The 288,358-nt window shown below is 36.8% G+C and overlaps 4 protein-coding genes across 11 annotated transcripts in view; 2 read left to right on the top strand and 2 right to left on the bottom strand.

The window, feature by feature from the left end:
* Window positions 1-8,894: 8,894 nt before the first annotated feature.
* Window positions 8,895-201,971, top strand: LOC131436968 (uncharacterized). 5 transcript variants are annotated; one of them, XM_058605979.1, is made up of 9 exons: window positions 9,297-9,784; window positions 22,108-22,257; window positions 56,243-57,723; window positions 169,107-169,330; window positions 183,568-183,712; window positions 183,778-184,071; window positions 184,716-184,829; window positions 184,893-185,680; window positions 194,352-201,971. In XM_058605979.1, exons 3-8 carry the CDS (start codon window positions 57,555-57,557, stop codon window positions 184,955-184,957), a joined length of 1,011 nt encoding a protein of 336 aa, XP_058461962.1. In that variant the 5' UTR covers window positions 9,297-9,784; window positions 22,108-22,257; window positions 56,243-57,554; the 3' UTR covers window positions 184,958-185,680; window positions 194,352-201,971. The 5 variants fall into 5 exon arrangements, with proteins under 5 accessions (XP_058461961.1, XP_058461964.1, XP_058461962.1 ...); XM_058605980.1 differs by lacking the exon at window positions 22,108-22,257 and adding an exon at window positions 31,770-31,858; XM_058605982.1 differs by lacking the exon at window positions 22,108-22,257 and having other exon boundaries at window positions 56,243-57,017; window positions 57,322-57,723.
* A 23,186-nt stretch (window positions 201,972-225,157) lies between these two features.
* LOC131437870 (thioredoxin domain-containing protein 15) lies at window positions 225,158-226,732 on the bottom strand. The gene is made up of 2 exons (XM_058607503.1): window positions 226,569-226,732; window positions 225,158-226,512 (listed from the first exon to the last, which is right to left on the bottom strand). Exons 1-2 carry the CDS (start codon window positions 226,603-226,605, stop codon window positions 225,626-225,628), a joined length of 924 nt encoding a protein of 307 aa, XP_058463486.1. The 5' UTR covers window positions 226,606-226,732; the 3' UTR covers window positions 225,158-225,625.
* Window positions 226,733-240,915: 14,183 nt separating this feature from the next.
* On the top strand, window positions 240,916-257,500 carry LOC131436876 (zinc finger protein with KRAB and SCAN domains 1). Of its 3 annotated transcripts, XM_058605839.1 has the most exons (7): window positions 240,916-240,974; window positions 241,038-241,410; window positions 241,639-241,789; window positions 255,339-256,106; window positions 256,166-256,524; window positions 256,583-256,667; window positions 256,723-257,500. In XM_058605839.1, exons 4-7 carry the CDS (start codon window positions 255,347-255,349, stop codon window positions 257,007-257,009), a joined length of 1,491 nt encoding a protein of 496 aa, XP_058461822.1. In that variant the 5' UTR covers window positions 240,916-240,974; window positions 241,038-241,410; window positions 241,639-241,789; window positions 255,339-255,346; the 3' UTR covers window positions 257,010-257,500. The 3 variants fall into 3 exon arrangements, with proteins under 3 accessions (XP_058461822.1, XP_058461823.1, XP_058461824.1); XM_058605840.1 differs by lacking the exons at window positions 240,916-240,974; window positions 241,038-241,410 and adding an exon at window positions 241,425-241,500; XM_058605841.1 differs by lacking the exons at window positions 240,916-240,974; window positions 241,038-241,410 and having other exon boundaries at window positions 241,445-241,789; window positions 255,339-256,100.
* A 22,431-nt stretch (window positions 257,501-279,931) lies between these two features.
* Window positions 279,932-288,358, bottom strand: part of LOC131435481 (uncharacterized) — a 13,784-nt gene continuing 5,357 nt past the window's right edge. For both annotated transcript variants that reach the window (XM_058603408.1, XM_058603409.1), the window contains exons 4-8: window positions 281,322-281,564; window positions 280,711-281,250; window positions 280,503-280,654; window positions 280,289-280,444; window positions 279,932-280,230 (exon numbers count right to left, since the gene is read on the bottom strand). In XM_058603408.1, the coding sequence (XP_058459391.1) occupies window positions 279,948-280,230; window positions 280,289-280,444; window positions 280,503-280,654; window positions 280,711-281,250; window positions 281,322-281,564 (1,374 nt within the window). In that variant the 3' untranslated portion in view covers window positions 279,932-279,947. The remainder of the gene's footprint in view (window positions 280,231-280,288; window positions 280,445-280,502; window positions 280,655-280,710; window positions 281,251-281,321; window positions 281,565-288,358) is intronic.

The raw sequence follows: 288,358 nt of genomic DNA on the forward strand, positions 1-288,358 counted from the left end.
ATCAAATTTAACATTTTAATGAAGTGCCTCATATCTTATTAGCAGTTGCGATGAAACCTCCCAAAAACGATCTTTCAATGGAAGTACTCCCGTCAGAACTTCAAGACTCATTGTATGTGTCGAATGCATGCAGCCTAAAGCAATTCGCAAAAACGATACTGAATTCGCTCCAGTTTGATAATATGATAGTTTGCAGCGAAACGAAAGCAAACGTATCAATATTCCATCACTGAAAGTATCGTTGTCTGATACAATTTTATTAGATCTTCCGGATGAGCACCCCACCAAGATCCTGTTATTGTTTGAAGAAAATTGACTCTTTGTTGACATTTTGTTATCAGATACCTAATGTGTCCTCCCCACGTGCATTTGGAATCAAACCACACCCCGAGGTATTTGAAAGTCAAAACCTGTTGGATCATTCTTTCCATCATATGAAGCTGAAGCTGCGCGGGATCATGCTTTCTTGAAAAGACGACTAGCTCTGTTTTCTCCATAGAGAATTTGATACCCTGATGAACAGCCCAAACAGACAAGTTAACTACGGTCACTCCACCATTTGCCAATTGTCTTAGTGTGCATGGGGTTACTAGACAGCTGTCAATGTCATTCACGTAAAAATTATAGAGGAGCGGACTGAGGCATGAGCCTTGCGGGAGACCCATGTAGCTAATTCTGAATGTTGTCAAATCGCCATGTGAAAAATACATGCAAAAGGTTGTGCAAATAATTATTTATAATCGCTGGAAGTCCATGTTGATGAAGCTTGTCTGAAAGAAAATCAATGGAAACTGAATCAAATGCTCCTTTAATGTCCAAAAATAGAGATGCTATTTGTTGTTTTTGAGCAATTTGGATGTCAGACGAAAGTAATGCAAGGCAATCATTCGTCCCTTTATTTATACGGAAGCCAAACTGAGTATCTGACAACAAACCGTTCGTCTCGACCCAAGTGTCGAGACATCGAAGAATAATTTTTTCGAACAATTTTCTGTTGCAGGACAATATTGCAATGGGTCTATATGAGTTGTGATTGGAAGCTGGTTTCCCCGGCATTTGAATGGCGATAACTTTCACTTGCCTCCAGTCAGGTGGGACAAGATTTTGCTCAAGAAACTTGTTGAACAATTCCAACAAATGTCTTTTTGCAAGGTCGGGCAGATTCTTCACCAAGTCGAATTTAATTCTGTCCAACCCAGGAGCGTTATTGTTACAAGACATGAGTGCTATGGAAAATTCCATCATTGAAAAGGGGCTATCAATGGAACCATTATTTGGAGAAGACTCCCTAATAACGCTATACGTAGGAACAGAATCTGGACAAACTTTCATCGCAAAATCAAATATCCATCGATTCGAGTATTCCCTTCCTTCGTCTGGCCGTATTCCAAAGAGTGCTCATTGGTGTTTCTCTTGACAAACCTTCGACAAATGTCTCCAATAGCTACATTTCTTGGCCCGAAGTATGCTCTTGAACTTGGTTTCTAAAGTCAAATTTTTTTCAAAATTCTGAGGAGTTTTGTTTGGGCTTGTTCTGCGGCCTTCGGAATCGAACAAACGAGAATGTCATATTCTTCAAGTGGGGGGAGCTTTTCCATTGAGTAAGGTAATTGAGATACTACTTTGGTATTTATTCCAGTCAATATGTTTTGTCAAATCATATGGAATCTTACCTGAATTAGCAATGCATTTGTTACTGCTAATTGAGATGATGATTGGTAAATGATCACTACCGTGTAAATAAGGAAATACTTTTCAGGTGCAATCTAGTCGAATTGAAGTGGAGCAAAGAGAGGTAAATCTAATGCACTTGGACGTGCAGGAGGTTTTGGGATCCGTGTCACGCTACCCATATTTAAGACCGTCATGCTAAAATTGTCGCAAATATTATATATTAAAGATGATCTGCTATCCTTGTAAACGGAACCCCACATAATTCTGTGCGAATTGAAATCTCCCAGAATCAATCGTGGAGCAGGGAGGGCTTCGACCATTTCATTGGGCTGTCGCTGTCCAACTTGTGCTCTTGGAGGAATATATACCGAAGCAATGCAGGAAGGAGGAATATATACCGAAGCAATTCCTTTAATGTTTATTTGACAAGCAACAACTTCTATACTAGAAGTCGAAGGAATGTTTAATCTATAAAAGGAATAACATTTCTAAATTCCTAAAAGCACTCCACCATACGAAGAGTCTCTATCGAGACGTATAATGTTGAAGTCTTTAAAATTTAAGGCTATGTTTGATGTTTCATGTTTCACACAAAGCAAATACATCACATTTTTGAGTATTCAACAAAACTTTAAATGAAGTAAGTTTTGGCATGATGCATCGACAATTCCACTGCAGGACAGTGATTGAATCATTTGCGGCGGATGATAAATTATCCATCAAATGATACAAAACCTGAGAGAACTGGCCATTGAGCTGATAACTGTTTCAAAAAAGTTCTAGCTATTGGAGGGAATGACGTTATGATGGTCTTTAGAGGTTCAGAAATATTGAATGCTGCGAAAATCCATTATACAATTACCGAAAACTTCAGTAATCCTGATGGTGGCTGTGAAACGGAGCCCTCTGGATTATTGTGTTTTCTTGTGCTAGTTTCTGGATTGGTTTGTGAATTTGACAAACCAGGAGGCACAGTTTTTGGTTTTGAATTTGGCTTTTTAGATTGAATTCGGGGATCTCTTTTTGAAGGTGTAATTTTTGGTGCCTTTTTGGTAATTTGTTGTTTGGTAATCTTCTCTTAGCAGACCCTTGAGGAGTGACAAACGAGGTTTCTTCACTGTTTCCGTCAGAGTCAGATTCTTCTGGCTCCGCTAGATTTTAAAAACCGTTTTCGGTTTCCAAAGGTGCGACATCAATGATCGTTTTAAGCATCTCTGCATATGTGCGCTTAGACCGTGCTTTTAAAGAAAGCTTCATTTTGTCTTTACGCAACTTAAATGCAGCGCATACTGAAAGATCATCATAAGGACTCTAATTCTGAAAATGATTTTGAAGCGTCTTCCCTGGTTTAGTACAAATGAGTTACACAGACTCACAAATATGAACCCATTAGATGTAATGTCACATAATATTATAAGCAAATTCCGACAAAAAATCGATGCAATCTTCAATTGAATCGATTCGCTCTCTGTATTAGTTAGTAAGTTAGTATATAAGTTCCTTTTCCCCATTACACAATACAAGTAGGTTTAGAATTTTTCCTACACAAAAATCTCAGAATTGCGGAAGCAAATGATGTCCTCATGGTAACAACCAAATCATATATATAATAGGGCTGAAAAGTCACCACTTGTGGCTGATCACCCAATTTAAATATTAATAATTTAATTTTAACTCATATTCCAATAAATAGTTATTAAAAAAATCATAAGGACTCTCCCCACAATAAACACATTTTTCAACATCTTTATCGCAAAGATTATCCTTATGAGGCCCTTGACATTCGATACATTTGGACTTATTACTACAGTAAGTAGCTGTATGTCCGAATTTTTTTACAGTTCGTGCAATTCATAACATGCGATGCGAAAAGCCGAACATGAAGACGAATTTTATCGATATAGACATGGCTAGGTAACGCAGATCCGGCAAATGTTACTCGAAACAAATCTGAGGGACGATAAGACTTAATTCCATCGACAATAGATGCTGAGAACAATTGTTTGCTCTCGAGTATCTTAACTCCCTCAAGCATGGAGTTTTTAAAACGAACAACTCCATTTTTAAGTAAATCATCGGCTTTCAGACTTGCTTCAGTGACAACACCGTCAATTTCCACCTCCTTCGATGGAATGTAAACTCTATATTCTACACCAAATAATTTACAGGTTACAATATCGTTTGCCTGTTTCAAATCGTTAACAACAACTCGAATTTTATCTCTATTAACTTTAGAGGTTTCTTCAACTTTTGAAAAATGTGATGTCAATTCCTTTGTAATTTGCATCATATTTAAGACCTTTTCTTTTTTTCAAAAATAGACTATCCATGACCCAGTGGTACCTTCTGGATAATGTTTAGCCCTTGGAGTATTTAAGATCTTACTAGTATCCGGAATCGGATTTAGATGATCTTCAATAACATCATTCATTACATTACCTGTTTTTTTTTGTAAAATAATGATATCAAAATGAAAACTTATGTGTAGTAAAAATGTCAGTTATAAGAGAAATAAGAAGTTGATTAAATTAAATCTACCTTGTTGCTGTTGTCTCTGTTCATCCAACGATTTCCAATTGGCAGGCTTTTGGTATCGTTTTCTGCTATCTCAGTTGCTCTGCCGTCGTTGTATTCACCACTGAGCTTGGTGTGCTGCCTGTACCTGACCACAGGTACAGTGCTGTTGCTCTTGGTGGCGATCAAATGTGATCCTTGCAGTGCAGCAAAAAGCAAAGCCTTGGTATTACATTCCTGTAGTGGAATTTGACCTTCTGTTCCAACAGACTTCGCAGCCGATTCGGAGTGTACAGAACCATGGCTAGGTAACTACGATTCTACTGATACTACGAATCCTTCCAGGTCGGGGCTCCAACATACGACAACTGAACGGAATATTGCCTTGGCTATTAGCACCAGCAGTTTTAACTACCTGCAGCCATTAACTCACGAGCAGTATAATCGAAACACAACCTCTTCGCTTGAATGGTTTTACTGAGTGAATATAATATTTCTTTTTACCTTTTTTTATATATATAAAAAATAGGTATAGAATTCGCTCAAACTTTAGAAAATTTTTCCGAGGCCGAGGGCCGAATGACATATACCAATCGATTCAGCTCGACGAACTGAGCAAATGTCCGTGTGTGAGTATGTGTGTTGTCAACTAAGAGGTCGAGATCTCAGAGATGGCTGGACCGATTTTGATCAAACTAGTCGCAAATGGAAGGTCTCCCTATCACCCAGAACGCTATTGAATGGTTTTGAGATCGGATGTTTACTTTTTGAGTTATATGAAGTTTTATGTCAAAATCTATCTGTATCTGTCACAATTGACCTTGAAAACAGAATGTGTTTTCAGACTTAGATTCCGCACGGTAGTACCTATCCAACAAGCCAAAGATTGTTAAAATCCGTCCATTTTTAACGGAGATATCGAAATTTTTGTGTAAACGACTTTTCCCTTATTCCAGCAGTAGAAGTTTTGAGCGCTGTATGACAAAGAAATGCTTGGGAGCAACGGAAAACACGATTTTTTACACTGTGACATACAATTGTTTCTAAGTACCAAAAAGACTGTGTACAGCATCCTTTTTCATGACAATTTGCCTTGGACCGATTTTAGCACGGTTCGGTTTTGGCAACATAATCGTTCTAATATGCCATATGTAAACCAGATGATATCAGCATTTTCGAGTTGAAAGCAATTCCATAATTATATTGATTTAAACTACTTACAGCAATAAAAGCTGGAAGAACATAACTTCCATATACCATAGGACTCAGTTCGTCGAGATCAGCAAAGGCGTGTGTGACAAATAATTTCACTCAATATTTCTCGGAGATGGCTAAATCGTTTTCTACAAACTCAGAACTACATATGAAAAGTAGTATACTCCCAAAAAAGGTTCCTGAATTACGTTTGGATCCGACTTCTGATTGCGGAACCACAGGATGATATATGAAACGAAATTAAAATAATGCAATTCATTTTTTTCGTAGATGGTTGAACCGATCTAAGATTCAAATGCAATCTAAGAATCATCTATGATTAAAATGAGAGGTCTTAAAATTCTATAAAATTTAGTCAGATCCGATTTCTGGTTTAGGAGATACAGAGTGATTAGTATAAAAATGTCCATTTCACATAAATTAATCAGGTTTATCGGGTTTGCTGATTTGGATAGTCGATTACGAAATAAAATTATTTCAGTTTAAGCGGTATTCAGTTTTCAATTCGGAAGGTACCCAAAAATTTTAATTCGCACTACAATTTCCTAAAGATACACACTCCTCAGGTGAATTTAACTGATTTCGGCTACACCGATTTTAGAACTCCGGTTCCAGTATCGAATCGTTTATCAAAGCTTAATCATTTTATCTAAAAAGGCCAAATCGAACTTCAAAAACAAAAATTTAAATTAAACGACTTAAGGTCTCATATAAAATTTGTGAATTTAATCCGATTCTGGAATTACAAGATGATGAGTTTTTAAAATTCATACCGATATAGAAAATGTAAATTGTTTGGCGTATTAATTTATGGCCATTCGAATCATTTTGGGTTATGCTAGATCCTGAATACCGGCTCTGGAAGTACCATAAATAATGACGAAAAACTCTAAAGTGGAACTTACTTCGACATCTCATGGAATGTTCAAACGATCGTCACACGTTAAGATTTGCAGTTTCGAAATTACAGGGTAAAGAGTGATTAAAATCTCAATTGGCGTTTAAAACGACGATAATTGAAATAATGTCATGAGAACTAAAACACCTAAGAATATCCATGCAAAAAAAAGGTCTCACTGCTAGGTGGATTAATCACGTTTTTATAACTATAATTATAATTATAATAATAGTAATAATAGTAATAATAATAATAATAATAATAATAATAATAATAATAATAATAATAATAATAATAATAATAATAATAATAATAATAATAATAATAATAATAATAATAATAATAATAATAATAATAATAATAATAATAATAATAATAATAATAATAATAATAATAATAATAATAATAATAATAATAATAATAATAATAATAATAATAATATTAATAATAATAATAATAATAATAAAAATAATAATAATAATAATAATAATATATAATACAATGTAATATAATTCAATTCAATATATAACAAATAATGCAACAAACAACAGAACCACATGTTGCAATATACTATGATAAATATTGAACTTTAGCATGGGCTTCAACCCACAAGTCATTTCGCACCCTCTCATTCTGCTACTAACGCAGAATGCGATAGCACCCAGTCGACGCCGTTCTATTGACCGAATGTCATCATAGACGCATGGGAAAGAGATAGGAACTTGTGAGGACTTGGTTATCTCACCATTTGACGACCTACTTTGTGCAGGTTTGTATTGCTCACAAAGTCCATCATATGAGAGACTCCCGGATTGATATTTGTAATACAATAATACAATAGACATATTTCCTGTCTATGCTGAGTAATTCCAGAAATGCTTAGTAGATCATCAGAATGAAACTTTGCACATGGCTTTAGTATGGAAAACCATAAGTTTTGTACCTATAGGTCAATCCGACTCACGACTGATTTTTTAGAAGGGTGGATGTATTTTTGCATATCACGAAAATTGCCTTTTTGAAATCGTTGTTACTCGGAAACCGTTAATTGTACAAAAATGGCGTTCAGGAAGAAGTTGTAGGGAATCGATAGGGAACTCTAAAAAAATATACACTGAAAATTATTTAAAATAAAAATTATCAAAAAAACAATTAGAACCATGATTTTTTTTATTTACCTTTTTCGGATTATTTTGTAATTTATTGAGAAAAAAAATCAAAAAATTTTTTCAGTGGACAATTTTCAGAGGGCCCAATCGATTCCCTACAACTACTTCCTGAACGCCATTTTTGTACAATTAACTGTTTCCGAGTTACAACGATTTGAAAAAGGTAATTTTTGTGATATGCAAAAATACATACATACAATACATACAAAATCAGTCGTGAGTCGGATTGACCTCTCCATCGGTTCAAAACTTATGGTTTGCCATACTGAAGCCATGTGCAAAGTTTCATCCAAATCGGAGAAGATCGATTCTGATTTTGTCACTTTTTCGTCTACTCATTCCTGGAATTGCTCTGCTACCAATAGTCAGACCAACTGTGACAGCACCAATATACATCGAGATTTGCAAGTATGCATGCTCGAAGCGTTTCACGTGGATTAGTCATACCTCTCTTGTTGAAGGTAACAAAGATTGGGTTTAATAACTTTTCAACACAGAAGTTTCCTGTTCGGATATATGGTTCTTGAACCAAAGCTAAAGAAGCTTTCTCTTCTTGTAGAAGTCTGGATAGATTCATAGTTGCTGTACGTTTATACTGGAGATTGATTTGTGCTACTCTATGATCAATTAAAGTAATGTACACTCCATCTTCAGCACTTATCATAAAGACTTACCAAATAGACAATTTCATCTGTTGGGTAGACAAATCCTAAAACCATATTTGGAACACATTTGCAGTCGGAAGATTTCTACCACGGCCACCCTAGCGACTTTGTTTTTATATTGATATTGCCCACTAGAGGTCCTCTTCGAGTGACATTTTCCATGGGCGACCCAATAAGTTCTCGTTTTCTTCATTTTCTCTCGCTCCGGTATCTCGCAGGATAACGTGTGAAGCGGCGAAAGTTAAAGAGAATAACTTTCCCGAAAAATAAAATATGGCCGCCAGTGATTTACGGTTCGTAATAAACCCACTTTTACAGTCGACAACCATCTCTGGTGCTCACGTGCACTGATTTTCCACCACACCGAAACACTCACTGAGCGCGCGGGAAAAGTTTTTGTTTTCTCTAAACTCTAGACACTCTTTCTCCCTTTCCATCGCTATTAACAGGACGCTTGGATCGCACGAACACTATCGAAACTGTTTCTTGTGAGATATCGTATCGACCAGGACGATAGGGGAGTGTTGTGCTTGTAATATTGAATGCATTGTGTAGGTATGCTCGAGGGTGAGGCATTTTGTATGCATCTGGGAGAGCGTTGGAAAATAAATTATGCATTTGCTCTTAATATGAACGGGTTCGCTTCGAAAACGTCCTGCCAAAGAGTATGTGCAGTCTATATGATTTGGGTGGGTTGTTTCCACAGGAAAGATACTAGCTTCACTGGTAGTGGGAGGCAGGAGAGATAGCACTGTATACAACTCAGACTGACAGTCCTACGATTTTTCGAGGTTACTATTAGTCACATATTATACTTTCAGTAGGTGTGTTTCACGTGCAGTAACAAGCTGGCTCAGTTCGTGAAATACTTTAAATAGTACATATGTAAGCATTTCGGTTGCCTCAGCAGTAAGTACAAATGTATACCATTTAATTTAAAACGTAATCTGCAAACATTTGGTACGTTAATATCAATGAGCGGCTGTAATTTCGGTACTTGTGGTCTAGCGTAATAAATTTTACATTTTCATTCAAACACCTATACTTTGGTAGGAAAAGTGAGAGCAGAAAAAAATCTCGCAAACGTGTATATTTTGTTTTCCAGTGCAGGGTATCTATGAGTTACAGTGAGTGTAGCTAATCGCACCTCAATCGGTTCACTCGCAGGAGAACTTTTCTCAGTTGTACGCTGGACGGAGCTGTTTCATAACCTTTTCCCGAGTCAAGTCGTTGTGAAGTAACTATCCTAATCATCCCTTCTGACCTCAAAAATCACAAAAAAGGAAAATGTTTTTGCCACCCTGACCTGAGTGACAGAAGCGGATCATTTAAAGGACTTTTTCGATGCATGTAGTAGAAAAATGTGACAGTTTTTTTTAACAAAGTGTTGACCAACAGCGGCGGCTATAGTTCTTGAGTATCCAGTGATGTGAAAATTTCAATTTAAATTCGAGAAAGTAGATACGAGGCGAAAATATTTGTGTTCTAGCATATCGATTTTCTCTCGAATGTTATCCGTGTCCGCACCGAAATTCTGAAAACGGAAAAAATGTCAGTGCCGAGAAATCATTACATTTTTCGTATTGAAAAATTATTTGTTCAGTGAGTAAATAGAAAAAAAAACTGCTTCGTACTACGGCAACTACTAGGTGAGAAAACGTTCCTCTTCTAAGTGATCCGTTGCTGCTGGACAGCCCTATGTAATTAGATTATTATAGTTTTTCTTTCCTCTAGGAAGAAACGTCGAATTTTGTTCAATGAAAACCGTTTCACTAGTCGCTCTTGAAGGATTAGGTATATGGGAGTAACTCCCTCTCCCGTTTGTAGATTCAACTCATCATCCTTGGATTTTCGTTCCGTTGTTGGCTTTTCGTGAGCCATAAGAAAACTCACCTCACGGGTTACTCATTTATTGATACACATGCAAATTTAGTGGAAAGGTTTTCTTATTTGGTTATCCTTCTCTGATAGTATGTATAAATGAAACCGTGTTTCACATCTGTGATATCAGAAACATTTCTAGTCGCACACATTTTCCACCCTAATAACCTAAAGCGCTGAATATTTTCGCTCATTTGCTACTATCAATCGTAATGGAGGCGAGCCATTAACGTACAACCATTTCCTCGCCGTTTTTCCTCGTCATCAAACGAAGCGAATCATTAGTGGAATATTTGTATGTTTTGCTTGTTTGGTCTCTGTTCGGTTGCCGTCGTTTCCCCCCATTTACAGCCTGAATGAAAAAAAGAAACGAAAAAGTGGGCGAAAATGGTTGTCTACGGACAGTAGGAAAAATAATCTCACATCAGTTTGAGACGTAGCAGCCAAAGTCCGTGCAACGGGAACGCATAACTCCGAGAGCACACGACGACCAAAACTTATTTAAATTATTGGGGGAAATTATTCGCCCGTGTTCTTGTATTTCGATTTTTCCGGCAAGAGTTTGAATTCACTGATGCGGAACTATGTTTGTGTGCGTGTGGAAGGTAGTAAACTGGAAGTGAAATGGATTAAGGCGATTTTTCAATTCAAATTTTGCTAAGTGAATTTATAAGATCATTGCATTTAAGCATTTAAAACAATCATGTTTTGTCCAGCGTCGTCTATAGTTGTATTAGAAATGCGGCTTTGAAATGAAGAAACTCAGATACAAATTCGCAGCTAAAAATAACGAAAACTCTAATGTGTTTGGTTGGCGGTTCAATGCATAGGACGCTGGTCTTACAAGCCAATTGTCGTATGTTCGAGCCCCGACCTGGAAGGATTCTTAGTGTAAGTAGGATCCATAGTACTAGCCATGCAATGATTCTGTACACTAAGAATCGGCTGCGAAGTCTGTTGAAACAGAAAGGCCAAATTCCACCAAAGGAATGTAATGCCAAGACTTTGCTTTTTTCTAATGTGGAATTGATAAAAAATAAGGCCATTCTTTCAAAATAAAACAGGGTACGGGGATTGAAATAAGAGTTTACATCAATTTTTCATAGCAAAGAAGGTTTTAAAATAATAGTTTACATTAAAGTCAGTACCGACATGGATTGCAAAATTACTTATACAGGGTGATTTTTTAAGAGCTTGAGAACTTTTTTAAACAATAAAACGCATAAAATTTGCAAAATCTCATCGGTTCTTTATTTTAAACGTTAGATTGGTACATGACATTTACTTTTTGAAGATAATTTCATTTAAATGTTGACCGCGGCTGCGTCTTAGGTGGTCCATTCGGAAAATCCGCTTTTTTATCGACAAATTTTGTTCAGCGATGAGGCTCATTTCTGGTTGAATGGCTACGTAAATAAGCAAAATTGCCGCATTTGGAGTGAAGAGCAACCAGAAGCCGTTCAAGAACTGCCCATGCATCCCGAAAAATGCACTGTTTGGTGTGGTTTGTACGCTGGTGGAATCATTGGACCGTATTTTTTCAAAGATGCTGTTGGACGCAACGTTACAGTGAATGGCGATCGCTATCGTTCGATGCTAACAAACTTTTTGTTGCCAAAAATGGAAGAACTGAACTTGGTTGACATGTGGTTTCAACAAGATGGCGCTACATGCCACACAGCTCGCGATTCTATGGCCATTTTGAGGGAAAACTTCGGAGAACAATTCATCTCAAGAAATGGACCGGTAAGTTGGCCACCAAGATCATGCGATTTGACGCCTTTAGACTATTTTTTGTGGGGCTACGTCAAGTCTAAAGTCTACAGAAATAAGCCAGTAACTATTCCAGCTTTGGAAGACAACATTTCCGAAGAAATTCGGGCTATTCCGGCCGAAATGCTCGAAAAAGTTGCCCAAAATTGGACTTTCCGAATGGACCACCTAAGACGCAGCCGCGGTCAACATTTAAATGAAATTATCTTCAAAAAGTAAATGTCATGTACCAATCTAACGTTTAAAATAAAGAACCGATGAGATTTTGCAAATTTTATGCGTTTCATTGTTTAAAAAAGTTCTCAAGCTCTTAAAAAATCACCCTGTATTTAAAGATGTAGGCTTCAAATGCCCTAAAAAAACACACACCTCCTCCACACTTCCCGCACGATGGAAAAAACATAAACCTTGATGTATGGATCTCATGGTTAAATGAATTAATTCATGTAAAAAAAAAATTTAATTTACTGTTTCTACCAAAAGTTAATCAAACACAACATATGAATTTTACACAAATTTTCAAAATACCACGTTTTTTATTCCAAGAAGACGGTCCAAATCAGGTACTACATTCCGATGCGTAAATTAACCAAGCATTTCATAGAAACTATTCAACCAATCACCATTCAATAACTGTATGACAATTTGCTTTACACCGCGTTCACGACGGTCGATAACGGCAAACGAGTTAACCAAATGAAAAAAACTGACCGCCGCCTGTACGAAAACATGCCATCCTTAATGACTTTGAACGGGGTCGTTTTCTGTGCTAGGTATAAAACTAATAGCGTTATCTGCGTTTAATGTTGGGAGGACATGAAATCACCAATGGTTTGTAGATGTCGAAAAGTGCGAAATTGTAAACTAGATGAACATGTAGAAGTATTTTTTTCTGTTTTATTAAACATAAACAGAAAATTTTTTTTAATCCACCTAGTGGTGTAATGATATATATTTAATACTGTGGTATTCTATTGAAAATGTTTCTCTTCGATTTTTGAAAGAAAATAAGGGATTTTTTGTGCATTAACTAGTATAATAATAATGAAAAAGTGCTTTGCTCGCGTAGGTCATCCTTAAGAAAACGAAGTGGGCTCACTATCATATATACTTCCAGCACCGAAATCCGAGAACCGGTATAATCGAAATCGTTTCGTGCGGTCACCAACTAACATGACGTACAAACTTTACTAGTTTTTTTTTTATTTCAAAGTTTTTATACGATTTTGCCATCGTACTCTAAACGACGGTTTAAATTTGAATAAAAAAAATAAATATATGCTGTAATTTTTGGTAGGACCATAAGATTGGGAATATCGGGATGGCCGAAATCAGTTTGTTTAATTGCCTACTGATAATGGCTACCGATTGGTGTAGTTTAGAAAAAGTTTTGCGTGTTTTTTGTCACCGGTTTATGTGACGGAGTACAATTTTTAACACACTTTACCCTATAACTCCGGAACGGGAAGTCGGATCCGGATGAAATTCAGGAACTTCGTATGAGACCGTGAGACCTTTCATTTGAATCTAAGTTTCTGGAAATCGGTCAAACCGTCGCTGAGCAAAGTGAGTGAGATCCATTTTGGAATATATGGCATTTTAAAAGTCTCATGATAACACTATTTTTTGCTAGTTTTTAACTTAGTTTGTCGGTTATATCACTTAATCGATTATATTTTCGGAATCGGAAGTTTTTACCATAAGCCTTTTGAATTTGAGTAACAGCCCAACAGTAGTTTTCATACAAGTCAAAGATTGTCGATATTTCTAGAGGCTTCTAATTCAAATTTCACTAATGCTCCGTTCATTATTTTTTGTTAGAAGAATAGACAGACTTAGAAAAAAATCCTGAATCATGTTAAATGGCACAGCTGTTTTACATGAATTTGATATCGAAACTGATGCAGAATTTGGGCTTCACAGAACGATTTATTGAAATAGTGATAAATAGCAAATCTAGTTCGATATTGAAGTCATTGTTGTTTGAAACTACAAAAAAAGATAATAAATGACGTAACTATCAGACCGATCGGACGTAAATTCGCGTTTCTTCAATCGTGTATTGAATTGATTTATTCCGTTATCAAGGTCATTCCATATTCAACTGTGTCTGCATTAGTGCGGTCGAGTGATAATTCGAATTAATCCGTTCTCAAGGCAGACTATATATATAGTGCTTTTTCCTCAAGGAGGTTTTTTGCACTCTACTGGAAGGAATATTTACCGATGTTGTTTAATACCACTTTATTTGCACACCGATTTTGACCGCACGGACACAAGTTCGTGACATGACAAGCGGTATAAAATTGCCTGGCCCTCCCCCCAGATGATCAAATGGATGCTTCTGATGGCAATAAATCTCGCATTAGAAGCTATCCCGATGGGCTTGCACTCCCGACCGTATGCGGTTTACATCCGGACCAAAGCCAATGAAAAAAATTTAAACATCCTTAGACTATCAAAGGACCTGACCTCGCGATATAATACAGTACAAAAAATTGAAAAAGTACGCTCGGACAAGCTTAGGATCTTGTTAGCCAGTGCAAAACAGACTAATGAGATCGTTCAAATTGACTACTCAAAATGTTAAGATACTGGACTCCAAGCAATTGCGCTCAGTATCGACCACTGAGGATGGGACTAAGTCCTATATCCCATCAGACTAGTATCGGGCGACTTTCGCTGGCTCGGCTTTGCCTAATTACGTCCTCCTGGACCGAGTTCGTTTACCCGTTCGCATTTTTGTACCGCGGGTCATGAACTGCACCAATTGCAAACAATTCAATAAATGCCGGTGTATTAAGTGTGGAGGGAGTCATGCGGATAACTCCTGCAGTGGAGACATTGAAAAGTGTCTCTACTGTGAGGAGGGGCCGCATGACCTCTCGGCATGCCCCGCGTACCAACTGCGCAAAGACAAGATGAGACGTTCACTCAAGTAACATTCCAAGCATTCTTTTGCTGTGCTACGTGATACGCCTCCAGTAAATCTTTTCGCTTGTTTGTCAACTGACGAGAGCGATGCTGATGATCTTCTTGAAGGAACATCTTCGGCGGTCCCTCATAGCTTCAGAAAGAGAAGAAATAAATCCTCTAGTATGCTCCCTAGTAAGGGTTCAAACAACTGGAAGTGATGGCAAAAAACCGGAGAAAAAAGCTCCATATCTTGGAAAATTATGTTCCGTGCAAGGAAATTACTAATTACGTCCTCCTGGACCGAGTTCGTTTACCCGTTCGCATTTTTGTACCGCGGGTCATGAACTGCACCAATTGCAAACAATTCAATAAATGCCGGTGTATTAAGTGTGGAGGGAGTCATGCGGATAACTCCTGCAGTGGAGACATTGAAAAGTGTCTCTACTGTGAGGAGGGGCCGCATGACCTCTCGGCATGCCCCGCGTACCAACTGCGCAAAGACAAGATGAGACGTTCACTCAAGTAACATTCCAAGCATTCTTTTGCTGTGCTACGTGATACGCCTCCAGTAAATCTTTTCGCTTGTTTGTCAACTGACGAGAGCGATGCTGATGATCTTCTTGAAGGAACATCTTCGGCGGTCCCTCATAGCTTCAGAAAGAGAAGAAATAAATCCTCTAGTATGCTCCCTAGTAAGGGTTCAAACAACTGGAAGTGATGGCAAAAAACCGGAGAAAAAAGCTCCATATCTTGGAAAATTATGTTCCGTGCAAGAATTTCCACCACTTCCTGGGACTTCAAAACCCCCGAAAGTCCCTAAAGATCAATCAGAAAATTTACCAAACACTGGGTTTGTTAAATCCTCTGATATCGTGAACTGGATGATGACTGCCTTCAATATTTCAGAACCTCTTAAAAGTCTAATAATGGCTTTTATTCCTACAGTTAAAACATTTTTGAAGCAGTTGACTGCAAAATGGCCCCTTCTTTTAGCGATCGTATCCTTCGATGGCTAAGTCAGCCACCGAGGTCACGGATACAATCGTTGTTATTCAGTGGCATTGCAGAAATATCACCCCTTCATACTATTAGTAAGCAATCTAAAATGTGAGGCATTTGCATTGTGCGAAACTTGGCTATCTTCTGAAATACCCTTAAACTTCCACGATTTTAACATTATTCGCCTGGATCGAGATGATCGCTATGGAGGAGTACTCTTGAGGATCAAAAAGTGCTATCATTTCTATAGAATTAACCTCTCATCGATACCAGGTATTGAAGTTGTCGCATGTCATGTTACAATCAAAGGCAAGGATCTTTGCATTACTTCCATATTTCCCCAAGAGCTTCGGTTGGGCATTGGTGGCTCAGTGATATCACAGAGCTCCTTCCCGCACAGACATTGGTTTTAGGAGATTTTAACTCACACGGTGCAGATGAGGCTGTCTTCACGACGATAACAGATCGGCTATGATCCATGATATTTGCGACAACTTCAATATGACAATCTTGAATATGAGAGAAATGACATGAATTCCTGCACCACCAGACCAGATGCGCTGGATTTATCCCTTTGCTCGAAATCGCTACGGTTGGGTTGCAAGTGGAAGGTCATCCCTGATCCCCACGGTAGCGATCATCTACCTATCGTAATTTCAATCGCCTGCGAATTAGGACCATCGGAGACAATCAATGTTTCGTATGACCTCACACGAAATATTGATTGGAAATATTACGCAAATTCGATATCTGAGAAACTAGAAACAAAACAAGAACTTCATCCGGAGGAAGAGTACACATTTTTGTTTGGCTTGAATCTCGACTCTGCGATTTAAGCTCAGACGAAACGTGTACCCGGCGCGAGAACTAACATCCGTCCTCCCCTTTGGAACAAAGCCAGACAAATGCGTAACAAAAACACCACGAACGAGGAATATTCTGACCGCTGGATATTCGATTCCGCTAAAAAAGTATGCCCAGACTCTGCTCCAGACCAAAGGATCTCCCGCGTCGCGACGTCAAATACAAACGAAACACCGTTTTCGATGGTAGAGTTCTCACTAGCGCTCTTATCGTGTAACAATAAAGCTCCGGGATTAGACAAAATCAAATTCAACTTGTTGAAAAATTTGCCTGACTCTGCCAAAAGACGTTTATTGAATTTATTTAAAAAGCTTCTTGAGGATAATATTGTCCCACATGACTGGAGACAAGTAAGAAATATTGCCATTCTAAAACCATGGAAACCAGCCCCCGATTACAATTCGTATCGGCCGATTGCTATGCTTTCCTGTATCCGGAAATTATTCGAAAAAAATGATTTTGTTTCGTCTAGACAATTGGGTCGAGACTAATGGCTTACTTTCAGATACACAATTCGGCTTTCGCAGAGACAAAGGAACGAACGATTGTCTTGCGTTGCTCTCAACCGAAATTCAAATGGCATTTGTTCGTAAAGAACAAATGGCGTCAGTTTTCCTAGACATCAAGGGGGCTTTTGACTCAGTTTCCATAAACATCCTATCTGAGAAATTGCATCTGCATGGTCTTTCACCAATTCTGAATAACTTTTTGTATAATCTATTGTCCGAGAAATGCATGTATTTCGCGCATGGTGATTTGTCGACAATACGATTCAGTTACATGGGTCTTCCTCAGGGCTCATGCTTAAGCCCCCTTTTATACAACTTTTACGTAAACAACATTGATGAATGTATCAACACATCTTGCACGCTAAGACAACTTGCCGACGACAGCGTTATGTCTATTATAGGACCCAAAGCAGCAGATCTCTAAGGACATTGGAAGATACCCTCGACAACTTGTCGACATGGTCTCTTCAAATGGGTATCGAGTTCTCTACGAAGAAAACTGAGCTGGTTGTATTTTCAAGGAAGCGAGAACCAGCACAATTACAGCTTCAACCAGTGGGTGGAACCATAGCTCAGGTCTTCACATTTAAATATCTCGGGATCTGGTTCGACTCCAAAGGCACCTGGGGATGTCACATTAGGTATGCCAGCAGAGGATCAATTTTCTTCCACAATAACCGGAACTTGGTGGGGTGCCCACCCAGGAGACCTGATTAGGCTGTACCAAACAACGACATTGTCCGTAATGGAATATGAATGCTTCTGCTTCCGATCCGCCGCGAACACCCATTTCATTAAACTGGAAAGAGTTCTGTATCGTTGTTTGCGTATTGCCTTAGGTTGCATGCAGTCGACACATACGATGAGTCTCATAGTGCTCGCGGTCGTCTTGCCGTTGAAAAATCGATTGTGGGATCTCTCATATCGATTGCGTATCAATAGTTTGATAAGCATAGCAAATATTTCACTTTTGCGTTCCTGTCAAATTCTTGATAAACAATTTCACAGTAAACTAATTTGAAAAATCAGTTTTAAATGAACGAATTTTCGATGAATTTAATATTTTATGCGCATTGAATTTACAACCATTTAAGTTGATTAGCTTTAAATGTTCAATTATTTCAACCTACACTTTTGTTTGTTAAAACCATACATTTTAAAAAATGAAATGATTTTTTCAAACTAATTGACTTTAATTTGAAATACTTTGATTTCGATCTATATCCATTTTCAGAATCTCAAACGCCTTCAAGGTCGTCAAATGGTGAGATAACTAAGTCCTCACAAGTTCCCATCTGATGCCTCACCGAGCGTCTATGATGACAGTTGGTCAATAGAACGGCATCGACTGCGTGCTATCGCCTTCTGCGTTAGTAGCAGAATGAGAGGGTGCGAAATGGCTTATAGGTTGAAGCCCATCCTAAAGTGCAATATTTATCATAGTATATCGCAACATGTGGTTCTGTTATTATTGTTATATTATTATTATTATTATTATTATTATTATTATTATTATTATTATTATTATTATTATTATTATTATTATTATTATTATTATTATTATTATTAAAAAAGAAACATATTTTTTGCAGTACTGCGACGAAAGAAGAGCATAACTTACACTGCGACATCAACTGTTATATATTGTATCGTAGCATATTATTTCATATATTATCGTCTTATATTATAGTATATTGTTAGAATATATTGTATTATATTATATTGTGTTAAAATATATAATAAGTTATTGTTTTATATCATGTTATATCACAGAGAACAGATATACAACAGACATTATTGCGTGCAAAGATGTGTGCAACGGTGATTTTTCACGAATTTTCACCTGTATGCTTTACAAAGCATTTTAAAAAAGTTTGTACAAGATTGGATGCCTGTTCTCTTTAGTTATATTATATTATATCATGTTATATTGAATTATATTATATTATATTGTAGTATACTGTATTGTATTATATTATGTTCTATTATATTGCATTATGTTTATTGAATTATATCATATTATATTGTTTTGTATTTTATTATATCATATAATATAATATAATATTATATTATATTATATTATATTATATAATATTCTATTATATTATATTGTATTATGCTCAATTATATCAACAATATCGACAACGGGGAGGGGCAGGTAGTGTATCAGGGTACCTTACAAGTGAATTACTGGATGAATGAGTGGATTACCAACCTGAGTCACGTGGGGGAAGCTTTGTGTTTCTCCCTGAAGGTCTGAAATGAGTAAGACGCACTCTTCTAACAAACAAACCATCAGGCGGGTTTAAGCTGGTATAGTGAAATTCTTTATTATATGGGTGTTCTTGTTGGAAGGCGCCGGGTCCACAAAACCCATTTAGACCTTCTTAACAGCAGTTATATGATAGCTATCTGATAATAAAATTCGGATCTACTGTAAGTCTTCCCGCATACACTGGTAATGCCTTGAACTGATTGTGGCTTCACACATACATACATACATACATACATTCATACATACATACATACATACATACATACATACATACATACATACATACATACATACATACATACATATAATTTCAGAATCTCAGACGCCTTCAACATACCATTTTATTTTATTTTATTTATTTTTTTATTACTGACTGATGAGTCGAAGACGAAACGTAAACTAAAGAAAATGGTTATGTGCACCTAGCATAAATTTGGGGGTAAAAACAAGCTTTTTCCCCTTCAAATTAACACAATCTGTACGGCCAGTAAGCCGAAACTTGTTTCGTTCGCGACGTCAGTTTAGACTTTACACTCCTTTGTGTAATAAAAAAGTGTCTTGCAAATAGCATTAACTTTACGTCTGCTCAGCGGATTATGTTGATCCGGGGGTTTGCGTCAGCATAATCTGCTGACGCACTGATGAGTCGAAGACGAAACGTAAACTTAAGAAAATGGTTATGTGCACCTAGCATAAATTTGGGGGTAAAAACAAGTTTTTTCCCCTTCAAATTACCATACCATTTTAGTTGTTTAAGTTAAAGGGTTTTTAAATGGTAATGCCTTGAACTGATGGTGGCTTTACACATACATACATACATACATACATACATACATACATACATACATACATACATACATACATACATACATACATACATACATACATACATACATACATACATACATACATACATACATTTTCAGAATCTCAAACGCCTTCAACATACCATTTTAGTTTTTTTAAATTCCCAAATATTTCGATCGTCCCACGATGAAAGGGCCTAAGCTTTCGATTGATATTAGAAACTTTGAAGAAATTTCTATTACAGCTCCGTAATCAGCGAAACAGGAAGTAAACAAGGAGAGGCTCTCATTTGCAGCTAGGCCCTGGTATCGTGGGACTATCGAATTATTCACATACCATAATCAAGCCCTTGTAAAATTTCTATTATAATATTCAATGATTCGGTGCTCCATTAGTCCTGTCAATATAAATTTCCTGCATGAAATTTGTTTTGTAAAAAACGTTTAATCTAATGTTATGCAGCTTTTAGTAATATTATTCATTACACATACTTACACTTGAATTGTTAAAAAAAACAAGCAAACGAAAGAAGCAGATAAAAATTCTCTTTTAAAACGTGTGCAAATTTTTTTGATTATCCATGGGAGAGAAAAACTCTTTGGTTTATAAGAAATAAAATTGAAACGCTTAATTCAAATTCAAAATTTTGTAAAAAACGTTTAATCTAATGTTATGCAGCTTTTAGTAATATTATTCATTACACATACTTACACTTGAATTGTTAAAAAAACAAGCAAACGAAAGAAGCAGATAAATATTCTCTTTTAAAACGTGTGCAAATTTTTTTGATTATCCATGGGAGAGAAAAACTCTTTGGTTTATAAGAAATAAAATTGAAACGCTTAATTCAAATATTTTTCTCTCCCATGGATATTTAATTAAAAAAATACACTAAATTAAATTACACAAATAAGATCATAGATAAAATCAATAAAATTTTTCTTGATATAAACACTACTTAATCAACAAACACATTGCTAATTATATCAACTTTTGTTGACATATACATAATAGGTAGTCAATTTGTTTCATATATAGAATCAACCGGAATAATTTACTTTTTGTTAGCCTAGATCAGATATCATTGTTGATGTTCAGGGGAAAAATTGGTTCAAAAAAATTATATTCTACTTTGAAGTTAACGTAAATCAAGTTTAATAATTTACTGACTGTTTTGTTATTATAAACAAGGTTCATTTATCCGCGTGTAGTCAGATGCACCGCATGCTTGCATTCACGTCATGTGTAACTTTCGTTTCTTTCGAAGAGCATATTCAGTAGCTGGAAGTTTTATATGGGAGACCTATAATAGAACTGATACTGGAACATGCCATTTCAGTTATTTATTTATTCGAATAGTTCTATTGTCAAATAAATTATGCATCTAAAACTACACGTAGAAAAATCCCGATTGTTTGAAACAACAAAACGGTTTGTTGCCCTTCAAATCAAACATATAGTTGTTTCAATCCGAGATATCACAGATTTAAACAACATATGCTTGTTTTAAACTTGAGTATGGTTATTCCAAACCAAATTAAATTGTTGAAAAAACATTGCTTGAATCAAACTAGAACTGTTATTGTCACTATATCAACCAAAAATTATCAGTGATTTATTTATTTTGAAAATATTTTTTTCACTCCGAAATATGCCCTAAGGCTGTGGGCTACATTGCGTATATTTTAAATTTTAGTTTAAATTCGACAGCCGAGCAGTTTTTTTTATCGAATAGTTGAATTTAACTAAAACTGCGGCTTAAAGCTTGACGGGAGGAAAGTTATTTGAGTTTATTTTACACTGAAAATAAAATGATATAAAGTGGTTTAATAAATGCAATACAGAGTACATAAGAAAAACTTCGGGGAATTTTCTTTGACTGATTGTATAAAAAGAAATTACACAGAGACATTTTTATTAAAGATCTGAAATTAGAATTTTTTTCAAGATTTTTTTCCAGTATCGGAAAATAAGTAATGAACTGTCAAAAACAGTCCTGTCCTGTTCGGAAGCATGGAAATAATTGCTCGACTGTCAAATTTTAACTGAAAGCAACAATAATTCGCAGGATGGCCCACAGTCCAAAAGTGTAGAAGAGGTGAGGTCTTCTTTATTCTTTATTATTTCCAAAATGACAGTATTTTTACAAATAGACGTCTTCATACACTATGGCTACGGTGAAGGTTTCTTCGTTATAGAGTTTTTAAGGAAAGATTAAACGGAATTTTGGTTCTGCAATGAACAGAAAATACAAAATTTTAGTGCTAACTAAGTTATGTAATATAAATTGCACTAGATGTAAAATTGCAAGTTTCAAATCGGGAAATATTTTCCCGGTCAATAAGTTTGCACTATTATTTTCATAAATGACTAGCTGTATAAATTGCTCACCCTAGTTCAGTGCGACAAAGAATTACATTGTTTAGTTGGTAGTTCACATTTGCAGTCACCTTCGACCAATTTCTCATTGCTGTATTCCCAAATTGATTCTGACAGGTTTTGTAGCTTTTTAGGATAAAAATAAATTATTGATTTCGGACGATGATAAATGAGATTTGCCATCGACCTTTTTGCGATGACGCGGTGACCAATGCCTTTCGATGATGAAGCGATTGTGGTTTCGACTTTGAATACCTACCTTTAATTTTTTCGGGAGAGTTTTAGAACGCTTTTCATTGATGCTGATTTGTTTTGATTATTCATCGCAATTTTTCATGTATGATTGAAATACATTTTATAGAAGCTATTAAGAAGTAAGTTTTATTTTTTAAAGTATTAAATAATGGAAAACTTCTGTAGAATCATTAAACAGTTTACGCTTTACATAAAAGCTTAAAATGCCAGTATCTGAAGCCTCGCAAAAACAGAGGCTAACTACGTGGTGACAGCCAGATTCAATATGGGATCTGTATGGGTGCGGTGTCAAGTGAAAAATTGACGTACCAATCGCCTCTCGTATGAAGTCATGTCATCTGCCTAGCAGATATGCAAAAAAAACTAAAACGCAACTGAAAGTTGGTGATTTATTATTCCATTCGATCGACAGATATGATGGAAGTGACATACCTTTATTTATGGATAGATCGTTGAAAATATAAACCGCACTGTGGTCCAATCATGTCATGTTCGTTTAGATCTTCAATGTGATTTACATGTCCTGCGGATGGAACTTCATCAGGCAACTTATTTTCGACGCTTTTCGTTGCATATCTTTGTTGAAACAATTCAATGTTTTGGCAAACTGAAATGCGTGTAATTCAATTTCTGTATAACTTTTGCAGTTTTCCACTTTTACTTAGTCGAAAAAGTTTTAAATTATCAAACCCATGTTAAGTTTCACAGTGTGTAAGGTAACTTTTGAATACATTGCTGGAAAATCATATTGGAACGGTGGGGTTTGCGAATAGAAGGGGTGAGTTTTCGACATATTTCCTCCCATCCGTCAAAGTATTTTCTCGCACAAACTATTTTCGCGTCAACAAGTTCAATCTAGGTTTCGTTACTTTTTCACTCGTATTTGATTTGAGTATGGGATTCGTTAGGTTATGAGAGGAATTGGGATGGGGTGAGGTGTAAAAGCACTTACATTGGAATATAGCGAGAACTAAACAAGACACACATAGCTACATAAATACACTCAGATGCATAGTAAATCACCGCCGTCGATGCCTTCGGCGTTAGTGCTTTGGAAAAACGGAAATGACCATCCGGTGGAGCGCTTCCGGTACTTTATGATCTTGATGGGACCGCGCCTGTCGGTAGTCAACTCGAGGAGCATTTGGTGTAAGGCGGTATATAGACAGATAGGCGCGGAAATATGTATGTACTTTATTGCAGTATTGAGCAATCAAATTCAACAGGATGAATGAATGAGGATGTGCTTAGTATAAACGCATTAGACTGACGGCTTCTAGCTTCTATCCAATTGTGAAAGTCAGTCAGCAAGTAACATAGGAACATCTTATAAAAATCAAATCATAAACTACAGCTTAGAATCTCGTATCGGAGCTGAGTAGGGACCAACTACAATAACCTTTGTATAACGCCTGAGTAGAAATGGTTACTGGTCGGGTTCGGGTTCAGAAAAAAAAATGTTTGTCGGGTACGAGTGACGAGTTTTTCGAGTCACGCTCGGCTATCCCACGCAGATTTGATTTACGGGTTTGATGGACTTTTTTCCCGGTTTCCTGTGTAATTACCACATTTTCAGTGTCAGTACGAGCACGTTTAAACTCAGCACCGACAAATCATTGTTTGAAGCAGAGTCTCCGTAGCAATTTTTCGAGTAACCTTAATCACTGCAACTCATGCAACTAAATGTCTAAAACTAAAACAACTAACAAGTTGAATTCTCTATTTCCTCCTCAAATCAATAATCAACTGGTTTGATATAACTAATGTAGATGAATTTACATGAGTTGAATGCTATAAGAATATTGTCTTTCAAACGCAGAACTCAAAACAACACAGTGCTGCCTATATTTTACTTGTTTTATTGAATACAGGAACATATGAATCGAGTATCAATTGCGGAAATAGCTAGTAACATCCTTGAACAAACCTACGAAATTAGTAAAACTTCAGAACTGTATGAAAAGTTGACCTTTTATCAAATTCTGAACTTTATTTAGATATTTACGATAAGTTATGTAATCAATGTTTGTAAATAAAATTAAAAGTTTTCAGATTTCAGTGCAGTGTCAACAAGTAAAATTAACATTATCAATTTGTAGGTCTTTTCGAAAGCAAACAGGTTAGATTTTTTTTCATGTGGAATATTTAAATTAATTTGTTTAAATTATAAATGAAATAATTTTCTGAGATTTGATCTGTCAAGCAAATAGCTTCCTGTTTAGTATTTTGCTGTCTTAAATTTGATATAATCGAAGACAAACATTCAGTAAAGTCCTATTGGACATCAAAATTAAAAGGATGAATTTTATTTTGGAAAATCGACGGAAGAAATTAAGTGGTAGTTAAAATTGTGCTACGATGACATATTTAAAACACAGCTTTTCATCATTAAGGTCATTTGATGTTCGTTTGCATAATCCATTTTGAATCAGCCTGTTGCTTAGAACCTTTTGCATTTCAATTATTAATCAAGAACTATCAAATGGAACACGATAAAAAATATCAATGCGCCATAGAACCGTGCTGAAATTTATTGAAATGTGTGTTTATCATATAATTGTTATGCAATATTCATGATAGTTGTTGAAATTAATATCAGGCGTTTGTCCATCGTTATCCACCACTTTTTCCTAACTTTCTGGTAGAGCTCTGTGTTTTTTTTTTAGATTCGATGAATGAATCGAACAAATTTGTTGTCATTTCGTAGCTTTGTTTACTTTCTGTTCTGCATATAAAAATTGCCCCCAAACAAAAATTAAATTAATATTAGATGTTCGAAAGGGTTTGTATTGCAGATGATTTTTCCAAAATTTTAACCCTTTTACTGCCATATTTGCGAAGTTAGGGTGGTTCTTCTGATTTTCATTTTATTCAAATTTTTCAAAAACCTCTTTAGCAAAAAAATTGAAAAAAATCAGGAATATTCTAGGAGTTATGGAAAACATTTCTGATTTTTTCAAAATGTATTTCAGGTGAAAAAAAATGTTCAAAATTTTCGAAATTTTTTTATTTGCGCTTACAATTTTGGTACCACTCTAAATTTTACATCGAAAATAAATTGTTTATGAATATATTACGCTGTATTTTTTCCAGATTGTGGACGGATATAATATCAGACTTTAAACAAAATATACCATTTGTAAATTATCATCTGATGGAGACGCATGGTATTTAGTTCCAAAATCGTACACCAGTCACTTTCAGAACTAAATAACATGCGTTTTCATCTACAACTTGAGTTCAGGGCTTAAGTATAGATGTAATTAATAATGATAAAAGAATTTCATTCCTTATGTTTTTTACACACGCCCGCACGCCCCCGATTCACCAAGCAATGATGTAGGTAATGCATTATTGAATATGTGAGCCAGCGGATGGTTGTAATTCATAAGGATCGAGGGAAACATGAATTAGAACTAATGAATTGACAAATATTTGGTTTTTTATATAGTGAACTAATAAGTAATTTTTCTAACATTTTTTGTATTCACATCAATATAAACACACAGTAGTTAACTTTAATCACTTATATTTTATATATTTAGTGAAAGCTCTAAGGAATATTGAAACTATCGTTCGTTTGCAGACAAAGGTATTCACAAGCAGAGATGCCATTTATACAGATTTATCTGTATTATACAGATTTTTACATACGCATACAGAATACAGATTTGATACAGATTTTCTAAATTAAATACGAATTAAAGAAGAAGTAAAAAAAACTTTTTCGTATGAGCAATCTATTAGTATTATATTGCAGTGACGAGAAGCAAAGTCTTGGTCCGGCTGCTCGGCCATCCATGGAAGTTGACCATCAATGTTAACTTCCCTCTCTGAGCAGCCTAGATAGCCGTGTAGTGTCGGTAGCGGTTTCCCAACTGCTAAGAATAACGCTACGGTCCACCTGTACCGGTGGTATAAGTCCACCAAACAGGTAAGCCGTGTGGCATCCGGCGGAATTATTTTTTACCAAGAATTGATCCACTGGTTTCCTATTCCATGTCGTAAAAGGCCACAAAAATAGGAACTCCTAAGTCAAGGTGTATTTCCGTGCCGATGGCTGAATGGCTGCAGGAGGTTAAACATTGCAGTCGTGAACGGAATATCTTGGGCTTTTCCCTTACTGGATACACGCAATGCTTAGCAATCAACTTCTTTGATCATCGCTTCGGCAGGCCAGAGATTAGAAAGCTGAGTGTCTGTGGGTGTCCTCAAGGTGGTGTACTATCCCCACTTTTATGGAACCTAGTCGCTGATAGTTTGTTAAGGAAACTTAATAACCTTGGATTTCCGACTTATGGTTTTGCCGACGATTATCATATATTGATGACCGGTATAAGCATTAACACTCTCTTTGATTTAATGCAGCAAGCCCTGCGATCTGTTGAACAATGGTGTTGTCAGGTTTGGATTATCTGTAAATCCGGGCAAAACATCAATGGTGCTTTTCACTCATCGTAGGATAATTACAGGAGCTCGTCCGTTGCAGTTCTTTGGTTCAGGGGTCACTGTGGTCGATCAAGTTAAATACGTCGGGGTTATTCTTGACTCAAAACTGAATTGGTCTGCTCACATTGATTTCAGGATTAAAAGAGCTTGCATGGCTTTCGGCCAATGCAGACGAGCTTTTGGAAAATCATGGGGACTCAAACCCAGATATATTCATTGGATCTACACAACTATCGTTAGACCAATTTTAGCATATGGATGTCTTGTATGGTGGCAGAAAGGAGAAGTCGCGACAGTTCAGTCAAAGCTAAATCATCTCCAAAGGATGGTCCTAATGGCGATGACAGGAGCATTCACGACAACTCCTACTGCTGCTCTAGAGGCGCTACTGTGCATTAAACCACTACATGTGTTCCTAAAACAAGAAGCATTATCTTGTGCATACCGTCTTAGGGTTACAGGGCTTTGGAACAGTAACCCATTAGAATATGCTACCAGTCACACTCGCTTGTGGTCTCAAATGGTTCCGTGGGATGAGTATTTACTCGCTCCTAGTGACCTAACTCTCACATGCAGTTTTCCTTTTAAAACATTCAATGTGAGCTATCCTCTTCGTTAGGAATGATTGTCTGGTTGTCTGGAACGACAACTTGATGAACACATAGTTTGTTTTACGGACGGTTCTCTGTTGAATGGTCGTGCTGGTGCTGGTATCTACTGTCGTGAAATAGGCTGGAGCAGTCTCATTCACTTGGTAGATACTGTACTGTGTTTCAAGCAGAAATCTACGCAATTCTGTGTGGAGTACAATCGGCACTTCAGCAGAGGATCTGTGGTAAACGTATTTATTTTTGTTCCGACAGTCAGGCAGCCTTAAAAGCACTCAGTTCGAATGACTCACGGTCGAATCTAGTGATCGCATGTCGAACTCAAATTGAAGACCTCAGCATTTCAAATGCTGTTTACTTCATATGGGGACCCGGCCATTCTGGTATTACTGGAAATGAATGGGCTGATGAGTTGGCTAGAGCTGGTGCAACGAATGATTTCGTTGGTCCTGAACCAGCTTTACCACTTTCAACTAGTTGGATAAAGCACAAGATACGTTCTTGGGCTGCATCCAAACATGCCGGCTACTGGCGCAGCTTGCAAACTTGCGCTCAGACAAAAGCATTTCTACCAGATTTAAATCTGAAAATGTCAAAGTGTCTACTGCATTTCTCCAAGTATCACTGAAGTATTCTGGTCAGAGCTCTGACTGGACATTGCAAACTCAATTATCACATGGCTACTATTCAACGTGCTGAGTATTATTCGTGTGATTTGTGTGAATGAGATTATGGTACTTCATATCATCTGATATGTAACTGTCCCGCATTGACGCAGCTACGTATCCGGGTTTTTGGTTCTCCATACATGGTTGAGTCTGTGTATGCGGAGCTAAAATTGAAAGATATTCTCTCGTTTCTCACCCAATGTGGTAAGGAGCTATAGTCAGAAGGGTTCATCGTTCTTCCTGGAGTGAATGAATCCCTTCTGTATTCACCTTAAATAGGGTTTGGCAGATTGTTTGGCATCCTCTGGGGGGTACCGCATTTACTTCTGCTCGTACATACTGCGAGTCGTTCTGCATTCTTCCGGGAGTGCAGAATGGTGTCGCTTTTGTAAGATCTCTAAATCCTCTCGGGGGTTGGAGGTTTTATTAACAGCAGACTGTTCGGGACCTCGTAGAGGTTCAGAATTTCCTTCTGCTTCCACTAAATGTGATCCTCAGCAGATTGTTCAGCATCCCTTAGGGGTGCAGAATTTACTTCTGCTTTTATGTGTTTTTGTGTCGTCAATTTTTCCCATCCTCCTAGTCCAACCCTTACCATTTCCTTTCAATCCTTCCCTCTTATATATCGGGAAAATGATGCTAAAAACAAATTGATGGCAAGGCACAAATCTCCAAATATCAAGGGGAACGTGCCATTTGAGCCAATTTGTTCTGATTCCTGATTCCTGAAATTATCATCTGATGGAGACGCATGGTATTTAGTTCCAAAATCGTACACCAGTCACTTTCAGAACTAAATAACATGCGTTTTCATCTACAACTTGAGTTCAGGGCTTAAGTATAGATGTAATTAATAATGATAAAAGAATTTCATTCCTTATGTTTTTTACACACGCCCGCACGCCCCCGATTCACCAAGCAATGATGTAGGTAATGCATTATTGAATATGTGAGCCAGCGGATGGTTGTAATTCATAAGGATCGAGGGAAACATGAATTAGAACTAATGAATTGACAAATATTTGGTTTTTTATATAGTGAACTAATAAGTAATTTTTCTAACATTTTTTGTATTCACATCAATATAAACACACAGTAGTTAACTTTAATCACTTATATTTTATATATTTAGTGAAAGCTCTAAGGAATATTGAAACTATCGTTCGTTTGCAGACAAAGGTATTCACAAGCAGAGATGCCATTTATACAGATTTATCTGTATTATACAGATTTTTACATACGCATACAGAATACAGATTTGATACAGATTTTCTAAATTAAATACGAATTAAAGAAGAAGTAAAAAAAACTTTTTCGTATGAGCAATCTATTAGTATTATATTGCAGTGACGAGAAGCAAAGTCTTGGTCTCATTGAATTTACCGTTCTACAGCCATAATGTGTTGGAATAACATCTTTCAACATCATTTTATTGTTGAAATTTATTTTATTAGTGAATACAGATAAATACAGATTTTTTTATAGAGAGTAATACAGATTTCCTATGAAAATATCTGGCATCTCTGTTCACAAGACACCATTATCCTGTGCGAAGTCAGCAAGAATCTAAAACCAAGCGAAATAAAAAAAACTATTCAGCTATTAGTTTTAGGGCAAACTATCGGCGACGTTCTTTATCACATGGTATGAATAGCCAAATTGTCTGAAATTGCTCTTTAACACAATTTAAATCAAACGGCTTAATCCACAGATGCACAGTGAAATATGAGGGAGGTAATTATATGGTCAGATGCAGTTTTTCATGAGGTGGTGTAGGAAGCCTCGTGAAAATCGAGTAGAAAATTATGACAGTTTTAATTTCAATGTCTTGCGGGATAGTATAGAGGTTTCAAGGTTGGCTGTTAGCAGTCCTAAGAAATACAATAAAACTCGATAGAAATTATGTCGAAGAGCCTGCAGCAAGTCCCGAAGACCCAAAAAGATCGTATTCATTCGCATCGTCGATTTTCTATACAAACAACATTTTCTCCTGAACTCAATATTTTCATTTTTTTGTTATTTCCTGAAGAGGACCCCTTCATTAAACAGTTTCGGAAAATCTTATTGTTTTATTTCTATAATCGAAATATAAATGAATGCGAAACTAAGTTATGTATAAAAATCGAACTTCAAACACTTTCGCAAATATAGTTCATCGAATTTACTTGCACTTAGTGGTCTTTTTCTGTTGTTTCATGGAGTATTTCTCTCACATCCAATTTCACCTGTACGTATGATGGGTAGATCTTCAAGCAGCTGTTGAAAACTGTGGTTTATACACCGTTGGTGAATTTCTCGTGGTCACGTATTACTTTTCTTGTGACATGAGTGAATGAATACACGAATCAATCAACCACCACTATATCGTCGCCACGCCCCATTACTCAAGTGGATGGAAACGCATGGTATTTAATTCTAAGGGTATGTGATATATGATTTTAGAACTAAATACTATGCGTCTCCATCGGACGATAATTTAATGGAGAAGCATGGTTTTTCGAATGATTTTTTAAGTCTGTTATTACACCACATCTGAAGAAAAAAACATAAATAATTTATTTTTGATGTAAAATAAAGAGTGGTGCCAAAATTGTAAGCGCGAATAAAAAAATTTCGAAAATTTTGAAATTTTTTTTTCATATAAAATACATTTTGAAAAATTCTGAAAAAAAATCAGAAAGGTTTCTTTCCATAACTCCTCCTCATAACTCCTACAATATTCCTGATTTTTTTCAATTTTTTTGCTAAAGAGACTTTTGAAAAATTTTAATAAAAGTAAAATCAGAAGAACCACCCAAACTTTACAAATATCGCAGTTAAAGGGTTAAAATTTTGGGAGAATCATCTCCAATACAAACCCTTCCAAACATCTTATAAAAATTTTATTTCTGTTTGGGGGCAGTGAGTTAGGTGCCGAAGTGAAAAACGAAAATGCCTCGTCTCCGTTCATTTGTTTCGAATGCGATCATTTACGAATGAGATAATTTTCGTCTTTGATCTTAGCAAATGGCATCGCATCTGGTGGATTATTCTATCATGGCCCGTACCCAGGATTCCGTTTCGGGAGGGGCCCAAAACAAACTATCTTACTGATGATCTTGCTTATGTATCGAATTCTCGGAACGCTGTCAATAACTTTGTAGATTCAAAAGTATTAGTTTATTATTTAATTGTTATGGGTTGCCTGAAATTCAAGTTTTCAGCTGTTAACAATTATTTTTTATTGGAAATTGATTCAGTGTAAATTTTAGGTAAAATTATCAAATTGTTCCTGACATATGGTTACTCAAAGTCGATGGTACTGTGAGGAATTGAAGCAAAAATCTCTTAGTGTTAAAGGGTAAGTGACAAATTAGTGAAAGGGTAAGACATTATAACAAAATTGTGCAGATTCGTCTTCTCGTTTTGGAATACCATAGTGATAAGTGTTAAAACCATCAATTCAAAAAGAAAAAAATACCTTAAAACAATTCAGAAAACCGATCTAGTTTGCAAATTTTTTATGGTTATTTGGTGAACAAATTTACTTCCACTATACCTTCCTAGGCTAGTCTAGCAAAAGTATACCATGACAATGTTAGAAAACATATGTCATGACATTTTCGACCCATGGGTTCTTCTTAGGCCGCTTCGGAGCACTCGTAACGATTTCAGTTCATTATTTGGTAATCGGGCGTATAATAATGGGTCTAGGTTTCATGAACAGTTACTCATCGACACCAAAAAATCAACAAAATAGCCATAAGCCATGTTTCCGAAATTGAAAATATTACCAGCTCGCGTTCGCCCGAAAAAGCTTGTTTTTTGGCACCCAGTAACAGGATATATTTCCAATTTGCAGGATTGTCCCCAAACAATGACGTGTGCGTTTAGTAGTAATCCTTGTAGCATCTGTCATTTCGCGCACAGTCATTTTAGAATCATCCAGCTCCATTTCAAGTAGTTTCGATACTATCTAATGAAACCGCATCGTAGGGTCTTTCACTGCGAGCTTGATCAGTAGTGGGGTTTACGAAACCACTATTTCACAGTGTAATCTGAAGGAGCATTTTATAGGTGTTTTGGCCGTTTGGCCCCAATAAATTCAATAAAAATCTATATTTATAAAAAATTTATGAGTAGATAAGATGTGAAAGAATAATCAATAAAATTGGCTGATTTCGGGTTCCCACGCCCCCCCCCCCCCCCCCCTTTTTGGTGAGTGCCTGATACTATCCGATTTTTGTTATTTCGTAGGTCAACAAAAAAGTTACTGTCACAGCAATTAAAAGTTTTCTCGTGTCTAAAAACAGAATCTTTGAAAAGTTTGGTTTTCTCCAAAGTCGTTTCGGAGGATGAAACTACCGTATTTATCATTTTGTAGCAACTTTACCTAATAGTAATTTTTTAGCTATGAAAAAATGAAATGAAAAAAATCAACAGAACTGTAAGTTGTAATTTTCTTGATGAAACAGCCAAGCTAAGAATCAGCAGCTGCAATAGCGGAATTTTATGAGTGATAGGGTTCTCGTGCAGAAATTTTCGAATCGTCTATGAAGTCTGTAGGGACCGAGGATCAAGATCCACGAAAGCAATATATTTAATACATTGACTTTCTTTTGCTTTTAAATAATTTTCCGATTTGAATTGTTTTTTTTTTCAATCAGCATGCATTACGATGTTATAAAAAAGTAATAATACAGCTTTAAAACACCATTAAATAGAGAAATATTATCTTGAAGCTAGTACTCTACCAATTCACCCATCCAGCTGAAGTATATTAGTTCCATACAATCAAGCCCTGATGTTCATGTGACGCAAGCCACAGTATACCGTAGTACATTAGCAGTACGAGTCCGTGGTCCACAGTCCGCATATCAACCGAACCTCTGAAACTTGCATCCCGCATCTCACAGAATTTCCACATACACAGCCTGTAACAGTTGCACTTTATTCACGAGTGCGATTTTAATTGCATTTAAATTAAATTTTCTCTCAGCCACATGTGGGAACGTGTGTATTTTCAGAACTTTGGTTACCCATTTTACCACTCCACCTATAGCTCAGCCCAGAGTCCGCATACTGCACACCTACTGGTTCTTGTTACAGAGGCTAAATAGTTGGTACTTCCGTCGTCGGTTGCAGTGGATGAAAAAGCATTTTACAGCGTGCGCCGGTTTTTGTCGGTACTATTCTTGTGTAACAACATTTCCGAAGCAAATGAGAATCAGAATCAGAAGAGGGCCCATGTAGCGTGGAGTGCACTTCACCCGTTTTGTCTCAGCACACTGTCATTACCCTGCATTCGTCACCCAGCTGACATATATAGAGACAACTAGCTGCTATTCCTGCTACACTATGTAAACGTTACAGAAATATAATAACAAGGACATCAGCGCATCACAATCTATGCAGTTCTCTCAAACAAACCACCCCGTCGTTCACTTCCTGCAACTTAACGGAAGTGAAATTTTGCGGGCATGAAAATGCTTCCAGCATAGTGTGAAGTGCAATATCTTGACGTTGTTGTATAGTAATATTCTATTGAACATATTACCAGCCAAAACAGCGTGTCATCAATCGATCACGTCGGACCAAAGCGAATATTTTTTTGAACAAAGAACTGAAACGGTCAAATGGGGTCAATCAGCAGACTATGGATCTTTAAGACCTGTCATTTGAATCAAAGATTTAGAAATGCGGTTCAACCAACTCCGAGAAAATATACAATAATACGAATACATTTTTTTCATTTTATCTCGATATTTCGGAACAGGGAGTCGGTTCCTGATAAAATTAGGTAGTATTATTGGATTTTTCAAATGAATCTACGTTTATTAATATCGAACAATTCGAATGCATTATGGTTCTGCTCTTAATTTATAAGAGTTTTGTAATTGATTCTACAATCACTACACGTTCTATGACAACTATAATTAGTGTCTCTTGGGACAAGTAATATAATAGTTTTTAAAGCTCCTATAAAACTCTTAACCTAGACAAACAACTGAACTAAAAATAAAACAACTTGTTCTAGAAGAAAACTATGCATACACCCTTGATATTGCTTTCAAGCATTCTCCCTAAATCATTATAGTCAGTTCAATTCTTTTATAAATTTAGTTTTGTGTGTGCGTGTTCATTGAATGACAGTTTCACTCAGGACGAATTCGTTATTTCGAAAGTAAATTTATAACATATTTGTTGTGGGCTATTTGATTTGTTACTTCCTAGGTTAAGTGTAATTTGCATTAAGGAAAATTTCATGGCCGTCATTTTGATGTTATATATTGTAGCAAATATTGACATCAAATGAACTTCGAAATACAAAACGAGGAAATATGATGGACTTTTATGATCAATTTTCAGAACGTATGCACAAGGTTTGCCACAAAGAAGAAGGTTTATACAAAAATGACGATGAATTACGAAAATAAATTTTCATAAATCACGGAGACTTTCGCAAAAGCGTATTTGTTTCAAGGCGATTAGTTATAATCCCTAATTTTATCCATACATTCACGATGAAAATAAAAGTTCGTAAAGTTTTTACATTCAGAAAAAGCGTCAATTAATATCTAAGATATTCTTACTGATTTCATTCAAAACCGACATGACACACACATATTCAAAAAAATGTTATCAAAATGACAGTTCATCGATTACGAAATTCATTCCATCCGAATAAATTTAATGTTGATGGTAAAGCAGGTTAAACATTTTTGTTGAATTTTGAATTATTCCGAAAAGGTTTAACGCAGATTTATGCTGATTCCTCGCTTTGCTTTTCTTATAGTGGCATTCGAAGAGTTTAAGAGTGCAAGATTTATGATGTAGCATTGAAGACAGCTACAAGTAGTTATTAATATTAAAAATGTTACTTGGGTAATGTAAGAGGCATAACCGGATTGAAGGGAAAACGAATAACATTGGCGCATTGGGACTGAAACTGTGCCCTTATAAAGGTCGATATCAACTCCGACGAACGACAAATACCGGTTAAAATTGAGGCTAAATGAAAGACACATAGTAAAAATTAGTCCGGTATCAAATATGATAAAACTAAACGAACGTATAGGAAATAATATAAATAACTATTTATAACAATGGTGGTAATTCAAAGATCAAAGACATTACATTAATGGTGGAGGTTACGATTCCAGGTTCTAGATACAAGGAAAAGAGTGAAAAGTGTTTCACATAATTTTTACCTGATTTGTTAAACTACTATAGTTCGATCATAAAATTGCGATATCGCAGTTTATCAGCATAAATCTGCGATAGTTGATTTAAGTAATTTCTTTTTGATTCAACCAATATGGTTTTTGTTTTGCATATATTCAAGTAGTTGAAATATATGTTGTTTTGAATGCTGTGCCGGAGACAGTTGAAAGCAAAACAATAATCGCAATGTAAAATCAACAACTTTTTTAGTTGAAATCTGTTAGCGTCGCTTCAAAATGTCAATGAAAACAACATCGATGATTAAAGCGTTTGGTGAAATTGTGTCCATTCGATTTGAGAAATTTATGATTCCATAACAAGTGTTTATCTAACAGCGGTGTTGTGATAAAGTTAGCCTTGTTTAAGATGAAAAAGATTTGGTGACAAATTAGAAAATGTTTATGAATGATCATCTCGTAATATTTCAGGTATACCGAAAAATTTTATGCTTCAAATTCGATCATTGATTTACTTCCAGCAGACTGCTTTACTTCCAGCTGTTTGATACCGATGATGATGTTCATGCATTAGCAATAAAACGCTTTTCGACATGAATTTAATTTATAAAGGTAATAGAAGGGAAGGGTTTCAAACACACATAACGCGCTGCGATTGAATGGCGCGTTTGAATTAATTGACGCCGAACAAAAACTAATCGTACGATATGCGTCAAAATTTGACAGAATATGTATAAAAGTGTTGTCAACGTTGAGAGAATAAAAGTTTACCGATTGGACAAGCGCGGGAATTTTAAAATAAAGATTCAGGTTATTTTTTTATCATAAGGTAAATTGACTAAAATTATCAGTGCATAACTTTAGTTCAATCGTTTGAAGGCATCATCTTTCAATACTCATTTTAGGTAAATTTAATGATTTCGCTAGTTTACTCGCCCCTCCGGGTACTTTTGCTGAAAAAAAACTTTTTTCTACATCAATCATTTCCGATCGAATCAGAAGTATTTTTTTAGAATTTAGATCTTTACTGATCTCGACTTGACATGATCATGATCATACAAAAATCAAAATCACTTAGAGATCAGATCAGTTCTGATTTCGCAATGATAATTTATTCCTTGGTTAAGATCACTTGAAATCAGCAGTGATTGGTGGTTCTCCCAGCCCTAATGATATTACATGTCAATATAAAATACTGTTTATATTTTAACAACGATATTTATTTCATGGATCTCAACATACCGAACTTATTTCAAATAGATCATGACATGTATCAGTAAGTATATTTTGATTATATTCGCAAATCAATAACATTGTTCGAGTTGATTCAACTATTTGCAATGTCTAAAACAAATTAAACCGATTCATTTTTCAACTAACAGAATTTCGTTTAAATAACAACACCAGTTATTTCAACTAAAATATTTGTTGAAATTGAAAGGTATGTGTCCTAACTAATTGACAGATTTTTTTTCAAACAGTTAAATTAGTTGTTTCAACCATCGTTTCTGCTAATCGAAAAACAAAAATGACAGTTTAGTTGAAACAACAATCGATTAGTTGTACCAAATTTTAACCAATCGAATTCAGAAAATCAACTAATATTCTGGTTAAAATGGGACCGCGAGTGGTTCCGTGTAGTACATGCAGAAAATAAAAATTAACTCTTTGGTATTAATTCACCACTCTCAAAATGATCATACATTTTTGAGAAGGTTTAAGCCAGGTCAATTTGTTTGAAAAATGAATCTTTAAATACCATTATTCGATTATTGCATTGGTCGGGCAGTTTGTTTGGGAACTTGCATTTTTTTTTTTTTTTTATTAAAATAACTATTTATTGGAATATGAGTTAAAATTAAATTATTAAGATTTAAATTGGGTGTTCAGCCACAAGTGGTGACTTTTCAGCCCTGTTATATATATATATATATATATATATATATATATATATATATATATATATATATATATATATATATATATATATATATATATATATATATATATATATATATATATATATATATATATATATATATATATATATATATATATATATATATATATGATTTGGTTATTACCATGAAGACATCATTTGCTTCCGCAATTCTGAGATTTTTGTGTAGGGAAAATTCTAAACCTACTTGTATTGTGTAATGGGGAAAAGGAACTTATATGCTAACTTACTAACTAATACAGAGAGCGAATCGATTCAATTGAAGATTGCATCGATTTTTGTCGGAATTTGCTTATAATATTATGTGACATTACATCTAATGGTTCTATATTTGTGAGTCTGTGTAACTCATTTGTACTAAACCAGGGAGGACGCTTCAGAATCATTTTCAGAATTTTATTCTGAATCCTTTGAAGCGTTTTCTTCCTGGTGGAACAACAGCTTGACCAAATTGGTACCGCATAAAGCATGGCTGGTCTGAAAATTTGTTTATAAATTAACAATTTGTTTTTTAGACAGAGCTTAGAATTTCTGTTTATAAGAGGATATAAACATTTAATATATTTATTACACTTTGCCTGGATTCCTTCAATGTGATCCTTGAAAGTGAGTTTTTTGTCATACGTTAAACCTAAGTATTTAGCTTGATCAGACCATGTCAATTCCAAGCCATTCAATTTGAGAATGTGATTATTGTTTGGTTTTAGAAAAGAAGCTCTTGGCTTGTGAGGAAAGATAATTAATTGCGTTTTTGCTGCATTTGGTTTAATTTTCCATTTTGACAGATAATCACTGAAAATATTTAAACTTCTTTGTAGGCGACTGCAGATCACTCTTAGATTTCTACCTGTGGCTAACAGACTTGTGTCGTCACAGAATAGCGATTTCTGACAACCAACGGGTAGATTTGGAAGATCAGAAGTGAAAATATTATACAAGATTGGAGCTACACTCGAACCCTGCGGAACACCGGCTCGTACGGGTAGCAATTCAGATTTACAATTCTGATAGCTAACCTGAAGAGTACGATCAGTTAAATAATTTTGAATCATTTTGATCAAATAAATAGGAAACTGGAAATCAGACATTTTTGCTATTAAACCTTTGTGCCAAACACTGTCGAATGCTTTTTCTATGTCTAGAAGAGCAACTCCAGTGGATAACCCAGAAGATTTATTTGCTTTTATCATGTTCGTTACTCTGACAAGTTGATGAGTAGTTGAATGTTCATGACGAAATCCAAACTGCTCTGGTAAAAAAATTGAATTCTCATTTATATGAGTCATCATTCTTAACAAGATAATTTTTTCAAAAAGTTTACTGATAGAAGAAAGTAAGCTAATTGGGCGATAACTTGATGTTTCTGCTGGGTTTTTATCAGGTTTTAGGATAGGAATTACTTTAGCGTTTTTCCATCTTTTTGGGAAGTAAGCTAATGAAAAACACTTGTTGAAAATTTTAACCAGGAGTCTCAAGGCAACATCGGGAAGATTTTTAATAAGAATATTAAAAATTCCATCATTACCAGGAGCCTTCATGTTTTTGAGTTTCCTAATAATTGATTTAATTTCATCAAAATTCGTCTCAATAATGTCATCGTGTGATAACACTTGGGTTGAAATATGATCATACTTCAGTGAGACTTCATTTTCAATAGGACTCACAACGTTTAAATTAAAATTGTGGACACTCTCGAACTGCTGAGCTAGCTTTTGAGCTTTTTCACCATTTGTAAGAAGTATTTGATTTCCTTCCTTGAGAGCAGGAATTGGTTTCTGAGGTTTCTTAAGAACCTTAGAAAGTTTCCAGAAAGGTTTAGAATATGGTTTAATTTGTTCAACTTCTTTAGCGAAATTTTCATTTCGCAAAAGAGTAAATCTATGTTTAATTTCTTTTTGTAAATCCTTAACTATGTTTTTCATAGCAGGATCACGAGAACGTTGATATTGTCGTCGACGAACATTCTTCAACCGAATGAGCAGTTGAAGATTGTCATCGATGATAGGAGAATTTAATTTAGTTTGAGCTTTGGGAACTGAAAGATTTCTAGCTTCGATAATATAATGATTCAAATTATCAATTGCTGTGTCGATGTCCGCAGAATTTTCTAAAATAGTTTCATGATCCACATGATTTTCAATGTGAGATCTGTAATCCAACCAATTAGCTCTATGATAGTTGAAAATAGAACTAATTGGATTAATTATAGCTTCGTTGGAAAGTCTGAATGTTACAGGAAGATGATCTGAGTCAAAATCAGCATGAGTAATCGGTTCACTACAAATGTGACTTTGATCTGTTAGAACCAGATCAATTGTAGACGGGTTTTTCACGGAAGAGAAACAAGTAGGATTACTGGGATGAAGAACTGTAAAGTAACCAGCTGAGAGTTGATTATGAAGTATTTTACCATTACTGTTATTTTGCCTACAATTCCACTGGACATGCTTAGCATTTAAGTCCCCTATTACGAAAAATTTCGATCGATATCTTGTAAGTTTTTGCAAATCGCCTTTAAAGAAATTTAAACTTGCATTTTTAAGAATCCAATGCATTTGGCGTTTAATCGCGGCAAAATCGTTTGATATTTGAGTCGGAATTCATTGTGATTTCCAAATGGATTCCGAATCAGATGAAACGGTAACGGTAGGTGCATTTGATTCGGAATTCGTTTAGTACTTCATCTTCTGCACACTGTAAACGCAAACGATTGCGCGACGGTTCCTATGCACAATTCTGCTGATTGTTTCGTTCACGTTCCGCCGACTCATGTCGATTGGTGCAAAGAAATGCCGAAAAAATTCAATCGTGGTGCTTCAAATTTCAAGTATAACATTAACACAGGTGACGAAACATGGATTTACTCATATGAGCCCGAAACTAAAAAGCAGTCGACTGTATGGGTGTTCCAAGAAAAATCAAATCCAACAAAAGTTGTTTGCGCTCGAAGTACTTCAAAGGAAAGGGTGGCTTATTTTTTAAGTATAAACGGACATATCGCTACCGTTGCTTTAGAGAATCGTGAGACCATCAATTGGTATACCATGGTTTGCCAGAAGTTTTTCGTGAAATGAGGAAAATAAACGCAAGACACAAAATCATTTTTGTCACGATAATGCAAGCTCTCACACATCGGCTCAAACAACCGAATAACAGAGCCCCTAAAACATCGAATTGATGGGCCACCCACCGTATAGTCCTGACTTGGCATCTAACGACTTCTATTTGTTCCCTTTTGTGTAGAACAAACTGCGTGGAGAGTAATTCAATACTCCTGACGAAGCTGTTGAAGCGTTCAAAAACCATGTTTTGGGGGTACCTCAAGAAGAGTGGAAAAAATGTTATGGAAATTGGTTCAAGCGTAGGCAAAAGTGTTTTGATAATCTAGAGGAATATTTTGAAAAACAATAAAACCATTTCCAATGAAATATAATACTGTTTTCATTTTTAGTTCAGTACAATCATTGAATTTTTTTTCTCCAGTCGTTGCTCATATTAGTTTTTACAGCTTTGGAAAAAGCTTATATTTTCATCGTGGATTGATTCATAGACAAAACTTGGAAAGAAACAAAATATGCTGTTTCTGGTTGATCCAGCGTAATGCATTTTTATTGCAATTTTTTCGTTTAAATTTGATAGCAGGTAATTTATAGATAGACGTAAACAAAAATATTGTAAAAATTAACAAATTCCAGGTAATTCTAACGAATCAGCCATATTTTAGCATATTTTGTTTGAATATGCGCTATCTAGGTTTAAAGAAACTATTTTTTTTGGCAACAGATCGTTTTGTTATTTAAACAACCAAGGTTTTTCTGCGTGTAATAATAAGATCTATATTTATGTAAAATCAAAATTTAAATTGCTGGACTTTGAAGCATTCGTAGGAACGGAGTTTCGCTCTTCTTTAAAAAAGGACAATTAATAGTTGTTTTGTTAATTTTTGAATTTCCTTTTTTTTTCATTATGAAGGTGTACACATTTTTTTCTGTTTGAAGAGTTGCAAATTTTCAGGAGTTGCAAAAGATATAGAAATCCAAGTGACCTCACACCTTGCTACACTTTATTACCTTCTAACCTCATAACATAACCTTCTTTCGATTTTTCTGGATTATTATGCTAATTGTTCTTGATTCATCTGAAAGAAAAATGAAATTTTTTGGTATTGTTCTACAGAAATAATTAGAAAGTCAACGTTAACCTTTTTGGGTTATCAATAGAACAGAATATAAACAAAGAAAATATATCATTTGCTTTTGGACCCATTTGAAAGGTTTATGTCGATTTAACAATGTTTTGCTCTGACTGTAAATCTCACAATTTCATCATTATGACTCAGGTATAGAATTATAATAGTACTACTCTACTATTCATTATATACGCCAGCAACCCCTTGATACCTCTTGAAAGTAAAAACAAAAACGCAGCATTAATATAATATATTGTGGAACGGTTTGTTGTTTTGACTCGCATTCAATTTTGTAGGAAAAAAACAACACAGTTGATTATGAAAATACACACCTCTTGGGTTACGGTTCGGCGTACATATTTCTGGATGTAATTAAAACGAAGAAAATCGTGTCGCAGAATTTTAAAGATTATTTTATTTTTTAATATATTATGTAGCTTCTGCGGACGGATTCGTTACCTGGTGTTGAAGGATCTGGCTTATCGTCAGCATTTCAAAATGCCAGGTCATTACATTCCACCGAATATTGAATACATCACATTTTGACTATAAAATTGACGGACAAAGGCTTCAACAAGTTGATCGTGTTAATGACCTTGGTGTTTTGTTGCATTCTAAACTCACTTTTAATATGCATCGTTCTTCATTAATTACAAAAGAGGCTCGACAATTAGGTTTTATTGTTAAAATCGAACGTGACTTTAAAGATCCACATTGTTTGAAGGCGTTATATTGCTCGCTAGTTCGGCCTATACTTGAAAATGTTAGAATAGTTTCGAGTCGGTATCAGCTGGCTTGGAGAAGCTTTTATCTAGTCTTGACTTCCGTGCGTCACAACGGTCGCCATGTTTTACTGGGTTTCACCGAACGAATATGAATATGTATTTCATTTTGATTACAACCAAAAATATGAGCGCCGGACCAAAATATATTAGAGTAGGTAAAATACCCCCGTTACCATATTTGGACATCTTGCTGAGTGATTTTTGACATTTCAATTTACGGTGCACGTTAAATGCAATTTAGCCAACATTTTCTATTTAATAACCTTGTTTGTCACTTTTGATTTTTTAAATTTATTTTTATGACACTTTACCATTTTTGTGGCATTCGGTGGTAAATATTCTCAAACGATTATGCAAATTTTCCCTCTACTGACTATGTAAATCCACAAAAACTACTACAAAAATGTTTGTTGGATTTTTTGTTTACTATTATTAGTTTCGTATTATTCAATTGTAAGGTAGAATATGTTTTTCGTACTTTAGTACAAATGAACCATTACAATTCTGGAAAAGAAGCAGTAAAGGTTGCAAAGGTCACACAATCAACTAATACGGGCAATTATCTATATTCGGAAGAGTGAAAGAAGCGTGTCAGTTATATTCGTATTCACGTTCTTCAGTAATGTTCGTGACATTACCCATCCGCCTTTTACCCTGCTGGATTTAAAAACGAAACGTTGAAATGAAATGGACGAAATAAAAAAAAAATGTTGTGTACATCACGTTCATTACGCAAAAATTGCCTAAATAATGAAAAAATAGGTTTGGGCACCAGATAAGTGCTTAAAAAGGGGTGTGTTTTTTTATGAAACTACCCTAGGTCAGGTTTTCCCTAGCGAAAACAACGCGTTTTACCGGTTACGTCATTTATACCATCATATCTTCGGATATAGAAGTCACAGCCATTTGATCCTCGAACTTGATCAATGACTCAACAGTAGCGTACACATGAGCTAAAGGTTATTGAAATCGGATCAGCCATCTCTGAAAAAATTGAGCGGGAAATAAACAGCGCACTTATACCATCATATCTTCGGAACCAGAAGTCCCAAGCATTTGATCTTCGAACTTGATCAATGGCCTAACAGCAGCTTTTAAACGAGCCTAAGCTTGTAGAACAAAACAAAAATAACACGTTTTCTCGGTTAAGTCACTTATACCATCATATCTCCGAAACCAGAAGTCACGGCCATTTGATTTCCGAACTTGATCCACGGACTGGCCGTGAATGGCGAAATTTATAGTACAAAACGCCTGCCGGAAGTTACCTCGTTCGTCAAGAAGTACCATTAGGACGAAGACGCGGTGTTCTGGCCGGATCTGGCGTCGGCCCACTACTCGAAGCGATCGTTAGAGAAGATCGAGCTGCTGAATATCGATGTGGTACCCAAGTTGGTCAACCCTACCAACGTCCTCCAGCTGTGTCTCATCGAGAATTTCTGGACTAACCTGAAGTGTAAAATCTATTTCAAAAATTTTGTTGCGAAAACTGAGGCGGAATTGATAAATAAAAAAAGAACTCAAAAACATGCCTACAGGCATGTTTTCGTCCGTAATGGCGAATGTTCCGGTTAATTGCTGGAAGGCCACTCGCAAGGACGTAGAATTTGTTTGCAAGTAAGCTTAAATAATTACCTTCCATGAAAAAATCATGAAAAGCAATTATCTGCCTAAGTTTTTTTTCGTCACCATCCGAAAAAAATTCATATTTTTTACATTTGAAAATATCGCAAAACTTTTAAGTGGATTTTCAATGAATGTAACAGCACAAAGGAAAGTACAGTAGAGCTTTTGGGCGTTCGCTACTTTCCTGCCTCGGAGAACAAGATGGCTGAGTCAAAGGTTAGCTCGAAAGCATTAAGGCCTAACCTGCCTCAATGTTATTTCTTTGCACTTCATCATGACCGAATTCGTTTTCGGGCGGACAAACGAAAGAAAATGAGTGAAACTAAGTGTGGCATGAGGTTGCCAGGAGACTGACATGGAATTATCGTTTTCGAAAGCATTTTGGTTCCAGTTGGTTGATACAAGACTTTTCCAGGAAGCTCATTGACCGGGAAAGGTTTGCCGTTCACAAAGAAAAAAAATACCGTGAGGGTGCTTGGACTGTTCGCTGCTGTATCTTCTCTTTCATCGTTGATGAATTTTCTTCTGCTATCGCTTTCTTTTCTGTATGAGCATAATGGAATTAGGATTTTTATTTTGTCCGAGTCTGACCTTCTCAAGTTATGTTTTCCAACATAACCAAGCTGAAACTATATTTATAAGTGAAAGCTTTTGTTCTTCGAAAATGAAGAGGCTTGAAAAGAATGCAGCTCGACCGAGAAGATTGCAGTTGTAATTCTTGGTATGAAATCAATCCTATAGTTTATTGATAACCTGTTTACGGTTTAGTGTTAAAGTCTATAAACCTTGAGTTAATTTTATTCCAAGTTGAAATATAAATAATCTCCCTTACATTTTACTCTAAAATGTTCCTATTTGGTTCGGTACCAAAACATTCACCTAAGTTCGAAAACGAACTTCAAAAGTGGCCTAGGTTCATTTGAAATCTGAAACAGCATCACATTAGTTGCTATTTTGAGCTATGTTCATTATTTGTTTTGCTGAAAATTGTTTACAAACAATTATGGTATGAAATTTTTGGTAATATGCATGTGAGAAGAAGAGAATAGCTTTTGTTGCAAGAGGAGACGTTGTCGGCGGAATTTACATTCTGCATCAAATTTAGTATGTATGCATGTTGTACTAGTGTTTCTTCCATGGAAAAGCGGCAATTGAAATGCAAATATTAGTCTAAAAGTTAGGCGATTATTTGCATGTATATATGTCTGTTCAAAATGTATTTGCATGTATGCCTCATCGTCTGCATGAGATTCTCATCACACTATTCAGCAGCCATTTCAGTTAGCATCCGTTCATTAAATTGAACATGCTGCTGCTTGGTTACGGCTACCAATGTTAGAGTGGTTCGATGCAGCCGGTTCTCAGAATTTAGCACTCGTTTCAATTCGACAGAAAATGAATTGATTCAATCTCACTGGCTTGTTTCAGTCAGTTGCATTAATAGAAATACCTCAGGTAAACCATTTAGTTATCCTTACATTATTTACTCAAACAATGTAAACACATATGAGTTAACGTTCACATTTGTCCGAAAATCAGGAAAGCCTTTCTCTACCTAAATTAACAGAACAATTAACTGAGGGGCTCACCATAATAACACAAAAATGGCTCGAATGAAAAGATCTGTGAAGGCTACTCTCCACTGGCAAAGAGAATAAGTCCTCCGTAAGCATTTTCCCATTTATAATAATAATGTTCCTGCAAATAAATTATGCAACTGGTGTTCCGGGGTTCTTAGTTTCGTTCTATTACATGAGCTTGTATTTGAACCGCTACATATGCCTACTCGTATTACCAATCAAGGTTTTTCGTGATGAAAATATAGGCTTACTGAGTATCAGTATCTTCGTGATAGTTAGGCACACGAGTGATGAATAACTTTCCAGCTATGTGTAGTGGTGTAATTATTTATCTAGTTAGTTATTCGTACACATTGGCAAGGGTAGTTCGGATTTATTACCGAAATTGTTTTCTATAAATTGCTGTTGATGTACACATTTTTCGATTAATCTAAAACATTTGAATGTGATTTTATTTCAATGAATTACAAAGCATTAAATGGAACATGGTTTTTATGCTTGTGCAATTTTTTATGTATAATTGTAGTTTGTGCGGTCTTTGCCCCGAAACGCCCTTTTGTTATCATTTGCGAAGACAACTATATCACAAAAAAACACAATTATTTCATTATAGTGTTGTTTCTGATCGCTGTAGCTAATGCGTGAACGAGTATTTTGCTTGAGTTGATTGTTTTTTTTTTTGATTAATTGAAGTATTAAATTATTGATATTGATTTAAGTAATTTTATTAGAAAACATGCTAATTGCTGCTTATAATCGGATAAGATTTTTAATATCATGCAGTCATTTAACTCTTATAAAAAATGAAACTTATACATGATGTAAATTCAAGCAAGCCGTAATTTTTGGACAGTAATGTCATGACAGAATATTACAACTATTAGTGTGTAAACATTGATTTTGTGACATTAAACATTGTGGCAACAAAGAAAGGGTTTTTTGCATCGAATCGATGAAAAATGAATATTCTATTATAACCCCAAGAAGAAAAAATACTACGCTATGCCCGGTCAATTGTTGCCGTTGACTACAACATCAACACCAAAGTCGAATATTCATGGTTCGAAGGTCATGTTGTGCATCTGGTGGGACCAAAAGGGTGTTATGTATTATGAGCTGCTACAACCAGGCGATACTATCACCCCTATTCTGCACATCGATCGATTCGAAATATTCCGATCGAATGTGAAATTTTCATTCTGCATTCCGTTCGAGTTGGGTTGGGTTGGGTCGGTTTAGAATCGTTCTAATTTGTTTATACAAGTGGGACGGTTTCGTTTACTAAGAAATTAATAATATAAATAATATAGAACGTGTAAGTAGTGTTCACAGCTTTGATGGCTAGTGTTCGAAATTTCAAGTGTTCCCAAACGAGAGTCGATCGAATCAAACAAGTCGAACGGAATAAAGAATGCAAAATTCGAACTCGAACGAAAGTGTAGATTCGTTCGTATCACAAATCCGTCGGATTACAGAATCGGGATGTATAACGGACGATCGGTATAGGCAATTGATATGTTTGAGCTGTACATTACGAGAACAACGGTCCGAATACAAGCAAGAACATGACAAGGTATTCTCCTGCATGACAACACTCGGCCTCATGTCGCAAAAAATATATGGAAACGCTCAAGTGAGAAATTTTGCCGCACACGCCGTATTCTCCTGACATTACTGCTTCTGATTACTGGTTGTACCGACGGATGCAGTACGATCTGGCAGATCATTGGTTTACTATTTTCGCAGAAATCGAAAATTGGCTTAAAACTTGGATTTCCTCAAAATACGAGACATAGGAAAAAGTAGTAACTAGCGATACTTTGATTAATCTTTAAATTCTCTTTACATTGTTGACCCTAAAAACAACGGACCGAATTAATTTGTTTTCCCAATAATATGATTTTATTATATGTACATGTTTTAAATTGTCAATTTAGATGAATTGTGGCGCTCCTTCCATGTGCATCGATATCGTGTAAATTTACACGATTTTTTTCTAAGTCTGCAGGTCCAAGGTATCGTTTACACTAAACGAGAAGAAAGATTTTCAAAAGTGCGAAAAGAAATTGGGAAGAGCGTGAAATCAAAATACTTCACGAGAAAGGGAGGAAACGTCAAGAAGCGCCAGACATTGTTACATATCGAAGAAGTTTGATTAATTGGTACATTTTAGAATCAACAAATCGGTTCCATTGAATTGATAACGATATTTGATCCTACTGAAAAAAAAAACTGTTTCAGTGTATAACTACACAATTACTGAAATCATTCAGATTGTTGTGTAAAGATCACGATGAACTTTGGAAAGCTTTAAAGTACATAATAAATTCCGCGTCAACTTTCTCGCTGCTTAAGGAAACACGTGGTTATTTTTGACAGATGGAAAGTACAGAACAAGTTTCGCGTAAATTATCCTGCTGCATAGAAGCTGAACAATGCATTCTAGAAGCTGATTAGAAGTTCGTTTGATAGCGTCACGCGTACTTTCGAGTGGGATAATTACTTCAAAAACGAGCTGCTTAGAATGCTATTCGTGAGCTTCGTTGAATCACATCGCAGCACTGTGCTCTACCAAAATCAAGCACCGGTAACAAACATTTGTACCTGCTCCGCACTGCCTTGCATATTAGTCTCATATGAAAAATCGGCATGTCGAGAAAAGACGATCAAAATTTTATTTCCGATTTTTTTATTTATCGTGCTAAATGCTAAATCATCGTAGTTTTACATGAAATATCGATAATACACCTTTGCTGTTACAATATTGTAACAAATGAAATGAGGCATGAGTTGATATTTTTTTCACATTTTACTGAACAAACCCTCAACTTTTATTGCAATTTCTGAGAGTATATTGAGGATAGATTTCATTCCTCATGCAAACTTTGAATTGGCGAAAATCGATATGGGACTGATATGCGAGTATGGGCAGCGCAGTTCTGGTATCTTCAATACCGTGGAAATATTTGAATATGTAAAATCATTTATTAATCATTTTCTACCTCTGTTATTTTTGCAGTAAAGATTCTGTTTCAAACAATGAAAATTTCAGTTTCAACATGTGCGAAAACGTTTTGTTGATCATTTTTGAGTGCTTTTATTTGTTGCATACATGATGAAATGCCACTTAATAGACCGTACGGATGTGTAATCTCAATTCAATCTATTATAAGAAGTAGCTTTCTGCTGCCTTTTAATTTATTCCTCTAGCGTTCAAAATAACCTCAATCGAACCGAAACAAATTCCGGACCTCAATATTGGTCAACATACCATCTTATAAAACCGAATATGATTTCTCGAAAGGTTTTAAGGCTGGAATAATAAAATTCGCGTGTTTAATTTATTTAATAATGGTTGTGTGTGCATGCAACAAAAATATGCACTCACTTTTGACGGAGATGGCCGTACCGACGGGCCTTAGGCTGTTTGGAACGTAAATTTTTGAATTGCTTATGAAGGTGATGTCGTTTCCGTTCGGACTAGCACTCTTCTGTAAATTTTACTTTACTCAGCAAAGTTGAAAAACCATTAGGGTATTTTTTAGATAATTTTAAATGAAGTAACATTCTAAAGTTTTCACGTTCAGAATGCTATATAGTTTCTGAATTTTCTCTTTCAAAATTTCATTTATAATTTGGTTTCGAATAGTTTTAAAAAGAGAATTTGCCATTTTTACTTTGCAGCAAGTAGGGATTAATTGAAATCTACTAAATTTTTGCTTAGATATTCCAGCAATTCTCCTCCTCACTCTTATAAACTTACTAAAATCGTCGAAAGATCATACAGAATATTTGAGAAAATTCGGAATATATCAAATCTCGTATTCTCATTGCGAGAAAAAATATATTGGACAGACAAAGAGGACCTTGGAAATTCGATTCAAAGAGCACGTCGTAGAAATAGTGAAACTCTCTAATGAATTTGAAAAGGGTTTGCCATACCATTTCAAATTAAAGGTAGCAGAACATGTATTTATCGATGATCTTGAACTTTCTACAAATGACATAAACATTTTAAAACAGATTTCCAAGCCATAGAAATTAGACGTGACTGAAAGCTTAGAAATATATTAAAATAATTTAATTTCTTCATTGAATCATGACCCAGGCAACAAATATTCCTGGCTTTTCAAGTTGCATGAAACTACACATGAAAAACAAATAAGCATAGAATATACGTAAACAGTTATTACCTATCAATAACTAAGTTACCTGAATTAATCTACTTGCATTACTATAAAACGAAACAGAACAGCAAGTCTTCTTCAAACAGACTTCTAAACTGATACACTGACGATGAATTCAAATAGCATTTCAAATCTATCTGCATTATTTTTTTAGTAATATAACGAAGTAGCTAAAAAATTGATGCACGTTGATATTTTCTGTGGTCTGACAGAAACGTATCTAATGTTTGTTTCATCCATACATATTGAAAAGACGTAAGAAAGTGATAATCAAGTGAAAAGGAAAAGGTAGATTACAATTGTAAACTTGTTTTCAAAGAACTGTTAAAAAGTTTCCGAAATTTTAGGAAAACAATGTTTTAATATTTGATTTTATTAGGATACTGTTTCAAATTCTGGAAATTGTAGCGATATATTATAATTCACGCAATCAAATATTTATGTTATCAATATTCGGAGCTGTGAAGGAAGCGCACCTGTTTTATTCGTATTCACATTAGTTATGTCATGTCTCTGACATTACCCACTCTTTTTATATACCTTTCCAAAGCACAGAAGCGTTTGTATTTGTTATTAATCAGATCAGTTTCCAGCATTCCGTGAATGATTATGAAAAAGGCCAAGAATTATAAAAAAATAGAAACGTCTCGTTTTTGCCATCTTTTCCATTCGTGCATCCAAAGGAATAATGACATTGCTCTTAATGGTTCATTTGCAGTTCCACTTTCATGGGATCCACTAGCACGATGGAAGTGTCATATTCCTCTGCGACTAACAATGTTATGCTTTCGTTTCATTTGTCCTATGTCGTCGGATATCCTTTGTCATCACGGTAAAACTTTCCAAAATGCAATCTCCAGCATCTTTCCATGCCTCTTTTACTTCTATTTCCTATTCGATTTCGCCGAGAAGTCATTGCTATTCGGCACCATGATGACCCATCACGGCAAACATTGGCTCCTTTGTCATTCCGCGGTCGTCTTCACCATTCATCTTGTAGCCGTTTCTATATTCATTCTGTTGCTGCCACGACACAGCCTTCGCGGTCTGTTGGGGATGGGTTATGTAAAAAAAGAGCGAATTCTTCTTGTTCAATATGGAGGCCATATTTATTTTTATTAAACTATTTTTTTCTCATTAAAAGCGGCCTTATTAGATTCCTACCAGCATCATTCCTCAAATTTGATTGCTCGTATAACCGAACGGACTTGGAACGAGAAAAAAACACGCCTTTGTCAACAGCGGTTTCGCGAGGAAATGATGTAATCATTACTCATCATGTGCCGTTTTGTGTACTGAAATTGGACATTCAAAGTCACAAGGCGCATAGAAAATTGTCCACCCGGCTGAATCGGGTCGAGTCGCACCACCGCGCACCGATCGAATAATGTACAATGCAATGGTCAGGTGGATCGAATTTCCAGTTATGTGCCTAGCAGGTAGCCTGGTTTCTTGGAATACCTTCTGCTTGTGCTGACAGGAGTACCCGATAACGTGTAAAGTGATTAAAGAAAGCATACGGCAAAGTACGATAAAAGCTTTCAGGTTTTCACGTTCTGTATCGGACATGGACAGTGCTGTTTTTGTATTTGTTTTTTGTTCTTCTTTTGGTTCGTCTATTGTTGTTACATACCGCAGTTGGCCGATTATCCCTTTACAAAATTTTAAGCATGAGATAACGATTTCCCGGTAAAAACAATTAGTACTGAAGCTTGTCGCAGCAACCGGAGAAAAATCGACTAGTAAAAATAGACTCAATTCGTTGAGCTGAGCAATGTTTGTGTGTGTATATATGCATGTGTCAAATAATCTCAATTTTGACAAATTAGGATTTAAATGAAAGGTCTTGTGGTCCCATACGGAATTCCCGAATTTCATCCGGATCCGACTTCTGGTTCCGGAGTTATAGGGTAGAGTGTGTTAAATATTGTACACCGTCACTTAAATATTGTTCTCAAGTTTTTTGTTTCGCCGCTTTAAGTGAGGGTACAAAACGAGAATCATTACTCATTGAATATACTTTACCCTAGAACTCCGGAATCGGAAGTCGCATCCGGATGAATATTGGAAATTTTGTATTGGACTATAATTCCTCTTATTTGAACTTAAGTTTGTTAAAATCGGTTGCGCCAGTCGAATGGCCATTCGATTCGGCCCTCCGTACCAATTTTCACTAGTCGATTTTTCAAGTAAGTGCATAACCTTTCTATATGAGAAAAGCGAAAAACGTGCGATCACACAATTTTATGAATCTTCGAAACGGAGCATACAACATTTTTTCATATATGACCGAATCGATTTTTGGTAACTTACACTCAAACGATTTCGGTGCAAGAATCGATTTTCACAGTAATTGCATAACCATTCTATATGAGAAAGGCAAAACAAGTCCTTGAAAATAAAATTTTTATATCTGTCAGTCTATATTTCCGGAATCGGAAGTCGTATCTGGATGAAATTTGATAGGCTTTCCAATATTCACATTTTCACCTTCATCTCTACTAATCTTGTGAAAATTGGATGAGAGCGGTCTCTGAAAACAATCGTGTTCACTTTTGATGTGCAACACATCTTTTATTTCTATATAGGGGTGCAAATTCTATATAGGGGTGCAAACTCCAGGAAAAATACACGTAGAAATGTGGTCAGGTTTTAAACACTTACAGCTCAGTCTATTTTGTATCAATTATTATTATTATTTCATCATTTGATTGGAAATATTCCTAAGTTTCGATTTGAATGTATGAAGCCGCGTATTTTCAATTATATATGATTGAAATTTTGATTAGTAACGAGCAGTGTCCCATTTTGTCTGCTAAAAATCTCCAAAATACCGGATTTCCCTGCCATAGACGACGGTTTTGAAGGAGTAAGCGATATATCAAAGGTAAAGCATCGCTCTGATTGGTCAATCTATGCAAAAGCGAAGCTGTGGGAAGCACGCGAATCTATAAATGGAAGTGAAATTTAGCTAACGTTTCAGTCCTACGCGTAGCATGCTAGAGGTAGGTTGTTGATAGACAGCAAGGCAAAAAGTGCCATAAAACGATTTGAAGCTTCAATTGGTATGCTCTGATCTTGTGTCATGCAAGCTCGGATGAAATTCCATGTTATGTCGTTTCGCCTGAGAAGTTGACAACTACCCCAGAGTAAATTTTGAATACTTAAGATTAATTTCTAATTTATATAAGATGAACTCCATTGATAATGAGAAAAAGTTTATCGCTTCAACCGAAATCGCAGAATGGTAATAATGGTAGAGAAACTTAACGCTATAAAAAAAATCTGCTTGCATACAAAACTTGAACACAAGCTTGGCGAAGGAAAGCTTAAATAACGAAATCCGTATCGCAAGTATGTACAAAGATATAATTGCATACATTTGAGATATTGGTGTAATTTCGTCGGCTTTAATGTCGTTTTCGTTTTTAAATTGCACTACGCCGGTGTAGCGAAGGCTGAACTGAAACCGTTCATTTTAACCTATAGCACTGCACCAGTGCTACACTTTTTCTGCACCGATACCACTGGTGTAGCACTTATCCAAAGTTTGGTGTTGCTCTGTACAATGGAATTGTTTATTGTAGTCAAGGGTTACTGTTTATGTTTTCATCATTTTTGTTCTTTTATTTATGCCATGGTGTAGCACTGCACCGGTGTAATGCAGTTTTAAAACGACATAAAACAAATACAAATCAAACAATGTTCCTAATAAAGATCAATCTAAGCAGACTCTCGTACAATTGCGGATTCAAAAGTGTGACGATTGATTGAACTGTTTGATTGTAGATCATTAGAAATTTTGGTTGCATTGTTTCACACCAATGGCTCGAACAACCCGATGGGGCTGATCCTTGTAGTTTTTTAGTTCATTTTGAACTTTTTACACCGTAGCTCCCGAACCGCCAAATTTAAACCGTCGTTTAGAGTACGATGGCAAAATCGTATGAAAAATTTAAAATTTGAATAGAAACTAGTAGAGTTTGTACGTCATGTTAGTTGGTGACCGTACGAAACGACTTCGATTATACCGGCTCTCGAGTTCTGGTGTTGGAAGTACATATAATAGTGAACCCACTTCGTTTTCTTAAGGATGAACTACGCGAGCAAAGCAATGTTTCATTTCGTAGATTTATACTAGATAATGCTCTAACAATCTCTTTGGTTTCTTTCAAAAATCGAAGAGAAACATTTTAAATAGAATACCACAGTATTATATATGAGAATATGATTGATATGAGAAAGGCATCATTGCACTACTGGATGGATTAAAACAGGTTTTTTGCGGTAGTTGACTCAACTAATGTTGTTTTGTTTAAACCAATATTACTGAAAATGGATATACTCTGAATTTTGTGGAACAAAATTTAGTTGGCAACCCGATTGAACAATAGTGTACCATCATCGATATTTGTTTATTTGTTAAAATACAGGGTCCGGCACTCGAAGTGTAACCAACTTCAGACCTTCGAGCCTGGCGTCAAGGTAAATGCGACATATTATCGGGAAAGTTATTGTCCGCGAGTGGGCCAAAATACGCCTGCAAGTCACATTCGGGCAGCTTGCGGTTCGTTTTTTGACCGTCTCAAGGCCATAGTCAAGGCAAAAGGTGGTCATATCGAGCAAAAGTGAATTGATTCTGAATTTTGTATTATTTGTACACATTTTGTACTTTGAATTAAGTAAAAGTAATTTTCCAAACTGAATTTATGGCCTTTTTAACTGGTTACACTTCGAGTGCCGGACCCTGTAGTTCATCTGACAAATAAATGTCTTCATGAATAAAGGATAAACTTGATAATTTCTGTGAGAGCTTGTGCGTTGGTTCACCAAATTCAAAGGGTCCGCCATCTGACAATTTATTTTTAACTAGCGGTTATTTCGACATTGGTAACCTTAATGTCACTTCTGATTTCACAGAAACTTAGTTTTATCCTTCCGCTGAACGAAAATGATTGTGTATACGCTTGAGGAACGCGTGAAAATAGTGCAGTGTTACTTTGAAAATCAGCTTGAAGAAGACGCCGATTTTTGCCAAAAAATCATCTTCTCGCACGTTATCATGTAGAAGCCGATGCATCCTCAGAGAGTGATGGTTTGGTGCGGATTTTGGTCCGACGGCTTGATTTGGCCATTTTTCTTCGGCAGGAGCCACCGACACGATCATGGCGAGCGCTACCGCGCCATGATTAGCGGTTGGTTCTTCCCGTTACTTGAAGAGGAGGACTTGGACCCCATTTGGTTCCAAGAAGACGTCGCTCCAAGCCACACAGCCAACGCTACGATCGATCTTCTGCGCACAGTCTTCGAAGATCGAATTATCAGTCGAAATTCGGATATCGTTTGGCCGCCTCGGAGCTGTGATTTGACGCCGTTAGACTATTATCTTAGGATGGCTGTCAAAGATAAGTGTTATGTGGACAAGCCAGAGACAATTCAAGCCTTGAAGGACAACATTCGTACAGCCATAGCTGAAGTAAAGCTGCATACAATCGGAAATGTACTAGAAAACCGACAGTATGGCGTACTGCAAGGCCAGCCGAGGCAGCCATTTGAATGAAATTATATTCCACAATTAACCAGAAGGATTGTATTGATAATGAAAAAAAAAATTTTTTGAAATCGGATGAACCGTTTGTGTTTTATTCCACGTTTAAAAAAAAGTTTCATGGCGGACACGATTAATCGCGATCGGTAAAGTGAAATGGTGTTATTTTTTTTACATAGAGGACAGTAATGTCCTTCATGCAATGTGAGAATAAATCAGCTGACTATTGTTTACGATTCGATCTCAGCATTTTTCCAAAATGAGCACCGCGTACGCTTCGCGCTTCGAAGCATTTTTTTGTACTCGCACTCGAAAGGTACCAAAATCATCCCTCTGTATCAGTTCCGGAAGCAGTATAACGGTCCCTGAAGCTTAGGAAAGTCGATTCAATTAGCTCTGAGAATATTGAGTGAACATATTAAGTACGTGCACACAGAGCCTTTTTATGATTAAAACGAACTGAGTCGAATTATTAGGACACTAAGTCAGTTAGAAAACTGAACCATTTCGTCTGTGTTTGCATCAGATATTGTAAGTGCAAATGTAAATGATTTAACTGTCTATTACTTGAATAAATGCTAAAAATCTGTACACGTACTAACCTGTTACATGTATACAAGTACTCAAAATACGTCTGGAAGTCATGAAGCTGTTATTAATCATTAACCTCTTCTTACCGTTCGTTTCAGGGGAACCAGTAGCAATCATCCTTCAAATACAACATGTCAACATAAACAAGTCTTACGAATGCATATGTTACCCTCATGTCGCTAAGTACCGATAAAACAGTTTCAAAGCGTCTGTAGCGATTTCCGGGAAGCCTGGAACTTCTACTGTAAAACCCTGACCCGCCAAAATAAAAATTAATGAACGTAATTTAATTTGCTGGCGGGAATGGTGGCGAGGCGACAGCACAAAAACAGTACTTCAAAAGAAAAGAATTGGCTATTCAGGACCGAGAGTCACCGAAATATCATGCCGCAACAAATTACGGCAATTGATTGAAAAGATACGCACGAGCGAGCGGGTCGTACTTTACCATCCTCCCTTTGAATAGCTTGCAGTTTTAATGGAAAAACAATAGCCACTTTCTAGCAGGAGTGAAGTAGTTAAAAAAAAGCCGGTCAACATAAAAAAAACATAACCAGTACGGGAGTCGCAGACGTGAGTGGACGATGTGTATGAATAGCCCCAATTCAATGAACGAGACAGTTGGAGTGGTCGGAAGAGTGTCGATGCTCTAGTGAAGTTGGGCACAACGAGTGTTAGTTATATAATAAACATCCGTAGTAACCAGTGCTCGAACGAATCGTAAGTTTACCGGTGGTCCACCGAACGCCAACCAACCCCGATGTAGTGTTACGGCTAGGTGGCGAATGAATGAAAATGTATTAATTTGTTTGTGGAATGCGATGTATCAGGATGTGAACAAGTGTGTGTAAGCTGGATAAAAGCACAGATCAAGTATGTTGAAAATTTTTCCATAGGTTTGAATTTTAGACTGCAGATCAATACGTGAAGAACTAATTAAAAAGAAGTTAGTACTTTTGAAATCAAAATAGTACGACCACGGAACTGTGAATTGGATAAAGTAAGAATCGGTTTGTCGTACATTTGTATGTAGATAACGGAAAACCATTAGAGTAGAAATGGTTGAATATTGGCAAAAATAACTGATCCAATTCACTATTTAATGCACATGGAAATGAAAACGATGTATAGAATTTATTGTAACTCCCATATTGATTCAAATTGAAATTATTGCCAGATGCTCGTAGGCTGAAGAAAACGACCAATATTTGCCACCGTTACAATGTTTGTGGGTGTGCTTTTTGCTCAGTTGGACGAAACAATCTATTCACATCAAATCGGATTGGAATGAAACAAATCGAACACGTGTGTCTATAAACTCTGTCATTAAAATATCGGACAAGTCACGTTTCGAAACGATTGTTGTGAATTTGATCTGCAAAATAGGCACGGTGCTGTTGAGTTGCAACTATGGCACCGACATCGTGTGGCCCCGGGAGGCCACCACCCCCGATCGGACGGTTGAAGATCCGATCGATAGGACCGTTGCGAACGACACTGGTTAATTGGCTCTTACTGACAATGATGACGTTGCTGATGGTGAATCTTCGGGTCATCAATGCCGAGAAAACGAAAGCTTGTAAGTACAGTATTCTATGTATGTACTCATTTGTTTGTATATTTTTCGCCAATCAAGAGTAAACCACAGCATTTATTACAATAATAACTTGAAATTGGCGACCCTGAAACTAGAGATCAGTGGCAAAGATGTCAGGTAATTTTTTTTCAAAAATTTGTGATCGAAAAAAATTAGTCTGTGTAAAATCTGTGTCCACTTATTATAACATCATTGCAGCTCGGGACCATTTTCGCGAGCAAAAAAAAAACAAAGGTCTCAATACTCTCATATAATTCATGTTTTCATAACTTTTTTTAATGAATTTTTAATAAGAACATAAATGTTTGTTTGAGCATACACTAACATAACCTTTTCAATTTATAAAAAGTTTTGAGTTAAGTTTACAGGAATTCATCGTTTTCTTTTGCATTTTTCCTTGATTGTCAGATAGTTACTCTATTTAATGCCAAAATTTGAGCCAAATTGATCAACGGGATCATTTACTCTTGAAGTTGACTGATGTGAAAGTGATGTTTTTGCGTGTGCGCGTATATGTCAAACTAAAAATAATTTTTTTTTGTACAGTAACTGCTACATGCAATCAAAGCCCGATTCGATGATGGATATTCAAGGATGAAGTAATTAAGGTACCAGTGTATTGAGGGAAGTCTCTAGAAACAGTTTTATGATAATTTAGCAGCCAGATTTTGCCTATAAGCGCGCAAGGTTTATAGTTTGTTAACCTTGAATCGTCGACGACACATCAGTATTTGGTAGTTAGAGAGTTGATCAACATAAGGACTTGCACTGATATATTGCCGTCGTACCACAGTGTTATTCGTGCTAAAAACAAATGTTATCCTGGACACCAACGAATAGATGAAGCAAGAGCTGTTGTGGAACATCAGAGTTTATTAGATCACACTGTCAGCCGAGTAATTGAGGCTGATCAGGAAGATGTTGAGAAGCAAGTGTTACCAAATGTTTCTTCAGAAATTGGTTTCGACGATAGCTCGAGATATAGCGAGTAGAAGCAAAGTTTTAACTGGATATGAAAGTGTACAAATGAACATATTGTACAGTCAGTTAATAAAACCGATCTGGAACATAATACTGTCAGGTTTTTAAGTTGGTTTTACAAGCAGTAATATGAATGATTTTCACATTTGTTACAAAAATACATGAAATTACTTGTCTAACATATCCAACAAAAATAACCGTTCTGTAGCAATTGTGAATCATGCCAATTTTAACATTTTAGCAAATGTGTGTGACTAAAAGTTTCACTCAATTTTATCGGAGATGGCATAACCGATTTTCTCCATATAAGATTCAAATGAGATGTCTTAGGATTTCTTAAATACTTCTTGTTCTTAATCAGATCCTACTGGTGATTAGTGTAAAAATCTTAATTTCACATAAATTAATCGAGTTTATCGGATTTGCAGATTTTAATAGTCGAAGATCAAATGAATTTATTTTACCAGTATTCGGTTTTCGATCCCGGAAACATCACATCAAATGAAATGATTTACAACAGCTTATGTGAATTTAACTGACTTCGGCTACACATAAACAAAAAAAATTGTTTTCAGGGTTTATGTTGAACTGCTTGGTCACATAACAGTTCAACATAAACTGTTATGTACTGACGAGTCGAGGCGAAACATAAAGTATGTAAAAATGGTTATGTGCCCTATGCACAAAAACAGGTTAACCCCTAAAATGACCTTTATTTGTCGATTTTTCTCTCTTTGAAATTGTTTTATTGCTTACTGCACTTCATTGACTTAGATCCTGTACTCTCGATCGTAGTTTTTCTACTGCTTGGGATAAGCTACAATTCGAATGTAAATTGGTCGAGACTATTATTCATGGTATATTTTCATAGGACATTTTGGGTAAGCAGATAAATCACATTGATTGAAATGATGATGATTGAACATTCTGGCTGCACGGAATGTAATGTGTTCCCAATAGTAAAAAATGATCCTTCTATTTTCAATCTGGAATGCGTTGGTTTTTCGTTGGTGACATGCGCAATTTTAACTGAAATGGGTTTGAACATAAACAAGGTTATTTTGGTTAAAAGGATGCAATTAATTACTACTACTGGTAGTTTATGATGAAGAGTCTGAATGCTTATTTTAAAGAAAACGGTGGCTAGGATTTAGACTAGTGGTCGATATATGCTTACCAACCCAGTTTTGCGGTAGAACTGTGTCTACTACAATTCATTGTAGCAGAAATGGTAAAGGCGTATGCACGGATTGCATAAGAACGCAGGTAACTAAAAATCAATGAATATTATTTTCGTTAGGATAATTTCTGACATGAGTATATGAATTCATTCAGATTGTTCGGTTAGTTCAGAAAAGCTTGACTCAACGCTAACGTCGCATCTTCAACAACAATGCATTTGAACTTGATCATCAAAAGTATGGATAGAAAAAAGCGTGTTTTGTCGGTTGTGTCACGTATGCCAATATATCTCAGGAAACGGCAGTGACAGCCATTTGATCTTCGAACTTGATTCACAACCCAATAATAAGTTTCAAACGACCCTAAGTTTGTTACAATCGGTAAAGCCATCTTCAAAAAAATTAAGCTGAGAGAAAAATCTGAAATCGTACTCATATACACATACACACAGGCAGGGATGTCAGTTTCACAGATTAATCTGTGTTTCACAGATTTCCAATTTTCTGCACAGATTTTAAAAATGACACAGATTTTCACAGATTTCTGAAAATGATCACAGATTTTCACAGATTCTTGAATAAATAATAGATTTTGGAAATCGAGCACAGTTTAGCACCAAAAAATACAGAACGGTTGAGGAAAAAGGTACAGAGCGTGATGGTAGTGAGACCTTTTTTTTTGTTCACTAAATTGAATTCGATCTGCTATAATGGTACGGAAAATGGGTAGTGAAACCTTTTTTTTTTGCTCACCAAATTGATTTTTAACTGAATGCTATTGTGATACGGAAAACGGACACAGATTTTCACAGACAGGTTTGGGGTTTGATCACAGATTTTTGAAAAAATGACCTGGCATCCCTGCACACAGGCATTTTCTGATCCCGTCGAGCTGAGTCGAATAGAAGTGGAGAAAGTAGGTTGATGTCTCTTTGTTATGTAATTATCACTCACAAATGAACGGATTCTGTCGGACAATTTAATTCCTACAAGATGAAGACAAACTTGTCAAATTCTTAAAATCTTGTTCCTTCTGCAAAATGACACAATGTTTACACTTGCCTAGTGAAGAATCAGTAACTTTTCACTTCCTTCTTGTTAATTACTGTCAACTTTTCGCCTGCGAATTGTGCGCTGAGCAGTTATTTCATTATAACTTTCCTGTCTGTGGTGACGACCCTTTTCGCTGTAACTTTGCGAGTGAGATGACTACAGCACTCAGAATATACGATGACTACGTTCAAAACAAACGGCCCCGTTTTCGACTTTGTTTTGTTTCATCAATCTTTAATGAATCCATTTTCCGAGCGTCAAATAGAAAAGCTCTGATTGTTGACGTGAGCAGAACGGTTGTGGCTGCCTAATTACTTTTGCAATTAGTTTTATTATTCCTATGCAAAAAAAGATCACATCATAAAATTTTTTATTAGATTTTCTTCTTAAATTCAAAGATTCATTGCTTTGTTACGAGTTCTATTTTATCATATTTGTTTGTTAGATCTATATTTTTTATTTATTTAAATTTATTACCAATTTTCAGCGGCACAGAAACAAAAAACGATATAGTGATGTGAACGATTAAATAATATTGTAAAGAGCAAAACTAACAAATGAAAGACGAAAGGCAAAAATAGCTATCGCTGTTGACATTAAGCAGTATAAAGTTCGACCTTCGTTATAAGAACTTGAAACGATGTTGAAGGAGAAAATGCATTTTGATCTATAACACATGCATTTGCTTCCACTCAATAAAAAATAATATTGTATGCATTCAATTGCATGATAAGTTGAAAGCAAATGAATTCGCTGTAAACATGTCAGTGTCAGAATGGTATCATAGAAGTGCGTGTGCATGATTTGCCATCCTCCGCTTGCGATGATTTTATTCGAAGAACCATGTGGCAGCATAGATACACTCTTTCCATCTGAAAGGTAATGTGCCTGTGACTTTCGGACAGGAACCAAGGCTTCCATATAAATTGCCGGTCACCAATGACAATCAGCTGCCTTCATGTAAACATTCCCAAATATCTTTTATCCGGAAAGCCACGAGAAAAACTGAACATGGAGATGTTTATATCAAAAACCAATGCAGCTATTTTCTTATCAGTTTCAAATAATCCAAGTACTTCTGAGACAGAGCTTATAAGGTGTACAACTTTGCTTCCGCCGTTTTCCGATAGGTGGCTGTACCGTCTGAGGCTGGTTAAAATACATAGATGATAATGCCTTTAAAGTGAGTGTGTACAGTGCCTAACGAATTGTCATCGCCGTTTCAGTGACAGTTGTTCTTGTTTTCGTATTATTCACGCTTGAAAATGTCTGTTTATGTGCCCAATTTTCGCCATTTGCGGGAAGTTTTACTTTTCCGTTACAATTCGAAAAAAAAATGCAACTGAAGCGCATCGAATGCTTTCAGAAACTTACGGTGATGCTGCTCTGAGTGAAAGAACGTTTCTACGTTTTAAAAATGGCGATTTCGATGTCGAAGACAAACATGATGGTGGAAGAGAAAAAACCTTCGAAGATGAATAACAATTTACTACGAACTCTTAAAACCGGGTAAAATCATCACAGGATATCGCTACCGAACGCAACTGATGCACCTTAGTCGCGCGCTAAAAGAAAAGCGGCCACAGTATCAAGAGTGACATGGCAAAGTCATCCTCCAACACGACAATGCTCGGCCTCAAGTCGCAAAAGTGTCCAAAGGTACCTGGAAACGCTGAAATGGGAAGTCTTGCCCCACCCGCCGTATTCCCCAGATGTCGCCCCTTCTGACTTCCACCTATTCCGTTCGATGGCACACGGCCTGGCAGATCAACATTTTCAATCCTTCGAAGAGTTGGAAAAATGGATTGCTTCATGGATAGCGTTAAAAAAGGACTCCTTTTTTCGAGCCGGGATCCGAAAATTTCCGGAAAGATGGGAGAAAGTTGTCGCTACCGACGGACAATACTTTGAATAATACATCTGTAAGCACTTTTTCGCAATAAAGCTTAAAATTTTGGAAATGAACGGTGGAAGCAAAGTTGTACCCCTAATAGCAATAGTAATACACTCTCATCAACGAAACCATCACTTACATTCAATGTACAAGCTAACAACAAACGCAACGCCTGAAAAATAACCGTAACGTTTGGCCATAGTCCAACAAGATTGGAATAGTTTTCAGTGCAGTTTCGCAGCTTTTCTGTGCTCTGCATCGTCAACTTAATGACAGATAGAAATTTTCAACATTCTTCACCTTATATTTTCGGAAATGGAGGTCGAATCTGTCATAGTGATCTGTGGGAATATAAAATCTTCTATTTGAATGTAAGTTTGTTAAAATCGGTCGAACCGTCTTCGACAAATTGAAGTTAATATCATTTTGGAACCTTTTATCTCAATTTCCGATACTCCCGGAGCCGGAAACTGGGAACCGGTATTGCTGAAATGAGTTTATTATTCTTTCTACTAACAAGATCTACAAATTAGAATATTTTGATAGTCTATTTGGAAAAAAATCTCTCATTTTTGCGACGCCACTTTTAAAAATCGAATAAGAATTTTTGCACTCATCATTCTGTAATTCCGGAACCGGAAATTCAATTTAAAATGAAATTCAGGAATTTTCTATGAGATCTTAAGTTCTTTAATTTAACACTAAGTTTGTGAAAATCGGTCCAGCCATCACCGAGAAAAGATTTTCTAATCACCCTATAATTCTGGAACTCGGATTTGAATTTATGTTCGATGCAATAGGCCTAATCCTGTTCGAGAAAAGAAAGTACACATAAATGTTTTTCACATCTGCGGAAATAAACACACAGATATTTTGCGAGCCCGACGAACTGAGTGGAATGGTATATGAAAAACCCTTTTTAATCCACCTAGTTGTGTGATAATGTTTTTCTCCAGTCATTTCAACAGTTTCATTAACGTTTGAATTAAAAAAAAGATTTTTTTGGATGGCGATAGTTGCTTTTGATGAATTTCCCATGGAAGGTAACTATTTAAGCTTACTTGCAAAAAAAATCGGCGTCTTTGCGAGCGACCTTCCGGAAGTTAACCGGAATATTCGCCATGGCGGACGAAAACATGCATGTTCTTTCTTCGTTTTATTTATCAATTCCTCCTCAGTTTAATTGAATTTAATCTGATCAAGCAAAATACTTTAATGTATGACAAAAAACTCACAGTGTAATAAATATATTAAATGTTTATATCTTCTTATAAACAGAAATTCTAAGCTCTGTCTAAAGAACAAATCATTAATTTATAAACAAATTTTCAGACCAGGGATGCTTTATTCCAATTTGGTTGAGCGAATCAGATGTAATATCACATAATATTATAAGAAAATTCCGACAAAAATCAATTCGCTCTCTTATTAGTTAGAAAGTTAGTATATAAGTTCCTTTTTCCCATTTACAATTTTTGCTACACAAAAATCACAAAATTGAGGAAGCAAATGATGTCTTCATGGTAATAACCAAATCATGTATATAATAGGGCTGAAAAGTCACCACTTGTGGATGAACACCCAATTTACATCTTAATAATTTATTTTAACTCATATTCCAATTAATATTAATAAAAACTACAAGGATCAGCCCCTGGGGTTGTTCGAGCCATTGATGTGGAACAAGGCAACCAAAATTTCTAATGATCGATATTTTCAAATAATCGTCACACTTTTTAATCCGCAAATGCACGAGAGTCTGCTTAGATTGATCTTTATTAGGAACCAACACCGAACACGTGAACCCAGAATATAGACTATAAGGCTATTCGCAACGCGGTGATGGATATCTGTTCTAAAATGACATACTGTTGTATAATTTAAAACTGTCAAAAATAAAACTCGAGCTTGACGATCTCAACGGAAAGATTTAAAATCTAATTATATATTTCTGTTTCAAATCAGGAACAAACAAACTAAATTAATAATTTCGAAAAGGATATGAATATTTTTACAGATCATAGTGTGCTGGAGTGCTTCTAAATGAAACTGTATTATTCAGTGCAAAACATTTAACGCTTATATTGATAATTTCTGAAATGTCATTCGATACTTTGACATCTCGTCTCTCGGATTTCGTAACAGACGATTACGCAAAAAAAAATTAAAACAGTGTTCTATTCGTGTTTCAAATATTCATTAATTTAAAACAATTTCGTCGAGCAGTTTTATATCTGTTTTAAATTTGTACTCGAAAAAATAGAACTAAATCTCAGCGTCGTGATTGACATGTTTCAGTTGTAGATCAGTCCATATGAAATAAAACAGCGTTGCGAACAACCTAATAGTCGTGATTTGTATTTGTTTTGTAGCCGACGAAATTACACCAATAGCCCAAGTGTATGCAATTATATGTTTGTACATGCTTGCGATACGGATATCGATATTTAAGCTTCTCTTCGCCAAGCTTGTGTTCAAGTTTTGTACGCAAGCAGTTATTTTTATAGCGTTTCTCTACCATTACTATCCTTCTGCGATTTTGGTTGAAGCGATAAACTTTATCTCATCATCAATCGAGTTCATCTCATATAAATTAGAAATTAATCTTATGCACTCAAAATTTACCCTGGGGTAGTTTTCATTTTCTCAGGCGAAACGACATAACATGGAATTTCATCCGATCTTGCATGGCACCAGCATCGCAGTTAAAGCTTCAAATCGCACTTTTGTCTTGCTGTCTAGCAACAACCTACATCTAGCATACTACGCGTAGGACTGAAACGTTAGCTATAATTTTGCTTCTATTTATAGATTCGCGTGCTTCCAACAGCTTCGCTTTTGATTCGATTGACCAATCAGAGCGATGCTTTCCCTTTGATATATCGCTTACTCCTTCAAAATCGTCGACTATGGCAGGGAAATCCAGTATGCCGGCGATTTTTTGCAGACAAAATAGGACACTGCTAGCTATTCATCAACATTTCAATGATATACAATTAAAAATACATGGCTATGTACGTACGTTGAAATATTTCCATTCAAATGGTGACATAATATTAATAATTGTTACAAAATTGACTGAGCTGTAATTGTTCAAAACCTGACCACATTTCTACGTGTATTTTTCTTGAGTTTCTAGTTTGCACCCGTATATAGAAAACAAAAATGTGTTCCACATTAAAAAATTCCTCCTAAGTTTTCGCGACAAAATTGTTGAAGTAGATATTACGCTTCTGGTGGGGTAGATATTACGCAGTTCCCCCGTTGGGCGAGTTCAATATTCACCCGTTCCACCTCCTCGAACGATCGCTTCGAGTAGTGGACCGACGCCAGATCCGGCCAGAACACCTCGTGTCGAATTTGCTAAGGGATCCTAAGCTCATCACTTAATTTTTGAAAATCGATCCAACCGTCTCGAAGAATCTGCACATGTTTAAATTTTGCACATATCATCCTGAAATTCTGGAACCGGAAGTCGAATTGGGATAAAATTCAGGCATTTTGAATGGAACTACTTGCATTTGAATCTCAATTCGTTGAAATCGGCTCAGTCATCGTCGAGAAAAGTTAGTGAGCAAAAATGTTAAATAAACACATACACACAGATATAATGTGATATATATGAACAAAATCAATTGGTGTGAGACACTCGGCCCACCGGGCCTCGGTGGTTTGGACAGTGGTTACAAAGCCTTTCTGTACAGGAAGGCAACACATAAGGCTACACAGCAGGCTTGTCGGAATATATGTTACCTTTACATAATATTGTTTGCCAGTTTTACGGCTATACAACAACAGTGAAACAATAAGAATTACAGAACCAATGAAAGATGTATCACACAAAACATTACCGAGATGTACTTCTATTGATAAAGCAAAATGGCAGCTTCGAACGTACGCAGAGAAGCAAAATCCCAAGACGGTTTCAAAACAAAATTTTCCATTCCGGTGTGTAGGACGTCAATGATTTTGAGAAAAAGAAGAAAATTATGCGGGCAGCGAACGCAAACAGACACGGTGTCTTTTGAAATAGCGTTGGACCAGAGCTCGTTTGCATGGAAGCGTCAAAATGCTTCCATCCAGTCGTCACATGGCGAATGAGAAGATGGTCATGAAGAAATCAAAAGAAAACTCAAAATTAATTTTGCTTCGGATGCATTTTAATCTAATTTCCATTCGAAACCAATACTCTTTCCCTTGTTTGTCAGTCGCCATCGAAAACTTGGTCATCTTTGACCTTGTTGAATTTGATAAAAGTTGTAAAGAAATGCTTAATTGGAATATATTTGTAGCTTCGGTTGAAGAGTGCTCTATTAAATTTTTCAATTTGATGTAACAAAATTCGTAACCAATGTACTATTAATATTTAGTGTACACCAAATTCAACATTTTTAAGCTCTCAATTGAAAATGATCGAGCTCTATCGAAGTACAGATTCAGGAGTACGAAGAAGTATATACAGAGAAAGTGTAGATCTTTAAATCGCAATTAAGTCGCAAATGATTTTTTTCTATTCACCAGTTCGACAGTAATATAAAATTGTTCGTTCCGTGCAAGCGAATGTTCCAGTTCATGTGTTAGTTTGGCGGTACTGACTGGAACGGTTTTCGAGCATTACTTTCGTTCCAACTTGTTCAGCGAAAGAAAAATAAAACAGAGGAAACGCAATTCTCTGGGGTGTACGTAGGTTATATAGCTACAATATCTACCCATAGGGTGAATCTACATTACCATCATCGCTGGTGCTCGAAAAAAGTGGCATCCCGCAGCCAGCATCGAAGTTCGTGGTATTCTTTGCTGGTTGAAGAACACTCGGAATTACGAAAATTGAAGCGGCAGTATAGATGGAAAGCGAACAGAAAACTTCAAAAGGTACTGTTCTCTGCAAATGCAGGGAGCCGGCGGTGAAAATCTTGGATGGCTTTCCCTTAACTTCTGTTTCATTACTGGAGCGCTCGGAGAAATTCAAAAATAGAATGAAAGAAATAGCTGTTATAAAACGAAAAAGGTTTCCATGAGCGATTTAGAGTGGTATTCCACTGCGAGAAGGAATAATTTGCATCAGCGAATACACCACAGAACATTTCGCAGTTCGTTGGAGTAGGTTATTACGAGACAGAGAGGAATCTAAGGACTTGTTTGAATCGTGAGCTTAAATGTCTGATTGCGTGAATAGACATACCCATATGTTCCTTAATAGTTCAATGATTCAAAGATTATCTCACACTAGTCGTTGTTATTATAAAGTGATCATCTTTGGGAACGAATGGTGCTACGAGCTTCTACATTACGCCCCATTATAACTAGTGCATTGTGTCTGTATTCTATTTGCATTTACATATACAATCCTAAACGATATTTTTTCTAAATGCTCCTAAATAACTTACCAACGATTACGTCCGGATTTATTTCCTTTCCTTCTAGTGTCTTCATTTCCTACAACAAAAATATCGGAAGTGAATATGCAGTACCAATATTGGTATAGTGGAAAGTGCTTTTTCTCTTCTCACTACTCGGCTGTACTTCTTCGATCAATGGATCAATTTTCATACACATATTGCCTCATAAGCTTTCGTTATGTGTGCTACCATTTTCCATTTCCGTGCCTAGGTCTCTGCATTTGTCACTCTCTATTCGCTCTATCTTCCACATTCTCACTCCACACGTACGCCAGCAAGCTTTTCCGATTCACCGTCATTTTCGGATAATAAATTTGATTGATTATTCACAACTCGAGCCTCTCGAGCATCGCACCGAATTCACACACTATCGCGATCCAGAACGGATTCCAGTATCGTACGGCAGAGGTGTGGGTAAAACAGAAAATTTGTTCAGCTTGGCCCAACTTGTCTGCTATTTAAGTGTCGCGATAGTGTTTTTTTTCAATCGCCTGGAGGGATGTTCATCGCGTAATAATATTAACTTATCATTAAGAAACGAAATCATAATTATATCCTCAATATTCGTTTGTATATTAGCATTATTAGCATTTGAGATATATCCTCAATATTCGTTTGTATATACATTAAATTTCATTTTTTGTTGATTCCGAACGAATTGCTATATTACGAATCCACGTGAAATAGCTAATGCCAGTGTTACATATATTAAAGTAAAAATATTGGTATTCTTACTAGCCACATGAAGAACGTGCTATTAGAGCCATTACACTCTACTTCTTGCAAAATGAAAATCGATCCCAAGTAGCAAATGCAACTCGTTGAAACTTTCTAATGTTGTACAATTGTTAGTTATGTTAGTTATGCTAAGAAAAATTTTTCGAACATATTGAAATTGATGGTCCAACTTAACTCTAATACTAATTATATTAAAACCGTCATCCAGTACCACACCATCAAGTAGGAGTTAAACAGGTTTGATTCATATTGTATAGCTCTTCCAAACGCCACATCATCCTAAAAATGTTTTGAACGCGATATTCTGGACCCAGTTAGAAGTCCAGAGTAAATAAATCTGACAAAGCAAAGCAAAGCCTTGGTATTACATTCCTGTAGTGGAATTTGACCTTCTTTTTCAACAGATTTCGCAGCCGATTCAGAGTGTGAAGAACCAGGCTGGTGCACTACGAATCCTTCCAGGTTGGGGCTCGAACATAGTACAACTGGTTTGTTAGACCAGTGCCCTATGCACTGAACCGCCAACCCGGGGTGACCCCATGTAATTTTTACTAAAAATCATCAATGGTAGTCTGAAACTTTTTTGAGCGGTAATTTATCCATTGTTAATTTTCAACGAATGGTTTTCGGATGATCGGATGACTTGTAAAAGTTTCATAAGTTGTTTTTTGCATGATTTTGTTGAGTGCATTTATCTGCTTATCAAATGAATCGGAATAATAAAGAGAAGTTTTCTTTGGCGAAACATTTTTTTCTTGTATATCCTTACCGCAAGAATTATTAACGAACACCATAAAAGAAATTTGGTGTGTAGGTCCATAGTCAGCAAATTTTACTTCAAACAAAATGCTAGCTACATTATGTAATCAGTAGTCTAGCACGTATCCAGTGTCTTGTACTACATCACAATTATTGTATGCTTTGATGTATACAGGATCCCAAATAAAATTGTTACCGGGAGAGAGATGGATCTGAACTGGAAACCCTATGCTTCCAAGAATTGTTTCTATTTAAAAACTTTAGTGATACAAGAGAAGCCATAAATTCAATCTCAATTTTCTTTTAATAAGCTGTGTCAATTTTACATGCACACATTCGAGTAATGCTTTATGTTTCATTATTACATATTTATTTAGATTTATGTTTCGTAGTGTACATGTCGGTTTGCATTTGTTTACTGTGGCATATCTCGATCGCAAAGTGCATTCATTTTTTTCATATCTATCTACACTGCATAATTCAAACCACAGAGATGCTTATGTTATCGTCAAGGCATTCGTATACAGCTATATACAGTTGGGTTTCTTCGGTAACCTAGCAAGACTGAAAATGACAGCACAGCGAGTCATTCGTATAGATTGTATTTCGGATCTGAGATGCTACGACGATTCCATTTTGCTGTTTTTCATATTTTTTTTCTAAAATGTGACGTATCACAATGAATTGTCTGCATGGTTCAGAACTGGATGGTAGATCTGTAGAATAATTTAGTGAAACATATCGTATGTCGTTGAATAAGATATCCATATAGGATTATGGCACTAAAAAGAAAGGTAGTTGTTTTCGTGGAAATGTGAGCTATAACTTTTGGATAATCTAAAAAATACTAACTTTGCTTGCAAATAGAATGATACGAGCAATTTTGAAAACTCGTGTAAATACTAGAAATTTTGTCATGAAACGAGTTACTTTACTATTGGGTTTCTTTTTCAAAATTAGCCATATGGAAGAATGGGCAGCACTTAATCGTGAATATCTCGACTTGTATTAATGGCAGCAACATAATTCTTTCACTATTTCACAAAAAATATGATCAGGAATTTAGGATAATATTTTGAACAGTGTGAGATAACGACAAACAACTCAAAAATAAAGATTTCTCAAAATTTGACAACTACGCGGAAGACTCTTTACTTTCGCTTGTGTTTTTCGCGCAAGGATGACGATTTTGGGGTTGTCAGGCAAATATCTTCAACTAAACGTTATAAAAGAGGATCCATGGTCGAAAAACGATAATTTCTTGTTGTGCGTTGGATGGAAGCAGACGTCGGGGCAAGAAGACGCATCCAAACAGCGGCATCGGAGAGCGCACCTTCTGCGTGGTTAAAAACATAAAACGCTCAGGTCGTAGTTCTCATTTGCCTTCCAGTCGTCAAGGCGAGAAGACGCATTAAACTAGTTTGGCATCATTTGGCACTGCGAGCGGATGTCTTGCGCTTTGTACGCAAAGCTAGTTTCAACTCAAACAAGAGCGATTGCATCATGGAAGCTTCTGGTCATTTGCATTGGAGAGAAAGAAAACGAAAAGTGGACAACACTATATAGTTCAGCCGTTCTAAAGGCTCGAAATGTTATCTAAAGAACTATTTAGATTACTTCTTTGCAAATCGAAGGTAAAAATCATCAGTTTAGTGAAAATCCTAAATAATTTGATTTGCTTCGTGCACTTTTCTCTGTGCGAAAATCGTTCGAGAAAAATGTTCCGAACTGTGCTAAATATCGCAGAGAATTGCACAATTTGGTCCTTCTAAAAGGCAGAAATGTATCCTGTACAGCATCTTGATAGTTTCTTTTAATGAAATATGCAAATCCGAAATGAGACAATCGACGTCATAAAAATTCTAGTAGTGAAAAGGGGGAAAGTTTCGCAATTCACACAATCGATCAACTATCAATTCGAATTCGAAAGTATAAAGAAATCCTGTCAGTTTTATTCGTATTCACGACATTCAGTTATGTCTCTGACATTAACATCCGTACTTTTTTATGTGATTTATGTTTGCGATTTAAGCCCCAAATTCATGTGAATCAGTTCAGAGGGTTTCGCTTTTTCTTTCGCAACCAAAATTTAATAATTGATGAAGAATCGGTTGAGTAAAATTTTACAAAACGCGTTAAAATACCTCATAGAACAGAAGAACAACATTTTGTAGTTATCATGTATTGTCTTCTATTAGTCGAATCAGCATTACAGTAAATATCATGTAAGGAGAACAAGAAATTATGCAATGCAGTTAATTTACTATAAATACTTTCAATTAATAATAACCAAATTTGAGAGATGGTTTTATACATGTATTGAACTCATGTCATGACAGCTTCGTTTCACACTCCATACTACCTTGATCAAAGAGTTCCCGGAATCGTCGCTCTCAATCACCCGATTAGATTTTTTATTTTTTTTTAGGTTGCCACATCGGTGAAGAAATCAAACTTTAACAAATCGTCGAATCAGTCATTCAATATCCTTTGCTGAAGTGCTTGAAAGTATATTTGGTACTCTGACCAGACGATTCTGCCTTTTGTTCTACAGAGTTATTCTATCCGGACGTTTAGAAACTAGAAACTGCGCTAAAATATGTTCATAGTGCGAAGAAGGGTGCAAAAAAGTGTCATGATTATATTCACTATAATTTCAATAGTGTTGAGTTCGAACTTACAATACATCAGTGCCGCTTTCACGTATTAATGGGCCCGGGGGCAAGATTTTTTTGTTTGTCCCAAGCTAACTGAATGTCGTTTTTTGCTCGGTTGGTCCTGCTCGGCCCCCCTAAGACCGTGGGCCCAAGGCACTTGCCCGCACTGCCCCTATGTAAAATCGGCCCTGCAATACATAGTTTGCTCGAAGATAATTACATAACACATTATTAATTTATTCACTAACTGTTCAGAGTGCAAAATAAACTAAAAACCAAAATGACGTGCAACATGGTTTCTTTTTGCAATTTAATTCGGTACTCTTTACTAAACAGTTTGCTAACGTTCGATAAATTGCTCATCGTTCGACATTCGTTTTTTTTCCAATTCACCTAATATTTTCAGAGTGGTGACTGTTCGGTAGACAATTACCAAACTTTCGGAATGTGTGTTTCAAACAAATGAGTTTGGGTAATGAAACATGCTTGAGATGTTTAATCGGTTCTTTTGGTCGAAATGATGAACTTTTCAGTAAAAATTTTATCGAACTGAAAATCCAAAATTAAGTGTGTAAGCGGAACAGTAGTTTCAAAATTGTGTTCTTTCTTCCGTTTACCCTTTCAGTCATTTTCAGTTCTATCGCATACTGTGCAGTGTCGATATTCAACCGCAGCTTTGAGAATCGATAATAACAGAAAACGATTCACAATGATTTTTACCTGTTGGTACTCGAATCCGTAGTGGTTTAGGTTTCCAAAGAGGTTCTGGAATGCAATTACTGATATTTATCATATTTAAGACACCCTTTATAGCCAAGCGTAACATATTTTCAATACAACGATGAAATAATGAGAATTGAAATTCGGCTGATTCTCCCTGCAGACGTTAGTTTAGGTTTGTCTTGTCTTAGAGGAAAGAATTACGTTGGCAATTATACTCACTCTTTTTTTCAATGAGAAACGAAAATACTTCGTCTCTCCTCGTTTATTCTGGCGTCGGTCATTTACGAATGAGACAGTAAAATAACAAATATGTAGACAAACACGAGAAAAGGTCCTAAGTGCAAATGAGAGTTTCTCTTTGTTTACTTTCTCTTCCGATTATTACGGTCCTATCGCTAATCCCTCTCTCTAACTGTTTACATAAAATAACGACTGAATCCATCGACTTTCGGTCTGTAGTTAGGAAATTGTTGGAAAATACAGGAATATACCGTAATAATTGAAAGAGTAAGTAAACAAAGAGAATCTCTCATTTGCACTTGAGATCTGTTCTAATGTTCATCGAGATGTGAGGATGTTGGATCGGATTCTTTTATTTAGAATGAGTGCCAATTTTAAACTTTGTTATCTACTACTTTTTGTCACCTTCCCGGGAAAGCTCGAATATCGCGTTGAAAAAATTCTATTCTTTAGATTCGACGATCCAATTTACGGGTCATTTCGTAGTTTTCGAAGCGCTGCTCTGACAAACCATGCGTCATGAATGGTTTGGTGAATATGACGTGTCGGGCAGAACTTCTAATTTCGGCGTTTCCAAATAATTTCTCACGACTTTCTAAACGTTGGGTTTTGCATTGTCATGATGCGAAATTATTTTGTTTGGACGATCTTTATATTGCGGATGCTTTTTTTGAATTGCTCAATTCGAACGCATCGACTGTCGTCTGTACACGTCGTCATTGAATGTTTCACCCGGTTAGATCAGTTTATAATAATGAATAACTTCCAGTAAATTCCACGAAATGCTTTCGGCTGTCCGGAACGTTCCTTGTTTTCCAAGTTAAAATTTTCAATTTTGAACCGCGCAAACCACTTTGTATGCTCAGTGCGAGCAGGTTTACATGTACTTCATAGTAATAAAGTAAATTTACAAATTGAGAATCACATTGGAGGACGGGGCAGTGGAGGTTAAGCTCTTCGATCTCTCTGAAGATGTGACGAACGAAGAAATAATAAAATTGCTGCAAGCATACGGCGATGTCTTTTCGATCAACGATATTCTATGGCATGAAAAGCATAATTTTGGAGGCATTCCAACCGGTGTTAGAGTGGCAAAAATGATTGTCAAAACAAACATTCCGTCATATGTCGCTATTCACGGCGAAATCACGGCCCTATCATATTACGGTCAACACCAAACGTGCCGACATTGTAACGAATCAGTCCATAGCGGGATTTCCTGCATACAAAACAAAAAACTCTTGGTTCAAAAACTAGAGGCCGATCAGAGTAACACATCATAAGCGAACGCCGTCAAAGAGTTGGTTTGACCAAAAACGACCCACCGCAAACCCACACAAGTGAACATTTCCAGCAAGCCTCCCGTCTCCCGGCTTTCACCGATGGTAACTCCAACACAGTTACAACAGCATCAACCACAGACCAGGAGGAACAATGACAAATCAGCACCGCAAAATACTGAAATCGAGTCGCTTGCAGACCGAAATCTTAGCACCACAGCCTTTAGAATACCTCACAAACCATTATCGAGCAGCGGAGACGAGGCCCATAAACCGGCACCAACCGAACGGAAAAATGTTGTTGACGAATCCAACAGATCCACAACTTCCACAAGCAGCCGACGATCACTCCGTCGGCCACCGGGGAAAAACCAAAACAAGACAGTGACGAGTCGATGGAAGAAAACTGCGTACTTTTATGGAGCACACCAGTTACCCGACCAAGAACAACGCACTTCAAACGTTTGTAAGAATGATGCAACTCGATATCGTCTTTTTGCAAGAAGTGGAGAGCGAGCAATTTGACTTACAAGGATACATCGTGATCTGCAATGTGGACCAAGCGAGACGCGGAACGGCAATAGCTCTTAAAGAATACATACGATTTTCTCACGTTGAAAAAAGCCTCGATGGTCGCCTTGTAGCTTTGCGCATAGCCAACACCACGTTGTGCAACGTTTAACGTTTTTCAACAACACTCTAGCTCACTATCTCCGCCATAACACCGATCATGTGATTCTCGCCGGTGACTTCAATTGTGTTCTGCGATCCTGCGACGCAACGGGGCACAACATAAGCTCGTCCCTCCGAGCAACCATTCAACAATTGCAGCTTCACGGCGTGTGGATTAAACTAAACATCCAAACCCCAGGCCATACGTACCCACAACTCCACTTCCAGACTAGATCTACGTAAGCTCAAGTCTGTGTGATCAGCTCCGAAATGCAAATTTTCACGTATGTTCATTCACAAACCACAAAGTGGTGACCACCCGGATCTGCTTACCCCATCTCGGTAGAGAACCTGAACGAGGATTTTGGTCCCTTCGCCCTCATCTTCTCACTCCCGAAAATATTGAAGAATTCCGATGTAGCTGGCAGTACTGGACCCGACAACGTCGCAATTTCTCATCGTGGATGAATTGGTGGATAGCATTCGCTAAATCGAAAATCAAATCCTTCTTTCGATGGAAATCCAAATTAGCCTTCGAGAATTTCCACCGAGAAAACCAGCGACTCTATTCGCAATTACGTCTAGCGTACGACAACTACTACCAGAACCATGGAATGCTAACAACCATAAATCATATTAAAGCTGAAATGTTGACCCACCAACGACAGTTCATGCACATCTTCGTGCGTATTAATGAAACGCATATTGCAGGCGAACCGATATCTACATTTCAACTGGGTAAAAGGAAACGAAAAAGAACCATCAAAACGCAACTTTGGAGTGAGAGCGATGAAATCATCAATCGTCTCGAACTCGTCAAGCAACACCTACCAAAATATTATGCATAATTATATGCAATTGAAGAGACGACTGTAGTAATATACGAATACTTCGTCTGCGAAAGAGTAATACCGGAGAACGACGAAACAAACGAGACAAGTATGAGCGAAATCTCAACAGCTGAGATAACAGCGGCGAATAAAACAAGCGCATCAAGGAAATCTCCTGGTTCCAATGGAATTCCTAAGGAGTTTTACCTATACAAACTTGATACCATCCACCGTGAGTTAAATCTCGTGTTAAACGGGGCACTGACTTCTATCTTCCCGACCGAACTGGTATATAGGCGTTATAGTGTTAGTTAAAAAGAAAGGGACAACCGATACAGCTACCTCATACAGACCAACCACACTACTGAACTATGACTACAAGCTATTGACGCATATCCTGAAGGCACGAATAACTGATACCATAGCTGCCAAATGTCACTATCAACCAGGGATGTCAGGTAATTTTTTCAAAAATCTGTGATCAAGCCAAAAATCTGTGATCAAGCCAAAAACCTGTCTGTGAAAATCTGTGCCCGTTTCCCGTACCATAATAGCATTTTCAAAATCTGTGCAGAATATTGAAAATCTGTGAAACACAGATTAATCAGTGAACCTGGCTTCCCTGCTTTCAACTAGCAACTTTGCACGACGAGGATTGGAAAGCTAATGTCACTGGCAGCGATGCCAGATAGTAGTAGTGTCATTTCCGTAGATTGGCATATTTTTCGAAAGCTCTCGCGGTGAGAAGCTTTTATTTTTTTTGCTCGCCTGACAAAACTAGTTTCCGTAGTTCTTCGTTGATAAATTTTAATTTCCATAGATTTCCGTAGAAAAAATCCAATTTCCGTACATTTTGTCTACGGATATGTAGATCCATAGAAAATTTTCGAATCCGTAGTTTTCCGTAGATCTGACATCGCTGGTCACTGGACTGCTGCCAACAGAGATGCCAGATATTTTCATAGAAAATCTGTATTGCTTAGTCCAAAAAATCTGTATTAATCTGTATTCACTAATAAAATGAAATTCTTACAACAAAATCATGCTAAAAGATGTTATTCCAATAGATTGTGGTTGTAGGATAGTAGATTTTCATAGTTTTTTTTTATATTTTTTATCCACAACAATTGAATTGTAATTCCATATATTCATCTAGTTTGAAATTGTTGACTTCATAATTTGACATGGAATTTTAACACCTAATATGCAACGTCAAGTCGGGTCATACAACTCTCAGTTTGACAGTAAAGTTTCATGATACCATCACTTCCTTGAATATCAGTTCAAGTTGGTTTCAAATTATAAAATAAATGGATTTCACAACAGATTTACATATTAATTTGTGATTTGTCCGTTGATTGATAGACTTTTATCTCGTCACGGGAATCAAATACTTTTTTTTCTTTCTTACACTCACCAGGACGCTCATTGATTGCCACTCATCCACAGCGGTTCCCATACAACGCTCGGTTCCACAAAGTAGCCCTATTTTCGGCTATACAGTTTTACAACGCATCAAATGCATGAAGATTAATAAAATTTTATATGCGATCGAATTGTTTTGAATTGAACATGAATTTGAAAATTTTTTCCCACATCGAGAAGGTAGCTTCAAAACATGCGTTAGCCACGCAATTTATATTTGACGTTTGACGCAATGTGTCAGAGTTTGTATTGTCGTGCGATGAAAAATAACTCTTTTTTGACGGTTCGTTTACCTCATTTTCCTGATAAGTTGGCGATATTTCAAGGTTATTAGAAGAATCATGCGATCATTCGATATGAAGTTCTCCGTGTGCGAACGGTTTTCGGGATTCGGCTTGTCTTGAAAATCGGTCGACTGCTGTTTAGTTCCGGGCTCATATGTATAGCTCCATGATTCGTCGCCTGTAATGAGTTGTGCTCAAAATAATAGTAGTGATTATTGCTAAACGGAAATTCGCCAGTGTTCAAAACCTAATGTTTAATTCGGATTTACTTGAAAGTGATTATTTCAGGTATCTTTCAACAAAGTTTAGTAAGTGTTTTGTTTTTGAAAGTTCATTTATTTGTCAATAAAATATCCATAAGTATCAAAAAGTCACTGATAAAAAAATAGCAGTATTCGAGTTCATATCAAGAAAACAAAATATAAAACAAATTTAGTTACTATTGTTCCAGTAAAATGTATGCACACCTTAGTATTTTGTAGCTTATCTCCCGTTTTTGATAACAGCTATGTATCACCTCGGTATTGAGTCCACAAGGACTTGGTATCGGGAAACAGGAATTGTCGCAAAGGAAACGCGTATAGTTCATAAGAAAACAGTCTATAGTTCATCCGCATTTTTCGGCTTTGTTTCAATAACAGTGTATGTGACATCTCCCACAGATTCTCAATAGGATTAAGGTTGGGAGCCTGCACTGATTACTACATAACCTCATTTTTTTTGTCTTGGAACCATGTTTAGACTCCTTTACTGGTATGTTTTGGATTGTTATCCTGCTAAAACAACCATTTCAGGGGTATTTCGTGCACTGTATAAGAAAACATTACTTCATTGAGTATAGCAATGCACCTATGTTGGTCCATGATTCCTGGTATGCGATAGACTGACCCAACACCATTGTACGAGAAGCATCCCAATACCATTATGTTAGCTGTGCCTCACGATCTTTGCCGTATATTTTGGTTTGTATTCTGTACATGTAGGACGTCGCAGATATTATTGCAAACATATTGTGTATAATTTTGTAGATTGGGCTTATATCTACGAGACTATATCGAGTATTGTGCAAATGAGAGTCGCAAAGGCCTATCGTATGATATGCCCTAATCACATGTTAGTACCGAACTATACGATGTTGATGTCAGATTTGACGTACACTGGGGTCTTTTTTTTTGTTCTTATTATAGAGGTTTTAACCTTAAGGTCATTCGCCTCTTCGGACCAGAAAAACTTTCTGACCCTATGTGCGGGGTTGGGAATCGAACCCAGGCGGGCTGCGTGAAAAGGTATCGACTTACCCATCACGCTATGCCCTTCCCCTACACTGGGGTCTTTTTTTACGCGTTTTTTTAATGCGGTTATATTTTACCCGGATTTCCGAAGTTGCGCGGATTTCCAAAGTTACGCGATTTTTTACGCGGATTTCCAAAGTTACGCGGTTTTTTTTTCGATTTTTGTAGTCTCAAAATTTTTTTATGTCCCAAAGTCGAATTTCACACAAAATTTTTTTTTGAGATTGCACCAGATCTGGACGTTTCATGCAGCTCTTAGATATTTGGCATCAACAATTTTTTTTCTTTAGTTGGAGATATTTTACACGGATTTCTGAAGTTACGCGGTTTTTTTACGCGAATTTCCAAATTTACGCGGATTTGCAAAATTACGCGGTTATTTTGTGCGATTATTTTTACGCTGTACGTATCCCCCGCTTAAAAAGAGACCTAAGTGTATTGAAATAAGTGTTGCCCTATTTCAAAACTTATCAAGCAACCATCGTACTTCAATTCTCATCATTGAAGCTGTAGCGATCAAATTATTTTTCCTTCAGTGCATCAAGCGTCCAATCAAACTTTACGAAGAGAATCAAGAATGTTGGTCGACATACGTTATAAAAAATCAAAGTGTCGTTGAAAGTTGATGGAAATTGATGAACCTGATGGCTTCAAAAAGTTCATCCCATATAAAAGTGTGAACAATGATAAGCGGAGTTAAAGTTCGTCACATTAAACCGTCATACGTGGTGAATAGGACATGGGAAACAGACACGATTGATTGAAATGCCAATAAATATACATCAGTTTAGACTCACTCACTCATCTCCATACAGAAGAACGTAAAAAGGTAGGTACGAAAAATTCTTCACCGTAACTCTGCTCCACACTTCCTGCATAAAATTTTAAAACGTATCAGTTTTTCATGAGCAGCAAAAGAAAAAGTATCTTCATAGTCGGTGCCAGAAAAGTTAGCTCATGGAATTAAAAGTCGATCAAAATCAGTGGGACAATGTACGCGCACCATCGTGGAGCAAAGCTGTTCACACTCGACCGTGTAAGGGAAACTTTCACGAAGTTCCTGTTTAGCTGCCCTAACCGTTTCGCGAGAACTTATCAGTCTTCTCGGGTTGTTTTCTAACTTTTTTTTTGTTCCTGATACCTCTTACTTCTAACGGGCGCATTTTTTACGACACACAATTTATTTACGATACCATATTTCAGACAGAAGGTGTGAGCCCACCAAATTACTCATCGTCAACCGTCACATTTACGACATTAATCTGTTTTATGGTCGGATGCTTAGAAAGGTATCAAGGCGGACCTTACTGGAATCCCTCAGGGCCCAAGGTAGACCGCCTGAGGTGCCGGTTCGGGATGTGTTGGCGAGTCGGGATAGTTCATATATGCTTCTCATATACCAGTACCTTAAACACATTGATATACAAGTGTAATGTGTTATTCCTTGCTCAGAAAATATAATCTCCACCTACAGGTTCGACACTAACATCCGCCCGATTCTCTCGATCCCCGTCCCTGTTCACCATCTTCATTGGAATTAACAAGATCTTTTTTTTTTGTCACTAACTTTTTCGTTCCCCTTTCCCTGTTTTTTCACCATCTCGATGGCAACTAATTAGATCTCTGTCGTTTTCAAACATTTTGTTCCCACACCCCTTTTTTACCCCGTTTCCCACAATATTTACTTCTTTTTTTCATTCTCTTCCGTAACATCACCATCACCGGAAGACCGCTCCAGTCAATGACCAGCATGCGGGCCACCCGCCGGGCCTTCGTAGCCTGGGGGTGTTTCCCGCGGACCCTCACGGACCGAAGAATGCGGCCAACATAGAAAATTACCATCGCCATCTGGAATCATCTCATCCTAAATTCAATTCACCGGCCACTACCGATCGCCAGATACTATATTACATAATGATACTACTCTAGTTTTAAGTTAGACGATAATTAAGATTAGTAAATACCCTTGGCATCTTAGAGCTTAAGCAGTGTGCCTTAATATTATATTATATTATTGAATAAAAAAATGGCGGACCTTCCTAGAGAATTGAGAATTTGAACAATATTATGTAATTTGTTGACAAATTTGTTTTTTATTCATTTAGTGTTGGTTTTACTCATATCGTTCATCCGAAACAATACAATTTTGTAGAAAACATTGTTAGGGAAATAACAAGCAAGGCACTGAGTTATACAAACCGTTAATATAATTGAGTAATCTTAGTGACATTTGGGTTTTTATCGTGACGTCAAAAATGAACAAGCGTTTATCCTTGACAGTTCAACAGTACTGCCTCTATGGATTTTGCGTCTTACGTTAAACCAATCTGCTCTGCGAGCATGTAAACAATACGGCTGAATTGTTAAATAAATCGACGTTAGCAGTGAAGAAAAAAATATCTAATAAAAGAGGCTTATCTTTTTCACATTTTCACTTTGATTCTTTGCTACGTCACAATGGATAGGGTAACAGAGGTATTTTGGCCACTCTTTTATACCTTGGCCTAGCGCTCATATTTTTTATTGTAATCAAAATAAAGTATTGGGAATTATAACAAAAGAAACTGGCAACCCCAGAAGCCTTCAACTCGTGATCCAAATCTCCTGAGACAAGACCTGACAACTGGCTTCTTATTCTTCCTTCTGAGTCACCCTTCTCGTCTTCTCCGCCCTGTTGAATGAATACCAACTGCCTGTTTACGTATCGGTTACAGTTTACATATTTTTTCATAACTTTTTATGCTGTGAAAAATATATTAATCGCATATAAATTTTTAGGCTCGGTCTTTGGTTTGAATCAATCAATCATCCGTCTGCTGCTGAGCGTGTTCTCATGGGCTAATTAGAATATGATGGCGGAAAAAGTGAAGGAAAACAAAGGTGAATTCAGAGTATGAACCCAAAAGATAATCCTGTTTGTCCATGTTATTTATTCAATATATATTATAATGATGAGATAAGAAATATGATGCTTCCAGAACTTACAGATCTAGAGTAATCAGAAGTAAATAAGTATAATATTTTATTCTGATTCAATGAAAAACTCGTGCGATTTGTGTAAACTAACGTTTCGTACACCCAACCGATCGTTTCATTTTTTTAACATGAAAACATTCATAAATGGAATATTTACATTTGAGTGAATACTTACGTGCGGTACACACAGTTTTTACCGCTTTCATTTTGCTGTTATTCAATCAATCGGAAAAACAGGATCAATTGCATTGCGGTTCGAACGGATATATGTGTGTAAACGAGCAGTGGAAATTTGTTAAATCAGAAATGTTTGTGCCTCACACATCTGGAGGCTAAACATTTATGCCACTGACCAATTTAAATTCGACATATCCAGGGATCGACTCATACCAATGTTCCAATGCACGAGTTCACCTTCAATGAATTATATCTCTTATTTTTGTTTTGTTTTTTGAATAAATTTTATATTCAGAAGGAAAACAACTATTGTTTAAGTACATATAACAGTGGATTTTGAAGAAAATTATTTTCACATTAGAATTGCGTCTCCCAAACTATAAACAATTTAACTAGAAAGATTTTACATTAGTTAGTTGGTTTTTATGACAGTTTATTTTATTTGAATCATTCTATTTGCTTCAAAAATGGATATTAAATAAATAATATGGAATTACTCGCTGAGATGTTTCAATATCATTAGATTACGCTAGAAATTCGAAAACAATTGTTATAATTCTATCTTCCCCAATTTCTCCCAAATTGATGGTATTAGTGAGTATAACTTACATGCACAAAATTAAAAAAAAAATGAAATACAACTCAGAGTTCGTAGAATGTTCGTAGTATGTATGGATGTATGTATGTAATATGTTCCAGAAACGCTGGTTCTAATAATGGTTTTCTTTTAAGTTCTTAAAACACGTCTAACACAGTTGGTTGCAAATAACAGAAGTGAGCCTCTAGCTCATTTATTCAGTTTGCTGATAATGACAGCAGTGTTGCGCGCTGCGCTGAAGTGTTGCTGAATACACTCTAAAGTGTAAGTAATAAGAATTCAATATACAATAGCTCTTCCTCCTTTAAAAAGATTGAACAATAATTTAAGTAACAACAAAACTCAAAAATATTCGAATTCATTTTCGATTCTAGGTTTTCTAGCTATTTTCGAACGCCTAGGTAGGCCAGTTAGCGCTACCGGATCTGGTGGAAATTTTCGTTTCCTGCTTAATCTAAAAATTTGTGCATCAGGATCATTCGACGGTTGGATAGCATTTCGATCTGGTATTTGCCGGACATCGCTTCCATCTTGTGTTGCCACTACGGGTTCCTCGACAGTCAGGATTGGCCGACCAGTCTTGACCACTCGCATCGATGGTCTTGGCTGATATGGTGAACCTTGTTTATTCGTAACGATTCTTATTTGGCTTCGATGAACCGTAGTAGTTGCCTCGTTTCCAACCATGATCTGCAATAAATTTTTAGAGAATCGTTTTAAAACTGATGCCTTAATCCATTTTCCACGTATATGAGACATATTGTGTTTATACCACACACTATCTCCTGGTGTCAGAGTATCTATTAGATCAGGCAGATCCGCCTTATTGTCATGATCAGATTTTGTATCATCATCTTTTAGAGTATGAGTCGCTAACATTTTTTTATAGTGTTTCTTAGGGTTAACCAAAGAGTATAAGAAAATACTTTTTCAGAAGGAAAACTGCCCTCCATCGTCATATTATGGTTTCTATAATTTATTAGGAATAGATCTATCCGATCTTCCAAATTCAATTCTAGCATTCCCGGTTCAAATAAGAACTTTTTAAGAACATATTTTACCGTTCTTATCAGTCTCTCTGCCTGGCCATTACTAGCAGGATTATATGAAGGACTATTTAATACTTTTATACCCTGTCTATCCAGAAAACTTTTAAAGGAATGCGAGTTGAACGGAGGACCATTGTCAGATACTAAAACGTCTGGCAGTCCAAAACGAGCAAAGAATTCAAACAGTTCCATCAAAACTTCTGGAATACTGGTTCCTTTTCTTATAATCTCTTCCTCCACCCATTTAGAGAAATATGGTGTCCATTTTGAAATAATTTGTTGTTTTGTAACACTTGCCATACTTGCACAAACATAACAAGCAGCAAAAAACCTTTTAATAGTAGTGCTTAACCCATTCCAGTAAACTATGCGTCTTTTCATTTTCGCGTCACCAGTGTTACTTCTTTTTGACAATTTTATTATATCGGTTTGACTATTTTGTGAAATAATCACCCCAGCTTGAAATCTAGTTGCAAATACTGAATAAATGTCCTCTTTATCGAAAATCACCATTAACTTATCAAAATACTTCAAAACTTTTTGTTTCAAAAGAAAACGAACGTCATATGCTGATTCAATTTTTGGAATGATACCTTTTCCAATCGAATCAGTTCCAAAATTGTTGACCTGTTTAGATAGTTTCTTGACACGTATATCAGAAAATGGAAATTTTAAATCAGTAATCAATGTTTCATTGTATATCTTTGTAATATTGTTCACTGGCATCCAATCGTCCAGGAAATAATATCTCCAGTTGGGAAAGAAATCATCAAACCGTGGTCGGCCCAATAATGGAATAAACTGATAACTACAATCAAGGACCAATAATCGCAATTTAGCTTTTCTTCCTTTATATTCAACCTTAACCTTAACTTCCCCAGATATCTTCAACCTGGAACCATTTATCACTATCAGTTGTTTAGAGCATTCAAATAAAGGAAGGCTGAATTTAGAAACAAACAATTCTTTTCCAATTACTGAAACAGAAGAACCACTGTCAACTTCCATCTGTACAGGAATATTTTCAATATTAACATCCAATAAACATGGATTGCTTATCTTGTTTATGTAAGAAACGTTCATACACTGTAAATCACCTGAGATATTACCATCTGAGTCCGAATCTTGGATCCTCAAACTATCTAATGGTTCTGCTAAATGGTTTGCACTGGTAATAGCATCCTGTGTGTCAACACGATTAACCGTCTTGCCGCTCTCGTTCTTCCACTTGTAGCATTTCCTTCGCACATGTCCTCTACGTCCGCAATGATAGCAGATACGCTGATCAATCGGCCATTGTTGGTCGTCCATTTTGTATTGACCACGAGCTGAACTAGCCGACGAATCACGATGTTCAAAACGCTGTAAGTGAAACTGTACTCTCTGACTATCTTCCGCCGGTCGTATTTCAGGTCGAACACCAAGCCGACTTTTTACCAAACCGTGAAAATTTTGCTGAGCTTCCCTCATCCGTTGAATAACTGCACCTCTACCTTGAGTCAAAGGGTACCTAGTGCCCAGTGAAGCTACCAAATCGACATCGCTGTTCGTTAAAGCTTTTGAATGAGTAGCCGCCATTTCCCACGTAGCGATAATATTCTCCGCCTGTTCAAGCGTCAACTTGGAGCTATCCTCCGTAAAAAGACGATGCTTAAGCGAGCCATCAGACAACCCAACCAAAATACGATCAAGAATAAGACGATTCTTTTGCTCCCCAAATTCGCAATGCTCCGCTTGGAGTTTTAACGAAAATATAAAATCGCTTGCCGATTCTCCCGGTTGTTGCACCTTTGTGCCGAAATTATATCTTCGGAGCAAGACTGAATCAGTTTTGTCAAGTCTCTCCTTAAGCTTTTGCACTAAAATTTCATACGACACTTCTTCCATCATTGCTTCTGTGGGGTAGAGTTTTTCTGCCATACTGAACAAAAAATCTCTTCCCAAGATGAACATCTGATCCTTCTTTTCATTATCTTTAACTTTGTTCACCCGGAAATGAACCGCCAAACGCTTTATCCAAGTGGCAAAAGATTGGCCCTTGCGGTATGGTTCAATATTAGGGGCCACCATGTAGGACATTTTTGTCAAAATTCTGAACAAAATCAAATATAAGGCAAAAATCTATCAATTTCAAATCACCACAAATTACAAGTTATATAAAGTCAAAATTTTTAAAACAATAAACTGTAAATATTTCTGTTACTCACCGGAATAAACCGTCACTCACACAAACGCAATGCCAAAGTCACGAAATTTTTCCGAAGAACCAAAGCAGCAATCAAATTGTTTCCGCAGCCTGATTTCTCCTGCTGTGCTAAATTGTACCTAACTTAAGCGTCGACAGCAAATTTATCCACAGCTTTTGAAAATTGTCCAGAAATCGATTCCGCCGTTCCGCTGCTATTCCGAAAATTATCCGCCACCTGGAATTACTCCAACAGCATCCTCACGCCGAAATTTTCCTTGCGCCTTAGAAATGTGTCCGAAATCAGCTTCCTTTTCCTCGTCGCCACTAATATGTTCCAGAAACGCTGGTTCTAATAATGGTTTTCTTTTAAGTTCTTAAAACACGTCTAACACAGTTGGTTGCAAATAACAGAAGTGAGCCTCTAGCTCATTTATTCAGTTTGCTGATAATGACAGCAGTGTTGCGCGCTGCGCTGAAGTGTTGCTGAATACACTCTAAAGTGTAAGTAATAAGAATTCAATATACAATAGTATGTATGTGTAAAGCCACCATCAGTTCAAGGTATTACCAGTGTTTGCGGGTAGACTTACAGTAGATCCGAATTTAATTATCAGATAGCTATTATATAACTGCTGTTAAGTAGGCCAAAATGGGTTTTGAGGACCCGGCGCCTTCCAGCAAGAACATCCGGCCATTCATTTAAAATTCAATGCAATTCAATTTATTTTTACATCGATGATGGGTTTCAATGAAATATTTGATTCAACCCATGTCTATTCCATGTCAATACTGATTTGCATGTCGTGTAAGTTTCATTATTTTTTTTCTGTGTAACAAAATATTATATAAGACGACAATATATGATATAATATGCTATGATACAATATATAACAGTTGATGTCGCAGTGTAAGTTATGCTCTTTTTTCGTCGTAGTAATACAAATAATAATAATAATAATAATAATAATAATAATAATAATAATAATAATAATAATAATAATAATAATAATAATAATAATAATAATAATAATAATAATAATAATAATAATAATAATAATAATAATAATAATAATAATAATAATAATAATAATAATAATAATAATAATAATAATAATAATAATAATAATAATAATAATAATAATAATAAAGTGCCCCTCAACCCTCGCAGGAGGGAAATGGATGCTCTTCTCCTCCTAGAAAAAGAGTGACAACGAGATCTACTTCAAAAAATTTATTATTTATAAAATCGGCTAATTCGGCCACGTAAAGCTTGTACGCAAAGAGCCTAAATAAAAATATCTTAAATAAAAAAAGAATAATAATAATAATAATATTAATAATAATAATAATAATCATAATAATAATAATAACAATATATAGTACAATGTAATATATAACGAATAATGCAACAAACAACAGAACCATATGTTGCGATGTACACTAAGGTCTTTTTTTGCGGTTTTTTATGCGACTTTTTTATGCGAATTTTCAGAGTTATGTGGTACGTAAACTCGCATAAAAAAAGACTTCAGTGTACTATGATAAATATTGCACTTTAGGATGGGCTTCAACCTACAAACCATTTCGCACCCTCTCATTCAGCTACTAACGCAGAAGGCGATAGCACCCAATAGACGTCGTTATATTGACCAACTGTCATCATAGACGGGAGGCATGAGATAGGAACTTATGAGGACTTAGTTATCTCACCATTTGACGACCAGTTCGTAGAATGTTCATAGTCTGTGAAATACTAATTCCATCAAAATAGAGGTATGAAGAAATTTTTGCTGTAGGTTCCCGAATGGAGGACATGTGAATGAATGTGATGAATTTCGAAGCAATTCGGTGGCAGCACCTTCTCAGATTTTGTTCCAACATAGATAATTACGTTCCCTGTCAACCTTCCGTATGTAGCAAGATGGGCATTTTTGTTTTTTATAACAAAAACTTTGTCTCATCCAGCTCTGATACATTTTGCTATACCGGGAAACTAGCAATGCACTATTCGGAGTAATTTTCTTAGTTATGGAGATTCTTTGGAGTCTTAGATGATAATGACTTGCAGTTTAGTTAAGGATAAATAGACACTTGATAAAAAAATCAGCTTTGCAGCCCACTTGGGTTCGATTCCCATCTCCGCACATAGGGTCAGAAATTTTTTCTGGCCCGAAGAGGCGAATGACCTTAAGGTTAAAACCTCTATAATCGAAACAAAAAAAAATCAGCTAGGACAAGAAATAGTTTTCTTAGAATTTTTTTTATTCAAAATGCTCATCCTGCAATGTATAAACTGTTGTTGCATGGTTGCTAGGGAATATAAAAAGCTATCTTCGGACAAAATTTTATCAAATATTTGAAGTCAATTTTTTTAGTGTAGAACTCGACAAGTATTTTTTCAATATTTTCACTCATAACTTTGACTGATTTTGTGAAAATCACTAGTACAACACTTTTTTGTAGGATTTGTCGTTTTTCCACTATATGAATATAAGTATAGCTAAAAAAGTTTGACCCTTTTCAAAAGACAGTCTAGATTAATTTTGGAAAAACATAATATGCAAAGTGGTTTTTCGTGACAAAGTCTTATGTCCAGAAAGTTTCATTCAAATCTAAGAGGGTGCTGAGAGCTGCGAATACGATTTAACGCGAAATTGGTCATGTTCTTATTCAAGCCTAATTTTTCATGCGTATTGCTGCACACTTAAAATATATTACAGCTTCCGGTACTTTTCTTACCAAAATTTCGGTTGCAATGCAACAGGAATCTGAATTTTGCATTTCTCTATAGAAAGGTAATATAATTGTTTGAAACCCCGACTTTCGAACAGAGCCTAGACGATCGATAGTGTTATATACCATTCGACTCAGTTCGACAACATCGGAAAATGTATATGTTATGTGTACATCTTTCTACTAATTTGTTTGTCGTTTATTTTTTCGAAGGCTGCTATAAAGCCATTAATCAAGTTCGAGGATCAAATAGTTGTTGCTTCTTATTCCGGAGATATAATGGTATAAGTGCCGTAACCGACAAAACGCACTTTTTTTCTACTACTCGGAAATGGCTGAGCCGATTTCAACAAACTCGTTTTAAAGGTACTATTAGACTACCGATGAAGTTTGAAGATCTAATGTGATGATTTGTGATTTCTGGTTCCGGAGATATAATATTATATATAAGTAACGTAACCAACAAAACGCGTTGTTTTTTCACCACTAAGTTTTCTCTGAGATGACTGAACCGTTTTTATTAAACTTAACCTCGTTTGAAAGCATTTACTGATTTTTTTTTTATCAAGATTTGGTTGCTCTTTTTTGACCCTTTTTTTGTTTCTACGATTACCAAACCTATTTTAACAAGCTCGTTTAAAAGATTCTATTGAGTCGTGGATCATATTCGAAGATCAATTTTTTCGTAGATGGCTGATCGATTTCAACAAAGGCTAGGTTGGAAACTACTTTTGGTTCATTAAACAGGTTTGTTACTCAAATGACTGTTAAAGTCGTATCTGGAGATATAATGGAATAAGTGACGTAAACGACCAAACTAATTACCGCTCACTTTTCTCGGATACGGATGAACCGATTTCAATACTTTTAGGCGCGCTTGAGACTAAGAATGGGTTGTGGATCCAGTTCGAAGATCATATGGCTGCCATTTTAAGTTTCAGAGATATGACATGTGACGTAAACGATAATTCTTTTTTTTCTATCTGCATAATTATTTCATAGAGTGGCCGATGATCACGTTCAAATGTATTATTGCTGATACACTTGGTTTGAGAAATGTGCTCGAATACGTGAAGTAAGCCCTGAAATATGCTTTAACTAGCGGAATCAATTTAAATAAATTGGTATAAAAAATGAACCCAAATTACTTTCAGAAGTTATCCTAATATAAAAGAAAGTAAATGTTTTAATGAGACTGTTTTGATAACAAGAAAAAATCATTATCACACCACTGGGAGGATTTAGAATAGGTTTTTATTCAAATTTCATCTCTAAATATTTGCGAAAACGGTTACTTCTAGGAGAAACGTAGTACGGTTAAATTAATTGCTTTAGATTTTTTTGTGGTTATTGGCAATTTTTCATCAAGAACTGGAATTTTTCAAAATAAATAAAAATCGTTTTAGCTGTACCTGTTTCATTTGTTTAAAGACACGAATCGCATTAACTTCAATGTGAATTATAGAAAATCAGATATTCCGGATGTGTAATACATGATTCTACGTAATGCCAAATTTATCAAGAGAACTACTGCTTATACGTGATGATTTCGCTTTTCTTGAAGAATACAAATTGGTAGTATGGTCCTGAAAACGGTTACTTTTATTGATTATTATTGATTTTTATCTCTCACAATAATTTCCGCAGGCCGTCTGAATTCCATAACTTCACCGTACTGTAGGACAGAAGTCAGTTGAGTCTATTGCACTAAAATACTACATTATTCAGCAATTCTCGAACGGTGTCTCCAATTAAACCATCGGAAATCCTTACACAACGAGATAATAAAAGCTCTACTGCGGGCTCCGGGTTGCTCTGCACGGTGCCAGTGTAATCATGTGCGCTCAATGTCCTCGCCGTTCCCACATCACTTCTGCCCAATCAGCAAAAGTGCTCCCAATGTTTGTCTGTTGTATACAGGGAAGTAGATTGGTGCTGATGTTACACCCGGACTACGCAAGGAACGAGAGATAGCAAAGCTACACATTCACACAACACTTAGCCAGGCTTTCTTTCACTAGTCTGCCACATGGTGAATGTATCGGAAATAGCACGCACTGCAAATCGATCCGATCCGATATCAATTAGGGTTAGCTTCTCCGTTTTACTGTCTGCTGGAAATGTTAACGTTATAGATGGGATAATTTCCGGATCTGAGTGCTGAGGTATAAGATTGAACGTCATGCGGTTTCTCCAGAACGATTTACCACTGTCACCTCTACCAATTCCTAGACTATTTGTTGGTCAGTGTTTCGATAATCACAGTTCTACTTGTTAGTAGATTACAATTAAACCGCCATCACGCAGTTCGTTATGGGAAAATTTTCAGACAGTTATACAATTATTTAGCATTTTATTCGAAGAAAAGGACGAGTCAATTGTAATTTGGCTGTGAGATACTCATAAAAAATTTAGATTGATTTATCATATAGACAAAGGCAACATGTTGCAACTCATAATTCTAAATGATGAAACATTATTTTCAAAATCATGTTGCTTCACCCAGGTATTCTAATAACGCGTCGATTAAAACATTCTCGGTCTGATGAAGAAAACAACACTTTTTCCAAATTTTCCTTTTATTCATTCATGCAGGAGAATGAAGAGAAAAACAATTGTTCCAATATTTAATCTTAAAAAACACAATATTTAACATCAAAAAACGCTCAATCATCGGATAAGTTGTTTTTGATGATCTGCGATAAAACGCGGCACCCACTTTGTTATTTTTTTTTTAGATTCATAAGTGCTCATCTAAAATTGTTAACATACTTCCTTTTGATGTCTTCAACATATTAGCAATCTCCAATAATTTCACTTTTCGACTTTCCATTACGAAGAAATTTACTTCTGAGACGATTTTCGGAATAACAGCCACGATCAGAGCGTGGTACATCATAGGTGTTTGCACAACCATGTACAAATTCAGCATACCAACTTATTTAAAAGTACGCTGAAACTATATATGAATTCGAAGAAAGTTGATTATATTTTGTAGGTTTAACGACCAGATTTTGTGTTATTTATGCATATCCTGCTTTTCTGTTTTGTCGTGAATATAACTTACTTTACGCTTGACAATAATTGGTAGAACTCGATCATGAAAATCTCTTGTTATACTTAACCCAACAATATATTTTTTTACACAAGCTATTGGAAATATGGTCAGGCATTTGTGATTAAATTTTTACCAGTGTGAAATAAACATAAATAACTCAAAAACAAAGTTTTCTAAAATTTTTGAAAATAATTATGTCTGTGACATTACCTACCCGCCTTGTTCACTTTCGTCAGACATATATTCTTTTGTCCTTATATTGTGCTATTGTTTCTAATTGTATAACCTATTTCTCTTGCTACATAAAATTTGTTATTATTCATTAAATAATTAATTTATTCATTCAATCACTCATGCTTTCATTATTTTATTCATTCACTTTTTTTTTTGTTTCGATTATAGAGATTTTAACCTTAAGGTCATTCGCCTCTTCGGGCTAGAAAAATTTTCTGACCCTATGTGCGGGGTTGGGAATCGAACCCAGGTGGGCTGCGTGAAAGGGCATCGACTTACCCATCACGCTATACCCGTCCCCTATTCATTCACTCATTTCACCTATTCATTAAACATGATACGGAAAGTTGTCGATTACGTCACTTGTTCGATTATATCTCGAAAACTTGAAGTGTCTTTGAACTCGATCCACAATCTAATTTCAGTATCGAGTATGCCTAAAATTATTGAATTCGGTACATTCGAAAAAATTGAACGATAATAAATTTGATCGTTCACGTCACTTATACCATTGTATCACCGGAACCGTAAGTGACAGCCATTTAATCATCAAACCAGTTTAATGAACCAATAGTAGTTTCAACAAGAGCCTAACCTTGTTGAAATCGGTTCAACCAACAACGAAAAAATTAAGCGGAGAGAAAAAGTGCGTTTTATCGGTTAAGTCACTTATACCATTACATATTCGGATCCAGAAGTGACCGCAGTTTGGTGCAATAACTCACACACACAATGAATTACTATTAATACTATACTGTCACGATATTTAGCAGATAGATAAATAAAAAATTGATGTTTTACCTTTCTCATATAGAAAGGTTATGCAATCACTTGAAAAACCGACTAGTCAAAATTAGCCCGAAGGTCCAAGTGTAATATATCATTCGATCTTAGGGTCAAATGAAAGGTCTTATGGTTCCATGAAAAATTACTGCATATTGCATAGAATTCAAATCGTCGTTTAGAGTACGATGGTAAAAACGTATAAAATCTTCAAAATTTGAATAAAAACTCATGCCACGTTAGTTGGTGGCTGTACGAACCGACTTCGATTATACCGGTTCTCAGGTTCCGGTGCTGGAAGAACATATAATAGTGAACCCACTTCGTTTTCTAATGAATGGCCTAACCGATCAGAGAACTGTTTCATTCTTTATGTTATACTAGTTAATGAACAAACCATTTCTTGGTTTCTTTCATAAAATCGAAAAGAAAATTTTTTAATAGAATACCACAGTATTATATATGAGAAAGGCATCATTACACCGCTAGGTGGATTAAAACAGGTTCTTAATCTATGATGACTATGAGTTAAAACATACTCCTCAAAAACATTAGAATTTAATTTCTTCAGATGAACGTATTGGTGGAAAACTTACTGATGCAAATATCTAAAAAATCCTTTCGCTCATTTCTGGATAGATACGTATGTCGTCTACTACCTTTAGAGCTTTTCAATTTTAATTTCTAATATAGACATTAGACTTCATTTGCATTCATATGTGAATTTGATTTGTAATTGGTCGAGTCTTGAATACAACCTTTCTTTCTATCGATATGGCGTATAGATGCAAGCCTTTCATCAGCATCCAACGAGAGACAGTTTGTAAAAGGACCGAAGAAGGAAGATAGCGAAAATGAAAATGTGCCAAAGTATTACCCCAGAGACAAAACTCAGTAACCATCAACTTGATCACGATTTCCCCTTGCTGATTTGAATACTAGATCTCGATCCAACAGATATTTTACAAATTACTCTTCGTACTTCGAAAATGAATTTATTTGGCACGGCTCTTTACCCTGAAACTAAACGAAGTTGTTGAAATAAAACTTAGATGTCATTGTTATTTTTTTCTCTTGGATGAGAGCTATCGTTATTATCCAGCGAAAGAAGCGAAGACAATGGTTGATTTTTGTATATTGTTTATGTATACCCCTAGTTGCGGTCGTTCACCGGGACAATGGTTGATCATTCACGCCTTCGCCCATTTGTTTCGGTGTTAACGTAGTTGTTAACGGAGAAATCGTCAAAGGGGTTTTCTGTTCGATTGCTGCTGTTTTTCTAGACGCTGGGTTCGTTGTTAGTTGAAGCAGGTGTAGCTTGTTGTATATTGATTGCAGTTGATAGCTTCGTTGATGAGTGTTTTGGTGTTGCTAAGTTATGTCACAGAAGAACTGGGATTGTTTGACACCGGTAGAGAAGTAGTGAAGTTATCACAGCTTTGTGGAAATATTGGCATGCGATCAGCTGAACGGTCCTCACTTAACAGAACATTCAGAGAGCATTGTTATCATTACTACTTTAAGGTAGCTGTTTGGATTCTACGGAACAAAATAGAAAGTCACCGAATTGGGTGGCATAATGAAATCCTTGGAATCCTAATAAGCATTTAATACCATAAAAGTATATATTGATTGCAAATTTGTCACATCAAATCTGATAACATGGAATACTTTATATATTAGATATTAATAAACTTATTTTGTTCTATTATTATCCCTCATAATTTTGTTGAATTGAAAAAAACAATGTGAGTTTATGTATTTTGTGAAATCCAACCACACACACGTATTTTGATTTGTGGTCTAGCGGATTTTCATCAGTTTCAGCTTGTTCGGCTCTCCTTTTATCACGAAGTCCAACATTTGTTTGAACGATGATCTGTTGCATAGAGTATACCGACTGAGACGGCCGCAAGACTAAACCATTACCGAATGAGTACATATTTTGTGCGAAAACAGGAACTGACAACAATTCGTTTGCCAACCGATTTAGTTGAGGAGACTGAAAATAAACTGTAATTCACGCATTGCATATATTCATGTTTATTCAACACTCAAAACGAAGCAACTACGGAAAGCTTTCCGTTTCGGTAGAATATAAACCATTTTTGTGTGCTTCGTTTAAAACAACTTAAAGTGAGTTTAAATCAATTTGAAATAGAAAATTCGTGTTTAATGGTATTCCTTAAAAACTTCAAATGTATTTGAATGTATACGATGCATACCTATATGTTATGAAGTATGTATACTATTCTTTATACATACGATTGCCTCAGTCAATAGCTTTTGCCGCAAATGGAATTCGATTTTCCGTTAGTCGTGACTGCTGTAATATTATCTTTTCGGTGTGAGATTTTCCGATATTGGAAAAACTTATCTCTCATTCTCGATGCTGTTTGACAAACAATCACCAGTGTAAGAAATATAGTACATCGAACAGTTGACAGAGGATAGTCCGCCATGTCACATATAAACCATCTCAATTCAAAATATTCCAATAAGCTGAAATTCCAACAATAAGAAGTAGAGCCATAGAAGTCACAAATTCTGTACGTTAAAATGCACACGTACTGTTGGTTCGCTCATCCCCGCAGGATATTTCTGTTCTCAACTCTACCTCTTTACTGTGTGCTGCCATCAGTCCGCAGAAAGCTGCCCAAGTCAGCAAAAGTTCCTCGAAAAAAATAACACAAAAAATCAAATACATATTTTCGCTCCGCAAACGTCGAGTCGAGCATAATCCGGGCACTCGCGGAACAGCAGCAACAAAATGCCACATACCAACCACCATGCATACCATTCATGGAATTCATTCTGGACGGAAAATTTAAACCACTTCGCATAACCGTCAAACTCGGATAGTAGGTGGGAGAGATGGTAAAGGGATAGCTATAAAACTGATGTAGCCGTTGCTTGTTTGCAAGCAGCATGAACACTTCTGTTAGACAGTGTTTTATTATACGAAACCACGGTGTGTTGTCCTAAAAACGGTAGATCCAGCGAGTAGAATGAGACTTTTGGGACAAATAAACTCATGGGACTCGTGTGTAACGAACGATTGATTTTCATAATTAAAACTAAATAAATGAAATACTTTTATGATGTACAACATTGAAAATCAATTTCAGTTCATTCAAATGGGTATAGGTTCAGTGTATCCCAGAGAAGTTTGTAGAAATATTGAACAGTAGAAATTTTTGAAGGTAATTATCACCGAGTTTCTTTGCGAATAACCTTCCATAAAATATAATATTAATTTCCGTATAACGTTTGCATTGAAAAAAATAACAAAAATTACAGATTTTTATGGGTTTACCTTCACCCGCACTGACGGAATTACAGCATCAATCATAGTAATCCATGAATCAGTATAGACAAAATTTGACAGTTCTATCGGTCGAACTCTAACCGAGATGCCAGAAACAGTGAAGCAACTTCATTCGTGCGCGTTTAAAGAACAGCACTGCATCCGATACGCCCGTTCCGGCATCTACAACATCTTGGTGCTATTAGACAACAATCATAGCATCGAAAAAAAGCTCGGCTACAGGCAGCCGACGATCCAGAGCGACAAGAAGCCTCTAAGGAAGATTGATGGAAACGTGACTACCTCGCTGCGTGCGCTTGGCCGGGAGGTCGGTGCAAACGGTCAAACAGTGAAATAGTGGGTAACAGAGGTATTTTGGACACTTCATATATTTTGGCCCGCCTAACAAACTTTATCGATTTCATCGGATTTTATCGATGTTGAGTAACTCATTTTGCATCAATTTGAAGCTAATCACATTAAATTACCTATTGCGGAAGGGGTTTTTAAAGATATTACAATATTTGGTGAAAATTTTTATAAAGTGGGCCAAAATAAAATCAATCCTAAAGTGGGCCAAAATACCTCTGTTACCCTACCTGGCGTACAGGAACATGCATGTCAGGAAGCGGAAGTCGCGTTCACTGGCTTTGGAACTGCAGGCAATGACTACTTCCACCATGAAGGAAGTGAGATCCTAGTTCCTAATTGATAAAAAACATGCGTCCGCCATAGCGAATGTTCCGGTTATCTGCCGGAAGGCTGCTCCCAAGGGCGTAGACTTTTTTGCAAGCAAGCCTCAATAATCACCTTCCATGAGAACTTTATCAAAAGCAATTATCTGTCTTAGCTTTATTTTTATTACCATCCAAAAAACTTAATTTTTTTCAATGCAAACGTTACTTTTTCACTTCTTTTTACAATACTATATTATTTCAATATAGCTAATATATTGTCATAGTTGATAGTTTTGAAAGAGTAAGCGATATATCAAAGGGAAAGCATCGCTCTGATTGGCCAATTGATGCAAAACCGAAGCTGTTGGAAGAACGCAAAGCTATGAATGTAAGCAAAATTATAGCTAACGTTTCAGTCCTACATGTAGCATGCTCTGATCTTGTGTCATGCAAGATCGGATGAAATTCCATGTTATGTCGTTTCGCCTGAGAAATTGACAACCACCCCTGGGTAAATTTTGAGTGTTTAAGATTAATTTCTAATTTATATGCGATGAACTCGATTGATAATGAGAAAATGTTTATCACTTCAACCGAAATCGCAGAATGGTAGTAATGGTAGAGAAACGCTATAAAAATAACATCATTAGAAATTTTGGTTGCATTGTTCCACATCAATGGCTCGAACTACCCCATGGGGCTGATCCTTGTAGTTTTTTCCTCATCGACGATGACTGAGCTGCCGGCGTGTGTATGTATTGGAATCCCGGATCCGGGATAAAATCCATTTGGTTGCCACCGATATTCCTTGCCGAGATTTTTCCAGCGCCGACGGTGCGAAAAACTCGGCGAGGAATATCGGCTGCAACCAAATAGATTTAAGTTATTCAATTTTTTTCTGCACGGTTTTTTTCCGCCGGACCGTACTCGTGACCTATCGTTGACGCTTGCCCTGTTGACTAAATATTAATTGTTGGAGATTTAACTTGTCGCTGAGGAGTGGTATGAAAAATCAATGGCCGATATATGACGGATGTCACTTTAAGTCAGTGACACTTTCAACAGACTTCACAAGTAAGCGTGTACAACACAAGTCGACGCTTGGAACATAAATGCCAGGTTCAAAAATTAATTTGTGTTGCACAGATTCTCAATATGCTGCACATATTTTTAAAAAGTCACAGATTTTCAAAAAATCTCTAAAAGTCTTCAATTTGCTAGGGAAAACAGATCAAAAATATATTCCTGATAGTGCGCTTAAAAGTGCCGAGACTTTTTTGTCACAAAAACGAACCCGTCCTGCAGTCATCGATTTTGTTTCAATAATAATTGATGAGACTGTTAAAATTCAAGACTTTAACGATGTGCATTGAACGGTTCCACCGAAAATCACGATTTTATTTTTCTTAAATTTCATTTCCGTATTTCCTTATTTGGTTTTAATTTTGCATAACTATTCTTTATAATGAAAAAGGACAATCCTCAACGTTTTGTGTAACTATTGGTGTTTTAATTTTGTTCAGAAAATAAAACCTAGAATTGATGTTTTCTTAAAACGGTATTTTTTTTTCTTTTTCTTTTTTGATATATTGTAGCTGATACTGGTGAACTTTATTTGCACTATAGCTCAAGATGGAGAAATAATTGACCAAAAAGTTATAGTCTTAGAAATACCACTTCTTCTTGTTTCGATTATAGAGGTTTTTAACTTAAGGTCATCCGCCTACTTTTTTTTATAACATATTTAATAAGACAAACTGCCTTAGCTCTAAGATGTTGCGGTCAGACCCTACTTTTCATGTAGGTTTTAATGGATGTTTTTAAAGCTGTGGACAATCCAGTAAAAATTATTTGATTCATATATAAAATGTAGTGTAGTACTCATATCACATTCAGATACCAGAAAACCGTTATTTTAAATATTGGTTGGAGATTTTCTCAATTTTTCATATAAATCATTAGGATTCTAACCATAAAAACATGAACATTTATTTCAGAAAATCTACATAGAAGTTCTTTTTATTATTCATCTCTGGGTGGTGTCACCTCACTTGATATGACACCGATTGATGGCACAGCAAGTTAGGCTATATTGCCAGTTAATTTTCGTTTCTTTTCACTGGACTACAAATGAAAATCTCGATGCGTGACAACGTGGAGTCGCAAAAGTACGGGTGAAAATCTTTTCTCGCGAAATACTCAAATTTTCACCGTGTTCACTCGTTGATGGTTCCACCGGAGGTGGCACAAAAGTTAAATGGCTGTAAAAACCACCAGCTACCGTTAACATCGTGGGTGTGGGCTTGAGAGGCTTACAAAACGGGCATAGTTGACAGATTAATTTAAATCAAAAATTTTGCTTTGTAGTAAAAAATTGAAACCAAAAAAAAATCCTCACGAATGTTCAAACTACTTACACTTGAAGGACTCACTATTCACCATTTTCAAAATTGAATTTTTCACACCGGGAATACACGTACATTGTTTGATGTTCGGTCAATTCACGTAAACGAACTGATGGTACTCTATTCATTTTAGGGGATGTACGCATAACATTCATTTTCGTCACGTATAATATTCAATTTGACATTTGGAACCGTTTCACGTGATTTTCCAAGTGATTCGAATGTGAATTTTTATTTGTGTGTCAAGATAATGAGCACGCTTACTTGTGGATCTAAAGAATTGGATCAAAAGTCGAACTGTTTCGTAATACAGCGGGTATTACGACATTTTGGGTAAATATGCTTCTCGAAAAATTTGAGTTGATATTTCTCCCTTTCGGTGACATTTGTAAATGAGAATAAAGTACCAAAGACATTGGAAATCTATTCATGCTTCACAGTGTATTTATATGTTTAAATGTAAAGAAGCATTTTAATGTATTTTACTTACCATCTAGAGCCTGATATGGCTCGCTATCTAAAAAACATTTTCTCAATCCTGAATTTCGGTAAAATTTTTACTACTCATTCGGGTCGGGTACGGGTACAGGTAATTTTTAAACGGGTACGGGTAATTTTTTTTTATTTTTTATCGGGTGAGTAGATATTACTCCCTTTTGTTGACATTTGTAAATGAGAATAAAGTACCAAAGACATTGGAAATCTATTCATGCTTCACAGTGTATTTATATGTTTAAATGTAAAGAAGCATTTTAATGTATTTTACTTACCAACTAGAGCCTGATATGGCTCGCTATCTAAAAAACATTTTCTCCATCCTGAATTTCGGTAAAATTTTTACTACTCATTCGGGTCGGGTAGGGGTACAGGTAATTTTTGAACGGATACGGGTAAATTTTTTTATTTTTTATCGGGTACGGGCAATATTTTTCATTGTTGATCGGGTACGGGTAATTTTTGAAATTTTTAATCGGGTACGGGTAAATTTTTTTGCTGATCACTCGGGTACGGGTCGGGTTCGGGTATAAGAATTTCTATACCCGACCATCTCTCGTGCAAACAAGATTTCGCTAATTGCTATCGTTCACAAGATACAACGATTTTAAATTTACGATTAATGTAAATCTATCACTTTACCAACTTTTTTTAGAATGAGTAGATAATTTTTTTCTTCTAACCTTATAGCAATTCAGTAATATAGTATTTTTTATTGTATTCGATCGTGAAAAATAAATTAAATTGAAACATCAGTCTTTTCAGACAATCCGGGTTGGCGGTTTAAAAAAGGAATGTAATACCAAAACTTTGCTTTGTTTTTTGTCTATCCAGTTAATGTTTCATCGAAAACGAAGTCGATTTTTAGTTTTTTTTTAGTGGGTCAAAAACAGAACCCCTAAATGACGGTTCTAAGTGTTTGATCATTGTTTCTGGTGCCTCCGAAACAGGTTCAGTCGAAATAAATCTGTTCAACAAACAAATACCAAAAAGAAGAGTTTAATTAGTTGTTTTAAGGTATTGGTTCCTCACACTCTTGAAATTGATTTAATATTTGCAGCCAGATGTAAGTGTTACAATAATGTTGGGTTCACCCTTTGGTATTTTTCTTCAGACATGTGGATTTATTTTATTGCTTTCAATTGACAAGAACTGCCAACAGAGAACATTTATTAGTATGCTTATATGGAAGTTATTTAATACAAACCTCATATAAATGCCTCAGGGGCGTGAAAATGCTATCCTCATGGTGTTTGACAAAGTATAAAAATATTTATTCAAACGAATATACTATTCGTATGCGACCGTCCGCATTTCCTCTTTTTCTACATCATCCAGTGTCGCTAGCCTGTTTGCAATATTCTCCCTCTCTCTCTCTCTCTCTCTCTCTCTCTCTCTCTCTCTCTCTCGATACTCTTTTGCTGGTCATATTTTGCATGGAATTTGAATCGATCTGACTTTTATCTACGGAATTAAACGTTTGTTTGGCATTCTCATCAATGTCTCAATAAAACAGCACGTGGTGGCAACACTATCAATTGGGAAGAAGAACACAGTCCATGTACAATATTGCGAGTTAGTTCAACATTCCCCGTCACACACTTACTCGGATGTTTATGCCAAATATCCAAAAAAGGAATAGAAGACTGCTTAGACATTCAAGAATAGGCAAATTGAACATCGACATTTTTTCCTTTTCTTGTGTCTGATTCTATTTCATGAGGAGTTTCTTCGTCTGCCAGAATATTACTAGCGTTGATTCATTGTATAGAAGGTACCATCGCTATGGTCATCAAATCATTACATATTTTCCTTCTGTTCGGGACAATGCTAGTCGAATATAGTGTGACAAATACTAGTGATAATACGCCTGGATAGTAGCATCTTTTTTGTTTCATCTCTTGTGATTGTCATCAGAACAATAGTCGAAGAAGCATATTTCAACAAAAGGCTATTCTGAATGATATAAAATGTCAAAACTGTTTTATAAGAGTTTTTGCATTCAATTCTGATTCTGATAAACTGAATTCGCGTGAATGGAACTTATTCATTTTTAAAAAGGTGACAATTAAAATAAAGTCGAGTACAAAAAATGCAAGATGCGTTTGTTTCGACTAATAATTCCTTTTTGTTTTGAATAAAATAATTATGTCATATATCATTCGACTGAGTTCATTGAGCTGAGCAATGTCTGTGTGTGTATGCAATAGAACGGGTCCCCATTCACGAGGAAGATTAGAATAAATAAATTTTGAAACATGCCAAATGTGTTTATATTTTTTTAAATTTTTATTATGAAAAATAAAAACACAATTTTCAATCTTAGTTTTTCCGGCCCCCTTGTATTAGTCCGGATCCAGAGTTATCCCCATTTTTCCATTCCTCTCAGCGGCCATATATGTGTCAAATAATCTCCCTCTTTGTTTTCAGAGATGGCTTTATTCAATAATATATATTAAGGCACACTGTGTTAAGCTATAAGATGCCGAGGGCATTAATTTTACTACTTAAAATTAGAGTAATTTCTTCTATTTCGTGATGTGATTTCGAGGAGATCAGATTTCAAGGATGTAGTCTCCAACTAGTCATCGGCAGCGTCTGGTCGGTTGGAACTTGTACGCTGAATTATCCTGGTGACGTTGGTACGCATCGATGGTTTTCGTATTCTTTCGTGTGGGTCCGCGGGAAACACCCTTGGGCAGCGAGAACCCGGCGGGTGGCCCGCGCGTTGATCATCGACTGAAAGGAGTGAAACAGGGAGAAATAAATGTTGTTGGAAAAAGGGATAAGAAAGTGAAATTACTTAGCTCAGCGAAAAGATCTAATTAGTTCACGTCGAGATAGGGAAGAGACGAAAGAAGGGGGAGCATTCAGAGATGGTTGAATTAGTTTTATCATACTTTCATACTTACATGTTTCCGGATCTACAGGGCAAAATATGTTAATTTAGAGCGACTATGCAAATTACGGAAAAAATGTTTTAAATTTGGTTCAAAACTGTTTACAAATTGGAAAGGTTATGTTAGTTTATGCTAACATAAACTTCCTTTGTTTTATTCAAGATTCAATAAAATTGTTTTAGCGAGAATACGGCTTACATTACTATGGGGCGCCTTTTCAAAATTTTCCCTCATAGTGAGTAATAAGTTTTTTATTGTGAATATCGCTTGTTGTATCTAACGTATCAATATTTTTTTTCTACAAGCATATAATATGCGCAAATATGATCATAACATTGTCAGTTGTATGGCCCTTATTATCGTTCTAACTTCCACTTTCACTATCACCTCACTTACACATCACTTCACATGATTTGACCTATTACCAGTACCACGCACAGTGTAGCGATCACCATAATGAAAAAAAAAATCAATAATGTAATTATTTTTACATTCATGTAATTATTTTCACTCTGAAGCGACTTTCGTAATAAGGACCAATATTCACTTTATTTGCTTTTCATCGTGGAATGATAACTATAATAAGGGTCGTTCGCACCGCACGCGAATAGCTCTTGGATCAGGAAATTTTTTTCTGGCCACCTAGAGTTTCATTGATTCAAGGGTTCACTCTTTTTCAAGGCTACCTGAATCACTAACAGTCTAATATAATCAGTCTTTTTCAAGACTAAAAAATTAATCAGTCTCTATCAAGGATAGCCATCCAAAGAATTATTCTTCGAACTAATCAGTCTTTATTAAGACTATCACAAAGTCAGTATTTATCAAAACTTAACCAAACTAGGAGTCTATTCGAAGTCTAATTTAGATTAGTTAATTTATATTCTTCAAAAAAGCCTGCGTCCAACCGAAAAGGCATCAAACCTAAGGTTAAAAATAATACAATACGGAAGAAATCCTAATCCGCTATTAAAAAAAATTTTTAACAACATTGACGATCTTATAGAATCTGCATGTAAAAAAAACTACGGACGGACTTCCCTCCCGCTGATTCTATGTCGTCTAACAATATTTACGAGATTCTTCCTGAATCCGATTGTAGCAACATAGAAGAAAATTCTTCTAAAATTCCCAAAATGGACGCTTGTCGTTCTAGGAAGAAACAACAATCTATGCCTCCAGTGACGGTGATAATTTCCGACCTCAAAGCATCCCGTACTGAGCTTTCTACTTTTCTGATGGAAGTAAAAGTATCATTTCAAATCGGGCGAAGAGGAGAATGTTGAGTCTTGGTTGATGGATTGAAAGATTCCCCGGTGAACGACCAAAATGGTTAAAGCCGGGGTAAAATAAATGATATAAAAAAATTAGAAGATTACGAACGTCCCATCCGGTATTTGTCCGAGAAACTTCAATAGTTTTATTCATATGATCCAAAATCAAGTAGACCCTTCAAGGCTGTCTTGAAAGGCTTATCAAATGATCAAAGTACTGATGAAATTTAAAATGAATTAGAATAATTGTTTGGTTTTGCCTCTTCCCAAGTAATACTTATGAAAAAAAAAAAACGAATGGTACTTCTAAAACATGCTCTGGAGTTTCCCATGAACTTTACCTAATAAACTTCAATCGAAGTGATGTAAAAAACGTCATCATCTTCTTCTAATGACAGTTACGCTTTTGTAACAGATAGGCAACTACCACTTAATTCTTCTAATGTAAATAATAAAAACGTGATTAATCCACCTAGCAGTGAGATGATACCTTTTTTTTATCAATACGCATGTGTTTTTGCATGGATATTCTTAGGTGTTTTAGTTCTCATGACATTATTTTAATTATCGTCGTTTTAAACGGCAAATTGAGATTTTAATCACTCATTACCCTGTAATGCCGAAACTGCAAAACATATCGAATTTCAATCTTAGCGTGTGACAATCGATTGAACATTCCATGAGATGTCGAAGTAAGTTCCTCTTTAGAGTTTTTCGTGATTATTTATGGTACTTCCAGAGCCGGTATTCAGGAATTAGCATAGCCCAAAATGATTCGAATGGCCATAAATTATTACGCCAAACAATTTACATGAAATTTATAAACTCATCATCTGTAATTCCAGAATCGGATAAAATTCACCGATTTTGTATGGGACCTTAAGTCCTGTAATATTTGTTTTTGAAGTTCGATTTGGTCTTTTTTGAGAAAATGATTGAGCTTTGAGAATCGATTCGATACTGGAACCGGAATTCTAAAATCGGTGTAGCCGAAATCAGTTAAATTCACCTGAGGAGTGTGTAGACATCTTTGAGAAATTGTAGTGCGAATTAAAATTTGGGGGTACATTCCGAATCCAAAAACGAATACCGCTTAAACTGAAATAAATTTATTTGGTAATCGACTATCCAAATCTGAAAACCCGATAAACCTGATTAATTTATGTGAAATGGACATTTTTATACTAATCACCCTGCATTTTCTAAACCAGAAGTCGGATCTGACTAAAAAGTAAGAGGTTTTATAGGATTTTAAGACCTCTCATTTGAATCATAGATGATTCTTAGATTTCATTTGAATCTTAGATCGGTTCAGCCATCTACGAGAAAAATTAATTGCATTATTTTAATTATCATCCTGTGGTTCCGCAATCAGAAGTCGGATCCAAACGTAATTCAGGAACCTTGTTTGGGAGTATACGACTTTTCATATGAATCTGAGTTTGTAGAAAACGGTTCAACCATCTCCGAGAAAATTGAGTGAAATTATTTGTCACACACGTCAATATAATTATGGAATTACTTCCAACTCGATAATGCTGGTATCATCTGGTTTACATATGCCATATTCGAAAGATTATGTTGCCAAAAATGAACCGTGCTAAAATTGGTCCGAGGCAAATTGTCATAAAAAAAGATGCTGTACACAGTCTTTTTGGTACTTAGAAACAATTATATGTAACAGTATAAAAAATCGTGTTTCATGTTGCTCCCAAGCATTGCTTTTTCATACAGCGCTCAAAATTCCTTCTACTGGAATAAGGCTTACACAAAAATATCGATATCTCCGTTAAAAATGGACGGATTTTAACAATCTATGGCTTGTTGGATAGGTATTACCGAGCGAAATCTAAGTCTGGAAACATATTCTGTTTTCAAGGTCAAATGTGACAGATACTGTCAAAAAACTGAAAATTTTGACATAAAACATCGTATAACTCAAAAAGTAAACATCCGATCTCAAAACCATTCAATAGCGTTCTGGGTGACGGGGAGACCTTTCATTTGCGACTAGTTTGATCAAAATCGGTCCAGCCATCTCTGAGATCTCGACCTCTTAGTTGACAACACACATACAGACACACACATACACACACACACAGACATTTGCTCAGTTCGTCGAGCTGAATCGATTGGTATATGACATTCGGCCCTCCGGGCCTCGGAAAATTTTTCGAAAGTTTGAGCGAATTCTATACCTATTTTTTATATATATAAAAAAAGGTAAAAACAGGAACACCTTCCAGTTCGCCTTCTAACGAAAACAGTTTATTAATAAATAGATCTTTTATCATCGATGACAATCTTCAACTGCTCATTCGGTTGAAGAATGTTCGTCGACGACAATATCAACATTCTCGTGATCCTGCTACGAAAAACATAGTTAAGGATTTACAGAAAGAAATTAAACATAGATTTACTATTTTGCGAAATGAAAGTTTTGCTAAAGAAGTTGAACAAATTAAACCATAAAATCATAAAATTGTCGATCGCTGTACTTTCTGCGCGAATTTGTGTGTTGGTTCATCAAATTCAAAAAGATGTTCAACAGCATGATGTTCCCGGTTCACAGCATGATGTTCTCGGTTCGTAATACCCGAATGTCGTTCGATGAAATCTCGGCTGAAGTAAACTGGTAGAGCGCAGTGATCGTTGTGAAGCACGAAAATCGAGTTGAGACAACATCTTCGGTGAGTCGATATTGATATGATCATTTTTCAATTCAAGTGTTATTTCAAGATGACATTACTAAAACATTTTTTTATGAAATTCAGTCAATTATTAGGAAATTTCAAAACATGAAGGCTCCTTTAATAGTCTTATTGAAAATCTTCCCGATGTTACATTTAGACTCATGGTTAAAATTTTCAACAAGCGTTTTTCACTAAGTTACTTCCCCAAGAGTCCAACGCTAATGTAATTCCCATCCTAAAACCTGATAAAATCCTAGCAGAAACATAAAGTTATCGACCAATTAGTTTACTTTCTTCTGTCAGTAAAATTTTTGAAAAAAATATCTTGTTGAGAATGATGTCTCATATAAATGAGAATTCATTTTTTTTTACCAGAGCAGTTTGGGTTTCGCCATGAACATTCAACTACTCATCAACTTGTAAGAGTAACGAACATGATAAAAGCAAATAAATCTTCTGGGTTATCCACTGGAGTTGCTCTTCTAGATATAGAAAAAGCATTCGACAGTGTTTGGCACAAAGGTCTAATAGCAAAAATGTCTGATTTCCAGTTTCCTATTTATTTGATAAAAATGGTTCAAATTTATTTAACTGATTGTACTCTTCAGGTTAGCTATCAGAATTGCAAATCTGAACCCGTACGAGCAGGTGTTCTGCAGGGTTCGAGCGTAGCTCCAATCTTGTAGAATATTTTCACTTCTGATCTTCCAAATGTACCCGTTGGTTGTCATAAATAGCTATTCTGTGATGACACAAGTCTTTTAGACACAGGTAGAAATCTAAGAGTGATATACAGTCGCCTACAAAGAAGCTTGAATATTTTCAGTGATTATCTATCAAAATGAAAAATCAAACCAAATGCAGCAAAAACGCAATTAATTATCTTTCCTCATAAGCCAAGAGCTTCTTTTCTTAAACCAGACAATAATTACATTATCAAATTGAATGGTTTGGAATTGACATGGTCTGATCAAGCAAAATACTTAGGTTTAACGTATGACAAAAAGCTCACTTTCAAGAATCACATTGAAGGAATCCAGGCAAAGTGTAATAAATATACTAAATGTTTATATCCTCTTATAAACAGAAATTCTAAGCTAAGTCTAAAGAACATATTATTAATTTTCAAACAAATCTTCAGACCAGCCATGCTTTATGCAGTACCAATTTGGTCAAGTTGTTGTTCCACCAGGAAAAATTTTCATGATATCAATCATTTTGCTCGTGCATTTTCATGAGATGACATGGTTCATGATTTCATGATTAAAATATCATGGTGCCGGCAATAGATTTTTATCCGTGCAATACAAGTAGGTTTACGATTTTCCCTACACAAAAATCACGTAATTGCGAAAGCAAATGATGTCTTCATGGTAATAACCAAATCATGTATATAATAGGGCTGAAAAGTCACCAACGTTTGGTATCAACGAGTATCAAAGAGGAAACCGCATGACGCGTTAGATTGCCAGTCATGAATTTTATGATCATAGCTCAGTGATCTGTAGAATTATTTATATAATCTAACTACCGAAAAATGTCTGACTTGATCTATGTCAGTACCAGCCAATCAGAATGCATTCTGAGGAAGAGAACAAAAGATCTGCTGCTGTACAACTGTATCGATGTAGAAGATAAACATTCAACTTTTTCCTATTATTTTCTATGCGACGGTTGTGGAAGCAAGATATAAGGGAGAGCAACACCGAGGACCACACGCTTATGGAATAAAGCAAGAAGCAGAATTGTGCCGAAGAACTGTCGTAGTATAACATACAGCAAAACCCCACCGAAGGCCTGTTAATCCTGTTGAAACGAAGCGAGCAGCAGAAAGGTGTAAAGAAACCTCATTGGGAAAACACTTTTTTAACTGCGATTTGCGTTTCCAGTGCAGCAGTGGAAGTCGTCAGAGCTTCATGGAAGCGCTGCGCTTGAAAACACCGCTGCTCAGTTTAGTTGTCCGGAGTTTGAGTTGGAATTCATTGAGTTTCAAATGCACCTACTGACTCCGCCTGGAATCGATTGTTTTATGTTATTTGGAATCCAATCGCAGATGCAGATGCAGATTCCATAGGTCATGGCAAATAAAGACACTTTTCAGTCCCACAGATCATAATGAAGATTTATTTGAATTTTCTCCATTTCTTACCAAAAGCATCAGATTCTTGAAAATGGAAGTTGAAAATAGTTTGCGCCGTCATTAACACATTCAATTTCGACGGGCAACGCAACACGCAATGCGAAAAAGAAAGTTTCAATGTAGAACACATCTTTATACTAGTATGGGTGTCGTTTCGAATCAACGATAAAATCTGTGAACCTGGCTATCCACTGAGAAATCGATTAGGTTCAGTTGGGCGTTTGTTGAACAACATATTGAACTAAATACTCGTTTATTTTTTGGAACGGTTTGTTGTTACTTTCTTTCTTACTAAAATAGTGTGAAAATTAGGTGTTTTCTTCATAAAGAAGGAAAATGTGTTGTTATTCTACGCGAAGCATAAATTTTCTACAGGTATGTAGTGTAGTGTAATAAAAAAATAGGTAATAAGAACCTTCCAAAATTCTCCAATAAAACTAGTCCAACGGGACTCCAACTCCTCATATTGAAAATGGCTCAACAATGGACCTCTGTCTGTCGGGTTTGTTGAACGAACAATATGGCGCTCGGTTCAATGGTCTGTATATTTCGAAAATTAAGACTGATGAAACCTGTCCTATAAAGGTGGAATGGTGAAATTTAATTTCACTTCAGCAACACTATAATTGCACCTTGACGCAATATCTTCATTAACGTATTAGACGAAAATTGAACACTAGCCTTCGTTCTTAGAATTTGAATGTATGAGGTGCTGATGGATGCTAACATCCGGGCTGAAGAAAAAATAAGCCTTAATACGGTAATCATCCGAGATTGATAATTTTTTATGATAGAACTGCATGAAATGTCTTAGAACTGCATGGACTGTCGAGATCTTGTGTTTTCTCGGATACTCGACTTTTCATGCAATTCTAAGACATTAGGTATAAAAAAAATCAATTTCGGAAATCTCGTGTAAACCCAATGAATACTATTTAGGAACGATGAATTACTGAGATTTTGCAAGATTGTTTTTAATTCAGTAAAGATTTTATGACGATTCATGCTGGAAGACCTGGAAAAAAGACTTATTCTAAATCTTGCATGGCTTATTTTTCATCAAGACATTGTAATTTTCAATTAAGTGTTGAGATGTTCTATCGAAATAAAGCATAACATACTTTATTGATATTTATGCTATTTCTCTCTTCGTATATTCTTCTACAAACCGTACACCGGAAACAAGTTCACATTTATATTGATAGGGGAGAGTGTTCGTTTTCCGGCACCCTTTTATTTTAATCTTTTAACTTCTAACTAAGTGCACAATATGCGAACATATATACCTACATCAATGGAAAGCTAAAGTCCCTAGCTAACAACTGAATAAGAAACTAAGTTGATTCAATCGATTAAAAAAAACTTTATTATTAATTTAATAAAGTGATAAATTTTGGCCATTACGAAAAATGGGGTGCCGGTAACCGAAATCGGTAGACATTTTGAAAATGACGAAAAAAACTTTGGTTGCAAAAATTTTGATAGCATCCGATTTTAAATCACGAAATAGATCGATTTCACCTCATAAATATTCAATTCACTCATCTTTTCGATTGATGCTTTTTAATTTATGATACTATAAAAAAAGTCATAAAAAACTTTTGTGTTTATTTTCACGCAATTAAAATTTGTTTTGAGCGCAGAAAAAGAACAAGCGTCTGTTTGCTTTGATATTCGGCACAAAAAGAATGTGCTACTGATACACACCTGACATTTGTCGAAATGACGCTATCTGCTTTCTGTCAAAAGTTACGGTGGGGTGACGGCAACCGAACATCTTCCCCTACTCTCAACGAAAAAAGAATTATTATTATATCGTTTATTTATCCCCGGTTTTAACCTAATTCTGGTCGTTCACCGGCATGAAAAAAGAATGAAAAAATATAGTTGTATAGGCAGGTTTTTCTAAGTATATAGCGCACCTATGCGCGCGCACTTGCTGGAACGCTTGTTTGAATGCGTCGAGTTCAGACCAAGTTTAGAAGATTGTGTACAAAATATGGAATTGATCCGCTCAGTAGAACTAGAGATTATACGTTTCAAAAACAAAATGGTTTTACATTTTATTGGATTCTATAAAAACTTTGAAAAAATATAATTATGGGAAAAAAAATTTGATACACGTGTCAACAAAATTTATGGTCACCTGCCGGGTTCCACGAACCGGGGGTGTTTCCCGCGGACCTTCATGGACAGAAGTATGCGGTTACCACCGATATGTGCCTACTTCACCTGGATAAGTTCCAACTCATCAACCGTTGTCGACCATTACTAAGAGGCAGGAACCAATAGAGTAGAACACTGTTACTTCAATGCGACACTACCACAGTTAAAGAAATTATCCTAGTTTTAGGTAAATAGTAAATTGATATTAAAAAATGCTCGGCATCTTAGAGCTTCAACAGTGTGCCTGGAAAAATATATTATTAAAGAAAAGAAAAAAACACTAAATTATGAGAAAATGCTACAAAAAAGATTTTAAATTTGAAAAATATTCTTTCTCGAAATCTGTTCGATTTGTAAAAGAATGTCCCATATGGATCCATTATGTTTGAATAAGATTCCACAAATAGTAGATTATACAAGGCTTCCGTTCCAATGGGGTATGAGATCCTGCAATTCGGGAGTCTAACTTTTCAATTATGAGCATATTACTCATCGGCTGCAACACTGTTGCTAACCAAAGGATCAGTTCACTTAGATAAAACAATGCGCAGCTCCCACTAATCGTTGAGAGAGTGTTCAGACCCATAATAAGTTTCATACACACCGAAAAAAGTGAGAATGATAATGCATAATTAGTGCTGAGATACGTCCTCAACATCAGGTATTACATCGCAAGTATTGTGTAATTTGTTAAATCGATAAGTTAAATGAATAGCTCTCTCTAAATTCATCATCTCTTTTCCTCGAATGAAATTGCTGCCGGGCGAGAGATGCATGCGAAGTGGTAACCCTAGATAAGGTTGATTGTGTCTATTGTGCCGTCTCTGCTGTACAAACATGACCGGGCAATAAAACGATTTAAAAATGTTAGAAAACACAACTTTGTTTTGCATTCTGTTTCTAATATTAAATACTTGTTTTCAAACGTCACAGTTGCTCTGTTGCAATTTGTATTAAACAACAAAAAGCCATTACTTAGTAAAATGTATTTCTAATCATGGATTCCACCAATAAATCGATTCCATGTGCTATTGCTAATCTGTCACTTGGTAGGTTAAACAAACATGTCGTTCTCCGTATTACAACGTACAACGTGATGGTCATCAATGGATATGTAAATTGCTTTACTTCTTCTTCCAACATCATGCATCATCAATTGTGAGCCGCCATTGTTTCGGTCTTGTAGTAACGTAACACGGACGACGAATACTACTGTGTATGCTAGCTATGATGACGATTTATCCCACGATTGAACCTTACCACTAACAAGTTTTTCTCCATTCAAGGGAATATGCGATCCATGAGGACGGTAAGCGGACAAAAATAGCAAAAATACTGGTGATTGTCACGCGCTTACTGTCGATACCGTTTGGTTCCTGATTTGAAGTTCATAGTTCTACCAGATCCATCAGATAGAGGAAATAGCATCGGGTATCACAGAGAAGCTATCCTGTTTCCTTGTTTGAATTGTAGTAATGGCCATAATTGAACCACAATATAACCCGGACGAAGACTAACAGACGGGGACACTTCCATCTCACTCACTTTCCATAGTGAGATTTTTTTTTCTTCTGGTTCAACATACGGAATAACCATCCGATGGAATATTTCAATTACAATCAGTATTGTTGGAACTGATTGAATGGAAATCTCAACACATCTGTGGTTAGTTTCAATGTTCACTAACTGCCCGGTGCCAAACCACGAAACACCCAATTCCCCTTCCTAGGTTAAAAGTCGTTCCGACTTGACTTCGGCTTCGGAGGATATCAAAATTTTGTGACATTAGTATAAGAAGAAAGATTTTATTTTGAAAGAGCAATGATTCAGATAAAATATTGAATCGTTTTCGTTGATCTTGTGAATGAAATATATTTGTGTAACTCCAATGATATTTTTTGGAACTGGCGAGTTTTGAGAATTACTTTGATTTTTTTTTATACACATGAAATAAAAAGTATAGAAGTTTCATATATCATTTGGTTCAGTTCGACGTGTCCGTGTATGGAGCAGGGGTTGCTTCGTAAATCCTCAAACGAACAAAGCAACAAAAAAAACACGTGTTTTAATCTACCTAGTGGTGCTAGATGCCTTTCTCATATAACTCATGTTTTCATTATAATTATTAAGGGATTCATCAAAGAAACTATTTTTGAATATTTGTTTGGACACATATTTCGACTACTATTTCCGGTACTTCCGGAACCGGGAGCTGGGAACCAGCATAGCTGAAATCGGTTCGCTTGGTCAGCAACTAACATAATTTTTAAATTGAAACAGTGGACCAAATTTACAATAATTTTTACGTTTTTTACATTATCGTTCTCTATATTTTTTTATTTAAAAGATTTTTTTTCAGGCCTATTTACGTACAAGCTTTACGTAGCAGATTCAGCTGTTTTGTACATTGGTTGTAGTTGCTGGTTTGTTTGAGGGTACGTTGTTAACTGCAGCTGGTGTACTTTGTTCTATAGGGGATACTGATGGTTTCATTGCAGGGGATGCTTCATTGTTGTTGGTGGCTGTCACAGGTGTACTGGGGTTGCTTGGGGTTGGTGTGAAGGAATCACCGTTGTCCTTTGGTGTAGTTGTCTCCTTGTCCACGTTATCACATGGCTAACCGTAGAGAACAGCTTTTTAGCAATTTTGACATGTGGCCATCTGATTGTCATAGGTAACGAGTGATTTGCACGGGATTCTTGTATCCTGACCGAACGTCACATAAGAAGGTATAGGCCTCTTCAAGCGCATGCGTATCAAACGTACACAATTTAGAATACAGGGGAAAAAGTTCTTCCACTTTTCTTTTTCGATAAAGAGAATCTCTTCGTATTGGGACATAGTTTTGCGAATATAAGAATCGATGACGCTTGAGGGAAGATCATGAACACTATAGCACTATCTTCCATATATACTGGAATGTAGTACTTAATGTTCTCGTGCTCCACATAGTTATTGTCTTTTGCGAATTGAATTGCTTCCAACTTTTTATAAAACTGAATGTAAACAACATTATTTGTCTTATTGCATTGAAATAAATGCACACGTTTAATGTCAAGATGCATTTGCTCTTTAAGCAAATCTTTAAGTTGTCGTATCGAAGGTCGATTTTTGCACTGCCTGAAGTCAACAATAATTGTATTCTTTCGTATCGGCGGTAACTTTTGTTAATTTGGTTAACTCATTTCGAGATCGTTCTACTGTTCACTACACAACACTGTACTTGGTTTCTTCCGTCCCGAATGTAAGCGGTTTTGTTTTATCGACTGACTTGGATCGACTGATCGTTCTCTATATGGCAGGTTGTAATTTCATACACACTATGCTGTATTTCCGGAATCGGAGCCCGGATCTGGATGAAATTCTACATCAATTTACGGAAATATAATACTTTTCATTTAAATTTGAGTTTGCGAAAATGGGTTTAGCCGTTTCTGAGAAATTAGATTGATTTCCGGCTTTGAGCACACGAGCACTTTTCCGATACTTCTGGAATCAGGAACGATGATCCGGTATACTTAAAATCAACGTATCTGGTAATAAACTAACCATACCTGTCTAATAGAAGAATTATACTGTTGTTTGCATATATTTGGCTTGATTTTACCGTGTCATGTATGAAAATACGCTCCTGAATATGAATTTTTTCTACTTATCAGGAAGTCGTACCCGGATGAAATGTTAATGAAAGTGTTATATACAGTTGTAAGACCTACCATTTGTACCTAAGCTTGTGCAAATTGGGTGAGCGGTGAAATCGAGCACACTTTTTCAGTTCATTTTGCACATTTTAACCCGTAACTTCCGAACCAAAAGTCGAATCCAGATGAAATTCAATAGCACGCTATGGGACTACAAGGTCTTTAATTTGAATCTAAGTTTAAGAAAATCGGTTGAGCGGTCTCTGAGAAAATCGAGTGACTTTATTCATTTTTTTGCACATTTTCTTCGTTACTTACCAGAATTTTGATCGGGGTAAAATTCAATAACAACCTGTGGGACCAAGAGACCTTCCATTTGAATCTAAGTTTGTGAAAATCGGTTTAGTCATCTCTGAGAAAATGGAGTGCACATTTTTGTTACATACACACATACATACACATATACATACACACATACACACACGCATAGGCATTTGCTAAGTTCGTCGAGCTGAGTCGAATGGTATATGACATTTGGCTCTCTGGGCTTCGGAAAAAATCGGTTTTCATAGTGATTGCATAGCCTTTCTATATGAGCCTTTTTATATAGGTATATACATACAAACATATACCGACATTGCTCATATTTGATGAACTGAGTCGAATGGCATCACTAGAAATTTCGACTAGTGAAAATTCTAAATGAGAAAGGCAAAAGAAGAATGCAATAAAACAACAATAACACGGAATTTACTCAATTTGACTGTAGAAACAGTTTGATTCAGGTATTACAAACTTTATAAAAACATTTATTTGAAAACTAAACGCGCATAATGCAAGTGATTGGCACTTTTGAATATTGATGCAAAAATTTCCATATGCGAAGTTATCATCTCACTGCTAGGTAAATTATGTACGGGTTTGTTTCAACGTATACGGAACAAGATTCAACTAATACCGAACCAGTACAACTATAGTTTGGTGGTTTTATGGATGAATCAGAAGCAATCATATATATTAATCAATAAAAGCTAAAAGTTTCACCGGAAACATATATTAAATGGGAAACAGAAAAAAGTCTTGATAACTAAGTGAATAGAAGCTCAAACAGAAACCAATTTTATACTAATGCGGAATTTATCAAGGTGTTCCACAGAGGGAAGGGTTTATGTAGATGGGAAACACAACGAGGAAACGGAAATATGGAAGGAAATCTAGAAATGAACACAACTTGGGGGCTGTCCATAAAAGACGTCACGCTTTTTTTTACGATTTTTGACTCCCCATCCCCCCTTTGTCACAAATTGTCACAGAAGAAAAGACCCCCCTATGTCACATGTCACGAATTCAAAACAAATAAAATTCATCTCAATACATTCTCAATATGTATGACAAACTATACAAATATGAGGGCAAAATCGATTTATTACATGCTGTCATTAGATTAAAAAATATCCATAAAACTAATTTTGTAGTTTATTACTATCAATTATATAAATTAACAAAAGTATTTGGTTGGAATTGATGAAACATATAAATCATCTGTTTTATTCCTCCTAGGGGTACACAGATATATAATTGTTTTAGGTGAAGAATAATATTTCCTTAGTGTAGCATACAGGGCTGAGAAAATGAAGACCAAAACCTCATCAAAACGAGATCACTGCCGGAGAATCTTTTCATGATCAGTTGATCAGTGAATTTTAAATCACATCGATCAATATCGGTACTGATCTTCCGTCACACAATGGGTAGTGATTTTGAGCTAAAATGATTCTTGATTTATGTAAGTTCAATCATTGGATGATTCGATAAGCTTTGATGTTGGTGGAGGAAAATCACATATGATCAAGATAAGACATGACATGATCTACGTCTGAAATCGTTGATCTCCCGCTCTTTTTCAAATGGAGTACAATTGAATAAACTGCATCAGAATCAGATAAGAGAAATTCGTATGATATACTATTATCAATGCTAGAAAATCAAATTACTGAAAAAATTGTCAGTGCATAACTTAAGTTAAACCGTTAGAAGGCATATTTTTCTTTTTTACTCATATTAGGCAAAAATTATTAATTTCGCTAATTTACTCGCTCCTCCGTGCACTTTTGCTGATAACAACAGAAATGATTTCCTGCATTATTCATTTCCGAATTTACTAGAAGAAGCTTTTAAATCAACAAATACACGTTTTCCTATAGAATGTAAACGTTTATTGTGGATATTTTTTCACGGAATAGAGCAAAGCAGTAATATATTTAGGTATTTCAAAAATGCGTTCATTGAAAATATTGGACGTCACATTCCAAAAACCTACCCCCCCTCTCCCCCCTGTCACAGAAGGTCACGTTTTATGAAACACCCCCCTCCCCCTTGCGGCGTGACGTCTTTTATGGACAGCCCCTTGTCCGTATCGTATTGGAAATTTTTCAAACGTCGTGGTTACTGCGTTTTGAAGCAGAGATGCGGAATGTCCGTGTGTAGGTACGTAGGAATGGATGCGGAAGCTTCTCTGCATTTTGTACTGCAGCGCACTATCTGATGGGAGTAGCTGCATCGTTTTTGCGAAACGCGAAAGTAGAGAGTAGATATATTATCAATCGGGAAACCCCGCGTTTCCGTAGAATGTGGAGAAACACTCCGAAAGGAGGGCAGAACATGACGCCAGCGCGGTATTTATGAAACCACACGAAATAGGTTTATAGAGATAACCGTTCAATAATCGCTGAAGGTGCATCCGTCTAAAAGTCTATTCGCACTATTCCGGAACGGGACCATTTTTCGCACCGTTGGCGCCGGGAAAAACTCGGCGAGAAATATCGGCGGCAACCAAATGGATTTTATGCCGCATCCAGGATTCCAATACATGAACACGCCGGCAGCACAGTCATTGCCGACGAGGAAAAAATCGTCCCGGATTTTCCCGTCCCGGATTTTCCCGTCCCGGAATAGTGCGAATAGACTTTAAGCGTACCGAAAGCCATCGGGTTATGTAGATCCCTTAAATTGATACCTACAACGCGTTACGGGTGACCCCCGCTCCATCCGCAATTCTAGGAACTTTTGTTGATTGTTGGTTGGTTGGTTGGTTGTGATTGATCGTTTACAGATGATTGCCCACTTAAAACATGTAATTTTTCATATAGTTTTTGGTGTGAGGTGCTTCACATGCTTGTTACTGTTCTGACTTGGTGCATATGAGAGGAGAACTTTACGAGATACAATTCACGGGACGTTGGACTGAATTTTATAAATAAAAAGATTATAAAGTTTTCTGTTGACTTTACTAAAATATAATTAGGTTATCGAATACAAAACTAATAAACAATACAACTCTTGAATCGCAGGTCTCAGATTAAGTTAGATGTAATATACTCTGATATTTATTGTACATCAATAAAATAAAAAAGTCTACGACTCGTCAGTACATAAAAGGTCATTCCACCTAGAAGTTCAACATAAACTGCTAAGCAGACGTAAAGCCCAAACTCTACTTGACTAGCAACTTTTTTAATACACCGAAGTGCATTATCCTTACTGAGTGCCGAACGTTTTTACTTCATTGGTAGAAATTAAAAGAATCCTTCTCGACGCATTTGGAAGCTAGTGCATAACAAAATGTTGTAGCGTACATTGGACTGAAATCTTCCAATAGTCATACTTCAAGTATACTAATTAGTATGTTTCCTAGCCACGAACATAAGGAAGGAAAATGTTCCAAGTACAAGCACACATGTGACAGATATGATTTATTGACTCACGGTTCTGTTGAGAGAGAGAGAGAAATATCTGTGAAAACAATACCGTCCTTGACACCTTGCAGTTAATATAGGGGAATATGGGTCATTGGCTTTCTGTTTTTGATTACAGGCAGCAAACTTCAATTGACTTTCCTTCGCGCATCCCTTCTATTGTTTTCGTTTACTGGGTGTAGGTAAGGGCTCTGGAAAGGAATGCTGAAAAGCAAGATGTTCGGTTTTCGGTTCACCGATACAAAAAAAAGCGAGGAGTATGGAAAATTTGAGTATCAATGAAAAAGTTTTTCTTTATCCTATTTTTTCTGTAAAATAATACCGAATCAACGAAAACTTTTGTTTCGACCGTTAGATATTTCGATGTTCCTCTAACCTCGATGGAGCGTTCCAGTGTAAGAAATGTTTTGAAGTGTTATGACGTAGAAGAACCACGAAACGAAAGGTCGTTGTTAAGATGTAATGTTTGCGATCGAGTACACCTATGCTTAATCCACCTAGTGGTGTGGAAATGCCTTTCTCTTGTCATTGTCATTAAATCATTTTTTGCCTTGTTTTATTAGGTTGATTTCTGACATGAATTTGGGAATATTTTTGATACAAGTTCTTTCAGAATGATCCGGGTACTTCACAGAAGCTTGCATCACATATTTGGCAACAATCCGCAAATCAAATGTATCAGTAATAATACATTTGTATTTGATCTTCCTGAAGTAATTGGTTCATTCTTATCCGAGAAAATTGAGCAGTTATGAGTTGTATCCTTCACGTTGCTTATGCCATTACACTTCCTGAACCGGAAGAGAACAGATTGTTTTATAAAAATCCCTATTTACATAAAAGTGTGTGAAATGTACACGCAAAACTAAACAAATTAATCATTTTTTTTCATACAATTTTTTTATTCAGGCTTATTTGCTTACAAGCTTCTTGTGGCCGATTGACCCGATTTTTCGGTACAAACGTTTGGTGCACAATTGCATATATCAGAAGATAGTTTAAGAGGACTTCACTGTACATGAAGTAGAAATCGATCAACATTATTAGTCGAGCAGAAATAGTAGTGGTAGACAGAGCAAACTCGGTTGAATTCGTCTGCGATATAGGCTTTCCGGCATATTCTACGTAAAATGCTTACCGGTAGAGACAAACTTTGTTCATGTAATAATCCGCATGCAAGTCGTCCCTATCCGCATGCAAGTCGTCTCAGGCTTCGTTTAGTAAATTTCAATAAGACAACTGAGAATGAATGCGTACCAGTTCATTTGTATCGTGCTGTTCCGCAGTGTCCCTAGCTACATGAAAGCCATCCGAAGCTTAAGTTGGAAGCCGTCCGAGACTTCATATTTCCGTACAATTTAAACTCAACGTAGGGTTCAGATGAGCCTCATCATAATCGTGTGGTGAGCGCCATCAACAAATGTTATTTTCAATACTGGATCCCGTTGCTGAACAGTTGTCCTTGTCTTTGGTTGAAGATGTCCTTTTCGCTGTTCCAGAGCAAAGTTTGCCTGAGTGTGCAGGTTGTTCACAAAACTGACATGTCACCAGCTGATTTTCATAGGTAATCAGCGTTTTACATGGGTGTGTCCCACCTTGACCACAAATAATGTAAGATGGAATTGCCTTACGTAGTTGCATACGTACCACTCGCACGCCATTCCGGATGCCAGGGAAAAATTCCGTCATACTTCCCTTTCGATGGAAAACATTTCATCGTACTGCGACATATTTTCCCAAACGAACTTATCGCTGACCTGCGGGGGAAGGTCATACACGCGTACTTCTATGACATTGTCCACCATGTACACAGGTATTTTGTATTTAATGTTGTCACACTCAACGCTGTGCACCCCGTTGTTAACTTAAGCGAATGCAATTGCATCTCTTTCTCAGATACATTATTAGAGTCTAGATGTATTTGTTCTTTAAGTAAGATATCAATGTAGTTTGATGCTGATCAATCTTTGCAGCGCTTGAAGTCAATACAAATTGAATTTGGTCTTGTAACAGTTCGGCTGAAAAGTTCGTATCGTTTAATAGAAACACACATTTTTTTTTGCCAAAATTCGTTTTTATTATTCAACATAATTGCCATCAGAGGCGATACAGCGATTATAGCGATCTTCCAACTTTTCGATACCATTTTTGTAGTACGATTTGTCCTTTGCCTCAAAATATGCCTCAGTTTCAGCGATTACCTCTTCATTGCTTCTAAATTTTTTACCAGCGAGCATTCTCTTGAGGTCTGAGAACAGGAAAAAGTCACTGGGGCCAAATCTGGAGAATACGGTGGATGATTATTTCGATATAACAGCTCCAAACACTGCTCAGAATCATCAATTCGTTGTTGTTTTTGATCGATTGTGAGCTCACGCAGCACCCATTTTGCACAAAGCTTTCTCATATCCAAATATTCATGAATAATATGTCCAACACGTTCCTTTGATATCTTTAGGGTGTCAGCTATCTCGATCAACTTCACTTTACGGTCAAAGAAAATCATTTTGTGGATTTTTTTCACGTTTTCATCGGCAACAGCCTCTTTTGGACGTCCACTGCGTTCATCGTCTTCGGTGCTCATATGACCAGTACGAAATTTTGCAAACCACTTACGAATTGTTGCTTCGCCCGGTGCAGAGTCTGGATAACACTCATCAAGCCATTTTTTGGTATCGGCGGCACTTTTTTTCATCAAAAAGTAGTGTTTCATCCAGAGATGTCTATCTCCTCTGTGTGACGAAGAGCAAGCAAAATTTCTCCCCTCGCACTGACAACTTCAACGAGAGCTCTTCTCTTTCACATTTATACACCACTGTTGTGTAAAGTGTGCACGCATCATGAGTGCGTTTGTTTATTTCCTTTTACCTCTTCCTCTGAATCGCACCAAAGTGCTAGAGCATTAGCTAATAAATTCTCTGAGGTGGATGCAGATACTTTCACAGAGGTGTACACGCCGGTGAGCACTCTGCTGTATGGTTTTCGTAGATGAAGCGTGGACACGCAAAATCAGCAAAATAAAACAATTTATCGTAAAATTTTCGGTTTTCCTTGCAAATTTTTCATAGCAAGGCCAGATCTACTCTCTATTAATTGAAGTTCACAGAAGTGTTCGCTCACCATCACGCGCCAGTGGTCACTTGGGTGTATTTAGACGAGAGCGCGTGTGAGCGATTCATGCGAAGAGAATGTGTTTCACTCGCGCCAGCTGCTTTAACCACAAGCACACACTCAAATGCTGTCTAATCGACACTGAGAAGAAGTGCGCTTTCCTCTTTGTGCGGTGCTTCGTTTTTTGCATCCTCGGTGTGGCAAAAATTTGACTCTAGCGTGTATCACTCTGGTGAAATGCCATCTCTGGTTTCATCAACACACGAAATTCCTTTTTTTCCATTTTTTTCACAATAACAAAAGTAGCTTCACTCAAAATGCAATATCTCACAAACTAATAATCAGACAGCTGTCAAATTTATACACGTATCTTTTGAAGATTGATATTAACTGAAAATGGTATGGATTTAATTCTAGTGGGCCCTCTCATAGAAACGATACGAACTTTTCAGCCGATCTGTTAGGTCAAGTTTCAGGCTTTGTTTAATCGTATTTGCCCATTTCGTACACTCTATTGTTCACTGCACTGTATTGTCTCTATTTCTGTCGTCTCGACTGTGAGCAGTTTTCGACTGTGTCGGATGAGATGCAAGCACGAACTGTGGACAAATGAACCTTAATGCTAGTTCCAGAATTTTACCAACATTTCGAATTATGCACTACAGTTTCTTGATATGGAAAATTAATCCATTTGTATTCATGTTCACTGTAATGTAGAAAATAAATAAATGCTTCAAAATAAAATAATTTAGTATATAAACAAAAACGTAACTTGTAATTCGCCTCAGCGAGACCTATCAATTGAAGTAAAAGTAATAAGTCTAACTTATTCTTATGATTACTGTATTGCACTTATCATATTGTTTATTATTTTTTTCAGAGCTGAACAAACTTTCTATTTGTCGAATTTTTGAACGGTTCGTTTGTTGAGTTAAATTTAACTACTTTTTAGAAAATAAATATCGAAATTTTGTAAACTGCCTTAAGAAATAAACGTATTTAAAAAAAATATCGAAATTTCAAATTTTGACTAAAAGTTTAAACTATTCACAAAACAGTTCACAGCAAGGGGCAGATCGATTACTATATGAACTTTTAATTCTTAGACTCTTTATAAAAATCAAAATTTTCTCTTACATTCTAACTTTCCCTGAGAGAAGAGATAATGTGTAGTTAATTTAAATTCAGTGTCATGTACGCAATGAAAAAAATAACGCAGTCAAAGTAACTTGTAATACATCGTTCATTTTATTTTAATTTTGTTGATATATACTATATAAAAGAAGTGATCTGCCAAACATTGCCCTCACAGGCTATAAGTTTAGTCTTTTCAGCACTATTCATAACATTCATGAGCAAAGTTGAGTACTACTTTATAACTCTTGAAAGTGAAGACGATAGGTCTAAACAAGTGATTGCATAACCTTTTTATATGAGAAAGGCAAAAAGCGTAATTCTACATTATTTATAGGCGATGTTTACTTTCGTCAGAAAAAAACACACTTAAGTGTAAAAATGTTCACACCTCATGCTCAATTATTTTTGACATTTCACTTCTGGGTACACACTAAACGCAAACTATAAAACATGACGAACAAATAGCCTTTTTCGTCACGAGATGGTGTTACTGTGATGCCTTTTTCGATTTGTATTGGATTCATTAAAGTGATCCATATTGATATATCATATATTTGTTTATACCATTTTATCTCCGGAACTAGAAGTGATAGTCATTTAATCTTGAAACTTGATCAATAACTTAATAGTTCCTTTCAAACTCCATTTTTTGGATCCCAAAATAATTCCCCAAAAAAGTCCTTCTCTTTTTTTCTGCAGTGATGTAACTCCTTAAGCTTGTTGAAATCGGTTATGTCACCTGCGAGAAAATTTTGCGGAGAGACAAATATTTGAAAAGGTGCACAAACCCACACAGACATTTTCCGATCTCGCCGAGCTCAGTCGAATTTTCCTCACGAGCGGGAGCAAAGTCGGACAGCGAAAGACTGGAAACAAAGCCTATCCGGTAAATTTTTTGCTTACGCTCACTTAAGTGAGATTGAACGAGTAAAAATGAATTGGTGAAATCGCATAAGTAAATTTGTCGTTTGCGCTCAGTTATCGTAAAAGTACCCCCAAAATTTGCTGAAGTTTCCACTAGGCTTACTAGAAATTTCAATCTGTACTTCATAAGTCAATCTGGATAAAACCCAGTTTGCTTCCACATCTCATCCGATACAGTCAGCACAATACAGTCGGTGACATAAGAGCAAGAATAATTAGGTTTTTTACCGTCACTGCTAACCTCAATCGGATGAACACTTTTTGACAGTCCAGCAGTACTGTTTGTAAACAGAAATTTCTTTTGTTTGTTTATTGACAAATTGGATCAGACCATTTACGGTCCGCATTGCCTAAATGAAGTTTTAAAACATTTGTTCACGATTGAATACGGTTCGTTTTTAATATTTATTAAATAAAAGTGACTAGTTGCAAAGTGTAAAGATGATTGTTTTAGATGTGCTCTTCGATTTTTGTTTAAGCTTGTTTGTAAACAGTACCGCTGAACTGTCAAGGATGAATACTTGTTCATTTGTGTCGTCACGATAAAAAACCTAATTACTCGCGATCATCAAAGTAGAATTGTGTAAATATTTTTTCTTGCTTAGCGGGTAGTATTGTACTTCATACTTGATCAAATTAAATTAGCTGAGCAGTCACGTACCCAGAGGGGGGGCCCGAGGGGCCCGGGCCCCTCCCGAAATCAAAAACAGATATATAATTATTTAGAAGGCCTAAGGCATGTGTTGCAGAAATAACAAGACAGTAAACGTAAAGAAATAACAGATCCAGTGGAAAAGTTTAAAGTGTCTGTTAAAAACACCCATAAGAGGCACACCGAGAATTAGGTACATAAGCAGTCTTCAGTAACATTATTTTTTTACCTTGGGCCCCTCCCGAAACGAAATCCTGGGTACGGGCCTGTAGCTGAGTATTGTTTTCGTCGGAAAAAGACGAAAAAGTGATTTGTGACCTATTTCTAAAAAATCTGACATTATTTTTGTGCGGAGCTGCCTCGAAATAGTCCGAGAAAGTTTTGAATATATCTTACGGAACTCATTTGACACTTGATCACAAAAAGCACGGTGTGAAACTGAAAATACACCGGACAAAAAACATTCGACAGGTTGTAGATATGTATGGTCGAGTAATGCATAACAAATTTTTGTTGTATTTTTAGATTTTACGCTTTTATCTATGTAAATTTTTTGGTGGAGTTTGTAACGATTTTAAAAATCTAATACGTTTTTCGAACTTTGTCAGGCCTTTAAAATGATGTGTTGGATTGTTGTCAGGTCTGGAAAAAGTTCTGTTAATCCTAATTTTTATAAATTTGATCTCTGTTTGTTGCAATGTTTAACCAAGTATTTTACTATTTCAGTAAAATTCAGAGAGTGTATTTATAGATGCACAAATTGTTGTATCAATTACATGAAATCTCCGAAATTGAAAGGGGCAGAGATAATTTTAATCGTTACAGGGACAATGTTTTCTTCATCGACGAATCTTCTTTTTGTATTTTTCCTTCCATGAGGTATGTTTAGACCACACCCATCAACAAATTGTTCCAAAGAATCGAAAAACATCCGGCGAAAGCTTACGTTCAAAGATTGTACCTATTCATGGACAACCTGAACGAAAAGGTTTGTCGGAATAGGGAGAGATAGATTCTTTTTCATCGCAAGGAAACAGTAGTAGAATAGTGTGTGTACCTTACGTAAGCGAAGAATATAACAATTTCCTTCTTATGTGACTTTCGATCATGATGGAAAGTGGCCATGTGGATCACTGGTCATCTACCAGGTACCAGCAAGTCACTCAACTTTCTCAATACCGGTCCAAGACAACCCTAGCACTTCTGAAACAATTAGTACTGATAATCTGACAATACAACGTTTCGAACTTCGATCCAACTAGCAACTGGATCGAATGTATAACAAGATGCTTCTATTGTAAGTAGCGATGCACTCAAGACTGAAAACTGAAAACTGAAACTGACCCAGAGTAGCTTCATCATACAAACACTTTTCACGAAATTGTGTTGGGTTCGCACTTAGCCACGGGATTGTGACCAAACTCGATATAAGAATCAGTTTTAATGGAACACTGTTACTCTTTTTATAATGCGAAAAATTCAATCGCTTCATGGATTGCAGTTGGCTTGGCCTGAAGATGCTTCACTACCAGTTTTTGTTGCTCAACAAGTGCTATAATGCATCTTTACTTGTAGTAATTCTTAACATACCTCGCAGCATGGCAGCACATAAGAATTAATATCTACTTTTTATCTCTCTTCCTGAGAAAACCGCGCTGAATGGTAACACCGAGTGAAATTTTCAAGGGTAATCAATGTTTACATGATTGCGTCGACGGAGGTATCCAGTGCACAAATTTCGCATTTTATACTGATTACACAAACATAAACTGTTAAAATAAACAAGAAAAAATATTTCGCGCGCGGCCGTCCGAACTTGACGACGACTAATTAGTAAGTTCACAAGAAAACTAAAAGTTGTGTAAGAATAGATCTTATATGGAACTCGTAAATTGCACAATAATAATGAAATATTATGACGAATCGAATTTTTCCATTGATGCTTGATATGACAAAAATTTCACTTCTCTTTTCACAGATGCAGATAGCCTGCCAAATTGTGTACTTTGATTTGTTTTACTCAATTTTGATTTTATTTTCTCCGGATGTATACTTTTGTTCTGGCATTTTTCGTAGGTTAGTTTCAAAAACAAAGAAGTTTTAAACTAGTCTCAGACATTTACTATTCGAGTGTCTTCTAAATTGATAACCAAACAACGTGTTTTCAAATTTGCACAAACCGGTACCCATGGGGTACCAAAACCTCTAAATGACTAACGTGTTTTCCATTCAAGGGCCAAGGGAAGTTTTTTCATAAGTTTTCGGCAAATGAGGAAAGCACCATTACACCACTAGGCGAGAGAGACCAGGTTTTGACTTAAACAGCCATCAGGTGCCAATTTAAACAGTTCTTGCTAGGTCTGTGCTTTGGTTTGTCGTTTGCTTATGCTCGGTACCGGGCGTTATTCGCAAACAAATTTGCCTGCCACACAAATCACTTTATTATTCAAAAGGTTTTCTCACCGAAGGCAGCCCTAACAGCGAAAAGCTAGATCAGGTTTATCTGTGCTGATAATGCAACCAGGGGTAAAAAGCATCGTATCAGTCGCAGCTTTCCTATATAGCAGAAGGAATAAACTGCAGCTTTATAAGCATCATTAACAACCTGCTCAGATATGATAATGTACCATGTTTTTCCTCTTACTTTCTGCTTCCCATTCACTGTTATGAACTTTTGAACTACGATATCGTGTGGTATACCGAGCTTCTTGTTCAAGTTACTAAGTTGTGGTGAGCGTAGTACATTCATATTTCTTGGAAGTTGCATTAGAGGAAAAAAAATTCTTTCACCCATCTTGTTCGATTACCATCGCTTTCTCAGTAGGGTAACCGTACCCATAATCATCTCATCTTATTCTATTCATCTTCTATAATAAAACCATCAGTTATCGTGCGATCTATATTCAATGCATAGGCTCAATGGATGAGATGAAAATTGGGGCATTCGTCTCGATTTTTTTCGTAGATATAACAAAAGTACTGCCCCCTTTTCAAATTTGCTTTTTGCTGTCCGCGTCGAAAATACTGGAGCACACAATTCGTTAATTGTGCTGTGAGTAATTATCAAAATAATTTTGTGGGTCTAATAATGGGATGACTATTGCACCAATTACCCTAGATGGTCTTGAATAAAAAACACCAACCTCTCACTTCCGATAACTTCAACATCACAAATCGTTATGAAGAGTATAGGCAAAACGAACCGTAAGACTTTGTTCAATTTTTAATACAGCTTTTCCTTTTTTTGCAAGGAATATTCGAGGGAGCAGGAATCATCAAGCATGGATATGGTAGAGATTTCTTACCGGGAAATAGGCAGCAGGATATGAGGCGACGTTTCAACTTTCAATAACCCTCTTCATTCCACTGACAACGAAGGAAGATGGTAGCTGGAGTGTGAGAGTTTCTTATGCTAACAAGCAGTACCGTCAATTCTCATCCGAAAAAAAGGCAATGGGCTGCTACCAGTAGTTCGAATCCACATCCAGTATGACGAACGATATTATTTATGAGATCCTACCACCAACGGAACTGTTAGTAGCTAAAGAATGAACCAACGCTGAAAGGTGAAGAGGCCGAATAAATTAAAGAAAGTGGTTGATAGCGCACATCAATGGCGATTGATTTTCAACTTTTTCTTTCGCTGTTTTTTTTGCACGACCGCCGTTTCAATTTGATGCATTATGATTGAGAGGGGGTTGGATCCGAAAGTAATGTTGATAAATGGACTGAAAATGAGACGGGTAGACACAATCTGATTTTTTGTTTGAAGTTTTAATACTACCACCAATTAGGTTCGCATATATTAGATAATATTTTTCTTCATTTAGTGCGTCTTTTGAAGGCTGTCAACTAGCGCGATACTTTACGGTGCTTGACTTCGGCACGTCTCTTCTATTCCCGGGTTCTCCGACTACATTTCGACAGTGAACTAAAATGGTTATGCTGAAAATAATGTCTAGGAAAATAATTCTGGATAATAATCTAAGAGTAATGATAAAACTTGATTTCCTGTTAGAATATTCAACTGTTTCACCCTATTGATACTAACTAAAATTATTAAACTGTTTCGTAGTATATGAGAAGGTAGTTTATTTGAACGGTCAAGTATTTTAAGTATTTTTGAGTGCAAAAACCGGATAAAAACATAAAACGCAAGAAACGAAAACACGGATCTTGCAATGCAAAAATTGTTTAGAAACATCTTTTCTCAAGCACCGGGAAAAACGGATAAAAATATTTATTTCAGAAAAACCGGTCAAGTTTTCAAACGAATCTTGTATTGAAATATCTGTGGCTGGTATTTGACTTCCAAGACAAACTGCTATGTTAGTAACTTTAATAATTATATCTAACATAACCTGGATGAATCATCTTTTAGTTTATTTAAAAAGGCACACTGCCTTAGCGCTACTATGCCGAGAGCAGCTTGAATTGGTCGCATCGGTAATCAGGAACAGTATATGCCTGACTCGTTTAAGGAACAATACTTCAAGATAATAATTGAACAACAGATAGACAGTGGCCCCAAGGAAGACCCGAACGATTTCCTGCTGCATGTGAAATGCAAGACAGCGCCAATAATATCGCAGCTCGCTATTATTTTGACAGCTGGTGGCATTATTCGTATGTCGGAGCTTTGGATACCAGACATCCAGAACAGACCTTGAAGCTGGGTCTGTTCTGGATGTCTTCCAGTACCCGTAGCACCAAATGCTTCACAGTAGGAGCTTCAACAATTAACCGAGTAAAAACAAGATTTATTAACTAAAAGGACTAACTAAGATAAACAACATTTTTGTCTGAAACTCAACTTTATACATCCTTCAAAATCAACACTTCTTTAACTTGTCAATACCTTTCTCATAGGAAGATTTATCTTTTGGCTTGGAATAAGTGTTAGTTTCAGCGATGACTTCCTTGTTGGTGTAAAATCTCCCACCTTTGACGATTTTTTTTCAAGGACTGCAAACAGATAGTAGTCGCTGGGTATCATATTCGGTAAATATGGCGAATGCGGCAGTAATTCAAAGCACAATTCATGCAATTTCGTTCCGGCAGCGAGCGACTCGTGATACTGCGCAGGCCCGTACCCAGGATTTCGTTTCGGGAGGGGCCCAGAGATAAAAAATAAGACTTCTAACTGATGATTATGTATCTAATTCTAGGTGTGCGTTTAATACCTTTTGTTTCCTGGAATCGTGAATGCAGATTCCAAATTTCAAACCGAATAGAAAGATTTTCGGATTTTGCATAGAATGTAATTTGTAATTTAAGTAAATAGTCCCATATTTTGAAGGAATATGGAGGATTGAAGCAAGAAGTTCTATGTGTTCAAAGGAACAAATTGATTTTCGCATTTCCCCTATCATATTGTACCATAGTCCGGATTCAACTTCGTGTTCTGTAATTAAAGAGTGACGAATTTTAAAATCTTCATTTTCAAGAATGTGTTTTTAGAAGTGTTAAAAGGACCTACTACTTTAAAAATATTGAGTAAGCTCTTTTAGTTTGCAAATGCTGTGAATTATTTGTCTAACAAATTTAATTCAAATATAGCGGTTCCGGAAGCACCAGAGAGAGCGGTCAAAAATGTCATATTAAAGCTCACAACAGTTTCTCAGAGATGTCTCAACCGATTTGAAAGAACTTTTCAAATTCAAATAAAAAGTCCTAGTCCTCTAGTTCTTGTTCCATGTGATCCCTTTTAAATTCTTTGAGATCCAGATCGAGATCGTCACCAGAAGTGACGATTATAAATTACTCAGAGATTACTATTACGATGTTTATAAATGTAAGAATAAATTCAAATGAAAGTTTGAATATATCTCATATGTTTATGTTTTCTTATTGTGTTCGAATAAAGTTAGCCTATCGCGTAGATCTATGTAACTACATAGTTATGTTTAACAATATTTTCAGTTTAAACGAAGATATTCATTATTGAAACGGTGATAACGCATATCCATGGGACTGTTATGGCAGCATTGTATGCGATAAATTGAGCTTTGAAGAAAAGTCCGGGGGGGGGGGTGGTCTTTGCCACTCTGTTGGAGTGGCAAAGACCACCCCCCCCCCCCACCCATCAATATATTGGCAGCAGGAATAAATATTTGAGAATTTGCTCGAAATATCTTTTGATGTAACACTGTAATAGTAAGGAAAATGTTTGTTGTGATCGTGTCAAAACTTTCGGAAGAGAAACTAAACTTTCTTACTTGGTTGCTTTTTATTTGCTCTAACCACTCCGTTCCCTTTAAAAAAATGTTTTATAAACGGCAAAATTTTATGATTTGTAGTAATATTTTTTTGTACCCCCCAATATTTCAAAGAACTTACCGCCCCTGCATGTAACAAAAATGTGCACTCAATTTTCCCGGAGTTGACTGCATCGATTTTCTCAAACTGGTCCCATAGCTTGCTATTAAATCTTGTTGTATGCCTAAACAAACTTTTTTGTTCTTATTGAATATTCAAAAAAAAAGATTTTAGAAGATTTTATTGTTTCGAATCATTTGTTTTAAAATATCAATACTAGCGTCACTTGAGTCTTTGTTGCTTATTTTTACCTTTTTTTATATATATAAAAAATAGGTATAGAATTCGCTCAAATTTAAGAAAATTTTTCCTAGGCCCGGAGGGCCGAATGACATATACCAATCGATTCAGCTCGACGAACTGAGCAAATGTCCGCGTGTGTGTGTGTGTGTGTGTGTGTGTGTGTGTGTGTGTGTGTGTGTGTGTGTGTGTGTGTGTGTGTGTGTGTGTGTGTGTGTGTGTGTGTGTGTGTGTGTGTGTGTGTGTGTGTGTGTGTGTGTGTGTGTGTGTGTGTGTGTGTGTGTGTGTGTGTGTGTTGTCAACTAAGAGGTCGAGATCTCAGAGATGGCTGGACCGATTTTGATCAAACTAGTCGCAAATGGAAGGTCTCCCCGTCACCCAAAACGCTATTGAATGGTTTTGAGATCGGATGTTTACTTTTTGAGTTATACGAAGTTTTATGTCAAAATTTTCAGTTTTTTGACAGTATCTGTCACAATTGACCTTGAAAACAGAATATGTTTTCAGACTTAGATTCCGCACGGTAATAGCTATCCCACAAGCCATAGATTGTTAAAATCCGTCCATTTTAACGGAGATATCGAAATTTTTGTGTAAACGACTTTTCCCCCTATTTCAGCAGTAGGAGTTTTGAGCGCTGTATGACAATAAAATGCTTGGGAGCAAAGGAAAACACGATTTTTTATACTGTGACATACAATTGTTTCTAAGTACCAAAAGACTGTGTACAGCATCCTTTTCCATGACATTTAGCCTCGGACCGATTCTAGCACGGCTCGTTTTTGGCAACATAATCGTTCGAATATGCCATATGTAAACCAGATGATGGCAGAATTTTCGAGTTGAAAGCAATTCCATAATTATATTGATTTAAACTATTTACAGCAATAAATGCTGGAAGAACATAACATCCATATACCATTCGAATCAGTTCGTCGAGATCAGCAAATGCGTGTGTGACAAATAATTTCACTCAATTTTCTCGGAAAATTTCTTTTCTACAAATTCAGATTCATACGAAAAGTCGTATACTCCCAAACAAAGTTCCTGAATTATGTTTGGTTCCGACCTCTGGTTCCGGAACTACAGGATGATATGTGAAACGAAATCAAAATTGTGTAACTCATTCTTCTCGTAGATGGCTCAACCGATCTAAGATTCAAATGAAATCTAAGAATCATCTAAGATTCAAATGAAAAGTTTCAAGATTCTATAAAACATCTTGCTCTTTAGTCAGATCAAACTTCCGGTTTCTGGGATACAGGGTGATTGATATAAAAATGTCTATTCCACATAAACTAATCAGGTTTATCGGGTTAGCAGATTTGGATAGTCGATAAAAAAATTAACTTTTTTCAGTTTTAGTGGTATTCAGTTGTCGATTCAGAAGGCACCTAAAATTTAATTCGTGCTATGATTTCTCAAAGATGTCTTCACTGATTTTCAAATATTTTGAAACAAATGTAAACTATACAGCTACTTAGGTGAATTTATCTGACTTCGGCCATACCGATTTTAGAATTCCGGTTCCAGTGTAATATCGTTTCTCAAAAAAAGCCTAATCAAATTTCAGAAACAAAAATTCAAATTTTAATAAACTTATATACAAAATTAATCAATTCTATACATACATACAAAAATTAATTAATTTTATCCAATTATGACTTCCGATTCTCGAATTACATGATGATGAATTTTTAAAATTCAAACCGATATAGAAGATGACAATCCCGAAAAGCTTCAAAGTTGAAATTTAAAATGGATAAAAAAAAGGTATCATCTCACTGCTAGGTGGATTAAACACGTTTTTTTGTTTCGAATAACCTTAACCGTAATGTCCCGATTGTAATTCTGTCCCGATTTTGACAAAACATCAGAATAGCTCACTGGATGCTGACACACTAAGACTGTGAATCATTTCGCGAATGATTTCAACTACCGAACTGTTTTTTCAGTGTCGGAAAATAACGACTGAAATCACTGTAAAATGGCCTTAAACGAAGCACTTTTCATCTGATAGCAATAAGTTTCGTATAAAAAATAATCCCGATGGGCTTGCACTTCCGGCCGGTGCGTACGCGGTTCACATCCGGACCAAATTGAAAGCAAAAAAAATTGAACATCCTTCGATTATCTAGAGACCTGATCTCGCGATATTCCACAATACAAAAGATTGAAAAAGCACGTCCAGACAAGCTTAGGGTCTTGTTAGCCAGTGCAAAACAGGCTAATGAGATCGTTCAAAGTGAGCTTTTCACGCGAGAGTATCGCGTATACATTCCAGCTCGCGAAGTCGAGATAGGCGGCGTGATCAGCGATCTGAGTCTGACTTACGAGGACGTTCCTAAGCATGGGGCAGGCGGTTTTAAAAAAACCCTACTTAAGAATGTTAAGATACTGGACTACAAGCAATTGCGCTCAGTATCGACCGCTGAGTATGGGACTAAGTCCTATATCCCATCAGACTCGTATCGGGTGACTTTCGTTAGCTCGGCATTGCCTAATTACGTCCTCTTGGACCGAGTTCGTTTACCTGTTCGCCTTTTTGTACCGCAGGTCATGAACTGCACCAATTGCAAACAATTGGGACATACTGCATCTCATTGTTGCAATAAATCCCGTTGTATCAAGTGTGGAGGAATTCATGCGGATAACTCCTGCGGTAGCGATATTGAAAAGTGTCTCTGCTGTAAACCGCATGACCTCTCAGTATGCCCCGCGTATAAATTGCGCAAGGATGAGATGAGGCGTTCACTCAAGCAACATTCCAAGGGTTCTTTTGCTGAAATGTTGAAGAGTGCTACGCCTCCAGTAAACCTTTACGCTTGTTTGTCAGCAGACGAGAGCGATGCTGATGACCCCATCGAAGGTACATCTTCGGCTGTCCCTCTTAGTTCATCATATAGAAAGAGAAGAAATAAATCCTCTCAAAAGCTCCCTTGTAAGGGTTCGCAGGTGTCCTCTGATGGGTCACAGAAAATTTCAACAACTGGAGGTGATGGCAAAAAAACAGAGAAAAAAGCTCCAGGCCTTGGAAAATTAAATTCCGAGCAAGAATTTCCATCACTTCCTGGGACTTCAAAACCCCCGAAAGTCCCTAAAGATCAGTCAGAAAATTTACCAGATACTGGGTTTGTTAAATTCTTTGATATTGTGGACTGGATCATCACTTTCAATATTTCTGAGCCTCTTAAAAGCCTGATAATGGCTTTTATTCCTACAGTGAAATCATTTTTGAAGCAGTTGACTGCAAAACCTTCTTTCAGCGATTGTATCCTTCGATGGCTAAGTCACCCACAGAGGTCACGGATACAATCACTGTTTTACAGTGGAATTGTAGAAGTAGTATCACTCACTTTTCTCGGAGATGGCTTAACGGATTTTTACAAACTTAGATTCAAACGAAAGGTTTCATGGTCTCATACAATGTTTCTGAATTCATTTGGATCCAACTTCCGTTTCCGGAATTACAGGGTGATATGCACCAAAAATGTGGACATAATGCATTGAAAATGTGAAAATAATGTCTCTAACTTTTCTCGGAGGTGGCTGAGCCAATTTTCATAAACTTAGATTCAAATAGAAGGCTCTATGGTCCCATTCAAAGTTCCGGAATTGCATTTGGATCCAACTTCCGGTTCCGGAGATACAGGGTGATATGCATAAAAAATGTGAAAATAATGTAACAAAAATGTGAAAATAATGTCACTCACTCGGAGATAGAAAGTCTTAAGATGCCATAAAAATATCCCAATTTTCATTCGGATCAAACCCCTGGTTCCGGTATAAAAATTGACATATTGACATTCAGGAATACTTTGTTCATAACCTACTTCTTTATATTGGCTAGTGTTTTTCTCTAGCTTGCAGGCCGTGAGAGTCTGTAGCCAAATAAACCATTGATACCATAAATGATTTACCGACTTTTATCCAAGTCCGACTACCGGTACATTTTTCCCAAAATTCAAATCGTTATAGAGAATCGTAAATAAATTTGTTCATATCAGTGTATGGTTGAATGAACCGAATGTCACCTGTCCGATATCCAGCTCTCGGTTCCGGAAGTACCGACAATAGTAATCAAATATGATAAAATGAAGCTCACTTCACTTTCTCACATATGATTGAATAGATTTTCATTAACTTAAGTTCAAATGTAGTAATGAAATTCAAGTATCAATGTAGTAGTATTATGCAACAGAAACCTTCAAAACTATTTTTTGAACTTTTTTAAATTGTAGTATTTCGGGGAATCTCTGCTGTAATATACAGGAGAAAATTAAAATGAGAAAGGCATCCACTAGGTGGATTAAAAGAGGTTTTTCTTCTTCTAAATATACTATTCATAACTCTCATGCATAGCAGAACACAACAGACTGTAAAACTCCTGCAGATAATTGCATACGACAAAAGTTTTCTAGAAATATGAAATTTAATGCCAGCACGTGCTACTGGTTGACTCGACTGATCCTTCAATTTAGGGGCACACCATGCAGCATTATCGAATGAGATTTCACATTTCCGATAAAAACCGGTCGACTATATCATATCGATGTTACAATACTTATATAACAAACTGCCAGGTAACTCCAGCTACACCGTCAGTTTCCGGTAGCTGAAGTTTCTCAATCGGGTTCCTACAACGCGACAAATTCCATACGAAAGAGGTGCTATTTTCCAACAATCAGTTCACCATCGTGTGCCTTTACTCCAAAAACTTCTACTCACAAGAAAATACTTTCCCCACGATGAACATTCGACCATTATCTGCATCGGTCTATTTTTCATTAGGACTGTTAGTGAGTGTGGCAGAAACATGGACTAGACTAGGATATATCCGCGCCCGGATGATGGCGGAAATGGAAATTGAAAATGACTGTATGTATTATTTATGGCAATATTTTATAATGGAAGATGGGTACAAGAAGCGATCCCGGGATGTTACTAGCGTCTAAATATAAATTGAATCAGCAATGATAGAGTGAGCAGCCTCAACCTCTATGCAGGGACGTCCGTATGGTAGGTAGAATACACCTTCCACGCTCGCGAATGAGCGTGGAAAAAGTTTTTCTTGGTTCGCTTGAACTGTCCCTGTTGGTGCTCAACGTTACGAATAGAAGACGACGATAGCTATTTCCGAGTTTCCGGGATAAACTGCGGTGTCTTTGCGAATTTTATTAGACGCTCTGACTATGGAACCAAATAATAATAAGAATATATATAACAGATCGGCTGAAAAGTTCGTATCGTTTCTATGAGAGGGCGCCACTAGAATTAAATCCATACCATTTTCAGTTAGTACCAACCTTCAAAAGATACGTTTATAAATTTGACAGCTGTCTGATTATTAGTTTGTGAGATATTGCATTTTGAGTGAAGCTACTTCTGTTATTGTGAAAAAATGGAAAAAAAGGAATTTCGTGTGTTGATGAAAAACTACTTTTTGATGAAAAAAAGTGCAGCCGATACCAAAAAATGGCTTGATGAGTGTTATCCAGACTCTGCACCGGGCAAAGCAACAATTCGTAAGTGGTTTGCAAAATTTCATACTGGTCATATGAGCACCGAAGACGATGAACGCAGTGGACGTCCAAAAGAGGCTGTTACCGATGAAAACGTGAAAAAAATCCACAAAATGATTTTCAATGACTGTAAAGTGAAGTTGATCGAGATAGCTGACACCCTAAAGATATCAAAGGAACGTGTTGGACATATTATTCACGAATATTTGGATATGAGAAAGCTTTGTGCAAAATGGATGCCGCGTGAGCTCACAATCGATCAAAAATAACAACGAAAAACCATGCTGAAATTGAACGAATTGGGCTTCGAATTGCTCCCTCATCCACCGTATTCTCCAGATTTGGCCCCCAGTGACTTTTCCAGATTTGGCCCCCAGTGACGACCTCAAGAGAATGCTCGCTGGTAAAAAAATTTAGAAGCAATGAAGAGGTAATCGCTGAAACAGAGGCCTATTTTGAGGCAAAGGACAAATCGTACTACAAAAATGGTATCGAAAAGTTGGAAGATCGCTATAATCGCTGTATCGCCTCTGATGGCAATTATGTTGAATAATAAAAACTAATTTTGGCAAAAAAATGTGTGTTTTTATTAAACGATACGAACTTTTCAGCCGAACTGTTATATATATATATATATATATATATATATATATATATATATATATATATATATATATATATATATATATATATATATATATATATATATATATATATATATATATATATATATATATATATATATATATACTAGCGGACCCCTGCACACTTCGTAGCGCAATAGTATTAGATTAGATGTAGAAAATCAAAACTACTTAACAATTTTAATGATCATTGATTCACGTGTTTCTTTATTTCGAATCACATGTTCAATTAAGTAAGGGCGCCAAATGAACAGCATACAGGTTTCCATTTTCCGATATATAAATTTGGGTTCAATATCATGAAGTCAAATTATAAAACGACTATAAGAAATGAAGTGATTAACGTTTTTTATGATTCGTTATTCTTCTAAAATTACAGAAATGTGAATTGTATCTTCTTGATAGATATAATTATTGCTTTCACAATGCACTGAGACAACAGGATCAGCACACCTCAGCTGTCACTTCAAATTAAAACCGTTAACTCAAACACCAAAACTGTCTACTTTTTGGAACAATTCGATTCGAATTAGAAAGATGTTTTCTGTTTTTTTTTCGACTTAAATTTTCAATAAGCATTTCCCGTGCTATACCTTTGAAGGATTTTTTGGACGGGATTTTGTGTAAATTTTTCTCGAAACGACCTCCAAATTTCGTCAATTGCTTCAAATTGCAAGTTCGGTTATTCATTTGAGTCCAAACGCCTTCAATCGGCCCAAACGCGTTCGAATTATATCAACCCAGAGTGTTCCGAAATTTCAAATTATTTGCATTTGAGTAACAATGAACAGTTTCGTCCAATGTACTCGAACCATCCCGTTTGCTTCTGTTTTTAAATTACATCGATTGAACCGAGATTTGGGAACTCATCGACATGTTTTACCCATTCGAATTATTCACTCTCACTGATTTGAGTTGTATTTTGCTTGAATCATTTGGGACTTTTAAGAGCAGGAAAAATCTGCTTTAAAGTGTGAAGTATACGTGTGTACCTGATTTGGGGAAAAATGTTGAGATCGAATAGAAAACAATTGTCAGATGATTCATTTTTACAGAACACTACCATTCTACTTCACTGATCGCGAGTAATCATGAGGGTCGTTCGATTATTCTAATTTAAGAGTATTCGAAATAATTTCCAACCAAAGATAATTTTTGAGCTGTGAGAAATTCACAGGGACAGATCCAGGTACAGAAATAAAAGGAACAAGTACAGAAGCTAAGTTCAGGAAAAAATAAAGAAGGTACGGGAACAAGTGCAGAAAGTACAAAACCAAGTACAGAAATGAGGGAAACAAGTATAGGAAGTACTGGCACAATTGAGTGCAGAAAAAGGTACAGAATGTGCAGATGATATAGATATAAGTACAGAAGTAACAGGATCAAATACAGAAAATATTGGAGCAGGTACAGAAAGTACAGGAACAAATTTTGAAACAAGCACAGAAAATACAGGAACAAACACACAAATTACAGAAACAAGCACACAAAGTACAAAATAAAGTGCAGACAATAGAGGAACAAGTACAGAAAAAAGTTTTAAGTTCAAAAGTTAATCGCAAATTAATATATATATATATATATATATATATATATATATATATATATATATATATATATATATATATATATATATATATATATATATATATATATATATATATATATATATATATATATATATATATATATATATATATATATATATATATATATATATATATATATATATATATATATATATATATATATATATATATATATATATATATATATATATATATATATATATATATATATATATACCATCCCATACATTTTCTCTCCGCCATGCTCGCAAAAAAAGATTTTGCCAATATGTTTAGGAAATGTGAGAGCTGGATATCTTGTTTATATGATGTTTTTGCTTTACTTTTAGTTGAAGATATATAATAATTGCAACAACACAAGCATATAACAACATAAACTGCTAATACACTGATGAGTCCAAGACGAATCGTAAAACAAATGATAAAGAACCACCAGAATCGGGAATACTGTGCACACGACATTTGAAGTACATCCTGTATCACCTACTGCTGATCTCGTCTAGCAAATCTTAATCTGACAATTTTAAACGCCTTTGTTTTCTTTTTGATCAGCCAGTCATTAAAGCAGAAAAGTATGAGAAATTTTGTTCTGTCTTATGCCACATACACATCAGGTTTGCAACTGTCATGTCACCTAACACAAAGTTAGGCTCACTCCTGAAACCACACTTTCGTTCGGCATGTCAGTATAGACATTGCACATAGCAAATAGCAGTCAATTGGATTGCTCCGCAAATAGCTGAAACCTAGTTGAACGAGAATACTTTGTTTCATCAAATATTTGATAGCAGTTATACTGTCTTCAGACAGGATTGAAATGATCAAAACAGTAACAAAAAAACTGACGGTGGTGTTCTTATAGCTTGTAGATCGACATTCAAATCTTGCTTGGTATCTCTCCCACATGCTGTTAGTGTAGAACAAATTTGGATAGTTCTCTCTTTCACGTATTATACTCCTTATTTGTGCGTTCTTTACTTCCACCAGATCGCGTAAATGATACTTATATGATAGAACGACATTTGTCTTATCTTTCGATAATTATGGATAAAATGGGCTTGAACGACAAAATGGTTCTTATTGATGATTACAACTCTCCTGACAATAAATGGATTAATTGCTCATCCAGATATTTGTATCCAGATGCTACATGCTCATCGAAAACGATTACAACATCACGACTCTTGGACGACACCTGTACCGTATTTACTACTCCTTCTGCTCTTGTTAGAGCATGCCGCCATCTTCCGCCGCTTCACGTTAGTCTGGTGGACTGTAAACCAGTCGTTTATGAAAACATGGCTGAGACTATCTATTACGATTTCAAGTATGGTAATTTCAATGCTACGAATCAGTTCCTGCTTTCATTTAACTGGAGGTCGTTACTGTCAACTTGCGATAGTAACTTAGCCACCAATTCATGAGATCTCATTATATGTATCTTAATAGTCACTATAAACGACTATACAAAATTTTGCATCACGTTTATTTGCTTCGTGTGCAACCCTAAGTGCTTTTGGAATCACGTTGACGAACACACAAATTCAGTGAATGCCCACGAGTTGATGACGCATGGCAGATGTTAAAGCAGATGGCAACAGCTACACTAGGTGGTTGGAGAAGTATCTCATTTAAGGATGTAATTAGACCTACTCTGAATGGAGTCTCCAGAGCAAGAAAACTTGAATTACTAAAACTCTTCATAAATTATATAAACTTCATTAGCAAATCCCACCAACAAATAGATAGAAATGAAATGAAAATTTACCTAGAAAATGATTTGTAAATAATTTTGATAAAACACTGACAAATAAAACAAAAAAATAAAAAAAAACAGCGTAAGGAAACTGGATTATAAACTCATATAGCACTCGGTGAACTTCAGTCATCAACCCTAGTCGATATCTGTAATCTATTTCGAAGGCACTTCAGTAGCGTTTTCTCTAAAGAAGTTCTCAACAGCGATCAGGTTTCCGAAGCAGTCATTAACGTTCCTCTTCGTTCCCCTATTGAACCACACACTCGTATCACAACGACCATGATTATTAAGGCTTTTCCAAATTGAAATGTTCTACTATCGCTGGACCAGATGGTATTCCTTCAATAGTATTAAAAAGGTGCCTGAACAGTCTCCTTACGCCACTGACAATACCTTCCAACACATCTCTCGAGTCGGGAATATTCCCCGAATCCTGGAAGAAGTCATATTTCTTCCCAGTGTTTGAAAAAAGCAACAAATCCGTCATAACTAACTATCGCGAAATAGCTTCACTTTGCGCTGTCTCAAAGTTATTTGAAAAAAAAAATGTTATTGACTTTTTAACCCACTATTACAACGACTACATATCCGAAACGCAACACGGATTTATGCCTAAACGATCTACATCAACAAATTTAGTATCCTTCAATTCGTTTATCATCCGATCCCTACAATCACGCAAACAGGTCGACACAATTTACATTGATTTCACGGCAGCGTTCCAGATATGCACCCCACCAAGATCCTGTAATTGTTCGAAGAAAATTTACTCATTTGGCATTTTGTTATTAGATACCTAATGTGTCCTCCCCACGTGCATTTGGAATCAAACCACACCCCGAGGCATTTGAAAGTTAACAGACCCAGGTGTTGACTTTCAAATATCTCGGGATGTGATTCTTCCCATTGTATGAAGCTGATGAGCGGGATCATGCTTACTTGAAAAGACGACCAGCTGTGTTTTCTCTGCAGAGAATTCGATACCCAGATGAACAGCCCAGACGGACAGGTATAACACATTGGCTGAGAAGTCCCTCAATTCGGTTTACTAGTTATAACAAAGTTTTCTTGTCTATTATCGAATGTTTTCAACCTAAATGATAGAAACGCTCACGCGATTTACGCAAATGTATAATTCGCAGCTCAAATCGTTGAATTACATACTTCTTTAACATCTCCCACTCCCCTCATCCCATTCGAGAAAAAGATAATGACCATTTTCACTGATTCTAACAGTCCCATCATTCAATCGTTATTTTCTTGTAGAATTTCTGTTGGTTAAAGAACAATATAAACGAGTGTAGTCGTAAACAAATCGGTAGTCATATCTGTCTATCTCATATTTGATTTTGAATCACAATTCTTAAAGCTGGTCGAGTCAACCAAGTCAACCAATCAATATCGATTTTGATAAAATGGAATTTAGTGATTACCGATCAATGGATCTTTTAAAGTAAGTGATCGTTTTTGAGAATGATCACAAGCGCTCATTTACGATCGGCTTTGGCCCTGGCCCCTCCCGAAAGCAAAAACGTCGTACTTCGAAGCGGTACGAGTGCCTGGAAGGAAGGCTCAATGAGTCGGAAAGATCATGATACCAGTTTTCTGCGATTGTCACAATATACTTTTGCACAATGCAAGTATTAGCGTGCATTTATAAAGCGAATAAAGACCAAAATCGCTATGAAAGGGCCTTACATGAAACCCATGAGCATCGTTACCATGGTTGAAATCTTTGACTCACTCGATCTACTATCTGTTCCTAAACCTGAAGTCATCTCTGAGAAATCGATGTGAGTTTCATTTTGGTATTTTTAACCGCTACTTCCGCAAGCTGAAACCTAGACAAGAATAGCCAAAGTAAGGTAGTATGGCCATCAACAAATATGACCTACAAATTTAAAAGATGTTTTCCGTTCTCCACGATTCGAAATAAGGGAACTATCTCGGTCCACTTCTCAAAATCTATCACATCATCACATGTCTGAGACATATGTGACAGAAACGTTAAGAAATGTGATGCAATAACCTCCTCTCGGTCACAGTCACAAATTTGATTTAAATACGGTAAAAGGCGCACCGAAAATTATGTACATAAGAAATTATCAGTAACATGTCTAAGGGCCCCTCCTCCTGCTCCCATCCCACGAAAAAAGCATGCTTGGATTTACTTGATTTGGGTGTAGCAAAGCCCCGCCTTCTAAATTCAATTTGTCATTCTCAACATTCAAAACAAATTATTCCCTACCCGTTCACTGAATTATTTTCTTCCGGTTGGCGGTTCAATGCATAGTGCGCTGATCTTACAGGCCATTTGTCGTATGTTAGAGCCCCGACCTGGAAGTACTCTGTATGCTAAGAATCAGCATTCTTTCTGTTGAAACAGAAAGGCCAAATTTCACAAAAGGACTGTAAGTCCAGGAGCTTAATTTTGTCTTCTCCTAATTTTGCATCACTTCCAAGTACGTGTTTAACCCCCAAGGGAGCTGGATTGAAAGTGAACGCGTCATGAGGTAGATTTATTTTTTTAAATTATTAAAAATCTTTTCAATCCGGTTCAAAAAAGTAACATGCAAAATATCCCAAACACATCGCGGTACACTTGGCATACTGCGCAAAACTACCTGCGGCCAAGACTCACGTTATTGCTGTGGACGATGGTTACTCTATTTACCGTAGTAAGCTGATAGAGTAACAATGGGAAAAAGTAAACGACCAAGATTCGACTTAGAAATTGTTTTGAGAGCTCTTAAGAACCTGCCACCTACTTACAATCTGCATATATATTGTTTATTCACATTTCACTGTCGTTGCCTTGTTGGCTGAGCCGCACGAAAAAGAATACTCACAGAATGCCCGCCGAGTGCTAAGATGCTTATGTTGCGCCTTCGCACTTTCAAACTGTATCTAAGAAACAACGAGTTCCTAGGACGTGCTGTGGGGCTCTGTAAATCTGATGTCGTGTAGCGATAAAGCCAAGGAATATGTCTGAAGCAAGCAAGGAACAAACGCAGAAGACATGTAGCGATGTTGTGAAAAACGTTTTTTTTTTCTCCGGTAGCTATTGTGCTAAAAGCTACATCTGTGCTAGGAATGCATCACAGCAGCCACGGTCGCCTGGAAGAGTAAGCAGTAACTAGTCAACGCCCACGCCCTCCACCAGCACGCAACTAAGGCAGCAGTCGAAGTAGGGGTCAGAGCCATAAACAAGTTGATAACAATACGAGCAATTTTGTTGTGAGCTTCAATGCCCGTTCTGCTGAAATTGTTTTTTTTTCGCTTTACTGCAGCTTGTTGCCTACTGAATCGAATGCTGAATAGTTGGTACTTCAAGGATAACGTCTTTTTGGCGTTGATTAAGACACTCCTCAACTGAGATGCGTACCCGAGTATATGTAGAACACTGTTGCATAATGCTAAAACGAAGAACTTTAAAAGTTCGACCAACATATTGAGACAAGAAATGAGCAATGACCAAGGATAACAGGTAATTTTTTTTTTCAAAAATCTGTATTCGGCATAAAAGTTTTTCTGTGCACAGATTGTGTCCAGCGCTATGCAAAAAAGATATTTTCGCTTCGTTTTCCCTAGTAACTTAAAGAATCTTTGCCAATCTGTGTTCGATTTCGAGAGTCTGTGCAATTCTGTGTCATTCTTCAAATCTGCGCAGCATATTCAAAATCTGTGAAACACAGATTAATCTGTGAACCTGACATCTTTATGAATGACATGAACATTCTGTGAATTCGTGACATGTGAATCAGCTTGAATGCTTTACAGGTTGTGTTTTCATTGTTAACGGCTATTACCGAGACGAAAACAACCATAGCTACAGGTAAAAACCTGGTGCCAATCGCAAGCACAGCCAATATTCGGGGCGTTCCCGACTTGAAAGCAGTCAAAGATGGCCATCCCATTCATACGCACAGAGATGCGAACGCATAGAAGTGCAGAGACACAGAGGTGCTAAGGCACATAGTGTTGAGCAGCAGAAACATCTTCCAGGTACCAGATTTTGTACGGAGTACAGTACATGCTGCGGTGGCTCCAAAGAGAGGACACATATCGCGTGGTGCTACACAGCAAGCATTACATCTAATCACCACAAAGAGCTATAGCGCTGTACCAACGACCAGGTACAGGCAGTACACCAAGTGCAATGGCAACCACGACGGCAGAGCAACGGAAATAGTAGTAAACGATACCAGAAGACTGCCAACTGGAAATCGTCGGACGAGCTTCACGTCGTTCTCCACGACAGAGCAACAGAGACAACAGTAACAAGGTAGATTTAATTTAATTTAATTTTTTCTCTTATAACTTAAATTTTACTATACATAAGTTTTCATTTTGATATTATTAATTTACAAAAAAATCAGTTAATGTAATGGAATTCGATTCCGGATACTAGTAACAGCTTAAATATTCCCAGGACTAAGCATTATCCACTGGGCCATGCATCATAGTCTATTTTCGACGCAAAATAAAGGCATTGACATCACATTTCTCAGAAGCTGTAGAAATCTCTAAAATTAATAGAGATAAAATTCGAGTTGTTGTTAACAATTTGAAACAGGTAAACGAAATAATAACCTGTGAATTATGCGCTATTGAATATCGAGTTTACATTCCATCGAAGGTGGTGCAAGTTGACGGTGTTGTCACTGAAGCAAGTCTGACAGCCGATGATTTGCTTAAAAATGGAGTTGATCGTTTCAAAAACTCCATGCTTGAGGGAGTTAAGATAATCGAATGCAAGCAATTGTACTCAGCATCTATTGTTGATGAAAATAAGTCTTATCGTCTCTAGGATTCGTTTCGAGTGACATTTTCCGGATTTGCGTTGCCTAGCCATGTCTATATAAAAAAAATTCGCCTTCTTGATCGGCTTTTCGTACCGCGTGTTATGAATTGCACGAACTGTACAAAATTCGGGCATACAGCTACTTATTGTAGTAATAAGTCTAAATGTATAAAATGTCAAGGGCCCCATAGGGATAATCTGCGCGATAAAGATATTGAAAAATGTGTTCATAGTGAGGAGAGTTCTCATGATCTCTCAGCATGCACTGCATTTAAGTTGCGTAGAGACACAATTAAAAGCAAAGCTTTGGGTAATACATTCCTGTAGTGGAATTTGACTTTCTGTTTCAACAGACCTCGTAGCCGATTCACAGTGTACAGAACCAGTGCATGGCTGGTGCTACGATCCTACTGACACTACGGATCCTTCCAGGTCGGGGCTCAAACATACGAGAACTGGTTTGTAAGACCAATGCCTTATGCATTGAACCGCCAACCCAGGGTCAAATTAAGACACAATAAGGCTTCCTTTAAAAGCACGTTCTAAGCGCACATATGCAGAAAAGCTTAAAACGTTCATTGATGTCACCTTTGGAAACCGAAAACGGTTTTTCAAATCGTGCGGAGCCAGAGAAATCTGACTTTGATGAAAATAGTGAAGTCAGGTTCTGTTACGAGAAGGAAGTCCACCCCCCCCCCCCCCCCCCCCCCCCAAATTCCAAAAAAGACACCTAAAATTACACCTTCAAAAAAGATCCCCGTGTTAAATCTAAAAAGCCAAATTAAAACCCAAAATCTGCGCCTCCTGGTTTGTCAAATTCACAAACCAATCCAGGAACTAGCACAAGAAAAAACAATAATCCAGTGGTCTCCGTTTCACATTCACCAACAGGATTACTAAAGTTTTCGCAAATTGTAGAATGGACTTTCGCAGCATTCAATATTTCTGAACTTCTAAAGACCATCATAACGTCATTCCCTCCAATAGCTAGACCTTTTCTGAAGTAGTTATCAGCTCAATGGTCAGTTTACTCAGGTTTTGTAGCATGATACGGACCCCAAGGCCTCATGCACGTCCAAGTGAATAAGATTTATCTCTTTGCTCGACATCAATTCGACTAGATTGCTCCTGGAAAATATTTCCTGATTTACACGGTAGCGATCATTTACCAATCATTATCTCAATTAGCAGTAGCAATTGCATCACTACTTCAGTTAATATTCCATATGATTTGACAAAAGATATTGACTGGATTAAATACCAAAGTAGCATCTCAAATATTTTAAATTCAATGGAAGAGCTCCCACTTGAAGAATATGATATGTTTTAAAATCGAAGTACAAGAGCATACTCGGGTCAAGAAATGTAGCTATTGGAGACATTTTGTCGAAGGTTTGTCAATGAACACCTTACGGAATACGGCCAGACGAATGAGGGGAAAGTGGGAAATAAGAGTGAAGATTACTCGATTCGATGGATGGGGAATCTTCTTTAAATAATTGATAGCCTTTTTTCAATGATGGAATTTTCTATAGCACTGTTGTCTTGTAACAATAACGCTCCTGGGTTGGATTGAATTGAATTCAACTTGGCGAAGAATCTGCCTGACCTCACAAAAAGACGTTTGTTGGAATTTTTCTTGTTTCACCTGACTGGAGGCAAGTAAAAGTTATCGCTATTCAAAAGCCGGGGAAACCAGCTTCTAATCACAACTCATATAGACGCAATGCAATGTTGTCCTGCACCAGAAAATTGTCCAAAAAATTATTTTTCGACGTCTCGACACTTGGGTCGAGACGAACGGTTTATTGTCAGATACTCGGTTTGGCTTCCGTAGAAATAAAGGGAAGAAAGATTGCCTTGCATTACTTTCGTTTGACATACAAATTGCCTTCGCTCAAAAACAACAAATGGCATCTGTATTTTTAGACATAAAAGGAGCATTTGATTCAGTTTCCATCGATGTTCTTTCAGACAAGCTTCATCGACATGGACTTCCAGTGATTATAGATAATTATTTGCATAACCTTTTTTCAAAGAAATGCATGTATTTTTCACATGGCAATTTGGTAACATTCAGAAATGGCTACATGTGTCTCCCGCAAGACTCATGCCTCAGTCCGACCTCTACATTTTTTCCGTGAATGACATTGACAACTGTTTAGTAACCCCATGCACACTAAGACAATTTGCAGACGACGGCATGGTTCCATTGCATGATACCGAATTCTCTGCGGACAAAACAGAACTAGTCCTCTTTTCAAGAAAGCTAGATACCGTGCAGCTTCAGCTCCATATGACGGGAAGAATGATTGCGCAGGTTTTGACTTCCAAATACCTAGAGGTGTGTTTTTATTTCAAATGCACGTGAGGACGACATTTTAGGTATCTAATAATGAAATGCCAACAAAGAGTAAATTTCCTTCGCACAATAATAGGATCTTGGTGGGGTGCTCATCCGGAAGATCTAATAAAATTGTATTAGACAACGATAATTTCGGTGATCGAATATGGATGCGTTTGCTTTCGTTCCTCTGCAAACTGTCAAACTATTGTTTTCGAATTGCCTTAGGCTGTATGCATTCGACACATACAATGAGTCTTTTAGTTCAGGCGGGAGTTCTTCCATTGAAAAAACGCTTTTGGGAGCTTTCGTCACGCCTGTTAATAAGATGTGAGGTACTGAGTCTCCTGGTTATTAATAACTTCGAAAGTCGTTCTTCAATCTCAAAGAATATTCATGACAGTATATTTTAAACATATGTCACAGGAAAGATATATTCCTATCCGTGTCTTCCTGAATGTCCCTGACTCAACTCAATGTTTTACACGGACTGACCACGATCCTGGCTCATTGCTCCACTGTTGAGGCTGAAATTTTATGAGCGACCGATTGCTTTCAACGAATTCTATAGCGCGTCTCGCCAAAGAACACTTGCCAGCTGGCAATCTTCTTGGGATAAAGATGATCTGGGTCGGTGGATGCACTCAATTATTCCTAAAACAGGCATGGTTCAGCGGACTGGATTTAAGTAGGGACTTCATTCGTGTGATATCCAGACTCACGTCCAATCACTACACTATAGATGAACATCTCCTTCGAATTGGACTTTCCGAGACTAACCATTGTGCTTGTGGCGGAGGTTATCGCGATATTGATCATTTCGTTTGAACATGCGTGGAGTATCGTGATTAGACCTCAACTAATGAATTCTTTGCTTATCCAAGGTAGACTATCCAGTGTCCCAGTTCGCGGCATTCTTCTTGTCGTGATCTTCCATACATGAAACTTCTTTATCATTTCATTAAGACCATTGGAGTTTCAATTTAAATTTTATTTCATGTCACGCTTCTTCCTCTTTCATGAGTTCAACCAATAGCCAGATAGCTTACTATACATAAAAGTGATACAAACAAACCTGAAATAGTTGTAAGATCATAAACAGTTTTTACAAAATAAAAGTCATTGTTGAAATCATGAAATTGTAGATCACAGTTCTTTCAGCGCAAGTTTGTGAGACGGTTCACTAACATCGAAGACATATTTAACAATGCCAAATGTCTTCAAACATGATGTTATCAGTTCGTTTTATCTGAACATCGTTCGATATAATCTTGTTGAATGTTAATCGTTCTAGTGTAGAGTGTAATTAGTTCCGAAGACTGAATATTTGGATACGATTGGTAAGAAACAGGGCATTGGATTCAAACTGGAGTATTGATAATATCGGAAAATGTTAATCGAATATACAAATACGCGTCGATTGCTTGCCATTTTCAAAGTATCGAAAGTCTTCATTTTATTGTATTGAGGCGAGATTGGTCGATGGAGGTGACCTCGAAACATTTGCTCTGGAGCTGAAGCTGCGCGAGATCTACGAATTGGGTCATTGGAATTCGATTGCGTTAACATCGTACTGAATCCTGGACTAAAGTTATTTGCACATATAAACAAAATATTTGGAAATATCTTTTTTTCTGTAAACCACTACCAAATAGTGGGGCTTGGGATAGGTTAAACATACACACACATGAAATACTATTGTATACAAGCCGTTACCGTCGAGTAGAGCTTATTAGGTTTTTTATCGTGACGACACAAATGAACAAGTATTCATCCTTGACAGTTCAGCGGTACTGTTTACAAACAAGCTTAAATAAAAATCGAAGAGCACATCTAAAACAATCATCTTTACACTTTGCAACTAGTCTTTTTTATTTAATAAATATCAAAAACGAACCGTATTCAATCGTGAACAAATGTTTTAAAACTTTATTTAGGCGATACGGACCGTAAATGGTCGATCCAATTTGTCAATAAACAAACAAAAGAAATTTCTGTTTACAAACAGTACTGCTGAACTGTCAAAATGTGTTCATCCGATTGAGGTTAGCAGTGACGGTAAAAAACCTGATAAGTTAACCGAAATGTACCTGTATAGCATAATATTTGGAACGACTAGATTAAATTATTGTTCGACTTTGTCCGTTTTCAAAGTCTATTAATAGCTTGGGTTCCAAAGACAAATATTTATTGATATCAACAGTTGAGAGAATGGTTCCCTCGGCATCTTAGAGCTAAGGTAGTGTCTCTTATTGAATATATCGTTAAATGAAAAAAATGTTGAGAGATTGAATTATGCAAACAAACCAGTTTCCACAACCTAATAGTTTATAATAGTATTGAAGTGGAAAAGTTCCCGGAGGACTTGCGGAATTATTTTATAATTACCGTGATCATATCTCGTATTGTGATACCATTGTTTGTCAAAGCTTACATTTGACAGGGTTTAGCATCACATCCGTTCTCTCCAACGAAATCACCTTTTCCTAAACCGAAAGAAACATCTCGTCTGACGAAGGTTTTCGTTCCCTGCATGCATCCAGTTGGCAAAGTTTCTTTGTTTTATCGCGACTCAGCCGAAAATCTAAACATTGTACCTTATTGTTACAGCAAACGAACGAATTTTCCTATCCAGTTCAAAAGAGAAGAGAAGCTAAAACTTTGTTTGAAGGAAGAGCATCCATAGAATCGCACGGATGGAGGCACGTTGACAAAACTGGCGCGTGCAATAACAAAGAAAGATGAGACTGTTTCCCGTACCACGTCATCATAGTCCTGCCTTTTATGGCCATGCTGTTATTATATTCTCGAATGAGCGAAGCGAAAAGAATGTTAACATATACTCTCGCAAAACTTTTACTTTTTGACTTTGCTGATGCGATGCTAACATTCAAGCAGGATTTTTTCTCCTCTATTGGATGTGTTGTAGATTGTAGATCAGTATTCATCAAAAAGTTCAGTCAAAGAAAAACTTGAGGCAATACGGAATAACATGAATCGTGTGGTCATTGAATTTATTTATAATATACTTTTTAACGTTTTCTACGTTAAACAAATCGGTTTTGGGCCAACTGTAATAAGCCTCCATTCGGAATTCGGAAGAAACTTCACCTCAAGAAACAGATTATGAAAAGAGTTGGGGTAAAACAGGTTAAATGACCCAGTGATGTCATTTTTACTGCATGCATTTGATTTACTGAAGTTTTCCACGTAATATGGAAAAAAATGTAGGTCGCTGCTTCAGGATTGTATTATGTTGGTTGCTATTTTATCAAGCGAGTCGTCCCGGGTTGGCGGTTCAATGCATAGGCCAAATTCCACAAAAGGAATGTAATGCCAAGACTTTGTTATTATAAATTACATTAAGTAAAATACATCTATTGTGAACATGATCTTATAACTATTTCAGGTTTGTTTGCATCAGTTCATCACTTTTATTCAATATCATATAGTTGGGTATTGGTTGAACTCATGAAAGAGAAAACAGTCTAACATAAAATAAAATTTAAATTGGAACTCCAATGAACTTAAAGAAATGATAACACAATTTTATGTAAGGAAGGTCTCGACAAGCAATAATGTCGCGAACTGGGACATTGGATACCTTGGATAAGCAAAGAATTTATTAATCACAATACTCCACGCATGTCCAAATGACATGATCAATATCGCGATAACCTTCACCACAAGCACAATTATTAGTCTCGGAAAGGAAATGTGCATCTAACGTGTAGTGATTGGACTTGAGTCAATCTGTAATTTTATTTGTGGTGTTTAACACAAATCATAGAACCGTTTTGTTAGGACAAGTTTCCAAAAATGTATGTAAATAGATCATGTGGGGTAAGACAGGATGGAGTTATTTGCGGTCCGTCTGATTAACTGCATTAAATATTCTTTTAGTTTTACAGTCAAGCTTTGAAGTGAATTAAAAAAATGAGAAATTGGGGTTTATGATGGTGAATTTTCGTTCAAGCCATCAGAAAGGATGTGGCACCAATTTGAACTGCTTTTAGCACTGATGAACCGATGGTGAAAAATAAAGAAAATAAAAATATCATTTATCGATTCTACTAGTGACGATTTTTCGAAAATGTTAGACCCTACCCGGCCCCTAGAAAAATAAATTGTTTCCCTCGATTTCATAGACAATAAACTCGAAAGCTTGTTTCAAAAGTCCGTGTCCATCGTCATTTTAAAACTACTTCACCAAATATTTTCAAATTTTGTACACACTCTCTTCATATAAAATACCCAACCGAAACGTTTTCCTTTTAGTTTTTTTTTTTGTTAATTGGGGAGATTTTATAGTTACAAAATGGTGGATTTTTTCGTGGAAAATTCAACATATGAAATAAAATCAAAAAGCACGAACAAAATATTGAATCAACTGTAAAAATGAGTCATTTTTGATGCTCGAATAAGTCGATCTCAGAAGACTTAAATTTACATGATTTTATCTAAGTGTGCAGGTAAATGAACCAGTTTCATAATTTAATTGCCATGACCCAATAAATTAACCCTCAATTCGAAAGCTACGAATTTTAAAGCTTCGGTTAGAAATAATACTGTAACGGTATAACTACCGCTGTTATGGTTTTATTCACTCTTGATAGTCAGCATATGTTTCTGAAGTGAAGAAATATTATTCTTGATATCCAATACTTTGATATTCTTTCCACGTATTCTTTTGAAACGATTTCCCATGCGTATCGTTTGTAGTTTGTTATCGTGAGTAATTGAATCCTCGAAATACTTTGACTGGAAATGTTCAAGTGAAAACAATAAAAAGAATGATGTAGTTTGAGTTTAATCACACTAACGTTTATAGATATTACGTAATGAATAGACTAAGCGATTACATTTGGAATAAAACAAATCTGGTGTCAATTCAATCCAAGATGCATTTTTCATTAATTTAATTTAATTGTGTGCCATTCTTTCCAAGTCATCTTCAATCTAAAAGCTTGTGGTATCATTGAAAATTGATTTTGAATAATGAACAGTTCATCAGTCTGCGAAATATTTCACGCGTTGATGAAGTATGCTCAGAGATATACGTATTCAGGGGTGTCCAAATTTTGTCGCGAACAAGTTATATCTCTACATTGTAAAAAAAAAACATCTAGTCCGAATGTTGACTCGTAGTTCGCAGAAACAATAATGATTAGGTAGAAAACGAGTCATGAGAACACCGCCGTTTTATGTTTCTATATTCATGAAGGTTTAATTTTTACTACTACCGTAATCCACTAACAAAACTGCATCAAAGCCATCTGCACTGACGAATCGCACACCTGAAGAAGAAAAGAGTGGTTTATGCTATCAATCGAACGAATTGGCGCATTTCCTAAGGTTATGTTCCAAATTTTACCGTCTCTTCTCACATCATTTCCTGAACGCAGCAGATCCTTAACTCACGCAACCCGGGAAGCATTATGGTTTTCTGCCAATGAATAGTACTGTCAGCGTCATGATAAGATAATGCTTTCGGTGAGAATCATACACCAACGATGTTTCTTCAGAAGGTTTCATGTCTACCCATCAATATGGAATAGACAACGAACATTACAAAATAGAAAAGTTTGTCTAATTCGGAGAAAGTTGCTTTAGGATAGCATAATTTCGGTCTAAATATAAACATTTTGCAAGTAGAAGTTGCTGTTGGAAAAGTATAGTTTGATTTAGCGGTACGAAAAAGAATAAAATTGAAGGCCGAATTAGGCCTAAATGAGTAAAAGCCTCTGAGTGTTTACTAACTGTTGTTAAAAATTCATTTATGTTCTATTTATCTCATTGCAATTAATTAGACATTCAAATTCCACTGAAATTGAAGTCCAGACAAATCAATGTAATATTCTAAACTGAATTTGAAGCTTGCAGCATGACAATTCTGTTACAGTTCTCTATTTATCGATGAATTTTCAAAAGGTCGTATTGTATTGTATTAAAAATATGGAAACTGGATCACAAGTAGACACAATATACACGGACCTCAAAGCTGCGTTTGATCGTGTAGATCATACACTGTTACTAGCAAAACTTGAGCGTTTAGGAGTATCATCAAACTTCTCTGCGTGGCTTAAATCATACCTCGTAGGCCGAGTTCTGTCTGTAAAGCTTGGAAACGTTGAGTCATACAACTTCATCAATATGTCGGGTGTTCCTCAAGGAAGCAACCTCGGTCCATTACTATTTTTGCTATTTTTCAATGACGTTTCTCTCGTCATACCACCAGGATACATACTTATGTATGCGGATGATTTGAAATTATTTCTTGTGGTGTGATCAACAGCAGATTGCGAGGAACTTCAGTGGTACTTAAACAATTTCTGTAATTGGTGCAATCTCAACCTCTTGACTATTAGTGTGTCTAAATGCTCAGTAATTTCTTTTACACGTAAGAAAAGCCCAATACTTTGGAACTACAGCATCTCTGGTGAAACACTTGAAAGAGTATCAATCTTTAAAGATCTCGGCGTGCATCTTGATTCCCAACTTTCATTTAGACATCATTACGCTCATATAATAGCTCAGGTAAATAGAAATTTTGGTTTCATTGTAAGGGTCGCCAAAGAGTTTAACGATCCGTACTGCTTGCGAGCATTATATTATTCGCTAGTTCGGTCTGTCCTCGAAGCATCAGTACATATTTGGAGCCCATACGTGAGCGTCTGGATCAATAGAATCGAAGCAGTACAAGCACGATTTCTCCGATTTGCTCTTAGATCTCTGCCTTGGCGTAATCCGTTAGAACTGCCACCATATACCGATCGCTGTTGTTTGCTCGGTATGGACACACTAGCCAAACGAAGGACCATATTCAGAGCGGTATTTATAGCAAAATTACTAAGTGGACATATCGATGCTCCGGAGATTCTCTCTCAAATACATATCAATGTTCCTCCGAGAAGCCTTAGAGCGTGGAATTTCTTGAGGCTCGATTTTCAACGTACAGAGTATGGTCAGAATGAACCGATCAGGGCAATGTGTTATGTATTTAATAGTGTGTATGACCATTTTGATTTCTCCGTGTCTAGTACCGCACGGAACCACCCGCGATCCCATTTCAACCAGAATATTAGTTGATTTTCTGAATTTGATTGGTTAAAATTTGGTACAACTAATCGATTGTTGCTTTAACTAAACTGTCATTTTTGTTTTTCGATGGTTGAAACAACTAATTTAACTGTTTGAAAAAAATGCTGTCAATTAGTGAGGACACATACCTTTCAATTTCAACAAATATTTTAGTTGAAATAACTGATGTTGTTATTGAAACAAAATTCTGTTAGTTGAAAAATAAATCGGTTTTATTTGTTTTAGACATTGCAAATAGTTGAATCAATTCGAACAATGTTATAGATTTGCGAAAATTTTAGTCAATTTATATGAGCTTGGGTGCATCAACCGCTGGGAATTGGAATTTTGCGACGGCAATTCAATCGCAGCGCGTTCTGTGTGTTTGAAACCCTTCGCTCCTGTTACTTTTATAAATTAAATTCATGTCAAAAAGCGTTTTATTCCTAATGCATGAACATCACCATCGGTATAAAACAGCTGGAAGTAAAACAGTCTGCTGGAAGTAAATCAATGATCGAATTTGAAGCATAACATTTTTGCGCATACCTGAAAGATTACGAGATGATCATTCATTAACATTATCTAATTTGTCATTAAATCTTTTCATCTTACACAAGGTTAACTTTATCACCGCTGTTAGATAAACACTTGTTATCATAAATTTCTCAAATCGAATGAACACAATTTCACCAAACGCTTAAACCATCGATGTTGTTTTCATTGACATTTTGAAGCGACGCGAATAGCTTTCAACTAAAAAAGTTGTTGATTTTGCATTGCGATTATTGTTTTGCTTTCCACTGTCTTCGGCATTTGACAGCATTCAAAACAACATATTTTTCAACTACTTGAATATATGCAAATCAAAAACCATATTGGTTGAATCAAGAAGAAATTAGTTAAATCAACTATCGCAAAAATCAAAAACTGCGATATCGCAATTTTATGATCGAAGGGTTCTCCGTGCGTTTTCAAAAATAGGCTTAAGAGACTTCAATAGATAATAACCTTTTTAGACCTAACGAATTTTAAAACACATATATGTTATTTAATTAGTTATTATTTATTTAAAATTGTGAAAATGTATTTATGTAAGACTATGAAAATGTATTTATGTAAGCATGTATGTTTGTGAAAAAGTAGAAAAGATGATGGGTTTTTGCGCGCATTTGAAGATTGTTGATTTTCAAATGGGCTTTTCCCATCCATACACTATTTCATGAAGACCAACATAGGTCAGATGGAAAATAAATAAATAAATAAATGAATAAATAAACAAGTGTTGTAGATTCACTTTGTTTATATTCGCTTCCGATTATGGTGGTGTGGAAATCTAAAAACTAAAAGTGGGAAACTTTTTTTGTCTAAAGACTTTCTACAGACTTTTGAAACTTCGATTGTTTGCCGAAATTCGTAAGAAATTGAAGACTTTTGAAAATTGGCACAATCTTTTCGTTTTTGCTAGCTAAACTTATTGTATTACCTGGCATCTCGGGTGATATGCAACACGTAAACAACTTGACGGCTTCAATACATCCGTCATAAAAGTAAAAACTTTGGTTCTCTGGTTCTGTTAGCCACGGCGACTTCAAATAAATCGTCCAAGTAAAGAAAAATGAACTTTAATGCACTGGTTAATGACAGTAAACGTTGCTCAGTGGATAAGAAGCCAATAAATTCGAGTGCAGACCGGACCCTATGTGCGGGGTTGGGAATCAAACCCAGGCGGGTGCGTGAAAGGCATCGACTATCCCATCACGTTATACCCGTCCACCAGCTATGCGTTTATATATTGATATTTTTTTAGAGAAGTCTTGGATGCCCACGTTTCTAACTAGATTCTATGAAACTAAACAATTCAATAATGTACATTTCATAATATTCAATTCTCTGAAGCATGTTGGATTGTTTTGTATATGTATAAATAAAAATGTCCTTCATTATGTACAAGCATTTTTACGCGATTATTGCATAAATTTAATCGAAATTCGCGAAATTTCGAATAAAACGCGTAGATTGAATTCGCATAAATTGAGGTTTTGGTGAATTATCAATGAAACTAATATACGCATATTCAAGTCATCCAATGTTTGAAAGCTGTGCCAATCTGATTATTTCAGATAGAGGCTGTTTCATCTATATATCACGCGTTTTTTTTATAACGGCCAATAAGCCATTCATCAACATTCACTTTGAAGAGTAATTTCGAATGACTCGGCACTCGTCGAGAGTAAGACATAATAGTAAACGGCAGAGAAAAGTTATCTTTTTCGTCTGGTGTTAAATTTAATCCTTTATCTTTCATAGCTCGCTTGCAATTTCTTCCGAAAGTGGAAGTTGGCATGTGGCTTATTCGCCGTTTAAAAAAACGCGTGATATATAAAAATGCAGAGATCATTCTTTGTAGTCGCATCAAATAAGAACGGATGGACGGATTTACATGATTCTTTTTTTGTTTGATCAGTTTTTACCCCCACCGGGTTCGGCAAGTTTAGAAAACTTGCCGGAAAAGTGGGAAAAATCAATTAAGTTGTTTTGTATGGACAATGGAATTTTCCACTGAAAAAGTCGCCAATGTTAGCTAAATCTACGATTGATGTTTGGCGCGCAACGTGTTGCATAAGTGCTTGGCCGTCGAAGGAAAGAATACTAGATCGTCGAATAATTTTTTTGGCGCGCAACGAGATGTTTTGTGTGGAGAATTCTCATGCATACATGAATAATTGGGTATCAAAATTATTCATTGGTAAAAAAATTAATGACAGAATGCATATGACTGTATAACCGCTGCAGGTAGAAGTAAAATTCTGATAGCCAGTTGAAGAATTGTGTGTAATGAAATCAGATGAATAATATTAATCATTGTGAACGCGAGTTTAAAAATTCAGAAAAATTTTGAATGAACCATTGAAAAGATTGTGCTGTAGAAGCGCTAAGGCCAAACTAAGAGATCTTCCTTGCATTTTACTTTCGAATGTTTTAGATTACACTAAGCACACATAATAAGTGGCAATTAGATCAATGTTCAAGATGATTATCATAATGGATTAAGATTGCCATTTTCTGTTTCATATTCTGTGGAAAATGTTAAAATTGGTGGGATAAATATCAAATTAAAATTTAAGCGTTGTCTCTCCAAGCAACCAAAAGTTCCACAGTACCTGAAAAGTATCGACATTATTAGAGCTTTAATTTACGCGTGGTACTTTTTAGCAACTAGAACGTACAGAAAATGTTACCAGAAAACTTTCTCGCTGCTTCAAAGCTGTACAAGGAACTTCTGCAAAGTTTGTTCTGTTGCGTCGGATGAATATTGAAGTTTGAGTACTTCCTTAAAAACGGACTGTTGGGAATGTTTTGTATGCTACTTAAGCCAATTCCTTTTTGACGAACTTTTGGTTACTTGGGTTAAAAACAAATTGTAAATATATCTTAACCTACCGAATGAACAACTCTAGAAGAAAAACTCTGCAACATTGTGTTAAGTTTATCAATCCAAAATTATGGTTAGTTAGCTTTTTTTATTGATTACCGGAAGTAAGAGTCACATCTGGAACGGAAAACGTGGATCTCTGTTTAGTTCATTGACTCAAAGGATGAGATGACAACCTGTGCATTTGCTCAATTTTAATATAAGTATTTCACATTTTCACATTTGTTTTTGCGATTCTCCTTTTTTGAGCTAAAGCTTGTGTGTGAGCTAAAGCTTGTGTGTTGGTTAGGTAATCAGAAAAACAATGGAGACATATGTGAAGTATTTAATCGTTTGACAATTCTGCTGTCCGAAAACATAAATTCGAACAACACAAATTTTGGGCGAGACGAAGTTCGCCACGATATGCTACTCGAAGCATATGATGATAGATATAATACTCAGGCAGATTCTATCGTTTCCGTATGCTCTCAAACATATAGAAGCTTAGTTTGGACGACGAACAAATCCATTTTATAAATCTTTTAATCACAGTAATTTATAAATATTCTTGATGCTATTCTTGCACATACTTACGGCCTATGGTCGAGCACATTCATATGTGCGATAGTATGGTGTGAGAAGCGTTCTTTAATAACATTTGAAACAATTCAGAAAAGTATTCAACTTTGAAGGTTTAAGGCTCATTTGAACATAGAAACTAGAAGAAGCTGTCACTGTTCGTTGAGACATATGATGGTTCGCACACCGATACGACTAATAACAACTGAAATAATCTGAAAGTATTCTTTCACAAACGTGTGATTTGGATTAAATTTCTGTAGCAACGCCTCGAGTCTGCAGTAATCGGCAGAAATTTACGTACGTTTCATTTCTTGTTTTGAACGACCGTGACCATTCCGGCAACAGAGAACAATTCTAGAAATGTAAAGCACCCCCTTCAAACGATTGGTTAAACGTGTGAGCAGTGTAAAATGTTGTGTTGGTGTTATTTTCCTGCTTCCTGTTCAGGCTGAAACGGGGGCAGGGGGCTGCTTTCGGTTTCTTTCGTTACGAAGACTTGTAAGCACACTTCGGCCGGGCCCAGTTTGCATTCGATTAGCAAGTAAGCTTTGTCGGCTTACCGGCGGATGGTACGGAAAAATAAAACCATCGAGTGAATCGGGGAGGGGATCAAGCAGGTCTTTAGATGTTTTGACTGTTCTGGATAAAACGTGAGCAGAAATATTTAATTTTCATTTATAACCGAATCGTGATTTGTTTTGTTCAGTAAGTTGTTTGGCGAGAGAAATTATTTGTTCATTTTAACTTAATGCCAAAACAGCTTCTTGGTTCTTATTGATGGTGCTTCCTACAAAACACCTTCACTATGGAGGTCGATCAGTAAACAAAATTCCTTTTATTTTTACTTATTGTTAGTCTTCAATTCACGAAGTAATAAAAAAAGGAGGGAGCTGGGGTCCACTAGACGATTGATAGTACCTATTATCTATCTCCGGATAGGACCAGCCTAGATGCCGAGTGGAATCCGGTGGAATATAACTTAACTGGGTTCCAGCTCCCATCCCATAAAAGATGACAAATGCACAAGTTTCTTTTTTCCTTCACTTATCAGAATTTTTCAATGTTTCCTATCTGGTTACTCTATTTTACTAAACTATCTCTTTATTTAAATAACAGTTCAAAAATATTTTGTCATCTTTTTACGACAATATGATCTCTGATCTATTTCCATAAATAAATATAGATCTATTTCCATAAATAATATAGTGGAAATAATAAACAATAAAGACGCGCGTGACATCTGTTGATCTTTGTTTGGTGGTATAAATCGATTTGATATATTATTTTAGAGTAATACTTTATCAGTTAAATAGAGCTTTCGGATGATTTAATATGTCACTACAATGAAACAACTATTTTGTCCAAATTCTATTCACTCGTTTATGCTGTAGTGGTTAAAATTCAATTCGTTTTGCGATGCGATGATTTGCCAGTCCCATGTCTGATCATCTAGAAATTCTCTGTACAATTTCAGCTAATCCTGATCAGTAACGGAATGGAATGGAGACCTACCATGTCTATTGTTATATTTGCATACACACTTAAAATCGATTCTCGAGCTCTGTGAAATGAAATGCTGAATTAGATTGGCAACACTAAATTTATCTGATTGTTCAGTAATTCACATGCTCTTTTTCGAAATTCGTGAGAGTGAAATTCTGATATCTCGGTAAAGCGTATTTTGTTTCCAAAGTTTGGCATAATATTTAACTGAACTTGTCAGCAAACAATAAATAATTCGAAATTAACATATCCATTTGCTGAGATTTCGAACAGTATGTTAGCTTTTACTGAAATTCGGCGACACACTTGTCATCTAATAACACGAGCTGATTTTGCGTGGCACCACATTGTCATTTCTCGTGGAGAAGGAAAACCTATATAAATTGGGTGAAAGAAATGATTTCGATGTTGCGAGAAAATATGAGTGAAATCACGAAAATATCTACTCTTCATATATGCTTTTAAATGTTTGTTTATTTCCGGTTAGAGGCGTTGAACAAATATTTTTATCCGTGAAGGTTTTAAGGGTTCGTTTTTTTTTTATTTGAATTAGCAATAATTCCTGTTCCTTCAACTTTAGCTTTCTTTAGCAGACACAGAGCAGTAAACAAAATGTATGCTTCTTCTTCTTTCTACTTCGGAGTTAGTGACAGCCAGAGCTACCATTTTAATATCTAACATTTTGAACATTCTAACAAAACTTTCGGTTTTGCGAAATATTATTAAACATCTTGTAGAAATCTGTGAATTTTGAATAAAATGTGATCTGTGACGCAGAATCTATGAATATGGTAACCCCTGGGGATGTCGGAATGTTGATCGATTAATCTAGTAATCTAATAATCCAGATAATTAACTGATATTTACTCGCTTTGTTTGAAACTATAATTCAATTGTTGAACTAATCGAATAATTCGAAAAATCCAATAATAGTTTTCAAAAACTCTTCTTAAACCGCCTAGTGGTGCGATAATGTCTTTATATTGCCGTTTAAATAGTCTTTTGAAAACATTTATAAGACTCTGTCTTCGGCCATTATAATTGTAAGCTTATCATATAACCTATTAGTAGCTTTCAAACAAGTCTTAGTCATATGAAATCTATTCTTTCATCTTCGAGAATTGTTTATGCATCTAAACACACTGTAATTTGCGGTTCCGTAACATTTAAGATTATATCGTTTGAACCGGAAATGTTCTCCATAACCTTTCCAAATTTGATCATCATTGTTAGCTTTCAAATAAACCTAAGTTTATCGAAATTTGTTGAGTCATCTTCGAAAAAATTCAGTCATTATGTCTCCGGAACCAGAAGTGACAGTCATTTGATCTTCAAACTTGATCATTGGCCTAACAGTAATTTTCAAATGAGCCAAGATTTGTCCGGACGAATTGTAGATTTTCAGGCTACACAGTCTTGGACAGCCGTTCTGTAGTATTTGTGAAGTTCCAAGTATCGAGTTTTCAATCAGATTTCTTTCAATGCTGCCGCAACGGTAGAGGTCCTGTTTTTTTTTCTCATAAAGGAAGAGGAGGTTTTATAGAAATTTGGTTTTGTGATCCCATACAAAATTTTATTCAGATTAGAGTATCGGTTCCAAAGTTACAAAGTGATATGAAAAATGTGTTTACAATTTTCTCAGAAATGGCTGAATCGATTTTCGCAAATTTAGATTCACAACAAAGGTCTAGTAGAACATTAGAAGTCATGTAATGTAATTAGTGTAACCATTTCAATTTCATGAAATAAAATTTTCAGTTGTTTTGGGAAATAGTTCAAAAGAATGGAGGCTAAAATCTCGTAAAACTCTTCGAAATTGTAGCATAAACTATTCCAGTTTGTAGTTCTTCAGTTTTTGCAATGACTGAGCGGAAACATATATTGGAGAAGCCAAATGAATGAAAAACTAACAGAAAAGATGAATTTTTGAAAAAAGATACGCTCAGAGACAGGACTCGAACCTGCGTTCTTATGCATTCCGTGCATACGCGCTACGATTTCGCCACTCTGAATATTGGTTTAGTCACTCTAAAGCGCGTATGCACGGATTGCATAAAAACGCAGGTTCGAGTCCTGTCTCTGAGCGTATCTTTTTCCAAAAATTCATCTTTTCTGTTAGTTTTTCATTCATTTGGCTTCTCCAATATATGTTTCCGCTCAGTCATCGCAAAAACTGAACTTAGTTATGGCGGCTTTACGTCAAACTAAAATTAATAAATCGTTGTAGTTCTTGTTAGTCCTTACAAACCTTACAAACAGCTAGCTCCCGATTCCTGGTGTAGCAGAAACATTGACCAAAAAGATTAAGCTATCTTCGGTTTCTTGGAAATGGTTTGAAATATTTTCACAGACTACTATACAAGTTTACGCGAATCCGGAAAAAGTGTTCAAAATTTGAAGTATTTATTTCAAAACACGTGAAAAGTTTTAAAAGCTGTTCCAATATATTAGTCTTTTTAGATAAAAGCCATTCAAATTTTCTGCGGATATACCCATTCCGAGTTCCAGTTTCGGAAATAGGGACCGAAAATTCTAAAACGTAACTTTAAATTTATATTATCGATAATGAGGAAGATATCATTGATTTTTTTTCATACTGATTATATTTTCACATATTTCAGCATGACATCTTACCAGACCTGTATTGCCTAGCCTTGTAGTCCAGCTATCACCTTAGTTTTAGTTGACGATACATCGCGCGTTTCCTAAAATTGTTCACTCTGGGTGACACGTTGTTCTAAGCCACTTCTAGCACAGAAAAAGACGCTCATCTTCCACTTTCCTATCAGTATACTATCATAGACCCCACCGGTATAGTTTACCCAATCTTTATTAAAGCCATTTCTCGAATAATTTCAACTTTTAGCTAAAAATTGACATTCGAAATATTACCTAGTTTGTTAAGAATAACCCTACTTTATAGCATGATTGATTTTAATAGTACGCCAGTATCGTTTACGTTAGATGAACATTTTGCTATTAATCATTGCACACATTTTCTCGGTTTTATCTATCAATACTACCAGGACCAGTCAAGTGAATGATACTTTGTTTGAATTACGGCCGTACTGCAGTGCAATCACTGCAGGTTTGAAAAATAGCATTGATCGTTTAAAACGAAAAAAAGGGTACACTGATTCATAGAAAAATATTTATCTGACATTATCATGTCCCCACAACTCTCGCTGTTGGGTGATTTGCTCTTTGTGTTTTGACAAAAAAGGCGAGAGCGAATAAAGGGAAAGAGTCAAAAAATTAAATTAAGAAAAATGAATTTTAACAATAGATATAGTTTTTATTTTGCGTGTCATTTATTACTTTTAGTTATTGAAGTTATACTAACATTGTAAATTGAATTTTCGTGATGATGAACCTTCATGACGATGAATTTTCGTGACGAAGAATATTATTTTAATTTAGAAATTATACTCAATGCACTGATAGGGCAATTGTCATCTCATCTCATTAGTCGAGCTTGCAATCAAAAGATGGCGCTGTAATCGGTCGATACATAATTGCTTCGGTCCTAAGAAGCAATATTACTAGAAAAATAAAGAACGAAATGAGCAATGCTTCTGTTATAATGACATCAAAGTTCGATTCGATTGCACCTATTGGCATCTTATCGTTTAAGCCATCGTATTGAACAGAAATGGCATATCTCATTCTAGATAATGGTTTTCCTATACGAGATGATTAAGGAAGCAGTTGCCCTATCTCTTTTAAAACTTCTGCACTGTTTTTGCATGAATGGCATTTTTCCTATGATTATAAATCGCTCCTCATCATCAAACCATTATTATGTTCAGCTATTATTTTTTTAATATTTTTGAATTTGCAACAATACTGTTCTCTTTTTATCAGTATCCAACAAGAAATGTTCAATTGTGATGTTGAACACTGCAACCTTCAAACTATTTAAACTATTTCAAAAAAAAAAAAACTTTTTCACGGTCGCATTGAAGGAATGAGTAGCATATATTTCAACTCCTGCATCAAACAGTTAATATATATAACCGTAAAAGTTGTATCGTGCACATCTACTGCAATTCTCACTATACAGCAGAACATTCTTAGGTAAATAAAACCGGTGATGGAAAACTACGACTAAAAAGTATCTCACCGACTATGGAGTCTACGGTGTCCAACTCTTACGCGGAAATAATTTCTCTAACTCAATCTAAGATGAATATTTTATAAATAATTTAAGCAGATTGTTTCATGCTTTCCCCCTGGCTGTTTAACTTTGTACCATTGGTGGTGGTCTTCGTTCCAATGGCAGACGCAATTCGTTTGCAGGTTTGCTATAAGAGATGCATTTTTACCAACACAAACCGCTATTCAAAAGTTTTGCTCATGAGCCAAAATATTAAATGCTAATGGCAACACGAAAAATTGGTGAAAGGATGAAAATTTCACATATTTAATCCATATTGACGATTTCTAGCCAAACACTTATTCCGGATAGGGGCGCAGCATATTTTCCTTAATCAAAGTTTTGGAGCATTTCATAATAACACACACGCCAATACTCGCAACACATTCTACAATCTCAAAATCTAAGTGGAATGATATATGAAATTCTCCGAATTTTTGTTGATAAGTTGATTTACAAGGTGTCATAGGTCTTAGAAAAAGTGGAACTTTCTCATGACGTATATCCGAAAATACTGTATTTCTCGGGCAATGTGTGTAGCTAATATGCTGTGAAGTTGAAGATTTATTTTTCTATACTTTGGGTTGTAAGTTGAAATGAATTGCGATGTTCCTTTTATGTGAATCAAAGCATTCTCTCCTCACAAAGAATTCATATTTTAAACATGATAACCTTTGAGGTTTGAGCAAACCCGATATAGAAATCAGACTCGAAACTGACTCGATTTCCAGTTCAATTACGTTGAAACTAGGTTAAAAACTGTTTGAAACCAGTTAGGGTGGAAACTGGGTTGGTTTGGCATCAAGCGAAAACGACATAAATGACTGGCGGAATCCATATGACTGTTCTAGAAATACCAAGCAGAAGAAAAAGTTCTGATATCGTTCACCAGTTGATGGATTGTGTGTAATGGAGTCAGATAAATAATATTGGTCGTTGTGAATCAATTAAAAGATTATGCTGTAAAAGCGCTAAGGTCAAACTAAGAGATTTTTCTTGCATTTTGCTTTCATATGCTCATAATAAATGGCAATTAGATATCAATATTCAAGATGGATTGAGACTATTTCATATTTTGAGAAACAGTGTTGGTGATTGCCGATAATTTGGCAGAGAGCGGCTCGATATTTCTCTACATTGTATCATAAGTAAAATAAACCTAGATTCCTCAGTGTAATAGTACTGCAGTTGACCAATCCGTGACATCAAAAGCGCCGTCTGGTGTAGAAAGGGTGTGTAAATGTGTCACCGTACAGTGGGAAATCTAGGTTTACTTAAATTATGATTGTATACAACATCGTCTATCTGGTACATTTCTTCGTTTCACCTTATACTCTGAGTATTTCACGCCTCTTACCAAAATAGATACATTTTTGCAATGATCGGCGCTGTGTGAAATTTACCAAAAGAGAATCGCAAGGTGAGAATTATCGCAGAAAATCGAAGTCGAATAGATGATTCGACTTGACGATTTTATTGTTGAGATGATATGCGTCTCTCTTTGATGGCACTGATTCAATCGTGTGAAGAGTTGCTAGAGAGCGTTCTTTGATAAGATAAAAGCCATCCTTGCTAAGAAGAATGTTCAAATTGGTAAGCGTCGTCTCTCCAAGTCACCAAAAGTTCCTTAGTAGCTAAAAATATCCACTTTATTGAAGCTCTGAAGTACGCGTGGCGCTTTTTGGCAACTTGAACGTACAGATCTAATTCTCAGAAAACTTTTTCGACGCTTAAAAACTGTACAAGGAACTGGTTCAAAGTTTGTTCTGTTGCGTCGGGTGAACATTGAAGTATGGGTAATTCCTCGAACTGGGTAATTCCTCGGACTGTTCAGAATGCATTGTATACAGCTGAAGCTAAATCATTTTTACAAACTTTTGGTTACTCGAGCTAAATACAAAATGCAAATATTTAATGAGATGACAATCTGTTCATTTGCTCTATTTTTGCTAAACAGGAGTATTTCACATTTTCACATTGATTTTTGGTGATGTTTCTTTTTTCTGGGCGAAAGCGAATGTGTGTCGAATTCCGTTGATTGTAGGTTAAGTAATCAGAAAAAGATTGAAGAGAAACGTTAACAACTTAGTCGTTTGACAATTCTTATCTCCGAATACATAAATTCGAACAATTATTTTTGGGCGAGACGAAGTTCGACGGGTCAGCTAGTTTATTATAAATATTTTTTGTCTTATCATTCGGTCAATTAAATGAAAAAAACTGTTTTCGTTTCATGAAAATTGTTAGCACCTGATATATTTTAGTTCAACACCAACAACTATGGAAACTCTATAAAATTTCTATACGCACAGCTGTTTTTTTATTTAATATACAGAAAACAAGAGCTGTTTCAATGGGTATAAAAATTCATTTGAAAAATTAAAAGGAACACCAGAATTACATTATCAATTTGCCGTAGAACTGCATTGTATTGTTTCAATATAAATAATCTAACTTATGTTATGAGAACGATTTTAACAGAATCCACTGCATAGACAAGCGAATGAATGAATGAAATATTATTATTAATGTAAATTTGTTCACCCCGGTTTAAATCTTGATGGTCATTCGTCGCGGATTATTATAGAGAAATAATAAAATTGATTGCATCTTCGTACGAGTATGAATAATTTTGACAACGATTGAATAGCATTTGTGCCACTGTGTGAATTATCTCGATTCAATTTCACAGTAAAACTAGTAGGTAACTGGAACAACACTATGTGTATAGCAAAACACGAAAGGTCTGTAACGAAACTTCGCGATATCGTGAAGTAAGAATAACCATGGTGTGAAAGAAAGAACTGTCCTACAGAGATACTGTATCATAAAGTGCAAAGTACAAAGGAAGCGAACTTTGGCTTTACGCTCGGTCGTTTCTTTACAACGTTTCCGATAGCAGCCGAGCGCGACAGAATAAGCGTACCTTTTCCGCTCCAGTCACCAGGAATTGAGAAACGGAAGGAACTTCGACCGTGTCGAGCTAGAGTGTCCGGAAAAACAGTCCGAAACGTAGCCGGATGGTGAACAGGGGATGATGGTGTGATCAACAGCAGCGAAGAGAGTTAAACTAATTTAAAATGAATCCTGTAGCATTTATTCTGATTTTTTTCTGTTCTCATTTTTCTACTGAACTTGTTCGTGAAATGAATCTAATTTTGAATTAAGCTATATGAAATGTGTCACTGTTCTAGATTGTATTGTAAAACAACTTTTCTGTGCTTCAAACATTTCGCGGTAATATCACACCAAACGGTCACACTTTGAACCAAATAGAGGCTCTTCGTGAATTATTTATTGAATTTTCATTTGATTTTTTTCTACCGTTCCATTCAGAAAGAATGTGTCTCGTCGCTCATAATGATTTGACGCCAACAATCATAGCAATTCTCGGCCATATTAACACGTGTTCGTTTATTGTGTCATTCGTGAACGATCGCATTAAAACAAACGAAGATCATTTTCGTCTTTCACTATAACAAAAAACAGTATCAACAATGTCAACGTCACTCGTTTCCCTACGACAAGACGAATAAAAAATATCGTCTATAGGTAAATTTAGTCGAATTTCAATTCTCAATTTTTTTCAATATAAAGTAAATCACACAGATTTTCTATGAAGAGTGACTAAAATATGATAAATCAAAGTTATTACACTTCAGAATCTCTTATAAAGGCATAATCACCTCTTGCTTTTCTCAAATGTAATCAATTTTTTCACTGAAATTTTAATGAAACTGAAAGTCTGCCATAAGAACAGATTACTATGAAATTTTGGTAGCGATGGTTCAATCATATCTGAAAAAATTTAAAAAAAAACCGATTATGTCTCTGTAATAATTAATATTTTATGTTTGTTCCATAGTAATTTTCTAGGGTGAGCAAGACGATTTTAATTATGTAACCAGTGAACTTATTTGCCAATCATTCGGGTTTCTAAAATTAGTTCTAATACAGACGATGTATTTGCAATTTTATAGAAAAATCGTTAAATATATCGTCTCAAATATTTGCGGGCAAAACGACCCGAATTGTGTGAGGCAAAATGCTCAAGAATTCGCTTACAAAAATTATCCATTAGTTATCAATTTAATGAATAATAGTGAACAATCTTCTACCTGACAAATATTTCGTCAACGAAAAGTCTAAAGCTTTCTTTAAATATGAAGAAGAAGCTTTATGAGGATGCATATTGCCTCGTGGTTGTCATGAGCTTTAATCCGTTGTTTTGATGGATGTTTACCCGTTGTTTAAGATCATCCTGCCTCTATGTTCAGATAATCGTCACTTCGCGTAATTTAAAATGTATATTTCTCATGTTTTCCACGATCGGGCGTTACGAATGAGACACTCTAATTTAGCATAATGTAGTTTGAAGTCTATTGCTGTTATTTGTCTGATATGAATGCAAAACTGGAAAGACAATCATAGCGATAGCACTTATTTGCAACTGGAGAATTGAAAAAGAAAAACTAATCTTGGTTCGCGATTGATATATAAGCAGAAAAACGACCTTTGATGCTATCATTATCAAATATAGAGACATGTGAAGCGCTTCTTTTGTAACCTCTTATGTTTTGATACGAGAATTTCATTCTAAATGCTCAAATTCACCAATATTTCAAGTTCTCTATATCTGTAACATCTTCTGTAATCGTAGTCAGTGATAGACCGTACATACGATTTATTCTCTTACATCACACATCAAGGGTTTATCTATTGAAGATTGAAGTTTTTTCTATTTTTTATGAGTGGCTAACAAATGTTAAGTTTTGAACACAACTGCCATAAACGAGTCTACGTCATGGTCGTTATCATATCTGAATACTAACAAATTTTCATATATCAAACGTACTTTTTACCTTTTTCACTGTCCGATACCTGGCTAATTTGTAATCCTCTTGATGCTTTCCATTTCATTTCAGATCACATGGATTCAATCTGTAAAAATCACTTTCTACAACAACTGTATAGAAAGATAGATGGTGCTACCCTCTCATCTAAGAACGAGAGAAACCTAAACTGCGTTATTACATTTCAAACGCACTCGATACTGCAGAGGTTTATGTTACGTTTCGATATGCTACAATTAGACTGTAACGATCATTTATATGTATATGACGGAGCACATGCTGTCGGTACACATAAGGTGAGTAGAAGACAGGGATAGGGTCTAGCTTGGTTACATCCTGTATTCATAAAATAATATTGCTGAAAATCACATCATATCTGTAACGAGAGTTATTTCGTGGTTGAGGAAACGATACACTGCCAACCTTCTCACTACACATTTATTTCCATCCACAAATTGTTTGAAATGCTAAATGCACCCGTACTGATTCATAATAAATTTTATCCTAGACTAGCACATTCACGGTATGCTTCTGGTACACTGTGAAACTGCACAGTCAAAACCACAAGGAAAGACGATATCTCGGAAGCGAAATGAGTTGATAAACAAATGTTACCATTATACCCACTGCCGCACAATCTCAGCTTACCTATGTGTGTAGGTGTAACTGTGTGTGTTAGTCCGATCTCACCACCGGTATCATTAAACAGAATATGCTTTTCTCATTATGGCTTTCTGGCGCTTGAGAGTAAGCCACACGGGAAAACCTAACTTAATGTAGGATTTGTGCCTGACGATGACTTGTGATGCAGTCAGAAGAGATGGAACCCCAGAGCCAGAAGATGCTCTTTCCAGTAGACATTTCTTAACTACGAAACAATGGAATTAGTTTGAGAGTGAATAGACACATTCGGCAAATGAAACCGACAAAATTTAGAATCTCTACTCCAATACATTTTTCGAGCAATGGGTAAAACAGCCAGAAAAAGGTAGCACCATTGGACCTGAGAAGTGGAAGTAGACTCTATTGGAGGCATTCCTTCATGTATGCGTGCCTTTATATCGTACAGGTTTTCACAAATGGAGTGAGCTTCGCTGTCCACATGAGCTAATTACTTGTCTTCTAGGATATCAGACTATCTGACCGATCGGACGTGAACTTGAGTTTCTCTAAATTAAATTGTTTCATACCGTCATCAAGGTCATTCCGTATCTAAGCTGTGATTTTATTAGTGCGGCCGAGTGATAATCCGTATTAATGCGTTTTCAAGGTCGATTGTGCGCTTGTACTATCCCGATGGGCTTGCATTCCCGGCCGGACCATATGCGGTTTACATCCGGATCAACGCTATTGGAAAAGAAATAAATATTCTCAGACTATCAAAAGTGCTGACCTTGCGATATTCTACAGTACAAATTGAAAAAGTACGTCCAGATAAGCTCTGGGTTTTGTTAACCAGTGCAAATCAGGCTAATGTTTTTACGGTAGCGGAAGCGGTTTTAAAAACCTTCTACTTAAAAATTTTAAGATACTGGATTGCAAGCGATTGCGTTCAATATCGATCGCTGGGGATGGTAGTCAGTCATATACCCCATCAGACACGTATCGAGTGACTTTCGCTGACTCGGCTTTGCCTAACTGCGTTCTCCTGGACAGAGATCTGCAGTAAATCTACGGTGGAGACATTGAAAAGTGTCTCTACTGTAAGGAGGGGCCGCATGATCTCTCGGCATGCCTCGCGTACATACTGCGCAAGGACAAGATGAAGCCTTCCTTTAAGCAGCATTCTAAGCTCCCTTTCGCGGGAATGTTGAGGAGTGCTATGCCACCAGAAAATCCTAACGCTTGTTAGTCAACTGACGAGAGCGAATCTGATGACTCCCTCGAAGGTACATCTTCGGCGGTCCCTCATAGCTTCAGGAAGAGAAAAAGTGTATCCTCTCTTAAGCTCCGTAGTAAGGGTTCGAAGGTGTCTTTAGAAGGGACTCCGAAAAATAAAACATCAAATAGTGGTTCCTGGTCTTAGAAAGTTAAATTCTGAAAAAGAATTTCCATTACTTTGTGAAACTTCAAAAACCCCTAAAGTCCCTAAAGATCAATCAGAAAATTTACTAAATACTATGTTTGTTAAATTCTCTGATAAAGCTTGCTTCATTTAGAATTGGAACAAACTTTTGCTCATATTGTGGCGCTCCTGGTGGACGGATTTGGAAGTTCTTGGCGGTCACGTGTCGGAAATTTTGACAGCTTCACGAATGCTTTTTGACATTCCGCAAATCGACTGTACTTTGTAAACAATCAACATGGAAACCGAAAGAAGGGAAAAATTGTGCACAGTTATTTGGAAAATCCATTGTGGTCTGCATCTAGGCTAGCTAACCAGCTGAAATTGCCCAGAAATACCGTATGGCACGTTATCAAACGGTATAAGGAAACATTGACGACGATTCGGAAGCCTCAAGCCAATCGTCGGACGGCGTTTGCATTCTGCGAAACTTGGCTAACTTCTGAAACACCCTTAAGCTTCCACGATTTTAACATTATTCGCCTGGATCAAGATGATCCCTACTTTATGGGATCGAGAAGTTCTATTCTTTTTATCGAATTAACCTCCTTTCGATACTGTGAAAATCCCTAATTTCCCTAAACTATTGTTAGGTAGCCATTTTGTACTAGATGCAAGAAAATCACTCGACACGAGAGCGAGATGCTTCTGTCACTGACTGACGCATCACTGAAATGCTGGGAAACAACTTCGAACTATTGACTCCTATCACAAATCGTCTAAACAATTGGGTCAAGACAAATGGCTTGCTTTCAGATACACAATTTGGTTTCCGTCAGGGCAAAGAGACGAAGTCTTGCGTTGCTCACAAGAGAAATTCAAAGAGCATTTGCTCGTTGTTGACAATACGATTCAGTTACATGGGTCTTCTTCAGGGCTCATGCTTAAGCCCCCTTTTATACCATTTTCACGTGAACAACATTGATGAATGTATCAATATATCTTGCACGCTAAGACAATTTGCGGACGGCAGCGTTGTATCTAAGGAATGTATCGATAAATAGTTAGCAACATTCAAACAGTTATTACTCTGAAATGGCTTAATTTTTTGCAGCGTGTTTTGCGGTGACATGTTTGTTTACATGTCAATAACAGCTGCGCAATCGAAAATTCTGCACACATTATAGGACCCAAAGCTGTTGATCTCCAAACACCAATGTTGCACATATTCTTCGTGTAACTATTTCATTCACCCATCCTCGGTGCGAATATCCTGTCTTCGAATATGCCCGTCTCGCACTACGTTGAACTATTCACTGCACGAAACAGAGAAAGGTGAAAATGAATATGCAATAATCGTAGATAACCCGAGTCTCCTAATACATTATTCGCTGCTGGTATACATCGTGCATGTTCGTTTTATACATTCGTTTGATATTCGTTCATTTTTTTCACTCTTCGAATTGGTTCGAATAGCATCACTGCGATGATCGTTGGATTCCATTCTTCGCGAAGCATTCTTCATCTAATAAATTTATCATATCTCGTGAGGTAGCAGCAATGGGGGAGTGCTGGGATATGGTTCATCACATACACATAAGACCATGGTACTAATGCAGGGGGGAAACGTCTTAATTTGCTTAAACAAATGATCCGAATTAGGTTTTGACGATGATCGCTGCATTAATACTCGTTCCATATTCGTGTTTAGTCATTCGGGGGTATGTTCAATAAGAAATAACAACTGCAAGGAATATGTTAGATCTTCATGCGAGCAACGAAACAGCGTCGGTGTCGTTCGCACCCGGATATACGGACAAGTCCGAATATCAGAGCGATTATCGAACAATGGTGAAGGAAAGTGAACGGTGATCATTGGCGTTCGTTGCATTTTTGATATTCGATCAGTATTGCCAAACACCATTAGAAGATACTCTTGACAACTTATCATCACGAGCTCTTCAGATGGTATCGAAATCTCTACAGAGAAAACTGAGCTGGTTGGCACCTGGAGATGTCACTTTAAGTGTCTGAAACAAAAATACCAACACAGAATCAACTTTCTTCGTACAATAACCGCATTATGATGGGGTGCCCACCCAGGAGACATGATCAGGTTGTATTAAACAACGATATTGTCCGTGACGGAATACGGATACTTCTGCTTCCGATCCGCGACCAACACGCATTTCATCAAGCTGCATTTAATGTCCTTGTATTTTGATTACATGGCTCAGAATATTATTCCTTCTTCATTTGTTCCGAGCGTGCTCATTTCTTTGATACCTCTTATTCCATGAGAGAAGAGATTCGTGGAATTCCGGATCACGTACGCCCCCAAGTGGCCCCTAATATCTTTTATAATAAATTTATAACAGTCAACTATGAAAAGGTATTTTACACTGACGGATCAAACAACAACGAGTCCACAAGCTTCAGCATCTTCAATCAGAACATCACCACTTTGTTCAAACTCAATGATCCGGCTTCAGGCGCATTAGAAGGAGATCTTTATGAAAGATTAATCTGCTTCAATGAATTTTTCAGCATCTTTCGTCAGAAAACTCTCGAAAGTTGGCAAACTTCAAGAAGCAATGGAGATCTGGGACGATGGCTAACTTCATTATCCCTAAATGCGTAGAGTATCGCGACGTTAGGTCGGAGCTATTGGAGTCCCTCAGGGCTCGAGGTAGACCACCTGAGGCTCCGGTGTGTTGGCGAGTCGGGATAGTTCATATATGCTTCTTATATACCAGTACCTAAGCGCATTAATATACAAGTGTAATCTGTTATATATTGCTCAAAAAGTTTCTCCTATTCCTCGATGATGTTTCAACTGTGAATAAGAAAAATCTTCACCTACAGATTCGACAGCAACATCCGCCCGATTCCCATCTGTCCACCATCTTCATCGGAACTAACAAGATCTTTTTGCTGCCACTAATTTTGTTGTCTCCCTTCCCTCGTCTCTTCACCATATCGATGCCATCTAATAATGTCTTCATCGTTCTTAGTAATTTCGATCCCAAACCCCTTTTTTTACTCCGTGTTCCACAACATTTACTTCTCTATGTTTCATTCTCTTCCGTAACATCACCATCATCTCCAATGCAAGGCCGCTCCAGTCGATCATTAACATGCGGGCCAATCGCTGGGTCATCGAAGTCTGGGTGTGTTATGGATTGTCCCACCGTATTCTGCCGTTCATTGCGATTCGGTGCCTTTTGAACTTTGTATGTGTGTAGTCCTTCACGTTTTTTGCGTCTTGCACGAAAGTTTTAAATAATGCAGTTTTTCGTCACACCTTTTACATATATGTTTGTATTTTCTTGAAAACTTGAACCGCTCGTGATTGTGATTGCATAAGCTTTCTATGTGAGAAAGGCAATAAGTGTACTTTTATAGAAAAGCATCGTTATCATGATTTTGTAATAACACTAACAAGTAGATACAAATTTAATAAAAGATTTACAAATTTACATATTTTCACCTGAAAAATATAGATTTAAATGTGGCAACCATGCACGTTGCGAACTGAGCAAAGCCGTTGGTGTTTTCTTCTTCCGTACCGCACCAGTTTTTTATCGCCATGTTGAATGACGATTAAAATGTATTCATTCTCATCGCCCTATAATTTCGGAACTGGAGATCGGATCTGGATGAAATTGCACCGTATCTTTTAAGACAATCAAAGCTTTAATCTGAATCATGATTCGTGAAAATCGGTTTAACCGTAGCTAAGAAATCAAAGTAAGTTCCGTTTTTGGAGCTTTTCTTCAATATTATAGGTGCTTTCGCAAGCGAAAACCGGGGACTAGTAATAGTTTTATATATTCACTAACTAACAAGATCTGCTAACTAGATGAATTGAGCAGTAAGTTTCATAGAAATGTGCACCTCGTTTCGCCATCGCTTGTGAAAAAATACTCATGAAATTGAAAATTTTCACTCATCGCATTTCAATACCGGAACCGGATGTCGAATCTGGATCAACTTTTTGGGAACTTTTTAAAGAATTTAAGACCTTGTCATCTTAGTTTGCGAAAATCAGTTGAGAAATTTCCGAGAAAATTGAATGCGCCTTTTTTCATAAATTTGCACATATTTCCTTGTAATTCCGGAACCGGAAGTCGCATCCAAATGAAATTCAGGAAAATTGTATGACCATAAGACCTTACATTCGAATCGTAGTTTGTGAAAATAGGTTCAGTCATCTCTGAGAAAATTGAATGACATTATTTGTTACATACAAACACACACAGAGACACATTGTGTTCTCGACGAAACAACCTGTTTTAATCCACCAAGTGGTGTAATGATGCCTTTCTCATATATAATACTGTGGTATTCTATTCAAAATGTTTCTCTTCGATTTTCGAAAGAAACCAAGAGATTGTTTGTGCATAAACTAGTATAACATGGAAAATGAAATAGTTCTCTGATCGGTTAGGCCATCCATTAGAAAACAAAGTGGGTTCACTAGTATATGTGCTTCCACCACCGGAACCTGAGAATCGATATAATCAAAGTCGGTTCGTACGGCCACCAACTAACATGACGTACAAAATCAACAAGTTTTTATCCAAATTTGAAGTTTTTTTTACGATTTTACCATCGTACTCTAAATTGGGAATAACGGTTTTGAGTCCAGTTCAAAATTTTTTTTACGATTATTGTTTCGCCGGTTTAAGTGACGGTGTACAATATTGAACACACTTTACCCTATAACTTCGGAACCGGAAGTCGGATCCGGACGAAATTCAGGAATTCCGTATGGGGCCGTGAGAACTCTCATTTGAATCTGAGTTTGTGGAAATCGGTTTAGCCATCTCCGAGAAAACTTAGTGAGATTATTTGACACATACTCTCTCTCTCTTTCTCTCTCTCTCTCTCTCTCTCTCTCTCTCTCACACACACACACACACACACACACACAATGTATGTATGTGAATGGTGTGCGAAATATAATTCAAGAGCCTTACTACTATAATATGGCCGGATGACGTCACTAATTACAAGCCTCTCTAGCGCTCAGATGTCACCTGTCTTTTTAATGTGTTGATAGAATACTGTTTTGTAATGAAAAAATGTGCTGAATTTGTCAAATTTTATCTCCAGCGACTGTTTTCTGCTTCTGTTCTCAGATAAAGAACGGAAACTTGCTCCATCAAATGATGAGATCATCACTGAGACTAAAACGTTTTTAAAACTAAGGAGTAATCGTGGTTGGCGGTTCAATGCATAGGGTGCTGGTCTGACAAACCAGTTGTCTTATGTTTTAGTCCCGATTTGAAAGGATTCTTAGTGTCAGTAGGATCGTAGTACTAGCCAAGCAAAGACTCTGTAAGCTAACGGTCGACTGCGAAATTTGTTAAATTCCAAGACTTTGCTTTTAGTAATCGTAGGATAAACATGATTTAGAAATGTTGGAACCAATACATTAATGATAAATTCGAAATTTTGAAAAAAGTTTGGTTTGCTTTGTCAGATCGGTAAATTGTTAACCGACTTGTTAGGTTCATGAAGATTTAATGGGATGTCAAAAGAAATGCCAAGGGCCACTCGGAGTACTGAGAATTACAAGTTGTCGTCCCAGTAATATCACTATGTTTTTTTATTGAACTTTTCCCGTTTGGTATAAATTCACATAAGTGGAAATGAAATAAAAGCAAAAGCTGCATTAGACATTTCCTGTTTTAATATATTTCGATCGTTTTAAAAATCTTTCAAAATATGCTATAGTTAAAGCAAAATAGCAAGCTTTATTCACAGTCACTCAAAGTGGCTTCAAATAAAAAGTCAGTAGCTTGACAGTGTCTCCTCCGAGCAATTGCTATGCCTTATTAGTTCCACCTGAGCCACATATTTTATATAACTTCAGTACCAATCGTACAATGATACAACACGAAAATAATAAGTAGAACAACATAATCCGGCATATATTTTTTTTCTTTTTCAGCACAGTAGACGTATTTCTATTCCTTGTTTCAGACCAACTTTCAATTCCATATAGGGTAACTGTACCCATATTGATCTCATTGATTTATTATTTAGCAGAAATCTCGCTCTAATCAAGGACTTTAATATATGTTATTAACAGAATACTGTACATGATTAATGATGTGGTTACTTTACTTATCCACAGAATAACTCCTAGTATGAGCATCTTGCTTGTAAATGACAGTACCTTTCCTTTGCTTTCGATACTGCAATCCTACTGATTTTCAAGATACCAACACCTGACGTGGTTCCAGTTTTCTTTCAACATCATCATCGCACACGTCGTCGTCACAGTTGTATGAAAGTGGGTGAGGTGGGTTGGGTGAGAGTGTGAGACTGCAGGATCAAATAAGAGTATTGGTTATTGATTCTTCGGAACGAATTATAGGGAAGCAAAGTTGTAAGGGCTCTGATTAGTGCTCTTGGAAAGAAAGTATGCAGATTTCTCGGTGCATTCATATTCGAATGAGAAACATATTCAAATCTTTGAACAATGGTTGGTGTATCGTGCAATGTGCTACACATATTTTGACGATTTTTTGTTTGCTTTGTTAACTCAATATTTCTGATTCTTGTGGCAATTGTGATAAATATGATAAATGATAATTCAGATATCCATGCAATTAGGAATGTAATATAAAAATTTTGAATTGTTTTTACAAACTTTTAACAGTACTCATCGCGAAATCAGGTTGAAAAAAAATTAACAAACGATGTACCAGAAATAAAAATTTGCGAAAAAATGCCTCAGAGACGTAATTCTAATCCTTAGCATTTCTTATCCGAAGAAATTGTCTAAACATCTTGTTGGTGCTTTAAAATGTTACACAATTGCAGAAATATTACTAATGTTAGATATGTTAGGAAAGATTATTGAAATCGATTATGTCCCTAATCTGTACCGAAACAAACTTCATAGTAACAGTTTTTAAAAACCTCTATTACTATTGTTCAGTTGCAAATCACTAAATTCATTATATGGCACTAGCAGTTATAGAAGTCTTTTGGTAAAACTAATCACACCTTTGTGTTGTAGTTGCAGTTAAGTTCCAAACGATAGCCGTAAATGATGATTCGTTAGCTTTTAGCTCCTGGTAATTTTTTTAATTATTAAGAGTTATTTCAGTGTTACAGTCTAATTGAAGACTACCTCAAACACAAACAAACTACCACTAAACCAGTCTTTTTAAAGCTATCAAGAAATCCATGCTATCTCAATATTTCTTCAAACTAGGAGTCTGTTCCCAAACCAATTGCTAGTTTCATTTATATAGAATGTAAAGAAACGCTACTTTCGGGAAATTAGAAATAATGGAGAAAAAGAGATTCGTGTGTTGATAAAACTTCGTTTTCTATTTAAAAATAAAAATACTGTGCAAGCAAAGCAAATCTAGAGAATGTAAAATGATTTTCTTACAAGAACATCATCACCTGAATGTACTCGACTTTTCTAATTTTGAAGCATTTCGAGTTGAATGTTAATTTTCATATAATATTATACAGAGCGCGTACGGTATTTGCGGACAAATTATTCAGCGGTGAAATAGTGATATGAGGATGTTTATTGGTATCTCGTTCAATCCCACCTCATACGTAATAATCAAAAAGGATTAAGAGCTAGGTGGCAGTAACAATTCGAATGCCTTATGGTTTTGATTATTATATATAGGAGTTATGTAATTGTTTTTTCAATCACAACATGTTTTATGATAACTATAACTATAACTATGTGTCTCTTTTGACAAGTAATGTCATTTCAAAGCTTCTTTAAAACCCTTTACTCAGACTAACAACTGGACTAAAAACAAAACAACTTGTACTAGAATAAAACCATGCATACACCCTTGATACGCTTTCAAACATTAATGATTGAATCATTATATGTAGTCAGTTCTATTCTTTCAGTTTTGTGTGTGGATGACAGTTTCACTCATAACGAATTCGATTTTTCGAAAGTAAATTTATGACAGTTGTTGTGGGCTATTTGTTCAAAATTTTCTTGAATTTAGAGATTTAACGGAGATTTATGTTGATTCTTCACTTTACTTTATAAACCTTACGAAGAATGGTCCACTTGGCAGTAATATGCTCTTATAGTGAGTCTCAGTAGGCTTTCGTGCAGTTTAAAGTTTTAATGAAAGATTTATGATGCAGCATTTCAGATAGCTACAAGTATTTATTAACATTAAAAATGTTACTTGGCGAGTTGGTCATAAAATCTTTTGGCCATCCAATCTTGTGTCTTTGTTTTGGCGGATTGTGTATTACTCGTCCAAACGTTCATCATGCCTTATACGTTTTGCAACAGTTTCTACATCGCTAGCTAATGCTTCCAGTTCCCGACGAACCTTATGTACGAATGATGGGGTGCAGTTGAAGGAAATTTTAGATTTCTAAATCGGTATGCTTCGCGCATGTAGCGACAATATAAGGATATATGGATGTCCTCAAATATCGTATGCACGTGCAATGATATTAAATAATCATTTGTATATTAAATTAAAATGTTCGATTCTTTAAATCGAGTGAACTATCTTGGCCTTTTTAATCTCGCCAGAATTCATATTTCTATTGTGACCGAAACATTTCTAAAATCAAATTTCAAATTGATAGGCATACAAAATTACATAGTTAATCGATTTGATAGTCTTACTGGTGTGGTTCTCTTACTAATTGAAAAACATGGCGGCTGAGAATTGAACATAGAATAATATTCAATGATACCTAACAACGTCAAGATAAACCATGAACCAATTTGTAATATATCTTAAAATAATAAAACGTAATATTATTGAGGCTATTATCTAAAACGTGCTTAATCCACCTAGCAGTGACCTTCTGTCATCAATCAATGTTTTTTACTTGAATATTCTGCGGTGTTTTAGGTATCATGAAGTTATTTTAATGACCGTCGTTTCAAATGACAAATTGAAATTTCAACAACTCATTACCCTATAATTCCGAAATTGCAAATCGGATCGCAAAGAGAAATTGTATGAAACCATAAAATTGTTCTTTTGAATCTAAACGTGTGACAATCGATTGAGCATTCCATGAGATGTCGAAGTGAGCTCCAGTTTTTGGTTATTATTCACGGTACTTCCTGAACCGGTATTCAGGGACCAATATTACCCAAAACGGTTTATATGGCAACGAATTATTATGTGGAATAAATTGGAACAGTTTTGAGTCCAACTTTGAAAATCGTCATCTTCTATGACGGTTTAAATTTTAAAAACTCAGACGCAATCGGATAAAATTCATCAATTTTGTAAAGCTTTTAATTTAAATGTTTGCTTATGAAATTCGAAAATCTGTGACGTTTTGAGATCAATAGTGGCTAAAATATTCTAAATCATAGTTACTACACTCTTTCGAATTCTCTGAAAACAAAAACTACCAAATTCGAGCTCCAACGAGTAACAATAATGGTATACCCATTCTGTCATAATCGTTTCTCGAAGTTTTGGTTGAATATCACTACGGCATATTATTCGATTGTCACCAAAAACTGGAAATGAATTAAAGGGTTAACGAAAACTTTTAATTTTATCTTTCGCCAAGATGAATACCGAGTACTCAGCAGTGCAAATCTCGGTAATTATTATGGCAATTGCCGAGATTCAGCGAAAAAAAAGTGTGTATACACACAAAAAATATGCGAGTTGTACAGGTGGCTAATTCCTTGCAATTCGTGAAGACCAAATCTGTCAAATGACAGAAAATTCCATTTGTAATGGCTTTATATTGGATTAAAATAAATCTTACTGGTTTCGACTGTAATTTGCATTCGGATAGCAAGTACGACTGTATGGATTTATATGCACCATTTATCAGTTAAGAAGATGTGTGCTTCTGTGGCTCAGCCGATTAAGGGAGCACTCCATGAAAAATCGATTTTCCATTTATTGGTTTAATCGATAGATATGTTGTGTGTGAACGTAATTATAAAGTCTTACTCTGAATATTTTCGGAGATACTGTTATTTGATTTTATTTGCGCTCTGCCGTTCCTTTGAAGTACATAAACTTTGAAGCGCGTTTCCTCGATTCCGTTCACACGATGAAAATAATACTATTGACCCAATCGACACAAATCTTTCTTTATTTTGTAAGACGCACAGAAAAGTGCATGAATCTCAAATATGTATAAAAGAATTGGCTATAATGTTCCATTAAAAAAACACCTTTTTTTCTTGCATATATATTTGTATGTTTATATGTGGCTAAGTATTAAACATTCACATAGTATCTGAGGTTCACACACTAGAGACAAGTGTGAGACATTATTTGGACATATCAGAGTTCAGAGTTTCAGATTTGGAATATATCGTGTTGACGGGTAATCGACTTTATTAAAATCAGTCTCGGAAGATTCTCGATATGTTCGTCATTTTGAATATTTTAAATACATAAATACTAACATCCTGCCTTCTCCGGTATCTGTGCAGTGAAATAATGAAAATGAACGATATTTTCTATCGTTTCATAAAGTGCCCCCTTAAAGGACGAATTTTATGATCTAATGATTCTCGGTTTACTACCTTGATCGAAAAGTTCCCGGAATCGCCCGATTAATTTTTTTAGGTTACCACATCTGTCATTGATATTCTATCAAATTTTCAGATTAATACCTGTACATTTACGTAAAGTTACGCTGTATTGTGCATGTCTCCGATTTTGTACAATTTTCAAAATGGAATGGATTTTTCAAAACGGTTTCAATGGCGTGACGACATTGAAAATGTTAGAAGAATGTTTCGGCAACAATACTCTGAATAAAACAGTCGTTTATCAGTGGTACGAACGTTTCAGAAGTGGCCGTGAGTCTGTGAATGATGATGAGAGTAGCGCTAGGCCATCGACATCGAAAACCGACGAAAATATCAACAAAATCAAAGAATGGATTACCGTAGACCGCAAATTGACTCTGAGAGAGATTGCAGAGGAGTTATGAGACGTTTGCGTGAAGCGTTTCGCCGAAAAAGACCAGATTTGTGGGCAAACAACTCGTGGATCTTGCACCACGATAATTTTCCTATTCGGTCGACTCAAGAAACCGCTCCGTGGTACGGGTTTCAGCACCCGAGATGAGATGGATCAAGCGCTGGTATAAGCGTGTTGCAACCGATGGGAAGGACTTTGAAGGGGACAATATCGATTTTGATGAATAATGTATGGACTGATGAATGTATTTTTAATTTGCTGAATAAACTCCGGGAGCTTTCATTTCATTAAATTTTCAAATGCACGTGAACTTGCGTGAGCTGCGACGCTCCATTTATGAGCATCTTATAAGGTGTAAAATCACGAGGATTTTTCCCAACTGTTTAGGAAGTTGAAACATGGAAAAATAATTTCAATTTGCCTAGCTCAAAAAAAAATTGCCACTCACTACTACATGTGTCATACTTGATTTATTCGATTTTATTTATTGAACACTCTTCTGATATTCGATTTTTTATTTGATACACTAGAGAACCGGTTTTATGCAACACCTATGAAATTTTTCATAACTAAGGTAACCAAAAATATGATGATGGAAAATTCATGTTGAAAGCACGGTGCATACTTAAGTAAGGTAAAATAGAAAGCAAAGTTTATTTCGAACTGACACGAATAGCCAAACTTTTTCAGGAACCAAACAAAATGGCTCGAGTGGCACGTTCTCCTGGTTAGTCGGAGATTTGTTCCTTAATCCTATGTTAGTGTATTTATAAACATTATCAAATTGTTTCATTTTTGTTCCATGACGGCGATTTTCACAAATCCAGTGTAGTATTTAAAGTGTAGCGATTTCAATAGTATTGTCATTAAATCCTTTGGAACTATGGCTTTAATACAACTAACAAGCAACGGTTAACTGGGCAAGAAGTCACAACTTATTAAAAGGAAAACTAAGCTTTCCATAACTTAGACTTGATAGAACGGCGTATAGCTGATAATTACTTTCGTCGAGTTCGCCAGTGGAATGTGAGAAGTTCAGTGAGAAAGATACGGTTGACTGTAATATGACAGTCGCCAAGTTTCCTATCAATAAAGCAAATACGATTAATTTTTCATCGTGTTACCGCGCTGCGAAATCAACTAGAACTCAGTGGATGGCGAACGGTGGAAACAACTTTCCGAAGACTTTGTCGCCGTGCATTAGAGTTAGTTATTCAACGAGAAGCTCGCAAACGGATCGTCGTTGATGAAACTGGTACTGTGCAATATGACATGCTATTAAAAATTTATGTCAACAAAGTTTTCGGGCTTTTGTTGAAATCATCGCAGTAGTACATCATATAATTGGACGTAAATTATGAGAACCTACTTTTGTGTAATCAAATAAACCATAACACGGCTAAGGCAAATGTATTAGAGAGGACACTGAACTGTTGTAAACTAGATACTGTATACCATCTGAAAACTTGTTTGACCCACAAGCACTTTACTTTAACTTTAACTCAAACTCATATTCGCTATGATAATCTTGATTTCTATCTAACATTTTCTTCTGTTTTTATAAATTTCTCAAATATGATAGGCGGATTTATCTTGTAAGGACACAAAACAATCAATAGGTGCCCTGTTCACCAAAACGAACTTTCTCACCTTCAAATACGTGACCGATAACTGGGGCACGGAAACAAATGGTTTCAAAATGGTTATAACCTCCGTCAAAGATTCTAGTAAGTTTTATCACTGTGAAACTGACTTTTGAGATTTGCAATTGTATTTCTTTTCCCCTTTGCAGAAATGAACTGTGCTGACTTTCGGTGCACCCAACCGGAATTCTGCATACATCAAGATTTATTGTGCGACGGGGTAAACCATTGTGCGGACGGATCGGATGAAACCGTGGGTTCGTTGTGTCCTGCACCGAACGAGTATATCAGGACGATCTTCGGAGTCGATCTGACGTGGATCATCCTGATTGGTGTGAGTAGTTTGGTGGTGTGTGGGTGCATCGTGGGCGTGACAATATGTGTCTATCTGAGAAGCTCGCGCCCAGGAGGGGTACCCAATCAGCTAAACTCATCGATACAATGTAAGTGTTAAACATCGCTTATCACTAATATAGCATGTACCTTATGATCAGAAAAGAACCGGAATTTTCACTTTAAAATTCCCGCGCTTGTCCAATCGGTAAACTTTTACTCTCTCAACGTTGGCAACACTTTTATACACATTCTGTCAAATTTTGACACATATCGTACGATTAGTTTTTGTTTGGCGTCTATGCAAAGAAGTTGAAAAATTTTCGTATGGCGATTTTTATAAAGGATGAAAATTCATAACAACGTGCGTGCATCAAACTTTGTGTTGCAAATGGATTTAAGTGTTCTGAAACGTTGAACATGTTAGAAAAGGCCTTTGGTGAATCGTGTCTAGGAAAAACACAGGCATACGAGTGGTATAAACGTAAACTAATCGTACGATATGCGTCAAAATTTGACAGAATGTGTATAAAAGTGTTGCCAACGTTGGGAGAATAAAAGTTTACCGATTGGACAAGTGCGGGAATTTTAAAATGAAAATTCCGGTTCTTTTTTGATCATAAAGTATTATTTCGATTCACTTAAATTTTACTCTATGTTTCTTACTGGTTCCGCTCTGTTCTTCACTCGATGTCACTTTTGACAAATTAAAAAAAAATGCCTGTTTGATACTCAAACGATCTACGACAATCAGTAAATCAGATGATAGAATCAAACGGTTCGTCGAAACATCTGCATGCAACACTGCCGCGGGAAACAACAACGCTACCTGCTTCGGGAAACTTGCATCACCCTGCGGGACCATTAGGTAACTGCCCTAATTGCAATCCTTTTATATCTCCATCGAATCAATTTATTGCATTTTTCGCAGGGTACCTCCGCATTCCACACAAATTGATGGCCAAAGTCCGTCCCATTTGGTGCCTGGCAAATTAAGACAATTAGGTCCGGATTTATCACAGCAAACCTCACAGAAAGACGAGTGGTTTGTCTAGAGCTAGACAGGAAACACATAGAGCAACAAAAATGAAAATCACCAAAAAATCATAGGGAAATTCTTGCAAATAAACAAAAGTATCGGAAACGATCGCCAACATTAGTTCGAGCTGAGAACCGAAGAGGGAAGAAACAAAACAAATACAACAACGTGCAGCGGAAAACAACAGCAGAAAAAAAGAAAAAAATAACAGCGGCAAAACATCAGCATCTAAAACCAACTGAGATAGCAGCAAGAAGATCGGAACGAGCACTCATTCGAAAATCAACTAACAACAACAGAAAAAAAATCACGATCATCACGCGAAGCGCTTGTGAAAACATTCTTCTTACCACCAACATACATTCAAAAATGCTTCTTTTTTCACGTTGGGACTGAAAATGGCTCATAGTAGCACTTTAAACGATGATGCTGTTGGAAATTAGAGACTCGAAGAAAAATAACGACACTCATCCCAGCTACGTGAAACGAGTATCATTAGTGAGAGTCAGCGAAAAGAACAGCAAGCAGAAGAACAATACTGAGGCAAAATGGAGGGCAAAATTTTACCAACAAACAGAAAATGAGGAAACTCAACGAAAAAGAAAAATTAACAAAATCATCCATTCCGAAAACCGAGCAAATCATACACAATTGGAGAATAATTTTTGGCACTATATGAAGTAAGTATCGTCGTCGTTGGCTTCAAATTTATGTTTAAAACAAAATTATTGAAAAAATCTGTTTAAATCCACCTAGTAGTGTAATGATGCCTTTCTCATATCAATCATAATATCATATATAATAATGCGATTCTTGAAAGAATAACCGAAGTAGGTTTGTTTGACCGTCTACTGATAAAAACTATCAATTGGAAAAGATTTGAGGTCGATTTAGAATTTTTTTAAAGGTTGTTACCTATTTTCTGTGATGGTATATTATTTTTAACCCACTTTACCCTATATTTCCGGATCCGGAAGTCGGATCCGCATGAAATTCAGGAATTACGTATGGAACCACAGAACCTTTCATTTGAATCTAATTTTGTGAAAATCGATCGCGCCATCTATGAGAAAAGTTAGAACACATATTTTCTTTGTTTTGCACATTTTACCCCATAACTCCCGAACCGGAAGTCGGATCCAAATAATATTCAGGAATTTTTTATGAGACCTCAATACCTTTAATTTGAGCCTAAGTGTGTGAAAATCGGTTCAGCCATCTCTAAGAAAAGTTAGCGCACTTATTTTCTCAATTTACACACACATACACACACATACACACACACATACACACACACATACACACACACAGACATTTTGCGAACTGAGTCGAATGGTACATGACACTCGGCCCTCCGGGCCTCGGTTCAACAGTCGGTTTTCACAGTGATTGCATAACCTTTCTATATGAGAAAGGCAAAAAGTCCGAAAAAACATTTTTTTTAATTCGGGTTTTAAAATAGTTCGGACCGTTTCTTTCGAAATTAGAAACTTTATTGACAAAAAGTGATTGCAAAATTCAATATTCAAAGTATTGTTCAGCGCATCGATACCTTTTTTAAAAATTTATCTCGGTTTGGCCTCATTTCTTGAATCAAACCATTTTTTGACTTCATCATAATTGTAAAAATGCTGGTCAGTCAGGCCATGCTGCATCGACCGGAACAAACAACAATCGGTAGGAGTAATATTTGAGCAATACAGCAGGTGGGGTAGAACTTACCATTTGTGTGTTCCTAAGCATGTTTTTACCGGCTGTGCAATATGTGGGCCAGAATTGCCATTACTGTGTCGTGTTTATCGTTGTATTGTTGCTGTTTTTCTTGCAATGTTCGGCTCAAACGCAACTGTTATCGGTAAACCTACCCCGTGCTCCTTTCACGTCCCTTTGATTCAATTCATACGGCACCTGATAACCTACCTTTCGGATTATTCGCATTACTTCTGAATCTTGGGTAATGGCCGGCTGAGTAACTTCGAATGAAGTTCTTCTTGAGTTGACGACAGGTCTTGATCGAGGAACTCCATCAATTCTTCAACATCAAACTTTGGTAGCTCTCCGGCTCGTTCTTCGGCTTCGCTCAACTAGAACATGCTTTCACCAAAGTATGATGACTTTCGAAAGATGTTTTCTACATATTGAAATAATAAAAAAAGACGGATGGTACGTAGTAAAGTACGACTTATTGACGATAAATACACTTTACCAAACAAACAAATAACACGAAACAAATAGTTTCTTTTGTAGATTTTCGCATAATCCTTTGGAAATATGTTAATGTTTCTAAAAAGATCCGATTCGCGGAATTTATCCAATATTCACAACTGTGGATTTTTTTTGCCATCATCATCATTTATTTTAATTTTTGAATTCTAAGTTTGAAATCTGGAACATCTTTAAAATTAATTTTCAAAATACATGTTGGGAATCCAGATCAAGAAATCAGATCTAAATTTAGTCCTAAAATTATGAAACTGAAGCCAGGTTCCGAATTTAGCTCAAGAATCACAGAACTGAACTCATTTCAGGTATCCAGGCTCCGAATTTAGTTCTAGAACTGAATTCTAAACTTAAATTCTGAAAATGAACTGAATTTAGTTCCAAAATCTAGCTCAAGAACCCATGTTTCGAATGTAGTTCTAGCATGCAAGTTCTGAATTCTGGAAATGGATTCTGAAGCTGAATTTAGGAATTAAATTCTTAAACTGAGTTCATTAATCAATTTCTTTCAATAAAATTCAGGTTCGTAACACAGATCTAACATTTTGTTCTAGAATCCTGATAAAAAATTCGTATCCTGAATTTCGTTTATGAATTCTAAGGTTGGAAACCCGAATCAAAATATCTGGATTTGCGTCCCTAACATAAATCAAGGAGCTTGAATAAGCTTCAAAATCTAATCAAGAAATCAGTTCCAGAATAAGGAATTAGAACTCAGTTACATAGTCATAGTTTTTTTTTCAGAGCCTGTTAATCTTGAACTACATTCTGAAACTGAAGTCTGAAACAAAGTTCTCAACCTGAAATTATGCTCAGAAATCAGGTGGACCAGAATCCTGGATCTAAGTTCAGTTTTAGAACTCATTTCTAGTATATAATCCATAATTCAGTTTCTTGTTGTTGCTGGTCGAAGGCGATTGCTCGCCACCTGAGCGTTTGAGGCTACATAGCACGCAGAAGGTTTATTGTTACTTATCCTTACTAATCCCTCGACTCGAGTACGAGAAAATCAAAACAAGCACGTGATGAGTGCTCCTCATTGTTTCGAAAAGTTTGAGAAAATCTAATTTTTGAGGTATTTAGGGTTATCTCACACTGTTGAAAATTTAATCCAATCCGTTTTAGCGAATGGCTTCAAGCAGTCGCGATGAAAGCTCCCAAAAACGATCTTTCAATGGAAGAACTCACGCCAGAACTTCAAGACTCATTGTATGTGTCGAATGTTTGCAGCGGAACTAAAGCAAACCCATCCATATTCCATCCATTTCGAACAGTTTTCTGATGCAGGACAACATTGCAATGTGTCTATATGAGTTGTGATCCCAAGTAACATTTTTAATATTATTAAATGCTTGTAGCTGTCTTCAATGCTACATAATAAATCTTGCAATAAAGTTTTAAACTCCACGAAAACCTACTGAAAACCTCTATAAGAGCATGTTCCTGCAAAGTGGACCATTCTTCATAAGGTTTATAAATCAAAATGAAGAATCAGCATAAACCTGCTTTAAAACACCAAATTCAAGAAAATTTTGAAACCAGCTTTACGATCAACATTAAATTTCTTTGGATGGAATGAATTCCGCTATGAATAAACTGTCGTTTTGATGATATTTTTCTTGACTATGTGTGTCATGTCTACTTTGAATGCAATCAGTAAGAATATATTATATTTTAATTACGAGTTTGAGACCTTTTCCGAACGTAAAAACTGTATGCGCTTTTATTTTTATCGTGAATGTAAGGATAAAAATAAGAATTATAACTAATCGCCTTGAAATAAATGCGGTTTTTGCAAAAGTCTCCATGATTTATGAAAATTATTTTTTGTGATTCATCGTCATTTTTGTATAAAACTATTCTGTGGCGATAAAACTTGTGCACACGATCTGAAAATGAATCATGAAAGTCCAACATATTTCCTCGTTTTTGTATTTCGAAGTTTATTTGATGTCAATAAATGCTACAGTATAGAACATCATAATGGCGGCCATGAAATTCCATCTAATGCAAATTACACTTAACCTAAGAAGCAATAAATCAAATAGCCTACAACTAATGTGTCATAAATGTACTTTAGAACCCTCAAATTTAATCTGAGTGAAATTGTCATAGAATGAACACGCACACACACAAAACTAGATTTATGAAAGAATTTAACTGGCAATAATGTTTTAAAGAAAATGTTTGAAAGCAATATTAAGAGTGTTTGCATGGTTTTATTCTAGTGCAAATTGTTTTATTTTTATTTTATTTTTAGTGTAGGTAAAGGGTTTTATAGAAGCTTTGAAAACTATGATATTACTGGTTAAAAGTGACACTTATTATAGTTGGCATAAAACAGGTAGTGATTGAAAAATCAATTACAAAACTCCTATAAATTATAAACAAAACCATAAGGCATTCGAATTGTTACTTGGGATTGGAAGCTGGTTTCCCCGGATTTTGAATGGCGATAACTTTCACTAGCCTGCAGTCAGGTGGAGCAATATTTTGCTCAAGAAACTTGTTGAACAATTCCAAATCTTTTTGCAAGGTCGGGTAGAGAATTTAATTCTGTCCAACCTAGGAGCGTTATTGATACAAGACATGGGTGCTATGGAAAATTCCATCATTGGAAAGGGGCTATCAATGTAACTACTATTTGGAGAAGACTCCCTAATAATACTATGCGTAGGAACAGAATCTGGACAAACTTTCCAAATTTCAAATATCCATCGGTTCGAGTATTCGTCACTCTCATTTCCTACGTTACGATTCCTCATTCGTCTGGCCGTATTCCAAAGAGTGCTCATTGAGGTTTCTCTTGACAAACCTTCGACAAAATGTCTCCAATAGCTACATTTCTTGGGCCGAAGTATGTTCTAGTACTAGGTTTCTAAAGTCAAGAATTTTTCCAAATTCTAAGAAGTTCTTCCTTCTCGTTTTAAAAACGTCTTGAAAGCATTTTGTTTCGCGTGTTTAGCATCTGAGCATTCTTTGTCCTACCAAGGGTATGGAGGCCTTCTGTTAGACGATGGACCAAGAAATCGTTTGGTTTGGGCTTGTTCTGCGTCCTCCAGAATCGATTAAACGAGGAAGTCATTTTTTCAAGTGGGGGTAGCTCTTCCATTGAATTTAAGACACTTGACATATAACTTTGATATTTAATCCAGTCAATATTTTTTGTCAAATCATATGGAATCTTACCTTAATTAGCAATGCATTTGTTACTGCTAATTGAGATGAGATCAGAAAATACTTTTCAGGTGCAATCTAATCGAATTGGAGTGGAGCAAAGAGAGGTCAATCTAATACACTTGGACGTGCAGGAGGTCTTGGGATCCGTGTCATGCTACCAATATTTAATACCGTCATGCTAAAATTGTCGCAAATAGGTATTATACAAGGTGAGATGAAAAAACTGCAACAAAGTAAAACGCCATAATTTTTTCATTTTTTTTTTAAATTTTATTGAATGAAAGCAAAAAATGTCGGAAATAACATCAAATTTGAGAATCGGTTTAGATTTGTTCGAATTGGCCACCTTTGGCACGAACTATGGCCTTCAAACGGCCAATGAAACCATCACACGCTGCCCGAAAGTGGCTCTGCGGTATTTTGTCCCATTCTCGGCGAAGCGCTTGCTTGAGATGATCGACACTTTGGTATTTTTTAGTGCCAACCTTGCTTTCCAAAATACCCCAGGCACAATAGTCCAACGGATTGGCATCCGGAGATTTTGGTGGCCATTGTGCGGTGGAAATGAAGCGAGGAACCTCATTTCTTAACCATTCTTGGGTGGCGCGTGCTGAGTGCGATGGTGCTGAGTCCTGTTGGAATGTCCAAGGTCTGCGGCCGAAATGTTTGCGTGCCCAGGGCTTCAGAACTCCCTCCAAAATATTTTCGCGATAGATTTGCGCATTTATTTTGACCCCACGGTCGATGAATACGAGCGGCGAGCGACCATCGGCTGTTATGGCGGCCCACACCATCACCATGGCCGGCTTTTGAGTTCTGGTGGCCAACCGAAGTTGCAAATTTTCAGCTGACCTCTCTGGCAAGTAAACACGATCATTTTGTTTGTTTACAAACTGCTGGATAACGAATGGTTTCTCATCGGAGAAAACCAAATTCGGCAGTTCACCACTTTCGGCCAAGCGAAGCAACTCTTTAGCTTTTTCGAGTCCAACTTTTTTTTGCGCATCAGTAAGATCTTGCACTTTTTGGAACTTCAATGGCTTTAGTCCAAGCTCATTTTTCAATATTTGCCGAATGGCATATTGCGATATGTTCAGCTCACGAGCCATTTTTCGGCCACTGCGACGCGGATTTCGTTCAATTCGCTTCTTCACTTTTCGAACCATTTCTGCCGATGTTGCTGTTTTTTTTTCGTCCACTTCCTTGACGTCGGGCTACGCTACCAGTATCACGGTAACGAGCGATGGTACGAGACACAAAAGATTTATTCACTTTTAAATGCTGGAGGGCTCTAACGATAGCCACTTGTGGTTTTCCAGCCAAATGCAAAGCAATCACACTATCACACTTGAATTCCATCACAAATAACTTTTTTTCTGAAAAATTCCCACCAAAATGCTTTTGTGCGCTTGTAAATAATATAATGAGCTGTCACTAGAATAAATCTGACAGCTGTGGGACGAGCGGTTTAGAAATGACAGCAGTCTGAAGTTGGTTGCAGTTTTTTCATCTCACCTTGTATATAATCAAGATGATCTGCTATCATTGTAAACGGAACCCCACATCATTCCGTGCGAATTGAAATCTCTCAGAATGAATCGTGGAGCAGGGAGGGCTTCGACAATTTCATTAATCTGTCGTTGTCCAACTTGAGCGCTTGAAGAAATATATACCGAAGCAATGCAAATGTCCTTTCCTTCAATGTTTATTCGACAAGCAGCAACTTCTATACTAGAAGTCGAAGGAATGTTTAATCTATAAACGGAATAACATTTCTTAATTCCTAAAAGCACTCCGCCACACGGAGAGTCTCTATCGAGACGTATAATGTTAAAGTCATTAGAATTTCAAGCTTTGAAGTAAACCATGTTTCGCACAAAGCAAATACATCACATTTTTGACTATGCAACAAAACTTTAAATGAATCAAGTTTTGGCATGATGCTTCGACAATTCCACTGCAGGACACTGATTGAATCATTTGCGGCGGATGATAAATTATCCATCAAATGATACAAAACCTGAGAGAACCTGAGAAGTTCTAGCTATTGGAGGGAATGACGTTTTGATGGTCTTTAGAGGTTCAGAAATATTGAATGCTGCGAAAATCCATTCTACAATTTCCGAAATGTTAGTAATCCTGTTGGTAAATGTGAAACGGAGCCCACTGGATTATTGTCTTTTCTTGTGCTAGTTCCTGGATAAGTTTGTGAATTTGACAAACCAGGAGACACAGGTTTTGGTTTCAAATTTGGCTTTTTAAAGTCTTTTTTTGAAGATGAATTTGAAGGGGGGGGGGGGGCACTTCCTCCTCGTAACAGAGCCTTGAGGATTGACTTCACTATTTTCATCAGAGTCAGACCGTTTTAAACATTTCTGCATATGTGCGCTTAGACCGTGCTTTTAAAGAAAGCTTAATTTTGTCTTTAAGCAACATAAATGCAGCGCATACTGATAAATCATGAGGACTCTCCCCACAATAAACACATCTTTTAATATCTTTATCGCAAAGATTATCCTTATGAGGTCCTTGACATTCGATACATTTAGACTTATTACTAAAATAAGTAGCTGTATGTCCGAATTTTTTATAGTTCGTGCAATTCATAACATGCGGTACGAACAGGAAGACGAATTTTATCGATATAGGCATGGCTAGGCAAAGAAAATCCGGCAAATGTTACTCGAAACGAATCTGAGGGATGATAAGACTTATTTCCATCGACAATAGATGCTGAGTACAATTGCTTGCACTCGAGTTTCTTAACTCGTTCAAGCATGGAGTTTTTGAAACGACTAACTCCATTTTTAAGTAAATCATCGGCTGTCAGACTTGCTTGAGTGACAACACCGTCAATTTCCACCTCCTTCGATGGAATGTAAACTCTTTATTCAACAGCAAATAATTTACAGGTTACAATTTCGTTCGCCTGTTTCAAATCGTTAAAAACAAATCGAATTTTATCTCTATCAACTTTAGAGATTTATAAAACTTTTGGAAAATGTGATGTCAATTCCTTTGTAATTTGCATCAAATTTAATACCTTTTCTCTTTCTCGAGAATAGAATCGAACGAAAATAGAACGAAGTTTCACACAAATGGAAATTCAAACTTGAAATTTTGCCACGTGCAATAGAAGCATAGTACACTAAGATGGAACCGGTATGCGAGTGTCTTTTCATTTGTTAACAAAAGTACTCGCATTTGGGTTTTATCTTGTTGTGTAACAAATTTTGTATAAAAGATCGATGAAGAATGCAATATTCCATTCCAGATGAAAATTTTGTAATGTAACCCATGTATGTAATTCAATTGTAGTAGTGGAAAAAGCGAATTATTTTCGAAATATGTAGGGCTCATGTATCAATAGTCATCTCATTAGTAGAGTCACCATGTTATTTTACCGATTACTCGACTATAAATCAATGAGTTGTGACACAATCGAATACAATATCTTTTCTTCGGCTCTAAGAAACAATATCACAAAAAACCAAAGTTTGTTTAATACTACTGTTATAGCGACGCGAAAACTCAAAGCGATTGCACCTAATTTCATCACATTTTTTAAGTCAATCTATCGAACAGACACAACTTTAACTAATGGTTTTCGTACATGAGATGACTAATTGAGCTGAGATGACGCGGGGTACCATTATCCTATTCATCTTTCTCTCAACTTGGCGATATTCAATATGGGAGTGATATGCAAGTATGGGCAGTAAAGGTCAATAAAATTACTTAATTGATTGAAAGAATGGCTTATTTGAAGATTATACATTTCTTTTGTAAATCTGAAATAGGGGAAAGAAGAAGATAATTTGTATAACATATTTAACATTTAATTGAAAATCTCTTCATCACATCATCGAAGGAAACGAAAGCGTTTCATATAATGAAACTTTTCATAGAAGTCTAACAAAGTTTTTTTTCTATCTCAACGTTTATTCGCAGGACTGTCTGGTTGGTCATCAAAAACCGCGCAGGGTGTATATTCAAAAGGGAGTATCAGTGTACCCAATATCTAGCAATTACCTGTAAATAGCTGAACAGCAGAAACAAATGTACTATGAATAGGATGTAAATGAAGATTGACCGACTAACAGAATGATTGATAGGTTGAATGCAAATGAATATAAGCTACAAATAAAAAGATTCGTCTAATTTACAAATTATTGGTAAGATGACAGGAAAAAAAACGAAAAAACTAAAAAACTAAACAAATTTCAATGTTAATATAATGTAGCGAAAATAGTAAAATCGAATCGATACTCAGTGGAAAGAGTGCAAAGCGGTTTGCACAGCAGGAAAGGAATATTTGAACCTTGCTTCGAAAAGAATGCAATAATTAACATAATTGACAAATAATTGATAATATATTTATGACTCGATCATTTCAACGATTCCAAAGCCTGAACTGAAAAATTATTCATTTTATTTATTTGGATTTAGAACCAACATAAGCAAACAAGTTTACAATACGAGACAATATTTGAGTTGATGTTCGGCTACTGATGACACAGGACACCGAATTATTTATGAAGACAAAGGCAATAAACTGGACCGAAATCGAGGATGCTGCCACTGAGAATTTAATCTGTTTGAAGAGAGGCAACTAAGGAAACTAATTAATTTCATAGAAACTTTTCAGCTATTTCACTGACTAAGAAAAAACAAATTCTGGTAAGCATTGCAGTTAATGTAAAAGATTGCAGTTAATTGTCCCGGGTTGGCGGTTTAATGTATAGGGCACTGGTCTTACAAATCAGTTGTCGTATGTTCGAGCCCTGACCTGGAAGGATTCGTAGTGTCAGTAGAATCGTAGCACCAGCTTATGCAATGGGTCTGTACACTGTGGAATCGGCTGCGAAGTCTGTTGAAGCAGAAGGTCAAATTCCACTACAGGAATGTAATACCCCAAGGCTTTGCTTTTTAATTTTTTGAATCGATCGCCAGAAGTGAAAGTGAGGCGAATGAGGTTGCCTAGAAGGATAACGTGTGATGCTATTCAAGGAAATGAATGGTGCGAATGAATCATTTCGAGAGATTCTGATGTTTATATAAATTGTTCCACAGCTAGTAATGATACAAAATATTTTATACTTCAGGATACCGCTTGCATCAAGATTGATTGTCAGCAGAAAATTGAAGTCAACAAAGTTGAATAAATGGAACGTGGGACGTTTTCAATCATAAAATTGTAATAATTATTCCATACTTCGGTTTCGTACATTGAAGGATCGTGACTCAAAAAAATTGACTTTAAACATGGTTTTTATTTGAAAACGTCCGTTTAATAAAAAAAACTATATTTCACTGCGTTTATAAAATTTCTAGATTATGAATGACAAAAAATATTGACAGAGTAGATAATCGATGCTAACATTTTTTTTAACATTCAAACATTAATTACACCATACGGGACAGCAAACTGTATTATTGAAGTAAATGTACACATGAATTTTGTAGTGAGGATCTCACTTTCTAAATTACCCGTAATATTCGCAAATGTGTAAATCGTACAATCTTTTTATCATTCTCATATAGAAAAGTTATGCAATCATTGTGAAAATTGTGACTTTTAAACCAAGGCCCGGAGGGCCACGTGTCATATACCATTCGACTTAGTTCGTCGAGTACGCAAAATGTCTGTATATGTGTATGTGTGTGTATGTATGTATGTAACATTTTTTTGTACTCACTTTTCTCGGATATGGCTGAACTGATTTTCATGAGCTTAGATTCCAATGAAAGGTCTTGTAGCCACATACAAATTTTTTATTCGATTCCCACTTCCGGTTCCGGAATTACAGGGTGATATGTGCAATAAAATGAAAATAAGTGCACTAATATTTCTCAGAGACGGCTGAACCCATTCTTACAAACTTGGATTCAAACGAAAGGTATAATTATCTCATAGAATGTTCCTGAATGTTATTTCGATCCGACTTCCGGTTCCAGAATTTCAGGGTGATTCGTGTAAAAAATTCTATTTCAAATTACTTCCTCAATTTTCTCAGAGATGGCGTGATCGATTTCAGCAAACTTAACTTCAAATGGTCTCATGGTCCCATGCAAAACTTCCAAATCTCACCCTTGTCCGACTTCCGGATTTATAGGGTAAAGTGTGTTAAAAATTTGATACCGTCACTTAAAGCGGCGATACAAAACAAAACATAAACAAAAATTTCGAACTGGTCTCGAAACTATTTCAATAGCCATTATCAGAAGACAAATAAAATAAACCGATTCCGGCTCTCCTGGTTCCCGGTTTCCGATTCCGGAAGCACCGAAAATAGTAATCATAAAAATGGATCTCAGTCATATTTCTCAGCAATGTCTTCTTGTCCACTTTTTCACATGGCTTGTCCACTTTTTCACATATACTGGTATGTTGTACTTGATGTTTTCATGCTCTACATAGTGCACATTGTTATTGTCTTTAGCGAATTAAATTGCATCCAACTCTTTGTAAAACTGGATGTAAACAACATTATTTATCTTGTTGCATTGAAGTAAATGCACACTTTAAATATCAAGATGCATTCAAGTTCTCGTATCGAAAGTCGAATTTTGCACTGCCTGAAGTCGACAATAATTGTGTTCTTTCGTAGTGGCGGCGGAAGTTTGTGTTCGTTTGGTTCACTTATTTCGAGGTCGTTCTATTGTTCACTACACAAAACTGTACTTGGTTTCTTCCGAGCCAAAGCGGTTTTGTTTTATCGACTGACTTGGATGAGATGTGAAGGCGAACTGATTTTTTTTAACTGATTTAATATGTTTACTTCATTGAATCATGTAAACATTTATTCAGCCTTCTCTTTCACATCGAAAATGGCAATGTGAGGGTGATTCAAAGTAAATGTGGAACACGTAATGAAAAATGTTAAAGGCTTTCGGTACTAACAGATAGATAACAATTCAGATTTGATACCATTTAAATTTAGTGTTCTTACGAACTTTTGAACTACCGGTTCTTTTAGCGAAGTTTCAATCTTTCGTCTGATGTAGTACTCAATTCCAATACAGAGTATCTTATTTTTCTATTCAATGTTATGCGGGCATCGTATGATCCCAAATTAATATTTGAATACTTCCTAATAGTACTGTTGTTGTACCGTTGAATTCCACTATGTTATATCACGTCATTACACTCTCACAAAGTCACTATTTTCACAGTCACTATTTTTCCGAAAGTGTATCAAACGTTATAATACAGATACGTATTTCGGAATGCTATTTGCATCCTTCTTCAGTGTATCGGTTTTATAAGTTTATTAAATAAAGTTTATTAAATAAACTTATAAAACCGATACACTGAAGAAGGATGCAAATAGCATTCCGAAATACGTATCTGTATTATAACGTTTGATACACTTTCGGAAAAATAGTGACTGTGAAAATAGTGACTTTGTGAGAGTGTAATGACGTGATATAACATAGTGGAATTCAACGGTACAACAACAGTACTATTAGTGAGAACATTCTACTAACAGCTCAAACAGAAATTTAGTGATTTGAATACTTATTTGACGGATGCCTAATCGACCATTCTCAAAAAGGCATGAGATATTGATCATCGTAAGCCACTTACCTTTGTTTGCCCACTAATGATTTAGCATTTATCGTTACATCAGGAACTCTCATATTGATTTTTAACATCGTCAGAGTACTGTTTACAAACAATCTCATATCGTACAAGAATGAAGTTTTGTAGCCATTTTCTGTTATGGCGTTTTCGTAAACATTGGATGGCTCATAATTCTATTTCAAAACTACTATGTGGTGCTCTCAGTATTTAACTAGCTATCAAGTTTTTCCGTCTTGGTAAATAAGAAATAAAACTTGGCTTTTGGTGACAGCAACTGGACGTGATTTGAAGGATGTTCCTGAAACGGTGGATGTTTACATTTTTCTTTCCCATATCTTCCTGTTCTTAAAAAATGACAAACATAGAAAAATCTCGCCTCCTGTTCATTTACCGTCGTGCAGTGCTATACCAAAACAGAGATGTAATTCAGAAATGGAGTGATAATGACTTCCTTAGTTCTATGCTTCCAGAACTGTTTACAGGCATTATTTGAATCAAGGCTCAACGCCATCGATTACTGAAAAAACTTAGAAACTGAACATGAATTTATTAAAATTTATCAATCCTTCGGTGGAGAAAAACCTAATTCCCTAGTACGCCTGTGTTATAATAACAGAGAGCAAAACTTTAGCTCTTGTCCCCTGCCCATTGATTCCTTGAAAATAATCAAAATAATTCGAGAAAATCGCTTGGAAATTCATTGTGTCCATATTATCATTTGACCACAACAATCAGCGAGTCACACTGAATTCATTTTGTGTATTGTTTGCGAATAAATTCAGAGACATGGCTGCAGAAAATATTCTCACCGCATTCAGTGGCCAGTTTGCTCACCTCGATTGGAATAAAATAGAATAACATTGAATGCATAAATTTTGGAACAACAAATGATAAACCGTAAATGTAATATTTTTGGAACACAATATCATGAATAAGTTGGTATAGCGTGCACACACCTACTCATAAGAAAGCATCCGTAACTGTAAATCAGAATTAAAACAAATCGGTGTGATGTTCGCACCAAAAATCTACACTTGTATACCAAATATAAAAATCAACAATAACAAATCAATAGAGCAGCGATCACTAAAAAGTACAATCGAAATTAACTCACACACGCATACCATAGAACAATGCGGAAGTCGTTTTTACTACTTCTTATATCGTGTGTAGGCTCATAATGAGCATCCAAAATCGTACTCTCCATATTCATTTATTACACAATCTGCATTGTCACGTAAAATATCTCAGAAAAATAGGACAAATAATGTATTCGTTTGATTCTCAAGGAGATCTAGTTTCCTACACAATAAATCCAATTCGTTCCGCTTTCCACAATTCCTTTTAATTAGAGAAAGGCTGAACATATTGTATTTATAGAATTTTTACAAGTTTAAGCTGTCTCTAGATTCAGAAAGATACAAATACAGAATTTATACAAAGTACGGTAAATATTTTATTACAATTACCCGCTTGAAGCTTACATAGAAAAGAAATTGAAACAATAATCTATTGACCGAAACAAAACCGTGCGGCATGCTATGTTAAGGTAGTTGCAGGAATATATAGCAATTTAGAATAATATTGAGCTACTTTTCTTAAATAAACAGCAAACATCATTCAAATTACTGTCATGAAAACATAAAATGTACGAATATTAAACCGATGAGTCATGTAAGTTTAGGGAATATGCACTATGAATCGAACCGAATCGTGTTTACACGTGTGCGTGTGCAAATGCTAAGGTTAGGTATCATGAAACGCTTGCTAGCAGCTTTGAGCAAATCGATGACATTCAGCGCTAATTATGACTGTTTGGACGTGTTTATTTTGCAATATAATTATAAACAAAATAAAATCAGTGTTGCCAACTTAAATGTACCGTGAAATAATGACGAACGATTCATTTTCATTTCAAAATAACAGATTTGTAGATATCTCATAATGTTGACTATATTTTTCATGAGTTTTGTCCAAACTTTACCAAAAGCGGAACGAATTAATACAGACGCACAAACCGTGGCGCGAGTAGTTATAAAACATGTTCAACTGTCATCAATTTACTGTGACAATAGTAAATAGATAAGGGAAAAGTACATACACACACTTACCAATTCACATAGATTTTAAAAATGTATCAACGGAATCAAGGAGGATCAATTTTGAACAGAACATTTCCTTCAATGCAAAAACACTAACTTATCATGTGAACAAATCGATTTCCAGGTTTTATTTTGAAATATTGTTTCGAAACAAGTCAAATGAAATGAAAAATATCGCATATCCATGTAGAGACCACACTGCGGTGAGCAAATTTCACGATCATCTGGATCTGAAAAATATCGAAAATGAAATAACGCAAATTTCAGTCACATATCTACTTAGGTTTTAAACGATTCCCTTGTGGGTTAAAGAACTGATTAAACATATAAAATACAGAAATGGTAGAAAACAAATCTCTTGTTTCGTTAATGACTGAAACAACTGATTCGTCTTCTAATTAGTTTAATTTTCGGAAAGATCATTGTACCCAAAAAGTATTACCTGTAATGTTAAGCGAGACAGTGCAACACTCAAGGTTCTACTTACGGTCTTAGAAAACAGTCATTGTTGGAGGCACTACTACTCCGCTACTGTTCCATGAAACTTCAAGAACAAATCGTCAGTTTATATAGAAACATTAATCAAACAAACCGATATTTCTCTTTAGTATTTTAGCTCAACGACAGTGAAGTAAACTGCTTTTGCATTTTGCAACAATGGCCGTTTTCTTAAGATTGTAAATTGTTCATTATGGGAAATATTTAGTAAGACCGCTAAAAGACTTTCAATAGCATTTTTCTTTTGAATAATGTTAGAATCCATTTCACCAACAGCAAACTGCATTTAACAATTGTTTTGACTAGAAAAAATTAAATTTAAATTGAGTTTCATAAAATTTTCGTTCTATTATGGTTTCTAACAAAGCATAAAATATTGAGGATTGTTCATAAAAAGCACGCAAAACTCTAGGAACCAAACTTTTCCCTAATCTGAACAGGTACTAGATATCTACCCAGGTGCTTCTAATATAATCTTTCCTCCCTTGTGAGATAGTTTAGAAATCCACGTATCGATATGAAAAACATTTTACAAAGACAAAGCAAATTATAGTAAATCAACAAACACTCTATATGTGTATATTGACAACCCTATATTATGAGTCAACATCTAGTAAGTAAAAAGAATAACTTTGAATATATAGATGCAAATAGAAATCTCTACAATCCCAGGTATGCACCATGTATACCTAAAAGTTAGAATTTTTAATCGTCAGAAAAAACCCTAATAATTAACAAAACGAATAAGCGACGATATTGTTAGACCACGATTCGTGGCATTTCTCAGCTTTTCTTTTGACTGTACATATTGTATTGAAATTTAATCAAACATAGTCGAATCATTAGTGAAAGCAACAATATCGTCAATAAACTAATCAAGAAAAGAGAAGAGCAACCCGTGTGGAAGTATAAGGCACATAACTTACAAAACAAAAACTATAGGAAAAATATGAATACTAAAAGGAAACAGTAACATACTTGAGCAGCAAAAACTTACTGTAACGTTGTCCGTGTGTGTATGGTATAAAAAACTAAAAGCATATATCTATATTTTACCAAATACGATAAATTTACGTATGCGTAATGGAAAACAGAGAAATATCAATTAGCCAAGCAAACGGAAAAAGAAATGTAGCAGAAAATAAAAGTTGGAAAACAGTTCAGCACGATTGGGTGGAGAATTTTTTGTATTGCATGACCATGTAGAACTAAAATGCAAGCAAATTAGATGAACCGTAGAAGCAAGTATGTAAGGCGCAGTATATAGATGTATAGACAAAATGCAGAATTTCGAACTGAAGCAGTTTAAAAGAAATGAGTGTGAAAACAGGAGCAGAAGAATGATAAAATATATGAGCTATTGAAATATAAAGACGAAAATAATGCACTGAAGTTTTATTATTTCGAAAATCTGAGTAAACGTTAATGAATGGTAAGTAGATTAATTAGAATCATTACAGTAGCTAAAACACTCTTTTAATAATATAAGTTTGAAGGCACACTTCTTAAGCTCTAAGATACCGAGGGAAGATGAAACAATTTAAACTGTTGTTATTTTATTGTCGTGTTTTATTGCTGCTTTCGTTGTGATGTCCTGTTAGTATGTTTGTCTTAAATTTTATACAGCATGGGGCTCTGTTTTAAAGCTAGTTGTCGTATGTTTGAGCTCCGAACTGTAAGAGTTATGTCAATGGGATCGTAGCTGGCAGTGGTACCAAAGATAAATAATAAAGACATGTATGTGCCCACAATAATTTAAAAAAATCTGGTTCGTACCCGGTACTTTCTAAAATGACCGCACTCACCGCTTGGTGGAGCGCGAGATTAATTGCATTGTTATCATTTGTTGCTGTGGCAGACGGCCAGAGTAAAGTTTACCCCAAGTCCCTGGTCAAGCCACGGGGACCGTCTGGGGTGGACTCTCACGGTCTCTTTTCTTGCACCAGCTCGATCTGGAGAAACTCGAAGGCTCTCTCTTCCGGGGTCTCGAATGCGATGTTACTTTATTGTCCAGCTTGACGTAGCCTCCCTCTCGAGCGCGTACGACCTCAAAGATGGTAGACGGACAGCTTCAGTGGACCGCTTTAGCAGGGTGTTCAGATTTGGGGATATCGGGCTTGGGAATAATCTGTAACTCGTCGTAGCTTCCCCAGTGAACGCATACGACCTCGAAGGTTGAAGTGAACCGCGGGGGTGCGTACCAAGCCGATAATTTAATAGTATTATAATGGGTCCTAGCGTGGTGGTAGAGAAGCTTGAGGTTAAGACTCGACTAGAAAACAAGTTTTTCGTACTAATTTACCTGACTTTCGTCTATCAATTCAATAGAACTGAGGTTTTCACTTTCAGGTGATTCCAAACTGTCTTGCTTTTTATACTTATTTGAACTTTTATATAAGACTTATTTGAACTTTTATGTTGAAGACACCAGGTCGGTTGACTAACGACCATTCACGTTGGCTATCTGTTCAATAAGACCGACTTGACCCTTCAATTCTAGCCTATCAAGCTCTCTACCGGATCATCTCCACTGAACTGTTTTTTTTTCAGGTGCGTAGTGCAGCAATTTTCGTGTAGTGTATTTGTAGTGTTTTAGTTTTTAGCTCTAGATTTTAGTACAATATTTTCAATTGCTTATTTATACATATTTGAATATTTGACAATGTAAACTTTATGTTCTGTTATTCTATCTCTGATAATTATTAGTAACTTTTATTTTACAATAGAATGAATATATTTTAATATAAATTTACAATATATAAATAGAACCAAAACGCATGCCCATCCTAACACGAATAGAAAACAAATTCATGATGAACTCTAGTATCCCTAGTTCTCCAGCAGTGCTCCTATAGGGGCATGATAGGGTGTACAACTCGAAACGGTAACACATTTCGATTGAAGTGTGCCATGCGTAGGGCAGAATCAAATGTCAACATTGTCACTCATTTCGATAATATAAAAAGACAATTGTTAAAAATAGCCGACAAGATAAGCAAAACGAATCGCAAAACGAAAAAACGGGAAAGCACGAAAAATGGGCATCCAAAGCCAGATCATCATGCTCATTTCTTCCATATACTCGTCAACCGTAGATTTTGATTTTTTAACATTTATTCAATCTACTTTGACTTTTTCGTATAGTACATAATGGAACGTCGGAAATCTACTGTGTTAGCACTTGCCCGCATAGCGTTTTGGCTACCTGGGCAGCCATGGCCACCAGAAGGATACCAAAATTGATTCAGTGACGGTTGGCAAATCCAATTTAACAAAACAAAGTCACCTGTATCTAAGTTAGCCGAGCGTTTTCATCTTCTCACCTTCGCCGAAAATGTCAAAGATTTCAATGTGGAAAAATTGTGGTGGATACGGTTGTATCGTTTGAGTTGTATATCTGGCAGCGGTGAGGCAGTCGATCACCAGAATGTCTGCCAGCCATATTTTTCCAGCTGGCAGCGTTTAGTCAGCCATCTGGCAGCCATGCGTATGCGGGTGGAATTGCGAGCTTTCCGAGCTACCTTTACTTCCAACGCGAAAAGTATACATTGTAACCGACGACACGACCTGCCACTCGTCTATCTAAACTGTATCGCAAATTTAAGTACCCCTCAGTAACTGGTAATGTCAAAACGAAAGCACCTGAAAAATTATTAAAACTGGCAACACAAGTTGATGAATTATTGATTTTAAATAACAATTAACGAAACCTTGGTAACCGCTTATTGATGACTTGAGGAATGTAAACAAAACTAACTGCCTCGAGGGGAAAATCCTTATTTCGCGGCAAGTTGCAAGTTCTGCAGCATCACTAGACGTAGTGGATCGATTAGTTCAGCTGGGGCTCGAACATATGAAAAATTTGTTGTAAGACTAGCGCAATCAGGTTGCTGTATGTGACCAAGATCTTTTGTATGGAGTACCTCTGTTCCGAAACTTTTTATCAGTCCAATCATCGAAATTCAGTATTGAAATATGAACGATCAAACTGAGTCGATCCGGTATATTCGTACTATTCTACGAGATGCATGAAACTCGAGTGCAGCAAATCAAAGATACTTAAATATTTGAGCTTTATTTTTTAATCCATTCCAGAATCGTACTTCGTTAACAGGTACGAATACACATATAATCTGAATTCATATTTGCTTTTTCTAACGACTTTTGAAGGTAAAACTATTTCAACTGTTCTACAAATCTTTGTATATTTGCACTTCTGAGTTTGTTCCAAATCGTTCAACCCTCGTTGCTGATCAGCGTACATGTTGTAAAACAATACGCTGTCATATTTTAGACATTCGAGAAACTCCTCTACTTCTGCTCTGTTATTTGGAGACCTTCGCAAAACATATGTAAAATTTGATGAACATGAAAGACACTTGAAAAGTGCGGGAATCAAGCTTCTTAGGATCAAATCAAAATTATTGGTTGTTAAGTGCACATTGTAAACCACCCACAAAGACAAGTTTCCTTCAGATAATTTGATAATTTATTCTCAAGCTGAAAATAGTCAGTAACTACGATTTCCCGTAAGGCGTCTGGAACCTGTTGAAGTAGTCAAATGTCATTTCAGATACATTCAAACAATAAATTTTTTCGTTTGTTCCGTGCAGACTGGCACGAAATTCCTAGTTTGATGACAATATATTAAGCTATAGTGATGTTTCCGAAACTCGATTGGATATTCCTGAAAAGAATGACCAGCATCATAAATGAGTTTAATAACACTACATTACAGGTAGAGCTACTGGATAGCAATGATGATGATATAAGATGACGCATGTCTGTCATGTCAGATTAAGATATTGGGCACCCAGTTCCAGTCCCAGTTCGGTTGGTGCAAATCCAAAAAGTTAAACTTGTAGAATGTGAGAGTTTCTGAATCAGTCACCAGTTATGTTGAACGTCCTCAGAGGGACGAGTCGCCGGCCGATGGCTCGCGGCACCTTGTACAGCTACATACATTCTCGATTTCTTTAGAATAATCTTTCGTTTATATTAATTTGGCACTAATGGCACACAATTTAAAATAATATAACTTTCTCAAATGGTTTGTTTATTTATTATGGGGCTCCTTGGTAACAAGTTCGTAGCAACTTAAACAGTGTTGCTCAAGAAAATTATTTTTATCATTACCAAGGGGTCGCTATATTTTTGGTAACTGGCGGTAAATCGCTCACGAACACTTTTTATTCAGATTTTCCTTCGGAGTGCCTGGTCGTGTCGTCGTTGTAACTCCCATTTAACGGCTATAATTCATATCTGCTGTAAACTGTCCTCTCGCTATTAATTTAAATACACGAGAGATCATGGTGTTAGCTGATTACATCAAAACAAACAAAATATTAAGTGTACCATAAAATCTCAATATATACAAATCTCGGTTAATTTTTCAAAAGGGCGTATAAGCAAGTGACAGTTTCTCTTTGTTTACTTTCCCTTCTATTAATTACCAAGCGGTTTCCACGTTTATCACACAACTCTTTGCATGAAATGATAGCCGAAACTTTCGACTTTCAAACAGAATAGTGATACCAAAGAAAATCTTTTTAATCACATCACAATAATCGAAAGAGAGAGTGATTGAAGAGAAACTGTCACTTGCTTATACGCCCTAATGAAAAATCAACCGAGAAATGAGCTAACCCACTTAGAAGAAAACGTTCAACGGTGGTCCTTCATTGGTCCAATACGTTGGATCATTGGTCCAATGAAAGTCCAATCAATCGTTCAATGGGAGGGCAACACGGGACCTTCGTTTGCCGATTTTGAAACAGACCGTTGAACCGAATGCTATTTTTTTTCGTTCGACAAACCCGGCAGACAGAGGTCCATTGTTGAGCCATTTTTAACATGAGGAGTTGGAGCCCCGTTGGACTAGTTTTACTGCAGAACACACAGGGTCTGAACGATGAAAAAAATCATCATTTTTGCAAATTTTTTCCAGAATTATCGTTCAACAAAATAAATTCAAATGTTTTGCATGATAAAAAGCATCATTCGAACAAAATTTTGCAATTTTTTCGTGGAAAAATATTGAGAAATGAGTCGGTGAAGAGATATTTTTGAGGACGCTTCTTGAAAATCATGATTTGCGGTGTCCACTGTATCTCAGCACAGACTAATCAGAAGTGAACAAATGAACGCAGCATAGTTAGATAAGAAGTTTTTCTAGACCCCAACGTTTCTGTTTGATTTTTTTTTAAATTTTTTAATATTTTGGTGGTTGTTCAAAGTGAAAACTACGATTTTGCACGAAAAAATCTGCCATTTTATAGCTGTTAAACTTCCTCAAAGTAACAAACAACGAATAGGAAAACGTTTGGGTCTGGTTTTCTATATGTAGAAAGTGTGTGCAAAATTTGAAAAATATTGGTGCAGTAGTTTTTGAATGACGATGGACACGGACTTTCAAAACCTGCTTTCGAGGAAGACGCATTTAAAGGTTTTTGTCTATAAAATCGAAGGAAACAATTAATTACTCCAGGAAGCCCGTAGGGTTTAACATTTTCAAAAAATCATACTTTTTCTTTTATAATTTATTATAACGAAACATTTCAAGAATGTTTTGTCAAGTTTAAAAGTCAATCGAAGTAAAAATCTTGGGTCTATGCGCCGAGCTCATGCTTCTTCGCAGAATGAGATAGCCATAGATAAAGGTCCATAACTTCCAGAGTTTCGTTCCAATAGGCTTGAAAATTTCACAGAAAATTCTTCATTGATTTTTAAAAAGTGTTAGACCCTACCCTTCCATTAATATTCGCATCGCATCGCTTCGCGTCGCTTGTCGCACCCACTCTGGGTTCACCCTAAGAATCGGTAGCGAGGTCTGTTAAAAAGAATGGTTGAATTTCACAGAAAGAATGTGGCACCAAGTTTTTGCCTTTATTTTCTAAATCACTAGCTTGATGCTTTAATCATTTGCTTGCTGCTAGTTTTGTGTTATTTATTCTTATGTTTTTCATTGTGTTTGTAATGTAATTACACAAGATGTGCATTTTCGACCTTATGTTCTGCTCTCACTGCTACCTCTAAATCCCCGATAATAACAATTATCTCCTGCGAATTGAATAAAACACGTGTAATTGTTGCTAAGTTCTATATTGAATCTTAATAATGTATATAGGTACTAAAAACTAAATAATTCATTCAACGGGTTGAGATGCATGTATTGTGATTGACAACAATTTTCGATATACAGTTTCCTTAGAAGATTGATGGGGATTTGCCATTTGAACTGTAGAAAAGAAAAATTTAATTGGTTTTCAGTTTCGTATTTTTATTACACAGAATTCGCCTAATTCCCATTTGTCATGCAAATAAGTTGTTGAGGGTTGGTTTCGTAGAGTCATTTAGTAAACTCATTAACATTTTCTACATTTGCTCATGAACTATACTTCTGCTAGGTACTAATATTAGATCTGAAAGTATAATAGAAATCAACTAGACTTCATAACTGTTGATGAAACTAATGAGCAATTATTTTCCTTAAAATCACTGTGATAAATACCGTAGACGGTTAAAAAAAAGGATTTCGTCTATGTAGTTTGTTCTGCGTTTGCATCCCAGTACAAAATGAACATATGGCTGACATAATGAATTTAAGTAACTACGTGACACATAAAAAATATGTGACAACAGTCATGATTCTGACATACGGTCCAGTTCATATTCAATCATGATCATTGGCCACCACACTCTCCCAAACCAAATAGCTCAACAAGGAGCCCCCTGGTAATGGACGCAACTAATCTCAGTTCATTAACACTGGCAATTTTAATACTAACAAAAAACCCTATGGAGGTATGGAGCAGAGCTTAAATTTGTTACGCCTTGTCAAGGCAGGAATCTAACCCAACAGCCTCATTTTCGTTATTTTCACTGTCTCATTCATAAATGATCGACATCAGAACAAACGAAGAAAGACGAAACATTTTCGTTTCTCGAAACGAACAATCAAGGAAGAAATACGGCTCGGTATAATCGGCAAAGAACTACGCGACGAACAAAGGACAACGATTGAAAACTTAGCACATGGAACTGCAAATCACTTGGCTTCCCAGGATACGACCGAATGCTGCATGATGAGCTTCAAATCCGCGGCTTCGATGTCGTAGCACTGCAGGAACTTTGTTGGACGGGACAGAAGGTGTGGGAAAGTAGTATCGAGCGACTACCTTCTACCAGAGCTGTGGCACGTTTTAGGAACGGGATTTGTAGTGTTGGGCAAGATGCGCGTATCCGTGATAGGATGTATCAGTGATAGGATGTGCGTATTGAAGATCAAGGGCCGTTTCTTCAATTACAGCATCATCAACGTGCACTGCCCACATGAGACGAGAACCGATGACGAGAAGGAAGCAATTTACGCGCAGCTGGAGCGAATTTATCGAACTGTGATCGGGCTGGGGAGCCTGCACGCGGCAACAAACGACAACGGACAACGATGCGTGAGCTTTGCAGCCTCCCGAGGAATGGTAGTTCGAAGCACCGTTTTCCCCGTAAAGCCACCTGGAGATCACCTGATCAACATACGGAAAAACCAAATCGACCACGTTCTCATCGGCGGGCGATTCTTCTTCGACGTCATCAATGTCCGCACCTACCGCAGTGCCAACATTGATTCTGACCACTACGTTGTCGCGGTTTGTATGCGCTTAAAACTATCGACGGTGCACAGGAACGCCGGGACTCAATCTCGAGCATCTACGTAGCGTTCGTACAGTAGAGGAATACGAGCAACAGTTGGAGCTAGTACTACCAACGGAAGAGTAGCTTGGCGCGACGACTCTTGAAGATGGCTAAAGGAACATAAGGTTCGCCGTGAGTAGCATTGCTGCAACCGTTCTAGGTACGAGGTTATCGAATCAAGGAAATGACTGGTTTGACGGCGAATGTCAGCAGTTGGTCGAAGAGAAGAATGCGGCAAGTGCGAGTATGATGCAACACCGCACGAGAGTGAACGAGGAACGAAATAGACAGACGCGGAACAGACAGAACACTGTTTTCCGGAGAAAAAAGCGCCACCAGGAAGACCAAGATCGCGAAGCGATGGAACAGCTGTACCGCGCAAATAACACACGGAAGTTCTATGAGAAGGTCAAACGCTCACGTAGAGGCTACACGCCACAGGCCGAAATGTGCAGAGATACCAGTAATCTTCTCACGAACGAACGTGAGGTGATCGACAGGTAGAATCAGTACTATGACGAGCATCTGAATGGCGAAGCACAAGATACACAGGAATTAATCTGGGTGCACGCTCAGCCGACGACAAATTCCCAGCCCCTGATCTGTCGGAGATAAGAAGGAGATCGACAAGCTGAGGAACAACAATGCCGCGAGCAATGACCAGTTACCAGGCGAGCTGCTCAAATATGGAGGAGAGGAACTGGCTAGTGCGCTGCACTGGATGATTTCTACACGGAACGACCGAAATCAGCATTTTCGCGAAAAATTTAGTTGATTTGCTGATTTTAGTTAGTTATTTTTTGAGACAACTAAAAAAATCTTACTTTTGCTGAATTAGATTTTTTATTCTCATTCCCTTAATAATAATAAAATATTTGTTGAAATGACTATTTTTTTTAGTTGAATTCACAAATTAAACGTACTGTCATTTCTTAGCTAAGGCACACTTCATATCCAGTCAACTAATTTTTTAGTTGAATTAAAGAAATATAATGTTGTTTTCAACCAATATGAAAGGTTGAATTGGCTTCTGCAATCTGCAGCTATATGGCGCCCTGTCACCGAAACGGTAACACCTTAATGACTACTAGCCACTAGATGGCACACTACTGCCGAAAAAAATTCAGACGCGGTTGTCTTTTCTATATTGGCAGGTATAAATACGATGTTGTGTTGGAGAAAAAGACATAAACGAAACGTAAACATCTTTTTGATTTTTTTTTCTTCTAAATCACTGTTTTCTTCATTCTCACTGAAAACTTTGAGCACTCGGAAAATAAAAACCGAATACAAATAGTACACCGGACGGCGCAGCTCGGAAGGTTTGAAGATACAAAAACATCAAAACAATGTTCAAGCAGTTTCAATAAGACTGTCCTTTTAGCTTTTTAATGGATTGTTTTGCTTTGACACTTCTCATGAGTTTTTGGCTAATAAACTTGTTAACCGTTGTGCACTCGAAAAAAAAAACACCTTTAACCACCCGAATGGGTACCCGGGTACCCATTTTTTTAAATCGCTGTAAGTTGAGCATTTTTCAACCGATTGAAGTAATTTTAGCACTGTTGGATTCAGGAACTTAAGCTCTTTGGGATTGGTACCCATAAAGATGGACATGGTGCTCCTGGTTCCCAGGAACCCGGATATCCTAAATGAGTTCCGACATCGAGGCATTTATACACGGATTTCACGTATTTTTGTAATCTTATCTAAGAATTGCTATATGAAATCAAGTGCTATGCTGAGTTGTTATGTTTATATATTTCAGGGGGCATCCGTTATGTACGTAACATAAAATTTTGAATTTTTCTACCACTCCTTTCCCCCTTTGTCGAGCATTTCTCAATCTTTTCACCATGTATTGTCACGTATTTTTGAAACCTCTCCCCCCTAAACGCGTGACGTACTTTATGTATGTTCCCTTATATACTTCACTTTCTTATCTTCAGTTTGAAAATTATTATGTACTTCAGGCCTATTGCGAGGAGCACGCAATACAATTTTTAATTCTGGCAACAAACATTTCGAAACATCACGAAGTTACTTCCCAAACAGTTTCGTTCTCATTTATATTTCCTTTTTTTCGTTCTATGAGAGTAAGTCCAGAATAGGCCAACTACCCTTTAGATGACGTCATTCTTCTACAAAAGGTTCATTTTGGTACGGCCTTTCTCAAATAGCTGGTTTGGAAAAGTTTCAAATTAGTAAATGACATTTATGGTGGAAAACACAAGTGTCGGAACATTCTACGGAAATCCGGATTAACGGGAACCAGAAGAACCTACTACAGCAATATACACGGCCATCGAAAAGTGGATAAATTTCTGAATTTACCCGTACTGAAAAAATTCAAATCGGATGGAATTTGCCTTAGTTACAAGCATTTTTATTTGTGGGTACCCGGGTACCCATTCGGGTGTTTACGTAATAAAAAAAATTTGAGCCCCCCCATTCGACCCCCCTTACTGTAAAATGAAAAGTCAAAGCATGAGAAGTTATGGTCCAACTAGTTCTTGGAATTGACCGAATTGCAGAATCTTAGTTTAAACCTAACTCAGAAATTTCTTATTTTGAAATTCGAAAAGGTACCCGGGTACCCATTCGAGTGCATAAGGGTTAATAATACCCATTTCAGTTTTAGTTTTTTTGTGCTGTCCTTCAGTAATGATGGTAATAGATAAATAGAAACAAATTTTCTGATTTTAATAACAAAATCAGTTGTCAATGAGAATTTCGTGTTGGATTGAAATATTGCTGGTTTGAGTCCAGGATATTCACCAACTAAACACATTCTCTAAAACTAAGAGTTTTTTCAGCAAAGTAAATTCTCAATTTTAACTAATTTTATAGTTATTTTGGAAATTTTGTTGTTAAAATCAACTAATTCAAAAACAGTAATACGAATTAGGCGCAGAGCTAATTTCGGTCGTTCCGTGTAAGATTTGGGAGGAGGAGATTCTAGCGCAGGAATGGATGGAAGGAGTGGTATGTCCCGTCTACAAAAAGGGTGGACGATGGATAGAGTGGTGTGCTACGTCCGAGTATCTGGGTCGATGGGCGCTCTTGTATCTTGTTCAATATTGCTTTGGAAGGTGTGATTCGAAGAACGAGGATCGACACGAGTGGCAAGATCTTCCGAACGTCTACACAACTCTTTGGTTTCGCTGACGATATTAATATTGTGACACGTAACCTTGAGAGATGATGGAAACATACATCGAACTGAAAGCTGAAGCTAGGCGTATCGGACTGGCCATAAAAGCGTCATGAACAAAACACATGAGAGGAAGAGGCACTAGAGAAGAAACACTACGCCTCCCACTACGAATATTGATAGACGGTGACGATATCGAGGTGGTTGACGAGTTCGTGTATTTGGGCTCACTGATGACCGCCGATAGTGACACCAACAGAAACATTCAGAGACGTGTTTTGGCAGGAAAGCGTACCTACTTCGGACTCAGAAAACCCCTTCGATTGAGAAAAGTACGCCACCGCACGAAATTGACCATCTACAAAACGTTCATTAGACCGGTTGTTCTCTATGACCACGAGACCTGGACTATGTTGGCAGAGGACCAACGCGCCCTTAGTGTTTTCGAGAGAAAGGTACTGAGGACCATCTATGGCGGAGTGCAGATGGAGGACGGAACGTGGAGACGGCGTATGAATCACGAATTGCAACAGCTGCTAGGAGAACCACCCATCGTGCGGACAGCTAAAATTGGACGTCTACGATGGGCTGGCCATGTCATAAGGATGTTGGACGACAGCCTAGTGAAAATGGTTCTTGAATCAAATCCGACTGGTACGAGAAGGAAGGGAGTACAGCGAGTAAGGTGGATCAATCAAGTGCAGGGTGATCTCCGAAGCATCCGCGTCTTGAGTGACTGGCGACGAGCAGCCATGGACCGTGTCGAAGTTGTCGGACGCAAACAGAAACACCGTTTTGATAGCAATCTCGTTTACTAGAGCTTCAACTGAAATTAATTCCAATTAACATAATGAACTCATAATTTTTTATCAATTTACAATTACGGTTTCCTACTCGCAGTAGTATTTTCTGCGCGTCCTAGCGGATTAATTAACTGTAAACTATATAACAAATATTTTCAATAATTCAATAACTTTCTTTTCAGGTAATCTTACAGGTAAGTAAACGGGTAAGTATAATTTTAATTCACTTCAACTTTATAATTTTAGCGACCGATCACTTGAACGTCCGAATAGAAAAGAACTTATCTTCGCAAAAACATGGTTTTGCCAATGACGTTTTCCCATCTGTTGTCGATTGACATTTGTCATATGATGACAGATCGGTGCGTTGCTAAATGTCACGTTGTGTCACCTTCACTTGAGCAGTGTGCCCATCTCGACGGTTTTCTGCGTTGACAGTCTCCCCCGGGTGTAGTCCGGAAGTCTCCGGATCTCCACTGATTTCTGCTACGTCGAGCAATGCCAGCCGCGACAAAGGTCGCATGCAAGCCTTTCCGCCTACGTTTACCATCGCACGCCGGCTCCTTCCATCCGGGTGCTGTATCATACGGATGATCCGCCCACGTTCCCATCCACTTCTTTTCGATGGATCTACCACCATTACCAAGTCACCAGATTTCAATGTCGGTGTCTCGTCGAACCATTTAGACTGCCGGCGAATAATCGGTAAGTATTCTACCAACCAGCGGTTCCAGAACACATCCAACTGACGCTGTATTAGTTCCCAAGAATCCCCCAGGATTTTTCGTCGGACTAGTTCACTGGACTGATTCCGTACAGTGTCGTCATCGTTTTCTCGTTTAATTCCGCTCGAACTTAACAGCAAGAAATGGTTCGGCGTCAGTGCTTCAGATTCATCAGATTCAAGCGGTAGATAGGTCAGAGGCCTTGAATTTACTATGCTTTCAGCCTCCACGACCAGCGTCTGTAGCCCCTCATCATCAAGTTTCCCCTCGGAATACGCTTCAGCCATAGCAGCTTTGACTGACTGTACTAAGCGTTCCCACGCGCCACCCATGTGAGGTGCGCCCGGTGGTATGAAATTCCACTTCGTGTTGGTACTCGTGAACGTTGCGGACAGTCCCTGGCTTATCTGGTGCTGTAGGACTCGATCAGCGCCTTGGAAATTAGTCCCATTATCACTGAAGAACTCGGCCGGTGGTCCTCGCCTACCGACAAAACGGCGAACACAAGATATGCAGGATTCTGTTGATAATGTGAATGCTATTTCCAGGTGTACAGCTCGAGTCGTTAAACAGGTGAACAATGCAACCCATCTTTTAACATTGGATCTACCTACGTACTGTTGACGAATTTCGTTGACGACTGTTTCGGCGTTACCGTGACGATAGAAGCGATGAAATCTATTCACCAGAAGTTCGGTGACATGATGCTTTCTTGGAAGGATCACGGGATAACGGATGTCGTATGAAACTTGTTTTGCTGCTCCGATTCTGCCTCGTTCTCTCAGCACACCATTTTCGTCAAGTACTGGCATCATACGGTAGATGGAACTGTTCTTTCCGATGATTTCTTGACCGGTTTCGTTCGGCGCTCTGTTTGATAAAGCTGCTATCTCGTCCGGGTAGGTTTCGCGTTGCACTAACTTGAGAATAGTCTGCTCAGCTGCTTTCAGTTCTGACTGTTGAAGGTGTCCCGTGCACCGCTCCTGCTTCTTAGCTATATTCCGTAGAAATCGTAATACGTATGCTGTCGCACGTTGCAATCTCTCCCTGGAGGAAAAACGATCAAATTTAATTGTAGGTTCGAACAAACAATGATGCAGAACAGATGCGCGCATTTCTTCTGTTGTAGCCTTGTGTGCATATTGCTTTGTTTCATATCCGCGTATTTTTCGGTGAAGACTCTCTTTCAACACCGGATCGCGATCCATTCTTCGCTCGAGGCACTCGAGTCGACGCACTGCCATCATATAGCTGTCTGGGAATTCTACGTGGTCTCGTTTCCACAGCAAACCTGTTTCGAAACGATTCGCGACTCGTCGCGTGGTAACTTCCAATAACGTCAATGCTTGATGGTCCTCTTCGGCCAACGGAACCTCAGTCGGTCTCACCCCAGCTGCTTCAACTTCGAAAAACTGCTTGACAGTATCGTGAAGCTCATCATCGCAATCGCACTTTCGCACATGAAAATTGTAGGACTCTTTCTTGACACTTCCTCGTGGACCGTAAACACACCAGCCTAATCTGGTTTTCGCTGCAATCGGTCCTGTTCCATCTCCTTCTCTCACTTTTAGCGGTACAGATAATCGTAGGTTGTCGATGCCTATAAGAATTCGTGGTCTAGCGTTCTGGTAGCAGCTGACAGGAATTCCCTTCAAGTGCGCATATTTCATTGCCGCTTCTTCGATCTGGAAACTCTGACATGGAAGACCAAGATTTTCAACGGTTCTAACATTCACCAGCTTCTGTCGTTTGTCTTGTCCTACACCAGCGATCTCGAGAGAGACTCGTTGCGATCCCTTCTCCACACGGGAAGTATTTCCCGTCCAACGAAGACACAGAGTTTGCGGATCGCCACGCAAATTCAGTAGTTCAGCCAATTCATTCTCCACCAGCGTCAAATCAGATCCCTCGTCCAGAAAGGCGAACGTATTAATTGAAACGTTCTTACAGTGTACGGTTACCGGAATGATTCGAAACAACGTTGACGAAGTCGAGAGACGATGAGTATGATTCTCTGCTACTATAGTACTCGATGCCGGTGCCCTTGGAGGGCCGTTGCGCGAATGAAGCAGTGGATGATGACGAAACTGACAACCATCAATATCGCAAATTTTTCGTCCACGACAAGCTCTACGTCCATGACTAAACAGACAGTTCTGACAAAGACCCAATGCTCGAACTCTCCTCCAACGATCATCTACGCTCAATGAATTGAAAAAACTACATTCACGTACTCGATGGCCAGCCTTGCTACAGTGCACACAATCGAATTGTTTAATTGCGCCTGTCGCGGAACTATTCGCACTTCCGTCTTTAGAAACGCCATCCATTGCATGAGTATTCACGAAACCGTTACTCTTCGGACGATCGCGTACGTTTATCCTTTTCGGCTCAGGTTCGTAGGTTACTACACTCGATGCATCCTGCACAACCGACGTCATGTAATCACCGAAAGTTTTTAAGTCGACATGCTGAAAATTTCGCTTGTATCCTGCCCACATCATCCTTTGATCCACAGGAAGCTTCGCAACGAGTTCTTGCAACAGCGAGGGATTCGATAAATGAGCGCGTTCATTCGCAGCTTCGATGTGGTCACATAAAGCCTGTACTGCCATTCCGAAATCGATAAGACCTTCCAATCGGTCCGATCTTGGAGCCGGAATATCTCGAACTTTGCGTAGAAGAGCGTTAATCAACAATTCTGGACGGCCAAACCGCATACGAAGAGTCTCAATAACTTGAGGTACTGCCGCTGGTAGCACCAGCCGACTGCGTACCGTTTCCAATGCAGGTCCACATAAACACCGCTGCAAACGAAGCATATTTTCACCATCCGTGAAACCGCAGGCTTCAGTCGTGTATCGATAGTTCGAAATGAAGATCGGCCAATCCGCAGGATTACCAGAAAAGCGGGGAAGATCCTTAGCCAGAGACTGCCGTGCTGCTAATTGCTGCTGTGTGGGATAACTTGAAACTCGAGGGGGAAACACTTGATCTCGAAGCACACTTTCTGACAGACGAGGAGGCAAAGACGCTTTATTCAATTCAACCGGGTTCGCGGGTAGAAAACGCGTTGACTTATTGATTGAATTTTGTATTATTTCACCCGGGCGCGCGTGTAAATCTCGCAGCTGCTCACGGGAATATATATCAGGAATTTCATTGTATATTGAGCGTGCGAAATTTCGCGACTGCTCACGGTTGTCATATATATTGGTCGTGGGGCAATATTCACTGTTGTATTTATTTGCATTTATTGAAAAATTATTCAAGGCTTACCTGGGGGATCTATTTCACTGGAACGCATTTCATTAGATGCAATCGCTTGACTTACCGACGGCATGCTCGCTTGGCATACCGAGTTCATTGACGAGCTACCATGCATCGATTCACTTTCCTCCACTGGAATCGCTTCGGAACGTTGTTTAGATTGAACTCGTTCACCCTCCGCTACGGCAGGTAACATCCGACTGATTTCTGAACAGGCGCTGATCTGCTTCTCCAAGCGCGACTGGCTCGTCGCTGGCTTTGGTGGTTTCTTCAGCTGTTTAGTTGAATCGATTTGACCAACAGGATCGGTGGTTTCTGCTACGGACTTAAATCCCTCCAATAAGCTACGACACGCTTCCAGCTGTTCTTGTAGCGCCAAAAGTTGTTCAGGTGTCGGGTTGGCGCGCTGTTCGCACTGCTCAACGCGGTTCCTGAGTTCCAACAAAGCACTAGAACTTTTCATACCTTTCAATGCACGGGAAGTAGACGGTTTCAGCACTGTTAAGGGGATTGATACCATTGGTGGTGCTGATCTGGGTGTACCTGGTAACGGTACTGCACGACGTTCCACCGACTTTCTCGATGAAAATGATACCATTTCATTGTGCAACATAGCACCGCTGCGATGGCTGCCGGTTTCATCTTCTCCAATCGCTTTATCTATCAATCGTTGCTGCTCATCAAGATGGCGACGTTGCATCTCCAACTCAACACGTGTTTTTTCCAACCGCTGCCTTTCCACCAGCTGGCTCAAGCTGACGGATAACGTCGATATTGCACTGGAACGACTGGATCTACTATTCAGCGAAGCACCGTCTGCATTTTGTCCGCTTGTGCAATCACAGCACCGCCATGACCGGTCCACTATGCTGGAATCAACACCGGCACATGTGTAATGGCGCCATCCGTCACATTGGTCGCACTGGACCATATCGTCGGCACTATCTGGTCGTTGGCAGGCAATACAATTAGATTCCTCCATCTGAACTGCAAACGTAATTTTGAAGTTTGTCGAAGTTGTCGGACGCAAACAGAAACACCGTTTTGATAGCAATCTCGTTTACTAGAGCTTCAACTGAAATTAATTCCAATTAACATAATGAACTCATAATTTTTTATCAACTTACAATTACGGTTTCCTACTCGCAGTAGTATTTTCTGCGCGTCCTAGCGGATTAATTAACTGTAAACTATATAACAAATATTTTCAATAATTCAATAACTTTCTTTTCAGGTAATCTTATGGCGTTTTCGTTTTTAATTTGCACTACACCGGAGCAGTGCTACACTGAGGCATCAATAAACGAACAAAAATGACGAAAACAAAACAGTAACCATTGACTACAATAAACGATTCCATTGCATAGAGCTACACCAAACTTTTGATGAGTGCTACACCAGTGGTATCGGTGCAGAAAAAGTGTAGCACTAGTGTAGTGCAATTGGTAAAAACGAACAGTTTCAGTGCAGCTTTCGCTACACCAGTGTAGTGCAATTAAAAAACGAAAACGACATTACAGGTAAGTAAACGGGTAAGTATAATTTTAATTCACTTCAACTTTATAATTTTAGCGACCGATCACTTGAACGTCCGAATAGAAAAGAACTTATCTTCGCAAAAACGTGGTTTTGCCAATGACGTTTTCCCATCTGTTGTCGATTGACATTTGTCATATGATGACAGATCGGTGCGTTGCTAAATGTCACGTTGTGTCACCTTCACTTGAGCAGTGTGCCCATCTCGACGGTTTTCTGCGTTGACAGACCGAGTTATCTGGAAACGTATGCTTGACACCCCAGGACTATACTGCCCATATTCGCATATCTGTTCCATATCGATTTTCGCCAATTTTGAGTTAGCTTGAGGAATGAAATCTATCCTCAATATCCTCTCAGAAATTGCAATAAAAGTTTAGGGTTTGTTCAGTAAAATGTGAAAAAAATATCAATTCATGCCTGTCCCATATGCAAAGTACCCGCATATCAGTCCCATTTAGTGCAAATTTCAATAATGTCATTTGTTGCAATATTGGAATAGCAAAAGTGTATTACCGATATTGCATGTAATAATACCATGATTTAGCATTAGGTAGTACAATAAATCAAAAAATTCGGAAATAAAATTTTTTTCGTCTTTTTCTCGACATGCCGATTTTCCATATGGGACTGATATGCAAGTATGGGCAGTATAGCTGTTAGGTAAGGTAAGGCAAGTCAATTCTCATTCTTTCATGGATGTATTGAAAATCTGTGACGTTTGGCTATGAAGAGTGACTCTAATATCATAAATCGAAGTAATACATTATGTGTAAATACTTCTATTAGAAATTTTTACATAACGTTTTTTCTACACTTTTATAGGAACTGTATTATTCCCCAAGAAATTCGATGGTAAAAACCCGTCTGATTTATTTTATGATCGATTTCATAACAGAAACAAAAAGGAAAAATCGTTAGAGAGACCAACGAGTTGGTGATCAAAAAATAAACTCTTAGGCCGAAGGCAGAGTGGGCGCGAGAAGCTGTTTTTATATAATGTTAAATCAGTGTAAAAATGTATTAGAAAAATAAAGCAGGTTTTAATGTAGCCTTTTTATTCTTGCATCGAAATTTCAATTAACATAACTTTTGAACATTTTCGCATGTTCGAATGATCTTCACCATTGTCAAAATAACCATAATTTTGTGTTTCGAACGAACCAGAAGTGAAATGTCAAAAATACCATAGCACTAGTTAAAACCAATGTTGCAAATATTCTTCGTGTAACTAATTCATTCACGCATCCTTGCTGTGATTATACTGCCTTCGAATATGCCAGTCTCGAACAACGTTGAACTATTCACTGCTCGAAAGAGATAAGGGTGCAAAAGGAATAAGCAATAATCGTAGAGAACCCGAATATACTAATCCATTCTTCGCTGCTGGTATACATCGTGCATGTTCGTTTTATACATTCGTTTGTCATTCGTTCATTTATTTTATTCTTCGAATTGGTTCGAATAGCGTCACGGCGAAGATCGTTGGTTTCCATTCTTCGCGAAGCATTTTTCATCTAATAAATTCATCATATCTCGTTCGATAGCAGTAATGGGAGAATGCTGGAATATGGTTCATCACATACACATAAGACTATGGTAATAGTGCGGGGGGAAACATCTTAATTTGCATGTTTCAAAGACAGCACGAACGATCATCGCGAATTAGGTTTGGCGATGATCGCTGTATGAATATTAGTTCGATATTCGCGTTAAATCATTCGGGGGTATGTCCAATGCGAATAACAACTGCAAGGAATAGATATTCGTGCAAGTAACGAAGCAGCGTCGGCTTCGTTCGCGCCCGAATATACGGACAAGTCCGAATACCAGAACGATTATCGAACAAATGCGAAGGAAAGCGAGCGATGATCATAGACATTCGTTGTATTTTTGATATTCGAGCAACATTGGTTAAAACAATAAGTACAATGTAAAAATAAGTTGCTATTACGGCTTAACATTCCAACTGTAGTAGTTATTCATTCGATATACAGTTCAATATTACTATTCTAGAGCCAAAACCATTCATAGTAAAAGTGAGCTTGCATATTGTTAACATCATCTGATTTTATTGTGTGCTGAAAACCACTATACTCGTATGGTTAAACTAACCTCTCATATGATAGCTGTTATTATCTTATTTTTCTGAGTGTATCTCTGAATGTTTCAGAATCGTCAAATTAAACTGTCTGAACAGATTGACTAAGTATCTGTTACCTTGCTTATGAACATCATTGAATTTTTATTCAGTGCTGGCCCAAGGTTTCTCATTAATTTGATACATGAGAAATAAGCAATTTGTTAGTTAGTTATATACAGAGCTGCAAATTGTCAGTCAGGTCAAATGACCTTGACAGACTGACTAAACTCATCGTTAACTGTAATTGGTACGGTTAAAGTGTCTGTCAAATGAGATACTCGATATTTCTATGACCAACTTAGAAGTATACTCAGTCAAAGACAGACGACTTTTTTTGTTTTCTCTCTCATTCTCCTATTCTTTGTTGAAGTAAAAAAAAATCCATGAGAGTACTATCTTAAACATAAATTGATGAAGTTCATTATTCTTTGCAAAAAATTGGTGTAAATGAATTTATCTCAATGTTTATGCTGCTTGATTAATATTTAGTCACATCGTAATCAAGCAGTGACAGGAGAAATGAAGATAATATCAATCGTATCGGCAATCAATGAGCGTCCTGGTGAGTGTAATATCAAGAGAATTTAAGTTATGACGGATCGGCTCTCAGACACTCAATATATGATGATTTGTACACCCTCATTTAACATAACTCAAAATAGAGTGACACATCACTCAAATTCATAAAAAGCACCCTCATTGAACATAACTCAAAATAGAGTGACACATCACTCAAATTCATAAAAAGTGCACGTACTCTAAACTTGAGTTACCACCTATCTACTCATTTTCGAGTTAAGGGACGAAATTGTCAAAACTTGAGTATTTTTACTCAAAATAAGAAAAAAATATTTTGTTCAAAATTTGAGTAAGTTCAACTTCTTTCTTTTGAATGCGCAAAATAGTGATTCAAAACCGTTTCCTTTTGAACGGTTTGGAGTCAAAATTGAATTATTTTGATATCCCTATGTTGGGCTTTTCACTAAGCATAATTGAAACCACAAAACATCTATGATTGACGTTGATTCATGTTCTCAAAACCGGATCTAGAAACGGCAATGGAAAACGACGTATTCTTGCATTCTTTATTTCGATAAGAATATTCCGAGAATGAAAACGCACTGAACTGGAAGAAGTATTTTTTTCACTCAAATGTTTAAAAACTCAACGCTTACTCTAATATATGAATAAATGCGAGAGAACTCATGGCAATGAGTTTATTTTACTCAAATTCATATTAAAATTTTGACATATTGTTCCAGTTTATGAATTTGAGTAATCGCAACTCAAACCTTGAGTTATGTTCAAAGAGCCTGAGTGCACGTACTCTAAACTTGAGTTACCACCTATCTACTCATTTTGGGGTGGTCGAGATATAACTCGATGAACATTAGAAAAAATCCCAAGTGCTAATGACAGTTTCACTTGGTTTACTTTCTCTTTCAATTATGACGTCAAATTCCAGTAATTTCTAACAAATTCTACAGTGCATAACAAAGTTGATAGTATTTGCTATTATCCTATGTGAATTGTTAAATGAAAAGATTGCTGATTGGACCGTAATACTCAAAATAGAAAGTAAAGAACGAGAAACTGTCATTTGCACTTAGGACCTTTTCTCGTGTTTGTCTTCATATGTTATAACTTTGAGTAGACCGACCGACGAAGCAGGGATTCCAGGTCATTTTTTCAAAAATCTGATCAAGCCAAAAACCTGTCTGTAAAAATCTGTGCACGTTTCCCGTACCATAATAGCAGTTCGGAATCAATTTGACGAGCAAAAAAAAGGTGATCGAGATCATTTTGGTGAGCAAAAAAAAGGTCTCACTACCAACACGTTCTGTACCTTTTTACTTAACCGCTCTGCACTTTGTGGTACTAAACTGTGCCCGATTTCAAAAATCTGTGATTTATTTCAGATCTGTGATAATTTTCAGAAATCGGTGCAGTAAGTTGCAAATCTGTGAAACAGAGATTAATCTGTAAACCTCCCTGACAAGAAGCCGCCGTTGATTACTCATAACTCAAAATTGAACATAACTCAAAATTGAGCGACACATCACTCAAATTCATAAAAAGTGCACGTACTCTAAACTTGAGTTACCACATATCTACTCATTTTTACGTTAAGGGACGAAATTGTCGAAACTTGAGTAATTTTTACTCAAAATAAGAAAAAAATATTTTGTTCAAAATTTGAGTAATTTCAATTTAAGTTCCTTACTCTCAAAATGAAGAAATTTTTCTTCGTTAATTTTCATATACAAAGTTATTCTTCTTTCTTTTGAATGCGCAAAATAGTGATTCAAAACCGTTTCCTTTTGAACGGTTTGGAGTCAAAATTGAATTATTTTGATATCCTAAGAGCAAATTCAGCAGCTGCAAGATTCATATGGGTGGTCTATAATGTGAATGAAACTGAAACAAACGTATCCCCAGCAATCCGTTTTAGTTTTATTTATTCGACCAGTTCTACTGTCAAATTTAAAACTGGTATACATTGCCGTTCTATTTTTTCTATATTTGAAACCAGGGTTGCGAACGGTACTGGAGAATGACACGAAACAGCAGACATTCAAACCGCGCAAATGACAGCAGTAGCCGATTGTACTTCGCCACGACTGCAGGAGATGAAAAATGTCATAGGTCTCATGACATTTTTTCTCGTGAATGTCGCCGTTTGCTCCCATCGATAGCTGTTCTAATCTCTTCAATCTGAGAATGGCTAGCCACAATAAACAGTAGCTCCTTCCAATTTCAACAACTTTCGAGAGACAATCGCCAACAAGGCTTAACTTTGAAATTCGTTTTATGTCGATTCTCATGAGGTGTAGGGGGACATGCACGAGAAAGTCTTGCTTCCCAATGCAGACGGTTTTTTTTGTGTATCCTTACGTGTTTTGTTTCTTTGCACTTCCATTGGAAGGAAGCGGTTCAGTGAGAAAAGCAAAGTAAATGCTCTGACTTCCAGAATTTGGATGCACTTTTTCGATCAAACAATTAAACCCCGTTTAGCATGAACCAGAATTGTAGAAGTAATAGGAGCGCAAAACTTATTATCTCTGCTGCAAGATTTCTTGCTTTGCGTCATATTAGAAAGGCAAAAGCTGCGCTCCTGATACTTCGTGTATGAAATTTATGTAAATAATTGTAATATTTTTGAAACATCTGCACGAATAAGCTTTGTGATTGAATTTTTTCAAAACTGAAATTGAACCGGTAATAAAAGCACCGCCGTTCGCATTAAATTTATCGCCACAGATCAATCACAGCGGATATAATAGTCTCGTTATGAAAATGTCATGACATTTTGAGCTCGTGACATTCTCGAAACCCGTGACCAAAAATGAACAAAGCAGCTACTTATCCAGTATGTACCTACACTACCACAAAGCGAACGCTGTGGCTTTGACTGCTGTGAGAGAGTGCGACGAAATTAACTGCTCTCAATGTTGCTGTCGTGTGTCGTGGCTCTCATGATTGCGCCAAGCTCTTGTGTCATTGCGAGTTGGCTACTGTTGAACGTAGCAGCTGCGCATATCGTTGGCAGTGACTGTCTTATGCTTGGCAACAGTATAAAAAAACGTCAAATTTTCGCACCCCTGTTTGAAACACAGATAAAACGCTGCTGGGGGTGCCAGTTTATTTTGTTATAATTTCTAGATTTAAATTTCAAAACTGACATAAATTATGCATCTGGAACTAGAACACTCCTGAATATGCCCTAATGTTGCGCTTTTCACTAAGCATAATTGAAACGACAAAACATCTATGATTGACGTTGATTCATGTTTCCAAAACCGGATCTAGAAACGGCAATGAAAAACGACGTATTCTTGCATTCTTTATTTCGATAAGAATTTTCCGAGAATGAAAACTCACTGAACTGCAAGTATTTTTTCACTCAAATGCTCAAAAATTCAACGCTTACTCTAATGTGTGAATAAATGCGAGAGAACTCATGGCAACGAGTTTATTTTACTCAAATCCATACTCAAATGTTGACATATTGTTCCAGTTTATGAATTTGAGTAATCGCAACTCAAACCATGATTTATGTTCAAAGAGCGTGTGACTGTCTAGAGCAGCCGGCCCAAATCATGCATAATAAATATTTTCTGTTCTACTAAATTTGGTTGATTATGCCAAATGATTTTTTTAGGAACGACATTATGCCAAATGTTTACTAAGATACATAATCATTAAAAATGCCTATATTCAAACCTAATGAGAAAAAAATTATTGGGTTATTTCAAAGATTTATTTCATTAAAAAACTTGTATTAGGACTAAACTGTAGACTGTATTTTGTATTTAGACTTAGTTGAGAATTCGGAATTTTCATTTCAGAATCGGTTCCTGATCAAAATATTCATTATATTCTAATTGAAAGAAAAATTTATTTTTGATAGGCAACTAGTCGTTTTGTAGTTAAAAATTGGCTGAAATCTCCAACGTGTAGCAAAAAAACACAATTATACATGGGCTAGTTCCATCGAATCCATAGGTAAATCGTTTTAAGCCATTCTATTATATAAAGTATTACGCGTCTGACTACGAATCTATCAGAAGATCAGGCTCCCTGACAGAATCAAGCTTTCTTATATTTTATTTTTGTATCTCATAAGCTTTTAAAGGTTTCTGTATATTTACTGAATTCAATTCAATATTTTTCTAGATATTTATAAGTGTGATTAAAGAATTTGTTCTACATATCTAGCTCCGATGATGAGCTCCAGATTCTCTCCAGTTGCGCTTGATCATTTCAATTATTTGCACATATAACACAGATTTCGAAAAGTAGTAGCAACTGCACAAAATAATGAAAACCCACGCTATATAGAGCCAGTAATCGGTTCTTCGTTCCACCTTGTTGGGTAACGGCCCTTTGAAATCTTCCGATATGTAATGAGGTACATTGATGGTCATCTTGTGGTTGACCAACCGGGGTTCTACGCCACTGTGCTTCGTAACAAACTTCGTCAATGTTTCCAGTGTTATTTCAGTGTCGTTAAACTTCACTAACGGTCTTCCCTGATGAAAAAACATTATTGTTGGAAGGCCGACTATTCCAAACTCGGTATTTAATGAATGAAAATTGAAAGCATCAATCGCAGCTACTTTGAGATCAGGAAAATGTCTGGCCATTGCATTATAGTGAGGAGCCATCATAGCACTATGAATACATGTTTTTGTGTAGAACAACATAACAACACAGTTTCCGGCCTGTGTTCGTTTGGTTGAATTCCCGTATGGAGCCAGTACGCTTATTACCTCTTTAAGCGAAGTAATTATTTGTAAAGTTCCATTGCCCTTCGCCGGGATGCATTTTACTTTCATTGATATTCTTTTCCCGTCCACAATCTTCATATCATCCACTTCCACGGTTTGCTCTTCATAAAGCGAGCAATGCAATTTGTCCTTGTATGTGATAAAATCCAGAAAAGAATTGCGACTCTGACCAATTGATGCAATTGATTGCTGGACATATTCGTTTTTCGTGGTATCACTTCCGAATGTTTTATAGTCTAGAAAGTCTCCATTGAGTATATGAGCGTAGAATTCGAGGCCACTAAATCGGAAAGTATTACAACTGCTGATACCTACATATGCATTGTATAATTTTTTTTGCAGCGAAAGAATATATTTGATATCTTACCAAAAACAATCAAAACAATAAATAGCAGAAGATTCATTATGTGTCAAGGATTTTTTGAATTTTATTGATTTGTGATTTTTTATTCCAGATCCAAATACTAACAATAATATTTCCAACTGATTTTTGACGTTCCGTAAGTCACCTTCGTAACATTCAAACTTAAGAGAGGCGCAAGATGCAAAGCGAACAAATCGCCCCGCATACGCATGGCTGCCAGATGGCTGACTAAACGCTGCCAGCTGGAAAAATATGGCTGACAGACATTCTGGTGACCGACTGCCTCACCGCTGCCAGATATACAACTCAAACGATACAACCACATCCACCAGGATTTTTCCACATTGAAATCTTTGACATTTTCAGCGAAAGTGAGAGGATGAAAACGCTCGGCTAAATTAGATACAGGCGACTTTGTTTTGTCAAATTGGATTTGATAACCGTCACTGAATCAATTTTAGTAGCCATCTGGTGGCCATGGCTGCCCAGGTAGCGAAAATGCTATGCGGGCTTAGATACAGGCGATTTTGTTTTGTAAAATTGGATTTGACAACCGTCACTGAATCAATTTTGGTAGCCGTTTGGTGGCCATGGCTGCCCAGGTAGCCAAAACGCTATGCGGGCGGTATCAACCGTATCAACAGCGGCCCTTACACGAGCATTATTTTTGTCATTTTTAATGATGACTAACTAATGATGTATTTCAAATTTGATAGAAATCTCGTCATTACTGCACCATTACACGTTCATTAAAATGATATTATTTTTTAGTAATGACATTTTTAATGACTCGTGTAAGGCCCGCTAACATGTGAAAAGGGCATATAGAACAGAGTTGCCATTTTAAAATTTGTGTTTCAACTTGAAAAATCTGTGTACTAGAGTGCCTATAACCAGAGTGACGACATCTCATCCGTAATTTTGGCAACAATTCTAAACATTCCATTAGCTTTACATTGAATTGACAGGTCGTTTGCTCGTTTGGAACTGGGAGCTGTCATTCCAAACGAACAGCTGTCGCCACTCTGATTATAGTCACTCTACTGTGTACCATCTGTGTTGCATATTTTTTATCAAAATCTGTGAAAAACATTTAAAAAATATGTCATTTTTATTTTAAATATTCATAAAAACCTGTAGAAATCTGTAAATTTTGAAAAAATCTGTGTTCTGTGACACAGAATCTGTGTGCAAAACAGGCAAAGATATCTGCGATTTTACAGATAATCCTGTGAATATGGTAATTCTGATATAGAACGATAGTCCAACGTGAGATTAAAAAAATGTTCGGGTTGTAAGATATTCGGATTTCTAGAACTGAATTCACTCATATTGTATATAGTTCTGAGGATTGTTTTTCCATCTGCGAGATCATACCCACTTGTACGCGGCAGGCAGATTTCTCCCCAGACAGCTGCCACACGCTCTTTGAACATAACTCAAGGTTTGAGTTGCGATTACTCAAACTCATAAACTGGATCAATATGTCAAAATTTTAATATGGATTTGAGTAAAATAAACTCATTGCCATGAGTTCTCTCGTATTTATTCATATATTAGTTGAGTTTTTAAACATTTGAGTGAAAAAAATACTTCTTGCAGTTCAGTGAGTTTTCATTCTCGGAATATTCTTATCGAAATAAAGAATGCAAGAACACGTCGTTTTCCATTGCCGTTTCTAGATCCGATTTTGGAAACATGAATCAACGTCAATCATAGATGTTTAGTTTTTTCAATTATGCTTAGTGAAAAGCCCAACATAGGGATATCAAAATAATTCAATTTTGACTCCAAACCGTTCAATAGGAAACGGTTTTGAATCACTATTTTGCGCATTCAAAAGAAAGAAGAATAACTTTGTATATGAAAATAACTAAGAAAAGTTTCTTCATTTTGAGAGCAAGGAACTCAAATTTTGAGTTGAACTTACTCAAATTTTGAACAAAATATTTTTTTCTTATTTTGAGTAAAAATTACTCAAGTTTTGATAATTTCCTCCCTTAACTCAAAAATTAGTAGATATGTGGTAACGCAAGTTTAGAGTACGTGCACTTTTTATGAATTTGAGTGATGTGCCACTCAATTTTGAGTTATGTTCAATGAGGGTGCAGGCATTTTTGCCGGAATTCTGCCAGAATTTCGGCAAAAGTCTGGCAACAATACAACAACCGTTTCCGGCAGTTTCGCCTAGCGTTTATTAACGGTTATGTTTCTGTCGGATTTTTGCCATATAAGATTGGCAGAACCGTTTTGAATCGGTTCTACATTTTTATTTTTTCAATAAAAAAAAGTCCTTATGAAAGGCAATAAGTTATTGCCCATCATATGTACTAATTATGGAATATGTTACTGCCAATAACATTGCTTTTCCACTACCAAACATATCCACATTTAAATCTCATTTACCTCGTCTCCTAAATTGTTTTTTGTATGTACATGCGGGATTGACGAATATCAAATGAAGTCAAAATAAAAGAAAAAATTAAGACAGAAATAAACAAGACACGTACCGCGAGATAATGACACAATTTCGCCTGGATAATTTTGACAGCAGCCAGCCTTCTGACGGTTGCCGGAATTCCTTACAAGCGGGTATAGATTATTAGGTTTTACACGATTACGACATGAATGCGGCATTTCGTTGAATTTAAATACATATTTGACAGGTATCGGCGGTTTGTTTTCCCCGGAATTATATAGACTGATTAGAAAAACACATATGTTAAGGTAATAACATAAAATAGAATGAAATGATATAGATTGAACATGTAAACAAATCAGTTATAGCTGGTTTCGTAAGATACTGCTCAATTAGACACGTTCAAATCTAAGACAAGACCTGACAACTGGCTTCTTATTCTTCCTTTCGAATCATCCTTCTCGTCATTTTCGCCCTGTGGAATAAATACCAACATATCGGCTACAGTTTAGCCATATTTACAGATTTTTTAATAATTTTATGCTAAGAAAAATATATTAATTTAATTTAAATTTTTAGACTCGGTTTTTGATTCGTTTATTGCGAATGAAAAATGTTTTGGTGAATGCTTTTTTTATTATATATTAATTCTTAAAAACAATTAATTTAGCTTTGATGACAAAACACGAAATATCTCATGTTGAACTCAAAATCGATTCCATTGTTGACGTATTACTGGATCGTTTAGAAACCGAAAAAAGTCAAGTTTGGATAGAAATGCTTAGTGCGACCACAGTGTGGAACACAACAGTTCATTCTTCTCGTAAAACTAAACACACTTTCGAGTTTATACTAATTTAACAAATCTTTTATGGTTACATTTTAATTCACTAAAAAGACACTTTATTTAACTAAAAAGGCTTGATGCTGATTTTAATTACACAGTGCTGCCACTATAAACTATAAAAAAATTTCATTTTCATTGGTGAGCTAAAATTATTTTTTTTTATAAACTTGTTTTCTGATTTTCTTTATACTTGGCATCATTGCTCGCGTACCCTGCAAAAGTTTTTTCATTTCACAATGTGCGGGTGGCAACATCAAAATCAGCCAATCAGAAACTGCACAGAAAGAAAAGATGAAACTTACACGACATGTAAACCGATAGTACTATGAAAAAGACATCAGTTGGAACGAAAAGCTGATTTAAAACCATGATTGATGTAAAATTACATTTAAATTCGTTTAGTTTTTCATTGAACAAGACTGTATATTTACAAACCGCTTCGTTTTGTAATGTAAATTTTCATTTAATTACCTCCTCCAAATATGTGCATGAAAATAAATGAAAAATCACAAAATATTTTTATCTGTGTGGTCCATTTTGGTACAAAGCAGCCCGTTTTCTCACAATTTTGGGTAAAGTGCGTGAAACCCCGGGATAGGCAGCGAACTCCCGTGACCACGGCGAAGCACTACCTTAAACGCAGCTTTATCACGATGCCATCTTGATGAGATCAAAAACTTCAAAATCAGCTGATTGCAGGGATGCCAGGTCATTTTTTCAAAAATCTGTGATCAAGCCCAAAACCTGTCTGAAAATCTGTGCCCGTTTCCCGTACCATAAGAGCTGATCGAAATCAATTTGGTGTGAGCAAAAAAAAGGTCTCACTACCTACACGCTCTGTACCTTTTTCCTCAACCGCTCTGTACTTTTTGGTGGTAATCTGTGCTCGATTTTAAAAATCTGTGAAAATCTGAGATTTATTTCAGAATCTGTGAAAATCTGTGATCATTTTCAGAAATCTGTGAAAATCTGTGCAGAAAATTGAAAATCTGTGAAACACAGATTAATCTGTGAAACAAAGATTAATCTGTGAACCTGACATCCCGAGGATGGGATGATTGCGGGGTTGGCAATCGAACCAAGGTACACTCTTACCAGCCGCTACCTAATTTTGGGTCAAAATCTACCCAAAATCAACTAAAGTGCAACTCCCCAATTTTAAGTAATGTGTGATGACCTCAAAATTTAGGTAAATGTAATGTTTGCCCGAAGTGTAATGCCATAACAAAGCACGCTAACCATTTGTTACAATCAAGTCAAAGTTTGAGTAGATAACAACCTAATTTTTGGTATCTTATAGAAGAGCTCGATGCTGAGTGGTTTCTCAAAAAATAGGTAAAAATGATTTTCAGTGCAGGCTGTGTGAAAAGCATCGACTACCTGTCCCCTGAATTTTCATTGTATTGTATTTTGTTGTACTCAATCCCAAGAGGGTGACTACATGAATCTTCGAACTCTAGTTTTACCCTATTTGTTCAAATGCATGGTTTTAATTATTCTGTTTTGATCTCAATTCAAATACAAATACTCAATACAATTTTGAAAACAAAATCTCTATTCCTTCCTAAAGAAAACTGTTACATCGAAAACCTCTTTTTAGCTTCTGCTTCCTCATTATTTCAGAAAAACGTAATCGTAATGTACTCAATACGTAAGAACGTGTGATTTATCTGCAATATTTCTCAGAAAAATATTTCAACAGAAAATTATAGCATTTGATGTTCAGTACGTCTAAATTTTTTGCACATCGATTGATAATCATATCGAGATTACATTTTTACAAATCTTTTTTTGCAGTGTTTGCAATCGTAAGCAAAACAAAGTCTTGACATTACATATTCCTTTTAAGGAATTTGACCTTCTGTTTCAACAGACTTCGCAGCCAATTCAGTGTGTACAGAACCATTGCATGGCTGGTGCTACGATGCTACTGACACTACGAATCCGTCTAGGTCGGGGCTCGAACATACGACAACTGGTTTGTAAGACCAGTGCTATATGCATTGAACCGTCAACCCTTAACGTGTCACTTGAGCCAATTAATTCTAATTCTGATTCCTGAAGCATCATACTTTTTGCGAGTCCGCATCGAATTCTCGTACATAGAAGTAGGGAAGAGAGATGATAAATTCGTTCGCGCCAAAACAGCAGCACTGCGCACCCATACAGTGGAGATGATATTTTTAATGTGATGCCGTGCGATGGCGTAGCTGAACTGAACATTGGATTCTCTCTAAGCTGACAGGGTTTGATAGGGGGCCCCAGCAAGTTGGATCGTATCGTATCCAGAATCTTGGGCTAGAGGCGTGCAAAACAGCTCATTTTGGTGAACAGCTCCGAACCGATCAGCTCACCAAAGTGAATCGATTCGATGTATCAGCTCATCAGCTCTTTTAGTTTGAACTTAAGGTTCATTTTGTGCGCCGCTTTTCTTATGCACCGGTTTTCTTTCATATGCATGATCGAAATTGAATCATTGATTTGCAATGATGCAATGATTGCAATGCGAATTAATTTATCTTTAATTGATGTCGACTAAATTGAATCTCTTAAAGAGCCAAAGATCCGATCAGCTCGTAGCGTGTTCCCTTCGTCATAATGCTGGTGAGCTGCGGTTCTTTTGAAAAGAGCTGTGAGCTGTCAGCTCACTTCAATGATTCGATTCACTGGAACAGCTCAGGAGCGAATTGCCCATCTCTATCTTGGGCATTCGGGGCGTGATTAGAGCGCTCAAAATGTGGTAAACCAACAGTCGAGCATTCTATTTTGAGCAGCTATAAAAGTTGTGATAAAATTCTGAACGATAATTTATCTGATAAAAGTTATTCAATAAATTTTTATTTAGTAATAATAATACTGGTGGCGTGGTGCAAATATGAATGTGTTGCAATCAGCAATAACTTTACGTTAACTTTTTGTATTCACGTATTGTCTCTGACTCATCAGTGCTGAAGAAGTTCATCTTGAACTGCTGGTGCATTGAGCTGTTAAACATGAACCGCTAAGCAGACGTAAACAATATTAAGAGCGTTTGCATGGTTTTATTCTAGTACAAATTGTTTTGTTTTTAATCCAGTTGTTAGTCTAGGTAAAGGGTTTTATAAAAGCTTTAAAAACTATGATATTGAGACATTTATTATAGTTGTCATAAAATAGGTAGTGATTGAAAAATCAATTACAACATTCCTACAAATTATAATCAAGACCATAAGGCATTCGAATTGTTATTTGGGAAGATCAATCGGTGAAGTCGGTAAATAAAATTTTGAAATTTGACTTCGTACTAAGTAAAAAACCTTTTTTTAATCCATCTAGTGGTGTAATGATGCATTTCTCATATTGCTTATATTTTCAAAAACATCACTAGAAGATTCTGTCAAGTTTCATTTTCAAACTTGAATAAAATCAAAAACTTTCTTCGGTATAAACTACCATCACCTTTGCAATTTGTAAACAGTTATGTCAAGTTAATATAGATTTAAATGTGGCAACCCTGCACGCTATACAAAATTGAACAAAGCACTCTGTGTGCAAGGAGGGTGCGTTTTCTGCTTCTTCCGTACCAGCACGTACCGATTTTGCATCATTCCGGAACCGGAAGTCGCATCTGGGTGAATTTGAATCATGATTTGTGAAAATCGGTTTAACCGTTGATGAGAAATTGAAGTGAGTTCCGTTTTTGGAGATTATCTTTACTATTACTGGTGCGTTCGGAAGCGGAAACCGGGTACTAGGCCCAAAGTAAATTTATATATCCACCAACTAACAAGGTCTGTCAACTAAATGAATTTACCAGTAAATTTTAGAAAAATGTGCACCTCGTTTCGCCATTGCTTGTGAAAAAATCCTCATGAAATTGAACATTTTAACTAATCTCACTGTAATACCGGAACCGGAAGTCGGATTTTGATCAACTTTTCAATGACTTTTTGAAAAATCTCAAGACCTTTCATTTGCATCTTAATCTGTAAAAATCGGTTGAAAAATTTCCAAGAAAATTTAATGCGCATTTTCTGATAGATTTGCACATATTGCTTTGTAATTCCGGAACCAGAAGTTGGATTGGTATAAAATTCAATAGCGATCTATGGGACCATAAGACCTTTCATTTGAATCTGAGTTCGTTAAAATCGGTTCAGCGATCTCTGAGAAAATCGTGAGACATAATTTGTCACATACACACATATATATATATATATATATATATATATATATATATATATATATATATATATATATATATATATATATATATATATATATATATATATATATATATATATATATATATATATATATATATATATATATATATATATATATATACATACACACACAGCCATTTGATGCGCAAAACTTGAAACCGTGCATATACAGGGTTCGCCATGTAACTTTTTTTAAACATGCAATAAAACACAAACAATTTCAAAATTTATTTTTTCATATTAAAGTACAATCCTTCCGGTTAATTGTGGAATATAATTTCATTTAAATGGTTGCCTCAGCTGGCCCTGCAGTACGCCATAGGGTCGGTCAAGTTTTTTTAGTACATTTTCGATTGTATGCAGCATTATTTCTGCTATGCCTGCTCGAATGTTGTCCTTCAAGGCTTGAATTGTCTCTGGCTTATCCAAATTACACTTATCTTTGACATCCCCCCAAAGATAAAAGTCTAACGGCGTCAAATCACAGCTCCGAGGCGGCCAAACGACACCCGAATTTCGACTGATAATTCGATCTTCGAAGACTGTGCGCAGAAGATCGATCGTAGCGTTGGCTGTGTGGCACGGAGCGCCGTCTTGTTGGAACCAAATGGTGTCAAAGTCTTCCTCTTCAAGTAAAGGGAAGAACCAATCGCTAATCATGGCGCGGTAGCGCTCGCCATTGACCGTGGCGGCGGCTCCTGTCTCATTTTCGAAGAAAAATGGCCCAATGATGCCGCCAGACCAAAATCCGCATCAAACCGTCACTCTCTGAGGATGCATCGGCTTCTCCATGATAACGTGCGGGGTTTCCGTCTCCCAGATGCGACAATTTTGCTTATTAACATACCCACCGAGATGAAAATGTGCCTCATCCGAGAAGACGATTTTTTGCCTAAAATCGGCTTCTTCTTCAAGCTGATCGCAAGCCCAGTTTCAAAGTAAAACTGTACTATTTTCACGCGTTCCTCAAGCGCATACACAACCATTTTCGTTCAGCGGAAGGATAAAACTAAGTTTCTGTCAAATCAGAAGTGACATTAAGGTTACCAAGGTCGAAATAACTGCTAGTTCAAAAAAAAGTTAGATGGCGGACCCTGTATTCGAAGGCTCGCCAGAAGAAACAATCATTATACTTAAACTGATATGCTTTCTAAGTGTTTTATTCAAAAAACAAATTTATCATTTGATTGCAAATCATTCGAAAAGAAATTTGTTGGAAATTGATTAAACTGTGTTCAATGTATTCGAACGAATGATTATTTTTGTAAGTAGTCTCAGTGGCAGCAGTCTCTTGCTTCAGTTCTACGCTGGACCCTTGATAAGATTTACTTCTATCAGCTTCTATTTTAAATCAACACACAGACGTCCTAGGCTATGGTGCCCACTTGGTCACTGGTTTTTTGTGCTGATTCAAACAGATTTTATCAGGTGTACAACTTTGCTTCCGCCGTTTTTTCCAAAATTAAAAGCTTTATTGCAAAAAAGTGCTTACAGATGTATTATTCAAAGTATTGTCCGTCGCTAGCGACAACTTTCTTCCATCTTTCCGGCAATTTTCGGATCCCGGCTCGAAAAAGGAGTCCTTTTTTGACGCTATCCATGAAGCAATCCATTTTTCCAACTCTTCGAAGGATTGAAAATGTTGATCTGCCAGACCGTGTGCCATCGAACGGAATAGGTGGAAGTCAGAAGGGACGACATCTGGGGAATACGACGGGTGGGGCAAGACTTCCCATTTCAGCGTTTCCAGGTACTTTTTGACCACTTTTGCGACGTGAGGCCGAGCATTGTCGTGTTGGAGGATGACTTAGTCATGTTGCTCTTGATATTGTGGTCGCTTTTCTTTTGGCGCGCGACTAAGGCGCATCAGTTGCGTTCGGTAGCGATCTCCTGTGATGGTTTCACCCGGTTTTAAGAGCTCGTAGTAAATCACACCGAGCTGATCCCACCAAATACAAATCATAACCTTGGCGCCGTGAATATTCGGTTTTACCTTCGACGAAGTAGCATGCTTGGGCTTTCCCCATGATTTTCTGCGTTTAGGATTATCGTATCGAGCCACTGGTTACGATTCGATGTAAAAACCCCTTACGATTTTGTCTTTTAAGCAGTTGCTCACATACAAATAGACGGCGCTCGATGTCCCTCGGTTTCAACTCGTACGGCACCCAAGTTCCTTCTTTCTGAATCATGTCGAGGGCCTTGAGACGTTTTGAAACGGCTTGCTGACTCACTCTCAACGATTCGGCAAGCTCTTCTCGGGTTTGGCACGTATCATCATCAAGCAATGCTTCTAGTTGTTCACCTTTGAAGGTTTTTTTCTCTTCCACCATCATGTTTGTTTTCGGCATCGAAATCACCAATTTTAAAACGTTGAAACCACTCCCGACACGTTCTTTTACTCAGAGCAGCATCACCGTAAGTTTCTGAGAGCATTCGATGCGCTTCAGCTGCATTTGTTTTCGAATTGTAACAGAAAAGTAAAACTTCCCGCAAATGGCGAGAATTGGGCACATAAACAGAAATTTTCGAGCGTGAATAATATGAAAACAAAAACAACTGTCACTAAAACGGCGATGACAATTCGTTAGGCACTGTACACACTCACTTTAAAGGCATTATCATCTATGTATTTGACCAGCCTCAGCCGGTTCAGCCCCCTATCGGAAAACGGCGGAAGCAAAGTTGTATACCTGATCTATACATACACACATACATACATACACATATACATAGATAGATAGATATATACATACATACATACAGGGCTTTTTGTGGAAGCACGCGAGGACACGCAGTGCCCTTAAAAAATTTTTCGAAAATATCACCCTGACTCATCTGACATTTTAAGCTTATCATACTTATCAATTCGTACATTTTTTTTAATTCAATAATGTAATATAATTTTAAGCACATTGCTTAAACTCTAAGATGCCAAGGGTATTTTCTAATCTTAATTAACGACTAACTTAAAACTAGAATAGTATCACTAGACTATGTCATCTCGGGTTCTCGTAAATCCAGCTTTCAGATGGCGATCGGCAGTGGTCGATGAATTGAGTGTTGCATGATTCTTCCAGATGACGATGGTAAATATCTATGCTGGCCGCATCCTTCGGTCAGTGTGGGTCCGCGGGAAACACCCCCAGGCTACGAAGGCCCGTCGGGAGGCCCGCATACTGGTTTTCGACTGGAGCGGTCTTCCTTGGGCGGTGATGGTGATGTTACGGAAGAGAATGAATAAGAAAGTAAATATTGTGGAAACGTGTTACAAAGGGGATGTGGGAACAAAATGTCTGAAAACGACAGAGATCTAATTAGTTGCATCGAGATGGTGAAAAGACAGGGAAGGGGGAAAGAAAAAGTTAGTGACAAAAAAAAGATCTTGTTAGTTCCAATGAAGATGGTGGACAGGGACGGGGATCGAGAGAATCGGGACAGTCTAAGGATGTTAGCGTCGAACCTGTGGGTGGAGATTATACTTTCTGAGCGAGGGATAACATATTACACTTGTATATCAATGTGTTTAAGGTACTGGTATATGAGAAGCATATATAAACTATCCCGACTCGCCAACAGTGTAGTGATTTGACATAACACGAATGAAATCGCGACTCACGTTCATCCCCCTGAACCATTGTTTCTGAAGTTTGCCAACTTTCGAGAGTTTTCTAACGAGAGATACTAAAAAATTCATTGAAGCAGATTGGTATTTCATAAATATCACCTTCTAATGCGCCCACTTTAGCCAATGAGTCTGCCTTTTCATTGGCCGGAATGGAACAATGCGAAGGGACCCAGACTAACGATATTGAATAAGACCGTCCAGATAAAGTTCGCAAGTGTTCCCGTATTTTCCCCAGGAAATATGGGGGATACTTTCCTGGCTTCATTGCCCGGAGAGCTTCTATTGAGCTTAGACTGTCCGTCACAATGGAGTAATGGTCTTTGGGCAAGGTTTCAATGATCTCGAGGGTGTACTGAATAGCAGCTAATTCTACGACTTAAACTGAAGCCGGATCACTGAGTTTGTACAAAGCGGTGATGTTCTGATTGAAGATTCCGAAGCCTGGGGACCTGTCGATGTTTGATCCATCAGTGTAAAACACCTTTTCACAGTTGACTGTTCTGAATTTATTATAAAAAATATTTGGGGTCACTCGAGGGCGTACGTGTTCCGGAATTCCACGAATCTCTTCTCTCATGGATATGTCGAAAACACAGTAGAATCAGAAGTATCCAAGAAATGAGCACGGTTGGAAACAAACGAAGAAGGATTAATATTCTGAGCCATGTAATCAAAATACAAGGACATAAAACGGGCCTGAGAATTGAGCTCGACAAGCCTTTCGAAGTTTTCAATCACCATCGGATTCAAGATGTCGCATCGGATAAGCAATCGATAGGAGAGGACCCAGAATCGGTTTGAGTCGATTGCATGCAACCTAAGGCAATACGCAAGCAACGATACTGAATTCTTTCCAGTTTAATGAAATGGGTGTTCGCGGCTGATCGGAAGTAGAAGCATCCATATTCCATTACGGACAATATCGTTGTTTGGTACAGCCTGATCAGGTCTCGTGGGTGGCCACCCCATCAAGTTCCGGTTATTGTTTTACATAGGAATGTTTATTCTCCAGTGAATTTTCATTTATTTGTAGATGAAATTCCACCATTCCATTTTTATTCCATCATTCCACTTTTTAAACCTTTAATTTCGAATTCGAAAATTGATGACATAACCTCATTTAGCATCAATATATAAATATAGTTAAGTAGTGAAGAAATCAAAGGTTCACTTTTTATGCACAAGTTAAATGAATGCAAAAGTTTTACCCATTCCGTAGGTTTGTTTTAAAAAAATAACTATGTTAGTAACTACTTCCTTATTTTATACTCGATTCCTATAAAGCTCTATGTGATAATTTTCTAACATCATCGTTTTCTTGGACCATAATGTGAAACATAGAAGGCGCGGAGTTGATATGAGTTTTGCGTTTGAATGATAATTGGCACATTGTCGCAAAACTGAAATGTAGTATCCAAATTAAATAGTACTTGATCGCTATACATTCTAGTATTCGAAAAATCAACAGTACACTGGTTTCTGTTAAAAAAATGTTGATCCGAAAAAACTTAACCTTACCCAATTTCACACATTTCTGAAGATTTGCCATGTTTAATCGTAGTTTACACTAAAAAAAAGTAGTAGTAATCACTGTTAAATCGATTTTTCTACTCCGAGTGTACTTTTATTGCTGATATCTATTTGTACTATTGAATAAACGATAAAAATGTTGCAAATCACTACTGTCGATATGAAAATTTCCGAAAGAATCCTCCTTTTCTTGGTTCCATTTTTCATTGGCAGGTGTCGCTATTCTTAATTCTGTTTCGCAGTAATGTGCCAATACTAATTCACTCTAGTACTATGAGGTACACTCTTACCAGCCGCTATCTAATTTTGATTAGAAACCTTCTCAAAATCAACTAGAAAACATCTCCGCATTTTAGGTAACTAATGTATTACATAAACCCGACTAATGAATGATGACCTCAATATTTAGGTAAATGGATGATTGGCACAAAGACGCTGCCTTGAAATGTAGAGGCGCTGCTTGTTTAGAGATGATACTTTCAGTAGAAGATTTCAAATCGGTAGGAAATTTTTTAATTACTTCACCTTTTTAACGATTTCCTATAGAAACGGGCAAATTCATTTTAAAAAAATCGTTGTACAAGTTGAAGAAAAAGTTTTTACTCTGATGTGGTAATGTTGATAATAATTTATTTAGAGATGAGCATTATACTTGGTGCAATGCCATTTTTCAAATGCCCGGAAATAACAAATAAAATTTTAATTGTATTTTACACCAAAGAAAGTCGTAGTAATCATTTTGAAATCGATTTTCTTCTACTCCGAGTTTGTTTTCATTGCTGATATCTATTAGTACTATTGAATAATCAAAAAAATCGTTTCAAATCACTATTGCCGATATGAAAATTTTCGGAATAAACCTCCTTTTCTTGGTTCCATTTTTCATTGGCAGGTGTCGCAACCAGTAATTCAGCTTTGCCACAATGTGCCAATTACCCAAACATTGGCAATGCTCGTTACCTATTTTTTACGATTAAGTCAAAGTTTGAGTAGATAATGATTTAGTTAGTTCCCATTATGAACTCAAAACTCAAAATTTGGGTGATACTCACATATTTTTCTACCTAATTTTGGGGCTCATAGAAAACCTCGATAGTTTTACCTACAAAAAGTAAACTCGTTACCTATTTTTTACGATCAAGTCAAAGTTTGAGTAGATAATGATTTAGTTACTTCCCATTATGAACTCAAAACTCAAAATTTGGGTGATACTCACATATTTTTCTACCTAATTTTGGGTAGCTCATAGTAAACCTCGATAATTTCACCTACAAAAAGTAAACTCGATTTTCAGTGCATTCCAATGAAAACATCTTTGCAGTGTGTGTACACGAAAAGAGTGTTATTTTTACAGCAGGGACACAAATGCAACCGAGGGAGAAATACATGAGCTGAGCGGGAGTTTGCGCATGAAGCACGTGTTGCTCGGTACGAGTATACGAACTTTTTCCCTTTTCGTCTTCATTCCAAGCTTCTGAGCTACCGAATATTACACAAAACAAAAAAAGCTCTACGGCTAGCAACGTATCAGTGGGGGAAACGCGCCTGGTGAACTTGTCGTCTTATTACACGCCACACGAGCATCAACGCAACCGTAGGCGTAAGCAGTAACATATAGAAGGAAACCCTGGATTAAGGGTGAGGGTTCGGTTGTATATAAAACATGCGCTCGGCTATCAAATAATGCTGCTGCTCAATCTATATCAAATTCAGTTGAAAGTAGGGAATTGAACCTTCTCATGTAGCTATTGCTATTTGGAACGTTTGATAAAAACCATGAGTATATAACAAACAGTCGCTAAAAAAGCAAAATAAACAATATTATCTCTCACCCTCACCCAAGAAAATATTTGACGCTGTTACGCCAAACCAACGCAAGGAAACTACTGGGACTGAGGATTCGGTGAAACAGGTTCCATGACGTAGGCTGGTACGGACGAATGCTACTACGAGGGGCTCGCTTCTAGCCGCGTTCGGCTAGGTTTACCGTATGATTGATGAATCATACACCCGGGGTTCCCTTATCCTCGTCGATAGAATTTCATTCATGGTTTTGAGTTGCGATAATCAGTGGGTCCCTCGGGCTCGCGGGAAAAGTAGCAGCGGACGAGAGCGACGACAGTGACGAGTGTGAATCAGACATGCACGGTGGAACCAACCACCATGTATCTACATTTCAATTCGTTTGTAGTGTGTCATGGTGTGGCGCAGGCGGGGTGAGACTTTGGCTATAGTGTACTATAGCAAACACAGGATATGCGTCTCCCATCTCCTTGTGCGCCGGGCAGTAGCAGAAGTCGGGAGTGGTAGTGTGGTATTCCTGTGCTATAGCCGTAAAAAATAAAATATATATTTTTATTTTAATCGATAATAATAAAGTCCAGCTTATTTTTTTTAAATACACTTAATTGTCTCTCTTGGTGTCGCCCCCCTCGTAAGACCAGGAGAAACGTGCACCTGTCTCATTCCTAGTGCTGACGACGTCCTGACAGGATGAAACTATAGTGCGGGCTTTTCCCGAATTATCCTGGAGTGCGAAAAATTGCAGAATCTGGTTGAATTTGACCGGAGCATTAACAACAAACAGGAAAAAAGGTAAGTAGACCCAAAATCAACCTTTTTCCGACAAAGGGGTTCCGCTTCATAATAAATGGAGCAACGCAGGGAAAGGGATTTTGTTTTGAACTTGTGCCCCATCCACGCCTCAGCCCTCCGGGAAAAAAGTGAAAGTGAACCTGCCGCTGTCAGAGCGACTCCATCCACCATTTTCTCTTTCCACTGTAGCCTTCATCAGCGATGGTGGTGGCGGAGGGGCAAATTGCAGCAGTTCAACAAGGCAGGCTTTGTTCTATGTGCGCGGTGACGAAAACTCCGACCGACCACCGACCTTTCCGCCTCCATCTTTGTCGTCACTGTTTGCTCGCGTTCGGGGCTGGGGACTTTCTAGATCGGTTGAGAATTGGTGTCTACATGCGTTACGCGTTGGTGTCTGCAGTACATGCGGAAAAAACCCGAAGTTACGATAAAAGAATAAAATTTGTTTAGGAAAGCTCAAAACACAGGTTGTAAGGTTTTTTTTCGTTTTCTCAAAAAAGTGCATCTATTTTTACGGAAGTAATTAATATTGATTTCTATTCGTTAAAATCGAAATTTTTCCTACTCCTTTTATCTCATATATTGAAACAGTAGCAATTGGGGTGATATCTACCATTACTGTTTAATGGATTAATTTCAAGTATACGATGAAAATATATATCGAAACATTTTCACGAAAATTTTACTTGCTGAAGACCAACGTAACTATAACCGATTACATCTCAATTCGTTAATCGTAGGCTTAGTAATAAGTAAAATAAGCTGACTATTTGTACAACATCTCTTCCTAGTGTTTCATCTGGAAAAGTCCTTACAGTTGGAAGAGCGAAGGAGTTGTTTATCAAACAAATAGAATAATAAACTTTACATCTGATTTTTGTTTTTGCAAAAGTATCTATCAAGAGGTCCAATCCATTTCGCAAACTATTAGCGATTTTTGGATAATACATTGAAATCCCGTTTAGATTCGTTCTATTCCTCATATAAGTTTTTATCACTTACAACTTTGAAATGATCGTACAGTTAGGGTTACCACCTAGAATGCATCCCTCGCCCGGCATTGGGATGGTTGGATTTTTTTATAAAAACGATCCTGCAATTGAAGAATGTTGCTTTTTTTTAATTTTCCTTGATTGCATATCGTGAAACTATTGTGATTTAATACCTGATACTGGAGACGCACTTGAGTACCGATTTTATCATATTATATTTGCACTTCGTTAGAGGCACCAGCAATGGTTTTGTACGCTATGAATCGGCTGGAAATACTTTTGAAACATAAGGTCAAATTCCACAAAAGAAATGTAATACCACAGCTTTGCTATCAAGGATGTAGTCAAACTAGGAATCTAATTACAGGATGATTTTCGATGCATGGGAGATGTGCATTACTTTGTCTAAATGTGTTAATTCTGTTCTGAGCAACAATTTCTCATTTGATGTGTAACTATTACTTAGTGAATACATCTAGCTCTCGAATTGTGGGATCTTCTATACCATTGGATTTAAAGTTATTAAAACATCACAGAAAAAAATGAGTCTTACAGGTGACATTATTCTACAAAGGATACGATTCACAGATACTTAATTTTTCAAATAACGCAATATTCAACTTGCACAGAATTTTACAGGCCCCGAGTTTAATTTGCACTCGGCTACCAAATGCCGCTGTATGGATTCATATGTATCAATTATTCAACAAGCAGATATGTGCTTCTGTGGTTCAGTCGATTAACCGATGTGTTCTGTGATCGAATGATTCTCGATTCAAGTCGCACTCTTGCTATTGATCTTTTGTTTTTTATTTCACTCGAATTCAAGCCATGTAATTTTCAAATTACACAATTTTACATGTTTTTGAATATAAATTTGTGTGATATACGACCTTCCTTTATGTGCATCTTATAAGATGTAAGATTACGAGATTTTTTCGAACTGTGAACCATACAGACAAAAACTTTTGCACAGCCGAGTGCTCGATAATCGTTTCGGCAAAATTAATCTCAGTAATCCTAAATTTACTAACTGTCAATTATTGCTAAACTTGTCAGCAGTAATTTTGCTGTTTGCACGGCAAAGCGATCGAGTTTGAATCATGGAAGAGAAAGGATTTTTCTTTATTGTTGTATAAAATAAATATCACAAAAGCTAAGGTTGGAGGAATTGAGCGTTTTATTAATGTTCATTTTAATCCAGCTCTCAAAAAAGAAAAGAAAATCCCAAACGAAAACATCACGGCAAAAGACAATTGTTTCTAGTGTTCTTCAACGCCTTTACCTGGAAATAAGCAGATATTTATAGGTGTATATAAAAAGTAGATAGTTTTTGATTTCACTTATCTTTTCACGATATATGAAAATCTTCTTCCTTCATCCAATTTATTTATTTTCCAGCTCCACGAGCAATGACAACATGATGCTTTGCAAAATTGGAGAGACATTAAATGAAAAGTTTCCATAAAATCTAACTCACTGATTGAAATTTCGGCAAACGGATTTGTTGATTTCAGTATATTTGTTGTATACTGACAAGTTCAGCAAACTTTGACAAAAGAACGCGCTTCACCGTTCTATCAGCATGTTACCTCGCAAAAAAGGATGTTGCCAATGATTTGTTCGGGGAATGTGAGAGCTGGATATCTTGTTAATATGATGTCTTTGATGTTACTTTAACAAATTTCGGAAAAGAGCATGTGGAATACTGAATAATCAGTAAAATGTGTTGTCGATCTAATTTGGCATTTCATTATGCCGAGCTCGAGAATCGATTTTTAGAGTGTATATGCTCAGTGAATCATCGATTCTCTTGTTTAAGAAGCGAGCTTGTATAGTAAGCTGTCAACGTTTTTGTTATATCACGTTTCGCCTTCGGCTCATCAGTTCATTAGCAGTTTATATTGAACTGCCAACGGTTCAATATAAGCAACCGAACAGTAGTAAAATTAATACTAAAGGGTGATTTTTTAAGAGCTTGAGAACTTTTTTAAACAATAAAACGCATAAAATTTGCAAAATCTCATCGGTTCTTTATTTTAAACGTTAGATTGGTACATGACATTTACTTTTTGAAGATAATTTCATTTAAATGTTGACCGCGGCTGCGTCTTAGGTGGTCCATTCGGAAAGTCCAATTTTGGGCAACTTTTTCGAGCATTTCGGCCGGAATAGCCCGAATTTCTTCGGAAATGTTGTCTTCCAAAGCTGGAATAGTTACTGGCTTATTTCTGTAGACTTTAGACTTGACGTAGCCCCACAAAAAATAGTCTAAAGGCGTCAAATCGCATGATCTTGGTGGCCAACTTACCGGTCCATTTCTTGAGATGAATTGTTCTCCGAAGTTTTCCCTCAAAATGGCCATAGAATCGCGAGCTGTGTGGCATGTAGCGCCATCTTGTTGAAACCACATGTCAACCAAGTTCAGTTCTTCCATTTTTGGCAACAAAAAGTTTGTTAGCATCGAACGATAGCGATCGCCATTCACTGTAACGTTGCGTCCAACAGCATCTTTGAAAAAATACGGTCCAATGATTCCACCAGCGTACAAACCACACCAAACAGTGCATTTTTCGGGATGCATGGGCAGTTCTTGAACGGCTTCTGGTTGCTCTTCACTCCAAATGCGGCAATTTTGCTTATTTACGTAGCCATTCAACCAGAAATGAGCCTCATCGCTGAACAAAATTTGTCGATAAAAAAGCGGATTTTCCGAATGGACCACCTAAGACGCAGCCGCGGTCAACATTTAAATGAATTTATCTTCAAAAAGTAAATGTCATGTACCAATCTAACGTTTAAAATAAAGAACCGATGAGATTTTGCAAATTTTATGCGTTTTATTGTTTAAAAAAGTTCTCAAGCTCTTAAAAAATCACCCTGTACTTCCAAAAAACTTAAAGGTACATCCCTCCCGTGGTTGATGGGCTTGACGGTATTGCAAACATCATCAGATACGATTAACTATAGTTACAATTTAATATAAATATGTGTTATAACTTTTAGTTTAATTATTGAGTTTATTGAGTGAGGCATGAAACGATTTGAATAAGATGTTGATTGCAATACGCTCCAACATCCGGGGTTGGAGAGGCCGGTAGGGCTTAACTGAGCTCTTTTTTATGTTTCATTTTCATACTACCGGCCCTTATTACCGATGTGAAGTGGAAATTAAGCGAAATGAACGTACCCCAGTCAGGTTTCACACGATAACGGAATAGTTGAATGGTGAATTAAGTTCATCTTTGACGTTTATTCTGTGAGGTTGTGTGTGCTCGTGTGGGATCTGATGGATGAGGTGATATGTGAGTGAAGTATAAGTGAAGTGGAATGCAAGAACGGTAATAAAGGCCACCGTTTCAGCTCAGGACTAACGATCGACCAATAAAAGAGATCGAAATTGGGTGACGGCACCTCCATTCATCTCAAATCCATTAGTCATTTCATATATGAAAACCATTGGTTAGAGCGAGATCTGTTGTGTCTGTTCGATAGATTGAAGTACTATCTGAACTACTTTTATGCGGTATTGCTTATCAGAGATGAAGCAAAAATTTTGGATTTGATTTCATCACAATTCATTTATTGAAAGTCGAGTAATCGGTAGAATAATATGGTGACTCTATTAATGAAATGACTATTGGCACAATGAATTGAGTTAAAATCTATTAGAATTTATCTATTAGAATTATTATCTATTAGAATTTACTATTTAATCAATGTTACAATATTTGTGTGTGAAATACATATTTGTATATATGGATATGTATGTACACATGTGTGTATATGTATGTATATATGTGTGTACGTCAGTATGCCTTGGTGCCTGTATATATTTATACATGTATGTATGTATGCGTTGTATCAAACCGTATATGGTGATACCTTTCGATTGTGAGTGAATAAAATGTTGATTGCATTACGCTCCAACATCCGGGGTTGGAGAGGCCGGTAGGGCTTAACTGAGCTCTTTTTATGTTTTATTTTCATACTACCGGTCCCTATAACCAGTGTGAAGTAGAAGTTAAGTGGAGTGAACGTATCCCAATAGGGTTTCACACGATGACAACAGGTGAACGGTGAATCGAGTCCATATTTGACGTTTATTGGTGGTTTGTATACAATGGATTACTGTGGAATGAGACAGAATATTGTAGAATAGAACGGAATAATAATGAGTTAACCAATGGGCAAACCACTGATAGCTGTCAAACGATGTTCATCCAGTTTGTATTGTGAGGATGGATATATCGTTTGAGACCTGATGGGTGAGATGATGTGTGAGTGAAATGTAAGAGTAAGTGCATCAGGCGCGTACCCAGAAAAAAATTTCGGGGGGTGTTTCAGAACATGTTGATCAATTTCCATACAAATGGAACTTTTTATATAATTATTTGAAATTTTTTTATTGTGGAGTCGTTTGTTGAAAATTATTCATTTTATTTTTTACTTATTTGAAAAAAGAGTTTACATAATATACTTTTTTGAGTTTCGGAGGGGGTTTGAACCCCTAAAACACCCCCCTGTATACGCGCCTGAAGTGCATGCAAGAATGGTAATGAAGGCCACCGTTTCAGCTCAGGACTAACGATCGATCATTAGAAGAGATAGAAATTGGGTAACGGTACCTCCATTCATCTCAAATCCATTAGTCATTTCATATACTAGAACCATTAGTTATAGTGAGCTCTGTTATCTCTGTTTGATAGATTAATTTCAGAAATAACATGAAATTTGGAGCATTTTGCTTCGCTAAAACAGCAGTATTGAACCACTTCCGAACTACTGCTATGCGTTATTGCTTCTTAGAGACGAGGCAAAGACTTTGTATTTATCACAAATCATTTATTAAAAGTCGAGTGATCGCTAAAATAACATGGCGACTCTACTAATGAGATGACTATTGGCACACTAGTTTTAGTTAGGATCTATCAGAGTAGAAATAGTAACTCAATGTTATAATGCTTGCGTGTGGAATACATGTGGGTATGTATGCATGTGTGTATGTGTGTGACTGTGTGTATGTATGTGTTTTTGTGTGTATATACAATATACATTTTACCGTGCCTTTGAGTGCGTTGTACCAAATTGGTAGTGATGCATTTCGATTGTGGGTCAGTGTACACCAGATGCTCAAAAGTGCCTGAGCGGATGGTAACACTGTCAAGGATCAACTGAAGACAACTAAATGTGAACATGCTGTAGCAATACTTATGGGACCCAAGGGTCAATATAATTTAAATAAAAATGCATGTTCTCAGTTTTTTTTCGTCAAACCATCATGACCGGCCGTACAAAGATGTCATTAAAAAAACACTAATCCTTTTTTGTCTCACTTTTTTTTTGTTCGGAAATGGATGACTGAGCATAACCAAGAAATCCGGAATAAAGAATAAGATACTCAAGAAAAGCAGGAACAAATGTGATTAATGTGGAGCTGAAAAATTGGAAAATAATTTAATTACCACGCTTAGGAAATCTTAGACACAAAATGGAACATCGGTAAGAATAAAAAGACCATTGCATACAACTAACTTTTACATTTCAGGGAATACACTAACATCAGCAAAAGTACGGAATGGAAATAAAATAGAAGAACAACAAAAGACAGTTACGAAACACAATTGAATAGAACACTGGAATTAAGGTAAAACAGAATATAAACTATGACCAAAGGTAAGAAAACCAACATGAATAAATGATAGAAACTGTTGGGTAATAATATAATTTCCTCATATTGAAAGAGGCATTTATATGGCGCGCATGCGCTAATTCGGTCTGATACAAATTAACGGGCAGGGCAATACATTTTGGACAGGGCTGTAAAAAGCTGATTGGAACCCTTTCCCCACCAAAATGTAATATAAGGAAACTATAAGGAAACTTCCAAAAAACTTAAAGGTACATGAAAGATTGCAGGCTAAAGAAGGTGCGCTTGTGGGACGTTTTGGTGGCCGCCTAAGTGATGGAATCCAGGATGCACTAATCCTCCAGACTCACGATAATTACACCAATGGGCTGAACCAATTTCAATAATCTTGAACTCATTTGAAATCTACTCTTGGGCCATTGATCAAATTCGAATAAAAGAAAATAATAAATGCCAAACACCTCCGGATAATTTTGATTGTATAAGTTATATAACCGACAAATCAAACTTTTTCTATTCGCTCAATTTGAGCAGAGATGGCTCGTTTTAAAGCTATTGTTATGGTCATTAATGGAAGATGGAACATGGAAGTAATCTAACAATTCGGTTTGACCTCAAAGAACTTTTTATTCGATTGGAATAAACGAATCTACATCTGAATAATCAGTGCTCGTTCTATTTGTTGTCACCCCGCATTTTTATTGTAAAGGTGTAATGAAGCAAATATTTAAATAGAGCATTTTCATTCATCTAGCGTTAGAATTTATATAATTCGAACTGCGTGCATTTCTGCGGTCGGATAATTTCATTTCCTTTCGTTTACATTTATTTGATCAATATTACGCAGTAGATTCTTCGCATTCAGTTTCAGTGTCACTTCCACGGACAACAAGTTAGTCTGGAAAAAAATAGTCGTCGGGTTGGCGGTTCAATGCATAGGACGCTGGTCTTACAAGCCAGTTGTCGTATGTTCGAGCCCCGACCTGGAAGGATTCTTAGTTTCAGTAGGATCCATAGTACTAGCCATGCAATGATTCTGTACACAATGATTCTGTACACTGCGAAATCTGTTGAAACAGAAAGGCCAAATTCCACAAAAGGAATGTAATGCCAAGACTTTGCTTTACGCCGGTCACACAGTCCCAAGGCCTGACAATTATTTCCTTGTCATGAAATTTTTTTAGATTTTTTTGTCGATGAGGTTTGTTTTTTTTTTTAATTCCGACATTCAAACGATCCAATAATGTTTGTTATGTTCACTTTTGATTATTTTCTCTGTTCAAGGCGTTCAACAAACAAAATTCCATGCGCATTCCCAAATACAAAGGCTATAACCGTTTCATATAAAAGGAACAACATTGCAGCATTCTTTCAATAATTTTGAAAAACCGCTAATACACTGAAGATGAATACAAATTGTATTCGAAATACGTATATGTGATGTGACGTTTATTATACATAATTTATAGTGTTGTGAGATACATAGTGAATTTGTATAGTGACGTGATATACTTATAACAGAATTTATTTTATTTATTTCGTCAAGCAAATGTAGACTACATATAAATTGTTTACAATGTTCACTTACATACTACGCATTATTTCTACGACAAAGCTGAGATTTGATTTGATTTTTAGACATAGTAAGGTCAAGATGTTCGCAGTATTGATTGTAATGGCGCATTATTCGATTGACTGGACTGAATTTTGCATAATTTGTTCTAGCTTGTTTTTCTAAAAATAATTTCCTGGAACGTAATTGACGGCTAGGTATATAAAAATTTAATTGCGATAATAATGGAGCTGATTGAATGCGTTGAGAAATAATGTCGCTGATAAAATAAAGCATTGCAAAGTCGCGGCGTTCTTTAAGTGTTTGAATATTGATGAGCATGCAGCGTGCTTCATATGATGGTAGAGGAAATGCTGTCCAGTTTAATTTACGAAGTGCATATAAAAGAAATTGTTTTTGAATAGATTCGATGCGTTCTTCGTGAATAATATTGTATGGATTCCATACTAGGCTGCAATATTCCAAAATAGGTCTGACATATGTAGTGTATAATAATTTAATTGTGTATGGGTCCTGAAAGTTATGACTGAAGCGTTTAATAAAGCCCAGCATGCTATTAGCTTTATTGATTATGGTATTGTAGTGTTCCACAAAAGTGAGCTTGGAGTCTAAGATTACGCCTAAATCTCTTACAATTTTACATTTTTCTACAAGTTGATTTCCTAGATGTATGTTTATAGGTATAGTTTCATTTTTCCTACTGAAAGTTATTGAGTTACATTTTTTTACATTGAGTTGGAGTAGACTTTTGCAGCACCAAATGTGGAATAGATTGATTTCGTTCTGGAATATTACAGCGTCGTTAATATTTTTAATTTCCATGAAGAGTTTCATGTCGTCTGCATATATAAGCACTTTCAGATTTTTGAGTATGAAGGAAATGTCGTTTATATGTAAAATGAAAAGGAGAGGCCCTAAGTGAGAACCCTGAGGTACGCCAGAAGTTACATTAATTGGTTCAGACAGAATGTTTTGGAAGCGGACTACCTGTACACGATTCGTTAAGTATGATTTGAGCCATTCCAGAAGAGTATGTTTTATGCCATATTTTTGTAGTTTGTGTAGAAGTAATGGTATGTCAATACGGTCGAAGGCTTTGCTAAAGTCAGTGTAAAGAGTTTCTACGTAGTTTCCGGCGTCCATTGCATTCAGAGTGAATGTCATAAATTCTAAGAGATTTGTTGTAGTTGAGCGGCCTTTAAAAAAGCCATGTTGTTTGTTTGTTATTACATTTTTAAGTTGATGAAAAAGTTTTTCATTTACAATTTTTTCAAATAATTTTGGAATGCATGAGATAATGGCTATTCCACGGTAGTTCCGAATGTTAGATTTTGCACCAGATTTAAATATTGGTACAAGAAAGGAAGATTTCCATGCTTTAGGAAAAGTACATTTATTAAGTGATAGGTTAAAAAGTAGTTGTAGTGGTAGTGTAAGTTCTTCAGCAAGATTTTTTAAAAATATTGGTGGTATACTGTCAGGTCCAGGCCCTTTTGAGGCGTCTAAGTTTTTCAGTGCTGTCGAAATGTCATGTTCTGATAGATAGTTTACAGAGATGGAGTTGGAAAATGCAGGTATGAAAGAGAAGTATTCACGGTCACGGTCAGTTTCTGAATAAGATGTATATACTTCTTGGAAAAAATTTGCAAAGTGATTGCAGATTTCTGTAGTATTTTTCCCTACATGTTCGTCGAGGTGCATTTGAGATGGAAAATTGTTGCTTTTTAGTTTAGTTTTTGTGTAGTTAAGAAAGTTCTTAGGGCAAGTCTTTATTTCGTTTTCAATTTTGCGGTTATATTCTTCATGTGCTGTGTTAATGGCTATTTTAAGTTGATTGCATAGATTTAAGTAATTTTGAAGATGAGCGTCACTTTTTTCTTGTTTGTAAGTTTTGTGTGCTTTTTGTTTCCTATTTTTCAAATGGTTTAGTTGTGAATTGAACCATACAGGTAATTTGCTGTTATGATTTTTTCTTCTTCTTTTCATAGGCAAAGTTTCGGCTAATAATGCGTTTTGTTGATTTTTTACGGAGTTTACTTGATGTAGGCCAAAATTAGAAATTTTGTCGAAAAAGTAGTGCAATGTTTCGTTTTCTCCTACGACTGGAAGTAAGATTGATTCATTTTCAATGTCAGAAATGAAGTCCGCATTACGTTGATTGAAGTCGCCAAAAATATGAAGCTTTACTTCAGGTTCCATATTCGAAATAATTGTGTCTAAAGATTGAAAGAATAATTCAAAAGAGAATTTGTTCGCATTTTCGGGTGGGAAGTAGACAGAGCAGTAAATATGTTCTTCTCCCAATATTGAGACTTTGGCCCATACATGCTCAAATTCTTTATATTTAGGAGTAATAATTTCTTCAGAAGTAAAGCAAGAGTTAATGGCTATAAGGACTCCACCTCCAGATTTTTTCTGACAGAGAGATAAATTTCGGTCGTGCCGAAATACGTTAAAATTATTTCCAAATACTTCTTCGCTTCTTACACTTTCATCCCAGCTGCTTTCAGTTCCAAGGATTACGTCGAAAGAGGAGGTTATTAAATTTTGGTGAATTTCTTTCATTTTGGCCGGGCTTTTCATGCGGTTGAAATTTTGGCAATAGACCAAAATTTCAGTCACATTTTGTCTGTGAAGCGAAGAAGTTTTTGAGAATTCTGGAATACTTACATTACTAATTCCTGTTTCTATTCCTTCGTCAAAGGGCGTCGTTATTTCCGAAAATTCGGCCTTGTAAAATTGTGTTCGGCTTCCCGGATTAGTTGGAGTCGGCGGGTACGTTCACTTGTCAAAAATTTCCCATAAGAGTCCAGGTCGGCCAGCGCTTCCTTAGGTTTCATTCCATATTCCTGATGCACTTCGATGAAGATTCGTAGGAGGTGGTCAGGTGTTGTTGGAAGGCCTTCTGATGCTAATAGCATTTTTATACTAGTTGGTGTCATACCCTCGATGCATACTGTAGGTTGTTGATTTTTCATGTATGACAAATACAGACGGACGACGTGCATTATTTTCGGGTCACGAAGCCTTGCTTTTAAGAAGCGTTCGTCGCCATTTGCAGATTGTGAAGTAAGACGTACAATTGGAGGACGCATTGGATCAATTTCGAATTGGCTGTCTGTATTCATGTCCTGTGATATTGCAGACGTATTTATGTTCTGTGATATTGAAGATGTGTTCATATAGTTAGTGGATGGTGCAGCTTCGATGTCATTACTTCCTAAGACCGGAGTAGTGTTGTTTTGAATACTTCTTGTTCCTTTGTAAGGGTTGATTGTTTCACCTTTTTGAAAATTTATGAATTTTGAGGCAATATCTGCACCTGGATTCCCGGAGAATTAAACGGTAATATTAAAAAAATTATCCTTGGCTATAACATTGCCAATCTATGTTTGAGTCTTCGGACGCTTTGGTCGGCTTTTGTCAGCTGCTATTCACTTGGTTGGCTGTAAATTGGATACAGTCGAGTAAATATGGTTCTATGTTTCATCCATTGTAACGTATCGATGGACAAGTTTGTTTCGCTTAAACATGACCAAACATGGCTCTTGTGAACCAATGATACGTCATTTTTGATCAATTTTGAAAATCAGTGGGTGCCGGCAATTCGTAATTTTTTTTTCATCTTCAATTTATTTCATGCAAAAATTGATTTACTGTTTCTTTTGAAATCTTTACAATGTCTGCTGTTTCCTGCAACTTCACTGATTCACACGGAGCGAAGCCCGGATAATGACTATCAATCAGTTTATTTAATGGCACAATATTTTTTGTATAAAAAACAAAAACAGTGATTTTTAACACACCCCATCTTTTCTAATTGTTTCTAGTTTTCCAAAAGTAGTTCCACTGAAAAATACAATAGCTAACACGCCAATGAACCCAATGTCATGAAATTGTGACAGGTGACATTTAAAAATTGTCTCTATTGAACTATGGAGAAATTTTTAATTAGTGACGCCATCTCGCTGTCATGCCGAGAATTTATTGACTGACGTGTTAGAATATGTATGATGTGAGTAAGTTGTACTTTTGTGTAGGTGCACAAAACAGGAAGCGACGAAATGAAAGCTTGCACAATTTACACAATTATCCCACTAGTATTCGTATGTGTGATGTAAGCAAGTCAGTTCCTTCGTGTTCGTATTCGCGTTATCTAGTTATGTCTCTTACATTACCCACCTGCCGTTTGCTGCTATAATTCTTACGTCGTTTGGAGTTTGGTTTGAGTAAATTCAAACTATATACCATGGGCAAAAAAATGGGATGAAAATTTCGACTTCTGATGCCGAAACCAGGTAGCACAATGCATACGAAACATTGGTAACTTTTTGACTAACAATGTGTTTATCCTAAACTTTGACTAAATAATGTGTAATCTTGCATAGCATATAATGCAATAGAAGCAAATTCAGCAGCTAGAAGTTTTATATAGAAGATCTATAATAGAACCGAAACTAAAACAAACGTATCCCCAGCAAGCCGTTCTAGTTTTGCCTTTCTCATATAGAAAGGTTATGCAATCACTGTGAAACCGACTTTTGAACCGAGGCCCGGAAGGCCAAATGTCATATACCATTCGACGCAGTTCGTCGAGTACGCAAAATGTTTGTGTGTGTATGTGCGTATGTGTGTATGTAACGTGTTTTTGCACTAACTTTCTCGGAAATTGCTGAGCCGATTTTCACCAACTTAGACTCAAATGAAAGGTCTTGTGATCCAATAAAAAATTCCTGAATATTATTTGGATCCGACTTCCGGTTCCGAAGTTATGGGGTAAAATGTGCAAAAAATAAAAATATGTGTTCTAACTTTTCTCATAGATGGCGCGACCGATTTTCACAAACTAAGGTTCAAATGACAGGTCTTGTGGCCCTATACATCATTACTGAATTTCATCCGGATCCGACTTCCTGATCCGAAAATATAGGGTAATGTGTGTTAGAAATTTTATACCATCTTCTCCAATTAATAGTTTTTACCAGTAGACGGTCAAACAAACCGATTACGGTTATTCTTTTAAGAATAAAATATTTTGAAGAATACCACAGTATTATATATGATAGTATGATTGATATGAGAAGGCATCATTACACCACTAGGTGGATTAAAACAGGTTTTATTTATTCGAACAGTTCTTCTGCTAAATTTAAAACTGGCATACGATGCTGTTCTATTTTTTTTATATTTGAAACCCGAGTAAAACACTGCTGAGGATGCCAGTTTTTCTTGTTATAAAATCCAGATTTAAATGTTAAAACTGACATCATTTATGCATCTAGAACTAAAGCACTACTGAATATCCCCTAATAGATTCATTAATTTCTCTTCCAGAGCCAAACATGAATTTTTCTCCATTTGGAACACATTTTCCCGGTACTATACCGGGAATTCATCAATTTGCCAGCAGTGGCTTGGTAACAAGTGTACCTTCGTCCTCACATGACACCAGCAATCGTTATCACTCGATCAATTCCAACGTGAGCATGGCTCATTTCAACCAATCGCACGCACCAATTCTGGGGAAGTTCCGTCCGGATGACACATCCAACGTGATTAACCCAAACAAGTACAACGGGCACACCAGTGCCCCTACAATTACAACCACCAGTGGCCAGTATACAATACCATACAGCCAACATTCAGACGTGAATGATCACAAACAACGCAACATGTATCCTCAGACGACATCCTCTCTTGCGGCAGTCGGTCCAGCTCAATCTTCCCAAGAAATTACTCAAGATCTGAGTGCTCTGTTACAACAGGCGGATAGCAAGCGTGTTCTTCAGAATCCAAGCTGGCAATCGCTGGCACCAGGAACATCCGTGGCAGACTATCTTTCTCACCTTCCAGGAACCGCTCTTCCACTATCACTCCATCACTTCCTCAAATATTCTGCAGAAAATATAAAAAAGGAAACCCAAAATCCGCTCTCTACGATCGATATGTCCCAAACGCAATCCCAAAACATGAACACAAACAATGGACAACATTCGAACGGTATGATATTGCCGGCTTCGCAAGCAATTGCAAGTATCTTAGGTCATCAGAACCAAATTGGACAACAGCAACAACAACAGCATCTCAATCAGCAGGGTAAGTGTAAGAATTCCTGAATTACAAACTTTTATAAATTCTAAATACTGTTAATCATCCCTCAGTTCCTGCCACTAGTTCGGGAACCGTGAATGGGACCAATAATATCAATGGCGCAGGAGACACGAGTAAAAAGAAGAAAAAGAAAAAGAAAAAACCACCGAAGGAACGCAAACCGCGCCCAAAGCCAGGTGAAATCCAAGTTCGAACAGCACTGGACGGCAGCCCACTATTTTTGTGCCCTGAGTGTCAAATGGCATACCCAGAGCGAGAATTACTGGAGCAACATTTGATCGGACATAATCTTGAGCGCCGATTCATTTGCGATATCTGCAATGCGGCATTGAAACGGAAAGATCATCTCACACGTCATAAACAAAGCCACAACCCAGAGAGACCATTTGTGTGCACCATTTGTCTGAAGGTAGACTATAATCAAATACTAAGATTTAACATTTTTATAACGAACCATTTCTCGACAGGCGTTCAAACGCAAGGAACAGCTCACCCTTCATATTGTTATCCATTCAGGAGAGAAAAGGCACATTTGCCAGGAATGCGGCAAAGGTAACAAATTCAACATTATCGGACAAAGGGGTATAACATTTCAGGTTCGTTACAGGATTCTATAGAAAAGACCATCTTCGCAAGCATACCCGTTCCCACATTGCCCGTCGACTGAAGGCGGAGCTTCAAGCACAACAAGGTGGCGCAGAAGGTACCTCGTCCGCAGGATCCTCTCGCGGAGGTAATAGTCAGCCCAATCAAAATCACCAGAATGTAACCCAGCAGCAGCAGGTTCCTCCGCAGGCACAAATCCAACTTCAACCTCAGAGCACTAATCAACCTCAACAACTACAGCCTCCACAATACCACCCTATTCCTCCGACATCGCAAATGATGCCGTGAAAATAAGTTTGTTAATCTCTCGGAACACTCAGTAAATTTTACACTTTCTGTCGCTGTCGTTGTACACCTTCATTGGGCGGAGATATTTTTTGTGCGGTTGTCGTGATTTGGTAGAATCTCCTTGACTTACATTTAGCATAATCGATATACCATAAATGAATTAAGAGGTAATATATTCGTGCAATTAAAGTGTTTATATATCTTTATGTTCATCATTGTTCCTTAGTTTCGATTCTAGTCAACACTTTAGAAACCTAATTAGGTAAACGGAAGTTTCAAATAGTTTGTTAGTTGATGGTCGATCGCGCAAATAAGTTTATTCAAAATTTTAGCTACGTTTTGCAAATGAAAGTATAGTTTAAATATTTAGTTCGTTTATCAATTCAACTCTTACACTATACGACTATAAAACACTATGAAAATACTGATCTTATACAAGCAAATTATATAGGAAATAAGCAAATCACCCAATAAAACTATACGCAACAATAGAGCTTTACAGTTTACATGTTTATGAGAAAAATCCCAACTAACCAAAAGCTCGGATAAATGGGACTGACTTGGCTCTCGAACGGAGCCTCGAAGACCCATAGTGATATATACAATTCGACTCAGCTCGACGAGATGTCTGTGTGAGTGTATGTGCGTGCGTACCTTTAAACGATTTTTTACCGCTCAATTTTTACGGAGATGGCTGAACCGATTGCTACAAACTTAGGCTCGTTTGCAAACTACTATTGGGAAAATGATCAAGTTCGTGCATTATTATTTGCAGATGTCTTGAACGATAAATATGAACAGACATTATACCTATTATCTTTCTCCAGGCAGGATCAGCCAAGATGCAGTGTGAAATCCGGTGGAAAAAAACTTAACAGGAATAGATCCACTGGGTTCCTGGTGACAACTGCAGGAGGTGTATTTTTTCTTTAATTCGTATTGCTCTATTCTACTAAATTCTCTCTTCATTCAACAGTTTTGTTTTAATGTTTATCATAATTTTTCGACAAAATGATTTCTTATATATTTGTTTCAAAATTATAAATTGAATGATAAAAATCAAATATCGCAAAGATCCGTGCAACAGTTACATACGAGACGTCTACGGCGCCTCTTTTATCGACGTACGTTTCTAAACGACATTCCAGAGCATCAACAAGAGAAGCAGGTCTTATTTGAACAAAATGGTATGAACCGTATTATTAGAACAATCGGTTTATTGTTGAGCCTTACTAGTGACTTTTTTTTTTATTCAATCTATATATCTATATAAAAATGCAGAGATCATTCTTTGTAATCGCATCACGTAAGAACGGATGGACGGATTGAGATGATTTTTTTTGTTTGATCAGTTTTTACCCCCACCGGGTTCGTACATCAAAAATTTTTGGAAAATTTGCCGGAAAAGTGGGAAAAATCCATAAAGATGTTTTGTATGGAGAATGGAATTTTCCGTTGAAAAAGTCGCCAATGCTTGCTAGATCTACGATTGATGTTTGGCGCGCAACGAGTTGCATAAGTGCTTGGCCCTCGAAAGAAAGGAATACTAGATCGTTGAAAGAATCGTTTGGCGCGCAACGAGTTGTTTCATATAGATATTTCACATGCCACGTGCTTACTTGGGTATCAAAATTATTGCTTGCCAAATGACATAATGCCGGAATGTTCAGTCATATGTTCTAGAAAAACCCTGTAGGCCGGAATAAAAAGTTCTGATATCATTTACCAGTTAATGAATTGGAGTCAGATGAATATTATTGGTCATCGCGAGCGCGAGTTTCACTAATCAGAATAGTTTTGAATGAATCAATGAAAAGATTGTGCTGTATAAGTGCTAAGGTCAAACTAAGAGACTTTCTTTGCATTTTGCTTTCTAATGATTCAGATTACACTAAGCGCACATCATAAGTGGTAATTAGATCAATGTTCAAGATGATTACCATAATGGAACGAGACTGTCATTTTATAATTCATATTCTGTGAAGAATGATCAAATTAGTAGGATGAATATCAAATTAAAATGCAAGCGTCGTCTCTCCAAGCATTCAAAAGCTACGCAGTACCTGAGAAATATGTACTTTATTAGAGCTCTAAAGTACGCGTGGCACTTTTTGGCAACTTGAACGTACAGAACAGGTTCTGAGAAAACTTTCTCACTGCTTAAAAGCTGTAAAAGCTTCAAAGTTTGTTCTGTTGTGTCGGGTGAACATTCGAGTATGAGTAATTCCTTAAGCCAAATCTTTTTTTGTGAACTTTTAGTTACTTGGGCTAAATACAAACTGTAAACATATCCTACTCTACCGAATAAACAACTCTAGAAGAGAAAATCTTCAACATTGTGTTAGGTTCATCAATACAAAATTTTGCTTAGTGAGTTTTTTTTTATCGATCACCGAAAGCAAGAATCACATCTGGAAGAGAAAACGTGGCACTTTATATCCTTCATGTCGAAGCCATTAGAGAGAGATCTCTGTTCAGTGCTTTGATTCAATTGATGAGATGATAAGCTGTACCTTTGCTCAATTTTTGCTTAGTACAATTATTTCACATTAATTTTTGGTGATATATTTTTTTTGGACTAAAGCGAATGTATGTTGAATTACGTTGATTGTAGGTTAATCAGAAAAATAATGGAGAGAAGCGTTAACAGCATTAGACGTTTGATCACTCTGCCGTCCGAAAATGTAAATTTAAAAAAAATATTAGGCGAGACGAAGTTCGACGGGTCAGCTAGTCTATATATATAAAAATGCAGAGATCATTCTTTGTAATCGCATCACGTAAGAACGGATGGACGGATTGAGATGATTTTTTTTGTTTGATCAGTTTTTACCCCCACCGGGTTCGTACAGTGAGAAAAATCCGAGGGGGACGACACTAAAAAACTGCACTTAGCTTCGATTAGACTTTTTCACGCTGCATACGATTATGCACACTTTGCTTCTCTTTGCTACACATAGTAACGGTTGAATATGGATCGATCGTCTTTTCATGGATTTTTGCTGGTTAAAAACATAATCATGGAGATATGATGTATCGTAATAGGCCATGAAACCTGAAAGTTGCAAATGTCACATGAAGATGCCAGATGCAGACAGTTCGGAAAGTTGTGAACTATCGTCCTGTAAAATCAGTTTTGTTATATTCTGGTGCATAGCTAACCCACACACCGAGAGCGTATGCTCCGGATTATCTGCCATATCCTATCGGAATGTTGGCCATTCTCGTTTAATATCTGCGTCATTTTCCACAGTTTCTATATTCAACTCGAACCAAAAATTATTATATTCCATCTTCATGCTCCCAGCTACCAAGAAAACAAATTTTCAATGTTGTTTAACCCTAATTTCATTTTACCAATCTGCTGACGAATCAATGTTGACACTCAGTGAATGTCAAGACCAGTAACAGAAACTTTTTAAGAGATCACATGTTCTTTGACTTTCTTTTACACGGTTAGAAACGCTTTTAAACGGATCGATCTAGATGTTTGGATAGATGTAGTTTTTTTCACTTTCCATTGACTTTTTGTATTTTATTTGAAAAAACCAGATCTGTCGTCCCCCTCGGAAAAATCCATAAAGTTGTTTTGTATGGAGAATGAAATTACCCGTTGAAAAAGTCGCCAATGATTCCTAGATCTACGGTTGATGTTTGGCGCGCAACGAGTTGCATAAGTGCTTGGCCGTCGAAAGAAAGAATACTAGATCGTTGAAAGAATCTTTTGGCGCGCAACGAGTTGTTTTGTGTGAAGTTTTCGCATGCATACTTCACATCCATGCGATTTGTCATTCCGAGCCACGTGCTCAATCGGGTATCGAAATTATTGCTTGCCAAATGACTCAATAACGGAATGCATATGACTGTTCTAGAAAACCGCTGTAGGCAGGATAAAAAGTTCTGATATCGTATACAGTTTTGTTTTAATGTTTATCATAATTTTTCGACAAAATGATTTCTTATATATTTGTTTCAAAATTATAAATTGAATGATAAAAATCAAATATCGCAAAGATCCGTGCAACAGTTACATACGAGACGTCTACGGCGCCTCTTTTATCGACGTACGTTTCTAAACGACATTCCAGAGCATCAACAAGAGAAGCAGGTCTTATTTGAACAAAATGGTATGAACCGTATTATTAGAACAATCGGTTTATTGTTGAGCCTTACTAGTGACTTTTTTTTTTATTCAATCTATATATCTATATAAAAATGCAGAGATCATTCTTTGTAATCGCATCACGTAAGAACGGATGGACGGATTGAGATGATTTTTTTTGTTTGATCAGTTTTTACCCCCACCGGGTTCGTACATCAAAAATTTTTGGAAAATTTGCCGGAAAAGTGGGAAAAATCCATAAAGATGTTTTGTATGGAGAATGGAATTTTCCGTTGAAAAAGTCGCCAATGCTTGCTAGATCTACGATTGATGTTTGGCGCGCAACGAGTTGCATAAGTGCTTGGCCCTCGAAAGAAAGGAATACTAGATCGTTGAAAGAATCGTTTGGCGCGCAACGAGTTGTTTCATATAGATATTTCACATGCCACGTGCTTACTTGGGTATCAAAATTATTGCTTGCCAAATGACATAATGCCGGAATGTTCAGTCATATGTTCTAGAAAAACCCTGTAGGCCGGAATAAAAAGTTCTGATATCATTTACCAGTTAATGAATTGGAGTCAGATGAATATTATTGGTCATCGCGAGCGCGAGTTTCACTAATCAGAATAGTTTTGAATGAATCAATGAAAAGATTGTGCTGTATAAGTGCTAAGGTCAAACTAAGAGACTTTCTTTGCATTTTGCTTTCTAATGATTCAGATTACACTAAGCGCACATCATAAGTGGTAATTAGATCAATGTTCAAGATGATTACCATAATGGAACGAGACTGTCATTTTATAATTCATATTCTGTGAAGAATGATCAAATTAGTAGGATGAATATCAAATTAAAATGCAAGCGTCGTCTCTCCAAGCATTCAAAAGCTACGCAGTACCTGAGAAATATGTACTTTATTAGAGCTCTAAAGTACGCGTGGCACTTTTTGGCAACTTGAACGTACAGAACAGGTTCTGAGAAAACTTTCTCACTGCTTAAAAGCTGTAAAAGCTTCAAAGTTTGTTCTGTTGTGTCGGGTGAACATTCGAGTATGAGTAATTCCTTAAGCCAAATCTTTTTTTGTGAACTTTTAGTTACTTGGGCTAAATACAAACTGTAAACATATCCTACTCTACCGAATAAACAACTCTAGAAGAGAAAATCTTCAACATTGTGTTAGGTTCATCAATACAAAATTTTGCTTAGTGAGTTTTTTTTTATCGATCACCGAAAGCAAGAATCACATCTGGAAGAGAAAACGTGGCACTTTATATCCTTCATGTCGAAGCCATTAGAGAGAGATCTCTGTTCAGTGCTTTGATTCAATTGATGAGATGATAAGCTGTACCTTTGCTCAATTTTTGCTTAGCACAATTATTTCACATTAATTTTTGGTGATATATTTTTTTTGGACTAAAGCGAATGTATGTTGAATTACGTTGATTGTAGGTTAATCAGAAAAATAATGGAGAGAAGCGTTAACAGCATTAGACGTTTGATCACTCTGCCGTCCGAAAATGTAAATTTAAAAAAAATATTAGGCGAGACGAAGTTCGACGGGTCAGCTAGTCTATATATATAAAAATGCAGAGATCATTCTTTGTAATCGCATCACGTAAGAACGGATGGACGGATTGAGATGATTTTTTTTGTTTGATCAGTTTTTACCCCCACCGGGTTCGTACAGTGAGAAAAATCCGAGGGGGACGACACTAAAAAACTGCACTTCGCTTCGATTAGACTTTTTCACGCTGCATACGATTATGCACACTTTGCTTCTCTTTGCTACACATAGTAACGGTTGAATATGGATCGATCGTCTTTTCATGGATTTTTGCTGGTTAAAAACATAATCATGGAGATATGATGTATCGTAATAGGCCATGAAACCTGAAAGTTGCAAATGTCACATGAAGATGCCAGATGCAGACAGTTCGGAAAGTTGTGAACTATCGTCCTGTAAAATCAGTTTTGTTATATTCTGGTGCATAGCTAACCCACACACCGAGAGCGTATGCTCCGGATTATCTGCCATATCCTATCGGAATGTTGGCCATTCTCGTTTAATATCTGCGTCATTTTCCACAGTTTCTATATTCAACTCGAACCAAAAATTATTATATTCCATCTTCATGCTCCCAGCTACCAAGAAAACAAATTTTCAATGTTGTTTAACCCTAATTTCATTTTACCAATCTGCTGACGAATCAATGTTGACACTCAGTGAATGTCAAGACCAGTAACAGAAACTTTTTAAGAGATCACATGTTCTTTGACTTTCTTTTACACGGTTAGAAACGCTTTTAAACGGATCGATCTAGATGTTTGGATAGATGTAGTTTTTTTCACTTTCCATTGACTTTTTGTATTTTATTTGAAAAAACCAGATCTGTCGTCCCCCTCGGAAAAATCCATAAAGTTGTTTTGTATGGAGAATGAAATTACCCGTTGAAAAAGTCGCCAATGATTCCTAGATCTACGGTTGATGTTTGGCGCGCAACGAGTTGCATAAGTGCTTGGCCGTCGAAAGAAAGAATACTAGATCGTTGAAAGAATCTTTTGGCGCGCAACGAGTTGTTTTGTGTGAAGTTTTCGCATGCATACTTCACATCCATGCGATTTGTCATTCCGAGCCACGTGCTCAATCGGGTATCGAAATTATTGCTTGCCAAATGACTCAATAACGGAATGCATATGACTGTTCTAGAAAACCGCTGTAGGCAGGATAAAAAGTTCTGATATCGTTTACCAGTTGATGGATTGTGTATAATGGACTTAGATAAATAATATTGGCCATCGTGAGTGCGAGTTTAACAAATCAGAAATTTTTTGATTATTGATTCAATCAACAAGATTGTTCTGTAGAAGCGCTAATGTCAAACTACTAGATTTTCCTTGCTGTCTAATGATTTAGCGCACATAATAAGTGGCCATTAGATATCAATGTTCAATATGGTTATCATAATGGATTTATACTGCTATTTCATATTTTCTATTCTGAGAAGAATGTTCAAATTGGCAAGATCCACATCAAATTAAAATTTAAGCGACGTCTCTCTAAGCAACCAAAAGTTCCACAGTACCTGATAGGTCCATGTGGGGTCAAAAAAAAAGAAGGGGTGCAGGTGTTCAATAGAGAATTTGAAGGAAAAGTTATTTGCAGTTTTATATAATAGGTACTCTTTTGTTCATGGAACCTAATGTTGAAAAATCTTCCATTAGCTGGAGAGGGGGGGGAGGGGGGGGGGGGGAAGTGTGATTGTTAAAACCCCTAAAACCCCTCCTGCGAATGGGCCTGGTACCTGAACAATATCCACTTTATTAGAGCCCTAAAGTACGCATGGCACTTTTTGGCAACTTGAATGTACAGCACAAGTTTTGAAAAAACTTTCTCGCTGTTCAAAAACTGTACAAGGAACTGCTTCAAAGTTTATTCTGTTGCGTCGGGTTAACATTCAAGTATGAGTAATTCCTTAAAACGGACTGTTCAGAATGGTTTGTATGCTTTGTATGTATGTGTTAAGTTTATCAATACAAAATGCTGGTTAGTGAGCTTTTTTTTATCCATTACAGAAAGTAAGAATCACATCTGGAAGAGAAAGCGTGGTACCTTATATCAATTATGTCGAAGCCATTAGAGAGAGATTCTTTATTGACTCAAAGGATGGGATGACAATCTGTGCATTTGTTCAATTTTTTCTTAACAAAAACATAAATTCGAACAAATAATTTTTGGAGAGACGAAGTTCGACGGGTCAGCTAGTATTATAATATAATTTTTAGGCACACTGCTTAAGCTCTAAGATGCCAAGGGTATTTACTAATCTTAATTACGACTAACTTAAAACTAGAATAGTATCATTATGTAATGTAGTATCGGGGTAGTGGATTCTCGACAATTCAGCTTTCAGCAGGCGAGGTGAATTGAATATTGGATGAGGGTCTTCCAAATGGCGAATATACATGTTGGCCGCATCCTTCGGTCCGTATGGGTCCGCGGGACTTACTAGTGGCTTGTTTTTGTTCCATATCACTCCAACTGATAAAATGCTATATACTGTCGGCAATTGCTAAGATTTTTGGATCTACTTGCATCGGTTGTTGTGGTTCTAAAATTAATTATGCGTCAATTGTTGGCTATGAAAATGTCACGGGATGAGGAGTTTTTTTATTTTATTCAAGAATATAATGTTTACGGCACACTGCTTAAGCTCTAAGATGCCAAGGGCTTTTACTAATTTTAATTAACGACTAACTTAAAACTAGGGTTGTATCATTGAGTAATGTCATATTTGGGTCGCAGTGGTTGATTTTGGCAGATCCAGCCTTCAGCTGGTGATCGGCAGTGGCCGGTGAATTGAATATTTCATGAGAGTCTTCCATATGGCGTTGGTGAATATTCATGTTGGCCGCATTCTTCGGTCCGTGTGGGTCCGCGGGAAACACCCCCAGGTTACGAATACCCGGCGGGTGGCCCGCATGCTGTTGATAAGTTTCCGTGAGCGAAGATGGTGTTGTTACAGAAGAAAATGAAAAAAAATATAGCGAAGTAAATATTGCGGAAAAAGGGTGAAAAAAGGGATATGGGAATGAAATGACTAAAAACAAAAGAGATCTAATTAGTTTACATCGAGATGGTGAAGAGACGGGGAGGGGGGAAGCGAAAAGGTTAGTGAAAGCAAGATCTTGTTAGTTCCGATGAAGATGGTGGACAGATGAGAAATCGGAAGAATCGGCGGAAGTTAGTGTCGAACCTGCAGGTGAAAATTATTCTTAGCCACAGTTGAAACAACGTCGATAAATAGAAGGAACTTTCAAAGCAAGATGTAACAGATTACACATGTATATTAATGTGTTTAAGGAAAGGATGGCTTTAATCGTATCAAAGAATGCTCACTCGCAACCATGGTACATTTAACATAGAATAGACACTAGTGCGAGAGCGAATTTCTCTCGGTGAACCGTCTGAGAATCAACGGCTAGCACGCTGCTGTGGGGATTCTCTCTGAAGCAACAAACGGTCGCTTATTCTCGTTTCGCGATCCGATTCTGCATGGGCAGTGGATAATTGCGATAGAATCATTTTACTATTGCCGCTTATTCTAACTATGTGCTTATAACCTATGTATAATTTGTGTCTATGAAAATGTATGTGAATGCTCCACACAAGGGTTTTTAAATATTGCAACCTAGTATGAGAATCATCAAGTCGAATCATCGATTCGATTTTCTGCGATAATTGTCAACTTGCGATTCTCTCTTGGTAAATTCCACACAGCGGCGATCATTATCAGACTGAAATTTTCTTTAAGGGCCATGAAATACTCAGAGTATGAAGTGGAGCGAAGAAATGTAGAAAAATTCTCTCGAGGTTCATGCATTGAGAGACTCGAATTCTTGTAGCATCTTCTACGGTATTGAAAATGTTGTATATAATATAGATAAAAATCGAGCAGCTTCTGTCAAATTTTCAGCAATCACCAACACTGGTTTAAGGTAATGAATATGAAAAGCATATATGAACTATCCCGACTCGCCAACACATCCCGAACCGGAACCTCAGGCGGTCTACCTCTACGTCGCGATACTCTACGCACGACCACACGACATGCTCGATGTCCTGATAACCGTCGCCACAGATGCAGAGCCCGTTCTCCACGATCCCGATACGCCGGAGATGAGCGTTGAATGTATAGTGATTTGACAAGAGTCGTGACATAACGCGAATGAAATCACGACTCACGTTCATCCCATGCATCTGCTTGACTGGTAAAAGGAGCATTTAAATTCATACAGTCGCACCTGCTAGTAGAATGCAAGTTACAGTCGAAACCAGTAAAATTCAAGCTATTTTAACATTAAGTCATTACAAATAAAATTTTCCGTCATTTGACAAATTAGGTCTTTATGAATTACATCGTATGAGGAATTAAGTAACCTGCAAAATTCAAAATTTTTTAGAGTGTAGGACCAAATGGAACTCTATCGATTTTGCGGCAAAGGTTTTGGATACTCAACGGACGAAATGTTATTCGTTATCAGCTAAGAAAGTGCATAAGAATCTTCAGAGTAAAACCCACGGATACACAGAACTACATGGGAGATTCATCCATTTATAGAGTTGCAGAAACACATTTGTTTGAAGCTTGACCACAGATGCATTTATTGGCGCTTTTTGTTGGACGACGGGGAATTCCATCTGCAGTGACAACGCTACAAATTCTACTTGCGTTTGTTCAGAACCTTATGAGCTGTTTGTTCTTTTCAAGCAACAATATACAACCGATGCTGTTGAGAAATTTTGCATACCAAAGAAAACTCGGTGGCACCACGTACCTCCTCGTTCGCAACATGTGGGTGGCCTTTGAGAGGCCAGCGTTAAATCAGCAAAGTACTTCATCAGGTGTACAGCAGGAGAAGCGGAGCTTATGGAAGAAGATTAGCACACACTATTGGTATAAATCGAGGGGATGTTGAATTCTATTGCACAGGCAGTCCTTCCGAACGATTTCAATGTTATTACTCCTACTAATCTGATGATAGATTGTGCTATTAACACCATTCCTGAACCGGTAACATTGAACCTGGTACAATTTCTCTTCTTCTTCTTTTTTCTGGTAGACGTCACCTCACTTGAGATGGAACAGCAACTTAGGCTATATTGCCAGTTAATTTTCGTTTATAGTCCAATGGAATTTCTTTTCACTGGACTAGAAGCTAAAATCTCGCTGTGTGGTTACGTCGAGTCGCCAAAGTACGGTTAAAAATTCTTTCTCGCGAAATACTCGAATTTTCATTTATTTTAACACGATACAACGTGCTCACCTGTAGAGATTCACCGGGAATGGAACACTTTCTCGGTGGCAGCATATTACAAAGATACACTCTGATTTTTGGAAGCGGTGGTCGGTTGACTACTTGTGAACATTACAACAACGTATCAGATAGAACAAGCAACATAGCTTTAGCTTAGCTTAGGTAAATACCTAATGTGACATCCCCAGGTGCCTTTGGAGTCGAACCAGACCCCGAGATATTTAAATGTGAAGACTTGAGCTATGGTTTCACCCCTTAGTTGAAGCTGTAATTGTGCTGGTTCTCGCTTCCTTGAAAATACAACCAGCTCAGTTTTCTCCGTAGAGAACTCGATACCCATCTGAAGAGCCCATGATGATAAGTTGTCGAGAGTATCTTGTAATGGTCCTTGGAGATCGGCAGCTTTGGGTCCTATAATAGACACAACGCTGTCGACGGCAAGTTGTCTTAGCGTGCAAGATGTGTTGATACATTCATCGATATTACTTACGTAAAAATTGTATAAAAGGGGGCTTAAGCATGAGCCCTGAGGAAGACCCATATAGCTGAATCGTATTGTCGACAAATCACCATGCGCGAAGTACATGCGTTTAAATTTGTGCACTCTTTGTCCCACCACGGGTTGAGAGGACGGATGTTAGTTTTTGCGCCGGGTACACGTTTCGTCTGAGCTTGAATCGCAGTATCGAGAATCAAGCCAGCCAAAAACGTGTACTCTTCCTCCGGAGGAAGTTGTTGAGTTCTTTCAAGTTTCTCAGATATCGAGGTCGCATAGCTATTCCAATCAATATTTCGTGTGAGGTCATACGAAACATTGATTGTCTTCGATGGGTTTGAGCCGCTGGTGATTGATATTACGATCGGTAGATGATCACTACCGTGGGGATCAGGAATTACCTCCCACGTGCAATCCAACCGTAGCGATGTCGAGCAAAGGGATAAATCCAGCGCACTTGGTCTTGCTGGTGGTGCAGGAATCCGTGTCATTTCTCCCGTATTCAAGATTGTCATATTGAAGTTGTCGCAAATATTATGGATCATAGCTGATCTGTTATCGTCGTGAAGACAGCCCCATCCCGTACCGTGTGAGTTAAAGTCTCCTAAAATCAACGTCGGTGCGGGAAGGAGCTCTATAATATTACTAAGCCGCCGATGCCCAACCAAGGCTCTAGGGGGAATGTAGATGGAAGCAATACAAAGGTCCTTACCTTTGATTGTAACATGACATGCGACAACTTCAATACCTGGTATCGAGGGGAGGTTAATTCGATAAAAAGAATAGCACTTTTTGATCTCCAAAAGTACTCCTCCGTAGGGATCATCTCGATCCAGGCGAATAATGTTAAAATTGTGGAAGTTTAAGGATATTTCAGAAGTTAGCCAAGTTTCGCACAATGCAAATGCGTCACATTTCAGATTATTTACAAGAAATTTAAAAGAATCTATTTTTGGGATGATACTTCTGCAATTCCACTGTAAAACAGTGATTAGATCCGTGACCTCGGTGGATGATTTAGCCATCGAAGGATACAATCGCTGAGAGAAGGGGCCAATTTGCAGTCAACTGCTTCAAATATGTTTTTACTGTTGGCATGAAAGCAATTAAAATGCTTTTAAGAGGGTCAGAAATATTAAAAGTTGTAAAAATCCAGTCCACAACATCAGAGAACTTGATAAATCCAGAACCTAGTTGGTTCTCTGGTAGATTTTCTGGGACGCTTGGGGATTTTGTAGTCCCGGGAAGTCGTGGGAATTCCATCTCGGAATTGAGTTTTCCAAGACCAGGAGCTTTTTGCTTCGGTGTTGTGTCCCGATTCCCGTTAGCTGTAACTTTTCGAAGCCCTTCGGAAGACACCTTCGAACCCTTACTAGGTAGCTTATGAGAGGATTTATTTCTTCTTTTCCTACAGCTATGACGGACCGCCGAAGATGGACCTTTCAAAGGGTCGTCAGAATCGCTCTCATCAGTTGACAAGCAGGCATATGGGTTCGTTGTCTGTTTAGGAGGGGTGGCACTTTTAAGCATCTCGGCGAAGGAACGCTTGGAGTGCTCCTTTAGGGAAAGCTTCATTCGATCACCTCGCAGTTTGTAAGCGGGACAATCAGAGAAGTCATTCAGTAATAGCCGTTCAACCGAGAAGGTTGTGTATAAAAGCGTACAGTTTAATAACGCTGGTTAGTTTACACGCGTTAAATACGACAACGGTTGAACTACAGGTAGAGACCTGTTGGCAGCAGCCGTTAAAACGTATAGTCGTGCTGCATAAGAGAGCCCTAGTGCTGGGCCAAGCTGGTGAAGGAAACAACAAAGGGCGTTTCCCAAACTCTACCCAGGCCGCAATATACAGCCACAAGTGCTGAGCAGGAGAGTGCAAAGGCACATCGAAGAGGAAGAGTGCAAAGGCACATAGAAGCAGGAGAGTGCAAAGGCACACCGGTGCGAAGGCACTTCGGTGCAGAAGCATATCGGTGCGGAGCACTAGGAAAAAGGAGACAAGACAACTCGGTCTTTCCACTGCCATACAACACGCAGGTATACACCGGTGACCTGCGCTGGTTACAGCTGGCGAAGACGAAAGCAAATCGGAATTCGAGTGGTGCTGGATGTCAGGTAGCAGTAGCATCACATCATATTCTATCGCTACAGTGAGCTTCAGCCCTGTATCAACGTCCAGATACATCCAACAAGAACATCTAGAGCAACGAGGATCTACACGGCAGTGCAACGGAGATAGACAACAATTTCAAGGTAGAAGTTTTTTCTTTTCCTTTTGATTGAGTTCTGTGTAGTGTTGGTTTCAAATTTTATTTTAAAGTTTAGTTAAAAATTTTAATGTAATGGATGAATCCATGGACGTAAATCCTAGCATGAATCCGATACCCCCACGAACGAAAAAATATCAGGAGAGCTCTTCTGGGCCTTGGATAGTCTTTTTTAGACGTATATCAAAGCCATTAAACATTTTTCAAATTAATAAAGGTTTGACATCACGATACTCTTCAATCAAAGAGATCATAAAAGTAAATAACGATAAAATTCGTGTTGTGGTAAATAATTTGAAACACGCGAATGATATTGTCTCTTCGGAACATTTCAATAAAGAGTATAAAGTTTACATACCCTCCAAAGATGTCGAAATTGACGGTGTTGTTACCGAAGTGAGTCTTTCGGTAGATGATTTACTCAAGCATGGTGTTGGTCGTTTCAAGAACTCTATGCTTGAGGGTGTGAAAATACTGGAGTGCAAACAACTGTACTCAGTAGTTTATGAAGAGGGAAAAAAAGTTTATCGCCCATCAGACTCGTTTCGAGTGACATTTGCCGGATCTGCGTTGCCGTCCCATGTCTATGTCGATAAAATTCGCCTCCCTGTTCGGCTTTTTGTTCCAAATGTAATGAATTGTACGAACTGCAAAAAATTCGGACACACAGCTACTTACTGTAGCAATAAACCAAAATGTATTAAGTGTGAAGGACCTCATAAAGATAATGATTGCAACAAGGAAATTGAAAAATGTATTTATTGTGGGAATAGTCCTCATGATGATATTTCAGTATGCACTGCATTTAAAGTGCACAAAGACAAAATTAAGCTTTCTTTAAAAGCACGGTCTAAGCGCACATATGCAGAAATGCTTAAAACGGTCATTGATGTCCCCCCTTTGGAAACCGAAAACGGGTTTTCAAATCTAGAGGAACCAGAGGACTCTGACTCTGACGAAAATAGTGAAGGTAATTCGTTTATCACTACCCAAGGGTCAGTTAAGAGAAAGAAGTCTTCCTCCAAATTACCAAAAAAGACACCTAAAATTTCATCTTCAAAAAAAGATCCCCGTGTTAAACAAAAAAAGTCAAAACCAAAGACTGTGCCTCCTGGTTTGTCAAATTCACAAACCAATCCAGGATCTAGTACAGAAAAAGATAATAATCCAGTGGGCTCCATTTCACAGCCACCAACAGGATTACTGAAGTTTTCGGAAATTGTTGAATGGATTTTCTCAGCATTCAATATATCTGAACCCTTAAAGACCCTCATAATGGCATTCCTTCCAATAGCTAGAACCTTTTTGAAGCAGTTATCAGCTCAATGGCCAATTGTCTCAGGTTTTGTATCTTTTGATGGATAATTTATCACCCGTCGCAAATGATACAATCACTGTCCTGCAGTGGAATTGTCGAAGCATCATGCCAAAACTTGATTCATTTAAAATATTATTGCATAGTCAAAAATGTGATGTATTTGCTTTATGCGAAACATGGCTTACTTCAAACATAGCTTTAAATTTTAATGATTTTAACATTATACGTCTCGATAGAGACTCTCCGTATGGTGGAGTGCTTTTGGGAATTAAGAAATGCTATTCCTTTTATAGATTAAACATCCCTTCAACTTCTAGTATAGAAGTTATTGCTTGCCAAATAAACATTAAAGGCAAAGATATTTGCATAGCTTCGGTTTATATTCCTCCAAAAGCACAAGTTGGACAGCAACAGCTTAATGAAATGGTTGAAGCCCTTCCTGCACCACGATTGATTCTGGGGGATTTAAATTCGCACGGTATTATGTGGGGTTCCGTTTACAATGATAGCAGATCATCTTTAATACAAAACATTTGTGACAATTTTAGCATGACGGTATTAAATATGGGTAGCATGACACGGATCCCAAGACCTCCGGCACGCCCAAGTGCATTAGATCTATCTCTTTGCTCAACATCAATTCGACTAGATTGCACCTGGAAAATACTGCCTGATTTACACGGTAGCGATCATCTACCAATCACCATCTCAATTAGCAGTAGCAATTGCATTGCTACTTCCGCTAGTATTCCATATGATTTGACAAAAAATATCGACTGGATTAAATACCAAAGTAGTATCTCTAGTATTTTGAATTCAATGGAAGAGCTCCCTCCACTTGAAGAATATGACTTCCTCATTTGTTCGATTCTGGAGGCAGCAGAACAATCCCAAACTAAACGCTTTCCTGGGCCAACGACTAACAGAAGGCCTCCCAACCCCTGGTGGGACAAAGAGTGCTCAGAGGCTAAACTCGCAAAACAAAATGCTTGCAAGACGTTTCTAAAACGGGGAGGAGGAACTCCTCAGAATTTTGAAAAACTTATGGTTTTAGAAACCAAGTACAAGAGCATACTTCGAGCCAAAAAATGTAGCTATTGGAGACATTTTGTCGAAGGTTTGTCAAGAGATACCTCAATGAGCACTCTTTGGAACACGGCCAGACGAATGAGGAATCGTAACGTGGGCAATGAGAGTGATGAATACTCGAACCGATAGATATTTGACTTTGCTAGGAAAGTTTGTCCAGATTCTGTTCCTACGCAGAGCATTATACGGGAATCTCCTCCAAATAATGGTTTTATTAATAACCCATTTTCAATGATGGAATTTTCTATAGCACTCTTGTCTTGTAACAATAACGCTCCAGGGTTGGACAGAATTAAATTCAACTTGGTGAAGAATCTGCCCAACCTCGCAAAAAGACGTTTGTTGGAATTGTTCAACAAGTTTCTTGAGCAAAATATTGTTCCACCTGACTGGAGACAAGTGAAAGTTATCGCCATTCAAAAACCGGGGAAACCAGCTGCCAATCACAACTCATATAGACCCATTGCGATGTTGTCCTGCATCAGAAAATTGTTCGAAAAAATTATTCTACGACGTCTCGACACTTGGGTCGAGACGAACGGTTTGTTGTCAGATACTCAGTTTGGCTTCCGTAGAAATAAAGGGACGAATGATTGCCTGCATTACTTTCGTCTGACATCCAAATTGCCTTCGCTCAAAAGCAACAAATGGCATCTGTATTTTTAGACATTAAAGGAGCATTTGATTCAGTTTCCATTGATGTTCTTTCAGACAAGCTTCACCAAAATGGACTCCCAGCGGTTATAAATAATTATTTGCACAACCTTTTGTCAGAGAAACACATGCATTTTTCACATGGCGATTTGGCAACACTCAGAAATAGTTACATGGGTCTCCCGCAAGGCTCATGCCTCAGTCCGCTCCTCTATAATTTTTACGTAAATGACATTGACAGCTGTCTAGTAACCCCATGTACACTAAGACAATTGGCAGATGATGGCGTGGTTTCAGTTACTGGACCCAAAGCTATTGATCTGCATAAACCATTGCAAGATACCTTAGATAACTTGTCCGATTGGGCTGTTCATCTTGGTATCGAATTCTCTGCGGAGAAAACAGAGTTAGTCGTCTTTTCAAGAAAGCATGATCCCGCGCAGCTTCAGCTCCATATGATGGGAAGAATGATCCAACAGGTTTTAACTTTTAAATACCTCGGGGTGTGGTTCGATTCCAAAGGCACGTGGGGAGGACACATTAGGTTTCTGATAACAAAATGCCAACAAAGAGTAAATTTTCTTCGAACAATAACAGGATCTTGGTGGGGTGCTCATCCGGAAGATCTAATAAAATTGTATCAGACAACGATACTTTCAGTGATGGAATATGGATGCGTTTGCTTTCGTTCCGCTGCAAACTCTCATATTATCAAACTGGAGCGAATTCAGTATCGTTGTTTGCGAATTGCTTTAGGGTGCATGCATTCGACACATACAATGAGTCTTGAAGTTCTGGCGGGAGTTCTTCCATTAAAAGATCGATTTTGGGAGCTTTCATCACGCCTGCTAATAAGATGTGAGGTGCTGAATCCCATGGTAATTAATAATTTCGAACGACTAGTCGAGCTTCGATCTCAAACAAAATTCATGACAGTATATTTTAACCATATGTCACAGGAAATCAACCCTTCAAGATATATTCCTATCCGTGTCAGCCTCCTAAATGTCCCTGACTCAACTTTATTTTTCGATACATCCATGCAGCGCGAAGTGCGTGGAATCCCGGATCATCTACGTTCGACGGAAATCCCAAAAATATTTTCAAGTAAGTTCAGGCATATTGACTCTGAGAAAATGTTTTACACGGACGGATCGCGAATTGAAGAAGCGACAGGGTTTGGTATGTTCAACAATAATGTTTCGGCCTCATTTAGGCTTCAAGAACCTGCATCTGTTTATATAGCAGAGCTAGCAGCAGTTCATTATAGTTTGAGTGTAATCGTCACATTAATTCCAAACCATTATTTCCTCTTCACAGATAGTCTGAGTGCAATTGAAGCCATTCGCTCAAACATGACTGGCAAGACTGAACCGTTTTTCCTGGGCAAAATAAAACAGTGCCTGAACGACATATTGAACAATAATTATCTAATCACTATAGCCTGGGTCCCGGCTCATTGCTCCATTCCTGGCAATGAAAGAGCCGATATTTTAGCCAAACGTGGTGCTATTGAGGGTGAAATTTATGAGAGACCAATTGCTTTCAACGAATTCTATAGCTCGTCTCGCCAAAGAACACTTGCCAGCTGGCAAGCTTCTTGGGATAAAGATGATCTGGGTCGGTGGATGCACTCAATTATTCCGAAAATATCGACAAAGGCATGGTTCAGGGGACTGGATGTGAGTAGAGATTTCATTCGTGTGATGTCCAGACTCATGTCCAATCACTACACGTTAGATGCACATCTCCTTCGAATTGGGCTCTCCGAGACTAATCATTGTGCTTGTGGCGAAGGTTATCGAGATATTGATCATGTCGTTTGGACATGCGTGGAGTATCGTGATGTCAGATCTCAACTAATAAATTCTTTGCGTACCCAAGGTAGACTATCCAATATCCCAGTTCGAGACATTCTTGCTTGTCGTGACCTTTCATACATGAAACTTATTTATCATTTCATAAAGAAAACTGGAGTTTCAATTTAATAAAGGCCCCTTTCAAGACTTAGTTCTGATCCCAGCTGCGTCCATGAGTTCAACCAATAGCTAAATTAGAATAAAAATAATGTAATGATACAAACAAACTCGAAACAGTTTATGAAATTATTAACAAAATGTCTGAAAATAACAGCTTATTTTATAATTTATAGAAGTTAATCGTTTGGTTCAAATAATATTCCCGAGTAGATTTCATAATTAATGACGAGTTACCTAAGATGATATTTAAGTAATAAGAGAATATGTTTTAATAAATGCAAAACGTTGTGACTATGTTAGAATTAAATTAGGATAAGAATATTATGTAAAAGTGATGCTACGGCGAAGAAAAACTTATGTAAACTGCCTTAAGAAATAAACGTATTTATGAAAAAAAAAATCAGAGAGGTCATGCGGACCCTCCTTACAGTAGAGACACTTTTCAGCATCATTACCGCAAGAGCCGTCCGCATGAGCTTCCCCACAGTTAGCACAACGTTGCTTATTGCTGCAATGGGTAGCTGTATGCCCCAGTTGTTTGCAATTAGTACAATTCATTACTCGGGGTACGAATAGGCGAACAGGCAAACGAACCCGGTCCAAGAGGATGTAGTTGGGCAAAGCAGAGCCGGCGAAGGTCACACGATAAGAGTCTGATTGGGGATAGGACTTTGTTCCATCCCCGGCGATCGATACTGAATGCAATCGCTTGCAATCCAGTATCTTGACATTCCTAAGTGAGGGATCCTTAAAAAAGCCCACCCCGTACTTAAGGTAGCGCTTCGCCGTGGTCACGGGAGTTCGGTGCCTATCTCGGGGTTTCACGCACTTTACCCAAAATTGCGAGAAAACGGGGAAGAAAACGGAAATTCCAAGAACATACGATTCTAGATAATTTATTTTTCTATCGATTCGTATACAAATTGTGCCTGATAAACGTTTTTATCGAAAGATTTCGTGCGAGTTATAAAAATAAATGAGTTTTTCTTTATTCTTTCGCACGCACACAATGTCAACGCATGCTTTGGGGTGTGCAAAATGCCACAAGCGGTAGACGCTAAACACATTTCTTTTGTTTTCGTTGTCCGTTCTCTCTGCGTAAACGTTGAATATAGATAAGTAGAAAATGTAAATAAGTGTTACTACTTTGTAAAATAATTTCTATTCATGTTTCAGTAGAACCAGAAATCAGTAATGATTTTCATCGCTACTAGCTTTGACGCTTTGTTGAAAACGTAGCACATCCCTACATATGCGAGTTGTTTATAGCGAGAAAAGGAAAAAAGAAAACAAAATGTTTAACAAAACTCGCACGAAATCTCGCGAAAGAAAAGCTTTCTAACTGATATTTTTCGCCAAATGCATAGTAAAATCATTTATCTACAATCGTATGTTTTTGATTTTTCGTGAATCGGATAAGTATTGGAGAAATTGGCAATTTAGGGTGAAATTTCGGCGACAAAGCAAGAGGAAGCAGTGAGTTGCCTCGCTTCGACCTGACCACGGTGAAGCGCTACCTTAAGAACGTCCTCGCAAGTCAAACTCGAATCGGTGACCACACCGTCGATTTCTACTTCGCGAGCGGGCACGTAGACGAGGTACTCTTGCGTAAAAGGATCCTTTTGAACAAGCTCATTAGCCTGTTTTGAGCTGGTAAACAGGACCCTGAGCTTGTCTGGACGTATTCTATCAATACGTTTGATGGTATTATATCGCGATGTCAGGTCCCGCGATATTTTTAAAATATTTAATTTTTTTTCTTTCGATTTGGTTCGGAAAAAGAGCGCATAAGGCCAGGCAGGAAGGAAAAAAAATAAATAATAATACCTAACTTAAATCCAACGGGGGCCACCAAGGCCCAGCTCTCGTCGATCGGCGTATCGCCGCTGCGATGGTGTGCAAAAAACCTCCGAGAGGAAAAATCACTCTCTTTTGTAATCCGCACAGTGATATCACATACACCGCTGGACCTGTTTTGATCGATCAAACAATCACCGGCTAACGGTACTGTTTCGATCGTCCGCTCACAACAATGTACTGCTTCTGTATATAATGTGCATAAAACCTCTCACAGGAAAAAGCACTATTGTCTCTTACACAATAGCGATCTAGTTTTGATCGTCCGGTCACTTTATCACACACGCCACTGGTTTTCAACGCTTTCGCAGTAAACACAAAGCACGTCCGTTCACTCGGAATGTTGAAACGGTAATGCTTAGCTTAGTTGACCGCCCGTGAGTTTCCTGTAATTGATCACCAAACCGGTTGAAATAGCATATTGAACCAAATTAAAGATACTTGGGGAGTCGTAGATCATGCTCCACGTGCAACCTAAACTGGCTTAACATCGACTGATCAATAACGTAGATGGTCACGCCCATGCAGGTCAATATGGGAAGAAAAGGAACGTTAGTTCAACACTTGTTGCTACTAATCACTGAGAAATTCTCTGCTCCACCACAAGTGTCACAGCACAGGAAAGGAGCTGTGTTAGTGGGGTGATGAAATGATCAGAATTTATCTTGGTAGATAATATGTTCTACTTATTCCGGAGAAATATAGGACAGAATTCTAGCATTAGAGACCGCGCGTGTGTTGCCACTCCGTTATTGATCAGAACCAATTAAGCTTGCAAAATGTTTTTCTGAAACAACTTGCTTGAGAATAGCACGTAGTTTCACATTGTGTAAACTGCATTGATTCCTGCATGCTGATCAATATCTACACCGGCCACGTCCAAATGCAAATATACTTGAGAAGGAAGGGTTGTTAGTTCAATGAATGTTGCAACTAGATACCGAAGAATTCTCTACATTTCCACAAGAATCGCAGGAACGGATTGCTTGTTAGTAAATTTTCGAATAATTTTATCATGTGTTTATTGCATTGGGTAGCCGGCTACCGAGAATACGTTGCAATTATATCGCGTTTTGTATTAATATGTGCTTCCTACTAAAATACGAAATTTCTTCCGAAACTCGTGAAATTCCGGCTATCGGAAAGTTCGCTATTAATTCTTACATTTAATTCATTATGTTGTTGATTTTTCAATAGACAGCCGTAATACTGGCAATATATCACTCGATCACAATCAATCGAACAACAACTCCTTACGCGATACGAAGTAATGTCGCTATCTACTTCCTATACAAAATAATAAAATACCAAATGGATCCTCCTCTAAACTTTATTTACATACGTCCTTGATAAACACGGTCGCAATAAATATCTGCACGGTTATAAACTTCACGCGCGTGTCTCAAACTTAGCGTTTAACCCAAATAAAAATCCATTGATCAAACGATTGAATTCTGTAGATAATTTTTCAATTCATATAGTAAGTTTGAATAGTCGCCGAGTACCGTAAAAATCATACGTCCGTATGGTAAAATTATCTGCACCTGTATCCATTTAAATTCAGAATTTTATTAAAAAAAAAACAAAACAATTTCCGAACCGTTCGTTAGATGATTCCATTTCATTTACAGATCTGTTCGGTAGTTGTTTGATAGCTCAACAACATTTTTATTATCGAACGGCCAGTAATCAATTGAATCACCGAACGATCAGCTGTAGAAAGTTTGGTTAAAACATACCGAATTCTGCTAAATCTTCTAAGTGTGTACAAATATAAGGATCAATGACCTAGTTTTGATGAGTGAAGAAAACCTTCAACAACTTCAGTGGAAAATGGGAAGGGTAATAGCTGTAAGGTTATCCTCACTTCAATTACAAAGTTAGCACTGCTTCCATACGATTTTCAGTCGTCAAAGAGCCTGGCAGCATGTCTGACAAAAATAAATGTTATTGAATATTACTAATACACATTCATGCATTTCCGTTTCTATGCTTATACAGCAAAACTTCAGTTGAATAAAGAACGTCGAATACAATTGTCGTTTTTCTTATCAATTAATCGGAATCGTAAAATATCTGGGTGTGTAACAAAATCATGCACTTAATTTTCACTAACTTAAATTAGCATGAAAGGTCTTAAGACCATACAGCCTGCTGATGAATTTTATTTGGAATCAATTTTCGGGTTGCAAATAAAGTTCTTGACAGAAACCTGAACGCATTAATCGTTTATAGACCTAATAACTAATAAATGTTTTATGTGTCCCATCCAATAGGACGACTCTATGACTAGTTTTTCTGTTTGGTATATTTCTTTCGTTAAAATAACATCAAGCAGATAGATACCGTGTATTTCTCTATATTTTGCCTTTAAACGATCGATACTTTCGGAACCCTTTCACAATGTCGGTGTACACGTTCTTCGATGCTTCATCGCTCGTTCGCAAAATGTATCCAGAAGAATGTTTGTCATACAGTGCAATAAGCTCATAACAAATATTGTGCACAGTTCGCGAAATCTTCTCATGTATCGTTGTCGTACGTTTACTTTGCACAATGAAACTGATAATTTGCATTAGAATATATGGAGCCAGTATACGAACATCCGTTTCAACCTTCTTACCAGCAAGCGACATGATCCTGGGAAATAAAAAAGATCATAAAAATCATGTCCTCATAAAAATCAAAAATGTTATACTTCTCCAGTGGCAATAAAAGATCTGCTAGCGTAAGTATTTCGAAGCTGTTCAGTGGTCGGTCTGCTGGGCGATCTTCTTTATAACATATAACAGCAGCTATGAGCTGGTTAAACACCCAAAAATAGTGCGGCAATCGATTTATCACATAATTTGGTCTGAAAAAATTTAACCATAACAATTGTCCAATGCTGAAAAGCATGCACTCATATTTACCTTGTGATCATCAGCAAGTATAGCACATCACTTACCAAGCGATGGATCTGATAAAAGTTTTTTTCATCACCATCTATTACACTGTACTTTTTAATGTTTATACTTCCGAGAAATTCCACGATGTTGTCCATAATGGATGACACTAACGTTAACTGGAAAAGCAACATTTGTATTACTTGGAACCCTCTAAAGTCTGTTAGCCAATTACCTTCGGATTCGCAAAGATCACCGAGAAGCATTTAAGAATCTCTTCTATGAAGCTGTGATATTCAAGAAACGTTTTTGAAATGCAAAGTGGCAGCAATTCGTTGGTAACAATGTTTCCAAAAGATCTCACAAACACTTTTTCCATATCCTGGGAAACCCCCGAAGCAAATGCGTGTTTTGCAAAAGTGGCATACACTCTCAAAACATACATATTAATCGCGAAGCTCCTGTCAACGTTTGCTCCCATTTTCAACTCATCTAGTCGCTTTGTGAATCGATCAGCCGTATCATGATGCGTCAGAAAGGTAGTGAAGATTTTTACTTGTTGCGATTGCAGTCTATCATCAGCATCACAATCGTCGTTAGTTCTTGAGTTGGAATCCTGCGGACATTTCGTGACTTCATTTCGTTTCTGCGACAGAAAACTATACCAACGATTTTCAACAATCTGCTGGATTAGTTCTGGATCAAGTTTCAAGTAATCCATGTGCTGAAGAGCATTAGTTAAGAGACTAGCTGAAGATTGATTGTCGATTTTTAGCTGGAAGTATTTAAATAAACATTCATTAACATTTTTCCATTAAACATTCGAAACCGTTAACATGGGCTCACCGATTGATCTAAATAACATAAAACCGTTTCCCGTTGTTCGTCGGTTAGTTTTTGTTTCTTGATTGCTTTATAGTGCATAATAAGAGAACATCCCCTAAGGCACGCGTTAAAACTATGCAAATCTGATTTTCGTAGTTTTTTTATTGCAATTCCAGCGAGATAATTATCAATAGCGCAAACGTACTTCGATAGTAATTCGTTTAGCTGATCAGATGAAATCAACTTTTTCCAATTGGCATTATTCTGGAAACGGAAAGCGAATTAAATCAATGTTTCATTTCGATTGTCCCACGACAAAAAGGCCTTTTTGTTCACTTTTTCTTTCGCGAATTACAAGATTGTTTTTATATTTGACACTAAAATCCTCAAATAACAATGTAGAAAAAAAATTGAGCATCAGATAAATAACGAAGCCCATTAATAAGAGGGAAGAATTTGGTTCGGAACAGAAGATCACCTGACTAGAGATGGGCAATTCGTTCGCGAACGGTTCAAAAGAACTAGTTCTTTTGAAAGAATGAACGAGCTATAGTTCTTTTTTCGAGAACGGTAGTTTCTCAGTTCAAAGTCGAGGAATCCTTTTGTTTTGATTTTTTTTTTGAGTTCGTTCAACTTTTTTCCAAGAACGGTACTAATAAGAAAGTTTAGTCACGAAACCTCAGTTCTACTTCGAGGGACCTTTTTTCCTCGCTTAAGCTTACAAAAGTAATTTCTCGTTTAGTCTTTGAACAAACAAACCAACTATGAACAGAATGAACGAACGGCTCTGGAGAACTAGTTCTTTCAACAGAACTCTGCATCACTGGACGGTTCTTAGAAATTAACTGTTTTGCCCATCTCTACACCTGACATCAAACATGAATGAAACACGTCGTGTAACAATAAAGTCCACGGACTGACAGAATTAAATTCACTTTTTGAAAACTCTGCCTGATCCCATACACCCTTACCAGCCGCTAATTAATTTTGGGTCAAAACCTACCCCCATCAACAACTTAATCTCCCCAATTTTAGGTAACAAGTGATGACTTCAAAATTTAGGTAAATGTAATGTCGTTTTCGTTTTTAAATTATACTACACCGGTGTAGCAAAAGCTGCACTAAAACCGTTCGTTTTTACCAATTGCACTACACCAGTGCTACACTTTTTCTGCACCGATACCACTGGTGTAGTACTCATCAAATGTTTGGCGTGCCTCTGTGCAATGGAATCGTTTATGGTAGTCAATGGTTACTGTTTATGTTTTCGTCATTTTTGTTCGTTTATTCATGCCTCCGTGTAGCACTGCACCGGTGTAGTGCAAATTAAAAACGAAAACGCCATAAGTTTACCCAAAGTTTTATGCCATAACAAAGCATGCTACCCATTTTCTACGATCAAGTCAAAGTTTAAGTAGAAAACGACCTAATTTTGGGTAGATTATAGAAGAGCTCGACAATGAGTGATTTCTCCTCAAAAAATAGGTAAAAATGATTTTCCGTGTAGAAAGGCGCTTGCTAAATTCATTTGTAAAATCAGTTCCTTGAGAGTAATATTATCCCACCAGACTGGAAACAAGTGAAAATTTTTGCCTTTTAAAAACCAAGGAAACCAGTATTCGAGCACAATTCATATCGGTCGATTTTTAGGCTTTCCGAAAATTATTCGAAAAATCATTCTCTAATTTCGTTTTCGCTTGAGAAAACTGAAACTGCCCCAGGGTAGTTTCATCAAACAAACACTTTTCACGAAACTATGTTGACACTTAGTAACGGGAGTTTGAACAAACCTGATATAAAAACCAGGTTCGAAACTGACTCGATTTTCAGTTCAACAACGTTAAAACTTGGTTCGAAACTAGCTTCAAATAAACGGTTTGACAGCAGTTAGGGTGAAAACTAAGTTAGGTTTGGTATCAAGTGAAAACAAAATAAAAGAGAGACTAATGGCTTGCTTACAGACACACAATTTGGTTTCCGCAGAGGCAAATGAACGAACGATTGCTTCGCGTTGCTCTGAAAGTAAAGTCAAATAGCGTTTGGTCGTAAAAAACAAATGGCATTAATTTTTTATTAAATACTTAAGAAGCTTTTGGTTCAGTTCCTATCCTTCATGGGAAGTTGCATCAGCATGGTCTTTCATCAGTTTTGAATAATCTATTGATCGAGAAACAAATACTTTTTGCGCAGGGCAGTTACAAGGACCTTCATCGCGGATCATGCCCACTTCTGCACATTTTTTAAACGATATCTTTAATTATTTAATTATTTCTTTCGTCAAGCAAATGTAAACTACATATAAAAATTTACAATGTTTACTTATACTATGCATTATTTCTACGATAAAATTGGATTTTGATTTGATATCGATGAATGTATCAACACATTCTGCACGCTAAGACAACTTGCGAACAACGGCGATGTGTCTATAACAGAACCCGAACCTGCCGATCTACAAGAGTCGCTACAAGATGCCCTAGACAACTTTTACATATTGACCCTTTAAATGGGTATCAAGATCTGTACACGAAAAAACTGAGCTGGTTGTATTTTCAAGGGAACGAGAACCAGAAACCAGATCTACACCTTCAAAAAGGGGCTCAGGTCTTCACATTCTTCACATATCTCGGGGTCTGGTTAGACCCTAAAGGCTGGTATCTGGAACAGAAACGCCAGCAGAGAATTAACTTTATTCGTACAATATCTGAATCATGGTGAGGTGACCACTCAGGTGATCTGATTAGGCTGTACCAAACTATTGCTTTGGATGAAATATAATTGTTTATGTTTCCGATCCGCAGCGAACACTCATTTCATCAAGCTAGAAAATTCGGTACCGTTGTTTGCGTATTGCCTTGGGTTGCAGCCAGTCAACTCATACGATGAGTCTCGAAGTACGAGTGAAACCTGATTTTGGGACCTGTCTTTGCGATTGTTGAAACACAACTGGTCTTCTTTCCATGATTTTCAGTTGTGAACGGTTCGCATTTAGGGTGCTCCTTACAGTCAATGACCATGCAAATAATGCCGTCTTTCTTTAAAAGGCCGACCACCGGAGAAACCCATTCGCTTACTTGAATAGGTGTGATTATGTTCTGTTTTTCTAGAGAGTCCAAATGCTATTCTCCCTGAGCTTGAATGGGACTTCATAATATTTTTTAAAGATTGGTTGTTCATCTTTCAACACTAAGTCGGCTTCGTGAGCTATAATTGGTTTTAGGTCACCATCGAAACTTTTAGAAAACTTTGCTTTTAAATCTTTTTTAATATTATCCATGTCTTCAGTACTGTTGTTCTCCGGTTGTAATACGTTAATTACCATATCACCGGTAAAAGTTGTTCTCTACGGAGAAAACCGAGCTGATTGTATTTTCAACAGGCCTTCCGAATGCTCATGCGTGCAAAAATGCGACAGCGAGAGCGCACCGAAAATGTGTGTGTCGCATATTTATCCTGTGAGCGTGAGCACCGACTCAAAGAGCAAACCAAAAGCAAGTAAGAGACGCGTAGCGGGCACATAGAAACGGGATGTGCTGCTTGAAATTTCAGAGCATCGCATTTTCTTCAGCGCGCGACTCGTGCGCTTTGGTCTCAAGAGACAGCGCACGAGATTTTTTATGAGCGCAGCTTGTGTGCTATGTGAGCCACAGTAAAAGCTGCTGTTATTATTATTTGTTCGTGCCTAGAGCGGTTCGTGCGACTTGTGTCCTATCCTAAAGCTGCCCTTACACGAGACAATATTATTGTCAATACAAGGAGTATTGACAATACTTTTGATCGTGTAATGGAAACTTCATTGGATTGACGAAAATATTGTCAAAAAATCAAACCTGCTCATCAATCCTACAATACTTTCTCTCCAGAGAGGAAACAGTTAAATATGTACAATGACCGTTTCTCTCAATGTTACAATATTCAGTTGCAATATTTAAAGCTACAAACACTTGATTTTTTCGAAAAACACGGACTCAAGTTATCAAGCCAATTGGATTGACGGTATTGACAATACTTTGGATTGACAATAATATTGTCACGTGTAAGGGCTGCTTAAAGGAAGAGATGAAGAGGATGAAAATAACGTACAAACCACTCGTAGATCGCATGAAGCGAGCGCGCCGCGCTATCTCATGCGACGAAAGCGCTTGAGCCTCGCTCTTGGCAGAATGCGATGAGACTTTACAACGAAGCGTGCATCAGTTTCTGGTGCGGTACGTAAATGTGCCAAAGAGTTCTCTTGAGAGCGGCAAAAGTACGTCGCATGCGCGTGGTTGCGATGAGACTTTACAACGAAGCGTGCATCAGTTTCTGGTGCGGTACGTAAATGTGCCAAAGAGTTCTCTTGAGAGCGGCAAAAGTACGTCGCATGCGCGTGGTTGTCTTATGAGAATGAGAATTTATTTGTCTCAGCGCAAAATAAAGAGCGCGCGTGCATAAGGCCTGATTTTCAAGGAAGTGAGAACCAGCACAACTACAGTTTCAACTAAGTGGTGAAACCATAGCTCAGGCCATAGATGGCATTTCACCAGAGTTATACACGCTAGAGTCAGATTTTTGCCACACCGAGGATGCAAAAAACGAATCACCGCACAAAGAGGAAAGCGCACTTCTTCTCAGTGTCGAATAGACAGCATTTGAGTGTGTGCTTGTGGTTAAAGCAGCTGGCGCGAGTGAAACACATTCTCTTCGCATGAATCGCTCACACGCGCTCTCGTCTAAATACACCCAAGTGACCACTGGCGCGTGATGGTGAGCGAACACTTCTGTGAACTTCAATTAATAGAGAGTAGATCTGGCCTTGCTATGAAAAATTTGCAAGGAAAACCGAAAATTTTACGATAAATTGTTTTATTTTGCTGATTTTGCGTATCCACACTTCATCTACGAAAACCATACAGCAGAGTGCTCACCGGCGTGTACACCTCTGTGAAAGTATCTGCATCCACCTCAGAGAATTTATTAGCTAATGCTCTAGCACTTTGGTGCGATTCAGTGGAAGAGGTAAAAGGAAATAAACAAACGCACTCATGATGCGTGCACACTTATGCTTATGACAGACATGTGATATCGGAATCACTGTACACCGTGAAATCACGTGTCTGTCACCCTAAATCACGGTGGTATCACGCGAGCATCATGATACAACGGTGATTTCTGTACTACGGTCATTGATCGTTGTACTGTACAAAATCACATCACTGTTTACTGCTACCAGCGCCATTGGCGAGCAATGGTGAACTCATGAAACAATATTTCCTTCTTTTAGGCATCAAATAATAAACAACCATCGTTTTATTTTGCAAAAAAATCACGATTAAATGCTAACAAGCAGCAAAAAACATATATACTTTGTCAATGTTTTAGCATATTTTCAAAATGCAGCCAACAAAGAAATGTTCATAAATTTGATGAAGGTTTGAAATACAAATAAGGAAAACAATATATTCATTTATTGTTGAAATGGATTTAAAAACATAATGATTCATATTTTGAATGCACATGTGGTAATAATAAACGATAAATATCCAATAGCAAACATAAACCAATTGAGTGATTATCCTGTTTATTGAAGACCTATATTGAATTCTGGAAACTCTAATTCTAATAATTACTTTGTCTTATATCATCAGGTTGAATGCCGTTGGATAGAAAGAAAACTTGTTTTTAAATTGTTTAGAAAGAGAGTATTAGTAGAGAAGTAGAGTAGAGTATGAATAGATAAACAGCGAATCATGTTTTTCAGTGTGGGGAAGTTGAAGCAGAACACGTACCAAGTAACATATTCAATTTAATAAATACTCGTAGTAGTTTTCAGTGTTACTTCATAAACATAGCATAACAACTTTAAAATACCTAAAATCCCAATAAAACCATTATGAGATTATATTCCAGTTTAGTAGACTATTTTTTATAAGATAAGATTTATGAAGCAAAAAGAAGTATCAAACCTATGTCAAATCTATTTTGGAATGATTTAAAATTCAAGAAGGTTTTAAAATCTGGTTTATGATAAACATAATCCTTTTTATGAAAATTTCGCATGGATAGCATTTTTCTGGAATATGTGTGTGTGCCATGCCGTTTTTGATGGTTACATACTAAGATTATTTTAGATTTTTTTGAGGCTCAATGTTAAAAGTTTAGGCGCTCTTAATTTTATCGTGAATATGCGGGTGAAAAAGGAATTATGACTGAACACCTTGAAATTTATGCGGATTTATTCAAAGTCGACATGATTTACAAATAAAATTTGGTAATTCATCACCTTTTTGGGTAGAAATCATTTTTTTTCATAAAAAAAGTAGTGCTAGTGTCTATCATATTTCCTCCGTTTTTTTGTCAGTAAATGTTACGGTAGAACATCAAAATTATGGACATCAAATTTTCCCTAATGCTAATAACATTTAAACAATGAAGGAAACAAATTCTGTATCCCAGAACAAATCTGTCATAAATGTACCTTAAAACTACAAAATTTCATATGAGTAAAACAGTCATCCGATGAACACTCACACACAAAACTAGTTTAATAATTCAGAGAGGCATTGATTATATCAGTCATAATCCAGCTACTGGGAATACACTCCAAACCGTGAAAATGTTTGGTTTCAATATTATCGATCATCGGAGCTAGGAAATCAAGATAAGTTTTGAGTTGTTTCGTTTCACTGTATATTCATTCTGTGCGCAAAACATATCTGTCACCTCATCGCTGTACGCGTACAGCGTTGTACAGAAATCATTGTACGGAAATCACATGTCTGTCAGGGGTATTACACAACAGTGGTGTATAAATGTGAAAGAGAAGAGCTCTCGTTGAAGTTGTCAGTGCGAGGGGAGAAATTTTGCTTGCTCTTCGTCACACAGAGGAGATAGACATCTCTGGCTCAGGCCTTCACATTTAAACATCTCGGTCTGGTTTGACTCCAAAGGCACCTGGGGATGTCACATTAGGTATTTGAAGCGAAAATGCCTACAGAGAATCAATTTCCTTCGTACAATAACCGAAACTTGGTGGGCCTCTCATCCAAGACACCTGATCAGGTTGTACAAAACGACGA

This window comes from Malaya genurostris, chromosome 3, assembly GCF_030247185.1.
Source record: "Malaya genurostris strain Urasoe2022 chromosome 3, Malgen_1.1, whole genome shotgun sequence".
NCBI classification, from domain to species: Eukaryota; Metazoa; Arthropoda; class Insecta; order Diptera; family Culicidae; genus Malaya; species Malaya genurostris.

What these genes read in the sequence shown, in the direction of transcription:
- LOC131436968 (XM_058605978.1), top strand. Translation starts at nt 57,555, where the DNA reads ATGGCACCGACATCGTGTGGCCCCGGGAGGCCACCACCCCCGATCGGA. An exon ending in ATGCTGTCGGTACACATAAG is followed by an intron (nt 169,331 to 183,567) that starts GTGAGTAGAAGA and finishes CAAATATGATAG; the next exon opens with GCGGATTTATCTTGTAAGGA. An exon ending in TCACCCTGCGGGACCATTAG is followed by an intron (nt 184,830 to 184,892) that starts GTAACTGCCCTA and finishes CATTTTTCGCAG; the next exon opens with GGTACCTCCGCATTCCACAC.
- LOC131437870 (XM_058607503.1), bottom strand. Translation starts at nt 226,605, where the DNA reads ATGAATCTTCTGCTATTTATTGTTTTGATTGTTTTTG. An exon ending in TATTGTTTTGATTGTTTTTG is followed by an intron (nt 226,513 to 226,568) that starts GTAAGATATCAA and finishes ATGCATATGTAG; the next exon opens with GTATCAGCAGTTGTAATACT.
- LOC131436876 (XM_058605839.1), top strand. Translation starts at nt 255,347, where the DNA reads ATGAATTTTTCTCCATTTGGAACACATTTTCCCGGTACTATACCGGGA. An exon ending in TCTCAATCAGCAGGGTAAGT is followed by an intron (nt 256,107 to 256,165) that starts GTAAGAATTCCT and finishes ATCATCCCTCAG; the next exon opens with TTCCTGCCACTAGTTCGGGA. An exon ending in TGTGCACCATTTGTCTGAAG is followed by an intron (nt 256,525 to 256,582) that starts GTAGACTATAAT and finishes ATTTCTCGACAG; the next exon opens with GCGTTCAAACGCAAGGAACA.